Source organism: Molossus molossus, unplaced genomic scaffold (assembly GCF_014108415.1).
Source record: "Molossus molossus isolate mMolMol1 unplaced genomic scaffold, mMolMol1.p scaffold_m16_p_2, whole genome shotgun sequence".
Lineage (NCBI taxonomy): Eukaryota > Metazoa > Chordata > Mammalia > Chiroptera > Molossidae > Molossus > Molossus molossus.
This window is the reverse complement of record NW_023425355.1, coordinates 6,067,358-6,355,715: the sequence shown is the minus strand read 5'-3', so window position 1 is coordinate 6,355,715 and position 288,358 is coordinate 6,067,358. Positions and strand designations below refer to the sequence as shown.

The following is a 288,358-nucleotide window of genomic DNA, read 5'->3' as shown; positions in this document are numbered from 1 at the left end:
TCTTAGCAACTTCTTGTAGAAAAGGGAATTTATCTGTGCTCCTCCCAGAAGCTTCTCATTTCCAATCCAGACAAGCTTCCCATTCACTCAGTTTAATTTCAGGGCCGGCTCCATTTTATCCATCTTAAGTTGATATCACTTCTAGTTAAATCTTCCCATTTCTGAAAGTACTTGCATGTAAAGGCTTCGTATTAATTGTATATCTGCAGGAGAGTTAATGGGGCTGGGCCTGGGAGTTTCTGGCAAACGGTGATTTTGATTCGAGTAATTTTAGAGCCCTCCAGCACTGAGATTTTGAGTCAATTAGCTTCATCTCTCTGAATTTCAATATCTTCATTGATAAAATGGAGATAACTCTCCCTGTCTTGCCGACCTCACAGAACTGTGGGGTGCTAAGTAGATGGACATCTGGGTGGTAACCTGCCATAACCAGTTTGTCCCTCTGTTTTAATTGAGTACTAGATGTTGAAAGGTAGGTGAAGTATATGGAATACTCCATGGATTTAAAGGGGTTAGACAACAAGTGTTAGAATCATACTAACTCCAAAATCAGCACCCCTCTGGGGTGGAGGGACAACTCTAGGGGACAATGACATCATGTGCTCTGGGCCTGAAGAGGGGGGTAGATGGAAGAGGAAATTGTGGTCTGAGACCTTGGCTTGGGGTATGGTGTCTTGCTCTTTTCATAGGCGTTCCAAGCCAACCAGGAAATCAATTTTCAAGATCATTTCATTTAAACATCATTTGGCTGCCTAACTTCCACCCCAGTCCACAAAGTATGCCTCAGCCTCATGTCTAAGCCTCTGTCACCCCTCAGTGCTGTCCATTTTCCATCCCATTATCATCCTTCCTCCCCTCATCCAGTTTTCTTAGCATCCCCTTTCCTCCCCAGCCTGCCAGCAGCCAGCTTATTCGGGGCCCAATCCTTTGGACAGATTCCTGGAACTCTAAACCCAGATGTGAGAGGAATGAAGAAAGAGGACTCCTGCCTGATTTGTCGTTGGGCCTCTGCCTGATTTATAGTCATCTGCCCCCAATTTCATTCCGGAACAGGGCTAGGGCCAGGCCTTATTTTCCTGGCAGCCCAACTTCTCCCCACCTTCTTTTTCAACCCAGGCATCCAGCCATAGGCCATCTGGGGGTCAAGGATGATGGCTTATTGGAGGGGCCAAGCAGGTGGCCTTGGCCTAGATGCAGCCCTAGGGAGCTTCTTGTTTCTTAAACTTCCAAGAATCTCCATTCCCAGATGAAGCATGCTGTCAGTTCTTGGCAGATAACACAAAACCTGCCTCCCCTTCCCTTTTCTGCCTGAAATTAAACCTTCCTTTCCTCTGACCTACAATGTAGAAGATTCCTACTAGAAGCTTGACCAAGAAGGCTTTGGGAGATCAACTCGGGTACAGTTCTGTGTTCAAAAGGAGAAAGGCCCAGCTTTTTAACCTCCAGACCAACTTGTTGAAACCCCTATTGAAAGAAGCTGGGAATGTCCTCTCTAGCTCCGTACCCTGGATCTTCAGATCTGCATATTCTAAATAGACAGGACTGTGTCCGGCCCAGGGAACAGCTTTCAGAGCTGATTCACAGAAGGAAGGTCTGAATCCCCTCTTCAAAATCCCTTCAGGAAACCGGTCTCTCTGGCTCTCAAGTTGTCTGTTGCCTCCACTCCCCAAACTTTCCTGGTCCAGTTTCCTGCCTGCAAAAGGTGTGGCTACATGGATATCCTGTGGCTTATTACTGTCAGGTGGCCTCCCTGTCCCCTCATCCTTCAGGGGAGAAAGGGAGAACAGGGTGTGGCTGGGAATTCCACTTTCGAGGAACAAGGCCAGTTAGGTGAAGATAAGCCTCTTAGCCACTGTGTGGCACCATTTACCCACTTTTCTATGCTCAGGGGTGGTGTCTGTGTGCAAAGCAAACTGAAAACTCGGGAAACTTTTCAGGGATTCACTTCTGATCTGGTTACTAATGTGATGAGAGTGCCTGGACACATATCACGTGCACTGTGAGTTTCAATTCCTCATTTTATAGCCTGAGAAATAAGTAGGTGAGTGTAGCGCAGCAGCCATCCGAGGGGTGCAGTTCACTGCTTTTGGGCCACACAGAGGACGAGTATAGAAAAAACACAAGGCCCAAGGTTTGTGTGTGGAACTGGGGAAGAGGAGGATGCGGGTCATGGAAGCGGGAGGACTTTGTAACACATGGACCAAGATTTCTCTTGAGCCTCCCATTGGACCAGGGAAAAGATGAGCAAACCATTCATTTGTTGGGTCAACAGTGACTGACCACAGACTCGGTGCCAGGCACTGTGTGACGGAGGTAAGGCTGTGGTGGTGGGTGAATACACCCCAGACGTGGAGAAGTTGACAAGTAAACAAACAACTAGCACACAAGGGAGAATAGAGTTTATGTTAAATAGAACTATAAACTGCTGGGGAGATGGAGAGGGAGGAGCGATCAATTCTAACAGAATGATAAGGAAGATCTCACAGAGGAGGAGTCATTTTAGCTGGGCTTTCAAAGATGAGCAGATTTTGTGTGTGTGTGTGTGTGTGTGTGTGTGTGTGTGTGTGTGTTTTGGAAAAAAGAGAGGGCAGGAGGGGGAGGAAGGCAGGCATCTTAATGGCTTAAGGAAAGATAAGGGGATGGGTTAATTTATGCTGTTTTTGGGAAGTAAGGAATACTTTCTGGTGACAGGATGAATGGTATGGGAGAGGGGTTTGCAAAAAATGGTTTGGGGTCACAGTCTGGGTTTATGGAGACCTTTTCACACGTCCATCTCTGTACAGGGTATAGGAAACAAACTCCCAAAATGTGGACAGGGTTCTAGTTGTCCAGACCCTCTCTCCTACACACGTAGAAGGCTACCAAAGAACAGTTAAGGTGAATGGGACAGGCAGGCCTGACTAGATCAGAAGGAGGGCTTAGGAAGGTGGTCTTCATACAGAGGATTCACTCTCTTACTTTCCCCTTCAGCCCAGGTGGTGGAGGCTTTAAAGATCTGACTTACAAGTAACAGGAAGAAGCCCTGCGTCAAGAATGAAGCAACAGTCCTGGCCGGTGTGACTCAATGGTTCGGTCCCGTGCACCAAAAGTCTGCAAGTTTGATTCCTGGTCAGGCAACTGATCCATGTTTCTTTCTTTCTGTCTCCCCTTTCCTCTCTCTCTGACATAAATGAAAAACATGTCCTCAAGTGAGGATTAAAAAATTAAAATTATAGCCCTGGCCGGTTTGGCTCAGCGGTTAGAGCGTCGGCCTGCGGTCCGAAGAGACCCGGGTTCGGTTCCCGCTAAGGGCACGTACTTCGGTTGCAGTTTGTCCCCGGCCCTGGTTGGTCGTGCAGGTGGCAGCCACTCGATGTGTCCCTTTCACGTCGATGTTTCTCTCTCTCTCCCTCTCTCTCTCCCTCCCACTCTATCTGTACAAAAATTGGAAAAATGTCCTCGGGTGAGGATAAAAAAACAAAAACAAAAACAAAAAAAAAAAAAAATTAAAATTATAAATAAAAATAAAAGATCGAACTCTTAAAAAAAAAAAAGGGTCAACCACCCCAGAAAACCTGGCTAACTGTTCCTGCTATGGCTATATTGGCAGGGCTAGTTATCAGTTTGTTTCCAGTTAGACCTCACTAGTCAGGAGCAAATAACAAAAGGGTTGAGACATCATAGGGCCTGGCATTAGTCCAATTGGGATAACAAAGCAGGTCATATTTAGGTTAGATTTATGGAAGGAAGAAGTCTGTTTTATAAGAACTGAGAGATCTGGTAACTATGGGAGGTTATAACATATGTTCGTTCAATCACTGATGAATGCCCACTCTGTGCCAGACACTTAGCTGGAGACAGGAATGCAGGGTAGGAAGTTGTAAAGATAAGTCACATATGGCCCAGCCCTTGGGAAATTCATAGCTGAGATGGGTGTGGTAAGTAGAATAGTGCCCCCTGAACAGATTTCCTTGTCCTAATCCCAAGAATCTATAAATACGTTATATTATATGACAAAGGGAAATTAAGGTTGCAGATAAAATTAATGTTACTCCTCAAATAATGTTAAAATCAGCCCTGGCCAGTTTAGCTCAGTGGTTGGAGCATCAGCCTGAGGACCAAAGAATCTCGGGTTCGATTCTGGTCAAGGGCACATACCTTGGTTGTGGTTTGTCCCTGGTCCTGTTTGGGGTCCTGTGGGTGGCAAGCAGTCAATATATCCCTCTCACATCAATACTTATCTCTCTCTCTCTCCCCTTCCCTTCCTCCCTCCCACTGTATCTGAAGATAAATGGAAAAATACCCTCGGGCCCTGGCCAGTTTGGCTCAGCCATTAGAGCATCAGCCCGGGTTTGGTTCCCGCTAAGGGCACGTACCTCAGTTGCAGTTTGTCCCTTTCACGTCGATGTGTCTCTCTCTCTCTTCTTCTCTCTTCCTCCAACTCTACCTGAGCAAAAATGGGAAAATGTCCTCAGGCGAGGATAAACAACAACAAAAACAAAGAAAAATACCTTTGGGGTAGGATTAAAAAAAAGAATAAAATCAAATCAGAAGATTTCCCTGGATTATCTGGGTGGGATCAATGTCATCACAAGGGTCTCAAAAAGTGGAAGAGGGAAGAGAAAAGGAGATCAGAGTGATGAGGTGTGAGAAGTACTCAGGAAGGGGCTAAGAGCAAGACTATAAGCGGCCTCTAGAAGCTGGAAAACTCAACAAAACAGGTTCTCTCTTAGAACCCCCAGGAAGAAATGGAATCCTGCCCATACTTTGATTTTAGTCCAGTGATACCCGTGTTAGACTTCTGACCTTCAGAACTGAAATATAATAATACATTCATGTTATTTTGAGCCACTGAGTGTGTGGAAATTTGTTACAGCAACCATTAAAAAATAATACAATGGGGAATTGGACACATAATGTTTTAGGAAGAAAAGTGCTCTAGAATAAAAACCCCAAAGCAGTTTGTGAGAATGTAGAGGACAGGACCTTGTCTTGGGCAGAATGGTTCAGAGAGGGTTGCGCCAAAGAGGTGACAGTGGAGATGGACATGAATAGCCAATAGATAGCTGGAAGGGACAGGACAGTCGTGAAAGAGATGAAACAGACTGGTTGGTTGAAGGAATCAAGAAGGGCTGGTGTGGGTGAGGGGCAGGACGTGAGAGGGAAAGGGGTGGGGGGAGGGAGAGAGAAAACTGCTGCCTCTACCCTTCTCACTCGGAAAGTGCTGAGGTGCCCAAGTTATTGCCTGGCCTCCTAGGCTGATGCACGAATGGGCTTAGTGGAGTGAAGGCCCACCACAGTTGTGTTTGTGACCACCACCCCCTCCTCCCCCATTCTCACCATGAAATCCACTGAGGGGGATCTTCCCCTCCCCCAGCCCCAGAGCAAGGCAGTGATTAAGAGAAGAGAGAAGCCAGGAGCTTGTTTGCATGTGTTGAAACTCTCAATCCAACTCGACCCAGGCTCTGAGGGATGGGCTGAAAAGGAAGAGCTGTGGAGCGTGTTAAATTGTGGTAGGAATCTTTATTCCTCCTCGAAATTTCTGGTCTGGTGATGGGAGCGAGGCATGGGGGCTGGGCCAAGAAGTGGGGGGTGGAGGCTATCTTGGAATTTAGGTTCTTCTGGGTGTTTGATTAGCAAACTCTCATCAGTAGCAAAATAGAAGACTGGCTCAGTTCCCAGGAAGGGGTCCTGGAGGTGGAGGTTGAGAAAGAGGGGGAGGAGGGGATGTGGCTTATCTCAAGGGGCTGGGGACTCGGCCAATCCTGGCACAGGCCACAGGCAAGCAGACTTTTCTCTGGGACTGCTTGCTCCCCTTCCCCCCTTCCCCTCCCCTTCTCTGATTCCTACTCCCATCCTTGGCACCAGGGCCTCTGGAGAAAAAGGAAGAAAAATGAGTGGGAAAAAAAAAGAAAAAAAGAAAGAAAAAGAAAAGGAAAAATGAGTGGGCAGAAACAGCTGGATACAGCCAACAACACATCTGGCCTCCCAGGCTGTCTTCCTCACTTCCCCCTCCCCCCACCCCCTTCCTCCTTTTCAGGCTTCCGATAGGAGGACTGTAGTGGAGCTGGGGGGAAGGTGGGGAATTAGAGTGGGGCTGGGGGGGTGGGGGGTGGGGGGAGAAAGTTGTTCGAAATATTAACTGGTCCTGTGAGGTGGCCTCTTGGCTGGAGCCTGACCACCTAACTTCCTGTTTTTCTTCCAGCTGCCTCCTCCCCTCCCTCTGCTCTGGGCTGGAACCAAGCTGGGGGAGGAAGGAGGAGCAGCAAAGTTGGCCAGGGTCTCTTGTCTGATTCCCTGCAGGCTGGGGGCCAGGAAGGCCTTCCTAAACAAGCAGGCGGGAACACATATAGCCCTGAGTCGGTTTGTTGCCTCTCAGCACTTGCTCCTCTGGCCACAGCAGGAACGGGAGGCTCCTGGAAAACCCCAGCTTCTCGCCAGCTCTTCCATGAGCACACCCTGGTCCTGGGACCTGAGATCTCTCCATGCAGGAGCAGTCAAGAACTCCGGAGGCGGCGGCAATGCCGGCCACACCACCCGTCCCACCGCCTCCGGCCCCGCCGCCCAGCCAGCCGCTGGTCCCTTCACTGCCAGTATTTGTGGATCATGCAAAACAACCAAGTGAGTGAGGAAGGACTGGCTGAGAGGTTGGAGGAGGGGGAAGAGGGGGTGTGAGGTGTGATGTTCCCAGACTGGAAATGGCTGCCTGTGCCCTCATCCTTTTTTGCCCTCAGGGACAAACATGGGAGGCCCCAGCAGGCTGCCTGTTAGGGGGTATGGGACACTGAAATGTTGATCTGGGTAGGTGTTTTGACCCCCCGTCGTTTGCCTTTCTGTGCTCCTACCACCCTCTCTCTCTCCTCTGCCCCCCACTCTTTTCTTACCCCTTTCTGTTCCCAGGCAAGGAGCTCATTAAGCCCAAAGCAATTTTAGGGCGCCCAGTAGAGAGACCAACAGATGCTGCTGCTGCTGCTGCTGCTGGTACTGCTGGTGCTTTTGGTGCTGTTGGTGCTGTTGGTGCAGTTGGTGCAGTTGATGCTGCTGACGAGTGCCCGGGACCAGGTGCCAGGGGAGTCGGAGTCAAAAATCATCGTTGTCAGGTCTGCCGACCCCCCAGCCAGTTTCTCAAGTCAGGCACTTCCTACTCCTTGTGGAGGCCGAGGGATCTCTAAGGCCCTCCAGCTTCCTCTGTCACTCCCACCTTCACTCCGCATTGCCTGCACTTAGCCTCCCTTGGCAGCTTTTCTTTCGACCCGGTCCCCACCCCGCCCCCACCCCACGTTTTCAAATTGTCGGACAGAGGATTAAGAGCTGCCCCTGTCCCCATCTGCCCATGTAGTCTGCGGTTGCCTGTCTGTGACTCCTCTGCTGTATACCGTGGCACAGTCGTTCTCTCAGAGTCACCAGGCATCTCCTAAGCGCCCCCGAAAGACTTCTGTTTCCAGGTTAGGCTGGTTTTTCTCCTGGAATTGCTGGGCCCAGGAGAGACTCTGGCTAGTCACTGTGACTACATCTGAGAGCTGGCTGTCCTCCTGATTCTCGAAGACCCAGGAGGAAGAGACACCTCCAGCTCCCAGCCTGGGGTAGCCTCCCTTGGGTGTCGGGGCTGCCACATCACTTCTGTGGCCCTCAGCCCTCTCCCTGCCCTGGCCAGGCCTGGGAGGGGAGAGGAGAGCAGGAGGACCTCGTCCTAACCCCTGTCATCCCTCCTCTTGCCAGCGGATCCGAGCCAGCCGAGAAGCAGGCTCACAGTTTGCCATGGAGGGCTTGGATGATAAACTGATCCTGAACGTGGGGGGCATGCGCCACGAGACCTACATCAGCACTGTGCGGGCCTTTCCAGGCACCCGTCTCTACAAGCTGACTGAGCCACCCCCGCCTGGCACCCCAGCTGCTCAGGGTCCACCGGTTCGAGAGTTTTTCTTTGACCGAAATCCTGAACTCTTTGGCTACGTGCTGGGCTACTACCGTACTCGGCAGCTGCACTGCCCGGCCAACGTTTGTCGGGATGTCCTAGAGGAGGAGTTGGCTTATTGGGGCCTGGCGGAAGCGCCGCTGGCACCTTGCTGCTGGCTCAAGCTGAGTGGCAAGGAGACCCGAGCCCAGGACTTTCTGTCTTGGGAGGCCTGTGAGAATGCCCACATGGATGAGCGCCTTTTGCTGAACCCCATCGAAGGCCAGGGACTGCGGAATGCTTGGAAGCCGTGGCTCTGGGTGCTTCTTGACCAACCCCAGTCTTCCCTAGGGGCCAAGGTAACTTTTTAAGTGTTGTGGTGCCATGCTAGACACTCTTACTCCCACAGGGCCTTGCCAAGTTGCCACAATGGCCACATACTTGGTGTGGTACTTGGGCCTTGAATCTACAAATGCCCAGGACAATTTGAGGGGATCCCCAAAAAAGGGAGGCAAAGAAGGGTGGGGTCCAGTTAAAGAAGTGGGGATGGCTGGTAAATGGGGGTACTTCTGACATGCCTCTTTTCCCCCAGTGCCTTTCCCTGATCTCCACCCTCTTTGCCGTGTGTGCTCTGGTCATCTTCTTCCAGGAGACGGAGGTCCAGCTGGATTACTTCTCTGCCAACTTCACTCCTATGGGACATGGGGTAGGGGTGGGGGGAAACCATCAACAGCAGCAGAACAATGGTCTTGTTTACCGCCGTGCCCCCCACCTACTCTACCTGGAACTGCTCTGTGCCCTTTGGTTTGGAACTGAACTCTTTGCCCGGGCTATTTCCTGCCCTGATAAGGTGCGCTTCCTGTGTAGCCCTCTCAATCTGGCCGACATTTTCTGTCTATTCCCTGTGCTGGTGGAATTGGTGGTGGGTGACAAGGCTGAACAGCAACCCCGTCTCAGCCTAACACTTGGGGCCATCCGTTCTCTCTATGTCCTCAAGCTGGTTCGTCTCCTGGGCTTCCTTGAAAAGTCCCTGGCCATGAGAGTCCTGGTTCATACGCTTCATTCTTCTTGGAAGGAGGTGTGTGCCTTTCTCCTGATTTGGGTGGCTGAGATCTTATTCTTTGGCTTGCTCTTCCTCTATGGGGAGCTTTTAGGCATGTCCACCCCCGGTCAGGGTGAGCCCCACTTTGGTGACATCTTTACGTGTCTCTGGTGGACTGTTATAACTCTCACCACCGTTGGCTATGGAGACGTCTACCCCCTGTCTGCTCTGGGCCAGCTCACTGCTGCTGTCACAGCCACCGTAGGCATGTGCACTGGGGTCTTGCTGGTGCCCGTGCTTCTGGTCCGTTTCCAACGTTATTATGCTGTAGCCCTGGCCCGCCAGAAACTGAGGCCCAGTGGGATCCTGTAATGGGCCCATTAGTCAAGAGGGGTGGACCCCCACCTTCTCTTACTTCCCCTTGCCAGTTTTCGGTTACTGATGAGAATTTCTGGCCTTTGATTTTGCAAACCTTGAAGAATAATCCCAGGTCATGGCAATCTCTGCGAGTCAGTATTAGCTAGCCATGGCCTGAAGGGTAGACCCTTCCCCATTTTCAGGTGGGCATCCTGAAGGAAGGGGCTTAAGGGCAAGGCCAGCTAGGCCTCAGCTTCCCCCTGCCCCACCCTGGGCCTTTCTCGTAATCCTGAAGTGACCAGGAATGATAAAGGATGGGTCTTCCTGTATTGGTGCTATATTCCCCCCTCAACCAGTTCTCCCCTCCTATCACTTCATCCCTGCCCCCCGCGCCCCCAACTAGACCATCGTTTAAAGGGGGGACTTTTGAGTGATGGTAGCAATAAGATATTTACATCAGTCACCTATGGATACCAAAGGTGATTGGCTGTGGGTATTCATAGCAACTGTCTGTGGATATCTGACAGAAACTGATTATGAGTATTGATGACAATCAGTACCAGCAGTGCCCAGGCACAGCCAGATTGTAGCATTGATCACCATACTGGCCCCGGGACAAATGCTCCTTAGAGCCAAAAGGAGGCTTTTGGAGATTCTCAGACTCCAAACAGGTGTGGGTCAGCCAGGTCTGAATCCAGGAAAGCACTCCAACTCCATGACCTCCTCTTTATCCCATTATATCTTTCCCGACACCATCCCTTTTTTCCCATCTCTGTGATTTTTTTCATAATATTTTAGATATAGTATTAACCATCATTAACCACAATATATTATTCAATATTAACCACACTATCTCAGCTACAATAACAATATGTAGTCACTAATAGACATGAAATATTATTGCATAAACGGGATCGAGGAAATTGGATTTGTTGGCAAGAACAGGCAAGTGATTTCCTCTTCCAGATTTTCTTAAACATATTTTTTGATGTACTCATTTACAATTCTTTTAAATTTTTTTCAAACACTTTTCAGTACCCACAACGGGTCTACCTCCAACCCTTGCTGCTATTGAATATTCCCACCTTTCCACCTCCTCTTCTCCCCCCATCCTCCTTCTTCTACCACCTGCATGCTCTTCACTCCTGGCTTTTCCTGTGGTGACAACAACCATGTACCTCTCCTGGAACTGGCTTCCTGGAGGGAGAGAAGGGACCTCCTTAGGTCTGACTTCAAGTGAAGCCACTGGGGTGTCTGAGGAAGTGCTCCAGGCAACTGGGCTGAGCAGGGAGGTTTAATTGAACTCTCACTGTTGCTGAAGCTGTGAGCATAATTCTGTTTACAAAACTTTTAAATAAAATATCCTTTGAACTCTCCATTCCAGAGTCTATCTGTGATTTTGGGGGTAGAGGCTTATGGACATCAGAAGGGATAAGAGTGGGGTAATAAACGAACGACAAGATGTGTGGCAAATTATTTGATAGGCTAAAAACAATTTGCTATCTTTATTGCATCTGTTGCTCAGAATAAACTATCATCACACACCTTGAAGAGAAAAGAACTTTTTGTGTTTGGTGGGAACAAGGTGGGGTGGGGAAGGAGACAGGCCCAGAAGTTCAGGAAGTGAAATGGAAGGCTGGCTGTCCTGTTTAGGGCATGGTGGTGGAAACCTTGGGCACTTATCAGAGGTGAGAGAGAGGTTTCCTTTTAAGAAACACTGAAAGAAAATCAAGATTATGGCAAAACATCAAAGAAAATAACTACCTTCTCACTGCCTAGAAATGGAAGATGTTGGAACAATTTGCTGCTTTCAGAGACCATTCTAGTAGACTGCCTTTAAGTTAAAAACAGGAAAAATGAGTTGTAGTGAAGGGAGAGGATTTTCCCAAGGGTGTGCGGAAGTAGTAGCAGAGCTGGGGCTTCTGTCACTTCAGAGAACTACTGTATCAATCTTTTTTAACTCACCAAAAGTAAAGACAGCTAACCCTGGCCAGTGTGGCTTGGTTGGTTGGAGTGTCATCCCGTACACCAAAAGGTGGTGCGCTCAGTTCCCAGTAAGGGCCCATACTCCAGGTTGCAGGATCAACCCCCTGGTGGGGGTATGTGCAGGAGGCAACCGAATGATGTTTCTCTCTCACATCAATCTTTCTCTTTCTCCCTTCCTCTCTCTGAAATAAATTTTAAAAAGTAAAGATGACTGTACCCTGTTTTGGGAAGCAGTGGGATGAGTGAATGGGGGTGGGGCTGGTTGTTATGGAGAGGGTTGGGAGTTTAAATGAGTAGGGTGGAACCTTAGAGTTGAAAGGACCTTAGGGAATAGCTGGGCCCTATTCGGGCAGAGTGAGAATGTCACAGAACATTATAAAATGAACCAGATAAAATGACTATCAGGGTGGGAGAAGCCTGGGAGCTCATCAAGTCCAAATCCCTCTTGTTTCAGGTTGGGAAACTGAGGCCCAGAGAGAGGCTGAGACTTCACCCTGGTTATACAGTGAGTCAGGAGCAGAACTAGAACTGCAATGATTTCTGCCACACAATAGGGAACACTTTGTTCCTTTGTTTCCCAGTTTGCATTTGGGTTGGATGGTCAGACATTTTAACCAAGAAGGAGAGAAGGGGAAAGGTGGTATACAGTTTCATGACCTGACTAGTACTTCTGTAATGAATCATTATAGAATGACAGTGATGAAAAGCTTAGTATATGCCTATTTCTGTAGTAGAACCCTATATTTGCATCTCTCCTAAGCCCCTAGCACTTAATGCCCTTCAAGAATGAGTCCACAGATTGCCCCAAATTTAGTGATACTCCAAAACTGATCCAACAAGCCCCCTAGTCTTTAGGACCCTTCTTGAATACTGAGCATTCCCCAGTATGTATTCCCCTCATGGTTTAGGTTTTCACTTCCATACTAATGTCATACTGGCTCTTTCGCTCAGGCACGCATTGTTTCTCCTCTGATAAGGGTAGGGAATAGATGGAGATGCTGAAAAACACTTTAATTTGAGCAGCTCCCTCCATATGTTATGAAGAGTTCTTTGGCCCTGGCCGGTTTGGCTCAGCGGTTAGAGCGTCAGCCTGCGGTCCACAGAGACCCGGGTTCGGTTCCCGCTAAGGGCATGTACCTCGGTTGCAGTTTGTCCCCGGCCCTGGTTGGGTCGTGTGGGTGGCGGCCACTCGATGTGTCCCTTTCACATCGATGTTTCTCTCTCTTCCTCTCTCTCCTTCCCGCTCTATCTGAGTGAAAAATGGAAAAATGTCCTCGGGTGAGAATTAAAAAAAAAAAAAAAAAAGAGTTCTTTGCCTCACATGTGAAAACTTCTCAGCCATGAAACAAACTTGTTCTCATACCCACCTTCAGAGCACATTCACACTCCATCCGCAAGCATTCATGCACATCCCCCCAAATGTGTGGGAAAAGTATTTGATAAAGTAGAAAACATTCTTTTAGTTACTTTACCTTTGTCAGAGACCCCACTGACCATGAGGTCTGTGTAGGCCTGGAAAGTATCTTGTTACTGATGACTGGGAAGGAAAGTGCAATATCTCAACACACACTTCTGTCTGGATCCCTCTCATTAAGACAGGGCCCAGAAGTCTATGATCCAACCCTAGTCGATGTGTGTGGCCCTATCTGGTGAAGCATCCAGTTGTCCCTCTGTGTTCCACTCTTGCCTCAGCTCTGCAGCAGTTGCCTCAGTAACTGCTGTCCAGCTGGGCCTGCACTTTCAGATCAGACCTATAGAGGGCAACCACTACTAGTTTATGAGAAATTATTCTGGGCGTGGCCTGCCTCTCCTTTCATTTCCTTTTTCAGTGCCTGTAAAATTCTAGAACCGCGGGCTGTTAGAATCAGAGGGTGTGTTTAGATAACTTATATTTGGATTCCCTCATGATACAGATAGGGAAATTGAGGACCAGAAAAAGGATGAGACCAATCTAGACTCCGACAACGATTTGCTCTGTGGCAGTTAGAGCTAGAACTCAGATTTCCTGAGTCTCAGTCCAAAACTCTTGAAACACAATGCTAAGCATCTAATACAAATACCTCATTTTAGAGTAGAAACTGAAGCCCAGGAAAAATCTTGCCTAAGGTCATCATACAGTTGTTGTGACAGAGCTGGGACTCAAACCCAGGTATTCTAAATCTAGGACTCTTGAAAGATAATGTTAGGCTTCTGAACTATTCTGTATATTGCAGATGTAAAGTGCTCAGGGAGGGGATATAATTTGCCTGAAGTCACAGAGTACATTAGTTGCAATCAGAAACAGAGCCCAAGGCTAGACGTAGAACTGTGACTGAATAAAATGTGGTGGTTCTAACTTCTTATCTCTCAGAAATCCCAATGGCTTGGGGACTTGGTATCTCAGAATTAAATAGTAGAGGAGGGGGTGCAGTCCTTGCTTAAGTTTGTTGTTTAGTTCTAAGGAGGCTGGAATTTGGGGCACAGAGTGTACATGTCTGGGGGGGGGGGCTCTGTGCACTCCTGTTCTGGCCCCCCTTCACAGAAATAAAAAGAACTCTCAACGAAAGGCTCACCTCATTTCTCCTCTTTCAAATCCTCTGGCTTTGAGAGTGAGAGGATGACTCACTTGGCGCCCACAGTCGCTGAGAACATAATTGCTAGCTGAGACATCACCATAGCACCCAGCCATCACATTTGCAGAGTGCTATCTTGTTTTTGTCAAAGCTCTTTCCTATCCTTTTTTTTTTTTTTTTCATTGCAACTGCTCAAAGCTCTAGGAAGCCAGATGAAGCAGATATCATTAATCCTTTCACAAAGAAGAAACAAATTTATGGGGGTTGGTGATGAGGGGACTCTTGACTGACCAAGTTTAGAACACACTAAGGCTAAATCCCATTATCCTTTGATTTCTCAGCTTGTGGAGTGTTCCATATAAATACCCAGAGCACCAGAGGAAGCACCAGTGTCCCTCAAGTGCCGTGATGGCAGCTCCTTCCCTCATTTATTCATATTTGAGCTGGAGCCAGACACTCCATTGGGCTTTCATTGGAGATGAGGGAGACCTGGATCCTGTCCTTGAGTGTTCCAAATCTGGATATCTATGGAGTCTCCACCTCACCCATCAATTGTCCTCAGTCTTCTCTTCTCCCAGCAAAATGCTTTGAAAAGTGCCTTTCAACTGATGGTGTTGAATCAATTTTATAACATTTTCAGAGCACTTTACTATGAGTCAAGAGAGCAGCCATTTGGCCGTGGAGTGGTGGGCCATTCCTTTCCTAACTGTGAGCCTCAGTTTTCACATCTATAATATGATGGGGCAGAGGAGCTGAAAGAGTGAGTATATGGTTGTTAAGATCGTCTAGGAGGTGGAGAACCTTTGTGATCTGTGAGCAATGCCCTCTTTGGGTGAAAGGCTGCAGGGTAGGAGCCAGTTGGCCCTGTTATAAGACCCTTCATCCTTCTGCCTTCTTCCTTGGCTCTGTGAGCCCTTTCTGAGAGGAGGTGTGGGGCAGTTGATCTTCCTTACACCCTCGGAGGGACATCATTTCTACTTACCAACAACACTCAGGAAGCATCAGACCTATTTTGGGTTGGAAGTTATTCAGTCAGATTCTTACCCTAGGGTTGGGGATAGCACAGAGAGAGTGAGATAGAATCAGAGACAGAGAGATGTAGAAGAGAGCTTGAAAGGAAAAGGAAGAGAGACAGACTAAGAAGGAAGAGAGAGAAGATAGAGATGGAGAATGGGAGAGGAAGAGGAAGAAAAGAAAGGAGAGGGGGAGGAAGGGAGAGGGAGAGGGAGAAAGAAAGATGGGAAGAGACAGAAAGACAGAGGCAGAGTGAGGGAGAGACAGAAGAAGAGGGAAACAGACAAAGACAGATTAGAGAGAGAGAGAGAGAGAGAGAGAGCAGAGAGGAGAGAGAAAGAATGATAATGATAGTGGACATACTCATTACCACATGTACTCAAGGGAAGAGCTGCATAAAACCCTGTATCTTATAATAATAAAAATTCATAACTGGAAGGACCATTGAAAAAATCAAGGCCAGAAAGGGGTTGAGACTTGCTCATAGTCACACAGAAAGCTAGTGGCAGTACCAGGACTCAAATCCATGACTAAACTGAGATAGCTCAAAAGAGGCTGGCCTGAGATTTCAGAGGCCTGGGCTTTGTAAGTCTGTCTTTGCAGGACTATAGGCAATGCAGTCACACAAGAAGAGTGCCAGTCAATTGTCTGCCCCAGAGGAGGCACTGGCATCTGGGACTTCTGGTTTTTCGCCCCATCAGGTCTCCTCTGTGCACCAAGACACCCATACCTGTGAAGGCTGAATGAGGTAAATTCATTTATCTAATACAATGATTTTAATAGATTAGAGGTAAACTTCATGGAGGAGGTAACGTGAAGGTTGGGCCCTGAAGGATGGGAACATACAAAATTTGTTTTTAATGTTAAAGATGTAGTTATCCTTCCCAAAACTCCAACAACCCAGTTAAATCTGAAGTGGGTAGGATTTTGATAGGTGCAGGAAAGAGTGGTTCTAGCTCAAGGGAATAACACAGAGGGCAGGAAAGCATGGGGTGGACATGGGTAAAGAGAGGGCAGAGGGCATAAACAGAGGCAAGGAAACCCATGAACAATTTACCCCACGAATGTCAGGTGTCTTGGTTGGTTTGTGCTGACAGTGGAAAGGAAAGGAAAAATTTTGAACAGGGACAAAGCAAGAACAATGCTGAGCTCTAAAATGTTTCCCTCTGGCAGGCAGCCTCATGGAAGATGGATTAGTGGAAAGATATTGACATCAGGAAACCCTGATCAATGATCTTTGCTATAGTTCAGACAACAAATAGGTAACAAGTCTGATTTGGTAAAGTGGGAGTGGGTATGGATATGGTAGGGTGCAGGGTTCTTTCTAAAGGTTCTATAGAACACTACTCTATAATATTTGAATTAGGACAATTGGAGTAAGGAAGGAGAAAGATGAGCAGGGGGTCAGAAAGTAGAGCCCCCCATCACCCTGAACCCCCGAACAGATAGCTGTTTTTTTTCTAGCTTCTGGTTGGAGTGTGTGTGTCTTTTTTTTTTTTTTCTGTGTGTCACTGGCTCCGGGTGTGTGTATGTGTGTTACTTTGTGTTTCTCAATGTGTGTGCAGCCTCCTGCATCTGCATATGAATGTGCATTTCCAGGCGTCTAAATGCATCTGTATTATCTGTGTGTGTTTCATCTTATCCGTGCTGTGGTTAAATTGATTGGCTAACGGAATGACTTCACATTGACTTGTGCATCTTTGGGTGCAAGGAATAGGCATTATTTTCCGTAAATGTGTCTGAATTCTACTTGCTAATGTAGGCTGTGATGAACTTCCTTGGTTAAAAGAGCTATTTCAAATTGCCTGTGCTCCATGGCACAGCTATGGCTTGAAATCCAATTACTGCTGGCTGCAGAAATTACCATAATGCATTTGGCTTGATTTTCCAGACAGTAATTTAGGACCTCACCACCTCTCCATGCAAATCTACCCAGCTAAAATGAAACCAGAATTTGGAAACTTTTTTTTGCAAACAAAACTCTGGCCCAATGAGAGCTCTCTGCTGCCTTGTAAAGGGAGTGGGAGGAAGCTGCAGCCCTGAAGGACCCCAAACCCCTGATTATGGTTTAATTCTGCCTAGAGACAGAGGCATGAACTCCACATTGTAGGTCTCCTACAGAATTCAGACCATCTCTTTCATTTTCTTTCCATTCCATCCTATGAAATGGGGAATGTTCTCATCAAGCTTTCTTCTCATTGCCAGGAGCCACTAGCTCTACCAAACACAGTAGGCTCTCAATATTTGCTGCCTTTAATTGAATTATGGCTGTCTAAGCCAAGGTCCAAAGAAAAGGAATAATTTATCCAAGCTCTCAAAGAGAATTATGGCTCGAACCTTGGTTTCTAAAATTATTGTCAAGAGCTCTTTCAACTATATGATTCTGCTTCAATATAGCTCGGGTTCAGACCTCTAGCACTAGATGGCTTATGCTTCACTGACCAGTTGTGTGACTGGGACCAGTCTCTTTCTCTTCTCTAAGCCTTACTGCTCTCATCTACACCATGGAAAGATTAGGCCACAAGGTCTTGAAAGAGCCCTTACAATTCTATTTCTAGGAATTTGTGACCAACACTGAGAACAAACCTCTAAGTTCTTGGGTGGGGAGGAATCAGTTAGGGCTTATCTCAGAGGCTGTGTCATATACTCCTCCTCTTTTGACTCAAAATCTCTGCTAAAAGAAGTAAAATAACTTTTCCGGTTTGGGAAATCTTCCTCTGGCCCATAAGCCACTGGGCCTTTAGGAAGTGGGACAGCATGTCCGGCATGCAGCCTCCAATGCCTTATAGGGCTAGAAAGGACTAACTGACTGGCGGGGCAGGTGGGAGATGGTTGGCTGGGAGAAATTCTCCAGTTCCGGAGGATCTAACCCTGAGGGTGACTGCCACTCAGCGTTGGGCATGTTGGCAGGCTGGGCTAAACCAGTGTGTTCTGGAAAGGCCAGGAATGATGTCATGGGACGCTTTGGGCTGCAACAACAGGAAACCACTGAGTGTTTACATTGGCTAGCAGAGCCCAGGCGGCCTGTTTTTTTCTTCACTTCCTCAGTCTATCTGTTTCCTCTGATTCAAATACTATGAAGAAGGACTCACTGCCCAGGCCAGGGAAAACGGAAGGGAGGCCCCCAGGAGAAACAGTCTCTTTCCCAACCCATAGGGCTAGATGATTGAGAGGGAAGGCCAGCTTTACTCTAGCTGGGGCCTTGCCAAGGTCAGACCTTAGGGTAGGGAAAGCAAGGTAGTTAGGACATGCTTTGAGCACTATAGCTCCATGGAAAGCGACTTCAGAATTCTGGTTAAGACTGGAGTTCTAGCCCTGGCCGGTTTGGCTCAGCGGTTAGAGCGTCGGCCTGCGGTCCGGAGAGACCCAGGTTCGGTTCCCGCTAAGGGCACATACCTTGGTTGCGGTTTGTCCCCGGCCCTGGTTGGGTCGTGTGGGTGGCAGGCACTCGATGTGTCGCTTTCACGTCGATGTCTCTCTCTCTCTCTCTCTCCCTCCCACTCTATCTGAACAAAATATCGAGAAAAAAAAATGTCCTCGGGTGAGGATAAAAAAAAAAAAAGACTGGAGTTCTAAACCTGAAAACCATCTTAGTCTTCTCCTTAGATCAAATCAGTTACCAAGTCTTATGAATGCAATGTAATGGCCCTGGCCGGTTTGGCTCAGCGGTTAGAGCGTCAGCCTGTGGTCCAGAGAGGCCCGGGTTCGGTTCCCGCTAAGGGCATGTATCTCAGTTGCAGTTTGTCCCCAGCCCTGGTTGGGTTGTGTGGGTGGCAACCACTTGATGTGTCCCTTTCACGTCAATGTTTCTCTCTCTCTTCCTCTCTCTCCTTCCCACTCTATCTGAACAGAAAATGGAAAAAAAAAAAGAATTCAATGTAATGAATCCATTGAATAAACAATGGATTTGTGTGCAAAGTGTTGTGTGTCTGTGTAGGTAGATAATACAGGCAGTGGTGGGATACAAAGATGAAAAAGACAGTTCTTACCCTCAAGAAATTGACAATAGAGTGATAGAGTGACAGTGGGATGTCCATCTGTTCTGTTCTTTTTATCTCCAAGGTTGTTGCCTCAGTTCAGGGTCTCTTTTACTTGCCACCTGTATGCAACAGTCTCTTAATGGGTCTCCATGTTTTCAGTCTTTCCTCCTCCTATGCCTTCTTCATGATTATGCTACAGTGACTGATCTACTTTTCCAGCCCCACTCTCTCCCATCAAGACTCCTAGGCAGTATGACAGGGTGGCTCAGAATGTGGTCTTGGTGCCAAGCAGAACTTGGTTTGAATGCCTACCTTACCACTCACTATTGGCTGTCTGAAAGTGGGCAGTGGCTTTGACTTTCCAAATCCTTACTTCTCTAACCTCAGTTTTTTTCAAAGCCTCACTTTAGGATACTTTTTTCCACTTTTATCTTCAGACAGAGAGGGGGAAGGGGAGGGGGAGAGGGAGAGGGAGAGGGAGAGGGAGAGGGAGAGGGAAACATCGACGTGAGAGAGATACATTGACTGATTGCTTCCCATACAACCCCGACCAGGGCTGAGGACCAAACTGCAACTGAGGTACGTGCCCTTGACCAGAATCAAACTTTCAATTCTTTGGTCTGCCAGCTGATGCTCTACAGCTGACCCAAACTGGCCAGGGAAACTCAGGTTTTTTTTGTTTTGTTTTGTTTTTTCCCATTGGAAAAATGAGGATAATGACTACCTCAAAGGACTGTTGTGAGAATTAAATGATATAATGTATGTATAGTGCCCAATGCAGACTTAGCAGTTGCCATCTGAAATAGGAGCTTTTCCCTTAAAGAGTACTACAACCGTTACGGCAGTGACACAATCTAGAGCAGTGCAGTCACCCACTGAGGCCAGTGAAGGGAAACAATGTGCCCAAGGTTACACAAAAAAAATGAATTCCAGAGTTATGGGCAGAACCACTATTATAACTAGAAGGAAGATTCTCCAGAATCCCAGCCCAGTGATGGTTTCAGTGCACCATACTGAAATTACATAACACTAACTGTTGGACCAAACCCTGAGCCCTTAAGATTCAATTGGTAGTGTTATTTTTCTCTGAATGTGTGTGTGGGCAGGGGTTCACATTCACATCCACATCCAAGTATTAACTAATTTCACCTTTACAACAACTCTTTAAGGTAAGTACTATTATTAGGCCCATTTAATGAAAAAAAAATAGGCTGTTATTTGCTTAAGGTCACTCAGCTGGAAATGACAGATCCAGGATATGAATCTAAGTGGTCTGACTCCAAGCTGACACACACTTGAAATGGAGTTTTCTGTGACTAAGGAACTAGACTTTTTTTTTTTTTTATCCTCACCCGAGGACATTTTTCCATTTTTTGCACAGGTAGAGTGGGAGGGAGAGAGAGGAAGAGAGAGAGAGAGAGAGAGAGAGAGAGAGAGAGAGAGAGAGAGAGAGAGAGAAACATCGACGTGAAAGAGGCACATCGAGTGGCTGCCACCCGCACGACCAACCAGGGCCAGGGACAAACTGCAACCGAGGTACGCGCCCTTAGCGGGAACCGAACCCGGGTCTCTCTGGACCGCAGGCCGATGATCTAACCGCTGAGCCAAACCGGCCAGGGCTAATATGATTTTTATTTTAATAAATCTAAAGTTTAATAGCCACTTGAAGCTAGTGGCTACCATGTTGGACAGAGAAACTATAGGCTATATTGCTTTTCCTGGCTCCAGGAAGATAGGAATCATATCTAATAAACTTTTGTGTCACGACAGTACCCCACACAGTGCATGACACATCTGTTATGTTCAAAGTCAGCTAAGTTAGAAAGCCCTTGAGATTTATGCAAGATGGGAGGCTATACTATGGCAGTCATAGTCAGTAGGGACAAAAGGGGACATATGTGAGAGATCATTATCATCATCATCATCATCACCATTTTTATAGATAACTAACAGGTAATATGTTCTAGGCAACTGTTCTAAGTGCTCTACCTGGATTAATTCGTTTGATCCTCACAACAACCTTACGAAGTAGGCATAGGTACTATTATCATCATTCCCATTTTGCAGGTGAGGACACTGAGGCACAGAAATTGAAGTTACTAGTAAATTTCAGAGCCAGGATATAAGCTAGGGAAAGCTGATTTTAGAATCCAATCACTTAACCATTACTCTGTACTATGCAGAAGGTAGCATCTGTGGGACTCAGTGTTGGGTTAGATGTGGCGACTAAGAGTAGTCAAAGATGAGTATGTGTTCCTTTGTCAGGGAACTCTGGCTGTACAGTAGGATATTCATGTGACTAGGGAACACTGGAACAAAGGAACAGATATACAGGAAGCAATATGAAGACTTTGGTTTGATTCATGGTAGGGTTGTGGTGCATATGGGACTTCCAGAGGAAGATGTCCAGTAGATGGTTGGCCATGTGGGTTTGAAGCCCAGAGAACAGTGCAGGGCTAGAGATAGAACTGTTGGAAGTCATCAGAGTAATAATGATAATTGAAGTCACAGAAATAGATTGTGATTTCCCTGACATGTGTATTGTTAACAGAGGTCAGAAAACACTACACATCAACATGAAGGAGAGATTCTCTGATGGTGCAATTTAATGTAGAATACAGAAGCTCTTTTTGAAGATTGTTGCAGATCACCAAGAAGTAAAAGCAAGGACTGAAACTTTTCCCCTGTGGGAGAACCTTTCTTGATTTCCCCCAGGGGGATCATTTTTTGTTGTTGTTGTTAATCCTCACCTGAGGATATTTTTCCATTGATTTTTAGATAGAGCAGAAAGGAGGGAGGGAGGGAGGGAGAGAGAGAGAGAGAGAGAGAGAGAGAGAGAGAGAGAGAGAGAGAGAGAAACATCAATGTGAGAGAGACACATCTATTGGTTGCCTCTCCCATGTCCCCAACTGGGGCTGGGGATCAAACCTGCAACCCAGGTATGTACCCTTCACTGGGAATCGAATCCATGACCCTTTGGTCTGAAGGTTGATGCTCCAACCGCTAAGTCAAACTGGTCAGGGTTAGGGTGACAATTTTTCTTCCCAAACCTGCTCTTCCCCAGTGGTCTCTAGCTCTGACTATGGCTCCACTATCAACACAATTGGACAAACCTCAAACCTGGGGTCATCTCTGACCTTTCCATTTTCTTTGACTCTTATATACAATCTATTATCAAGGTTTGTTGATTCTTTCCCCAAAATATATCCTGAACGTGACCTCTTTTCTCCATCTCTACCACCACTGCCCTGGCCCAAGCTTGGATACTTTTTTGCCTTTACGACTGAAGTAGCCTCCTGTCTGGTCTTGCTTCCATACTTTCTTTCTTACAGTCAATTCTTAACTCAGCATCCAGAATGATCATGTTAAAACAAAAGTTCATGTTGCTTCTCTGCTCATAATTAGCCTGTGGGTCCCCCAGCACACTCAGGACTTATCATTCTATTGAAGATGCCCCAGCCTCTTTTTCTGTGCTGCAGACTAAAGCTTGACATCTTCATTTGGATGTCTCACTGGTAAACCAAAGACAACTAAAACAGAACTTTTGTTTCCCTCCACCTCAAAGCTTGTTCCTCCATAATCTTTCCTATCAAAGAAAGATGACATCACTATATATCCAGGTGACAAGTCAGAAACCTAAGGGTTATCTCTGTCTCCTCTTTGTCATCCGGTAACCATCCAGTCTATCAACAAGTCTTACTACACTCAGAATCTCTCTCTAATACATCCACATCACTCCTCATTTATTCCCCATCAATCAGGTCTGAATCCTCATCATCTCTCACCTGTACAACTGCCCTAGCTTCCTAATAGGTCTCCCTGCTTCCACCCTTGATCCTACAACTCATTGTCCACAAGGAAGCCAGAGGAATCTTTATAAAATAGATCGTGCCATTACCCTGCTCAAAATCCTCTAGCAGCTTCCCATCACATGAGGACTATAAGCCAAATTCTTTAAAATAGCCCACAAGGCCCTACATGATCTGGCTTCTACCAATCTCTCCAGTTCTAATTCCTACCATTCATTTCCTTTCTCACTACAATCCAGCCATGCTGATTTTTTTTTCCTTTGAACAGTCTAAAGTTCATTGCTACATTTTCTCCTTGCTTGTCACCTGATTCACTCCTTCAGGCTCAGATGGTCACTGGCTCTAGGAGTCATCCTCTCATCTCCCAGATTAAGAAATTCCTTTTGTATGTCACTCTTATAGCAGCCTCCCCTCTGTTCACAGCATTCACCCCAGGTTCAGTGATTGGAATGATTATCGATTTACAGTAATGACTATATTTTAAGCTCCATAGGACAGATATTCTCTGTTTTATAACTCTACCCTACAAGCCTAACATAATGCCTGAAATATAGTATTTACTCATTTGCTTATTCATTCAAAACAGACATAAAACCCTTGCTCTCATAGAGCTTACATTTCAGTTGGACAGAAGTGTGAGGCAGCTATTATATTTGATATTTATTGGATCTGTGTTCTTGAGTTTGAGTAAAAATCTATCACTGAGTTTATTCATTTATTCAATAAACATCTATTGAGTATTTTCAATGAAGCAGGCACTTTTGCATCCTCTCATTTAATCCTCGAAATAGCCCTTTGAAAGAGATACTACCATTAACTCCATTTTGAGGGAAGAGTAACAGAGGGCAGAGAGATTTAGCAACTTGTCTTAGGTCACACAACTAGTAAGGAGTCAAGTGCAGGCAGTTTGACCACAAAATCTGCCAGCTTACTCATCACACTACAACACAATGTTTTTGACACATCCGTTCTGGGCCTAAAATGATATACAGAAACATCTGTAGGCCCCAGACCCTGACAGAGACCTTGAGAAAATGCAGACACACAGAATGCTCTCAGCCTAGACCAGGCCTGATATGGCTCCCTGTTGTAATTTCCATCTCTCATAGTGATAGTGTAGATATCATAATTGGTTTCTATTCGACAGGTAGGGGAAAGAGAGACAGAGGATCAGAGAAGGAGTCACCAAAAGACACAATGACAATGAAGAAAGACCCTGGTACCCAAGGGATCATAGAATAGGGCACTGGGCATTAACTCCAGGAAGAAGGGTGACAGTGATAGCTATAGAACAAGTACATGATTGTCACTTTAAAGCCTAGACTCCTGGGAAAGATCCTCCCTCCATGTCTTTATATGAACCCTCTTCTCCTATTTCTCCCTATCCTGAGCAGAATATCTGGAAATAGGAGGCAGAGGAGATGATACTGTGGTTCATCTACTCCCATCATAAAGGTACATATAAGGAAAAGACTATAACACTGAAATTGGGGCAGGCGCAAAGACAGGTGGAAGCAGGGTTAGCTCTACCAAACTGGCCTTCCCTGAGGTTCAGGGCAGAACTCTTTGTGCAGCCACCTTCTGCTAAGTGACTATAAATGCCACAGGATGGAGGAGACAGACAAGAGAAGGGGGAACAAATTGGCAATTCCTGGTTATTGCCTGGACGAGGCCTGTCAGTGACAATGAGACTGTGTGTGGTGCTTGTACGTGGGTGAAATAAAGATAGCGTGGCATGGAAACAGGGCAGGTCTGGGAGGGGAGGAGATACGAAGTGGGATGTGGCAGAATAAATGAAGAATCTCTGCTTAGTTTTGCTGCCAGAACACAGTGTGACTATGAATTTCTGAGAACATGTTCATACAGGGGTGGGTGGGTAGGTAGGAAGCCTAGCTTATCATATGCATGGTCTGTGCAGGCCTACATGTAGGTGTGTTAAGTGTCAGGAGAGGAAGAGTTGTGTCATTGTCTTTGTAATCTCTGTGGATGTGCATGTCAGTTTCCATGTGGTATTCAAGGATTATAGACAGTGTGTCTGAGGGAATGTTACATATAAGATGTGCAAGAGAAATGAGATGAATTGTATAGTGTGTAGAGTTACCTTTTTTGTTAAATTTATTAGAGTGACATTGGTTAATAAGATTATATAGGTTTCAATTACAGATTTCTATGATACATGGTCTGTATATTGCATTGTACGCCTACCACCCAAAGTCAAATCTTCTTTTATCAACATATATTTGGCTCCCTTTACCCCTTATTATTCCCTGACTCCCTGCCCTCTGGTAACCACCATACTGTTGTCTGTCTATGAGTTTTTGTTTGTTTGTTTGTTCATTTGTTGCTTTCAGTTTTACATCCCACATATGAGTGAAATCAGATGGTTCTTTACTTTTTCTGACTTATTTTGCTTAGTATGATGTTCTAAAGATCCATTCATGTTTTTGCAAATGGCAGTATTTTATCTTTTCTTATGGCTGGGTAATATTCCACTGTATATATGTACCACATCTTCTTCTTTTTTTATTAAATATGTTTTAATTGTGTTTTTTTTTTTTTTTTTTTTTTGAGAGAGAAATAGAAACATCAATGAGCCCAGCTGGTGTGGCTCAGTGGTTGAGCATTGACCCATGCACCAAGAAGTCACCAGTTCAATCCCCAATCAGGGCACATGCCCAGGTTGTGGGCCAAATCCCCAGTGGGTGGCATGCAGGAGGCGGCCAGTCAATGTTCTCTCTCATCGATGTTTCTATCGCTCTCTCTCTCAACAAGACAATAAAAAATATATATATTAAAAAAAAATAGAAACATCGATGAGAGAGAAACATTGATCTGCTGCCTCCTGCATGCCCCCTACTGGGGATCAAGCCTGCAACCCGGGCATGTACCCTGACCAGGAATTGAAGTGGGACCTCTCAGTCCATGGGACAGCGCTCAATCCACTGAGCCACACTGAGCCACATCTTCTTTACCTAGTTATCTATCAAGGGACACATTGATTGTTTCCATGACTTGGACACTGAATAATGCTGCAATGAACAAAGGGTGCATATGTCTTTGCAAATAAATGTTTTTAAAATTTTCAGGTAATGCCCTGGCTGGTTTGGCTCAGCGGTTAGAGCGTCGGCCTGTGGTCCAGAGAGACCCGGGTTCGGTTCCCGCTAAAGGCACGTACCTCGGTTGCAGTTTGTCCCCGACCCTGATTGGGTCGTGCGGGTGGCAACCACTCGATGTGTCCCTTTCATGTCGATGTTTCTCTCTCTCTCTCTCTTCCTCTCTCTCCCTCCCACTCTATCTGAACAAAAAATGGAAAAATGTCCTCGGGTGAGGATAAAAAAATTTCTTTTTTCAGGTAACTTTGGAGATTTACTAAAAACTCAGCATAATTCTTTTGAGGTCCATCTAAATTGCTGTATTAATGGGCATACTGCAGGAGCATAGGAGAGGCCACAAATTACCTTTGGAGCTGTCTTTGAGTTCGCTTAGACACAATGAGCAAAGCTCACCCTCCTGAGTTAAAAAAAATTTATGGGCAAGAAGTTATCATTGAAATTAAATGGTAGCAGACATGTCCAAGGAATAGTGCGGGGATTTGAACCCTTTATGAATCTTGTGAAGATGAATGTGTGGAGATGGCAACTAGTAGGCAACAGAACAACATTGGAATGGTGGCAACATGGAATGGAAATAGCATCATCATGTTAGAAGCCTTGGAACGAGTATAAAGAATGGCTGTGTTCACCAGAGAAATCAGCTGCTTCCACATGTCCCCTCTGCACAGCACCTGTTTTACCACAATATAAAAATTGTGACCATTTTCACATTGAATTTTTGTTAAATAAACTTCTGTATTGGTAAAAAATATAAATAAATAAATAATAAATAAATTGTTGCCCTGGCCGGTTTGGCTCAGTGGTTAGAGCGTCGGCCTGTGGTCCAGAGAGACCTGGGTTTGGTTCCCGCTAAGGGCATGTACCTCGGTTACAGTTTGTCCCCGGCCCTGGTTGGGTCAGGCAGGTGGCAACCACTCGATGTGTCCCTTTCATGTCAATGATTCTCTCCCTCTCCCTCCCACTCTATCTGAACAAAATATGGAAATATGTCCTCAGGTGAGGATAAAAAAAATAAAAATAGAATAAATAAATAAATAAAAAATAAATAAATAAATAAATAAATAAATAATTCTTGTATTAATAGTTTATTCCTGCCCTGGCTGGTTTGGCTCAGCGGTTAGAGTGTCGGCCTGCAGACCAGAAAGTCCCGGGTTCGGTTCCTGCTAAGGGCACATGCCTCGGTTGTGGTTCTCCCTGGCCCCGGTTGGGGTTCTTCAGGTGGAAACCACTCGATGTGTCTCTCTCACATCGATGTTTCTCTCTCTTTCTTCCTCCCTCTCTCCCTCCTGCTCTATCTGAGGATAAATGCAAAAAGTGTCCTCAGTGAGGATAAAAAAAAAAAAAAAGTTTATTCCTGCCTGGCTGGCATGGCTCAGTGGATTGAGCATTGGCCCATGGACTGAGAGGTCCCGGTGAGATTCCTGGTCAGGGCACATGTCTGGGTTGTGGGCTTGATCCCCAGTAGAGGGCGTGCAGGAGGCAACCAATCAATTTTTCTCTCTCACATTGATGTTTCTCATTCTCTCTCTTCCTCTAGCTCTAAAACAATCAATAAAAACATAGAAGAAGTGTACTCCCTTTTTATTCCTGAATACTATTCCATCTTATGATGCACCACATTTTGTTTAATCATTCACCCATCAAAGGACATTTGAGTAGTTTCCAGTTTTGACTATAAAGAATGAAACTGTTATTAATATTCACATACAGGTTTTTGTGTGAGCGGAAATTTTCATTTGTCTGGGATAAATACACGAGAGTTCAATTGCTAGGTTATATAGTAGTTGCATTTTTATTTTATTTATTTTTTTATTTTTCAGATAAAGTGAGAGGGAGAGAAAGAGAGAGAAAGAGAAACATCGATGTGAGAGGGACACATTGACTAGCTGCCTCCCACACAGGACCCTGACCAGGGCCGGGGAAGAACCGCAACTGAAGTACATGCCCTTGATCGAAATAGAACCTGTGACTCTTTGGTCTGCGGGCTGACGCTCTACTGCTGAGCTAAACCGGCCAGGGAGGTAGTTGCATTTTTAGCTTAACAAGAAGCTGCCCAACATTCTGAGAGCTATGTCATCTCACATTGACACCAGCAAAGTATGTATGAGTGAATCGGCTTCTTCTTATCATTATCAGCATTTCGTGTTGTTACTGTATTTTATTGTAGATATTCTGGGGTTAATAGTGATATCTCATTGTATGACCTGAGCTGTTTTATAATGTCTACCTTAATGAGGCTGATGTGAGAGTTCATGTGTGTAAAGTGTCTGACAGCTAGATAAATGTTATCCATGATTATTATTACAAAAATGGAGATAATATGCTCTTCAGTCACATAATATTCATTATATTATGGAGGAAAAAGACGTGGAAACAAATAATGTTAATCTAGATTGATAAATGGAGGAGATATGAACCAGAAATTACAAGATCTCAGTCTGGGGATGGAGAATGATCAGGGAAGATTTCACAGGGAAGGTGACCTTCCCTAAGCTAAGCCTTCAAGAGTAAGTTGTCTTAGCCAAGCAAAGAGAAGGGTGCCATGGATACCTTTCAGGCAGAGAGTACATGTAGGGTAGGGTAGCCAGAGTTTAATATGACTAGGTAAGGGAGATAGGGATGGAAAAAACCCAGACATGAGGCTGGGAAGAAGGTGGTGAAGGATGAAGCCAGGATTTACATACTACAAAAAGTAGTTCAGAATCAACCTCATAGGCACTGGGGTGCCATGGAATCCCCAAGAAAGACATTTTGCCAGGTTGGAGACTTTTATGGTACTTCTCAGCTTCTAGGGCTTCCTGCCCAGAGTCATGCTGGCAAGAAGGTGGCTACTTCCTTGATCCCTTGTGGGCTGGCCACACTCCCCTTTCAAGGGTTTCTGTTATAAAAAGCTTTTACATATTGGACATATTTACAATTAGTCTCTAACCCATCACCAAACAAAGCCCAAACATGGCCATAAAACACTTAATCACATCTCAGTTTATATTAAACCAAAAAACTCAGATTTCCATTCTTTAACTCCTTGCTTCAGTTTACCCTGTTTTTCCTGTCTCCTCTCTGGCTTTCTTTCTCTGTCTTTCTGGTACTACCCTAGTGGAATTCAGAGAGCCTTGGTTCTCATCTCTACCAGGAGGAGTGTTATTCATAATGGTCTGACATTTCCTAAAGCTATTTGTAATAATAGGAACTCTTCTCACACTTGTAGTTTCTAATATCTTATTCTGCTAATCTTGTGAGAACTCCAGCACAAGGAGTATTAGTTACATTTTATTAAGAAGGAGGCTGAATTTCAGAAAGGTGAAGTCACTATCCAAGGTCACGCATTTCAGGGTCAGTGTTGGGCCTTAAACCTATGTGATCCTATGCCTTACTTTTTCTGCACCTTCTTGGCTAAACATCTTTACCCCCCCCCCCACTGGTCTTTACAACCCCCAAATGAGAGTTTTTTTTGCTAAAAAGTTTCTACTTCTTATCCAGGAACCCCAGTAAAGATGACTGAGGTGGGGCAGTCAGACAGGCATCCAAACAGGCCCAGAAAGGGAGCATGCCCTTCCCCTTCCCTATACTAACACCTAGGACCATGGTGGCAGGTGAGGTGAAGACCTTTAAAGGCCTTTAAATGATTACTAGATTGTGATTTCTCTGCCTATATGTACTTCAAGATAAAAAAAAATAATAATCCATTGAAATCAGTAGAAAGAAGTTCATTAATATTCTGATATCTCTTATAATGACCGATTTGAAGTCTTTTACAATATCAACTAGAAAACAACTCTCATTTAAGGGGCCATTTCGTGCACTTGTTTTGAGGGTGACTATTATCAGCCCATGTGCAGTGCAAGGTGGGTGAGAGTGTCCGATGACAGCACTGTGCATCTCACTGCCACGTCTACCTCGATCTCTCTGTCTGTCATGGCCTCTAGGGGGCCCTGTCAGCTTCCGCCCCTGAGGTATTGCGTTCTATATAGACTACCTCTAGGACTGAGCTCAAAAGGCCTCAAGCCACAGACTGTTGTCTTGGTGCAGGGGGTTAGGATAGGACAAAGAAGTTAGGCTCCTCCTCTTTTCTCTGGCTCCCACTCTTCCTTGTCCCTGATTCTACGTATCTTTTTCACTCTTTCACTTTGCTTTTTTCATGCCCTCTCTATTCATTTTGATCTGAGTCTTTCTCCTTTGCCCCAGTCTCTCAGATTGTTTCTCTTTTAATCTCATCCTTTCTGTTTCTCTCTTTGTCATTCTGTCTTTCCTTATATCCCAGTGCCTGTACCTTCTTAGCCTCTGTGAGGGTGTATCTTGGTCTCAACTTCTCCCTGTCTTTGTCTTATTTTCCTTCCCATCTCAGAGCCCACAAGGACTTTTACAAAGGATAAGCTGGAGTGGGAGCAGGGAAGAGAGTGTCAATGAAGGAAAAAAGGAGGGACATCTGTACTACTTTCAACAATAAAGATAAATTTTAAAAATGAAAAAAAAAAAGAGAGAGAAAGGATAAGCTAGAATATCCTGGGCTCTTTCTTCAGAGGAGTTAGGGATGAAGACTTAGGGCTAAATTTAAACTTTTCAGGCTTGGGTGGGGCCCTCCAAGGAGACGGCTAAGAAAGGAGGGAAAACTGGCTTATTCACTAAGAGGATGGAGCCTGGGGTGGGAACTTGGCAAAGACTGTGAGTTCCAATGTTCAGTCAGTGTCCTGGCCCTGAGCTCTCTGACTGAGGCCTTGAGGCTATTTTTGGAAGCTTTCAAAATATCCCAGAAGGCTTCGACGCGCTCCATTCAGCCTGGGACACCAGAGGATACACTGAAGGTAGAGAACTGAGGCCTGCCTGAGGTTCCACCAGCCCTGAGAAAACAGTAGTAACACTGCCAAATATTGGGACATTATGGAGGTAGAAGATAGTAGTAGTAGAAGATGATGAGCCAGCCAGAGAGTGTGAAGGAGGTGAATAAAGTACCTCAAATTCCAAGATCCCAAACTGTCCTAGCTGGAAGGGATCTTAGAGATCAGCTGGTTTTGCTCCCTCAATATTATATGTGTGGAAGACTGGAGGGGGCGCTATTGATATCTCTTTAGAAATGAAAGCAAAGCAGGAAAATGACTCTCTTAGATTCATTCTCTTCACCTCTGCCCTAGTTTGCAATCTCTGGCATGGATTGTTGCAAGAGCTTGCTTATGCTGCTTCCAGATTCTCCCTGGGCAAACTAGACTCCAAACTGGCCAGAGAAACCTAGCATATTTTGGGGTGGTGTTGGGAGTGGAGAACCAGCTGTGACGGTGTCATTCCTGCTTAGAGCCTTCATGAGCTTTCCAGTACCTATTAGATAAAATTCAAAACCCGTTAGCCTGACACACAAGCCTAAGCCTGTTTGTGATTCAGTCCTCACTTACCTTTCCAAATTCTTCTCTTGCAGTGAGTGATAGTGAGTGATTCCCTTTGGAAATTTCAAAACTCTGCCATCTCTTCCCACATTCTCTCTCTCTCTCCCTCCCTACCTCTCTCCTTCCCTCTTTGCCCCTCAAAAATGTTAATGCATGTCTATAGGTAAAAACTAAAAAAGTAGCCCTGACCGGTTTGGCGTAGTGGTTAGAGCCTTGGCCCTCGGACCAAAGAGTCCCAGGTTCGATTCCTGCCAAGGGCACGTACCTCAGTTGTGGTTCGTCCTCGGCCCCGCTCGGGGTCAAGCGGGTGGCAACCAATTGATGTGTTTCTCTCACATCGATGTTTCTCTCTCTCTCTCTCTCTCTCTCTCTCTCTCTCTCTCTCTCTCTCTCTCTCTCTCCCCCTCCCTCTCTTCCTCCCTCCTGCTCTATCTGAAGATAAATGGAAAAATATCCCAGGTGAGGATTCAAAAAAAAAAAAGCATAGTGACCTACTCCCATCCAAAGGTAATCACCTCCTACCTCTCTGACATAATCTATTATTCTCAATCTCTCACTTTGATCCAGCCATAAGGGTCTCCTTGTTGTTCCTAGGACCTATGAGCTCTCATCTCAGGACCATCCCCTTGCTAATCCCCATCTTTTCCCAGATATCTTGTTTGTTCCCTCAGTTTCTTCATGTTGCTGCTTAATTGTTGTCTTCTCAGTGAGACCTTCCCTGACCTCCCTTATCTAAATTTTCAGCTGCCCCCACATCTCCTATTTACTTCCCCGCTTTACCATTTAGCACTTATTGCCATGTAATTTCTACATTATTAGACTGATTTACTTGCTTCTGTCTCTCTCACTAGAATGTAAGTTCCATCAGGACAGTTTTTTTTTTTTCACCACAGCTGTACCCCTCAGCACCTAATAAAGCACCTGTCACATCATAGGTTTTCAACAAAATATTCATTGAATGAAAATTTAATAGGTGATAACCCTAAATCTCTTATGTATTTGAGATTCTGTCTATACTCTATTCTGACCAACTGATTGTTTGTTCTTACTTTGGTACCAAATGGCTTTCATTGATGCAGTTTGTTTGTTTTATTTTTATAGTTGAGTTATACTCTCACACTTCTGGCTTCTGTGAATGCTATTCCCTCTGCCTGGCATGACTTTCTCCTCCCTGGTCTATGTGGAGAACTCCTGTTCACTCTTCAGGTCTCAGCTCAAGCTCCATCTTTCTGTGAAATCTTTTCTGCAAGTTTGGATTAGCTATCCCTCCTCCAGTCTCCCACAGTCTCTATGCCATTATATTTTATCACCCTGTGCCTTGATCATCTATTTACATGTCTGTCTGCCCTATTAAACTGTAAATACCCGACAAACCAGGACTTATCGATGGTATCCCTAGTGCCTAGCGTAGTGCCTGACATTCAGTAGGAACAGCTGTAATTGGACAGACCTGAATTTGAATTCAACTCTACCACTTCTCAGCTGTGTGATCTTGGGCAGGTTATTTCACCCTTCTGCATCTTAGTTTCATATCCTGTAACACAGGCTACGAAGTGGAGTTGTGGTGAAGATGTAATGAAATGACTTTGTATGCAAAAACTGCTGCAACGAATATGTGGTACTTTAGCTATCTCACTTGTTCCTCATGAGGGAAATAGGGCAAGTATTATGAGCTCCGCTTTTCATATACCCAAAGAAGGAAAAATGAATTTTCCAAGGTGACAGGATAAATACGTGGCAGAGCCAGGTTCCTAATCTTACCCTCCCAGATTAGAAGATCGCTCTTTGACTGGTAAGTAGGAAGTTTAGGAACTCCAGGGCTCCTGACTCCTAAACCAGCATATGGGTGTGGTGTACTACTCTCAGAGAAGACTGGTACTTTTTTGGCAGCATGTTCTGCCCCACTGAGGGAAATGGAGAATACTCCCACTTTGCCTTCAGCTCCTTCTTAGCCCTGGGGTTTTCGGCTACTTCAGCTTCTCAATGAGGGAAAAAGAGGCAGTCCCCTACTGTCTGAGGTGGGAGGAAGGAGCAATATAAGAGCTTTCTTCCATAAGGGACAGCTGAAAGCTGGATGAGCTCTGGGGGATTCTGACAAGGAAGGAAAGCTCAGGAACCACTGTACATAGTGCCTACTGTTTGCCAGCCACTTTATGTGTACATTCATTGAGGTAATAAACATTTATTGAGTACCTACTGTTTGTTAGATGCTGTGCTAGATGCTGGCAGTACAGCAGTAAACAAGACTAGAGGGGCAGGACACAGATGGAAAACAGGTGATAACCATGAAGAACACATGGTAGTCTCCTCATTTAATGGATGAGAAAACTGGGTCACACAGAGGAATATAAACTGATCACAACACACAGCTAATTCCAGGATCCAAAATACAGGTCTACTGTATTTTTTTTTTTTTTATCCTCACCTGAGGACATTATTCATCAGATAGCGAGGGAGGGAGAGAGAGGAAGAGAGAGAGAGAGAAACATCGACGTGAAGGGACACATCGAGTGGCTGCCACCCGCACGACCAACCAGGGCCGGGGACAAACTGCAACCGAGGTACGTGCCCTTAGCGGGAACCGAACCCGGGTCTCTCCGGACCGCAGGCCGACGCTCTAACCGCTGAGCCAAACCGGCCAGGGCTCTACTGTATTTTTTACTTATTATTTTTTTCTTTGGTACATGCCCCTGGTGGGAACCGAACCCAGGACTCTCTGGTCTGCAGGCCGACACTCCAACCACTGAGCCAAACCGGCCAGAGCTATAGGGCTAATTTTAAACTTGCTATTCTTTTCACTATACCATCTATCTCCCTGAACCTGCTGCCTCCAAATCATTTCCTTCACCTACCCTATCCTTGAGGTAACACTTACCTGCAAGAATTACCCATCAATGTGTCATGACAGCATTCCTGGGAGCCTGAGAACATATAAGCAGCTGTAGCATATCTCAGTTTATGAGCTTTAATCCAGTAGTCACCTAGCAGGAAGAAGAGGAGCATGGGTACAAGATCGTGAGTTCTGATGAAGGGCAGAGGATGGAGGAGGAAAGGTATAGTAGCTGGAATGAGAGCCTAAATGTATAGAAGTAAATATGGATTCATACTTTTATAACTTTGGCAGGGCAAGACAGAAATACCAAAATGAATGTTGGTAAATTTTTTTTTTTCCTCACTCGAGGACATTTTTCTGTTCAGATAGAGCGGGAGGGAGAGAGAGGAAGAGAGAGAGAGAGAAACATCGACGTGAAAGGGATACATCGAGTGGCTGCCACCCGCACGACCAACCAGGGCCGGGGACAAACTGCAACCGAAGTACGTGCCCTTAGCGGGAACCGAACCCGGGTCTCTCTGGACCGCAGGTCGACGCTCCAACCGCTGAGCCAAACCGGCCAGGGCGAATGTTGGTAAATTTGACAATAAAAATTTAAAATAGCCCTGGCTGGTTTGGCTCAATGGTTAGAGCGTGGGCCCGCACACCAGAGAGTCCCAGGTTCAGTTACCGCTAAGGGCACATACCTTGGTTGCAGTTTGTCCCCAGCACCGGTTGGGGTTGTGTGGGTGGCGACCACTTGATGTGTCTCTCTCATATCGATGTTTCTCTCTCTCTCTTCCTCCCTCTCTCCCTCTCGCTCTATCTGAAAATAGACGCAAAAATGTCCTCGAGTAAGGATTGAAAAATAAATAAATAAAAATAGCTAAGGTCTGGAAATAACCCAAGTACCCATCAGTAGATGAATGAATAAAAAAGCTGTAGTAAATTTACACAATGGAACAATATGCAGCTGTAAGAAAGAAAGATCTATTATCCCTTGAGACGACATGGAGTGACCTGGAGAGTAATATGCTAAGCAAAATAAGCCAGTCAGAGAAAGACAGGTATGACATGATCTCACTGATTCATGGAATATAATGAACAATATAAGCTGTTGATCGAAACAGACCCAGAGTCATGGAAGTAGGGAGCAGACTGACAAACCTCAGAGGGGTAGGGGGTGGGGGAAGTGGGAAGAGATAAACCAAATAACTTATATGCATATATGCACAATCAATGGACACAGGCATTAGTTTGGGGAAAGCAGGAGGGGGTGGGAGTGGGAAGGAGTGGGTCAATGGGGAAAAAGGGGGGGAAATCTGTAATACTTTCAACAATAAAAATTACTTACTTACTTAATTAATTAAAAATATTAAAGAGGCTGTCTTTACTCCACTATATGCTCCTGCTACTTTTGTCAAATATTAACTGAGCATATTGCTTTGGGTCAATGTCTGGGTTCTCTGTTATGTTCCATTGATCTATATGCCTGTTCTTGTGCCAGTACCAGGCTGTTTTGATTACAATGGCTTTGTAATATAACCTGATATCGGTATTGTGATCCCTCCTACTTTGTTCTTCTTTTTCAAGATTGTTGTGACTATTTGGGGTCATTTTTAGTTCCATATAAACTTTTGGAATATTTGGTCTAGTTCCATGAAATATGTCGTTGGTATTTCAATGGGGGATTGCATTGAATCTATAGATTGCTTTGGGTAGAATGAACTTTTTTTTTTTTTTATCCTCACCCGAGGACATTTTTCCATTTTTTATTCAGATAGAGTGGAGAGGGAGAGAGAGAGAGAAAGAAACATTGATGCAAAAGGGACACATCGAGTAGTTGCCACCCACATGACCCAACCAGGGCTGGGAACAAACTGCAACCGAGGTACGTGCCCTTAGCAGGAACTGAACCCGGGTCTCTCGGGACCGCAGGCTGACGCTCCAACCGCTGAGCGAAACCAGCCAGGGCTAGAATGAACATTTTAATTATGTTGAGCCTTCCAATCCATGAACAAGGTATATGCTTCCACTTTTTTATATCTTCCTCTATTTCTTTTTTCAATGTCCTATGGATTTCTGAGAACAGGTCCTTTACTACTTTGGTTAAGATTGTTCCTAGGTATCTTAGTTTTTTTTTTGCTGCAATGGTAAATGGGATTTTTTTTTTTTAGTTTCTTTTTCTGTGAGTTCATTGTTGGTGTATAAGAATGCTGTTTATTTATTTATTTATTTATTTATTTATTTATTTATTTATTTTTTATCCCCACCCGAGGATATTTTTCCATTTTTTGTACAGATAGAGTGGGAGAGAGAGAGAGGAAGGGAGAGAGACAGAGAAACATCGATGTGAAGGGACACATCGAGTGGCTGCCACCCGCACGACCAACCAGGGCCGGGGACAAACTGCAACCGAAGTACATGCCCTTAGCGGGAACTGAACCCGGGTCTCTCCGGACCGCAGGCCGACACTCTAACCGCTGAGCCAAACTGGCCAGGGCAAGAATGCTGTTAATAAATGGTGTTGGGAATATTGGACAACTACATGCAAAAAAAATGAAGCTACAAAGTGATACCTCGGTTCTCGAACATAATTCGTTCCAGGAGGACGGTCGAGAACCAAATTGTTCGAGAACCGAAGCAATGAAACCCAATAGGAAATAATGGAAACTGGATTAATTCGTTCCAAGCCCCAGAAAATGCCTATTTACTGGCCTAATTTGTATATAATATGTAGAAAAACATAAGTCTCAACAAGAAATAAAAGTGTACAGCATGTCTAAGGGTTAAATTCAGTGTAAAGCGTGACTCTCTCCACAAAGCGTGACTCTCTCTCTGCACTCACACTGATGGCGCAAGCAAGGCGCGCTGGGCCAAATGAACGCCATTCGGCTCAACTCGGCTCATCTCGGAAGTTCAAGTTCCCAATATTTGTTCGGATTCCAAGACAAAAGTTTCTCGAATCTCCTGGTCGAATACCGATTTGGTCGAAATCCGAGGCGTTCGAGAACCGAGGTATCACTGTAGATCATCAACTTACAGCATATACAAGAATACACTCTAAATGGATAAAAGACTTAACTGTGACTCATGAATCCATAAAAATCCTAGAAGAACATGTAGGCAACAAAATTTCAGACATCACATGCAGCACAATTTTCACTGACACAATGCCTAAGGCAAGAGAAACAAAGGAAAAAAATCAATAAATGGGACTACATCAAACTAAAAAGCTTCTGCACAGCAAAAGAAACAAGCATCAATGTGGAAAGGGAACCCGCTATATGATAGAGAATAACTGCCTACAGTACATCAGATAAGGGGTTAATTTCCAAAATATATAGAGTACTCATGCAACTCAACAAAAGGAAGACAAAGAATCTAATTAAAAAATGGACAGAGGACCTAAACAGACACCTCTCCAAACAGGACATACAAATGACCAAGAAACATATGAAAAAATGCTCAACATCACTAATCATCAGAGAGACGCAAATTAAAAGGACTATGAAGTATCACCTCACACCTGCCAGAATGGCTGCCATCAACAAATCATCAAACAACAAGTGTTGGCGAGGGTGTGGAGAAAAGGGGACTCTAGTACACTGCTGGTGGGCATGCAGACTGGTGCAACCACTATGCAAAACACTATGGTGTTACCTCAAAAAATTAAAAATTGAACTGCCATTTGACCCAGTGATCCCACTCCTAGGAATATATCCTCAGAAGCCTGAAACACCAATCAGAAAAATATATATGTACCCCTATGTTCACAGCAGCACTATTTACAATGGCTAAGATCTGGAAACAGCCCAATTTACCATCAGTAGATGAGTGGATAAAAAAGCTGTGGTACATGTACACAATGGAATACTATGCAGCTGTAAGAAAGAAAGCTCTCTTATCCTTTGAAATGAACTGGAGGGACCTGTAGAGTATTATGGTAAGCAAAATAAGCCAATCAAAGAAAGACAAATATCACATAATCTCACTTATTTGTGGAATATAATGAACAAAACAAACTGATGAACAGAATGAACCTGGAGACATGGATGTGGGTTACAGACTGACAAACCTCAGAAGAGGGGGACAGTGGAGGGAGGGAAGAGATAGACCATAGAACTTACATGCATCTATGAGTAACCAATACACATAGATAACAATGCTGTGGGGTGGGGGTGGGGAGGAAGGTGTCAATGGGGGAAAAAGGAGAAACATCTGTAACCAAAAAAAAAAAAAAAGAAAACAATCAAAATCTTAAATCCTAAAAAATTTTTTTTTGTGTTATAAAAATTGATGTTAAAAGACAACAAAGGACAAACTGGAGACATGTTTGCAGGATATTTGACATATGAGTGGCTGATGTATTTAAAATATCAAGAAGTTTTATATGTCAATAATAAAAAGAAAAACTGAACAAAGAATATGAATCAATCTCACTAGTAATTAAGTAAATAAAAATAAAGATGAGGGGGATATGTTTGTGGTCTAGCATGTAGACAAAGATTAAAATGACTGATATCGCCCTGGCCAGTTTGGCTCAGCGGTTAGAGCGTCGGCCTGCGGTCCTGAGAGACCCGGGTTCGGTTCCCGCTAAGGGCACGTACCTCAGTTGCAGTTTGTCCCCGGCCCTGGTTGGTCGTGCAGGTGGCAGCCACTTGATGTGTCCCTTCACGTCGCTGTTTCTCTCTGTCTCTCCCTTCCTCTCTCTCCCTCCCACTCTATCTGTACAAAAAATGGAAAAATATCCTCGGGTGAGGATAAAAAAAAAAAATGACTGATATCTAGTATCGATGGGATAAAAGTATGTCATGCATTGCTCATATAAATAGAAGTTAGAACAATATCTCTAAAAATTATTTGGCAATATGTATCAAAATTTAAAATTTGCTTACCCCTTGACCCACTGAGGAATAAATATGGAGCAGTGTGTAGAGATATATGCATAAAGTTATTCGTTATAGTTCTGTTTGTTAAGTAAAAAATTGAAAACAACCCAAGTGTCCTTCAGTAGCAGAATTGTTAATTGAGCTATGGTACATCCATGCAATGAAACATGATGCAGCTACTGAAAGTGGTGAAATAGACTTATATGAGCTGACATACAAAGATGCCCATGAGAAATACTGTTGAGTGAAAAAATCAGATTAAAAATCAGCATGTAGAGAGTGTAAATTATGATGTGTGTGTGTGTGTGTGTGTGTGTGTGTGTGTGTGTGTGTGTTATTCTGGACTATATTAGTATAAATATTATTCTAGAAGGAATTCATCTGTACACTGGGCAGAGTTCTCCAGGGTCCAACTTCAGCATGGCGTGTTAACAGACACACAGACAAATGACAAATTGGAGTCTCCTCAGAAGGAAAGAAGTAGTATAGGAGGGAATGGGTCCAACTCAGTGAAACAGTTCAAAGAGTTGAAACTAGAAAGGACAAAAATTACAGGGAAACCAATCTGGACTTAAATAAAAGAAGCTCTTCAAATGCCCTAGCTCTCTTGTGAGTAAGTAAGCTGTTTAGCTAGATATGGAGAGTGAGCTTCTCACCACTAGAGGTGTGTAAGGAGAGGGTCAGGGTGTCAGTTAAATTGCCTCCAATTCAGTTCTCTTCCAGTTTTTGAGAGTCTCAGACTTGACAAATGTGGATCTGCACTGTCTGCCTGGGGCTGCTGGGAAAGGCAAGAGCAGGCACCTGGGAGAATAAAGCCTAGTGGGACCTGCAGTGAGTTCAAGGAAAGACCACAGTCAGCCTAGCCTGCTGTCCCATCCCCTTCCCTCAGAGAGATGTCCTCTTCCCTTGCGTGGTCTCCCTGCCCCACTAGCCCCTACATTCTCCCATAGCATCTGACCTGTGGGAACTGTAGGATTTCCAGCAAGGGAATTGAAACTCCCATAACTCTTCCTTCCTTTTGGGTCAGAGAGTTTAAATTTACTCAGTTATTAGGCTGAATAGGTAGGCGGTTACCCAGGTGGTGTTTTTACAAGGGCACTAGACCAACACATCTCCCTGTTTTAAGAGACCTCCCCAATGTCTGATTTTTCACCGTTAGCACTTTTGTCCTTTGAATCTTGAATGCTTTCCAACATTCCTTTGCAAAAATGCCAATAATTCCGGGAAGGGGATCACCTTAAGCTGCCAGGAAAAGGGGAGGGGTGGGGAAGGGATTCCACATTTTGCAGAAGGCTCCTTCTGAGTGTCTAGAGGAAGAAGAAGGGAGGAGGCTTTCGGGGAGGAATTTTTCTATCCAGGGGCCCAACCTACTCTGTGGTTAAAGCTCAGAACAGCTAGACTCAGTAGTTCCTAGGCCTGGCTGCATATTAGAATCATCCGGAGAACTTTTAATAATACTGATGCCCAGACTTCACTCAAGCCAGAAGATTCTAATTCAGTTGGTCTAGGGTGGGGTCCAGACATAGTTATTTTTGTAAATCTTTCCAAGTGATTCTAATGTGCAGCTAAGCCAAGACAGACCCAATCAGATGTAATGCTGTTTGGGAAACATGAGCCTCCTGGTCCCCAGTAGGGCATGATCATGGGGAAAGGACGGTGCTACTACACTGCTCCCCTGTTATAGCCCCTTGACTCATGGGTACTTAGGGGCATGAGGGCTAGGTTTTTTTTTTTTTTTTTTTTTTTTGGTAGAGAATCAAACTGAAAGTCCCACATCCCAGGCAAACCAGAATGGTTGTTCGCCCTACACAGGGTAACTGCAAGTATTTAAACCTTATGTCATTTGAGCACTGATTAGGACAACCACATCCCCCACGCCCTCAGTTTTCTGTTCTATAAAGCAGGGATAGCCTTTAAATACTTGTTTTGCTTCTCTAATTGGCTGCTGTAAAATGGAATAATGTTAGTGAAAGGGCTCAGTGATTTGTAAAGCACTGCACACATTACTGGATGCAAGGTTATAAATAATAAGCAGTATCTGCCAAGCTGAAAAGGTCACAGGATTTTTGCCAATTAAATCTGTAATGTTTATTGTGGTGGTGGGCTTGCTCTCATTTATCCTTTCCTTCTCTCCTGTGGGTTCCTTTACCTCTTTTTTCTACATTTTAAAAATCCTAGGATATCAGAAATGGAAGAAACTACAGTCTTATCCCACCATCAAACAGATAAAGAGATGGAGGCCTAGAAAGAAAAATAATCAGCCCAGATTATAGGGGTCATTAGTGGCAGATCTGTGACTAAAACTCAGTACACCTTGATGTTCAGTCCCTTTATTCCAGAGTTACATACATTGCCCAACTATCTCCCTAACTCCCATAAGCCCATTATGTCCTTTGGGAAGGAATTGTACTTAAAAAAATATATTTTTTAAAGAATATGCATCAGCTTTCCAGGTGTGTTCTTTTTTTATGTTTTTATTGATTTTTTTTAGCGAGAGAGAGAGAAACATTGATTGATTGGCTGCCTCCTGCACACCCCACACCAGGGACCCAGCCTGCAACCCGGGCATGTGCCCCAACTGGGAATTGAGCTGGGATGTCTCAGTCCATGGGATGACACTCAATCCAATGAGCACCCTGGCCAGGAGAAATTATTTTCAATTACAGAACCTGTGACAATATTATATTAGTTTCAGGTGTACAACATAGTGACTAAACATTTATATAACTTATGAGGTGATCACCCCAATAAGCTTACTTATTACAATACCTGATTACATTCCCTATGCTGCACTTTACATCCCTATCATTGTTTTTACTTATTTTAAATCCTTACCTGAGAATTTTTTTCCCATTTATCTTTAGGCACAGTGGGAGGGGGAGAGAGAGAGAGGAATATTGATGTGAGAGAGACACATTGACTGGCTGCATTCCCCCCACCTCGCCCACACACAACCTGGACAAGGGCTGGGGACTGAACCACAACTGAGGTAAGAGGTACTTCTGCAGGCTGACGCTCTAACCTCTAACCCTCTAACCCTCTAACCGCTGAGCCAAACTGGCCAGGGCCCCATTACTGTTTTTATAACTGGCAAAATGTCTTCCCCTTCTTTACCTAATGGGGGGCATTGTATTTAAATTCTCCCATAAGCACAAAGTACAAAGAAAAAAAGGAAGCTCAAGGGACTGTGGGAGCTCAGGGCATGGGAACCAAATTCAGCTGGGAAAGTGGTAATGGTGAGGGAAGATGTCTCAGGTGAGGTAAGTTGATACTACAAGAAAAGTAGTAGTTATTTAGGTAAACAAAGGAGGAAACCAGCAGGGGAAGGGAAGGGAATTTTAGGGGTGAGAACAGCATGTCTGATGGCTCAGAGGAATCAGAAAACATGGCTTTTGAGTTCAGTTTAATGTTTGTTATGATTGGAGAGTAGGGTGATGAACAGCTGGGCAGATGAGGGTGGTCTTGTATGTTCTGCTAAAGAGCTTGGACTTTAGCCTGTAGGTGTCAGAATACCACTGAAAGATTTTAAGCTTGTATCAGATATTTAACTCTCTTTAACCATTTATAACTACAGGGCAAATAGAGAGGGATTAACAAGAAATGAAAAAATTAGAGTTATCCTCAATCTCAGGACAAAACCAACATTCACTTTCCTGGCCAAAGCTGCTGAGTAACAGAGCTGACGCCTAGCCCTGACTCATCACTGGGAAGCCCAGCTCCTGTGTGGAAGTTCAGCCCCACCCTCCCCTGTCTGAGCTGAGTCTAGGCTGAGACAGGTAGACTCTGGGCCCAGGCTGGCAGGCCTTCAGGCTATCCCTCCCAGAGTATACCTCCCAGGGTTTTCTGGGGCCAGGGGACCAGGGGCCCCTCTAACCCTAGAGGGTACTGCTTCCTGGCATTGCATCATCCAAATTCTCATCTCTGGCTTTGTTCCCATCTGCATGGGAGAAGTTTTTCTCACTTGTCTTCTGGGTTTCATGTAATTACCCCACCTACTCTCAGGTCTCCATAGCACAGGGTTCTCTTTCTCTTCCATGGAGATTCCCTGTTGCATGTTTGTTAGCTGGCAGTCTAATGAGGAAGGCAGACAAAAGTAATTATAGGACAGTGTGAGAGTTGGATGTCAAAAGCATAGTGGGAGAAGAGAGAAGGAAGGGAGTTTCTGTGGCAGTGGGGAAGCTTCCCAAAAAAGTGACATTTGGCTTGGGTTGTGAGGAAAGAACAAGAGTAGGTCAGGTAGAGAAGGATTACAAAACTAATGAGACAATAGACTTGCAAGAACAAAACTTTGGACCTACCTGGTGATGATTTGGTGTAGTTCTAACATAGAGGAAATACATGGTGGGGTGAGGGAGGGCAGAGAATGTGGGCCCAAATGTTGAGATGGGACTGTTCAACTGCCTCCTGGGTCTATCCACTTGGATGGTTCATGGGTACTTCAGCCTCACCATGTCTAAAAACATCATCTTCTTGATCTATAAATTGGTCCTCTTTTGGGCTCCTAATCACTAAGTCGTAGCAAGTCTACCTCTTTAATCTCCTTCTAATTTATCCTCTTATGCATTCATTGATTGATTTTTGTGTGTGCCCTGACCAGAGATTGAACCTGCCACCTTGGAGTATTGGGAAGATATTTTAACCAACTGAGCTACCCAGCCAGAGCTTTTATTATTATTATTGTCATTATTATTATTATCATTATTATTATTAATACTACCATTCTAGTCCAGAACTGTAGAATGAATGTGCATTTTCCTTTTCTACAGCGAAAACTGTGTGATTGATCATTTTTCCCTTTTCACATGGACTCTAGGATGATCAGAGCCAAATTCACAGCTCAACTGTATAAGGCCTAGTAGTTTCCCTTCCTCTCTCAATAAGGTTCCTCAGTTTTGATTTCCTGAGGCTGCTGTCTGTCATCCTGATTTTAAAATTGTATTTACTTATTTTTATAATTTTACTGCATTTCTGTGGTGACTGACCTCAGATCATTTGTGAAATGAGTTGAGAGATGGCTGGCCCACAGGAGATAAAATGATTCAGATCCTCAGTATTTTTGCTTGAACTATTTAAAAACATTTTTTTTCTTTATTGGTTTTAGACAGAGAGAGGAAAGGAGAGGAAGAGAGAGATAGAAACACCAATGAGAGAGAACATTGATTGGCTGCCTCCTGCATGCCCCCCACTGGGGATTTGGCCCAAAACCTGGGCATGTGCCCTGACTGGGAATCGAACTGGCAACCTCTTGGTGCATGGGTCAACACTCAACCACTGAGCCACACTAGCCAGGATGCTTGAACTATTATAATGACTTCCAAACTGAATTCTATACCCCACACTTTATCTTATTCCTTCCAATCTGTATCCTTCTGGCCTGCAACATTATCTTTTCTAAAGCAAAACTTGATCAAGTCACTCCTCTGCTTTAAAACCATCAGCAGTTCCTCCTCATTGCCCTGAGGATAACATTTAAGATCCCTAGAGTGAGGTGGAGAGCGCTTTGTGAACTTACCACCTCTCACTTATTCATACTTATTGAGTACCAACTATACTATGTGACAAATACTGGGCTAAGTACTGGCATTCAATAGTGATAAAAAAAGGACACTGTTCTTGCCCTTATGGAACTTATGGTCTACTTGGGGAAACAGATATTAATTAATTCAAGATTCAAATAAATGTATACCTACAAATTGTGGTTATTTCTCTAGACTCTAGAGTCTAGAGGAAGGTTGGCTGTTCACTGAGGACATACGTCAAGAGGCCTAAGTTTTAGAAAATTCTATAAGAATTGATATTTGATCTAAAGCATGGATTGGATTGGTGTTAACTAGGTAAGTTGTAGACGTGGGAAAGCATGGGCCTCCTGAAGAATAAATAATATGCAACAATCTTTGTAAGAGATGGGTTGGACAAACATGATATTCTTTAGAAACAGAAAATAGACCAGTGTGGCTGGGAAGACAAGTAACAGGGACAGTTGGTTTGAGAGGCTGGAGAGGTAGACAGGAGCCAGATCATACAGGGCTTTTATTTACTTTATTTTTTAAATTTTTATTTATTTATATTTTAATCTTTATTGTTGAAAGTATTACATGTGTTCCCCATTTTCTCCCATTGACCCCCCTCCTTAGTGCTCCCACCCTCATACAGGGCTTTTAAAGGTCCTGACAAAAATTCTATTCTGCATGGTAAGAGCAAAGGGAAGCCATTGAAGACTTTTAAGCTGGGTAATGACATGATTAGATTTCTATATTGAAGAGATTCCTTTGGCTGCTTTGGGCTAATAGCTTGGAGGAGAGCCAGAAAGGATGTGGGAAGATCAGTTAGAAACTTGGCGCAGTTGTCCATTCTACTGAGCTGGGACCAGGGTAGTGACAGTAGGGATGGAGAAAAGTGGACAGATTTGAGAGCTATTTAGGAAATTCATTATTAGGACTTGGCAGTGGACTGAAATGGAGGGGGTGAAGAAGAAGGAGATGAGAACAGGTTTGAGAGAGAAGATCAAAATGGTTTTTAAAATCTTGAGTTGGAGGCATCTGTGAGGTGGAGCCTCTTTGCCACATGACCTTGTGCTCTAGCCTCATCACAGATCTCTAAATTTCTGTGGTCTCTCTTGCTTCCTTTACTTTGTAGATCCTGCTCCCTCTGTCTGACGCACCATTACTCCTCCCACTCATCTTTACTTTCCAGGAGGAAGGCGTAGCAAGAGAAAAATCTCTAAGGTGTGAATATGAAGGATGCGTGTGTGCGTGAATATAGGGTAATTGAATAAGTATAGTAGTTAAAAGTGTGGGTCCTGCATCAGAGCATTTGGGCCCATATCCAGTCATCTTCAGATGCCAATGACTTTGATCAAGTTACTTAATCTCTCTCAACTTCAAGTTCCTCATCTACAATGTGGAGATAATAGTACATATGATTTGAAATTTTTGTGAGTACTGTGAGATATTAACTTGTTAACCGAGTGGGATATATAAATACGTCAAACGTTGCATACAGTGAAAAGGGAATTCCCTGGTTAACAGGTTAATGCACGTCAAGTACTTAGAAAGGTGCCTGACCATAATAAGCACTCAGTAAATATTGATTGTTGACTGTAGTTAATGTTGTTGAGTGTGAGTGTGTGTGTGTGTGTGTGTGTATGGTGAGGTAGGAATGGACATGGGCAAGGCAGACACCAGCCTGACTAGAGAAATCCAGATACACTTAAAGGGAGAGTTGGACCCGGCCAGTGTGGCTCGGTGGTTGAGGGTCAACCCAGGCACCAGGAGGTTGCCAGTTCAATTCCCGTTTGGTGCACATGCCCAGGTTGTGGGCCCAGTCCCCAGTGCAAGGGCATACAGGAGACGATTGGTCGATATCCTCACTCATTGATGTTTGTATCTCTCTCCCTCTCCCTTCCTCTCTCTAGAATCAATAAAGAAAAAAATAATTAATAGGACAGTTGGGGCTGGCTGTGGACTGAGAGAGAGCACCAAAGTTCACACTGGCCATAGTAACCAAGTGAGCACTCAAACCTGGGCTGGGATGCCAAATACTGTGATCTTTCTACTCAACTTACTGGTTGCTAAAAGACAGGGTGTATTACTTCAGCAGGGAAAAGGTGGAATACTCAGGAAGTGGTCTAAGGAAAGAGATAAGCTAGGTCTATTATCACTGTCACTATGTTGTACATCTGAAACTAATATAACGCATGTCTATCATAATTGAAAAAAGAGATAGGTCTACTACATGGGAGATTGTTTATAAGCAGTGGAGGTAGGTGGTAGTTTTTAAAAAATAAGACTATGCCTGGCTAGTGTGGTCCGTGGATTGAGCATCATCCCATGCACCAAGAGGTTGCTAGTTAGATTCCGGATCAAGGCACATGCCAGGGGTTGCGAGCTCAATCCCCAGTAGGGGGCATGCAGGAGGCCACTAATCAATACTTCTCTCTCTCTTTGATGTTTCTATCTCTTGCTCCTCTCCCATCCCCTCTCTTTAAAATAAAAAATAAAAAAATAAGGCCATTGCCCTGGCCAGTTTGGCTCAGCGGTTAGAGCGTCGGCCTGTGGTCCGGAGAGACTCGGGTTCAGTTCCCGCTAAGGGCGCGTACCTCGGTTGCAGTTTGTCCCCGGCCCTGGTTGGTTGTGCGGGTGGCAGCCACTCGATGTGTCCCTTCACGTCGATGTTTCTCTCTCTCTCTCCCTTCCTCTCTCTCCCTCCCACTCTATCTGTACAAAAAATGGAAAAATATCCTCGGGTGAGGATAAAAAATAAAAATAAAAAATAAATAAATAAATAAATAAATAAATAAATAAATAAGGCTATTACTTAAAAAAATAAATAAGGGTTTGGTGTCTGGACAGCTGGATTTCTCTGAGAAATAAAAAAATGAAATGCGACTGTTCCCAAGCTTCCAGCTTCTCTTTACTATCAAACACTGGCTGGGAAAGTACTGGCTTCCCTTAGGCTCAGCTACTTGGATAGAAGGCCACACCATAATGAGGGGCATTATGGAGGGATAATATGTAAGGCATGCCCAAGTTTCATTTATTTATCTAAACCAACCAATATTAATCGAGATCCTATTTTGTGCCAGGCACTATACAGTGCATGCTAGACTTGTAGTGGTGAGCCAAACATAGTCCCTGCCCTTATCAAATCATTGTCTGATGGGGAGTGTAACAGTTTTTGATGGCGCTATAACAAATTACTACAAACTTAGTGGCTTAAAGGAACACTAATTTATTCTCTTACAGTTCTGGGACCAGAAGTCTAAAATGGGTCAGCATGGCTGCATTCCTTCAGGAAGATCTAGTGGAGAATCTATTTCCTGGCCTTTTCCAGTTTTTTGACACTATCTGCATTCCTTGGTTTGTGGTCCCTTGCTTTATATTGAAATTATGTGAATTCTGATCACATAACTCTGACCTCCTCTCATGTCTCCCTATTCCACTTATGAAAACACTTGTGATGACATTGAGCCCACCTGGATAACCTTCCATTTTAATGTCAGCTGATTAACGATGTTCTCTTTCATTGATGTTTCTATCTCTCTTCCTTCCTCTCTCTATAAAAAAAATCAATAAAGAAAAAAATTAAAAATTAATGTCAGCTGATTCGCAACCTTAAAATATGTTTTCATTGATTTTTTAAGAGAAAGTAAGGGAGAGAGAGATAGAAACATTGATATGAGAGGGAAACATCGATCTGCTGCCTCCTGCATGCCCCTCACCGGGGATCGAGCCCACAACCCGGGCATGTGCCCTGACTGGGAATCAAACCAGGACCTCTCAGTCCAGGGAATGATAATCAATCCACTGAGCCACACTGGCTGGGCTGATTAGCAACCTTAATTCCATCTGCAAACTTGGTTCCTTTTTGTCATGTAATAAAACAAATTCACAGGTTCTGGGGATTATGATGTAGACATTTTGGGGGGACACTATTCTGTTATTCTGCTTACCACAGGGGGCAGACATTAAACAAGTACATAGATAAAATATACTATTCTATACGTTATTGCAAACTATAGTAAGTGCTGTGGAGGAAACAAATCTCTGAGATTGTCAGTAAGTGATTTTTTAACAGGGGAGGGCACAGGGAATTCTATTTTAGAAAGAATGGGCAACCAGCTGGTGTGGCTCACTGGTTGAGCACTGACCCATGCACCAAGAGGTCACTGGTTCAATTCCTGGTCATAGCACATGTCCAGGTTGTGGGCCAGATCCCCCATGGGGAGCATGCAGGAAGCGGCCAATTGATGTTCTCTCTCATCAATGTTTCTATCTCTCTCTCTGTCTAAAAATCAATAAAGAAATGAAAAAATTAAGATTACAAAAAAAGAAAGAATGAGCAAGTAAAGGAGTTATATATTTAAGATGAAACATAAAGGAAGGGAAGGAGCCAGCTATGCAAATAATCAAAGGAAGACTGTTTCAGGAAGAGTGTACCAAGTGAAGGAATAGCATCTGCAAAGACCCTAAAGTAATAAAAAGTATGGCACTGAACAGGAAGTAGAAGTAGCTCTAGTCCAGCCTTTCCTAGGGATCAAGAGAGCGCAAGTAGGAGCAGAACACCTTGAAGAGGTAAATGAGACAATAAATGAGTAAATGAAATGAGGTGAATGGGTTTCATCATCTCCACCTCCATTCCCCATATAGTCTATGAATTCAGATCCTTAGGGATGAGAAGTAGCCCCCCACCCAAACAGCAGGCAACTGTATTATTTCTGGAGTACACTGAGCTGATTTAGCTCCCTAGAAGATGGAAACAACCAGAATGTGGAGCACCAGAAGGCTAGTGTACTTGTAACTCAGGGACACAGTCAGCCAGTGGGTGGACACAGACAGAAGCCTTGCCCAGGAAGCCAGGATGATCTCATCTCTATGGCAAGCATCATCAATCAGGAGGAGTAGAAGCTGGGAAAGCTTCTGGGAGATGAGGAGAAAATGCAAGCCATGACCCTTAATTTCAGGAGCTTTTGTTAGAGATGAGGAACTCATGTAACAGGAGAAACACAACCTCCCTAGTTTCCAGATCAGCCACTGGACAAGAGAAGGCAGCATTTTTCTTGGGTTTCAGATCCTGCCCTGAGCAATCGTAGGTACACTGTCCTGGTTTGTTCTTGGCAGGGAGACCCATGAGCCAGGCTCTGTACATTTATTTCCCTCCCTAAGAACCACTCAGATTCTATTTTCAGATGTCCTCAAAGCAACAGGACTATAGGACCATTCCTTTTGTTTGTTTTACTAACTTGCTTGATCCTTGTTGTGCTTGAATTTGGAGACCCAGCAGAAAACACTGGCCTGGGAGTTGGGAGAGCAAGACTTTTTTCTTGACTAGTTCATTTGCTTCTCTTGGCCTTAGTTTCCTTACATAGAAAATGGTGACATGTAGATGTAGCCTGGATGATATTAAAAATATGTTATTCTAGGATTCTGATTTTTTTTTCATTCTTTAACAAGATAGGGTTAGGCATTGATGAAGAACCAGTCTAGCTCTAAAATTGGCTGTTTCTTTTCCTTTTTTTTTTTTTTGTTCAGGTAGAGTGGGAGGGAGAGAGAGAGAGAAACATCGATGTAAAAGGAACACATCGAGTGGCTGCCACCTGCACGACCGACCAGGGCCGGGGACAAACTGCAACCGAGGTACGCGCCCTTAGCGGGAACCGAACCCGGGTCTCTCAGGACCGCAGGTCGACGCTCTAACCGCTGAGCCAAACTGGCCAGGGCTCTTTTGCTTTTTTTTAAATCCTCACCTAAGAATATATTCTTACTGATTTTAGGGGGGGGGGAGAGAGAGAGAGAGAGAGAAGAGAAACATCAATCAGTTGCCTCCTGTAGGCACCCCCACCGGGGATAGAACCTGCAACCTAGGTATGTGCCATGACTAGGAATTAAACCCACAACCTTTTGGTATATGGGATGATACTCCAACCAACTGAACCACCTGGTCAGGGCTAAGATTGGGTGTTTCTATGAGTTAAACACAGGGCTCACTTTGTTCTCTTAAACATTCTGACACTCAGAATAATTGGCCGGATGTCTTTGGACCCAGTCATTTGGCAGTACATTTGATGCTTTGTTTATATAAAGAAAGTAGAGGCACCCTTCTCAGTCCCTAATCCTAAAGACTTGGAAAATGGAGTCTGAAGAGTTTGGGGCCCTGGCCAGTTTGGCTCAGCAGTTGGAGCACTGGCCTGTGGACTGTAGAGTCCCAGGTTCAGTTCCCTCTAAGGGCACGTACCAAAAAAAACAAAACAAAAGAAGAGTTTGGTAGTAATATGCATGTGAGGAAAGTGGAGAACAGGTCCTCTCCCCCAAGGCATTATACCACCCATCAGCACATCCTTTGAAGCCTCTAGGAAGGTCCAGGAACATATGATGTGGCTGGTACTGAGGGGTGTGTAAAACCCGGTGGAAGGCCCTGCGTTTTCCCCATTGAGACATCTGCACATGGGTTCTTGCCTGTAAGTTCACACATGGCTGGGTTGAACATAAGCAAAGTATCTTTGGGGAGTGAGAAGGAGGGGAAGGGCTCTCAAAATATAGTTGAGAATATTTGAGACCCGCATATCTTAGATAAAGTAATGTTCTAATATTTTCTGGTCTGAGATTAAGGTTTACAAAATATGAAAGAGTATTTCAGGTTGATGAATCTACATATCAGTGACTTAGTAATAAACATTAGGCCCATGCACACACATATATGCAAACAGACACATAAGCAGGCAAGCACGGGAGCATACAGAAAACACACATATAGTCAAGGAGAGGCATATCTGGGCCCAGGAAGACCCTGGGGGGAGAAGAAATAAGGGGACAGAAATAGGAGGCTCTGTTCTGTTTGTTGGTTTTGTCTCCTAATAGGAGAAATTGAGGGGAACTTGAGCTCTTAGAGAATCTGGAGAAAATATAAGTTGATAGACCTTTAGCTGGACATGAGAATGGCAGATCCCCTGGCCTAGCTGAGCAATCTGTCCTGAGCTCCAAAAATGTGCCTGGAAGTGTGCTGGGCTCCTTGTGAGTGGAAGAAAAGTGCGCTCCCTCTCTGGGAACCACCACAGCCCAGCCTGGAATGCATGAAAAGAAAAAAAAAAAAAGCAGCAGTTGACAAGACAAAGCAGGATGTGGGAAGGATGCCAGATGAGCACTGAGGGCCCCGGGCACTACTGGAGCTGGGGGGTGGTGGAGAAAGCCCAAGGACCGCAGGAGAGATCAAGGGAGGGCTTCATGCAGAGACAAGAGTGAGCACACTGTGCTGTGTGCCTGTGTGAGACAGGCCTGGCTGGGGGTGGGGGTGGGGGTGCTGAGCTGTGGGAGAAGAACAGGCTGCAAAGGGTAAGAGTGTGTTGGGCGGAAGCGGCCACCAGGTGACTGAGCACAGGTCAAGGCTGCGTTTCTGAAGATCACCTTGGTGCCCGGATGGAGGATGGCCGGGTGGAGGATGGCCTGGATGTGGCGGCCTGGAGGCAGGGAGACCAGGGAGAGTCGGTGAGGCTGACCTAGGGCACTGGCGGTGCAGATGGGAGGGAGAGAGCTGTGAAGGACAAACAGACAGAGAGCAGGCCTTGATGACCGATGGAGGAGTCAGCCAGAGAGTTCAAGATGACGATATGGCGCACGCAAAGGACGGTGCTAACAGCGAGACCACCAACAGGTACCGAGCCACTGGGAAGGTGAGCTCCCGGGGAGGGAGAGGGTGAGCACCCCTTGTACAACCTCACATAGAACCAGACACCTAGCAGGTACCTGGTCACCTGGTCACCCCATGGGTGGGGTGGACCCATGGACTTCCTTTTCCTTCTAGGTGTGTCAAGTTTGAACCATGGGTGCTTCATGGAGGGGCCATGCACTCTGAGGGGGCTGTTCTCTCTGAGCCCCACAGGCAGACTGGTCTCATATGACCGGTCTCCGGTCACCAGGGGCAGGGCTGGCAGCTAGGGACTCTACTGGGAGACTGGGGGCTTCTCTACAGGGCTACTTTCCTGTTCCGAGAGGACACTGGCTCACACTGAATTGATATTGGCTGGCTGGGGGAAGCTCTTGGAAAGCTTCCAGCCTTACTAGAGGAGAGGCCGGAGAGCAATGCTTCCCTCTCACGGTGGCCCATTAGTATGATTAGTAATAAATATTCGCAGGCACTGGACATTGGCAAGATGCCGTATCACTGCTGTTTATTATTATCCACCCACCATCTCGAGCTGTGTCGTCTGACCACTGAGGTGCAGCGATGGTATCAATCTCAGAATGCGTCTCCTTCCTCGGGGCGTGCTGGGCCACAGGGCAGGTTGGTGGGAAGAAGGTGGGCTTGGATCACAAGACCTGTGGCCAAACCCCTGCCCCACCATCAACAAACCATGGGGCTTTTGGATAAGTCACTTCACTCCTCAGAGCCTCAATTTCCTCATTTCTACCTCTAAAGGTTCTTGTTAAATTTTGAAATGTCCTCCTCATGGCTTAGCACATGATTAGTGCTGATGTTATCTTCTGCCCTTTCACTTAAACTGTAGCTTTTGTTTTTCAAGAAGTGGGTAGAAAATTGAAAATCGTTAAAAGCAAGATTTCCCTTCTGCTGCTGGTTATACCAAGAAGACCTCTTTGCCTGAGGGAGACAGTGATATATTCTTCTGCCTGTTCTCTTGTTTGTGTAAAGGGCACAGCTAGCCTAGTGCTTCGGCTACTGACCTGGGGGAAGGAAGAGAGAGAAGGCCTCAGTATGTGTGGCCTCAAGCTAATGTTTGTTTTAATCTCTCTGCGACATTTCCCTTCTGATAATGGAGAAGAGTAACATCAGAAGCTTAGTGAATTCATGCCCCAAGCATCAGCAAAGAGCAATTGTAGTGAATGAAGCAGAGATGTCTAATTTAGATGTAAAGTAGGACTTTCCAACAGTGATGAAAATGAAAAAAAGTCGTCAGAAAATTCTGAGTGATGACAACTGTCAACTGTCACCATCTAGGAGGTCCCCCTGAGGAGTGAAGGGTCCAGCCCCACACCAGGCCCCCCAGCCCACGGTTCCAGTGCTAGGAAGAGAAGTCCCCATAACATCTGGCTGTAAAAACCAGTAGGGATTGCGGCTGAGGGAGAGGGAGGCTGCTATAGTCCTATGGGCCCGAGCATAGACTTAGTTAGACTCACTCCCTCTGAGCTCCAGCACTGGGGCAGCAGCTCAAAAGGCACCAGGGACACGTGGGGAGGAACTGAAGTGTCTGGCATCAGGATGAGAGCTGGAAGGGCAGCTTTCTCCCAGACAGAAGAGCTGGCAGAGGCCATTGTTCCTTTTCTGAGCACTTCTACCCCAGAGCCAGCAGGTGGGAGCCTTATCTGAGTCCCCATCAACCTGGCTGTCACTGTTAGCCCTACCCTGGTGATTCCCTAAGACCCCATCCCACCAACTTTCTGGCCCACCCAAGCTCTTTACAGTGGCTTTTCCATATGCAAGGCCTGTGTTGGCTCATGCTTCAGATTTTCCTAAAAACTCTCAAACAAGTAGCATCTGGTCTTGGTGTGCCCCATACCCCTCACTAATTGGTCCCAGGCCTGGCACTAGCAGCAGCCAGCCTTGGTTCACAGCTTGGCCTCTCCTGGACACCTCCAAGCCCAGCACAAATAGCAGCTATCTGCTGATCACTTTGTAGCTAATGCCCAGTGACCCTGGACAGAACACAGGTGGTAGCTGACCTTGGCCTGCACCTCCTGGGAGGCTACAGAGCTAGTACAGCTTCAGACCAGAAGGACAGCTTCAGACCATGTTGAAGTGCCACCCAAGCACCTCCAAAAGTGACACATTCAAGAGGTGGACTGAGTGGGACTAGAGCCCTGGTGAAGTAAGTCCTGCTCTGTGGGACTGTCCCCTGCACAGGTGATCCTCCACAGTGGTTGGTGGTCATAGCCAGTCCTTGCAGCCAAACAGTCTGCGAGTAAATCTCACTCATTAATGTGCCAACAGCAATCAAGGCTCAACTATAACAGGAGGGTGTACACGGCCCACACAGGGGGTGGTGCACCTGGAGTGCCCAGCTTGGGTGAATGGGGAGACTGTGCCACTGGACCCTACAGGACACATGTTACATTAGTCCACTCTACCAAGACCGGGAGACATAGAAGCTCTACCTAATACATAGAAACAAGCCAGGCTGTTGTGGCTCAGTGGTTGAGCATTGACCCATGCACCAAGAGGTCGCTGGTTCGATTCCTGGTCAGGGTACATGTCCAGGTTGTGGGCCTGATCCCCAGTGTGCATGCAAGAAGTGGCCAGTTGATGTTCTCTCTCATTGATGTTTCTAGCTCTCTCTCCCTCTCCCTTCTTCTCTCTCTAAAGTCAATAAAAGGAAAAAAAACAATACATAGAAACAAACACAGGGAGACTGCAAAAATGATGAGACAAAGAAACATGTCCCAAATGAAAGAACAGAACAAAACTCCAGAAAAAGAACTAAACAAATGGAGACAAGCAATCTACTAGATGCGGAATTCAAAACACTGCATAGAAGGATACTCAACAAACTTAGTGAGAACTAAGCATAATAAAGGACCAGTCAGAAATGAAGGATACACTAACTGAAATGAAGAATAATTAACAGGGAATCAACAGTAGATGAAGCCAAGAATTGAATCAGTGACTTGGAATATAAGGAAGCAAAAAAACACCCAATCAGAACAACAAAAAGAAAAAAGAATTTAAAAAAATGAGGATAGTATAAGGAGCCTCTGGGACAACCTCAAGTATACAAACATTTGCATCATAGGGGTGCTGGGAGGATACAAGAGAAAGGCAAGAAACTGAAAACCTATTTTTAAAAATAATGATGGAGCCTGGCTAATGTGGCTCACTGGCTGAATGTTGACCCGTGCACCAAGAGGTCGCCGGTTCAATTCCCAGTCAGGGCACATGCCCAAGTTGTGGGCCAAATCCCCAGTGAGGGTCATGCAGGAGGCGGCAATTGATGTTCTCTCTCATCAATGTTTCTATATCCCTCCCCCTCTCCCTTTCTCTCTCTCTAAAATCCATAAAGAAATAAAATAAAATAAAATAAAATAAATTAAAGATAATGATGGAAAAATTTTCTAACCTGATGAAGAAAATAGACATAAAAGTCCAGGTAGTGTAGAGAGTCTCAAACAAGATGAACCCAAAGAGGTCTATATCAAGACACATCATAATTGAAATGCGAAAGGTTAAAGACAAACAGGGAATCTTCTTATAAAAATAATATGTTTTTGCCCGGCCAGTGTGGCTCAGTGGTTGAGTGTCAACCCATGCATCAAGAGGTTGCTGGTTCGATTCCTGGTCAGGACACATGCCCAGGTTGTGGGCCTGATCCCCCAGTGGGGCGCATTCAGGAGGTGGCAAATCAATGTACTCTCTCGTCGATGTTTCTGTCTCTTTCTCCCTCTCTCTTCCTCTCTCTCTCTAAAAATCAAAAAAAGAAAAAGAAAAGATTAGTTAAAAAATAATGTTTTCATTGATTTTAAAGAGGAAAGAAGAGGGAGAGAGAGAGAGAGGGAAACATTGACAAGAGAGAGAAACATCAATCGGCTGCCTTCTGCACACCTTTACTGGGGATTAAGCCTGCAACCTGGGCATGTGCCCTCACCAGGAATTGAGCTGGTGAGTTCTTGGTGCATGGGTTGATGCTTAACTAACCGAGCCACACCAGCTGGGCCAAAGAGAGAATCTTAAAAGCAGCAAGAGAAAAACAGTTAGTTACCTACAAGGGAGCTCCCCCATAAGACTGTCAGCTGATTTTTCAGCAGAAATTTTGTAGACCAGAAGAGATTGGCAAGAAATATTCAAAGTGATGAAAAGAAGGGCCTACAACCAAGATTATTCTACCCAGCAAGGCTATTATTTAGAATTGAAGGACAGATAAAGAGCTTCCCAGACAAGAAAAAACTAAAGGAGTTTACCACAACCAAACCAGTATTACCTGAAATGTTAAAGGGTCTTCTTTAAAACGAAGAAGAAGAAAAAAATCTAACATATGAACAATAAATGGCACTAAATACATATCTATCAACAATAAAATCTAAAAAACAAAAGAAATTAACAAATAGAACATAAACATAGATACAGAAAACATTTTGTTAGTTGCCAGATGGGAGGGGGCTTGTGAACTTGGGTTAAAAAGGTGAAGGGATTAAGAAGTACAAATTGGTCAGTGTGGCTCAGTGGATTGAGTGTCATCCCTTGGACTGAGAGGTCCTGGTTTGATTCCTGGTCAGGGCACAGGCCCAAGTTTTTGGCTCGATTCCTGGTAGGGGGCGTGCAGGAGGCAGCCAATGGATATTTCTCTCTCATCTATGTTTCTATCTCTCTCCCTTCCTCTCTCTAAAAAAATCAATAAAAACATTTAAAAAAGAAGGAGAAGAAATACAAATCGGGCCCAGCCAGAGTTCCTCAATTTGTTGGGCATCCTTCCTGTGCACTGAAAGATTGCTGGTTCACTTTCTGGTCAGGGCACATACCTGGGTTGTGGGTTCAGTCCCCAGTTGGGGCATGTATGGACAGCAACTGATTGATGTCTCCCTCTCCCTCTCCCTCTCCCTCTCCCTCTCCCTCTCCCTCTCCCTCTCCCTCTCCCTCTCTCTAAGCATATCCTCTGATAAGGATTAAAAAAACAACAACAGCAAGTACAAATCGGCAGTAATAAAATAGTCATGGGGATGTAAAATACAGCATGGGAAATATAGTCAGTAATATTCTAGTAACTGTGTGGTGTCAGATGGGTATGCGAATTAGCTGGATGATCACTTTGTAAGTTATATAATGTCTAATCACTGGGGTGTACACCTGAAACTAATATAATATTGTGTGTCAATTATAATTGAAAATTAAAAAGTGATTTAAAAAATTGTTACCGTCCAATGGTTTGGGGGCAGGTGCTTCCTTATCCAAACTATCCCTGGGTTTCAAGACTTTTCCCTGCCCAGTATCTCTCATGTATTTCCTCTCCTGAACTATTGTGTCCTCTGAAGGAGAAATGCCATTTAGAATGCAAAAGCTTTATTGTAGTGAGCTTAAGTCTTGGGTGGAGGTGATTACAAGTCCAATCTCATTTCTCTCTTGAGCCTGGCATAGTCTTTCACATAAATCAGCCTTATGCAGTTCCTGCTTGCTATTCCTTTGGCTTTGACACTCAGTCTTGCTGCAGCTCCAGAACAGTCCCAGCCTCCTAGTAATTCTAAGCCTTTCCACCTGGACCTCATGCCTGGCCCTAAAGCTCAGGTCAAATCTTCTCCTTTTGCATCTCCTACCCCCTGATTCATATGCCCCCAGCTTCTTTGGAATGCAGCTCCAAAATGTCTCTGTACAACTCTGCTCATACCGGCCCTCATTTAGCTTTACTGCTTGAAAAATTTGCCTGTTGCTCCCTGAACTTTCTGATTTCAGCTTTTCTAAAAACCCAGGTGTCTTAATAACTCTTACTTCCCTCACCAAGGGTAGCCGACATACATAGGGATGTTTAGCCCTTATTTCCACGTCTTATCTCTGCAAACACAGGTATAAATCTCATCATATCTAAATATAATTGTGGGGATTACTCTTGTCCTAGGAAGATGGACCTGTCTTTCATTTCACATGGGCTCATGGTAAGGAGTGAGAGAAGAGATCAGAAGCTCCGGCCATATAGGCATGACATATTTCATAAAGAGGTTAGGAAACAAAGGTGTGTTTCCCTGGCATCTTGAAGAACAAGAGAGAAAACACCTCAGCTGCCTCTGTTCTGAGATGCGTCCCTCCAAGCCAGAGAGTTTTAAGTCTAACCAAGCAAAATCTAGCTATGTGACCATAATCACCATAACCAGCTTCTGTCTGGTGAAGTGAGAGGGGAGACACTACTTCCCTGATTCTAACCTTCAAAATTTCTTGCTTGTATTATTGCAATCGCTTAACTGAACTCTGTCTTCTCAAATACCCTTTGAATCCATTCTCCACACTGGTAGCCCGATCTTGAGTAAGTCCTTTCTTCCTTCTGACCCTCAGTTCCCTTGAACTTAATGGATTCCTGGGCTATGATTTCTTTCCAATCCCACCCTTCTACTCCCCAGAGAGCCAACCCCATCCATTCTCTCTCAGCCCCTTTCCATAAACTTCCTTAGCTTTCCCATCCTCTGTCCTCCCATCCCCCACTTGGACTCCAGTGCCCCCTTTCCCTTTTAGTAGTGTGTTCAGCTGCTTGACACTACCTAACCAGCTGTCGTGTGTGTGTGTGTGTGTGTGTGTGTGTGTGTGTGTTGGGGGGGTGTTGGCATAGGACATGGGCAATGACACACAGGGGGTTTCCACTTTCCAGAATGGATAATGAAAGTTGGAGTCTCCAATCAACTTCCCCTCCCCCTTTAGGCACTTAGCCTAGTTCCAGGCCCTTGTGGGCTCTGGGAGAATATAAATGAGGGAATCAGTGAGTTCTTTGAACTTCTGGGAGAAAAGGGCCATGACAATGCCAAGGAATGTGATTGGCTGCCGTTGCTACCCCTGCTGTTGAGACTTTCTTGGGAGTGCTGCTTTTCCTCAGGTCAACTGCTCAGCTCAAGGAAGTGCTTTGGGCAGGGAACTTTGTTTATTCTAGCACACATCATTGAATCTTGGCAGCCATGAGAGAAACTGAGGCACATTGACTATGGACACTGTTGAACTGGGAATCAGAGAAGCTGGGAATAGAACTACTGATTCCTCAGTGCCAATGCAAGGCTAGTCTTTATGCAACCCTGTTAAACTCATATTCTTTCCTAAGGAGTCTACTCCCTTTCTCATCAAGTTATAATGTCAGAGTGGGAAAGGACCTTGGAAATCCAGGAGTCCAGCCCTTTCTTGTCGTAGAGGGAGAAACTGAAGCCCAGAGAAGGGGAGTTACCCAAGGCCATACAGTGGTTAAAGAGTGAGTTAATGGCAAAGCTACTAGAAGCCAGGTATCCTGACCACCCCTCTCCAATATCCTTTCCATTGCCCCAAGTTGGCTCATCATCCCTGAGGTATGTGGTACTCTACTTCACAAAGGATACTCAGAATCTTTGCCAGTGGATAGGAAAACAAAGGACTATGGCCAGTCACTTTCAAACTAAAACTCAGACAACCAGTTAACTGCTACAGTCTAGAACACGGGGTGCCTCTAACCTTGGGGAATTATAGCCTTATCAGAAAGTGAATCACGTAAATTGATGAATGTGTTGGAGGAGGGGCTAAAGGATCAGGACATTGATTTGAAGAAGGTGGAGACTTGGATTTGAAGGAAGGGAAGTAGTAGAGGACAGGTATTGGGAGAAGTCCAATTCTTCATTTTCATCAGAAGGAGCAAGGAGGAGGAAATATGATGGGAAAAGGGATATAGAGTCCTACCGAAAAGAATGGATGAAGCATTGGAGGAGCTGACGCAGTTTAGCCAAGAGAAAAATGTTTCAGAGGGACATGGGATCTTCAAATCTCTGAGAAACTGTTAGGGACAGAAGGCAATTTGCGTGGCCCCAGGGAGCAGATGTGAGATCCACAGGCAGAATTGACAGGGAAAAGGAGTTCAGATACACACAGGAAGAACTTTCTAAGTCAGAACTGTGTAGAGAGGAAACAGACAGTGTCGATAGGTAGTGAGATCCCCATCAGTGGAAAGTTGCAGTCAGGGGCTGCTGAAGTCTCTGCCAGGGTGGGGCCCAGTGTCCGGCCCTCCTTTGGGGTGAAGCTGGATGGCCCGGGTACGGAGGGCTGAGGGCAGTGAAAGGGGTGGGAGAGGAGCTGGGTAGGGCTGGGTGGGTGGGGTGCCCCCCTTGGGGCGCCCAAGCCCAGTCTGGCCCCCACGTGGTTGGTGTGGCCGGCTAGGGCAGGGCTGGGCTGGGCGGGGCGAGGCAGGCGTCCGGCAAGGAGGCGGGCGCGAGGGCGGGGAGCGGCGCGGAAGCCCGGCCACATAAAGGAGCGGGCGGCACGACGGGGGCGGCTCTTTCCTGGGTGGGGTTTGTGAAGTCGTGGCCCGTTAGCAGGAAGCCGAGCAGTCGCCCGGACGCTAGCGAAGGACCCAATCCGAGCCCCCAGCCCCCGGAGTCCGAGCCGTGTGTACGGCGTGTTCAACGCTGCCCGACAGCTCCCAGCCAAACTTTGCCAACTCCGCCGCCTTTGCCGTCACCATGCCCAAGACGGTGAGTGCAGGGGTGGGCGCTGCTGCTCCCGGAGGCTCTGGCGGACCCTTGTAGCCCCTTGATGATGGCTGGGGGGGTTGCCCAGCCATCTGCCCGCTCGGGATGCCGCGCCCTCCGCTCAGGCCTGGGGTGGGGAGGGGCGGGAGTGGAGACCTGGTATGGCGTGCCCTCGGGTGTATGGGGGGGGTGAGGTGGTCCCGGGTTGGAAGTGTGTACTGGGCGGGTCTGGCCTGTTTCTCAGACTCCAGCTCCCCATGTCTGGGGTGCGACAGTAAGGAAGGCTTCCTGGGGGCCCAAGTTCTCCTTTTGTCCCTGACAGGCCACGGGCACGGGGAAGAAGACTCTGGTCCAGAGAACACGTCCCCCAGCCCAGGAATTGGCGCCTTCTGGGCAAGGCTGCAACTGTCCAGGAGGGGCCTTGGGAACCGAGAAGCTAGGAGGAGGGAGATGTTAAGGGCGGATCCCGCACCCCCACTAATCTTTCCCACAGACGCCCCAGGCTGCCTCAGCTGTTTCCCACTAGGAGAGGAGGATCGAGTTGTGGAGGGACTCATTCAGGCTGCTTGCTTTTCCACAGGAGCACTAACACTTCACTAGGCACCAGTCTGAGGGGGGACATCTGCCCTATTCCTAAGGGAGAAGACTGGTTTCTTCCTCCTCTCCACTTGCCAAATCCCTGCCCTTCCCATTACTTAATGGCTGTCTATCTCTTCCTTTCCCCTCCCGACTGTTCTGTGAAGTGTAGATTCTCTCCTGTGGGGCCACACCTTTCTCAAGTGGTGGTAGCTTCTAGGATCTGGTCTCCACCCCACTGGCTGTTATGAGAAGAGCTGAAGCCTCTTGGGAGTGGGGCCTAGGGGGGCCGGATGCCCAGGAGGGAGGGGCGGAGGAGGACTGTGCCTGAATAATGAGCCCTGCTTGCTTTTGTGCAAGTCATGGCAAATGGCTGCTGGGGCCCTTCCCTAGCCCAGGAAGGCCTGGTGACCACCCTAGTTTGAGTCCCTTAGGCCAAACAGCTTGTTGGGCTGGCCTAGGCTATGCAGTTCTCCTGGAACCCTCTCTCTAGGACTGCCTGATCCTTGTAGAGCTGAGATAGTGACTAGTAGGCTTGAGAATGGCTAAGGGTCTCTGGATGAGAGGGGCAGGGGTAGGGGCAGCTCTTTGGGTGTGTGCTGAGCTTTGGTTGCCACGTTGCTGTATTCCAGTCTTACTGCCAAGTCATTCTTGCCCTTACCGAACCCTGTCCTTCAAAGACACTACGTTTTCAACAAGTATGTGGTTCTGTTGGTGGTGGTGGGAATGGCACCAGGTGTTAGACAGGTGGGGTCAGACAAGACCTGGGTTCAGCAACCTCAGTACTTGAGTTCTGGCTAGGAAAGAATTCAGAGCCAAGACTCAAACTATAAGAGAACATTTATTTATAAAATTACAGAGGTAGAAGAAATAATTCATAGAAGAAATGGGCTTAGGAAACAAGTTATAGAGGCAAAGGAAGGGCTCTTAGAGCATAGAAGTGAGGAGGGTAAAGGTGATGAACCTGTGGGGATGGGGACTGGGAGGGGGCAGGGAAAGGCAAGGGAAAAGGCAAAGGCAAAGTCATAGGCCTGGGCGTGCTCCTGGGAGGGAAAGTAGGAGGGAAGGCACACTGGGTCCTCTGTCCTAAGGGTTTTAAGGTTGGAGATTTTAGGGCAGGTCCCAGGGATGATCTCAATAGAATATTCTGCAGTTTTCCAGGTGTCCTTTCAGGGTCTAGGTCTCCACTGGTTGATTGGTCAGCACCATGGCAGGGGGGCATTTAATGAAGCTAGTCCTGAGGTCAGCCATGGCTGCTTTTGTTGCTTTTCTGGGCCTGGAGCTGAAATACAACTGAGGCCTCAATGTTATCTTTAGGGAGGAAAGGGCAGGGATTCCAAACAGCATGACCAGACATATGGTAGGTGAGGAAAGGTCACCTTAGGGATGAGGTCCCACTCTACAATTATCTGATGCTAGGTCTCCAGGGCTTTTCACCCTGGTGACCTTCTGTACCTAGCCCATCATCCTTGCTCTGCTCATGGCTGCCTAGCTGCCTACCACAGTTCTGCCATCTCTCTCTCTTACAAGGTTGCTTGTGGTTTTATGACATGGAGCTTTTTCACACTTGCCCTCCCCACCACACACAAAGTAACAGAAAATGGTTTTGAAAAGAGAAGGGAAAATACCCACCGTCTCTGCCAATACAGAGGATTATAAAGAACCTTCCAGGTTTATCTCTCTGTGGTTGACTTCTTGACTCCTTTTTAAACATTTTTTTCCTTTATCAATTTTATAGAGAGAGGAAGGGAGAGGGAGAGAGAGAGATGGAAACATCGATGAGAGAGAACATCTATTGGCCACGTTCTACATGCTCCCCACGGGGGATTTGGCCCACAACCTGGGCATGTGCCCTGACCGGGAATCCAGCCGGCGACCTCTTGGTGTATGGGTCAGTGCTCAACCACTGAGTCACACCAGTGGGCGGCTTGAGTCCTTTTAAGGTGTGGCTTTGCCTAAATAGGTGGGTGGATCTCTGGGAATAGATTGTCCTGTTACCTCTCTTTTCCAGGGGCATTTCTCATCCTCAAGTCTGAGATATCTTACATTTAAACACAACTTAATGGGTCGGAAATTGTCTCAAAGTGGCCTTAACCATTCCATCCTTAGTGAAGAATGGCAAAGAGGATGGTGTGGGTATCCTTTTCCTGGGTGTGGAGGGAGATGAGTGTGAGCTGTTTGAGGTCAAGCCTAGGGTACCGAATGCACCTGAATACTGAAGGTATTTTATGTAGATTGACTGAAACTTGAATCAGGTTAGAAGGAGAGGGCTGAATTTTGATGGACTGAACAATTTGGATAATTTTCCATGCTGTTTGGCTCAAGGAATGACCAACTTCTAGGAGAAACAAACGATACTATACCTGTTAAAACCATAGGCTCTTAAATTGAAAGGGATCTCAGAGACTATTGATCTGATAATTCTCTTACCCCTCCCCCTAGCCCTCCTTAACGAGGTTATTTAGGCCTACAGGAAAAAAAAAACAAAACTACTTTGGGGTCCAGGCTTTGTGATGTTCATCACATTGACCCTCTAGTCTAACTCAATGATTGGGTTCTTGAAATTGAGTCACCTCTTTTGCCCAAAGAAAATTGCCTCCTTTTTTCAGGTCTTTCTGTTCCTCAGAAAAAAAGAAGTGGGTAATTTGGGCAAAGTAACCAACGTTGGCATTTGTGTGGTCTCCTGGTGAGAATTGGGGGTGTGACAAGGCGCCTCCTGTTTTCTCATTCCTCATCTCAATGTTGAGGTGTCCAGGGGCACATTCTAGTTCTCTGCATACCACCTAGTAGCTTTAATGTTAAACTGACAAGAACAGATAACTACACTTGATCTTAGCCACGAGTCTGAGAAATGATACTAGTAGCTTTAACGAAGGGAGAAAATTCCCGTATTCTCGGCTCCTTCTTCACTAGTGTGCTTTAGGCTATTTCTGGAGTATGACAGATAGGGAAGGGTGGTGGAAAAATCAAATCCATTCATTCATATGAACCATGTCTACAGTCTGTCCAGGGTTAGTTTCACTTTTGCAGACAACTGTCTCCTACAGTCAGCCCAGACTTCCTAAATCTGTTAAAACATGCCCCACTGCACTCCATCCCCTTGGATTCTGCTTCTAGTTGACAGTTTCCTGGGTCTGTTTTAGCAGCCAGAGTGGAGAACTTAGTAACTGCTATCTACACTTTCTGATGACAAGAAAGTTGTAAGAAAACAAAAACGAAAACAAAACAACCCCTTTTCACCCTTTCTACTCTTTTTAACTGTTTTTAGGTCACAAAGTCTTCGGGACACTTGGATTCTCTAAAAAGAGATTGTTTTGAATTTTCCAGGTGTTCTTGAGTTTTTGGTTTGTTAGAGTTGAAAGGGTTCTTCACAACTGCCAAGTCTAACACTTTTCATTGTATAGATGGGGAAACTGAGACCTTCAGATAGGGAGGGACTGACCTGAAATGATGCAGCATGTCAATAGCAAAGCGAAAAGCAACTAATCTATACCGTGTTTTAGGCTTGGAGAGGGGAATGTTGCTCTGTGAATGGGTGACAGGTGGTAATTATCATTAACCTGCTGCCTCTCCATTATTCTCTAGCTACCTGAAACAATAGCTTGTTTTAAGGGTGTTTTTATTTTTCTCTCTCTTCTTTTTAGTCAGAGGGTCAGTCTTGGTAAGACCTCTTCAGTTTGCTAAGTTTTTAGTCCTAGCTCAGTAGGTCAGGGGAAAGGTGATCAAGTGGTCATTAATGGCACCATCCATGTCAGCAGACATAGAGCCTAGCTCCTTGAAGTATTTGAAGGCTTCTGGGTCTGCATTCAGCTAAACTTTAACAGGGGCTATGTGGACTGTTTATTCTCCTGCCATTCCTAGCATTGCTTGAGCCACTCGAGTGGCACTAAAGTAGTACTTGGTGAACAGGAGGAAAATTCTCAGTCTTTTAACCCTTGAACTATTTTTGCTTGTAGACTTCAGGGTCAGGCAATGGATCAGGAATGGAGGTTATATGAGAGAGAAGGGTGACTCTTTGGATCCTGCATCTCTCCTCTTCTTTGGTTCTCCAGTTTGTGTAAGTGTAGATGATAGAGACAGAGTGGGAGCCATTTTGAAGATTTCCTTTACACTTCTTGAATAACCCTTTGGGCATAGAAGTGATGGTGGGGCTGTGGGGCAGGAGGGCCTTCGTGGCACCCTCGAAGGCACCAAATAATCTATACTCTCTCATGTTAGGCTTGGAGAGGGGAAGGTTGCTCTGTGAGTGGGTAACAGAGGTGGTACTGACCATTAGTTTGCTAACTCTCCATTATTCTCTAGCTGCCTGTTTCAATAGCTTGTTTTAAGGGTGTTCTTTTTTTTTTTTTTTTTCAAATCTTCACCTGAGGACGAGAGAGAGAGAGAGAGAGAGAGAGAGAGAGAGAGAGAGAGAGAAGGAAACATTGATGTGAGAGAGAAACATTGATTAGTTGCCTTCTATACATGTACCCCAATCGGGGATTGAATCTGCAACCCTTTGGTGCATAGGAGGATGCTCAACTAACTGAACTACTCCATTCTGGACTTAAGGGTGTTCTTACTTTTCTCTCTTCCTCTTCTCAGAAGACTGCTTTACTGAATGGTGGAGCTGGAAGGGACATTTAGAGATCATCTGGTCTGTCTCCCTGACTCCACATCCAATTCTCTCTGGATGAGATGAGATGACAGCTATATATATTCTGAACTCTGTTCTAATAGTGTTGCTTGGCAACAGTGTGTTTAGGTTCTTTTGTATTTTCCTGGGAGTCCCCCTCACTGGAATTTCTAGCCTCAAGAACTCCAGAGAGGAGATCTGGTATACCAACACTACTGGAGTTGGGCTTTTCATGACTAGAGTTACTGAAAATTGGCATCATTGCTGGTTTGGAACAGTCTGTTTCCGATCTTTCAAAGATAGAACTGAGTTTATCATGTACATCTTTCTCAACTCACAATCTTTTCTCCCTGCTACTCCACCCTACTGTTCTGCCCCCATAGATAAAATAGAATACAAGGCTGGTCTCTTTTTGGGAAATCTATTGGTCAAGTGAAGGAGGTGCTCTTGTCATGATTGACTGCCTTTGCCGTTTATCCCTCCTCTCACTTCATGCTTGATAGAGCTGAAAAACTTTAAGTCCAGGTTCTGACTCGTGGTACTTGGAGGATTAGCTCAGGACTCCATTGATTTGGAAGGTGGGTGTTGGGAAATGACCAGTAGCACTCACCTGAGAATTTTTCTTTTTTTATCCATGTAAGAAGAACTTCTTCCCTGTCTTCAGTAAACTGATCCAAATAAGTGGGCTTTTATGCAAGTCCCTGCTTTAGGCTTTCAGTCTCTCCTGATTATCATGAGGGAACTGTACTAGTAATGGGTATACTCTAGGGACCCTTCCAGTACTATGTTCTTGAGACATTCTTTTCTCAAAATTTGAGTGCCTTCTATGAACCAGGCAGTGTATGCTGGCAAGACAAGATTGAACAGCACTTGCTAAAATATATGTTCTTGTCCTCTTACACGTCTGGAATGCTGTTTCTTCCTGGGTACAGAGTTCAGGGATGGAGAGTTTCTAGCTTGGGGTTTGATTTATTTCATTAATAGCTCTGACGAGATCACTGAGGAATAAGAAAGAAACCAATGAGACAATACTGTGAAGGCTGTGGGTTGACTGAAGAGCTTTAGACAAACACTAAAAACTTCATAGGTTTCCCTCCCTTTCTTCTCACTGCCTGGAGGAAGCAAGACCCTTGTAGTTCTGCTGACAGGTCAGGAAACTCCCAGACTGTATTTTAAATTTCCTTTTAACCTCGTGAATTTGGTAGATATATTGTTAGACATTAGTAAGCTGGTGGGCATAAACTGACCTCCTAAGGTATTAACATCTAGTGAGCTGTGGGCTAGCTATTCTGGGGTACAGCATTTCAAATGCATCTGTACTTAGGATGACCCAGGACTTCCTCAGCCTTAAGCTTTCTTTTATTTTTATTAAATTTATTGGGGTGACATTGGTTAGTAACATATAGGTTCCAAGTGTACATTTCTATGATACATAATATATATATTGCATTGTGTGCCCACCACCCAAAGTCAAATCTTCCACCACCATATATTTGGCTCCCTTTATGCTTTACTACCCCCCACACCTTCCCTCTGGTAACCACTATACTGTTTTATGCGTATATGGGTCTCAGTTTTATATGCCACAAAGGAGTGAAATTATATGGCTCTTAGCCTTAAGCTTCCTTTTAACAATTGTTCTGGATGCTCTAGGTTTCTCACCGGAGTGTTTTGAACCACAGAGCAACTGAGCTGGTGTTAAACATTTTAGTTCAACCTTTATGTTTTAGATGGGGACTCCAAAGCCCAGAAAAGAGAAGTGATTTGAGTGAACTGGTAATAGGGCTGGGACTAAAATCCAACTTGCCTGGCCCATGGTGTAGGGGAGGAACCTTAATGTCTGACTTCTACATGGCACTCCCTGCAGGGTGCTCACTGTTTCTTCCTCTGTGCTGAGGGTGACTTGATCATAGTGTTATATGGTCATGGGGAGAGCAAGTCCTTCTCAGTGTACAGAACTGACCTCAGAGGTGACTTTATATATAGGTGGTTTAGGCTCTGACTGTGCCTTTGGGACTTTATGCAGCACTTCCCAGAGGGTAAAGTTCTACTTTGACTGTGAAGGGTGGTGGAAGGTGGATGTGTGCACTGAAGGGAGGTAAGGAGACGAGAGCAGCCACTTTCCTGCTAGAGACTGGGCTTCCCTGTCCTGAGAGTCTTTTTTTTTTTTTTTATCCTCACCCGAGGATATTTTTCCATTTTTTGTACAGATAGAGTGGGAGGGAGAGAGAGGAAGGGAGAGAGAGAGAAACATCGACGTGAAGGGACACATCGAGTGGCTGCCACCCGCACGACCAACCAGGGCCGGGGACAAACTGCAACCGAAGTACGTGCCCTCAGCGGGAACCGAACCCGGGTCTCTCCGGACCGCAGGCCGACGCTCTAACCGCTGAGCCAAACCAGCCAGGGCACTAAGAGTCTTTATAGAGTATAGTTATTTACTTTTCATATTCATATCTAGAGGGGCCACCCAGCTTGTTTGGGATCACATAAAGTTGGTAATGGTTTGGGTAGAAGAACATGGCTTTCCTGATTCCCATGTCAGTGGTCTCTCACTGGATTTTTCTATTTTGGAGGAATGACTCTTTCACCCAGGGGACACAGACTTCCAGAGAATTGGCTCCACGGTGATTATATTAGCAAGATGGCTGCAGTGGAGTTCCCCTAAATAGCTTCTGTTGCAGCAGGTTTCAGTCAGTGGGTGACTCAGTTCTTCTGGGGCCTCAGAATGACTCTTTTCTCTTCCTTCCTGCCCCTCACCCAAATTCCCCACTTTCTCTCTGCCATTTAAACATTTGAGCTCTGACTTCTTTGTATTCTCTTTCACTCAGTACTCCAGCTTGAGCTGTTCCTTGAGTTTGGAGGATTTTATGGTACTTTCCATTTTGGTGACAATATTTGCTACTGTAGCAACCATTTGAATATAGACTGCAGTCTCCTGGCCTCAACCCTCACTAGTCACCTTTCGGTGTTGTAGGCTAAGCCTGGGGCAGGTAGCTAGCCCAGAAAGTTATTTTTTTTTCAGGCCTTTATGGAAAGGGAGCATAAGATAGTGGTGAAAAATCACTAATTCTGGAACCAGACTGCTCAAATGTCAGCTCTATGACCAACTAAGGGTGTGTAGCCTTGGGCAGGTTACTAAACTTCTGTGCCTCATTTTCTTCAACTGTAAAGTGAAGATAATTCTCCCTATCTCATAGGCTCATTGCAAGGATTCATGTAAAGTGCTTAGAACTGTGCATAGCATCTAATAAGTGCTATGCAAATGTTGGCTATTATAATTATTTAAGAAACTGCTATATGCCCAACCCTTTTCTAGGCAGGATGGGTAAGAAAGAAGGCAGGCGGCTGCATTCTCACCATTTATTGAGTGGTTACTAGGTACTGTTTACTATAAGGAATATGAATAAATGAATGGAGCATACAGTTGCTGCCTCTGCAGATCCCCTGTTTAGTTGGAGATTTAGGGCTCACTCGATTAAATACAGTTTGAAAAATATGTACACTTTAAAGGTCATTTTCTAGAGATTTTGAGAAGAAGGGAGTTTACTGGGACGTGAACAAATTTTGTTATCTTTGTGGCTCCAGTGGGTATGCGAGAGGCTTCTTCCTTCATGTTTCCATATGAGCGAAACCAAGGAAGAGAGCTTAGTGATTACTCTCTAGGTCTGCAGCTTAAAAACAGCTTTTCAGGTCTCCTAATGCCTTCACTATGAGATAGGTATTTGGGATAGGATGGAAATGAGGGGAGGATTTCTTAGTGTATGATTGTGATAGGTTAAGAAGTGTGGCATTTTCTGACCAGGGCCTATCTACAGCATCTGGACCTTAAACTTGGAGAAAGGGCCCTTTGGGTTACTTTGAAGGCATAGTTCTATGCTAGATTTGATGCTCTTTTTAGTGGGCTTTTGGTGGCATAAGGTAAGTGTTGACCTGACTTCTAGGATACTGGTATGGTGACCTACCACTGTACTTGCTTTGTAGTAACGTTTTTCCAGGTAGCTCCTGTGATTGGTGACTTTGAAGGTTGATGTTTCTTTTCATCCCTGATGATCCTTCCACTTTGTGGGAATTTGATAGATACTTTGTGTGGCTAGGGTACTACTCAGGGCCTAATGAAAGAAAAGTTGAGATGTGGGCATTTGGTGATACAAAACAAAGTATATTCCTGAGGAATCCTTTCCTGGATATATATTTGGGAGGTCCCAGGGGCCAGGGCCTGGAATGGGGAGCAAGGCTTGCCTATCAGGCTTAGTCAGCGTTTTCTTCCCTCTCTTTAGTCCTGACCTCCCTGAAATACCTGGGAAGGATTAAGGCTTGTTTTTTTCCCAGTGAAGTGTGTTTAGATAAGGTTCCTGACCGTACTATTATGGTCTAATCTGCACCCCCCCTGTCCCTATCCTTTTTCAGAAATCTCAGCCTGAAGTTTAGGTGAAATACAACCAGAGGCTGTTTTAATCTTTAACTGGGGTTGACTAATCTGTGGTATGGAGTTGGAGGGTGGGGGTCAAGGTAACAGCCAATTTGGGTGTCAGTAGTTAATATCTTCAAGGGTTTTAAGTGAGGTAAATTCCTCTCCAAACCTCCTTGCAGATACTCCTGGGAGACTGACAAACCCAAAGCAGTTTTCTTGCTGAGAACAAAAGGCACTTAACCTCTTTGCCTTTGAATTTTTTTTTCTTTGGTCTAATATGAAAATATCATCAGTATTAGAAACGTGTAGCCTTAATAGAGCAAAGCCCCCTTCTCCAGGTGCCTTACTCCTCTTGGCACCCGGGCCATGGTGGATCTAACATCTGCTTGGTGAGAAAATGTGCCATTTTGCTCCAGGGTTACACTGTACCTCTCTGCTGGTACTTGGAGAGCTGTTCCAGCAGGGCCTGAGGTGGGCCTGGGAAAAATTCTAGCCTGGTTACCTTTCTCTCTGCCATAGTCTGGGCATTTTCCTAAGGTTGGGAGTTTGCCTCCTGGCCTTAGGCCAGTTGCCAGAGGAAACCAATGACTAAAGGCTTCCTCCCTGCGACGTCAGCTTCTGGAACCTTTCCTGATGATTCCCTACCAGTCAAGTATGCCTTATTTGGCTATTTTCTCCCCCCTCAAATGCCCTTCGCCACCTCAACTAGTCCTCTGTTCTCCTTTGGAACAGGGAACGCCTTCCTCAAGTTTATATAGTGTTACCTGCAAACTTCTCTCCTTGTTTAGGGGCTGTTTAGAGCAGGAGGCGAGACTCTTTGATAGGGGTTGGGGGCAAGTGGGAGAGGAAAGAGGAAGATGAGAGAGGTCTGGAATGAGTGGTTTCTTTACCCTGCTTTCTTATTTCTCCTTGCCCTCTTGATCCTGCCTGGCCTCTCCACTCCAGCTTCTTGCCTAGATCTCTGATAGCCTAGGAGTAGTCTTGCTTGGCCTGAAAAGGCTCCGAGTGTGAGAGTGGGACAGGGCAGGGCAGGGCAGGGGCTCTTAGCAGCTGAAATTATCCCTTTGGAGTAGGTAAAGCCTTTCAGTTGGTAAGCTTTTTGTGTGTGCCTTTTGTATGCCTAGGCTTCTCACTTGGCTTCTCTGAGTAGGCTGGATCCAAAGCCCCTCTGCCTCCCATCCCCAGTTCTGAGCTGTCTAGCCCCGGGTTGGAAGAGCTGAGCATTTGATACTTATAGTTTGGGACACTTGTCTGGATTTTTAAAATATACTGTTTAGTAGAAATGTTACAATTCAAAGAGTAGTGGACCACCAAATCAGGGTATCTGGTGTTTAGCCTCTGCCTGTGTGACCTTAGGCAAGTCACTGTTATGGGCCTGTTCTCGTTATCTTTAAAAGGAGAACATTGGCTTTTTCTGACTTCTTGATTATTTGTGCCCAGTGTTTAAGAGGTTAATAAGGGGTTCTTGGAAAGAGTGTAACAGAACAGAGAGCAGTGAACAGTTGGAGAAGTTGCCCTCTCCTGTTTAGAATGGCATTGGGAATGTCGATCCCCCCCTCACCTCCCCCCACCAGCTATCAATGTGTAAAGTATCCCTCTCTATTTCAGTGAGCTCTGCTTAGAGGTATTGGATCCACCTACTACAGGACTCGCTGTGGGCATCCTGGCTTGGAGAGACAACTGTTCATTGAGTGTTTTGGGTGGGGCCTTAGAGTCCAGCCTCCAAACCACAGTATTTTGGGTCATTGGTGACTCCAGGAATAATAGAAGACCCTTGGATTGGTCACTGTTCAAGCAGGGAAGGGGGAGACAAAGAAATAAACCAAAACTGAATGCAAATGATATTTGACTTCCTCTACCTCCTTCCCCCACAACATCTCTCTCTTTAGGGCTATGAAGTTGCTTTTGGCTGAGTCTTATATTGCTAAGCTTCCCCTTCCTCTGTCTGAGTCACTGACGTCTATGTTGCCCTTGGATGGGGAGAACTAGGTGATGTGGGCTTGGGTGGAGCGAAGGGGAGGGATTTCTAGTGTTGGAGATTGCCACATGCCTAGTTCAGCCTTAAAATAATCCTGTATTTTGTGAATATGACTTATTTTGATTTTAGACTTATAGATCAAAGGAGAGGAATTTCTGAATATCCTGTGAGGGCCCTGATGGGCTGATGGGGCATAAGCACGTTCTTGGACATCGTGTACCCTTGGCTGGATCTGTTTTAACTCTTCTTCCTCCTTAGTGACATTTCACACAGTGCTGGCTTGTAAATCAAGGATTCCAGGCTGCATCTCAGCCACCTAAGAGTTGGCCATGAACATAATCTTTATCTCCCCTGAACCCCCTGGAGGGAAAGCAAGATAGAAGTCTTCTTGGCACCTGCCTTCCTTCCTTAGTGAAAAGTTTCTAGGGCAGTTTTCAGAGAAGGATTAGTTGGGTAGAGTTGAGTAATGCTTTTCCATGGAAGATTCTTCCCCAGCATTGAGCTGGAATGGCTCCTGGGCCATGCAGGACCTTGCTGCTGAGAGCAGCTACCTTGCTGACAGCCTTTCGTTCCTAGGGGCCCCGCATGGGTTAAGGATTCCAGTTGTAGGTGGTAGATTAGAATGGCTTTTAGCAAGGGAGAATAGGCAAGCAGGTGCAAGGGGAATGATGGAGAAGGAAAGGGGAGTCAAATGGGAAAAGACTTCTTTATTTTTATATTTCACCTTTTTGTAAAACCCAACATGGCATATGACAAAGTTCAGCAAATAGAAGAACTCTTTTATAAACCACTATTTTAACAGCAATTATTATTTACGTGTGTTTCTTGTCACATCTCATATATGTATCTTAATATTCCATGGTGCACATAAAAAAAATCCTACTTCTTTATTCCTATCAATAGACCAATAAAAGCTTAGGTAAATGCTATTGAGTTTTTTTTTTTTTTTTTTTATCCTCACCCGAGGACATTTTTCCATTTTTTGTTCCGATAGAGTGGGAGGGAGAGAGGAAGAGAGAGAGAGAGAGAAACATCGACATGAAAGGGACACATCGAGTGCCTGCCACCCACACGACCAACCAGGGCCTGGGACAAACTGCACCCGAGGCATGTGCCCTTACCGGGAACTGAACCCGGGTCTCTCTGGACCGCAGGCCGACGCTCTAACCGCTGAGCCAAACTGGCCAGGGCAATGCTATTGAGTTTTTTAAAAATGAACATTTTAATGGCTTCACAAAATTCCATTCAATGGCTGTCATAATGTACTTTACTATTCCCCTTTAGAAAGACATTACCCCCAGCATTTGCCAGTATTTATAACCCTTCAGTGAATGTGAAGAAGAGAAAATCTAAACTCCATTGTATGGTATATAGGAAGAACCCTTTGATACCTGGCTCTGGCCTAGCTCCTTCTCCAGACTCAGCTCCCACTTTTCCCCACATGTATGCTATGCTGTAGCTTTATGGGATCAAGTTTCCCCAAGTAAGCCATACCTCTTATATCTTTTAGCTCTAGCATATGCTTTTGCTTTCAGCTTGAATCTTCTTTACCTCCCCCCACTCCATATCACTGTGCTGGAATCTTTCTTTAATATTCCCAGATAGTATTGGTTACACCATCTTCTGTGTGCCTGCTGTATTTTTGTAAGAATTTATGTTATCATACCAAGTGGTATTGGAGCCATCTGGTCTCCCAGGATTTCTCCTTCAGTAAACTTGGGTATTTGAAAGTTTCTAAACCTCCCCACCTCAACAAGGGTTGTTGTTTAGGTGGAAGTGGTTTGGGATGGGCAGGCCTTTGACGAGCACATAATCAGTGACAGATATGGAGAGAGAGAAGCAGCAGTAATATATACAAGGATTCAACAGTTTCCCCTCTGTGAAATGGAAAGTAATGGCATCCTACTTCTTAGGATTATGGTGAAGATTTAGGCACTAATGCATCTGAATGTGCTCTGTCAGATGTGGAGCACAAGGGAGGATGGATAGACCCAGATCACCCAGAAATTTTGTTCCAGTTGGCCTCTTAAAGTTCTGTTTTATGTTTGTTTCCCATCAAGCTTCTGAGCCCAGAGTGCCAAATGCTACGGTTTCCTGGAGCAAGCATTCCTGTAGGTGCCCCACAGCCTGGTGCTTTTAGTGGGAGGTATGCAAGGAAGTCCCCTCTCCCCACTCACCTGAGCAGCATGGCTCCAACTGGCCCCAGCACAGCCCTACTCAAGAATGGCCACAAGTGCCTGGAGAGGGAGGTGCCACCTTTTCCTCAGCTCTTTCGCATCAAGTGAGTGGTACTAGACTAGAGGGTTTCCTAACATCCCTTCTGGTGGAGGTGGAAGTATTTATATAAACCGCCTTCTGGCCCCAAGCCTGCCAAGCACTGTTAGAAGGGCATGTTTATGTGTCTGCCACTGACCCGTCCCACCTGTGCTGGGCAAACAGCTCATGGGGAACATCCAAGCCAGATTTAAGGTCTTGGGATGGAGATTCTCCTCCATCAAGGGTGCTTTTCCCCCCACATAGTACCCATGGTTTCTTGCTGCAGTCCTGGCCATTTAAATACCTGCAGTCCACACAAGGATTTTATGTTTTATAAAGGAAACAAATTACCTGAATCTATGGAAGACCTGTTGGTCAGCTATAAGACACAACTAGGGGAAGGGACTTGCTCAAGGTCACTTAGTGAGTCAGGGGCAGAAGCAGGTCTTGGCTTCAAGACTCTCAGGTGTGTATTCTTTTTAAAAAAAATCTTTATTGTTGTGTTACAGATGTCCCCCCCCCCCCACGGATCCCCTCCTCCCTTGCTCCCCCCTGCCATTCCCACACTCAAGTGTGTGTGTTTTTTTTTTTTTTTATTTTATCAGCCTGGCCCACTAAGAATGTAAGCTTCATGAGAACAGGGATGGCTTTTTACTACCCACTGTATCCTAAGTACCTAGTATAGTACCTAACATAGAAGAGTTGTTCAATAAATATCTGTTGAATAGATAGATTAATAGCTACTGTTGTTAAGTTGGAATTGTCTTTAACAGACTCCTTTGGGTAGGTCTTCTAGAAAGCCAAACAGTTCTAGCTGCCCACTGGACATTACATAATGTGGACCCGGCTGGGTCCTGGCAGAATGGAGCTGAGTGGTGCCAAGGAATGGGGAGGAGTTGTTTCTCTTGTGCACCTTGGAGAGCCTGTTTACCTGTAAGTGGCCAGCTTGTTCACAGCCAGTTTCCAGTCCCTTTCCCCATGTCTTTACACAATACAGTAGTGTTCACACCAAGGGGCAATATTTGAATGAAACGTTTCAGTGGATTCTAACAGGCAGCCATGCAAGCATTTCTATCTGCTTTTGTGAAGCAACCTAGAGTTTGGCCCTAGAGTACATATTTGAAGCGTTACCCAGTTAAAAAAAAATTTTTTTTGTATGTGTGCTGCTCATTGTGGCATGGTCAGCAGGTAGGGCAGCATTGTGCAACCTAATCTTGACAGTTTTGTGCTCCTGGGGTTTAGGGATTGAGTTGGCTACTGTGCCCAGGGATGGGCAGGGTCAGGTACAGAGCAGGGAAGGAAAGCAGGTAAGGCCTGTGCTCAAGCTCTGTTCTCCTACAGTTGCTGCTGTTGCCACCATCATCCAGACCGCCTTAGGGCCCAGAGCTGCACGTCTTTGCAGATTTGGGCATGTTTTAGTCAAAGTAGGTTAATTTGGGGAGCAATAGGAGGTACTCTTCCTTCCACCCGTTTCCGAGAGAGGGGTGTGGCCAGCATTTGAGAGGTATAGGTTTTAGGCCTATTACATGAGTTCTGTATCCTAAAATAGCAAGAGCCTCTGAAGGTCATTTTGTCTTTATTTATTTATTTTAAATTCTATTTAAAATGTTTTTGTTTTTTTTAAATTACAGTTGACATTCATTCAGTATTATTTTAGTTTCAGGAGTACAACACAGTGGTTAGGCATTTATATAACCTAAGAAGTGAACCTCCTGATCAGTCTAGGACCCGCCTGGCATCATACATGGTTATCACAATATTATTGACTATATTCTCTGTGCTGTACTTCACATCCCCATGATGCTCATCTTGTCTTCAATGAAATTTTTTTTTTCCCCCTGTTGTTACAGTGCCGAGCTAGACACCATACAAGGAATGTTAATGGACAGTCTGTGCTGTTTGGTAGCACAGACTTAAATACAGACTTTATTTTACAATTTTTGATTTGTAAGTTTTTTTCACCGTGGAACGCATGCATATTTGCTGTAAGAAATGAAACAGCACTGGACAATATTACAAAATCCCCTATCTTCTGCCTGTGGCTCTATTCTCTAGAGAGAACTATCAGTATTAACCAGTTATGTGAACTTTTTATTTTTTTATTTTTTAAAATGTAATTTAATTTTTTTCATCACCATTTATCCCCTCTATGGTGGATTTTTTTTAATCCTCATCTGAGGATATTTTTTCTACTTATCTTCAGAGAGAGTGGGAGGGAGAGAGAAAGAGTAACATCGATATGATAGAGGCACATCGACTGGTTGTCTCCCACACGACCCTGACCAGGGCTGGGGACCGAACCGCAACCGAGGTACGTGCCCTTGACTGGAATCGAACCTGAGACTCTTTGGTCCATGGGCCGATGCTCTAACCACTGAGCAAAACTGGCCAAGGCTGTGGTGAACTTTTTAAATGCATTTATACACATATAACTTTAAACACATGTATAAGACAAATCCATACTGTTCTGCAACTGTTTTTTCTATATGGTGGCCATCTTTTCATGTCAAATCTGATTTTAATGTCTTTATGGAACAATTAATATGCAAATTATCAAATGATGGGACATTTGATGAAAAGGGCCCATATTCTCTGTCGAGTGGAAAATAAAGAGGACATTGTAGGGGCTTGCCTGCTTGAAAGAGAAGTTTTTCTGGAGAAGGTGGGAGTCATGGCTGTTCTGCTGGGATAAAGGATGGGAGGATGAAAGCTGCTCTCCTTTCTAAGCTCGGTAGTCCCCACATCTAGACATTGCTTTGATCTCACTGTGCCTAAATGATCTTAGTGGGGTGACTGGCAGTAGGATATGCCACTTTTCTGTGCTTACGTAGCTTCCTCCCCCTTCTGTGGTTTTTGCCAGTTTGGGGTAGTTTGATTCCAAACAGTACCCGACTGAGATCTCTGTTCTTCAGAAGATCTTTGGCTGTCGTAGCTGTCCAAGGTTAGAGAAAGAATCTGTGTATGTTGGTGATGGGAACATGCCTTTCCAGTCTTTCCCAAAGAAGAGCATTGAAGATGAATTAGATTCCATCCCCTACTATACTTACCAGGGATCTAGTCCAGGTGGCAGAAAAATAGAATATTGCAAAACACTCAGCTTTAGCTGAGCCACCCAGTTGAACAGTTGAAGAAGATAGAAACTTGTCACATACAAATAACCATACAATATATTATGAAGAAAAATTCTCGCCCAGTGGCTGCTCTTGGTCTTAGATGCTTGCCAGCTTGAGGATATTGATTGTATTGAAAGAGCCAGGCCAGGCAAAGAGAAGCAGAATTACCAGAAATGCAGGCTCTCTTCTACTCACTCATGGCATGCCCCACCCTCCTCTTGTCCTTTTAGTTCTCAGACTTTCACAGTGGGTGGAGCAGGGCTTCTGCTTGCCCAGCCTTGAATCCTGGAGCCTTGGCCACCAGAGGTTGACCTTTACTGTGCCAAGCCTATGGACCACTGCAGACAGACCACTGCAGACATTATTGCCTTACCCTTTAGACAAACAGGAAGCTTTAGACAAATAGATTTTGAGTGATTGGAGCTTTCTGAATCTTTGTGGGGCAGGGAAAGCAAGACTCTGAGATCAGACTCCAAAAAGAGAAAGGGAAAGACATTCTTTGTTTGTTTTTTTATAGAGAGACAGAGACAGAGACTGACACACACACACACACACACACACACACACACACACACAGAGGAAACATCCATCAGTTGCCTCTTGCACACACCCCAACCAGGGATTTAACCTGCAATCTGGGCATGTGCCCTGACTGGGAATTGAACCTGCAATCTTTTGGTACACAGGATGATACTCCAACCAACTGAGCCACACCAGCCAGGGCGATGTTCCTTTTTTTTTTCCAATAGTTTTTATTTTCAATTACAGTTGACATACAGAATTAGAATTATATTAGTTTCAGGTGTACACTCTAGTGATTAGACATGTAACTTACTAAGTGATCATTCCGCTAAATCTCTTACCCATCCGACACCATACGTAGTTATCAGAATATTGTTGACTATATTCCCTATGCGTACTTTACATTCCCATGATTGTTCTGTAACAACCAATTTGTATTTTTAATCCCTTCACCTTTTTCATCCAATCACCCAACCCCCTTTCTCACCTGGCAACCATCAGTCTGTTCCCTATATCTATAAGTCTGTTTCTGTTCTGTTTGTTCATTTACTTCGTGTTTTAGATTTAATTGTTAATCATATGTATGTATTGCCATTTTATTATTCATAGTTTTGATCCTCTTTTTCCTTCTTCTTAAAAAAGACCCATTAACATTTCATGTAATACTGTTTTGGTGGTGATGAACTCTAGCTTTTTCTTGTGTGGGAATCTCTTTATCTGTCCTTTGGTTCTAAATGATAGCTTAGTTGCGTAGAGCAACATTGGTTCTAGATCCTTGCTTTTCATCAGACTACTTCAGAAGGCTTGGATCCAAAGTATCTCCAGGTTTATTTTAGACCAGGCTTGTAAGAAGTTCAGTGTTTTAATGCTGATTGGCTCTGTGACCTTGGGGAAGTCCTTTGACATTTCTGAGCATCCCAGGGATGATGCCCTGGCTGGTTTTGCTCAGTGGTTAGAGCGTCAGCCTGCGGTCCAGAGAGATCCAGGTTTGGTTCCCGCTAAGGGCATGTACATCGGTTGCAGTTTGTCCCTGGCCCTGGTTGGGCCATGTGGGTGGCAACTACTCTATGTGTCCCTTTCATGTCGATGTTTCTCTCTCTCTCTTTCTCTCTCTCCCTCCCACTCTATCTGAACAAAAAATGGAAAAATGTCCTCAGGTAAAGATTGAAAAAAAAGGGGGGATGATAATGCTGGCCTCAGAATTGGTGGGAAAATTGAATGAGAACATTGGAAAGCCCTCAAATATTAGTTCTGTAGAAAATCAAACATACGGGACTCAGGTACTCAGAGAAGCTTAAGTCATGTTTTAATAGCCTCTGTTGAACAAGCTAGTAGAGTATGTCAATGGATGAAAGACTTCCACCTCAACATTAAAGATAGTTGTGATTCTTAAAGTAGTAAGACTTAGTTATCAGGAAAATTTCATTTCTGTGGAATAGCTCATTTGTAGATAATTTGGGATCAATTATGCATTGTCCTATAAGCAGCTCTGAACTATCTATAACAAACTTTTCTTCTCCCAGCTACCTGTTCTAAGCCACATGAGTCCAAGGAATGCAAACCTCCTTGCTTTTTCTGATATTCCAAACAATACATAATTAATTAGATAAATATTTCCAAAAATTTTCCAATATCAAGTGGGTATATTGCTACAGCTGAGTTATCCATAGGAGATGTGGATAATTTACCTTAATCAAAAAGAAAATGGTGAACTTTGGCCTCTGGAGCAAGAAAAGTGATGGCTTCTTTATACCGTCACTGATCATGCCTCTAAGTATAAACTCAGGTTGGGGGAACAAATTTATGAGACTGGGATTGGGAGGGAGGCAATCCTTCCAAGAGCGGAGGCAGAAAAGACCATGTATGAGATTGCCCTATATGGACTATGCCAAGGAGGGTTTGGGCAGTTTTCTCTTCCCCTACTCCACTGGGATTCAGCTTTTGTCAGGAAGAGCCAAGACTGAAGAAATATTGAAAGAGCTATTAAAGATCTCTTTGGGCAAGTTCTTCTGGAACCTCTAGATGTTGAACATCCCAGAAAAGGAAATGCTAAGGCTAGGAAGCTAGGAGGGAGAGATGGCTTTCTGCTTTCCGAGTAGTTCTCTGTTGAAAAAAGCCCCGTCAGATATGAATTGAAGGAATCCCTTTATAGGTTGGCTGCAATTGCCCTGCAATGATTTTCCAGTGTCTGGAAAAAAATATAAAAATTCCCAACACAGATAATTCTCTACATTTATGATATTCATTATAGTTGTCAAAGCTCTTTATCCCTACTATTATGTCATTTGATATTAATTAACTCCAGTTGGCAGGTTAGGAATTACTATCCCCATTTTTATTTTTATCCTCACCCGAGGATATTTTTCCATTTTTGTTCAGCTAGAGTAGGAGAGAAACATCGACGTGAAAGGGACACATTGAGTGGCTGCCACCCTCATGACCCAACCAGGGCTGGGGACAAACTGCAACCGAGGTACACGCCCTAAGCGGGAACCGAATCCGGGTCTCTCTGGACCGCAGGCCGACGCTCTAACCGCTGAGCAAAACTGGCCAGGGCCCCATTTTTTTTTTTTATCCTCACCCGAGGATATTTTTCCATTTTTTGTACAGATAGAGTGGGAGGGAGAGAGAGAGAGAAACATCGACGTGAAGGGACACATCGAGTGGCTGCCACCCGCACGACCAACCAGGGCCGGGGACAAACTGCACCCGAAGTACGTGCCCTTAGCGGGAACCCGGGTCTCTCCGGACCGCAGGCCAACGCTCTAACCGCTGAGCCAAACCGGCCAGGGCCCCATTTTTAATATAAGGAAACTGAGGCTCAAAGAAGTTAAGTGACTCTGCAAAAATTACTCAGCCAATGAATAAGAGAGACAGGACTTGAGCGGGAAACAGAAGACTGGTTTTGGATTCCACATTGGGTGGGGTTTAGAAAGGAGACGTGTTATTTCATAAAAGCCCGGACTTAAGGTCTAGTCATGGTTAGATCAGGGTTCTGAGGCTAGAAAGGATGTTTCAGCTTTAAACACCTGGCCCTTCTCCTGTTCCAATAGTTGCCCAATCTCCTTTTAGTTTCTTTTTCAACAATTTCTTTTATTTTTCTTCTTCAAAAATATCATGAGTCAAGAATAAAGTTTAGAGAGAATTTTTAGTAGTTGAGTCTATGTGAGGATGTCATATTGTTTGTGTTCTACCTGTTTGGGGCCTGGCCTGACTCTTGTTTTGAAGCTGGCTTCTCGTGTCACCCTTCTTGCTCGAGTCAAACCACTGCCTTCAAAGCTAGATGAGCTTTCCACCTGGTTGAGCCAATAACTTACTTGGCTTTGCCTTGTTCCTGGATACATAAATGTTCCTCGTTAGGAAGTGAGAATTGTTTGGGGATTACATAGACCTAGATAATAATGTAGGGTCTTGTTTGTATCTTGGTGAGAGCATGAGCATCGGTCCAACTTGTTGTCGAGTGGAGGAGGTATTGGGGAATCATGGAAAGAGCACTCTTCTGATGTTGAAGAGCTGGAGTTTAGTCTGGTCTCTGCTGCTAGCTTCCCAGGGCAATTTTGGCCAATCCCGTGCTACTTTTGGGACCATGGTCTGTTCTATAAGGAATTGGCTAATCTCTGAGCACCATTTCTGCTCTGAAAGCCTGCGATTTATTCAGAAATGTTACATTCCCTCAACGATGGAGGCTGGTCTGCCCCACCTTGGGTAGGAGGTGGTGGAATACATCTCACAAATGTTCTCATTCTGTGGGGAACTGGGCCAAATGGCAACTCCACTGGCTCTAAGAGGTTGGGAGTTGTCAGCTATGTCTGGCTTTTGGAGGGGAGACAGAGCCTTGGAATGTTCAGGAGCATAACTGGGTGGAGGAATAGGCATGTGAGGGTGGCAGGAGTCAGTCCAGGCCTGACTTGGGTTAGGAGGGAAGAGGTGCTCTGGAAAGGTAGTTCTTAGGGAACTTACCAGAAATAAGCAATAGGATGACATCATGAGATAAATGGTTTAGTATAGTTCCTGGCCGGATAGTCCCAGGTCATAAGTAGTTGGTAAGCCCTCAGGAATGTGACACAGTCACATGGGAATTTGTCACTAGAGCAGCCAAAGAGTATGGAAATAGGAAGGGACGTTTTTCCTTGTCACCGTCCTCTGTGTGTAGGATATGAGGTCCTTAAAGTTGGGCCATAGAGACCAGATGTGTCAAAAGAATAAACACAGTTCATAATGTCAGATAATCCTGGTCCTTCAGAAGAAGAAAAAGTCGTAATGCTTGCTTAATGTCAAAGTATGTGAAGTTGGCCCTGGCTGATGTGGCTCAGTGGATAGAGCATTGGCCCATGCACCAAAGGGTCTCAGGTTTGATTCCTGGTGAAGGGCACATACCTGGGTTGCAGGTTCGATTTCTGGCCCTGGTCAGGGGGCATGTGGGAGGCAACTAATCAATGTGTCTCTCTCACATAGATGTTTCTTTCTCTCTCCCTCCCCTTCCCTCTCTCTAAAAATCGATGGAAAAAATATCCTTGGATGAGGATTAATAAACAAACAAACAAGCATGAGAAGTTAAATTTACTATTGCTGATATATATATATATATATATATTTTTTTTTTCTTGTGGATTTGAAGCATTATTGGGAAAAGGAGGAAATGGAACTTATGACTCAAGTGACCCCAGGTGCCAGAATGAAGGTCGAGTTTAACTGTTAGAGCTACCCTTATAGTAGGGGGCTGAGTTTTGCATTGGGCCAGCTAGGCTCCTTGCCTTCTCATCTACTGGAGAAGTCCATGCCTATATAGTTGGTGTTGGCAAGCTTATGGAAGCACAGGTACACTCTGATGAACTGTTCTGGCTTTGGGCATCAGTATTTTTATTGATTTTTTTTTTTAAAGAGAAAGAGAAAGTGAGAGTAAGAGAGAAAAAACTTTGATGTGAGAGAGCTACATTGATCAGCTGCCCCTCCTGCACACTGCCTATAGGGGATCGAGCCTGTAACCTGGGAATGTTTCCTGACCGAGAATCGAACCAGGACCTCCCAGTCCATGGGCCAACGCTCAATCCACTCAGCCACACTGGCTGGGCTGGGTATTGGTGTTTTTTAATCATCCTCACCCGAGGACATTTTTTTTTTCATTTTTTGTTTTAGGTAGAGTGGGAGGGAGAGAGAGGAAGAGAGAGAGAGAGAGAAACATCGATGTGAAAGGGACACATCGAGTGGTCGCCACCCACACAACCAACCAGGGCCGGGGACAAACTGCAACCGAGGTACGTGCCCTTAGCGGGAACCGAACCCGGGTCTCTCCGGACCACAGGCCGATGCTCTAACCGCTGAGCCAAACCGGCCAGGGCTGTTTTTTAAGAGCTCCCTTGGGTTATTTTAATGTTGGGTCAAGGCTGATAACTATGTTACTAATCAAAGCCTTTCCACATTGCATCTGAGAAAACTGAGTCTGAGAAAGAGGAGGTCTATCTATACCCACAGCAACACAGAATGGTTGCAGCTGAACTGAGTCCCTATCTAGGGCTCTTTCTACTTCACTTTCATAGCTGGGGGTAAAGGTAGCTCTGACAACTCAGTTGGGCAGCCTTATTTTTTATTTTTTTTATCCTCACCCGAGGACATTTTTCCATTTTTTGCACAGATAGAGTGGGAGGGAGAGAGAGAGAGAGAGAGAGAAACATCGACGTGAAAGAGGCACATCGAGTGGCTGCCACCCGCACGACCAACCAGGGCCGGGGACAAACTGCAACTGAGGTACATGCCCTTAGTGGGAACCGAACCCTGGTCTCTCCGGACTGCAGGCCGATGCTCTAACAGCTGAGCCAAACCGGCCAGGGCCAGTTGGGCAGCCTTTAAACTTGGCTATTGTGCTTAGATGAGATATGTAACCCTCCCCTGCCCCTGGCCACCAAGTGCTAGAGGAAGGGGTAGGGTTCAAAGTAACTAAGCGCCCTGGCCAGTTTGGCTCAGCGGTTAGAGTGTCGGCCCATGGACCAGAGAGACCTGGGTTCAGTTCCCGCTAAGGGCGCGTACCTCAGTTGCAGTTTTTCCCCGGCCCCGGTTGGGGTCGTGAGGGTGGCAGCCAGTTGATGTGTCTCTCTCACATCCATGTCTCTTTCTCTCTCTTTACCCCTCTCTCCCTCCCGCTCTATCTGAAGATAAATGCAAAAATGTCCTTGGGTGAGGATAAAAAAAAAATCAAAGTAACTAACTAGACCCAAGGGAGGTAAACATCTCTCTTTAGAGCACAAATTCACTGTCTGGGCATGTGCAGACCACTGGTGATGCTGGGGGTGGTGGTGGTAGGACAGGATGGGTATTAAGTAATGCCGTGGGCAACAAGGCATTCAGTTAGTGGGAACATTACAGGGGTTGGTGAGTAAGAGCCCAAGGACCTGGTGATGGCATTCCTCAGCTCTATATAAAGTGCTGGTCTGGGACCCTGCCCTGTATCCAAGGCAAGGTGCTCGGGACATGAAGACTGCTTGTTCTCTGCTTCCTGCTTCAGCTGCATGGCCTTTACATCTGACTGTCCCAGCCCCTGCCACTCCTATACCTTTCACAGTGCAGCAAGCTCTCCCAGAAGCCCTGGCACCATATCACAGTGTGGTCTTTGATTATTTTTCCACTGTTTTATATGTGGCATCCCAATTAGAGAATAGGCTCCTTCTATGGTAGGAAAGAGGACTTTGTTCCAAGCCCTCCCAGAGGCACAAGAATGTGCTGAAATGTGGAGAACCAAGCAGCAGCAGGAGGACATCTTGGTTTCTTTCTCTTACCAGCCTCCAAATGAAATTTTCATTTGGGGAGAAAGGTGACTAGGACTTTAGGGTAGATATAGCATGCATTGCATTCTGTAGGATCCAATAATTACATCTTTTCGCTACTAGATGGGTAACCCCTTGAAGTAAGGGCTTGTCATAATCTCTGTATTCTCAGTGCCCAATTCTCTGCTCCACAGTTTGCAGGTGCTCAGTAGTTGCCGAATTGGTTTGAAGGCATTCCTTCCTTGAGTCAGACTAGATTTCCTAGAAGCCATCTATCTCCAGGGGGAAGAATCTCAAAGCTAATGGGGAGGGAAGGGCTGCATTGGAGCGTCGGCCATCTGTGGCACACCTTGTATCCAGAAGCCCATACTTCTCAGGTAGTAGTTGACTTTTAGGGTACACATGCTTTCACATGTACATGGTTTTCTTTTCTTTTTTCTACAAGAGGGCAATTATGAGGAGCAGGGACCTGGTGTGGGAGGTTAGAAGATGGGCACTCCTGAAGGTTTTTATTTCTTACCACTTCCTTGTGAGAGAAGTGCTGATTGGACCCTAGAGGATCCTAGACCTAGTCCAGAGGAGAGAAAGGTTTGTGTGCAGTGTTGGCTATTAATGGAAGTCTTTTTATCCTCATCCGAGGACATTTTTTGATATTTTTTTCAGATAGAGTGGGAGGGAGAGAGAGAGAAACATCGACGTGAAAGGGACACATCGAGTAGTTGCCACCCGTACAACCCAACCAGGGCCGGGGACAAACTGCAACTGAGGTACATGCCCTTAGCGGGAACCGAACTCGGGTATCTCGGGACCACAGGTCGACACTCTAACCGCTGAGCCAAACCGGCCAGGGCTGTTAATGGAAGTCTTTAAGCTCGGAGCTTTGTTATTGGCATTGGCTTTATTCTTCTCTCTCTCTCTACCACTGAGTTTGGCATCTCCGACTTGATTTCCTTTTATTCTCCAAACATTTTCTAAGAGGATAGGGAGGGAAACAAGCCCTACCTGTCTGTCCTTTTATTTCCTGAACCCTTAATAGGCCAGCTGGGATGTTTTTCTTTTTCTTTTTTCTTCTTAATGTGTGCCTCTTGCTCTTCAAGGCCAGAGGTTGGAGCCAGAGGCCTAGGGGCCAGGTACTCTATGGCTCAGCCACTGGCCTGGGGCCTGCTATTGAGAGGGATCAGCTTGGCACAGGGCCTTCTGGTATGTGAAGGAGCCTTTGGGGAAGATGGTTAGTGGTCTAAGCTTATTACTACCTAGTTTTCCCACCAATGCCTTTACTTAGGTAGGAAGAAAGCTACTATGTATAATTGTCTGGGCTAGTTATCTGGTGGACTTTCAGGTAAGACCCTTGCTTCTTTGGAAAGTAGAATGTCTGGCTGGGTTTGAGGCCTTGCAGATAGTGAGTGGAGTTACTAGCCTGCCAATATTTAGTTTAGTCTAGCAATTGGCAAACTTGTTTGCTAGACCTGTTTTTGTATGCATTGTAAGAATAAGTTTCACGTTTTTTCAAACAGACTTAGCTCACTTTATTTATTTATTTATTTATTTATTTATTTATTTATTTATTTATTTATTTATTTATTTTTGTGTAAGATTATGTGGTGGCCACAGCTGGAGCCTGGGTCCTCTGCATGGAAACTGTGGTGTGAATCTTCATAAGATGGTCAGTGAATTCCTGATGGGGAGACTTGGTGAACATGGTCTTTTTCCACAGGTCAGGATGAGAGCTGTAGGTCTTGGAGATAGCATCAACGGTCACCTTGGGGAAGTTGCTCAGGGTGGCAGTGCAGCCCCTGGCCAAGGTGTAATAGTTGTCAATACCAGCCATTATTAGCAGATTCTTGGGCACAGGGACTGAGATAATGCCAGTGCCCCTGAGGGCTGGGATGAGGCACACTGGCATAGAACCATAGCAGCCAGCCACCTTGCAAAGGATGGTCTGGGGCTTGCCAGTCTTGTTCCCACAATAGCCTTGCTGCACACGGACGATGGAGAGTTTGGCCAGGATGATGACTCCGTGAATGGCAGTAGCTACCTTCTTGGAGCACTTAACACCCTGATGAACATGTCCATTGTAATCCCTGGATGGCGACAAATGGCTTGAACTGGGACCTCTGGCTAGCGTAGGTTTACACCAGCATAATTTTCAATGCCCCCAGGAAAAAAGTCAGTGAGCTCAGATTCTTTGATAGGCAGAGAGGGAGAAGAGACAGATTTTCTCCAGAGACTTGATATTCATGTCCTTGAGCAGGTGGCCCAGCTTGGTGTTGGGGATCCACTCTTTGTCCTCTGCCTTGCCACCGTGAGCTCCACACCCTTGGCCTGGCCCCAGCCTCGGCCCCAGATGCTGCTCCTGAATCTGCTATCGAAGCCATAGCAGCCTCCAATTCCAGTGCCCATCAGGCCTCCAGGCCCTCTGGCAGCATTGGTGTCATCCACTATTTGGTGTTTTCTCAGAAAAGTTACATTTTAAAAAGCATTTTTTTTTAAAGGAAAAAAAGAGGAATATGCAACAGAGATCGTATGTGGCACACAGAAACAGTTCAACCCTTGGTAGTCTTGACACTCCCAACTTACTATATACCAATTTCTTATAAACTCATGACTCCTTTATAGTCACCTCTTTCCTGAGCCAGGCACATTGGTAGGCCTTTTAATTCTAATTTACGATTGGGCTGCTTGCAGCCAGCCTCTTCCATGTTGTTGCCAACTAACCAGGCCATTCAGTCTCCTTATCATGGACATTTGGAATCATAGTCACTGGGGGTTAGAATTAGAATTGTATCCTTGTTGAAGTGGAAAGAACTTGATAGATGATGCTTTCCTCTAGCTCACTCGTCCTATGTGAGATTTAGCTTTTCATCCCAGATGGTCCCAAATCTGATAAGTATGCAGCTGCTGTTGATAGTAATTAGGGAGATTTGAAAACAAAAACACAACAGTCCAAAGCTGTACTCACCAGGGGATTCTGGAGCTGAGGCTAGCTCTTCCTGTTCCTTCCCCCACACTTCATCCCTGGCTTTGCTGAGCCTCCTCAAATCAAACCTGGCTTTTTTGAGAAGGTGCCTCCTTTGTGTTCTTATGAGACCATGCCTGAACAGAAGGAATCCTGGGTACTTTTGGAGCAAGATACTGAGACTGTTTGGAGTTGGTGGGGGTAGGGGGGTGATATTACAGTGTAGCTCTAGTGATAAGCTTACCCAGACAGGGAAGCATTCCTGGCTCAGTCTGTAGCCCTTCCACCCAGTGTTTAGAAAGGGGGGCACACTGTGTTAGCTGTTGTGTGTTTGTGTGGGTACATGCCTTTTCAGGCACCCATACCCGGATGCCAAGTCTTTGGGAATACTGGAACGGAGAGAGTGTGATGCCAAGGCTGAGTCACCCTCCTAGAAAGGTCAGGGATCTAAGAGGAGTTGTACCAGATCTGCTCTGGAATGCATTCTCTTTTCCTTTTTACAGTGCCTACCCTTTCCCAAATATCCCTAGGATTGCAGATGGCCACCTGACTTCAGGCTACTAGGTCTGGGAGGCTCAACCATTGAGCTTTCTGACCAGGGGTAACCAGGGCACAAGAGGGTAAAGAGAACTCAGTAGGGCTGTTCCTCTTCTTTCCTAATGTCCGCAAAGCCCTGAACTTTCACCCCAACAGTGTAGAATATGCACAAATGTTCCTGACCCTCAAGGACTGAAGCATATTTGTGGATAGTCAGTGACTGAAATTAGCTTAAATAGTTTTTTTAAAATTGATTTTAGGGAGAGGGAGAGAGAGATAGAAACATCAATCAGAGAGAACATCCATTGGCCGCCCCCTGCACACACTCCACTGGGGATTCGGCCCACAACCTGGGCATGTGTCCTGACTAGGAATCGATCCGGCAACCTCTTGGCACATGGGTCGATGCTCAACCACTGAGCCACACCTGCGAGGCCAATAGTTTCAAGGTGACAATTAATGGTGAGCATTCCAAATAGAGTTGCCTTAGGTTTTTCATGACTTCTTTTGGTGGGAGTCTGGCCAGCATTGATCAAAATGACTTGAGAGAAAGGACAGTAGTAGCCATAAGATAATTGATAATTTAAGTAAGCCAGTTATGTAGAATCATTTTCAATCATTATTTATAGCTTCCTGACTTTGGGTAAGGTATTTAGCCTTTCTGAGCCTTAGTTTTCCATCTTTAAATGTTGATAATCATGATACCCGCTTCTTTGGGATTTATGAGAGAGAAAAGAGCTCATGATTGTGAAAGTACACCTAGAAGGGTGCCTGGCATATCGAAGGTGCCATTTCTCCTAATTTCTTTCATCATATTTTTTTTCCCTCTGTAAGTATTGAGATCAAAGAATTTTAGGACCCTAGTTAGGCTTAGCCTCTAATTTGTAAGTGTGCTCCCTATACTGCATTGTCTCTGTATGAATTTTTAGTAGATAAGGAAACTGGTATTCAAAATAGTGATGCCAATGACTGGCCTAGTTTGCGGTGAATGCCACTGTGCCTTCCGCTGCAGTGAATCGGGGAGAAGCAGTCTGAGAATCTGTGTGGGTGTATCCGCTGCTTTGTGAAGAGGAACCATAGCTCTGGGGAGCCTTGAAAGCCCCAGGATGAGGGAATGGGGAAAAGGAGAAGGGGTACATGAGACCCAGGTTAGACAGGATGGTTATAGTGTGCAAAGAAGAGAGAATGTGCGGAGGAGAAAATGATTAGAGGAACTTTTACTCAAGAGGGTAAAACAATTTGTGAAATCAGTGGGCCCACGCCCCTTTGCAGAAGCCTGACAGCACTGGCTGGACCCACCCCAAGCCCTTGCTGTGCTGGTAGTTTTCACTTCCTCCTTGTGTGTGTGGTGGGGTGTGGGTTCAGGGGGCTCTTTTAGTCTGGTCCCCCTTCTTGGTCTATCTGTAGGTAGACAGATTTTCCAAGGTTGTGGTAGACTCCCTTGAAATCTACAGAGTGGTTCCCACAAGGTTTGTGGGAGCTAGGGTATGGAGTGCTCATTAGGTTACTCTGGTGCCTCGCTGGGGCTGTGTAAAACAGCTGGCTTCCTGCCTATACCTTGTACACTAGGCCACCTTGTCTGGCTTTGTCTTCAGGGTTTTCTGTCTGTCACACACCTCTTCCCCATATCTTATGTGGCAATCTTATGAGCTAGTGCCTAATACTGTGGTGGCAGAAAGGTCTCAAACTTAATTATCTTCTGATAGACTCTGGACAAAGGGTTAGAGAGCTGGGAAAGGATGTCTAGATTCTCAACTTTGTGCCTCTGGGAGTGTTTTTGCATATTGTATATTTCCCTATGGCATTTGGAGGGCATATATTTGTGTTTCTTGCCTCTGCGTGTTTGTACATGCTCTTCCTCTCCCCTGAACACCATGAGCTTCCCTTTCCCTTTAACACCTTTTTGTGTGTGTGTGCGTGGCAATGTTATTTATCCTTCAGGACAGGTCAGTTCTTCCTCTAGAAACCTTCTGCCTTCCCACCTTTTCCATTATTGTCTGGGACCCCCTTTATGTTTCCACAGTTGCCTCTGATTACCTTTGTCATGGTCCTTGCTAGATATGATGTGGGATGGTTACTTCCCCATTCATCTGCTTGTTGCGCTCTCCAAATGAAAAATATTCTCACACACTCAATCGCTTTTGCACGTGGACATGTGTAAGCATTAGAGTCATCTCAAGGCCTGCTCTATATTGGGTGTCTGATAACTTGGTGGTATATGAGCCAGAGTGTGTGTATATTTATATGTGACTGTGTCAGGGATGCAGGTCCTTTGTAAAGCAGCTGAAGTAGGTAAGAGGTGGCTCTATTTGCCTTTTTAGGTCTTACTAGAATTGTAGGCAAGATTGTAGGGCTTGTTTTGGATTATGGAGCAATGTCAATTGACTGAGCCTTTAGGGAGGCTGCTGAGTAATTTCTGTAGAGATTTGATGTGCCTCTTTCCTGCTGCTATCTGATATGTGTATGTGTGTGTGGGGGGGAGGTGAATGGTTTCATGCATACTCACCTCAGTTTAAGGGGGTACAAAGATTGTGTTCATGGTGGTAAGGGTGCTAAAAACTCTGGTATTGTTGGCTGGATAGGTTAAACAATTTTTGGCAGCCTTAATAAACTGGTAGCTGAACTTGTGGCTGGAAGGGCAGAATGTGGCTTCATCAACTCAAAAAATACAAATCCATTTTTTTTAGATAAGTTATAGCAATGTAAGTAGGGACCAAAATTAATAAGCTGGGTGTCATGTCCCTGTTCTCTTATTTCCCCACTTCAGGACTTTTCCAAAGCAATCATAGATTCACAGAGTTCAAGGGCATTATTTGGCCTTTTTATACCTCTGTATCCAGGAATAGGACCATGACAAAAATGAAGACTGAGTTAGTGGCTATAAACAGAGATACTTAGGGCAGGTATAAGGCCACTCTTCAATCTTCACATCCACCAGAGGCTGGTGCTAAGAGTCAGTGTTTTGTTAAGGCCTATGTAATAAACCTTGCTCCGTGATGGGGGCAGAAGTTAGATTGGGCTGTAAGATTAGGTGTCGGGGAGCAGTAGGCTGGGTGGGACTGGGGTCGGCCAGGGTCCTCTATACAAGCCTAGCCGAGTATCATGCTGCATTGAAGGTCTGCACTCAGTGAGGCAGCACTGTGGAATGGCATCTGCCTTCTAACTTCCCACCCTGAATGACTGAGGAGGCCTCCCCTATGTATTCAGATGTATGTTCAGCTGCTTATAGTTTGGGAAGGGAAGACAGAGGGGAGCCAGGGAGTCAGCTGGTCAGAGAGGAGTGAAAGGAAATTGAATAATGACTGGCTCAGGCTGTGGTACCACCTCATTATCCCTTCTTCTGAGTTTGTTGGGGGAGCCGTTCATATGGGATTGAAGTAATTTTCTTTTTCCGAGTAGCCAAAGGCACTCTAGGCCCATTAAAACTGTAAATCATGCTAGTTTAACAGAAATGCTGATACTAGCATCTAAACACCATGTGTAGTGAGAGTTGTGATGTTTGGGAAACTTAAAAAAATAAGTTTATTGTATTTTTGCATCTTCTGCTTCATTAATCAAGGAAGAGCATTGGCATGTTGTCTTCCAGTTTCAAAATGTAGGAGAAGTTGCCAATTTGTGTTTTTCCAGAAAATTCATTTTGGATCATAACCCTGTCTCTATGCATGGATCCTCTTATTGTGGAAGGTGCTCCCAGTGTTGACTGGTCATCCTTCCTGTCTTGGTCTGTGAAACTGGGAGATTTACTGCAGATTATTCAGCCTAATCAGGCTGCGAACTCCAGCCCCCTCCCCAGTCAACCAAAGCCTCCTTCAGGGAGGGGAAGTGTGGTAAACGACAATATCTTTCCCCAGGCAGTCACGTGTTCTCTGAGAACAGGATGTGGGGAGGGCTGGGCCCCAGTCACAGGGTATGGGGGCGGGGGCGGGAAAGTGGGCTGGTGGTGTGACCATGTGAATTGGTGCCTGCCTCCTTGGCTTTAAGAGGCATGAAGAGTCCCTGTATTTTCTAGTGTTCACTGATGTGTACACCCACCCACCCATGGCATGTCTGTGTTCTCACCCTAAGAAAGAACTGTAAATACCTGTAAACAAGGTCCAGCTCTTCAGCCTGGAGGAACTCAGTACAAGGAGTTAGTGGGCCCAGGTTACCCACTGTACCAGCCTATACCTTGTGACTACTGAAGCCATAGGTCACTTTGGCTAGGTTTTATCCAGGGAGCTGGGCCCCAGTAGAGAATGGGGCTACTTTGCTGCTCTTTCTCAAGGCCCCAGTCATTCCTCTCCCCGGTGATGGCTTCCTAGCACACTGAGGTGATTTGCATGTTCAGTTTCCTTTCAAGCCCCATCCTCTTCTTCTCCCTGCCCCCACTACTTCTGCCGGGGACCTTTGGAGATGTTCTGCCTGGGGTGGGGAAAAGAGGATGTAGCTGGCTTCCTGTGCAAGGGAGGGTGTGGCGCCCGCCTTCCTGCCCGTCTGCCCACCCGCCCAGACGCCATTTGCCCAGTACTTGAGGAACTGCCTGAAGACTTGAGTTCAGTCACCAGAGGCTGGGGCTCTCAGGTTTAGGGATGGGGCTCTACTTTTGTTGGCCTCTCTTCACAGTTCTCTACCATGGGGATTACCAGGCTCCCTTCTCCTGGAATCACAATGCTGAAAGGGCCTTTTGAAGCCGATTGGCCAATCACTTCAGATTACAGATGGGGAAACAGAGACCCAGAGGATCCTCTGGGATCCTTTAAGTCCTATAGGGAATCAGTGGCAGAATTAAGATGAGTAGAATTCTGGAAACTTAGACCTGGAACTTTCCCCTCCCCGCAAGCTGCTAGTCTAGTGATTTCCAAACTGTATTTGGCGAAGCTACCTGGGGAGCTGCAGCCCCCCTTCAACCAGAACACTTCTAGTTTGATGCACTCCATGTTTTGAAGTGTCATGCAAATGTCTGTTGGGAGAGTAAAGAGGCAGGGAGCTGCTGGACAAGTAACAAAATTTAAAACCACTGAGCAGGACAACAGTTGGGGACACTGACCTAAGTGACCGGGACCGGACCCAGAACAAATTAATAGCCTGCTGTTTCTTGGCTGGTTGCTCTCAGCTAATGGTGTGGCTCCCTCCACCATAAGAAAGACTATCCCTACCCACTCTGTGCTGCCTGGATCTCCCATCCCAAGGAGAGACCCTCTTATAGCACCCTGAAACAGAGCTAGAAGCTAGAGGCCACTAGATTTCTTGAATAAAATAAAAATAAATAATAGGTAAGCCTTTGGAAGGACCCTCTTGAAATCTCATTTGAAAAAAAATTTTATATGTTTTTATTGGTTTTTCAAATTAATTAATTTTTTTTGGAGAGAGAGGAAGGGAGAGACAGAAACTGATGTGAGAGAGAACATCGATCTGCTGCTTCCTGCACGCCCCCTGCTGGGGATTGAGTGTGCAACCTGGGCATGTGCCCTGACCGGTAATCGAACTGGGACCTCTCAGTCTATGGGACAACACTCAATTCACTGAGCCACACCGGCCGGGCAGTAATCTGAATAAGGGAAACTTGGAAGGGCAAAGAACAGTGTACTGGTAGTTGGGGAGACCTGGGTTCTAGTCTTGTCTCCTTTACACTCCAGCACTTTGCGGTTTACCTCATTGAGACTCTAGTTATCCTTTCTATAGAATGGCGCTTGTCTCTGCCTTGCCTTTCATGCAAAACTGAATTTAGTGAGAAAATGCATGTGGACAAATACCTATTAAACTGTAAAGAACAGTGCACATGAGGCTAGGATTATTATTGTATAAGGTTAAGCCAGAGGCTCTGCAAGCATCTGAGTTGGATAATAAGGTTGCAAGAGAAAGGAGCGAAAATTTATTAAACATCTAATACATGCTAGGTATCAAGGTAGGCCCTTTCTATAAGTAAAACTTAAGGTTTTCCTCACAATAATCCTGTGAGGTAGGCATTGTTACTCCCACTTTACTTGTAGGGAAACTGAGGCTTCAGGAGCTCTAGGTCATGGAATGCCACAGGGCTTTCCTCCAGAGCCCGCAGTCTCTGTCACATATTTGTGAAGAGACCTTAAGAATGTGCTGTGGTTTCCACTGGGGCTTTCTAAACCATTCCTTGCCATACTTCAGCCTCTCTCCTCTGGTGGGGATGTGACCTTCATGTCTTGTTGCCTTCATGCCTCAGTTCAGGTTTCTACCCCCATCTTTCTTTAGTGATACACCAGGCACACGGACTGCCCTTGCTTTGCCTTCAGTTGATGGAGGAGCCCTTTGGGTCAGCCACTTTTTCCTTGACAAGAGGGGTTCCCTACTCCCCTAGAGAGCTGATACAGAGTTGGCTCTTGGCCAAGATCATGCAACCAGAAGATGGCAGTTGCTTCCCTTTATTGAGATTCAGTTTTCTCATTTGTAAAATGGGCCTGAGGATGCTTACCCTACATGTGTCTCATGTGCTGGTAAATACTTAACAACAAATTCTCTGGTGAAGCCATGGTTTGTACTGTTGACTGATCTCTGTGGTATAAATACTCTCATCATGGCTGATTTCAAGCTCCATCTTTGAAGGAGGAGTTGTGAAGAGATGCACGTGATCAGCCCTAGTGTGAACTGGTTTCAGTGCACTATTATTAACCACACCTATTTTATTTTATTTTATTTATTTATTTTTTTTTATCCTCACCCGAGGACATTTTTTTCCATTTTTTGTTCAGATAGAGTGGGAGGGAGAGAGAGAGAGAGAAACATCGATGTGAAGGGACACATCGAGTGGCTGCCACCCACACGACCCAACCAGGGCCGGGGACAAACTGCAACCGAGGTACGTGCCCTTAGCGGAACCGAACCCGGGTGTCTCTGGACCGCAGGCCGACGCTCTAACCGCTGAGCCAAACCGGCCAGGGCTAACCACACCTATTTTAGACTCCCACCATCATCCCCACCCCCACTTGCTCACATCTGTATGCAAATGCAGGACCCTCTCACCATGTCTCTTTTCTTCTCCAAGTTCCCAGAGCATCCAGGAAAGGGAGAATGTCATTGAAACTCTGTTCCTTGCCTGAAAGTTCTCCCAGGAGACAGTGAATGTGGAGTGTTTAATGGGTAGGAAACTCAAGGAGGCTTTGAGTGGGGCCCTAATTAGAACCTTTTGATCAATGTGTTTTGGCTGCTGAGGTATCTATACTGACTGTTTCCTCTGACTGTCAGATCCTTAACTAGGTGGGAGGATAGTGGAAGGCTCTGGACAATGGCCTGAGGGTTTGGCCGTTCCTGAAAGCAGTTAGCTTTCTGATTGGAATCGCAAAGTCTTGTCCTCCCTTTCCTGCTTGCAGAGCCCACTCTGCTGGGCCCTAAGCTCAAGGTTCCTGTAATGAGGCTCTGTATGCCAGAAAGCATTTTATTTTATTTTTTGATATTTTGTTCAGATAGAGTGGGAGGGAGAGAGAAAGAGAGAAACATCAACTTGAAAGGGACACATCAAGTGGTTGCCACCCACACGACCCAACCAGGGCCGGGGACAAACTGCAACCGAGATACGTGCCCTTAGCGGGAACCGAACCCGGGTCTCTCTGGACCGCAGGCTGACACTCCAACTGCTGAGCCAAACCGGCCAGGGCCCAGAAAGCATTTTAGAGGACCAGACCTCTGGTCCTACCCCTTTTCTCATCTCAGCAGCATCTGTGCTAGGTGATGTTTCTTTGAACTTCCCACAGGATAAGAATCACCTGGGGCAAAACTTCTAGTCCCCAAGTTTCTCCTCTGGAAAGCCTGTTTCAGCAAGTTTGGATTGGGGTTCAGGAATCTGGGTTTTTTAACTAGTGCCCCAAATGAGTCTTAGGTTTGGGAAACACCGCATTGGCACTGCACAGCATTCTGCCATGTTGGCATCATTATGCCCATTTCACAGGTGGGAAGGTCGCGAGCTCATGGCTTGTTATTGGTGAAGCTGGGCCTTACACTCATGTTTTCAGAATACAAAGTTATGTTTCTCCTACAACAGAGCCAATGCTTTAGTGTACAGTAATATCTGCGGTGGTGGGAGTGATGATACTAGGCAGGGAGGGACAAGGATAATCCTTGCCCTACTTTACAAATAGGGGGATTAGATTGTAGAGGGGGTTGGGGGAAGTAGCAGAACTGATTGCATTCCTGATGTTTTGTGGAGGTTGACTGTGTTCAACTTTGGAGAGCTATTTTTCTAGGCCCAGCAGCTCAACTGTCTCTGCAGTTGCTCTCTATTTTCTGTGTTTCCCTTCCAACAAGCGTCCCTTTTAGCTATATGAATACTGGCCCATGACAGGCTGGTTGGTTCAGGGGCCTATATTCTGTGCCTGAGTTTCCCAAATCTGGCTGGATCTTAGAATTATCTGAAGCTCTTAACTTCTAACACCTGGGCCTTGCTTTTTATATGATAAATCAGAATCTTTGTGGGTGAGCCCAACTGATCTGTACTTTAAAAATTTCCCCAGGTGAATCTGATGAACCCGTTTGCAGACCCAGTTTGTGATTTTTCTGAATACCAGCTGAAGGAATTTGGAGGTCTTGGTGGGTTGTGTTGAGAGGGTAGGAGCTTGCGTATATTGATAAGACATGGTTGGAGAAAATGGCAAGGCAGAGCCCATAATAAGGAAAGAAGACCAGGCAGCTTTGAAAAAGGACAAGGTAGCATAGGTGCTCTGTTCTGCCTCCCTTCAGGGCTCTGCTTCTTGGGAGAAATCCCCATTCCTCTCAAGAGAGAATGCATTTAAAATACTGTAAGGGTATATGTCTGTCTACTTAATGTTCTTGGTCTAAACAACTAGAATTGCAATTACATCTTAGAGTTTTCCCTAAAAGAAAATGAGTCCTTTATGCTAGAAGGGATCTCTGGAGGTCTTCTTGGACAGCCTTTGGCCCTCTCTGCAGTGGAACAGGTTTTTGTTATAAATAATTCCCGAGAAGCAGGATATTTTAATAATATGGTGGGAAAAAGAGGGGTTAGCAGTCATCACATTCTTCTTATGATGTGCCAAATACCTTCATGTCTATTATTTTAACTTAAATTTCCCAATAACCGTATTATAAGGTTGATAGTATTTAGACCCATTTTATACACTAGGAAACTGAATTTCAGGAAGAAACTCAAACTCAAAGAGGCTCTAAAGATTCTTTCTACTATACCATTATTTGCTCCTCAAAGAGCAGAGATCATTATTTCTGGGATGAGAGCTCCAATTTTGTGGGTTCCTCAGATACTAGGTTTGGCTGTTGGCTGACCAGCAAGGTTGGCAGGAAGCTGTCCTTAGCCTAGCTCTGGGGTTGAAAACAGAGCTTCTTGACTTGGTCTGGAAGCCCCCCTCCCCCCGCATACTTGACTGATCATGGCTTCGGCAATTTTAACACCCAGGAGCACAGGACAGGGCAGAAATCCCATGAACAGTGGACAGAACCCAACCCGAGGCTTGGATCAACTCCAGTGCGCTTCAGAGCTGTGATGCTGGAGGTTGCTGTGCTATGTTACTGAGCAGAGAGAACAGAGCCCTCTTCTGGTGCTCTAGACAGAACTGGCCTCTTCAGGCAGCTATAAATGGTCTGTTTCCAGTCTACAAATACTTCCTGTGAAACTTGCAAGCAGGAAGTTGGGTCAAGCAGGAAACTGATGTGAGAGACTGAAGCCCAGCTGGGTGTGGCCCCTGACAGGTTTCAACAATTGGGAAACTTACTTTTAAAAAAAAAAATTAAAAATATGTTTTTATTGATTTTTTTTTTTAGGGCGATAGGAAGGGAGAGAGATATAGAAACATCAATGTGAGAGAGACACATCAATTGTCTGCCTCCCACAGGCCCCCTACTGGGAGTCCAGCCCACAACCTGGGCATGTGCCCTGACCGGGAATCGAACCCAACTTCTCAGTCCATGGGATGACACTCAATCCACTGAGCCACACTGGTGGGGCATGGGAAATTTACTTTAATGATGGGCCCTCTTCCCTTTTATTTCAGCAGCTTCAATTTTTTTTATTTTAATCCTCACCAGAGGACATTTTTTGCATTTATCTTCAGATAGAGCGGTAGGGAGAGAGGGGGGAAGAGAGAGAAACATCGACTGGTTGCCACCCACACGACCCCAACTGGGGCCGGGGACAAACTGCAACCGAAGTACGTGCCCTTAGTGGGAACCAAACCCGGGACTCTTTGGTCCACGGGCCGACGCTCTAACTGTGGAGCCATACTGGCCCGGGCAACAGCAGCTTCAAATTTTAATGAGAATTGAAGAATCTGTTATTCTTGGCTACCTGGATATAAATCTGTTCCTCAAATTCCTAGGTGGTGGTGGGGCAGCCCCTGTGCCTAGAAAGGAGCGATGAGCTTGCATGCAGAGTCCGGGAGTGAATGTTGTTTGCACCTGGGGTGTGGTTTGGCTGAGCTGATTTTGAAAGTAAGTCCTACAGTTAAGATACAAATGATGAGGAGCCAGTTTCCTTCCTGACCTTCACGTGTTGAGAAGAAGAGTGGGAACCTACCTTGGTCTGAGAGTGAGAAAAAGGTCATGCAGTTAAGGTTGGGTTAAGGGGGAAGCTACAGATAACCTCATTCTTTCTGACCTTACAGCTTTGTCCTCTGCCCTGAGCTTTTCTCTCACAATGACAAGGTAGTTATGATCTCATTGCTAAGAGGGGTTAGTTATTTTGGGGTTACATCCTTAAATATATGGTAACTGGAGGAGTAACACTCAGTCTCCAATGTAACACTCAGTCTCCAATATGCCTTTGTCTTCCCGTTGAAATGGTTCTTAGAGAGCTTTCAGGGGGCAGGACTGGGCTAAAGCAAGTGAAAGGGACCCTTGTCTCCCATGCCCTTTGTAGCAGTGGAGTGGTTGAATATATTGCTGGCCCATTAAGGTATGGCTATAAGTTGGGTTGGATGTGGTTCTCCTTTTTAGACACTACTGGGAAAAGGCACAGGCCTAGAAAGAGTTAATTCCAGGCAGGTCTTTCTAGTTGTCAGGGCCTGGAAATGGGTAGGAAGAGGTCAGAACAGATAACTATCGTACCAGGTACCACTTCCAAGTCAAAAGGAAGAGGCTGAGTTGCTGGGAAGTGAATGAGTCAGTGGAGGAGGAGGGGGGGAGGGGGAGAATGTCTCCTAGGCTAGAGATTCAAAGCAACCCTTGTTTTTCCCCTTATGGAAAACAGCTGGTTGAGGCAGTGCCGTCATCCCGAGGCAAGACAGACCAGGCCTTGCCCTGCCCCAGTTCTGGGGGCAGGAAATGGTGGGTGCTGGAGCCTAAATAATTGGGATATGCAGTTTGGATGACACTGTGGTGACTACTCTCTGTCCAGTGAAGAGACTGAAGTTTTGGGATTGCCCGGGTAGGGCTCCTCCTGTCTCTGGCTCCCCTCCCCCACTTATATTCGCTTTCTTCATACCAGCGCTCCACTGAAAGCCCAGAGCTGGTGGGCCTTCAGGGAGAACGGGGAGGTGGCAGATGAGGGGGTGAGGTCATTGAGCTCACATCCAACTGGGCTGACTCATAAGCGCTGCTCTGGAGAGGCGGCCTTCCCAAGCAGTGCTTCCCAGATGTGCCCAGGCTTCCTATGTCAAAGCGTTTGGGCTTTGGCCAAAATAGCTGCCAAGGCGGCGTCTGCAGACTGCAGTGAAATCCACATGACCAGAGAGGTGGGTGGAGTCATGGAAGGAGCTCCAGGAATGTCCAGAAGACCCGTCTGCACTGCTTGCTATTTGAGTAAATGTGGCTTCAGTGATGTTAAGTGAGACAGTGGGTGATGGGACATGGCACCTAGATGATATTCAGTAAGTGTTCATTTCCATCCTTAGGTCACCTGCCTCTATGTACTTCAGTTTCCTCACCCAGGAAATGGCAGCAATAACGCCAGTTCTCTCTGGCTCACAGGTCCCATGCTTCAGGCAGGTTACTTGTGATTGATTACTCAGCTTTCCCTCTGCTTTCTCCCCTGTCTTGCCCAAACTCTTCTCCAGGAAAGAGCCATCCTGATGTTTAGTGACATGGGGCGAGTGAGGGGAAACATTGCCCTGATCTTCTCACTGTGGCCTGGCTACTACTCACCTAGGTGTTCTTAACTCTAGGGAAAGAGAGGGTCCGTTATTTGATGTTGTGCAGGCCCATGGGCCGAAGTTCTCCAGCTGCTGCAGCCAAGGGAGAGGTAGCATCTGGTCGGATTATTTTTGTTTCTCAGGCCAGACAACTGGGGATACAGGAGAGATCCCAGTTTTTTGAGAACTTTGGATGGCAAATTACTGAGATGGACTTGTTAGTCCAGTGAAGGGCTTGGTGTGGGAAGTGTCTTTGTTCAATTGTTCAATAAATAACAGTGGATTTATTGTTCTTGGGCCGGGGGTGGCAGGGCAAAGTGTGTTTGAGAGGGTGACACCCCCCATAACCACACCCAGACTTTTTTTTTTTTTTTTTTGGTTCCTTAAACCCTTAATGTTCTCCAGAGACAATCTTTAACCTCAGTCTGTGGCTCGGTCTTTAGGGACAGGCTTAGGCACAGATTAAGTTCTTTGCTGGGGACTATTTTGAAATGCTACCCTACCGAGCCCAGCTCCTCCAGTTTTAACAAGCTGAGGGGCTGCTGAAAACTTCTGCTGACTTCAGAGGCTTTATTTGGAGGTTTTTGCCTCCCAGACTAGACCACCCTGTTCTCCTTGAGATTGCAGAGGTCAGGCCCCAAAGGGTCGTAGATACCCACTCGGGTGAGCATCCAATAGGCCCAGTGTGGCCTGCAGCTCATCTTACACACTTGGGTCCCAAATTAGTCTAAGGGAGAACAAGGGATCTTCTTTGATCAAGACTTCTGCCCTATCTATCACCTTCAGGCTCCAGTTATGTTATTACCCTCACTCCCTCTATCTCAGACACACAGAAAACCAGGGAGAAGAGACCCATGACCCTGTCCTCATGACTCACATTTTCTTTTGACTTAAGTGGTGGCAAGAATAGAAGTTCCTTTGTGTTTGCTTTTCTTTCTTTCTTTTTTTTTAAATGTAAGATTATTTGTCTCCACAGTGAAATTCAGGAAATCCCAGGCTGCTCTCCCTGGAGAAGCAGCCACAGTGGAATGGCAGAAACCCTGAGCAGGGATGCTGGGGAAGTAGGTTCCAGTTTAGTTTCAGCTGGACATATTCAGATTTAGTTCTCGGCTGAGAACTTCAGAGGAGCCCTTGTTCTCAGGGAGGACATGTGAACAACACTAGCCCCACTGACATACTTATTCCTAACCTAGGCTGAGTCTTTTATTATATTAGTTTCAGGTGTACAGCATAGTGGTTAGACATTAATGTAACTTACAGGTGAACCCCCCTCCGATAAGTCTAGTGCTCACCTGGCACCATACATACAATTATTATAATACAGTCATTATAGTATTATTGACTTGATTCTCTCTGTTGTACTTTACATCCCCATGCCTAGTTTGTCACTGCCAATTTGTACTTCTTAATCCCTTTTCTTTAACACATATTCGAGTTCAATCTTTGGACCTGTAGGCTAAACTCCGAAGATGCTAAAGTGACATAATCTGTGATTGACATGATATGGAAGAGACACTAGCTTATTTCCTTTGACAAATCTTTCCAATAGTGTGAATTAAAGGGAACTCCTCGGCTGTGGAATGTGGCCCTGGAGTCCTACCCCTTTCCTCAGTTTCTTCCCTGGGTGTTTTCTTCCAAAAAGCCCTATTCATATTCGGCCCCGCCCTGCTCAGGACCTCCAGGCTGGTTGGCCACTGCTAACAGGATTAAGGCCAAGCTTGCTGGCGTAGCCTTTAAGGCCCTCTACCTAGTTACCCTCCCAGCTTCTTGTTTCTGGCCTACTCTTCACTCTGCCAGCCTCATTCACCCTGGAGTGGGGCTGCATGCTTGCTTCTAAGCCGGCCACTTGCATCTCTGTCTCCTCTGGGCCATCACAATCCTTTACCTGGGATATTTGGCTGCTCTTACCACAGTCTCCTTTTTCAGAATCCAGCTTATCTTTAAAGACTAGTGCAGATACCACTGAACTGTGGGTTTTTTAAAAATTTTATTTGATTTCCACACAATTGTTTTTGCCACTACAGCACTTCTCAGGGTCTCTTTCTCTCTCTCTCCTCTCTCTCTCTCCCTCTCTCTCACAGTTTTCTTTTATTCAGTAAATGCCTTAGAATCAGAAACTGGCCCTACGTCTGTACTCTAACCCATAGTTCCTTAAACATAGTGTTCCATTAATACTGCGTGAACTGAAATTTATAGAAAGCTCCTTAACCTGGGCCCTTGGTTCTTCATGGGATCCATGGATATAATTTGAAGTGTGAAGGATATACTTGGATGGAAGAAAATTGCGTATTGGTTTTCACTAACCTCTCACTGAAATTTAGCCCTTCTTTCAATTATGAATGTAGGCCAATAAGAAGTAGTAATGTGAGTATCTGTGACTTTGTCACCAATCGAAATCAAAGGTACATTTTTTTTGGTATGTGCCCCTAGCAGGAACCAAACCCAGGACTCTCTGGTCCACAGACCAATGCTCCAACCACTGAGCCAAACCGGCCAGGGCCCAAAGGAACTTTTATATCACGATTTAGTTATTGTAGATTTCTCAAAATGTTGTTTATGTTGTTTATGCTCAACACAAAGCTGAAATTACAGTGGTAACTAATAAGACCCAGTGCTAGGTAATTACTTAAAATTATAATAAAGCGTATACTGAATTTTGATAACTATTTCAATATAATTGGCTTCTTTTTACCTACTTTATTTTATGTATTCACAAATATTCTGAGCAGGGTCCCACAGACTTCACCAGACTGCCCAGGAGGGTCCATGGCACAAAAAAAGGGTCAAAATGTAAAATGTTCTTACTTCTGAATCTGTATTCTGTTCTATATCTGTCTCTCATATCCTCTAGCTTAGCACAGTTCACTTAGCCAGCATCTTGTGTGTACACAATCTTGGGTATTGGAGCAGCAACTCTAAGACAGACAGAAACCTTGCGGTAAGAATAAAGTCCAATGTACTAAGAGACTCACTGTCCCATTCCGCTTTTTCCTATTCCCTCAGTCATTGGTGTTTTGACGTCTCTCCTGACCCAGCTCAGTAGTGATTTGAGGCTAGATGTTGAGGCCAAATTCCAGCCCATTGGGCCTTATTCTCCCTACCTTATGAGGCTCTATAATAGGGAGTCACTGGGTTGGCAGGAAGCCTAGGGTAACACCGAGTCTAGGTGGCTAACCTTGCCCATTGCCTCCCACTGGGGTACTTGCCTTACTTGTTCCTGCCTTCAGGGCCTTTCCTGTCCCATTGTCAATCCTGAAATAGATTTCCTCCCTGGCTCCCTGGTGAGATTTATTTACAAAGTTATTCCCTAGGCTTGGTACTCATCGGAATTGTTTAGCTAGCAAAATGGCTGTCTGGCCTCCTCTTCCCCGCTAACTGACCCCTGTGCTCAGGAAAGGCCCAGAGGTGTCAAAGACCGATAAGGCTTAATGTTTTACCATTCCATGTGGATTTGCATATTGGACAATTATATTTTTAGCCCCCCCCCCCCAGTAGTATAAGTAGTATGTCAGCTTCCTAGAAAGTGTAGAAGACACTCATAAGATCACTACCCCAAAACCAAGCTTAACTAACTCTTGGGCATGATTTCAATCATCTCTCTATACATAGTTTTTACAAAATTGAGCTCATGCAATCTTGTGCCTTACTGTTCCTCACTTCGTATTACTGAGGCATTTCCCCTTGGCATGAAATACCCTTCACAAACATTTTGTATGATCATATAACAAGCTATCTTGTGGCTGTACCGTCTAGATGACTTAAGTAAAATGTTCAATAATTTAAAATATCTTTGATTTCTTTTAATGGGAGACATTTTACTCTTTGATGTAAGAGGTGTTTAGCATATTGGCTTAAATTTGAGTTTTGGACTTAGATCTAAATCCAAACCATGTCTTCCTCACTACTGATGTGACTACACAGATATCGACTTCTTCACCCTCAATGCGGAGATGATAGTCTGTACTTCACAGGGTGATTGTTGATATTAAGTTGGGTGTACAGGTGAAGCTCATACTGGCTAGTAAGTCTCCGTACAGGAAAGCTGCTGCTTATTGTTGCTGTTATTACTATTACCACCTAAAAACCACCAACTTTTCAGCCAAAAGAACAAATCTGTACTGATGAAATTTCAGCTATCAATGACTTGGGCTAGGGGGTCTCTTCATAAAGGTAGAGGGTACTTTTGCTAGTGCCTATGAAATCCTATGTGTGGCTATCTGATTTTTGTCTTTTTAAAAAAATCTGGGTCACTATCTTGTTCCTTTTGCCTCTGTTGACTTGACTTTGGTAGCGCCTCTGTAATACCTACACCTACGTCTGCTGAGGCGTTTTTCCTCTCTTGTGCCCAAGGAGGCCAATAAGACATAAATACAAGAAGCGTTAACAATGCAAGTTAGTATACAGAACCATAGATATCAGTACCAAAATGGTCCTTGGATATCACCTGGTGTAACTGACTGACTTCCACCCCTAGAACAGAGGAGGAGAACTAAAGTCAAAGAAGGGACTAAGACGTATACAAGGTTGTAAATTGAGTCAGGTATAGTGCTAGGCTTGGAACACAGTGCTCTTTATCCTGTCCTTAAGTCGGCCTTGCAAAGACCAGTGCTTCAGATAACCGAGGCTGTAAATCAGAGGTGGAAAGAGAACACTGTGGACTTGGGTGGCTGGAGTAGGTGAGAAAGGCTTCCTGGAAGAAGTACAGTCAGCACTTGCTTCCTCTTGATAGTAAACTGATTTGCATTCATTTGTTTGCCCCTTGGTAAGCAGTGTTCTGTTGCTGGGTTTTAAAAAAAAAAAAACTTCAGTAGTAAGCTGGTTCGAAGCAGGGGCTAGGTTGTTATTTGTTTGCTCCAATAGTCTCCCTCCATTGCCACCCAAATCTAAGTTGCTCAGATTCTTAGCACCTAGTTCCTTCTTTTATGGTTGAGCAGAGATTCTAGTCCCAGGTTCTGCTGAGCCCAGAGCCAGACAACTAACTTGCCTCCTTTGATCTCATCCTAGATCAATGTACGTGTGACCACCATGGATGCAGAACTGGAGTTTGCCATCCAGCCCAACACCACCGGCAAGCAGCTGTTTGACCAGGTAAGTAAGGGATGGACTCGTTGCCCCTTAGCCTCTTTCACTTTTCCCAGTTGCTCCCACCACAATACCTGCTTACTGGGAATTTCTTTTCCTACTCGCTCCTCTCAGATAGGTCAAGACAAAGGCTGACCCTGGCCTTAATTACAAAGGAGGCAAAGTTTAATTTTGTCAACCTGCACCTTGGATGGCTCTGATTAATTCGATCCTTGTTCATGGACATGGCAGAAAAGAGAAGCGAGTGGGTTATTATTCTGTGCTAGATGCTCTAAAAAGGAGGGGAGGGGGCTTGGGGGCACTGGGTGAAAAAGGTGAAGGGATGAAGAAGTAGAAAGTGGTAATTACAAAATAGTTACTGGGATCTAAACTACAGAATAGGGAATATAGTCAATAATATTGTAATAACTATGTGTGGTGCCAGGTGGGTACTTGAAATATCAGGGGAGCATTTTGTAAAATATGATTGTCTAACCACTGTGTTGTACACCTTAAACTAATACAAAATAATATTGAATGTAAACTATAATTGAAAAATAAAATCAAGAAAAGAAGTATGTTAGCACATACAGCCTTCCTCTCAACTCTGAAGGATGTAAGTGATCTCTTCTCCATTTTAATGATGAGGCTCAGAAATTAAGTAACTTAATTGCATGCAGCTGGTATCTGGCTGGGATTTAAGCCCCACATTATTGTCTGCACCACATGGCTTCTGTCACATTTTTGTTGTTGTTTTCTAGAACACAGAAACTGACTTATTGTCCCTGAGGTGGTGTGCTCTTTGTACATTTCCCTCAAAGAAATATTGGGACTTAAGACACTACTGACAATGGTAAATGCAACAGGAGAGTGTTTCATCTCCTGTACTCATGCCATGGAGATGATATTGACGTGGTTATTCCTGTCTCCAACCCAATGGGTATTCCTTCACTGCAAATCATCATTATCAGAAGGGATGTGCTATATAATAGTCAGGTGGAGGCCACAGAATCTTTCACCATTCAAAGACTCTCCAGGGGCCAAAGGAATATCCCATCTGTGACCAGACTTTCAGGAGTAAAACTGTGGTTCCTATTTCCAGTGGCTGGGATTCCTCCAGATGGGCCATTATTCCTTTTCCCTACCAGCCTCTGGTGAGGTGGGGCTCTGACACTGTCCAGGATGTGAGGACTACATATTACCTTGATGGATTTTCTAGGCCCTCTTGCTTCCCTTTCTCCTTTGCCCTCAGAGTCCCTCTACCATCTGAGAACTTCCCTGGAGTTGGGAAAGGGTACGAAGAAAGACAAAATAGGTTATATTTAAATGAGATAATTCCTATGAATACTTCTGACTGGTGGGGGGGGGGGACAAGGTGAGGATGGTGATGGTAAGGGGCTGTTTTCTATCCAGATTGCTCTGTAAAAGGAAGGAAGGGATGGCTAGAAATTTGAGGAAAGCTTGGTTGAGCATGCCCCTCTGAGTCCCTGATGTCACATAGTAGACTGAGAAAATTATAGTTTACGGCTAATACAGATGAGAGATAACGTGTGTCCAGGGTTTACTGATGCCAGCTACTGTGACAGGCACATTTTGTGTACCATATCATTTGACTATCACAAAGCCCTTGAGTGTAGAAATTAGTACTGGCCTCATTTTACAGATGAGGAAACAGAATCTTCATTTTCCTATCTAGGCCTTGTGAAAATTATTGAACCTCTCCTGGTTGCTTTTTTCATCCAAAAAAAGTTGGTCTAATACCAAATTCACAGGCTTTTATTTGAAGTTATGAAAGAGTATATTATTTTTATCTCACTTGTTATGCAAAAGACTTGTTATGGTGTTTTATAATGATACATAAAATTCAAAAGAATAAATTAGAAATAGATGAGAAAGACAATAAGAAGATACAAATAGGGAAGCAAGTGTTTAAAAAATTATTTATTGATTTTAGAGAGAGAGGGAGGGAGAGAGGGGGGTGTTTATTGTTCCCCTTATTTATGCATTCATTGGTTGATTCTTTTAAGAATTTTTGTGAGTTTGAGTCGAACTCAATAATTGCCGAGAAGCAAAATCTCAATGGGTTGAGATAATGCTCCGGAGAATGGCAGTTTTGCACCTTAATTTATACGTTACAATAAAAAGAGGAGACCTAACTGGGTTACATGAAATCCATAGGTGATAGATGAGGGAGGCAGGAGAAAGCACATTGGGGAACCTCTGGGATTGGATGAAAAGTAAAATGATAGATACATACATCTTTTATATAGGGGGATACAGGATAGGTAACAGTCAACAATTAACTCACTAACAATGAGGGGATTTGCCGAGTGGTGCCTGTGCTTTGAGGGGTCCACAAAAAGGGAATTTACTTTGCCATTTCAAAGATATGTTATCGTAGACGCAAAAAGACAATAGACAGGCTCAGTGAAGGTAAAGATTGACCTTTGTCAGGGAAGATACCAGTCTAGGACGTGACTATTTGCCATAAACTGCTTTTAGTTAAAAAGTTTTAATTTCAGAACATTCTTTGTGGTTATTTTAGGTCTGAGTTTGCAAGGCTGCCATGCAGGACTCCCCTGAGCTTGTTGGGTTTAGTGTGTGGCCCCCTTTTGTCCACATGTCCCCCTTTTGGTTATAAATAAATCATTGGTTGATTCTTGTATGTGCTCTGACCAGGGATCGAACTCTCATACTTAGTGTATCCGGATGATGCTCTAACCAGCCAAGCTACCTAACCAGGCCAGGAAGCAAGTATTATGTGAAGCATCCAACATTTAGTAGAGATGTAATAAGTGATAGATCCCATATGCCATGCTACCTCTTGTCTTGTTTATCACATAGAGTTGGGATCTAGGCTTGAAGATCCTCAGAGTATTTAACTTTGAACTTAGCTGGAACTTGCTTCTTCTCTGGAGTTTGTTTTATTTTGAATAGCAAGAGGTAATCATTAATATTTAATTTGTGAAAGTACAAACTAGTCAGAAGAACATTTAAACACACATCTACTACAATTAAAGTGATATACTGACATTCACACAGCTCACAAGTAATTACAGTGCTAGTCTGGAATGATTGAATGCCTTTTGATTACATTAAGGTTTTGCATTCTCCCTTTGTATGCAGGTTTTCTATTGGAGACCTTTTAAAGGAACAACCTGGTGAAATTGAAAGGGCACTGGATAGAAAGTGAGACATCTTGAGCCCTAGGGCTGGCTGTATTGCTAATTCTCCTGATACCTTACACAAACCTTTTTCTTCTTTGGGCCTTAGTTTACCCGTCTGTACAATGTCTAACTGATCTCTCAAGTCTGGTTATCTTTCAAAAATTCATCTCCAGCATTTGTTTCTGCATTCCATATCTCTTTCCCATTTCTAACCCACTGTTTGGAGTTCATATGACCCCTTTCTATAAAAAGGAGGGCAATGCCTCACTTGAGTATGATTAGCAGTTGGCATATGTGTAGGGGAGGGGAAATTCCCTGGCATGTGGGGCATCTCCTCCTGGACAGGCTTCTTAATGTCTCAGGGACAAAAGGGAGAAGGTGTCCATATACTATGAAGGCTGTTGGCCCTTTGCTTCACAAAGCAGTATCATTCCGGGCAGCAGCTATAGAGGGGAGAGTGTCAGCCAGAGTGGATTTTATAGTGCAGCTGGGAACCAGAGGCTTCTTCGGGCTCTACCCAGACTCCTCCCCAGAGCCCTGTTTTACACCCCACTCCTCTCCAGCCGAATGACGCCATCGCTTGCCCTCAACACTGGGGGCTTTGTTCATTTGCATCGGAGAGGGATAGCTGTGGAGGGTGAGGAAGGCATAATTTTAGAGCCTAGGGCACAAAAATCCTTGAACAAAGAAGTTTATTAATTCAAAAAGCCACCGGGCCTAGCAATTCTTTGTTAGTGTTGGTTTGGTTTTTGTACTGTGGGTGTGGTTCTGGGGAAAGCCCAGATAGTAAGGAGCCCTGGCTAGATTGGTATGCTAGTTCTGAAAGCTACTGCTTTCCAAATAAAGCCCTTGAGAGACTTGAATCTTTCATGCCGGTTGAAGAAAGGAAAGGCAGAAAACCGGGAAGTTCATGACTTCCCATCTGGAAGATCAGTGTTGTTTTTTTTTTTTTTTTATCTTCACCCGAGGACATTTTTCCAATTTTTGTACAGATAGAGTGGTAGGGGGAGAGAGAGAGAGAGAGAGAGAGAGAGAGAGAGAGAGAGAGAGAGAGAGAGAGAGAGAGAGAAACATCGATGTGAAGGGACACATCGAGTGGCTGCCACCCGCACGACCAACCAGGGCCGGGGACAAACTGCAACCGAAGTACGTGCCCTTAGCGGGAACCGAACCCGGGTCTCTCCAGACCACAGGCCGACGCTCTAACCGCTGAGCCAAACCGGCCAGGGCAAGATCAGTGTTGTTTTGAGAAATATCATTTATTGAGCACTTACTATGGAGTAACCCCGACTAAGTGCTTTAATTCTCACATTGATCTTTCCTATGAGAAGGAAAAAAAAGAAAACACACTCTAGGTCATGTAGTCAGTTAAGCTGTGATACGGAGTTCTAAAAATAAAGCTTTGATTGCAATACTATGCTTTTCTCCTGTACTACTCTGCTTAGGGTAAATGAGGCTGTTTGGCTTGGAGAACACTTAAGAGATGTGTTCTCTGTGTTGGGGTTTCTGAGGGGCTGTCATAGAAAGGAGGGGGCATCAGAAGGGGCAGAGTTGAGACCCCCATAAGTGAAAACTACAGGGAAGCCCTGGCTGGTGTGGCAATGTTTCTTTCTCACATTGATACTTCTCTCTCTGTATCTGTGTCTGTGTTTATCTGTATCTCTCTTATCTGTATCTCTCTCTCTCTTTCTCTCTGTATCTGTATCTCTCTCTCTCTTTCTTCTCCCTCTGCCTCCTCCCTCTCCCCCCTCTCTCCTTCTCTTCCTCTCTCTAAAATCAATTAAAAAATCTATAGGGAAAAAAATATTTGAACTCAGAGAAGGAATTGAGCATCTGGCACTTTTGGGGCCAAGGCAATTCTAGACAGGAATCCACAGAAGTTATGTATTCACAGGCTGTTGGGGGTGTATAATCTCTTCCCACTAAATTGATGCGGCATAAGGAAAGAAGTTCATCTGTCTGGACTCTGAGACCCATCATTCAAGGAGGCCCTCCCTACGGAACTGGAAGAAGGAGCTGGACTCCTTGGGAGGAATTGACTAAAGCTCTGGGGTCAACCTGGAACCAGCCAGTTATCTGGCTGATGACCAGAGAGGAAGCCAACTGAGGAGGAAGCACCCTTGTTGGTACCAGCAATAAATAAGGAGGCAATGATGGGAAGCCATAGCTTGAGGAGGCCCAATAACTGATGGGAAACAAAATTGAGGCCCATAGTTCCTCCACTTTACCTTTGTTTCTTCTTATGAGTGTGCTGACAGGTAGGGAGGGGAGAGAACATGTTTAATTTTTTTCTTTAACATTTCCTTTTTTTTTTTAAATTTACCTTTATTGTTGAAAGTATTACAGATGTCTCTCCTTTTCACCCCATTGACGCTCTCCTCCCCACTCCCTGCTCCTTCACGGCACTGTTGTCTGTGTCCATTGGTTGTGCATATATGCATATAAGTTCTTTGGTTTCGCTCTTCCCACCCGCCCGCCTTCCCTCTGAGGTTTGTCAGTCTGTGCCCTGCTTCCATGTCTCTGGGTCTATTTGTCCATCAATTTAATTTGTTCATTATAGTCCATAAATAAGCGAGATCATGTGATATTTATCTTTCTCTGACTGGCTAATTTCACTTAGCATAATACTCTCCAGGTCCCTCCATGTAATCTCAAAGGGTGAGAGATCTTTCTTACAGCTGCATAGTATTCCATTGTGTACATGTACCATCGCTCTTTTATCCACTCATCTACTGATGGACACTTGGGCTGTTTCCAGATCGTAGCTGTTGTAAATAACTCTGCAATGAACATAGGGGTGCATATATTCCTTCTGATTGGTGTTTCAGGATTCTTACGATATATTCCTAGAAGTGGGATCACTAGGTCAAATGGCAATTCCATTGTTAATTTTTTGAGGAAACACCATAGTGTTTTCCATAGTGGCTGCACCGGTCTGCATTCCCACCAGCAGTGTACTACCAAACCAGCATTGTAAGGAAATGTTTTACAACAGTATTCTGTCACCTCCACTTCTAAAGTCTGGGCTTCTTCAGATGGCTCTTGATTATCTGCGTGACACTAGGGGGCAGTGCCACCAGCATGAATTCCACTTTGAGAAACTTCTACTTGGCTCCTTCCCAGCCAGGGGCTCTAGCTCAACCTCTAGTTTAACTTTACCTGTCCCCTTCCGTCAAGGTTTTCAGCTCTTGAAAAGAGGTGAAATCTCAGAGCATCCATTCATTCATTTATTCATTGACTAACTCAATATTGACTGAAGGTCTGCTGTGTCTCAGGAAGGATCTCTAGATCTACCAAAAACCATCTGTGCCCTTAAGGAAAGTACATGGATCTCTCCTCCCATGTAGAATGAAAGAAACACCTTTGAGGCTCAGGTTGTATATAGAGGTGGTGTATAGAGCATGGGATTTGATGTTGGCCTTGGGTTCAAATTCTCTCCCTCTATTTCAGTGATTTTCAACCTTTTTCATCTTATGGCGCATATTAACTAATTACTAAAATTCTGTGGCACACCAAAAATACAATTTTTGCCAATCTGAAAAAAAAATGGGTATAGTTTTGATTCTTTCACACTGGAAGGCTATTGTTGTGTTGGCTGTTGTCATTTTTTAAAAAAATTGGACAATCTAAGGGAAAAGAGGTCAGTGTTCCTGACTAAATAGTCAGGTATTGCATGTTTTAAAAATTCTTGCAGCATACTGGTTGAAAATTGCTGTTCTATTTAGCTGTGTGAACTTGGATGGCTCATTTTACCTCTTAGAACTTTACTTTGCTCAGTAAAATGGTTATCTCTGAGAGTTTTGTGGTTTTATTTAATCCCCAAATAAGCAAAGTACCTGGTGCATATCATTGTGATGTTGGTTATTTTTATTAAGGGCTAAATAAGTAGGTGGAAATTGTCCTGGAAGTTCAGATAAGGGAGCCATGAAATTAGGTAGGTTTTCTGGCTCAGTGAAGTCCTTAAGATTTGAGGTATCTGCATTGAAGACAGCAGCCCTTTTTTCTTTTTCTTGCATTTTATTTTATAAAATAACCGATATCTATTATTACAACTGAGACTTAGGGGAAAAGATCTGTTTAAGGTCAGATAGCTAGGAAATAGTATAGTGCCTTGAATCAAACATATACCATTTCCAGTTTCCCAGTGCCTTTTGTCAGCTATGTCCTCTCTTTTCTTTTCTTTTCTTTCTTTTTTTGTGTTAATCCTCACTTGACATTTTTCCCGTTGATTTTTACAGAGAGATGAAAGGGAGAGAGAGGGAGAGAAAGAGAGAGAAACAGAAACACTGACGTGAGAGAGACACATTGATTGGTTGCCTGCTGCATGGCCCGGACTGGGGGCTGGGGTCAAGGATGAACCTGCAACCCAGGTATGAGCCCTTGACCGGGAATTAAACCCAAGACCCTTTGGTGAATGGCCGATGTTCTAACCACGGAGCCATGGCAGCCGAGGCTGTGACCTCCCTTTTCTTTGCCTGTTGCCATTGTGAGTGGAGGAAAGTTTAGTCCCTAAACTTAGAACTCTAGCTGGGTGTGTCCTGTGCTATAGAGCAGGTGACCATGTGAGCACAGGCAGCAGCGTGGAGCAGAAGTAGTAATGGCAGTAGCCCCTCCTGGAACTTTACAGCTGTGCATTGATTTGCTGCCAAGCCTGTAATGGGATCTCAATGGGCCCCAGGTGTTTGGGCATTGACGCAGCTCTGTACATAATTCCTCCTGCACCTTTCTTCCTGAGGCGTCAGCCTTGCTTTCTGATCTTGTTCTGGGGTTCTGAAGTGGCTGATTGCGTCATTAGTTTGTTTACTCAGAAAGATGCATTGGGTATATAGGGAGGAGGTGCTCTGAGGTTCAGAACTGACCTGATCTCCCCTTTCCTCCACGGACCTCAGATATAGGTAGCCTTCACATGCAAAAGAGAGGCAAAGGGGGTGCTTTCTTACATCCAAATTCTTCTGGTAATTAGGGAGGATTTTCTCAGAGGCAAATCTCTTTCCCTCACAGGATCCCAGTTTTCTAGTTTATGCTGTTTGGACCCTATAGTGCTCCAGAATCTCTTTTGGGGTTTTTCATTGTGGGGCTGAATAGAATTCACAGCCTGTGTCTTACAAACTGAAGCCGTAGTCCCTTTAGGTGTATGTGTCAGGTTCTAGGAGGTCCACGTTGCTATGGGATGAATGGGATTTAGTATCTGGGAGCATCAATTTTACTTGTAGATGCTATCTATTGCATTATTAAAACAGTGATTTAAAGAGTAGAATGTAAAATTTCTACTCTTTAAGACTAAACCTGAGGCTTCAAAGAAATCCTGGCTTGCAGCCGTCTACTTGTATTATCCCTCCCCCCTTGATCCCTCTTTGTGGCATCTTTGAGAAATACTTGCTCGGGCCAGATGAGCTGGCAGTCTGGGGTCAAAGGGAGCCAAGAAAGAATTTTTTCCTCGAGGGTAGAACCATTTCTCCAAGTAGAAGCATAGGATCCTAGTCACTGGGGCCACAGAGACTGTTTCTGGAACCAGGATCTAGATATGCTCTCCCACTAGAAAATGAGGTTGCTCTTTCTTCTGGGGTGGACATCTCACCTGGAGTCAAAGCTGGAAGAAAGCAAAGCTTGGCCCCATTTCCAACTCTTGAGATTTCCTTGTAGCCTGAGTTCCAGGGGTCAGCTGTTTTATCCTCTGTTAATTTTTTCAGTCTCAATTCTGATTTCAGACCATATTTCCCGCCTGCCCCCGCCCCTCATGTCCTCACTTTGGGACTTCAGCAGGCAGAGAGACATTGCTCATCTCTCCGAGCGCTGGAGCCTAAGGAAGTGGAAAATTATATGCATCTGATTTCTCTGTGTTCATAAGGGAAGATAGGGCTTAGAGAGATTAAAATTCTGTACTGATTCTGAAATCTATTTTGATAGCACTTTAGCTATTACTTTGTCCAACTTTTCCTCAGAGATACTGCAGATCCTGGAACTATTTTGACACCCATAAGCTGCCCCTCATCACACTTTTACCCATCTCACTAGTAAACCAGACAACCTGGAGCAAAACGTTGTTGAAAAACTCACTGTTGGGACCTCTGGAGCTGGCTGTATAGTCTGTGCCTGCCACACTTCCTTTTAGTTCTGGGGTCTCTGAGCATCTACAATGGGGCAGTCGACACAGGCAAAGGCTAGTTGCTGCTCTACCAGTTCTGTTCCCAGTCTGCTCCCTGACCTGGTATCCTGGCCCTATTTGTTGATCTTCAGCATCTTTGGTGGGTTTCTGTCTCTCCTGGGGCTGAATTGTTTCTTGGAACTTACTTCTTCTCACTGATTGTATCTGGACACACAATTCTTCTGCAACCCCATGGAAAACCATTAGAACTGTTCATTGGTTCCTATCTTATACCTGGGGTGAGATAAGAGGTGTTTCAGACAGTCTTTCCTGTCCACATAGTATTCGTCTGTCCTCTGCAAAAAAATAGCAATGTCACATTTCAACATGAACATTTTGTATTCTTTATCTAAAACCTGCTGGCAGTTCTTACTGCTCATTGACTAGACTCAGGAACTCACCTTGCCATTGAATCCTGGACATCTTTTGATCCTTCCTCATAGCCCCACTCCCAATTTATCTTTTCTAAACATGTTCCTAGTTACCCAAGTCAGCAAGAGGTAGATGGGAAATGGGATTGTATTTCTCAGTCATTTATAAAAACCTAATTAAGCCCTGGCTTGTTTGGCTCAGCAGTTAGAGTGTCAGTCTGTGGACCAAAGGGTTGAGGGCTTGATTTGTGGTCAAGGGCACATACCTGGGTTGCAAGTTTGATCCTCGGCCCTGGTCCCGGTTGTTCAGGAGGCAACCAATTGATATGTCTCTCACATCGATGTTTCTCTCTCTCTCTCTCTCTTCCTCCCTCCCTTCCACTCTATCTAAAAATCAATGGAAAAATATCCTCGGGTAAGGATTAACCAAAAAGACCTAATTAATAGAATGATATGCTCAAGAGAAGAAATAGGCCATTTAAGCCACTTGTAGTAGATGGGGACCCAGGATAGATGGGGAAGCTGAGGCCAGAGAGGGAAATGTGTTGCCTTGAGATCACACAGCAAAGTGGAGATAGAAGTGAGACTTTCAGGTTTCCTGATACCTGATTTAAGATATGAAAGGTGCCCGACTGATGTGGCTCAGTGGTTGAGCATCAACCCATGCACCAAGAGGTCACTGGTTCAATTTCTGGTCAAGGCACATGCCCAGGTTGTGGGCCCAATCCCCAGCGAGGGGTGTGTAGGAGGCGGCCAGTCAATGTTCTCGCTCATTGATGTTTCTATCTCTCTCTCCCTGTTCCTTCCTCTCTCTCTAAAATCAATAAAGAAAAAAAAGATACGAAGGGTAAGGTCATCAACCTTCACTGCCCCAGTGAGGAGTGAAGGGCTATGACTTGGGAATATGATTTCTTTCCAAAGTGGTTGACTGAATCTAGTGGGGAAGCCAGAAACCATATCTAGATGCAGGGGTGGTCAGATTTCATTATTTGGCTGGGATATCTGGAGTAAAACCAGAGACAAAGCAGTTAAGTCACTTCAGAATCCTAGGGCTCTGAAATCCCTATGAGCCTTCGGCATCAGGAGAAAGCGTACTAGAGAAGAAAGGGTACAGGTTTTGGAGTCATACATATCAGGATTCTAGTCTAGGCTCTACGGTTTTAGAGAGATTGCCTCTCTAAACCTTAGCTTCTTCATTTATAAAGTGGAGGTAATAGCTATCTCAGGGTTTTTCAGTGTTCAGTACCTGGCACATAATAGGTTCTTAATATACATGAGCTGCTTTTTCCTTGGGGCCTCTGAAATTCTAGATTGTAAGGTCTGAGAGTGACTGTGGGACCTGGCTTTGGATGCATAGTAGAAGCTTTGTGGATATAGTGGACGTGTGTGTGTGTGTGTGTGTGTGTGTGAGAGAGAGAGAGAGAGAGAGAGAGAGAGTGTTTTGAGGGACAATTGTGATTTAGTCACAGTGAGGGACATCAGCAATACTGTGTCGTTGTTCCCGTTTCTATCTCCAGGTAAATTTCTTCATCTCACCTCTCCCTCTTTACCCCTTTCCACTCTCCCCCTGCCCCCCCCCACCAAAAAAAAAAAAAAGATAAAGAAGACTGCCTGATGCCAGCATGACCTCATTGGGATATGGCTCAGCTTCATTGCCTTCATCCCCAGTGGCAGGCACGCTGGGGTGCAGCCGCCAGCCAGAACGATTAACATGCTAATGTCAGGGACTGGAAAACAGATCCCATCTGTCTTCTCCTGGCTGACCTCCCTTTCCTTCCCACTGCTCAGCCAAGAGGCCCAGAACATCAGGGGGCCCCTCAGCTACTACACTGAGGCACTCACCCTGTTTCCACCCTCATTCCCACTCTTAAACTGTGTGAGTGGTATCGGAAATCATGACTGGGCTCTAATCAGGGCTGGAAAGAAGCATCTCAAGCCCCCAGACACAGCACAGCTTTGGGGTGTATAGATACCACAGTTCCTGCTCTGTCTCCTCATTCTTTCTTGGGGCACTGTAAATTGGACTCAGTTTGAAGGGTGTGGGCATTATTCCTAGTTGCTAAAGATAGAAGATCAACCCCGGGGAACATGATGTAGGAATTAAGCCAACAATCTACCTTCAGTTTTTAATCCACCTTGGGAATGGGAAGCTACATGGCATAATAGGGGGAGGGAAGTGGCAGAAAGCAGTAGATTTGAGTAGCTTTGGAGTCAAACAGACCTGACTCCACTAATAGCCAACTGAACCTTTACTTTTCTGAACTTTACTTTTACTGTCTGTAAAATGGGTCTAAATGTAATTATAGCATAGGGCTCTTGTGAAAATTAAATGACATAATAAATATAAAGTTATTGGTGTGTGGTACTACTCATAAGTAATAAATCCATTTCCTACCTCCAAAGTATTTTTGTGCAAAGAGATGCTGACATCACTTCTTGACTGCTGCTCAAGTATATTTTCTTGCCAGACCCTGGGCACCTTATGTCCTTCAAGGTTAGGGACCAAGTGGGCTCCACTTTGGTGTCTTCTGTGTCTGATACAGGCTGGGGATTCAATCAGTGGTGGTTTTGTGTTTTCTCTTCCAGGTGGTGAAAACTATTGGCCTGAGGGAGGTTTGGTTCTTTGGCCTGCAATACCAGGATACTAAGGGTTTCTCCACTTGGCTGAAACTCAATAAGAAGGTAACTGCTTACCGTACTCTTGGGTTTGAAATTCTTTCCTTTTCCAGGTCTTGCTCAGGGGTGTAACATGTGCGAGCTGGCAAATCCAGGGCACCTAGGATGTGTTTTTCACTGGGCGGGCTGTTGACGACTCGGATCAGAGTAAGGGCAGAGGGCTCGGTCAAGGTAAAGCTCTTGTGCTATTTCCACTTTGACTTCACAGCAAGAATGGCCAGGGTCCAAAGAGGAAGGTATATTTCTCTTCCTACTGGGAGCTCTGTCTTAAACTTGGACTTGTTTCAGACCATAACCATTAGTTGTTCTTCAGGAGGAGATTGGTATCCTTCCTCCCCACCCCCCACCCCACCCCAAAGTCAAGGGCTTTAGAAGATTTGTTAAAAAGAGAGTCATATACTCTTGAACTGGAATCTCAAAGGTCTTATAACCTTATCTTGTCTATTCCCCAACCTGTCCCCAATCCTATGCAGATGTTCTTTCTTCATTTTCGATCTCATTTGATCTCCAAATGGGATGATCTGAGTATAGGTCCACTCAAGCTCTTCACCTCCAAGTGGCATCTCTGCAGGAACATGGCAGTCCTTCATCTCAATATCCTCAAACTGTCTTCCTTTGTCCTTAAAGGTCTCCATTCTGTCCTTGCTTCCCTGATTGTGTTCAGGGGATAGACGCCTCAACTTCTGCTGCCAGTGTCTTGTTTTCCCCAAAAGTGGAGACTTTCTTTTAAAGATACATTTTTATTGATTTTTTAGCTAGAGAGGAAGAGAGAAAGAGAGAGAAATATTGATGCGAGAGAGAGACATTGATTGGCTGCCTCCTGCACGCCCCCCAGTGGGATCGAGCCCGCAACCTGGGCATGTACCCTGACCGGGGATTGAACCAGGACCTCTCAGTCCATGGGATGACGCTCAATCCACTGAGCCACACCGGCTGGGCAAGAATAGAGACTTTTGCTGGACAACTGTAGAACACTTAGAAACCAATTTCAGGCTTTAAAAGGCAACCTCATTTGTTCTCTTCCCTAGCCAATTCCCAGTCCTTAGTCATGCATCCTGGTTTTTACTTTGCTTGATGGAGTTGGGCGAGCCTTAAAAGAGGAGCTTCTTAAGCCTCCCCTTAGAATTTGAAGGCAGTTGGATATATCGTCAGATGATGGTGCCTTGGGGACTTATGACCACCTTTATTTCAGGAACAAATCCCCAGAAAGCAGTTGTGGACATGGTATTGGGTCTCCAATGAAAAGAATGTGTCTCTTTTCTGAATTACCAGGAGAGTTGCCCCCTGGCTCTTTGGGATTACCCAAATTTATGACCTTTCAGTGTCTTCTCCCCACCTTACAGCTACTCTCTGACCCCAAAGTCTGTTCTTTGAGAACCCATAACTCTTGCTCCTCCCAGGTGACTGCCCAGGATGTTCGGAAGGAAAGCCCTCTGCTCTTCAAGTTCCGGGCCAAGTTCTACCCTGAGGATGTATCTGAGGAATTGATTCAGGATATCACACAGCGCCTGTTCTTCCTGCAAGTGAAGGAAGGCATTCTCAATGATGATATTTACTGCCCACCTGAGACTGCCGTGCTGCTGGCCTCCTATGCTGTCCAGTCCAAGTATGGCGACTTTAATAAGGAAGTCCACAAGTCTGGCTACTTGGCAGGGGACAAGTTGCTTCCACAAAGGTAAGGTTGTGCCTGGCTGTGTGCTCTGGCCAGAGGGCTTGCATCCCAAGGCTGACCAATTCCTATTACACAGGGGCTGCCAGATCTGTTCTCCCCATTAGGGTCTGTCTGAAGACGGCACTCAAAATAAAAAGCCTGGGCTCTCAAAATGAAAAGCACTCCCCCACCCCCTGCTGTTTGCCTGATTATAGAACTTCATTACCCAGGAAATAGGTTCTTATATTGAGAACCAGAGACGGATTGATTTTTCTATTCTCCCTGGTTCCATTTTTCTCAATCCTTTTCACCGATTTAGACCTTTTATATCAGAGGGGAGAGAGAGATATACAAGCCGGGATATGGTAGCTCAAACAGTCTTTTAATATTGATAACCAATATCCAGAGCTTTCTGCTTTTGTCAACTTCAAAGTTGAACCCTCTAAAACACTCATTATTCTTGTTTTAGGATCACAACAACACACAAAATAAGTCAGGCATTATTCCTATTTCCTGGCTAAGGAAACAGAGGTGCAGAGGTACTTGCTCTGACTTGCTTGCTATCTCACGGCTCATTTGAGGTTTGAACCCTGGATTTTTGCAACTGCATTCAGTGACCATGTTCACAGGCACTTTTTTTTTTGGATTGGAAGGAAAGTTCTGCTTCATCCTGGGAGCCTCCGTCCCATTTGAACTGTGGCATATGCACAATTCACCTGAAGGTATTAGGGACAGTGGCTGTATCCTGGGACTCCACCTGAGTCGCTGCCATGATGTCTGAGATGCTATATTTGAAACAAGCCTTGTTTATGATCTAATAGATCTGAGAGGTTGAGCCTTTTAGTTTTTTTTTTTCTCTCTCAAAGCTACTTGGGCTCAGTTCTCTGTTCTATAGCCACAGGCTATAATCTCATCCCTTAGCAGTAGTCTCATAAACACACACTGTTGGTTCCACAAGGATCTAGAAGAGAGTGTGAACACCTCTGTTAGGCCCATCCCTACTCGTAGCTCCACAGATTAGCACAGACTCTTAATACATTACTGCTCTGCTTGGGGACCACAGCACATTATTGGATTTTCTGGTTAAAGATATAAAGCAGTGTTCCCACTGTTTTTCTTGGTCACTTATTTTTTTGTATCTTTTCTACCTCTCAGGTAGTTCCCTATGTCTAATTAATCCCTCCTGCTGTAATTGCAGTCTGCTTCCAGTGTGACGTCACTGGGCTGACTCTATAATCTCTTTGCGTCAATCCCAAGGGGGCTTTCCTTCACCCCTGCAATTGTGGCTTTGCGCTCTAAAGTTACTCACTACCCACTGTCTTTCCAGGGTCCTGGAGCAACACAAGCTCAACAAGGACCAGTGGGAGGAACGGATCCAGGTATGGCATGAGGAGCATCGGGGCATGCTCAGGTAAGCCTGACCCAGCAACTGTGGGCTTGCACTGCCCTTGCAGGGAAAATGAGACTGGCTCTGGGGAGATAAGAGGCAGAAGACTGGGAACACTGGAGGATGTTGGAGAGAGAGAGAAACAGAAATGCACTGTACAGGGAAATTTAGAGATAGAAGGCTAATCAGAACCAGTGTAAAGCTATAATTTTTGTGAATGATAGCAACTGATAACCCAAACATTTTTTACCATAACCAAATGAGGGGCCCTTGGGATCCCTAGGGATCATGGGGGCCACCAGGGGCTCCTCCCCAAGAGAAAAACATGGAATGCGCTCTCTCATGGCAAACCATTTGGGAGCTCCCTAGTTGAGGAACACATCTTGTTATTTTGCCATCACCATCCCATCTGGGCTGTGTTAAGAACGTGCCTATAAAAGAGGTTTCTATGGCAGCTAACATGCTAGAAGACAGCGAGGGTCAGCCCACCCTTATTTCCCTTGGGAACTTCAGAGCTCAGGCTTCATGTGCTCTGTGCACCATAATTGGTTTACCTTCCATCCCCTTTCACACCCCTCATGGCAAGATACTTGTCAGAAGCGTAGAGCAGATAGGCTCTCTCCCTAGGTCTGATTCATAGGCTTCCCTCTGTACCCTCCCCCTTTGTTGTTTAGGGAGGATGCTGTCCTGGAGTACCTGAAGATTGCCCAGGACCTGGAGATGTATGGTGTGAACTACTTCAGCATCAAAAACAAGAAAGGCTCAGAACTCTGGCTGGGAGTGGATGCCCTAGGTCTCAACATCTATGAGCAGAATGACAGGTACACTTCAGAGGTCTTTTAGATTATTTGGGCCACTCTGGCACTTAGAGGTCACCATTGGGTAAGACTGTACCTTCTGGGTCCCACCTCGGTAGTTCTTTTTCTACCTAGTTTAGACCAACCCAGAGAATTACATAACCTCCCACAGGCACCTAAATCCTGCACTGACTAGACCTGCATTATTCACTATGGTAGACCACTGGCTAAATGTGGCTACTGAGCACTTGAAATGTGGCTACTCTGAACTGAGGTGTGCTGTAAGTATAAACCACACCAGACATTGCAGATTTAGTATGCAAAGCAGAATGTAAAATGTCTTGTTAATATTTTTTGAAATATTGACTTCATGTGTAAATAATAGTATTTTAGATATACTGTCTTTTTTTTTTTTTTTTTAATCCTCACCCGAGGACATTTTTCCATTTTTTGTTCAGGTAGAGTGGGAGGGAGAGAGAGGAACAGAGAGAGAGAGAGAAACATCGATGTGAAAGGAACACATCGAATGGCTGCCACCCGCACAACCGACCAGGGCCGGGGACAAACTGCAACCGAGGTACGTGCCCTTAGCGGGAACCGAACCCAGGTCTCTCAGGACCGCAGGCCGACGCTCTAACCGCTGAACCAAACCGGCCAGGGCTAGATATACTGTCTTAAATGAAGTGTTATAACAGTTCATTTCACCTACTTGTTCTTACTTATTTTTATGTGGCTACTAGAAAATTTAAAATTACATGCGTGGCTTTTATTATATTTGTATTTGACAACATTGGCCAAAACCTGCTTTGTCAGGATTTGTAATTAATCCAACTCCTCTATGATGATTAAGTGCCTTTTGGTCTGTAAACTCTCTTACTAGAACCTTATCTCATTTGCTTATTTTTTTTCCCTTGATCTGCTCTTGGTGAGAGAGAATACAGATGAATAGATTATTGTTCTACGTAACTTTTGAATCTTGGAGCTCATTATTTACTTCCTCCCCAACTTTTACAACCTTGGGTTGAAGAGTTCCAGTTAAATAGGAGCTGGGATTCTATGAGAGACTTTTATAAGGTGCATGCCACACAAAATATCACAAAACAAATCTAAGAGATTGAGACAAAGAGTGATGTGTTGGTTGTAGTATCAGGAGGTCCTTTGTGCGGCCTCAATGCTGGCAAACTGACGGTGTCATGTGATTACACTGGTAATGGATCTACCTCCTAAAAGGAGAAGTTGGTAGGGGTGGAGGGCAAGGCACCAACCCTCCGTGTTCTTCATGTCCTGATGTCTTGCTTTCTATTTCTACAGACTGACTCCCAAGATAGGCTTCCCTTGGAGTGAAATCAGGAACATCTCTTTCAATGACAAGAAATTTGTCATCAAGCCCATTGACAAAAAAGCCCCGGTAAGCAATTCCTCCCACTGACCAAGACAAGTCCTTGCCAAGGCCTGGATAATGCTAGAAGCAGTCATGTAATTATAGTTTACTCTCCCTTTTCTGGGGTGTGTGTGTGTGTGTGTGTGTGTGTGTGTGTGTACAGGAGGCACAAAAGGAGATTGGTGATGGAAAGGGATGTTGATGCCAAGAAATGGCTAGGAGGCATCCTGTGCCTTGTGCCACCCTGCTACCTACCTATGTCTCAGAAGCATGGTGAAGGAGAGTTACCAGCAGTCTAAGTGCTGCCTCTTAGCCACTGTCTTCTACTGCCCCTGGGCTCTGGGGCAGAAACATCAGTACATCTGTCTTCTTTTAAAGCCTCTAGGTTCCAGAAAGTGGAAATTGTTCATATGAAAAATAATACAATAATCGATAATAATTCAAGAATAAACTCTTTGTTTTGCATACTCACAACTATAAACCTACTTTTGTCCCACCCTGTACTTGATTTATCGTTAATTGTGGAGAAAGGACAGAGCCAGGAGAAGTCCAGATCCAAAGATAATCCTCCAAACTTTCTTTTTATATAACTTTGCTGCTATCCTCTCAGGACTTCTCTCCAGAGCAACCCAAGAATAAGAAAGTGCTTTACATCCAATCATTTCTCTAACATGCTTGTCACACACTTCTCACCTACTTCAGTTGCCTGTGGTTGACAAGACTGGAAAGCTGGTGATTGGGAGGAGGGTAAAAACTGAGATGAGGGTCTCCCCTTCTGGTATACCTTGTGTTCAATAAAGGCCAATGGTCATGCTAAGCAAGAACCTTCTCATGAGGCCTCAGCTATTCTTCTCTAGTCTTGAGGTCTCTGAACTTATACTGCTTTGCACTTTATATACAGTGTGTTGTCTCCTTAAATCCTTAACAACATTGTCAGATAGACAGTAGCATACCCATTTTATAACGGATGAAATTGAGATCAGAGAAATGGAGAGATTTGTTCAAGATCACACAGCTAGAAATGGTAGAGCTGTGATTTATGCCTGGGTCATTGACCTCTAGAGCTTATGCTCCTTCTGCACACCAGGCTATGTGAGATGGTAGCAGTTTAGGTTCAGTGGTTAGTTTAGCAGCTTTGTCCAGTGGTATTTGTGGTAATAAACTCAAACTCACTGGATTTTCTTCTGTGTGTGTGTGTGTGTGTGTGCGCGCGTGCTTACTGCTTTCATCAGAAAAAGGTAAGTAACAAAGCCAGCTGAGATCAAGGGCTTATTTATTTATTTTATTTTTTGTTAATCCACCCGAGGATATTTTCTATCGATTTTTAGATAGAGTGGAAGGGAAATAGGGAGGGAAAGAGAGAGAGAGATAGAAACACCAATGTGACAGACACATTGATTCGTTGCCTCCCAAACGACCCCAACCAGGGCTGGGGATTGAACCTGAAACCCATGTAGGTACATGCCCTTGACTGGGAATTGAACCCACAATGCTTTGGTCTGCAGACTGACACAAACAATAACAGCCAGAACAATGGATGCTCAGGAGGTTTATTATTCATGCATATATTTACAATCTGTGTTATTCCACAAAAGATTTAAGCAACTAGGTCTAGGATATGCATTTAGAAGATTATAGAAACAGGCCAGCCACTCATACTGCACTCATCAGGGTATTATGTGGGGATTAATGGGCCTCAAAGAGAGGCCCCTGAGACCCAGAAGAATTCCTAATTAGTAGACAAAATCAGTTCCTAACTTTCAGCTGGATTGAGGGCATTTTTTAGGATGCAATAGTTAAAAGATACTGTGGTTTAGTCCAAAGAGTACTGATTTCAGAGTCAGGCCTGTGTTGTAGTCCTGGATCTCCACTAACCTGCCATTTGACCCTGGGCAAGTAATCTCACCACTCATAATTGGCCTCCCCATATGTAATGCAAAATTCAGTTAAATGGTCTTTTCAGTGCTTTTGGACTTAGAGAAGTTCACCTTCATCAATCCCTCCAAACTTTTTCTAATTGCTGTTTTCACACTAGGACTTTGTCTTCTATGCTCCCCGGCTGCGGATTAACAAGCGGATCTTGGCCTTGTGCATGGGGAACCACGAGCTATATATGCGCCGTCGCAAGCCAGACACCATCGAGGTGCAGCAGATGAAGGCACAGGCCCGGGAGGAGAAGCACCAGAAGCAGATGGAGCGGTAGGTGATGTGGAGCTGGAGTGGGACCAAGACCAGGGCAAGGAAACCTCTCCAAGTTGCCCAGTCTGCCAAAAGCAGGACATGAAGCCATCCTGGGACTTGGGGGTGGCGGTGGGGATGAGAGCGACAGAGAGAGAGACAGAAGAGTGAGCTGTACTGTACAGCAACGACACCTCCTCCGGGAAGCAGGCATCAGAAGCTTAGGATTTCACAGGCTTATAGGAGGGAGGGTCATTTCATAGCTCCCCATTATCTATGATCCTCATGTTATTGCTCTTCTAGGCAGACTCTGGGCTGTTCCAGGCTATCTGGCCAGTATAGTGGCAATAGCAGAAGGCTCCATGCACATTTAAACTTAGACTATGTAGGGTTTTTTTTTAAGTGGAATTGGGCAGAGCCATCAGAATTTTCCCTACAAATCCCCTATGCACCAGAGGCCCTTGCCACTCGAAGTGCAGCAGGGCTCAGCACCATCAGCGTCAACTTAAGAACTTGTTAGAAAGGCAGGATCTGAAACTTTATCCCAGACCTGTTGATTCAGAATCTGTATCTTAAGATCCTAGGTAATCATTTGTCCAGTGAAAATAGGAAAATGGCCAATAGGCACATGAAAACATCTTTAGTCATTAGGGAATCATAAATCAAAGCCACAGTGAAGTACCACTTCTAATATGGATATAATAAATAAAAACTGAAAATAACAGCTATTGGCAAGGATGTAGAGAACCTGGAACTCATATGCATTGCTGGTGGGAATGTAAAATGGTTCAGTTGCTGTGAATAAGAGTTTGGTGGTTTCTCAATAAGTTAAACATAGAATTACCGTATAATCCCACCATTCCACTTCTGGTATATACCCAAAAGAACTGAGAACAGGTATTCAAACAACTACAGGTACACATGTGTTCATAATAGTCTTATTTATACTAGCCAGAAGGTGGAAACAGCCCAAATGTCTATCAATGGGTGAATGGATAAATTATGTATCCATACAATGGAATATTATTCAGCCATATAAAGGCATGAAGTACTGATACAAATGATAATGTAGATGAACTTCTAAAACATTATGCTAAGTGAAAGAAACCAGACACAAAATGTCACATATTGTATGATTCAATTTATGTGAAATATCCAGAATAGTTAAATTTATATAGAGAGAATGCAGATTGGTGCTTGTCAGGGGTTGTGGGAGGGATTGAACGAGGGAGAAAATACTTAATGGCTGTGGGTTTTTACTTTGGAGTGATGAAAACATTTTGGAATTAGATAGAGCGGTAGCATTGTGAATGTACTAAATGCCACTAAATTGTTTGATTTAAAATGGTTAATTTTATATTATGTTAATTTTACCTTAATAAGTTATTTAAAAATTAAGATCCCAGGTGATTCCTATGCATTTCCTAAAGAGGTTGGAAATTCAGGAAACTTCTAATCCAGTAGGCTGGAAAAGGACACCATGTATGAGAAGTTAAACACCAAGGTTTACATTTATTCATTAAAAAATTGCTGGGATTGGAGGCAGTTTACAGAGCTGGATTTGGCAGAAACCTGTTCCCAAGGACTTCACAGTTTAATAGGAGAAAGAGGAAAAACAGTATATATCTAACTGTTCAAGGCACAAATGCTGTGTCATTCATTCACTTGATAAATATTTATTTAGCAGTGAAAAAACAAAAAAAGACAAAAATCCCTGCTCTCATGAAGCTGTCATTCTAGTGGGAAGAAACAGAACAAATAAGAAAATTATACAATATGTAGAGTGGCAATATTGACCTTAAATAGATAGCCAGATGTTTCTCCAACAAAATGGGTTTATGTGGGAACAACAAAGAATTGCAATTTGGGACATGCAGTCTAATGGTGAAGCATGTGCAAGTCCAGAGAAACAAAGAGAAGGAATGCCCTTTTATGGAGAGGCTGTTGTAAACAAAGAGTCCATTGGAGGACACTGAAAGTTTGAAGGAGAATGATTTTTCATTGGCTGAGTTATGGCAGTCTCCCATTGGTTGATCTGTTACTGAGCCAGGAGGAATCTTTTATTCTTCCTTCTGATGTAGTCAAGTACTATCACTTCCTGTAGGAGATGCACGGTATGCCTCTTCCTGTTGGGGTCAGTAGTGTGTACTGAGTGACAAGTGTGTGGGAGTTCTCTCCTCTAGCCTCCTGACTCCATTGTCAGTGAGGTTTCTGTCTGTTAACTTTCACAGTAAGAAATGCTATGGAGAAAAATGAGAGGGAGGCGGGATGGGAAAAAGAACAATCCAAGTATGTTGAGGCCTCAGAGAGAGAAAAGACATCTAGCCGAGGGAGAAATAAGGTCTTCTGGAACAGGTGCTGGGGCAAGAAAAATAAAATTCTTATTGTAGATTTGCAACAAGTTCTGGGGAAAAGGAATCTAGAGTGGGCTTCAGAGAGCTGGCAGAGTTAGACCCGAGGACTGATGCTCTAGCCACGGAGATCACCAGACTTGAAGCACAGTATCCCAGCAGGGCAAAATTTGTCTCCTTATAACTCCATGAAGTTGCCAAGGCAGAACTTAATAGACCATTTTACATATAGGGGTACTGAGAGAAAGTGCAAAGAAGTGGCATGGCTAAGGTTATCCACTGGTTACCAACTAGTTAGTGGCAGAGCTGGAAGTCCAGGTTGGCCTCCTGAGTCTTGGACAAACTCAGGATTGGACCTTGAGTGCACTGGCCCATGTGGAGCTATGACGAAAGGACAAGGATGTGAGAGAAGGAAGAATGATCCCAACTTACAAGCTCTGGGTGTGTTAAATGGGTGGGGACTAAGGGTCCAGGGCCAGGAGCCCTGAGGATCCCAATGCTCTCAATGTGGCCTTGCTGTCCTGTTCAATCCCTTCTTGTTTCCTAGTGCTCTGCTGGAAAATGAGAAGAAGAAGCGTGAGATGGCAGAAAAGGAGAAAGAGAAGATTGAACGAGAGAAGGAGGAGCTGATGGAGAAGCTGAAGCAGATTGAGGAACAGACTAAGAAGGCTCAGCAAGGTGAGGCTGGTGTCATCTTGGAGAGTGGGGTTTTTTTACAGCCTCACTCTGTGAGCTGGAGAACCTGCTGCCCGAGCTGCAGACTCAGGCCACATAATCTAGATGTGGCTTCAGAATAGACAAAGGACGGGACAAGAAAAATAGTGCCCGGAGCTCTCTACCAGCTGTGCCCTGGCATGAAACATTTCTTTTTTCTTTTTTATAAGGTTTTTAATAGATATCTTTATCAGTTTATGAAATTTTATTCACAATTTGCCAAGGTTTTTTTTTTTTTTTGGTACGTGCCCCTAGCGGGAACCGAACCCAGGACTCTCTGGTCCGCAGGCCGACGCTCCAACCGCTGAGCCAAACTGGCCAGGGCTGGTATGAAACATTTCTAGGGAAAAAAACTAGATGCCCGTCTATCTCTGTACTCTTCACCTCCTTTCCCCCACCTTCTCTTCGCAGAACTGGAAGAACAGACCCGTAGGGCTCTGGAACTTGAACAGGAGCGGAAACGTGCCCAGAGTGAGGCTGAAAAACTGGCCAAAGAGCGTCAAGAAGCTGAAGAGGCCAAGCTGGCTCTGCTGCAGGCCTCCCGGGACCAGAAGAAGACCCAGGAACAGCTGGTAAAACTACAAAACGGGCTGGGATCAAAGGACCTGAATTTTCTTCTCTCTCTGACTACCTATTCAGTTATCTCTGCCTGCAGGACTGGCCCTTTTCAGCAGGGCCTCCAGCAAATAGTTCATTCAGAAGCAAGCTGAGAAGTCACTGGTGTGCACCAGAAAACTTTGCAAGCAGTCTTTCCTTACCCTTACTTTTATTCTATTTTCTTAGCGCTTGGTGATTTTCTTAGCGCTGAGCTGATGACCTGACAAAGGAAAGGGAGGGAGGAAGAAAGAAGTGAAGGGATTCACACTTGATTGACTACCTACTGTGTGTTACAAGCTATGATAGCAACCTTCCCCTTTTTCTTATTTTCTCATTTCCTCTTTCAAAGAACCCTGTGGCATTAACCCATATTGGACTATATGTCCAGATAAGGAAATTAGGGTTCAGAAAGGTTTAAGAGACTTGCCAAAGGTCACACAGATGTGACTGAATATGAGAACCCATTTCTGCCTCTCTGAAGGGTTTGCTTCCTAAAATCGTATGTAAAACTATGTGCCTGTACATTTTTTAGGGGAGGAAGGTGAACATGCATACTTTCATCATCATTTCCAAGGGTTCTGTGACTCAGAAGTTATGAATCTGTGGCTCAAATTCCTTTATATATGGTGTTCATTGTGCTATTTGCAGTGGGAGTGCAGGGAAGTAAGACCTAATTCTCAGGGGGAAGCTTCCTCTGGGAGATCTTTCCAAGGTGTGGTGGTATACATAAGTTCTTTTCCCTTGTTCATATCACCTTGTGACACTTGAGTATCTTTCCTATAGCTGACCTGGGAAGAGTCTTAGTGGAGCCCTGGGCATTCTAGGATAACAAGGAAGGGCCTGCCAATTCAGGCAGTGACAACAGTGATCTCTAAAGCCCTAACTGCACTGTGCAGTGGGCAATACAGAGAGGGGGAGGGCTGAGGGATGGGAAGGAAAGGGAGGGCTGGAGAGGTGAGGGAGAGACAGAGATGATATGCTATTTGTTTTTAGGTGGTCTAGGTGGGGAGTTCTGACTTATAAGGAAATGGTTTGAAGTTAATAGGGTACGTAGTAGCTTGAGAATTGGAGTGGTCTTCTGGGCTTCCTGGAGAAGGTGTGGTAAAAAGAGCCTCCAGGACAGCAAGCAAGTGCAGGTGTAGCAGGAGGTTCCCCATTGATTCCCCAGGAGAACTGGGGTTGAAGACACCTGGGCCCTGAGGACCAGAAAGCCGAGCTATCACAAGCTTCCGATTTATCCATAGGCCATGGAAATGGCGGAGTTGACAGCCCGGATCTCTCAGCTGGAGATGGCCCGACAGAAGAAAGAAAGTGAGGCTGTAGAATGGCAGCAGAAGGTAAGACACCTTTCCCAAAGCAAAGCATTGTGGGAAGGGGGTGCCACATGCAGAGGTTTCAGTTCCATAGATTCCTTAGGTTTGGGTTCCTTTCCCTTTCGATTCTTCCTTGACAGCAGGTGTCATGGAAGAAGGAGCTCCAGGCTTTCTCAAATACCTTCTTCCCAGAATTCTTCAATACTCCAGGGAAATTGGTATAAAAGCTCCTGTTATATAGCTGAGGAAACTAAAAATCAGGCAGACAGCCCTGGCTGGTTTGGCTCAGTGGTTAGAGCATCGACCCGAGGACCGAAGGGTCTCGGGTTTGATTCCTGGTCAAAGGCATGTACCTGGATTGCTGATTTGATCCCCTGCCCCGGTTGGGGTCATGCAGGGCACAACCAATTGATGTGTCTCTCACATCGATGTTTCTCTGTCTCTCTCCTTCTACTCTGTCTAAAACTCAATATCCTCAGGTGAGGATTAACAACAACAACAAAAAAGATCAGCAGACAAAGTGAGTTGGCCTACCTGGTGCCTGCCTTCTGCTGGGCCAGTCTAGGCATGTGTAGGATGCTGCAAGTTAGCCTGTTCTGATTGCTTGTCCTTTTCTCCCTCTGTTACTGGGCAGGCTCAGATGGTACAAGAAGACTTGGAGAAGACCCGTGCCGAGCTGAAGACTGCCATGAGTACTCCTCATGTGGCAGAGCCTGCTGAAAATGACCAGGATGAGCAGGATGAGAATGGAGCAGAGGCCAGTGCTGAACTGCGGGCTGACGCCATGGCCAAGGACCGCAGTGAGGAGGAACGTACCACTGAAGCGGAGAAGAATGAGCGTGTGCAGAAGCACCTGAAGGTATCTGGGCAGGGCCAAAGGGTCAGGGAGACCGTGTGCACTGATTTAGTAGCCCATGGTTTTCCCTAGGTCATCATGGGTGGAACCTGAGCCTTTCTCAAGTGAGAACTTTAATGAGAGGCTCCTGATTATTTATTAATCAGACCCTAAGCCACTTTTTTTTTTCTTAATCCTCCACCCATACTCCACTTACCTGTTATTTTCAAGAAGTACTTAGCTGACACAATTTCTCCCTGAATCTTTGGTACATCATTCTACTCTCGGGGAATACTTGTCATCAATTGCAATTGGTCCCCTAAGTTTGTGTGTGTGTGTGTGTGTGTGTGTGTTTCATTCTTGCCCCACTGCAATCCTAACAGGGCTGGAAAAGGCTCTCAAAAATATGCGTGTTTGTGTCTGTGTGTGTAAAAACGGGGACAAAAGGAAGACAGGAGGGTGGGAGGGAGGGGGAGAGGGGGCAAAAACTGGTTAAAATAAAGGGAGGTAAAATGAGGGGAAGCCATTAACCTCTCATTCCCATGCATCCTCACAGGCCCTCACTTCAGAGCTGGCCAATGCCCTCGATGAGACCAAGAAGACAGCCAATGACATGATCCATGCTGAAAACATGCGACTGGGCCGAGATAAATACAAGACCCTGCGCCAGATCCGGCAGGGCAATACCAAGCAGCGCATAGATGAGTTTGAGTCCATGTAAAGGGCATCCAGCCTCTAGGGACCCCTCCTCCCTTCTTCCTTGCCCCCAGACTCCTATGCCCTCGCCTAACTCACACTCTGCTGGAGCCACTAACTAGAGCAGCCCTGGAGTCATGCTAAGTGTTCATTGTAGCCATGGAACCAAACCTAGCCCCTCGGCCCTCACTCACATTCCTGGGCAGAGAAATGGTTCACTTTGGTGCCGATGGGACCTTCTTTTCCCTCTCTGTCCCGTTCAATCGCTGTCTCGCTAGAACAGACTACTTCTACAGCTCAGAGGCACTTCCCACTTGCTTTGGGAAACATCTCTACATTTACTGTTGTCCTGTAGGTGTCAAGTGTGGAGTAGGTTGAAAACTAGCCCCCACCACTGCCTTCCTCTTCAGGGTCTTGTGATTTGAAGAATTGGAGATCACAGGATTTTGGAAAGGAGGCAGGCAGGGCCCTGGCTATATGCTCTAGGATGTCGACTGCCCATCCTTCTAGAGTTATTTAGGCTTTATAATGATTGGAGGCTAAAAATATGTTCAGTCATTCTCTCTACCTCCCATATTGGGCCTGTTCCAAACTCAGTCCCAATAAGCCTTGTCCTTAACTTCAGGGACTCAATTGTTCCCCAGGTTGAGATGGGGAAGACAGTGCCTTCAAGAGGCTTTACCAACATCTCAGAAGGTCATTCATCCTTGAATTCAGGCAAGCCTGGGTAACAGATCCTTCCCTTCACATCTTATGGGAGCCTAGGCCTGTTTCAAGTTAGCTCTCTGGGCAGAAATATCTCTTATTATTTTGGGTTCCTTCATCCTTCTTGGGATTTTTCTCTTCCTCATTCCAATCCCCAAATCTCTTCCTGCTAGAACAGTAGGGATGGTTACCCCAAAACTCCACCAGCCCCATCCAGGACTCTTGCCAGAGGGAGAAAATGTTCACACCTGGCTTCTGTATTTTCCCTGCCATGGGTCCTAGGCCACTTCTCTTATTAGAGCTACTTGGGCCACAGTTCTTGCTTCAGGGCCATCCAGGCCTTGGTATGGTGAGCCCTGGACCTTGGGGCCAGTTGGCTCAATTGGTGAATGGACAGAAGAAGCTGGGTGTGATAAGAGAAGTCCATGGCCTGGACCCCAGTTTACTTGACTCCATCATGTGCCTAATAGCCCCTTCCCGTCACCTACCTCCAAGCTGGTGACTGGGACCTGCCTATGTTTGACAAACCTCTAACCCAGATTTTGCCACCAGCCGTGCTGTCCCTTGGAGCTATAAACCAGAGAACCATTGGGGGCTCTGGCCTGGTCCCTTCTACAACCCTACCCCTTGCTCTCAACTCAGGAGCAGCCCCTCTTCCTCCTCTTTGCTGCATGTGTGTTCTTTTTTTTTTTTTTCTACCAGTATTATATATTCTAGTGGCATCTAACTCAATATTGATTTCTGCATGTCTTGCTAATGCACCTTTAGAAGATATTAGTCTTGGAGCAGACTCATTTTGGCCAAATTCTCTTACCACTCCCATACCTGGGAAGCATATAGTATATCATAAAATAATATTTTGCCAGAAATATTAATGTAAGAAGCTTTCATTTTTAGTGATATCACTTGTCACTATAGGTCATACAAACCATTCATAAAGTTCTTGGCATTTGGTTTTATTGTTTCCTTTTTTTTTGCCTTCTCCCAAGAGTTCAGTCCACAAGGGGCTATGCTGTCCCTGCATGCAGTGCCCCTAGCCCAGAGCCCATGGCTTCGATCCCCGCCCCTCTCCCACCCTCGCCTGACCTTGGGGAGTTTTATGTGCATTGCTGTGAATTATGTTGACACTTTTTTGGTGATATGCCGTATATTGGCTAAATTTAAACCTGGAATTGTGAGGCACTCTAGCTGCCTTAAGAGCAGTAACCCACCCCCCAGGGAGGCTGGGGAGAAAAGTTAGATTTTGTATTCAGGTTTTTGTGTGTGTATTTTGGGGTTTTTAAATTTTGGTTTTTTTTGGAGGGGTTTATGCTCAACCCATGTTCTATTTCAGTGCCAATAAAATTTAGGAAGACTTCACCATGACTTGATGTTTCTTTCTGGCATGAGTGGGTGGTTGTAAGGTACTTTATAGTTGTTTTCACTCTGTAGACCCCACTCCCTGGTCTCGTTTCATTCTTACTTCAGGTCCTATGGGCAGTGGATGTGACTATCCTCACTTTATAGAGGAGGGGATGGACACGAACAAGTGGAATTAGTGCCCAAGGGCAAGACTGTCTGACTTAATAGCCTGTGTCCTTTTCATGGCACTAGGCCAACTTTTCTAATGTAGGTGAGCCCAGCACGTGGTCCATGTGATGTTCCTTGGGCTTTGGGACTGGTTGTGAGGGGGTCAAGCTCTGTCCTGCTATCTTGTCACCAAGGCCTCTAAGCTTGTCCACCTCCTACTACCCTCATTTATTGAAGTGCCAGTGAAGGTCAGATAAATTACTTTGAGCCATGTTGCAGAGGGCAGTGGAGAGTGGGGTCTAAAGTGAGGATGGATCATTATGTATGTACAACAGCTACTGAGCAATATTTATGATTTATAAAACCTGTATATTTTTGTAGCCTAGATGTGGTTATCCCAATTTTACAGATGAGGAAATTGAGACTCATATAAGCCTTCTGGGCCATTTTGAATCTGGTACACTCTCTCACCAGCTCCCTTTTAGGTGGTCCAATACTTGCAAGGAAAAGTAAGTTGCGTATTCTTTGAGCCTTAATTCTTACAATAACCTATTGAGGTAGTGGCTCCCAAATTTGACTTCACATTAGAATCTTAAAGATTTTTGAAGCCCAGATCATGTCCTCAGATCAAGTTATAATCTCTAGTAGTGCCACACAGGCATCTGTATAGTATTTTGTGCAGAAAAACTTGGGAACCACTGCTCTGAACACATTTTACAGGTGGAGAAACTTAGATGAATTAATTTGTCCAAGGTCACAGAGATTAGAAGTAGTAGAGTCAGGAGGTGAACACAGGCAATCTAGTTCATGAGCCTGTGCTCTTAAACACTATGTTATATTTTCTCCCAAATTAAACCTAATTCCCACCAGAAGATACGCATGTACTAGGGATAGGATATATGACAACTGTAATGTAGCAAATAGAATTCTAGGGCCCTAGAACATCTTCTAAGGTGAACCCATCTAGTATATATTCTCTTAAGTTTTTGTTTATATGAGGATATCTTTATTTCACCTCTTTAAAAAATTTTTTTATAGAGCAGTTGTCACTTTATAAAAAATTATCAGGAAGGTACAGAGATTTCTAATGTACTCCTGCCCCACACATGCATAGCCTCTCTCATTATCAATACCACTCACCAGAATGGTACATTATTTACCAAGAATAAACCTACATTGACACATCATCATCCAAAGTACTTTGTTTACCCTGGAATACACTCTTGGTGTTTTACATTCTATACCAACATGTATCCATCCTGATCGTACAGAGCATTTTCCCCTGCCCTACAAATCTTCTATGCTCTGCCTATTCATTATTACCTCGCCTCACTCTTGGATCATTTTATTGTCGCCATAGTTTTGCCTTTTCCAGAATGCCATGTAGTTGAAATTATACAGTATATAGCCTTTTCAGATTGACCTCTTTTACTTAGTAATATGCATTTAAGTTTCCTTTATGTCTTTTCATTGGTTGGTAGGTTGTTTCTTTTTAGTGCAAAACAACATTTCGTTGTCTGGATATACCAGTTTATTTATCCATTCACTTACTAGAGGCCATCTTGGTTGCTTTCAAAACTTGGCAATTATGCATAAAGCTGCTTTAAACATCTGTGTGCAGGTTTCTGTGTGGAGATACGTTTCAACTCTTTTGGTAAATACCAAGGAGTATTATTGCTAGATCATATGGTAAGATTATGTTTAATTTTATGAGAGTACCAAACTGTCTTCCAAAGTGGCTGGACTACTTTGCATTCCTACCTGCAATGGATGAGAGTCCCTGTTGCTTAACATCCTTGCAAGAATTAATTTTTGAAAAGGCAGTTTTACAAGATATAAGATTCTTGGTTGACAGTTAAAAACATTTTTTTTTTTTGCAGCACCTTGAACATGTTATCGTACTACCTTCTAGCCTGTACTGTTTCTGATGAGAGGTCAGCTGTTAATTGTATTAAGCTTCCTTTGTATGTGACAAGTAGATTTTACATTGCTGCTTTCAAGATTTTCTCTGTCTTTCAGCATTTTTACAATGGTGTGTGTGTGTGTGCGTGCGTGAGTGTGTGCATTTGTCTTACCTAGAGTTTGTTGAGATTGTTGGATGCACAGATTAATCCTTTATCATCAGATTTCGCAACTTTTTTGGTCATTTTTAAAAATACTTTTCCTGCTCTTTTTTCTCTCTGTTCTTTTTGGCACTGTTATTAACTGTAAGTTGATGGCTTAATGGTGTCCCACATTTTTCTGAGACTGATTATTTTTCTTTATTATTTATTTCTCATTGTTTTTTAGATTAAATAATATACATTAGTCTATTTTTAAGTTTCTTATCTTTTATTGCCAGTTTATATTCAGTGTTATGCAACTTTAGTGAACTTTTTATTTGTTATTCTTTTAAAATTTTTTTTCTTTATTGATTTTTTTTTAGAGAGAGAGAAGAAAGGAGAGGGAGAGAGAAATAGAAACATCAATGAGAGAGAACTTTGATTGGCTGCCTCCCACATGCCCCCACTGGGGATTTGGCCCACAACCTGGGCATGTGCCCTGACTGAGAATCAAACTGGCGACCTCTTGGTGCATGGGTCGATGCTCAACCAGTGAGCCATACTGGCTGGGCTATTTCAGTTATTCTTTAAAATTAAATTAATTGGGATGACACTGGTTAAGAACATTATATACAACTCAAGTGTACAATTCTATAATACATCATCTGTATATTGCACTGTTTAATCACCACCCAAAGTCTAGTCTTCCTGTCACCATATATTTGATGCCCTTTACCCTAATCTTCCTCCCCCCTCCCCCTTTGCCCTCTGGTAACCACCCTTCTGTTATCTGTATCTATGTGTTTGTTTGTTCATTTGTTGATTTCTGTCTTATATCCCACATATGAGTAAAATCATATAGTTCTTGTCCTTTTCCATCTGACTTATGCTTAGTATGATACTCTCAAGATCCATTTGTGATGTTGTAAAAGGCTGCATTTCATCCTTTCTTATGACTGAGGAGTATTCCATTGTATGTATGTACTGCATCTTCCTTACCCAATAATTAATCAAAGGACACTTAGGTTGTTGTCATGTTTTGGCCACTTAATAATTCTGCAGTGAACACAGGGGTGCATATATCTTTGTGAATAAATGTTTTCAAAAATTTTTGGTAAATACCCAAAAGAATGATTGCTGGGTAATATGGTAGCATTATTCTTACATTTGAAGAAGCTCCATACTGTTTTCCATAGTGGCTATACCAATTTACATTCTCACCAACAGTATATGAGGGTTCCTTTTTCTCCACATTCTCTGTAACACATATTATTTCTTGTCTTTTTCATAACAGTCATTCTAGCAGGTGTTAGGTGATATCTCATTGTGTTTTTTTATTTTTATTTTTGTTAATTTTCACCCAAGAATATATTTCCATTGATTTTTAGATAGAGTAGAAGGAGGGAGGGAGAGAGAGAAACATCAATTGGTTGCCTCCTGCACTATCCCGACCAGGGCCGGGGATTCAAACCTGCAACCCAGGTATGTGCCCTTGACTGGGAATCAAACCAGACCATTCAGTCCATGGGCTGGTGCTCTAACCACTGAGAAAACAAGCCGGGACTCATTGTGGTTTTGATTTGCATTTTTCTTATACCTAGTTAAGTTGAGCATCTTTTCATAATTTGTGGACCATTTGTATGTTTTCTTGGGAAATGTTGTTGTCTCTATCATCAATGTTTCTCTCTTTTTCCTCTCTCTTTCAAATCAATAAAAAACATAAAAAAGAAAAAATAACTTAAAAAATATATATATAACATATTATGTTCCAGGCATTGTGTTAAGCACTTTACATGCACTAACTCATTGGTTTCTTACAACAATCTTATGTGATAGGTACTATAATTAATTTTGTTTTATAGATGAGAAAACATAATGAGAAAGGTTAATTTTCCCAAGGTCATACTATATTATGATAGTATTCAAACTCATGTTCTTTGACATCAGAACCCACACTCTTAACTGTTGTGCTTGGCTGCCCCTAAAATAATTGTCATATTTGGGAAATATATATATGTAATTTACTTGGGGGAATGGAGCAAGGAAAAAGGTCAGGTGCTAAAGGATGTTCAAATTGGCAGGATAAACACCAAATGCCTTCACGAGACATGTTTTGCTTATAGATTTGGAGAGGATAAAATAAGCAATTTAAAATATCATTGGTTTTATCTTAAAACAAACATGGCTATATCAAAGAAAACAAAAACTTACATGAATGTTTACTACACTACATAAAATTTCAAAGAAAATTTGGCTTGTAGCCCTGGCCGGTTTGGCTCAGTGGTTGGAGCGTCGGCCTGCAGACCAGGGAGTCCCGGGTTCGGTTCCCACTAGGGGCACGTACCAAAAGAAAGAGAGAGAGAGAGAGAGAGAGAGAGAGGAAGGAAGGAAGGAAGGAAGGAAGGAAGGAAGGAACGAAGGAAGGAAAAGAAGGAAGGAAGGAAAAGAAGGAAGGAAGGAAATTTGGCCTGTAGTTAGCTGTTTTGGGTTGCATCCCCAGGAACCCCCAGAAGGACGGAACACTTCCTCAGCCTCTTGGGGTATTAGAGAAACAGTGGTTTAGAGAGCTATGGCAAGAGGGACAGTGGGTGTCAATAATTAAGGGCATGAGTGATGTAATGGTGTAGTGGAAAAGTGGCAATTAAGGTGACACTTCAGGGAACAACAATGGCAATTCTGACAGCCGTGATGATGCCAGCAGTGATTGTGTTGGTGACAGGTGAGATGAGAGTGGTGAAAAACAGTGCTAATCACAGTAGCTATGATGATTAATCATGGTTCAGCTTCTTGCCAAACTCTAGTTCACCTTCAAAATCAAACTGAATTGGGAGTGATTAATTGCTCCTTCTCCATCCAAATTGCAGGACCCCATTTAGGAAGCCTTAGGCATTTTGCAAACTCCTGTCATTTTCCGCAAATGCATGTTCAGGACCCACAAAGTTTCCTCTAGCTAGACTTCCTTCCCCCTTTACATCTACTCCTTCAACCTCATTTGTTTACAAAGTTCCTTTATTTTTCAAAATTAAGCTTTAGAATCTTCTCCTACAGCACCTCCCAACCAAATGAACTCAAGTACTTCTGCCTCTGTGCTCCCATCGCACCCTCTGAACATTTGTCAAACATTGGATTTAAGTTTTAATTCATACCCTAGACAATCAGTTCTTTTTTTTTTATCCTCACCCGAGGACATTTTTCCATTTTTTGTTCAGATAGAGTAGGAGGGACAGAGAGGAAGAGAGAGACAGACAGACATTGATGTGAAAGGGACACATCGAGTGGCTGGCATCCATACAACCCAACCACAGCTGGGGACAGACTGCAACCGAGGTACGTGGGAACTGAACCCGGGTTTCTCTGGACTGCAGGCTCCAACCCTGAGCCAAACTGGCCAGGGCGACCATCAGTTCTCATTGCATTTTGCCTTCCATCAGCCTTGGGATGTGGAAGAGAATGAGGGTTGGTCAATAGGAGATTATTCTTCCCACTATATGATTGTAAGTTGGCCCAAAAGGCACTGAACAAACAGGTGGTTAAAATGAAGACTCAGAATCCTATGGGATGGCTTAGAGTTTCTTGAGAGGTAGGTTGATAGATTGAGACGATCTTTAAGAGGGCATTTTAGCTCAAGAGCTTGTAGCAGTCATGCCTACTCTGGAATGATCATTCATTTATTCAACACATACTTATTGAGCCTTCAGTAAATCTAAGGCTGTGCTGACTGGCTCCTGCAAATACAAAAGGAGAATATTTTATTATATATAATGAGGGGGCCCAGGGCCCAGCTAGGGACCCTGGACTCAGGTTACTTGGCTCGTGAGCAACATCAGAGAAGATTGGGTCTGCATCTCTTGGCTCTCTTCAGCTTTATCAGCTGGCTTTCAAATCTATCCCTGAAGAGGCAGTGCTTCTCTCAAAGAGAATGGGGAAAATTAGACAGGCTTAGAAGTAAACTTGTTTAAAACCTCCACCCCTAGTTGTTCTGTCCCTAGAAAGAATTCTGGGTCTCTTCCACCTGTACCCTTTCCACACCACTCTCAAATGGCTATTGGCCCCTGAGGAGTCACCTTGCCAGAGGTAGGATGGCTTCCACCAAAACAGCAACTAAGCAACCTGTGTGGACAACTCTGTGGCCTGGACAATGAGGGTAAATTTGGAGTCATTTGTCCATGGGCACAGGATCAGATGCCAGGATGGTTCTGGGCTACCAAAGTTGCAGGCCCTCAAACCATTTGCACAATAAGAGAAGGCTCCTCCAGAAATGTAAGAGGCACAGTCCTTACCCTGTGGTGAGGAAAAAGGAACTGCCCACTGTCTGTCTGGGCTTTGCCCTGGCTGTCCCTACATCTTACCCTACTCCCTTAATCCCCATATGTTCCACACTGAAATCACCTGAAAAGAAATAAAAACAGAAACAAAAAGTAAAAATATGCAGAACAGGGCAGGTGGCTGAATTTCAGCTGGTGATCAAACTCAGGAGGGAAAGTTAGACATCTTTTACTGATGTTCATACTTCCCTCCTTCTGTTCCATCTTCTTTCTTGTTATTTTCAGTGGCACCAGAAACAATACTTGAGCTAACTCTCATATTTGATTTACAGTTATGTGCTCATTAATGACAGGGAGATGTTCTGAGAAATGTATCATTGATTTCAACATAGTGTGAACATAGTGCACTTGGCTGTACTATGTAGGTTTGTGTAAGTACAGCCTACTACATATTTAGGCTATGTGATACAGCCTATTGCTCCTAAGCTACAAATCTGTACATCATGTTACTGCATTGGCTACTGTAGGCAACTGTAACACAATGGTAAATATTTTTGTATTTAAAGATATCTAAACACAAAAGTACAGTCAAAATACAGTATAAGTGATAAGTATAAGGCACTTACGGTGAATGGAGCTTGCAGGACTGGACGTTTATCTGGGTGACTCCGTGAATGAGTGGTTATTGAATGTGTAGGGCTAGGACATTCCTGTACGCTATTGTGAACTTTATAAACATTGTACATTTAGGCTACACTCAATTTGTAAAAATAACACATGATTAAACCAAGCCCAAGAGAAAATGATGCAACCAGGAGATGTGGTAAACAAGAGATGTATGAAGATACTGCCTGTATAACACTGCATACTGTTTTATAATAAACATTTATTTTATAAGTAAAAAGAGTATACTCTAAAATAACAATAGAAATTATAGTATAGCAAACAAAAAAAACAGTAACATAGTCATTTATTATCGTAATCAAGTAATACGTACTGTACATTATCGTATGGGCTATGCTTTTATATGAATGGTAACACAGTAGGTTTACATCAGCATCACCACAAAAATGTCAGTAATGCATTGTGCTATGACAATAGCTACAATGTCACAAAGTGAGAGGGAGTTTTTTGCTCCATTATAATCTTATGGGACCACATTCAATGTGCAGTCTGTCATTGACTGAAATGTCGTTAGGGGGCACATGATTGTATGTCTTTGTCCCCAGCCCATCCCTCATTTGTGTTGATTGATTTTTATTTCTTTGACTTGAGAATGAATATTTGGCCTATGCTTTTTTGGTTAACAAAGACCATGCTGCCTCATTTGATCCTCATGAGACCTTGTAAGGCTATCAAGGTGGGAATGAACTGCTCCGTTTTGCAAATGAATAAGGGCAAAAAGAAACAATTTGCCTAAGGGCATAACCATGCCCTCTTCTCCCATAATAAAGTTATTCACACTGAAGTGTTTAGGAGCAGCCTCCAGGAGAATAATTTTTTAGGTCACAGAACCTTACTTAGCACCCCTGAAACTGAAAAGAAGCAGTGACCACTTCATCCCCATGGAGGGTTGGCCTTGCTGGTTGCTATCTGCCATTTATCAGTAAGCAGATAAACTTGTATGGCTAGAAGAAGATGAAGAAAGCAGAGCTTGGGGTGGGGGCCTGGTGGTCCTGAAGGAGTCCCTAACCACCACAAGGAAGCAAGCAGAAAGAAATAACATCACTCCATGTGCGCTTGGGGAGGTCCAAGCGCAAATGGGCTGATGCCAATTCTTCCTGCTCTGGATTTGGTGGAGACAGGATTGTTTGGACTCAAAGTGATTTTACCAGCCAGTCTACCTACCTACCACCCACCCCGGTCATTTTGACAAGAGCTGCCCTGAGTCCAGAGAGGAAGCTGGACAGGGGACATGAAGGCAAATACACGGCATAGTCCTTGTCCTGCACAGAACTAGTGCTATATACTGAGCCCTTACTCCGTCAGGTATTGTGTTGGATATTTTGCCTCCCCAGCTCCCAAACTGTGAAAAAAGGAAGGCTAGGACCATTAGCCAAAGTTTACAGATGGGGAACAAAGACTTGGAGAGTTGAAGAGCTCCGTCAAACTTCACACAGTAAGTTGTAAGAGCCAAAACAAGATCTAAGCTCCCTAAACAGCCAGTTGGCTCCAGGCATTTTCAAGGATCTAGTCTTTAATCTTAGACTTTGTTTCTACTCCAAAAGCCACCATGTCAAGTAAATAGCTGTAGTGTCCCTACAATAATATCCTCTCTAGTGCTGCTGCTGCTGCTGCTACTACTGCTACTGTGTGTGTGTGTGTGTGTGTGTGTGTGTGTCTGTTTGTCTGTCTGTCTGTCTGTCTGCAAGGCTGGTAAGACTGATATGCACACATACGTCTTCTGTAGTATTTAGGGAAGTTAGAATAAATGAATGTTGTTCTATATAATTTTAGTCCTTGGAAGTTTGTTTTCATTCATGTCAATGTTAACTAGCAATATAAACTATACTAGTTTTAGCTGAAACAGGAACACACAAACTTGTACAACTGACCTGTAAAACTTACCACACTCATATCCATGAACACACATTGCCAACTTTTTTGCATAATTTATGTGGAAGTCACACTATAGCAATAAAAGTAAGTATTTGCTTCTTTATTGCTGTCCCCAGGATAAAGGATTGCCAAGACAACATGCACAATGGACCAGAACTCAGGGACTAGAGGTGATTCTGAAAAATCAGTATCTATAAATAGATCCCCTATGCACATACAACTCCACTTCCCCTAAAAAAATAAACAACCCCCAGAAATTTCATAGCTTTATTGCTTATATCTTTGTCAAGCCCTAAGCCTTATGAGGAAGGCTATGTGGGCAGCTCAGTACCATAACCCTAGAGAAAAAGGAACTGTTTTCCAGGAAGAAAATTCAGTCCAGTGGCCAAGGAAAGTGATAAAATAGAAACTGGTTGAAAACCCCAGCTCCCATAATAAAAGCTGCAGATAACCAAGGATGGTCTGGGGCTCTTAGTGGTAAGTGATGCATAAAATAGCATGAGTGTTTACCTTGGCCTTTTATCATTTCACTCCTATCTGAGGTAGCTGTCTTAGGGCTGGTTTCAGGAGGAGGGCTTTGCAGGGAGGGGTGATACAGAATTTATTGCCTGTGAAAGGGAGGGTCATACACCAGCTGAAAGGGATTTATAAATCTTAGTCATAATGAAGACATGGTCCATGTTTTTTTTTTCCCTTGGGCCCCCTCCCACTCTGCTCCACTTCACTCCCCCAACTCCAATCTCTCTTAGCCTATTATTGATACCAGATACCAGATACCCTGGACAGTATCTGGTAGGTTTATTACTTTGGTTAAGGATAACCTTGTCCTGAGGTCCTCTTTTCATGGGTAATGCACCTGGAATGAATTGGTCCTACACTGTAGAGACCTGAGAGTTGTGTGGAGAGGTGGGTGGGAGGGGTGGTGCTGAGAAGAAAGGAAATGGCAATACTGGTTATACACCCTACTCTGACACTAACAGTGTAACTGAGAAAATATCTTCTTTCTGAGTCTCAATTTCCCACGTGTAAAATGAGAATGACAGTCTAGTTACTTTCCAGCCTTGACATCCATGAAGGTATTATGTTTTGACTCACCCTAACTAAATGTAGGGTGGGTAGGGGAAAGTTGAGGACTAAATATTAATTATTTTCCTTAGTTAGGAAGGCTGGGTAGGCTCTACTTTACCCCAGTGGTGTTTTCCTTGTGAGGGAAAGACTGGGAGAGGAATGGTTTACTCCCATCACCATGAAATTTTGGGTAGAGCAAGCACCTTTCAATTCAGCTAAGGGCATGGGAAGGAGAAAGATACCAGAGACACAGGGGGTCTACTCTGTTTGGCCTTGGTTGGAGCTGAGAAGCCATAGGGGGCATGTTCATGGGGTAATGTGTGAGCGCTTTGTTATTAGTGGCATAAAAGTGTGCCTAGGGAGTAGTCAAGCTAAGAATGTCCATAATTTATACAAGGTACCTACCATAAACTAAACAGCAGTGCTAGTTTTAAAATGTTACCCACATAATTCCTAGACTTTTAGGTCCCCAATAAAATACACCAACAAACCGTAGTTCTGGGTCTCTCTCCCTGGGTTTGTGTCAGCAACAGCAATGTAGTCCCCGACATGGCCTCCTACTCCTTGCCTGCTACCCCTAACTGCAGAGATTCTGGCTAAGGCAGCGAAAGAACAAGGGGAGACGGAATTTACCCAGTGTCCTGTGGAAACAATTATGGCCGAGTTGATCAGTTAAGGAACGTAGGATTCCTGTGGGATGGGAGCAACTGAGAGGTCATTGCACTCTGTAGAGCAGTGTAATCCTTCAGAGACTTTTGCTTGGAATACTGATTGAAGATCCTTGGGATTCTCTTGGTGCCCTACCTCATAGCACTTGGCTATGAGCTCAGGATTGAAGATAACAGGGTGCCCAAGAACCCCCAGAGTCTGCCTCTCAGACACGTGATATTTCTTCTGAGCGGTGATCAGCAGGCATAAGCAATCCAACAGTCACTTGTCTCACTCACTGACTTAATACAGGGTGTAGGCATCAGTGACTGTCAGACCACCAAGCCCCATAAGAAAGCAGAATTTTCTTCCACCTGCACCAAACCTTGGATTCCCAGGAGCCCCTGGTGGCCCAGCTAGGACTGCTAGTGTGATTAGACAATGAGACTACCTGGGGAGCTCTTAGGACTCTACTAGGAGGAATAGGCTGCCCTGAGTGCCAGCAGTTGTCTTGCTTCTTCTAATTTACACCCTGGGGTGGATGAGTAAATGTGCTGCTAAGAAACTGGTTTCTAGAATCACAGAATGACAGAATCTTTCAGATGAACAAACTGAGACCCAGATGGGAAAAGTGAATTATTCCAGCACACCCGAGTACAACACAGAACTAGATAATATGCCATTTTTTAAACATTATCTTATTACACGATGTCACTTTTCTTAGTAGGTTTGTATTTTAGAGAGTGTGCTGAAAACAGTGATTGTAATGATGATAATGATACATTAACAAAATCGTGAAAACAGAAATAAAAAGAGCCTTAAATGAGAAGGGATTAAAAAATTCTCTCAGGCTAAACGGCAGAAGTCTGGGGGGAAAAAGAAGGCCCCTATGCTCAAATATCACTCAAAACATAGTGGTCTGTAAATCCTTTAAGACTAAGGCCAGGGTGTGTGTCTGAAGTAAGGAAAGAGAGGAAGTGGGGGCAGGGAAGGTTTTAAGTAATTCTGTGAGGCTGGAGATGGTGGCGTAGCCCAATCCCCTTCTTGAGGATTCCCTTATCTCTCACACCCTTAAACACAAACATCTCAACCCAGGCTGCTGGGGCACAAAAAAAGGTAAAAAATGGAGGCCAGGTTGGGGTTTCAGACCTCTCCTGGGGTGAAATTTCTTCTCTGAAAGCTCCTTCTCCAACAGCCACATTGTTCTCCTGGGATGTCTCCATCCCTATGTCCCTGGGGACCCTTTTCTCTTGATCTCCTAGGGAGCCTCCTTTTGTTCTGGGTATGGATCTCTCTTATGAAATGGCTTTCTTCCCCAAGTACCTGGTATCCCAAATTTTTATGAGGTGTCTCCTCTTTTTCTGAGTCTCTTAATCTCCTTAAGCCCTCTGCCTTTTATGTGGTTTACCCCTCCTCCCCTTTTTTAAACAATACTTTTAAGCAATCTCCAGTGCTGAAGTATTTTATGAAGTCCTATAACCTTAGAGTCGCGGTCCTCAAGTTTCTGGGGTTCATCCTCGCAACTGGTGTATCATTCTCAAATTACCTGGGTTTCAACTGAAGATGAAAAAGGGGTGTTGTAATAAATCTAATGAAAGGAATCTGATTATAAACCCCTAACTGGGCAGGTAATGGTAGGTAATCACACTCCAGGCAAATAACTTCTTCACTAAAAGGTTTATCTTTGCCTTAACAAGCCATGTCCATTGTTTCTGGGCACCTTAGGTTAATGCCCCTTTAAAATGCCTTTTCAGATGCTCAAGAGAGCACATAATCTTGTTAACTATCCTGTTATACCATTCTCATCTTGCTTTCTACCTCCTTCCTGTGATCTTTCTTATATTCCTGCTTTAATTCCAAATGCATAAAAGAGCCCTGGCTGGTTTGGCTTAGCGGTTAGAGCGTTGACCTGCAGACCAGAGAATCCTGGGTTCAGTTCCCGCTAAGGGCACGTACCTCAGTTGCAGTTTGTCCCTGGCCCCAGTTGGGGTCGTGTGGGTGGCAACCAGTCGATGCGTCTCCCTTGTGTCCATGTTTCTCTCTCTTCCCCCCTCTCTCTTTCCTGCTCTCTCTTTCCCACTCTATCTTAAGATAAATGTAAAAATGTCCTCAGGTGAGAATTAAAAACAAAAACAAAAAACTCCAAATGCATTAAAGAAACTGCAAACTGTCATTCTCAGGAGGATTTAAGATCTTGCTTCCTGGTAATGTTATCATTTTGGCTCAAATAAACTTTTGTAAAAATTTTCCACAGGTTTGAACTTTTATTAAGTGGACACTGTTATTGGAAATTCTCTCTCCTAGGGTCTCCTCCTTGCAGGCTTGGGACTACCCTACTTTTAGGCAGTTTTGTTTTTGCCTAGAGCTCCCCCCTTACAACATTGTGACTTCACCCATTTTCTGCAGTCCTTTCTGCAGCTAACTTGCTCAAAATTACTACAGTTACCTCTTTTTTGTGTCCAATTTTTTCTAGGGTTCTATATCCCTCCTTGTGTCTCCTCACTCTGTAAGGCCGTCCATTTTGTGAGTCCAGATTCTTTCTGCAGCTCTCCTTCCCATGTCCCCAAGTTCTTTCCTTCCCTTCTTCCTTCCCTCCTTCCTTCCCTCCTTTCTTTCTTCCCTTCTTTCTTTCTTTTCCTCCCTCCCTTCTTTCTCTTCTTTCTTTCTTTCTCTTCTTTCTTTCTTTCTCTTCTTTCTTTCTTTCTTTCTTTCTTTCTTTCTTTCTTTCTTTTCTTTTTCTATATGTATACACATACACATGCTCATATGTATATATACATATATAATATCTCAATTTTGATATCATTCAGATTCCATGAAATTAACCCATTTAAAGTGTACACTTCAATATTTTTAGCATAGTCAAAGAATTGTGTAACTACCTCCATAATAATCACTCCTAGAGTGTCTATCACCCTCAAAATAAACCCCATATTGGTTAGCCGTCATCTTCCACTTTTATAGATTCCAAACTTTGTCCTAGGACTTGTTCTCTATATCCCTGGGAGCTTCACCTTATCTCTCTCTCGGGGACTCTTTTTTTTTTTTTTAATCCTCACCCGAGGACATTTTTTTTCCATTTTTTGTTCAGATAGAGTGGGAGGGAGAGAGAGAGAGAGAGAGAGAAACATCGACGTGAAAGGGATACATCGAGTGGCTGCCTCCCACACGACCCAACCAGGGGCCGGGGACAATCTGCAACCGAGGTACGTGCCCTTCGCGGGAACCGAACCCGGGTCTCTCTGGACCTCAGGCCGACGCTCTAACCGCTGAACCAAACCGGCCAGGGCTCTCTTGGGGACTCTTAACCTTACATCTTTGAAGCTGTATCTGCTGTGGGAGTCTTCTTTTTCTCAGGGCATTACCACATCTTGGGGCTATACCACTTTTCTGGTGTCCCCTCCCTGCATCTCTGTAATTCCACCCTTTTACTTTGGTCCTTTCTTCTGGCACCCGTAACTCAAATTCCTGGGTCTACTTCCCTTTCTGTTGTCTCTCCAGTATAAAGGCCACTCTTTTGGAAGATCCTATCTCATTCCTAGAATCCACTTTCCCCTTTATATTTACAGCCCCCCCCCCTTTTTTTTGGTACGTGCTCCTAGTGGGAACTGAACCCAGGACTCTGGTCTGCAGGTCTACGCTCCAACCGCTGAGCCAAACCGGCCAGCAGTCCCAACACTTTTGGGGCCCTAATTTTATCTGGACCGCCACTCCTTCATGTCTCCTTGTGGCTTCATCATTTTTTCTGGAGTCTTAACTCTCCTGGGGACCACCTACACTTATGTTTCTTGACTTTCCTCTCTCTCATGTTCTCTTCCCCAAATCCGTGGCACTATGCCTTTTCTACTGTTCTTTTAACAGGTTTTCTCTCTCTTAAGAACCCTTATCTCTCTCCACCTGATGCCACCTCTTTCCTGCAGTTCTTTTTCTTCCCGACTCTCCCAGGCATCACTGAGGCCCCACCTATTTTCTGCAGACCGGTCTCTCTCCTGTGATCTCCCCCTGGCCTCCAACACTTTTCTGCAATTTTATCCTTCTGGATTTCTGGAGTTTCTTGGTCCCCTATGTATCTGTGGCACCACATCTCCCCACCCCACACCCTGGCATCTTCTCTGATTCCTCAAGGCTTCATCATTTTTTCAGGGTCTATTTTTTTCCTGGGATCCCCCTGTTCAAATCCCTGAGACCCTACCTCTTTCTCAGATTCTACCTCCCTGCTGGCATGTCCTCCTACTTTCCCAACAATTGTCCTTGAAATGCTTTAGTCACCTGTCCTCTCACGGGCAGGTTCCTTTTTTCTTCTGGACATTCCCTGCGCATTTCCACTTGTCTCTCCAGTCCCTGTCCCTGAGGCAACTAATTCAGCATGATTTGTGCCTATGGGGTCAAAGTCTGACCCCATATGAAATGTGCTGGATTTCTGTCATGCAAAAGTTGAAGGGTCAAGAGAAAAGAGGAGTAAAAGGGAGTGGAAACTGTGTGTCAAGAGCTGGGTTATGCTCTCTCACATACATTACCTCCTGGGATCCTCACAGCAGCGCTCTAAGCGGACTTTGTTAGCTCCATTTAACAGACGGATAAACTGCAGCTCAGTGGAGAAAAGCTTCTGGAGTTAGAACAAAACAGCGCCGTCTCCACACTCTCTGAGCGCTGGGTTGGGGTGAGGAATCAGCAACTGCAATGTGGGGAAGAGGCTCGCTTCTGCTCATGCTGCACTTCTTGGACTGCTGTGAACCCAACCCTGCAAAAGCTCCCTTGCACTCTAGCTCCTAAGGATCTGACTGAGAGTAATCCTGGCAGCTCAGGGAAGAAGGAAGTGGAGCTGATGTCCATATTTCCAAGTTTGGGGTGGGAGAGCAGGGCTTTGGCGAGGAGTCAAAGCCGCCAGAGGTGGAGTCAGCGGGCGTTGGGGAGCCCCCTCCCTCAGCCATGAGCCCCTAACAGCACCACCCCTCCGCATGCATCCTGTGGTGGACAGCCTGGCCACCCTTAGAACACAGCTGGCCACTTGTTCCTTCCCTGCTGCCCCAACTACTTACCTTCCTTGCTCTGATCCTCATTGCGGGTGCCCAGGCGCGGAGGACAAAGGGCCGACCAAGACTGGCTGGATCTAGCACGTGGGTGGCCAGTGGTGGGGCTTGTCCTTCACTGCCCTCCCCTGAGGGATGGAGGAGGCGTGGGCCCTGGGATTGCAGTCCTAGCTTGTGAAAAGCCCATCACTGGTAGGGCAGCGGAGGGGGCGGGCAGCGGTGAAGGGGCTGCCACAGTAGTGAAGCTGTTCTTGGCAATACTCCGCCCCCCTCCCTACTGCCCCCCGACGTAGGGGCGCACAGAGGGCTGGGGAATGAGGATGGAGGGAAGGGGAGAGTGGAAGAGAGGGAGAGAGAAAGGGAGAGAGAGAGAGAGAGAGAGAGAGAGAGAGAGAGAGAGAGAGAAGGAGAGAGACAGAGACAGAGAGAAGAGAGAAAGAGCGCGCGCGAGCGAGCTCTCACAGGGATAGAGCACGGCCCCTCTGGTTCGAAGGGCTTGGAGCAGCCCAGTGAGCAGAGGCTGTGTGGTCTTCCAGCTGACTGTGCTGGAGGGTTTCGAACCTCCTGGTAGCCTGCTCGCCAGCCACCTAACTAGGCTCCTCCTTGCTTGCTAAATAAGGGCGTTAGTCACCAGGATGGGTGGGACCTGACTGGAATGGATTGGATGGGGTTGGTTTAGAGAGAGCCTCTCGCCCTAAGACTGCCCTGGGAGGAGCTATAGGAGAACTGGGAAGGGGAGGGGAAGAGTTGGCTGTAGATCCAACTGCTCAGTAACCTGGGTGTGGTGGGGGTGGGGGCTGCAGCAAAAGCTCTACAGAACTGGGCTTCAAAGTAAGGATTAGGGAGGCAGCCAGGAAAGAGAGACGCGGGGTTGGAGCCACTGTAGAGACTGAGAAAGGCTTGGGTCAGGGCGCTCCAGAGAAGACAGACAGGGGCTAGGGATCCTGAGAAGAGGAGAGGCCAAGGCGAGAAAAGACTTCTAGATAAGCGATCGTGAAAAGAGTGGTGGCTGAGGGAGGGGATGACGGAAAGATAAGGGCATAGGTTGGCAAGTTTGGGGAGATTTTTGGCCAATTTGCAGTGACAGGAATTATGATCCAAGGAGATGGGGAAGGGCAGGAAACAATGATTTGGATTTAGAGTTTAGTGCCATTCTCATTCACTGACAAATATCACCGGATCTTTCCAAGCTTCAAGATTTGGCACTGATTGCTATGGGGAGTCCACAAGTGGCCAAAGCACAGACATCCCCTGTTCTGAAGCAGTTAATGGAAATATCACAGCACACACACACTTACTGAAGACTATGAGCCAGCGAAGTCTGAGCAGTTCAGCTGACGGAGAGTACTTTGGGATGAGAGAGCAAAAGCAAAGAATTCAGAGTGCTCCAGTTCTATACCCTGCCAAATGCTGATAAGGCCTGGAGAAAAATGTGTTAAGGGCCAGATGTTCCCTCAGGAAAAGCACAGACAGATACGGAGAAGTACTCCATAGGGATAAAGAGGTTCTGGAGATGCTGATAGAAAGGCAAGCAGGGCTAGCTAATGGTTCAGCTTGGCAGAAAGATGACTGGAGCCAATCCTGACTGTGCCCCTGGGAAAAAGAGCAAGGCACAATATTTAAATAGGGTCAGAAAGAACTGGCTGTGGAATGACAGTCCTGCTCTGGCAGACCCACCTGGACACATTTTTTGGCTTTCTCCTGTTGCCAGGAAACAAGTCCACATTTGGACAGCCCCCTGAGCCAGAATTCTGTCTGAGGTAGTTGTGTAGTCTTCTCCCCGTTCCCACTTCCTCCAAGAGGGGTTTTGATTCCTGCCTCCTCTGGTTGAACCCTATCCTCTGCCTTACTGACTATGACTCTGTATATAGACCACTTAGGCTGCTCAAAAGGCCTGGTCTTACCACCTCATATTATCACACATACCCTTGCCTCTGTATACAATGCTTTTTCTCCCCCTTCTCCACCAGGTCAACTATTTAACCTTTAGGATCTTACTCAAGTGTTACCTACTCTGTGAAGCTTTCCTTTCAAATTATTTCCTCAATAACTACAACAAAATACTACATTTATTCCCTTTTTATGTTTCTACAACCTTTCATTGCTTATTACTTACCACTTGTCAGAGTGTATTTTTTCATTAATTTTTTACTTGTATTCCTTAACTAGATGATGGGGTTATTGAGGGCAAAGTTGTTGTTTTCTCTGTGTCTTTATGACAAGTCCAGTGTACAGGCTATGAAAAGGGCTTATTAAGGAGGTGGGCGTTTGGTACAGGATATATCAGAGGAGTAAGAGAGAGGAGGCAGGAGGAACAGTTATTACAATAATCCATATCACTGTTAATAAGAGCTTTAATTTGGGTAGTACAGATAAAAAGACACACACTGATGTCATCTCTGCTGCAGCAGGAAAATTGACAGGACTTTGTGATTGACTTGATGTAGGGCATGGCAACGGGAGAGAGAATTCCAGGATGATTTCAAAACTTAAAGTCTTTGGGATAGGAGAATAGAGAGACTACCTATAGAAACAAGAACACATCATGTTGAATTTGAGATGTAGGTAGATCTTTTTATTTGGAAAAATATAATGGAGCTGGACACAATAGTGAACCTACTCACTTTGATTATTAAGACCCAGAATCCTGCATGAGATCCTGTCAACCTTTTACTTTCCTCAGAAACATCCAATGCAGAGGTGAAAGCTGATGGCATTTGGGGGACTGTGGAGCAGGATTAATTGCCAGCACGTGGAGGGAGTGACATGCATTTAAAGTACCAATGAATACCCATATTTGAGAGAAGTTTTATCTCTGGAAAGGAGTAGATAAGACTATGGTGACTGAAGTGTGTCTACACTAGGCTGGGATTCTTTCAGGAATTAGCTTCACTGATGTTGGATAGCAATCTAGACAGCACCTTTCTTTAGAAAATACACATATTTCTTTTTTTCTCAATAAAAACTCATGTATTTCTCTCCCACTTCTCTTTTCCTTTCCATTGTCACCATCAGTTTCTGAGTATGTGCTCTTATTCCATGTAACCAATTTCAATTGCTTTTTATCTGATGTCCTCTCCCCAACCTTCCCTCCAATTCGTTCTGCATATATCACCAAACATCTTCTCAATTCAGTTAAGAAATGTAAATTGCTTAGCACACAGGTTGACAAAGAATAAGTGCTCCATAAATTGCAGCTATTATTCTTCTTCCACATGTCCAGAAAGAGAATGGTATAGTAAAAACCACTGAAATCCAGAACAGCTCTGCCACTAGCACTTTGTGACTTTGGCTTCAGTCTTTTCCTTTTTTTTCTTTTTTTTTTAATCCTCTCCCGAGGACATTTTTTCATTTTTTGTTCAGGTAGAGTGGGAGGGAGAGAGAGGAAGAGAAAGAGAGAGAAACATCGATGTGAAAGGGACACATCGAGTGGCTGGCACCCACATGACCAACCAGGGCCGGGGACAAACTGCAACCGAGGTAGGTGCCCTTAGTGGAAACAGAACCCGGGTCTCTCTGGACCACAGGCTGACTCTCTAACCACTGAGCAACCGGCCAGGGCGGTCTTTTCCTTTTTAAAATGGGATAATGAGTCATGATCTGGCTACCCTACAGAGTTATTGTGAGATGCAATTAAAAAAATTCTTACCCAAGAACATATTTAGAGAGAGGAAGGGTGAGAGAGAGAGCGAGAGAGAGAGAGCAAGAGACAGAGGTTATCGATGTGAGAGAAGTATCTGATCGTTTGCCTCCTGTACATACCCCTCAACCAGGGATCAAACCCACAACCTATGTGTGTTCCCTAACCAAGAATCAAAGCCACAACTATTTGGTGTATGGGACGACTCTCCAATCTACTGAGCTACCCAGCCAGGGCGAGATACAAATTTCATGAAATCTTGGGCCAGGACCAAGCACAGGCTCAATAAGCTGCATATGTGGTTGATTGTGGTAAGTGACAAGGGAAGTGAGAGTAGAAGTGAAGGGCATGTGCACAATATTGGGGTTTATTCTAGTTGGGGCAATCCCAGGGAAGGCTGTGGTCAGGGCCAGTATATGTAGAAGTAGAATATGGGGAGCAGTTTCCCTTCATACAGTGGTGTTGCATTGGACGTATGGGCATTTAGTTGTATGTTGTTTGGCAAAGGAAGAAGGTGCTTTATTTCCTCTGTCACGCTGTCCCCAGTTTAAACTGGTTTTCACTGACAGCAGAAGGGAAGAGAGGCCACAGCCAAAATATACAGTGAAACAAACAAGCAAAAATCCTGCAATTTGAGCTTTAAAGTGCCCACCAAGTTCTTGGTGACTTAAAGGATTTTTAAGGGGGATTTTGACCAATCTCATTTTTTCTTTTACATACTGACTCCAGAATCCAAATTCTGTCAATTCCACCTAGCATGCAACTGCACTGTTTTTCTCTACTTCGTCATGTGATTCTGATGAGAATCATTGACCCTGTACTCTCTGGTCCCACCAATTCCCTCCTGTCACTGCTGGAAATATGATGAATCCCTTTAGACGTGTTGAAGAGTTTATAAAAATACCTGGCTAGATGGTCTCTAGGCAACTTTCCAGCTTGCACATTCTAAATTCAGTGATGTTCTTACTGCGCTCGAGAACCTCTCACCTATAAAGTCTTGTGGCTTGAGGCCTTAGATAGTGGTGACACATTGGTGAATGAAGAAGACTAAAAGGAAGAGATGGGGTTGGCCGGATTGGGGCCTATGAGCAGTATGGTGAATTGGAAGGTGAATCTAAAGCCCAGCCTCTGTTCCAGAACTTGAGAAAATTACTTCTCTTTCCTGAGCCTCAGTTCTTCCACTTTAAGCTATGGGGGGTTGTAATTGTTATTTTAATTTATCAGGAATGCTAATAACAGGAATCTGGTAAAATAATGGATGACAAGACCTTTGCAATGCTGAAAATATTTGGCTGCTTTTACCTGAAGTCAGCACTAACCTTATGGCAAGAACTTGTCTTTGCAGCTTTGTGGAGCCTAGAGTATCCTGTAGATACTGTATAAAAGGATAAAGACCACTTAAAAAGTCTGTTCCCCAGATTTTCCCCCAAATCTCAGAGTCACTATGACAGGAGTTCATCCTCAGAACTGTTTTGCACCCCTTGTTCTGGCTCCCATTCCTCCTCCTTCCCCCTAAACCTTAAATGGGACCTAAGGTATGGTCAGTAGCAAACAAGAGTATTTCTATAGCCTATCAATTTTTCCCTTTTATTGTCATTTCATGGAGAGCACCTGTTCTTTCTTCATGGGATGGACCTTCCCCTCCTCCCTCCACATCCTTCTAGCCAGAGCTGGGAGGCCTGATTCTATGTAGACAGAGGATGATATATAAGAACAGAGCTTTCTTTCTAGACAGAGGTGAAGTAGAGAACACCCAAGGCTAAGGATCCCAAGGAACAGGGCCAGGAAGTAAACCTGTTCAAGTTTCATAGAGTTGTGGAATGTCTTATTTAAAAAAATCCTTACAGAGCAGAGAATCCAAAGCCCACATGTTACAGATGTGAAAGGCACAGATCAGAGAGCAGCAAAAATTTGCCTGTTACACAGCCCATCAGTGGAAATGCTAAGCCCTAAAAGGCCTAAGAGGTTTATCATGGGCATCTGGTTTAGGAGTTATTGCTGGCTAGCTTGAGTCCCTTGCTGCTGGTCAGAGCTTAGGAAATTCAGTTGGGTAGAGGCCATAGCTTCTGTTGTTCTCCCATCTGACAAAAAAGGAACACAGAAAAGGGTCCTTGCCAGACTCCCCTGGGGGTATCCCACTTCTTCTCACAACCCCTTTAACTTCTACTACACTGTTTTCTGCCTCCAAAGCTGCTGAGTACTCTTCTCAACTGTACCCCTATATGACTTCCTTCAAACCTCCTAACCCCTATTTATGCCATTTAACTACCCAGTATCAATCTTACCTCACTTTATATTTCTTCATAACATGTTACTTTATTTGAAGTATAGTAAATTAATGATTTATTGTCTGTTTTTCCCCATGCATGCACTACAGAGATATAGTGATGAACAAGATAAATAAGGTCCTGATAACATGGACCTTATATTTTCATGGGAGTAGCATACAAAGAATAAGTAAACAAATAATTAAATGAAATAACTAAAGGCTATAACTTTTATGGAAAATCTGAACAAGTTTTTGTCATAGAGAATAACAAGGTGGAAATCTAATGAGGGAATCAGGTATGTCTTCTCTGATGAGGTGACAATTAAGGCAATTATGAGAAGAGCAGGAGGGACTAGATTGGATGGAAGGAAGAAGGAGGTATAAAAATTTTCATACAAGCAATTCATGTTGGATCAAATTTCCTAAAGAAGGTTTTATATATTCTTTAAATTGTATTTTTAATTTTTTTCAATTACAGTTTATATTCAATATTATTTTCTATTAGTTTCAGGTGTACAGTATAGTGGTTAGACAATCATGTACTCTACAAAGTGTTCCCCCTGATATTTCCAGTACTCAACTGGATAGCACTAGAAGGTATTATGCTAAGTGAAAAAAGCCAGTCAGAGAAAGACAAATACTGTATGATTTCACTTATATTTGGAATCTAAAGAACAATATAAATGAACAAACAAAACAGAAACAGACTCATAGATACAGACTGATAGCTTCCAGAGGGGACGGGGGTGGGAGGATTGGGTGAAAAAGGTGAAGGGATTAAGATATACAGATTGGTAGTTACAGAATAGTCATAGGGATAAAAAGTACAGCATAGAAAAAATAGTCAAGAAGGCCTTAATAATGTGGGTAAATTTTGCAAATATTTCTGCCTAGGAGAAAAGGAATGGTTTAGATAATTCTAGTCACCTTTCCAATTTGAGGTGTCTAATTATTACTTGTGTGAATAATTAATTCGATATTTTCTGAGTACTTACTATGCATTAGGCTGTGTGCAGAGTGCTGGGGATAAGACAGTGAGTAAGAAGGTCAAAGGCCCGGCTGGTGTGGCTCAGTGGTTGAGCATCAACCCATGCACCAGGAGGTCACCAATTCGACTCCTGGTCAGGACACATGCCCAGGTTGTGGGCCTGATCCCCAGTGGGGACATGCAGGAGGCGGCCAATCAATGTTCTCTCTCATAGATAGTTCTATCTCTCTCCCTCTCCCTCTGGAATCAGTACAGAAAAATAAAAGAAGGTCAAAGAAATTCAAAGTGTTCTGCCCTCAAACAGCTCAAAGTTTAATGAGAGATGTAATCACAAGCAAATGTATAATATGTGATAATTGCTGTGAATAAAGAACACACAAGGTGTTACAAGAAAACACAGTACATCTAGATTTTAATGATGTTAATGTTTTCAAAAGTGCATCTAAAAATTGATGAAATACAGTACACTTCCCTCATAGATTTGTTGTCATGGTGATTAAATGAGTTAACATATGCAAAGCTTAGAGAACACATACAGAAATGTAGTAAGCACTCAATGAACATTAGCTATTATTACCCTCATTCTTTAGGGTTGTTTCAAGGAGCTAATGCAATAATGTTACTTAGTGTACCTGGTATAAGCTTTAGTACGGGGTGGAAAGACTATGCATGTGGAAGGTATAAGGTGTGTGTAGGTGTAAACTTATGGCTCGACTCTTTGTCAGTGGAGGCTTTATGGCTTATGTCAGATGACTTAGCCAGAACCAGAGGAAAAAAATTGTTGAGGGCACTGTTGCCATGAATTTATTTCATTGTGGAAAAAAATGCAATTTAGCTTTTGCCACCTTACTGGGCTCTTCCCACTCCTTCCTTTCCTCTTTGTTGTGAATTCATGAAGTTGAGATACCACTGGCCAGAGGCCCAGACCCAGGATTTTATATCATGGAGTATAGGCAGACTAGGGGCTCTAGGGAACTTCTTGTCAGTTTTGAGGCTTTTTTTCCTTCTCCAAGGAGCAATAGACAAGGGCCAGAGAAGATAAGAATATTCTAATGACACAGAAGATGTTGTGACTGAAGGAGGGGACTAGAGCCAACTCAGGCTGTACTGATGTCTCACTGATCTCACAATGAGGTTTCCTTTAAATAAAACTATAATTAATTCAGCAACTTTCTAAGCTACTTTGCTGGCTTTGGTACTTTTTCAGTACTTAAATGTGGGAGGCTCTTCCAATCTAAAACATCTTTTGGAAACTATAGCTCACAACTTTTCTGGGTTGCCCATTCAGTGTTCCCGAGGTTTACCCGTTCTGCTATTGCTAGTCCTCCCAAATAGAGGAATCTAAGTACACCTACAAGAGACAGTAGAAACAAGACTGGGCATGGTATCAGGTTCCAGTTCCAGTTCTGACACTTGCTGGGGTTTGACCTTTGGTAAATCATTTCAGTTCATGGAACTTTGGTTTTATCATCTGTCTTACCTGGGGGCAAGAATATCTAGGCCTTTGGAGGCCCTTAAGGGGATTAAATAGGATAATAAAGATTCTAGCAGGGGCAGTTACTCTTAAGTCTTTGGCAAAATAATGGTCCTGTTCTATGTGAATAAGTCACCCCCTTCAACCAAGGAAGAATGACACACAGGGGATGGCAAGGAATAAGGAGGAGTCAACCTTGGGGAGGAGATATATGGGATGACAGATACTGTATCTAAAAACCCCTCATAGCAGAATGAAGTAATGTATGAGAAGGTGTATAATAAGCTCAGTGGCTGATGTAGTAGGTGCTTAAGAAGTGTTAGTTTCCTTCCTTTCACTCTTCCTTTTTCAAGAGAAAACTAACCATTTTAGAATTTCTTTATTCCTGATATCTTCCCTTGGGAGGTTCAGATAAGTCCACTAAGCTGCTTTATTAGTGCATAGCAGATTATTAGCTCAGTTGACTGGCACACCTCATTATTGAGGCCAACAGGCCCAATTCAGTTCCCCCCATGGGTCATTTACCTATGTTGTTCTTATTCACCATGGACTACAAAGAACAGAATGTCAGTTTATTTGAAGGGGTAAAAATGTATATCAGAGGTGGAAATATACACACTGTCTATGTGAAGGAGGGGCTGGTTTGATGTTCTCCTTTCTCATTGCTTTTTGAACACCAAAACTAACCTCAGGATGAAGGGGTAGTGATGATAGAGGATTGACTCAGAAAACATCAAAGTTCAAAGGGACCTCAGAGATCACTCAGTTCAATTTCTCCTCTTCTCATTTGTCAGATGGAGAGACTCAGGCCCAATGAGTCTGGACCAAGAGTTCCACAAATTGTCAATATTGTATCAGAGACTACTGGTTAACAACTCTCCTCACAGGCCCATGGTGCCTCTTTGAAATTTAGTTTAATTCCCCAAATGGCACCAGTTATGTTCTAAGAGTCTCTTAAGAGCAGGAGCCAGTCCTTGGCAGCCAATGAGGGGACTGGTTGCTGTGGGTATCACTTCTGTATGCTTGGACCTCTTTGGGGCCCTGATAGTTCCACTGGAATAAACATGTAAAAGAATGTGACAGAAATTTATAAAGTTTTTTTCTTATTAAAAACTACTTTAAATAAAATGAAAGATAGTAGAAATTTTCTGGGAAATTTCCCTGGGTTGGACTTTCCATGCCTACTTGGGGAGTTACTCCCCATTGTCCCTTTCCTTCTCTATTTCTCTTTAAATGGGGAGGTGGCAACAGACATGAGAAATCAACTACACACTGTGATAACAGAACCAAGTATTTCAGTATGAAAAAATCTAGTATCTAGGATCTTATTTATGAGATGTCCTGGGCCCTGATCAGAGAGAGGTAGAAAATGACAGGTGCAACTCAGGGCAGAATGAGGCAGCCAGGGTCAAACACTAATGGGATACAGAATCTTTCTAGAATATGAAGGAAATGACTATAACTCTGGCACTTATTGATTTAATCAAGCCTGGGAAAGTTGTACCAACATGAGTGGATCTGGCTAAGAATTAGAGTTTATTCTTAGAAAAAAGGAAAGACTGTGTTGGGCATGAAGGCACAAATGCACAGTTGGCTAAAATGGTGAGCAACTAGACACGTTAAAGACTAAAATAATCTGTAGAAACGTCAACGAGGCAAAGAATCTTGGATGCAGATTCAGCCTCCACTTTGCTTCCAGAAGAAACTCCTAAAGTACAAAGCCAGTCATATCCTTATTCTTTAAAAGCCCCAAACTTGGTATTCAATAACCTTTAGGCCCTGGCCAGTTTGGCTCAGTGGTTGGAGCCTTGGCCTGTGGACCATAGAGTCCTGGGTTCAGTTCCCGCTAGGGGCATGTACCAAAAAAAAAAAAAGTTTTTCTTATTTATGATTCTATATTTAGTAGTGGTAGTGAAGTCAGGACTTGAACCCAGATCTACTAACTCCAGATCAGTGTCCCTTTTACTATATTACACTTCTCGTCCAATTTAATTCTGCTTTTATGGTCATTATCCATTATATCAATGAATAGCAATAGTATACAATTGTTAATGTTCATGGAGGACTATGTTCAAAGGTCTTGATACATGCATTGCCCCTTTTAATCTTCACAACATCCCAAAGAAATAGGTTCTATGTTCCAGATGAGGAAAATGAGGCTCAGAGATATCATACAGTTCACCAATTTTTTCACAGATAGTTATGGAGTCAGGATTGAAATCCAGATGTCTGGCTGACTTCACAGCCTGGGTTTATAATTACTACTGTATACTATTTCTTGAAGGATTCTTTTGACCCATCATGTGTAGAGCATGTGATTTGACTTACATCTCAAGGAACGTACTACATAAACAGCAGTGCATTATGCCTAGTTGCAAACAACTTTGAAATAGATGCATAGAGAGAATTGCAGTTACTGTTTGGGGAACCAAATTCTCTCTGTTGGAATCTACCTGCTTCCTAGGAAGATGTAATCCATTCTCTGGTCTCACTAATTGGTGTTCTACTCCTAACCCAGACTGTATGCCTCAGAAAATATTAGTGGAATTAATGGCAAGCTGCTGCAGAAACTAGAGATTTTAAGAGTGGCTGATGTTATACATAGCCCTAAAGGAACTCAAACAAACAAGATGAACTTATACATAAATGAACTAGAAAAAGACATATTTTGGATATTCTCGAGCAAGGTCAACAAAAGAAAAAACAAACATGGGACTCCATCAGACTAAAAAGGTTTTGCACAATGAAGAAGATAATCAACAAAATTAAAAGACCACCTACTGAATAAGAGAAGGTATATGATCTTATCAATAGACACAGAAAAAGCATTTGCTAAGATACAACATTTATCTGCCACTCTGCCCCCAGCACCCTCTCCTGGGTTCCTTGAACCCGAGTTGATTTTGCAAAAATTCTTGAAGAGGAAGGTATGCATCAGCCATGACCATGAGCTTAACTAATCAGGAGATGCCAGACGGGGCAACGAGACATTCAAGGCTAGGATCTAGTAAATGTTAAGAAATATAAAATAAACAACTTGTACAGCTACTAACTGCTGATATCTGCTTCTGTACACGTAGCTTGCTTGCTCTGCTAAACTCTTGAGTAACCCCTGTCCTATATAAGCAATACTCCCCCTGAGCTCAGGGCTGCAGTTCTCCTCTGTGTAGGTTGGCTGCAGTCCCTGCGCAGGTAATAAAGCTCCTAATATTCAAAATTACTTGATGTCTGAGTGAGGATGACTCTCCTGGGTTACAACAGTTGTAGTGTGCGTAGATGTTTACAAATGTTATGTTCTCATGTTGGATTGATTCCTTTATCATTATGTAATATCTTCCATCATCTCTTGTTACCGTCTTTGTTTTAGACTCTATTTTGTCTAAGTATTGCTTCCCCAGCTTTCTTTTTTTTCTTTTTTCTTTTTCCCATTGACATGAAAGATCCTTTTTCATTGCTTCATTTTCAGTCTCCGTGTCTTTAGTCTCACGTGAGTCCCTTGTAGGCCTGTGTCTTGTTTGTATTTATACCTTCAGCCACTCTATTTTTTTAATGCAAACATTTAGTCTATTTACATTAAAAATAACTATGGATAAGTATGTACTTATTGCCATTTTATCAATTATTTTCTGGTTGTTTTGTAGTTATTGTTTATTTTTTCTTCTTGTTTTTTTCTTGTACATTGATAACTTATTTAGTTATTTGTTTGGGTTTATTTTTTTTTTATTTTTTTGTATATCTATTATAGGTTTTTGGTTTGTGGTTATCATGAGATTCACATATAATAAGCTATGTTTATAATAGTCTATTTTAAGTTGATGGTTGCTTAAGTTCAAATACATTCTAAAAGCTCTGCACATTTTTACTTACCCCTTCTAGGCTTATAATAATTATTTTTACTGATTTTTTTTAGAGAGAGAGGAAGGGAGAGAGATATAGAAACATTGATGTGAGAGAGAACCATTGGTCAGCTGCTTCCTGTACACACCCTACTGGGGATCGAGCCCACTACCGGGGCATGTGCCCTGACCAGGAATTGAACTGGAACCTCTCTGTCCATGGGACAACGCTCAATCCACTGAGCCACACTGGCCTGGGAACTTATTATTATTTTTTGACTTATTATTTTTCCATGTTTTGGCATTTGGAGTTCCACCCCCAAAAGCTCCGTCCCTCAGCTACACACCTTATTAAGACTAACCCTGGAAGTCACTCCATTGGCAGTCCCTACTCTGAGCTCCAAACCCCCCAAAAAAGACCCCTGGGCCCCAGGCCCTATGAATTCCAGCCCTCTGTGTCCTGCCTGTTGTGTCTCCACCGCCTGAAGTCCCGCCCTATGAAGTACATTCATGGAAGCCCCAGCCCTCAGCTCTCTACCTTATGTGTTCAGCTCTCAGCTTTCTCGCTTCCTGAAGCCCTCCCTACAAGTTCAGCCATAGAAACCCCACAGTCAGCTCCCCGTCCTGTGTTCTACTCCCCAAAGCCCAGCCCCCTAGGCTTCCCACCCTATTAGTTCAGCCCTCTGCATACCTGCTCCCCAAAGTCCCGCCCTATGAGGTCCAGCCTTTCAAACCGCAGGCTCATAGCTCTCTACTCAGAGTTCCAGCCTGGGAGCCCCACCCCCTCATTTCCCTATCCTGAAGCCCCACCTGTGGCCCCTCACTCTGGGTCATCCGGAGTCAGTTGTGGCTTCCAGGTCCCCACTTGACCTCAAGGTGAACGGAACACAGGTGCTAGGCCTGGCAGCAAAGGTTTTCTCAACAGCAGCCTCTCCTCATTTTTATCCTTATCTTCTGCCTCTCTGGCCCTCCACCCCTGGGCCCCAGCCTCAGCCCCCTCACCTATGCAGGCCCTTAGGACTCCAGGGGCTGAAGGCCAGAGTGGGTGCTGGGGGCAGAGTGGAAGATAAATGTTGTATCTTAGCAAATGCTTTTTCTGTGTCTATTGATAAGATCATATAACTTTAATCCTTTCTCTTGTTAATGTGAGGTATTACATTGATTTATTTGCATATGTTGAACCATCCTTGTGCCCCTGGAATGGATCACTCTTGATCGTGATTTATAATTTTTTAATGTATTGTAGTATTTGATTTGGTAGTATTTTGTTTAGGATTTTTGCATCTGTATTCCTCAGAGATATGGTCTGTAGTTTTCTTTTTTTGCGTTATCTGCCAGATTTTGGTATCAGGGTTATTTTGGACGCAAAATGTATTAGGAAGTAGTGCCTCTTCTTCAATTTTTTTGAAAAGTTTGAGAAAGATAGGTTTTAAATCTTCTTTGAACGTTTGGTACAAGTCACTGGTGAAGTATCTGGTCCTTGACTTTTATTTTTTAGGAGGTTTTTGATGGTTGTTTCAATTTTCTTGCTGCTTTCTTGATTGGTCTATTTAGATTTTCCAGTTCTTCATTATTTAGTACAGGAAGGTTATATATTTCTATAAACTTATCCATATCTTCTAGGTTATTGAATTTGGTGGCATATAGTCTTTCATATATTCTAGTATGATCCTTTGTATATCTATTATGTCTGTGGTGACTTCTCTTTCATTTCTGATTTTGTTTATATGGGTCTTTTCTATTTTTCCTTAGTGAGTCTATCCAAGGGTTTGTCAGTTTTATTATTTTTCAAAAAACCAGCTCATTGTTGTTTTAGATATTTTGTAAAGTCATTTTGTTCTGTATTTCATTTAATTCTGTTCTGATTTTTATTATTTCCTTTCTTCTGCTGACTTTGGGTTGCTTTTGTTCTTTTACTAGTACTTTAAGATGTAACGTCAGGTTGTTTACTTGGAATTTCTCTTGTGTCTTGAGATAGGACTGTAATGATATAAACTTCCCTCTTTTAAAAAAATTATCTTTATTGTTGAAAGTATTACAGATGTCCCTCCTTTTCCCCCCATTGTAAACTTCCCTCTTGTTACTGCTTTAACTGCATCCCAGAAGTTTTGCCCCATTGTATTGTCATTCTCATTTGTCTATATATATATATTTTTTTCTCATTAAACTTTGCTTTAATGGGTCTCAAAATTCTGTGACAGATTTTTGGTCAAGTTGTTTCCATTAAAAGGTACTGATTTTAAAAACTAATAACTTAGAAACACACACACACACACAAACAAATGGTCCACAAAACATTCTCCTTTCCTTCTGAAGGTTTTACGGTGCATTGTAATCATTAACCAGTCTTTTACTGTTAAACTTAAATGGGCAATGGAGACAAACAGTCCTGAGACGTTCTTCCACCTCTGATTAAGACTGGGGTGGCAGGTACTGGGATAATACTCATTTAGCCTTCTGAGCTTTCTGGGCAGACTTGGTGGCTTTGCCAGCTTTAGCTGCTTTCTTGTCCACTGCTTTGATGACACCCACAGCAGCTGTCTGTCTCATGTCATGAACAGCAAAATGACCCAGAGGATAGAGCTCTCAACACACATGGGCTTGCCAGGAACCATACCGATGATGGCAGCATCACCAGATTTCAAAATCTTTGGGCCATCTTCCAGCTTTTTCCCAGAACGATGGTCAATCTTCTCCTTCAGCTGAGCAAATTTACAAGCAATGTAAGCTGTGTGACAGTCCAGCACAGGTGCACACCCAGCACTGATTTGGCCTGGATGGTTCAGGATAGCCACCTGACCTGTGAAGCCAGCTGCTTCCATTAATGGGTCATTTTTGCTGTCACCGGCCACACTGCCCTGATAAACATCTTTGACAGACACGTTCTTGACATTAAAGCCCACATTGTTTCTAGGAAGAGCTTCACTCAAAGCTTCATGGTGCATTTCAACAGACTTTTTCTTTTTCTTTTTTTCAATCCTCACCTGAGGACACTTTTGCATCTATCTTCAGATACAGCGAGAAGGAGGGAGGGAGGAAGAGAGAGAGAGAGAGAAACATCAATGCGAGAGAGACACACTGACTGGTTGCTACCCACATGACCCCAACCAGGGCTGGGGACAAACTGCAACCAAGGTACATGCCCTTAGCGGGAACCGAACCTGGGTCTCTCTGGACTGTGGGCCGTTGCTCCAACCATTGAGCCAAACTGGCCAGGGCACATGTCAACAGGCTTCGCTTCAATTGCAACATTGACTGGAGCAAAGTGACCACCATGCTGGTTTTGAGAACACCAGTCTGCACTCCGCCCACAGGGACAGTACCAATGCCACCAATTTTGTAGACATCCTGGAGGGGCAGACTCAGGGACTTGTCAGTTGGACGAGTTGGTGGTAGGATGCAATCCAGAGCTTCAAGCAGTGTGATTTCACTGGCATTGGCATCTTTATGGGTGACTTTCCATCCCTTGAACCAAGGCATATTAGCACTTGGCTCCAGCATATTGTCACCATTCCAACCAGAAATTGGCACAAATGCTACTGTGTCAGGGTTGTAGCCAATTTTCTTAATATAGGTGCTGACTCCTTTAACGATTTCCTTGTATCTCTTCTGGCTGTAGGGCGGTTCAGTGGAATCCATTTTGTTAACACCAACAATCAGGTGTTTAACACGCAGTGTGTAAGCCTGAAGGGCATGCTCACGGGTCTTCCCATTCTTGGAGATACCTGCTTCAAATTCACCAACACCAGCAGCGACTATCGGGACAGCACAGTCAGCCGGAGATGTGCCAGTAATCATGTTTTTGATGAAGTCTGTGTCCTGGGGCATCAATGATGGTCACATAATACTTGCTGGCCTCGAATTTCCACTGGGAGATGTCAATGGTGCTACCGTGCTCACGTTCAGCTTTCAGTTTATCCAAGACCCAGGCGTACTTGAAGGAGCCCTTCCCCACCTCAGCAGCCTCCTTTGCAAATTTTTTGATGGTTCTTTTGTCGATCCCACCACATTTGTAGATCAGATGGCCAGAAGTGGTAGACTTGCCAGAATCTACATGTCCAATGATGATGATATTGAAAATGAGTGTTTTCTTTTCCGATTTCGGGTTTGATTTAGTGGTGGTTTTCAAGACACCTGTGTTCTGGCGGCAAACCTGTTGTGAAAAAGCTGTCTATATATATCTTTTGATCGCATCTTTTATTTCTTTTTTGACCCAGTCATTTATTTATTTATTTATTTATTTATTTATTTATTTATTTATTTATTTTATTTATTTTGACCCAGTCATTTTTAGTAGTATGTTTAATCTCCACATGTTTGTGAGTTTCTTCACTTCCCTTTTGCAGTTGATTTCTAATTTAAAGGTAACATAGTGAGAGAATATGTTTGGTATAATTTCAATCTTCTTGAATTTGTTGACACTGGCTTTATGATCCAACATATGGTCTATCCTTGAGAATGTTCCATATGCACTGGAGAAGAATGTATAATCTGATGTTCTGGGATGAGGGGCTCTGTACATGTCAGTTATATCCATTTGGTTTAATGTGTCATTTAAGGTCAATATTTCTTTATTGATTTTCTGTTTGGATGATCTACCTAGAGCTGTCAATGGAGTATTAAGGTCCCCAATTATGATTGTGTTTTTATCTGTTTCTCCCTTTAGTTCTGTGAGCAATTGCTTTATATATTTCTGTGCTCTTGATGTAGTGTCCCCTTTATCATTATAAAATGTCCATCTTTGCCCTGGCCAGTTTGGCTGAACAGTTAGAACATTGGCCTGTGGACCAAAGGATCATGGGTTTGATTCCCAGTCAAGGGCATGTACTTGGGTTACTGGTTTGAGCTCCAGCCCCAGTTAAGGTCGTGCAGGAGGAGGCCAATAAATGTGTATCTCTCACATCGATGTTTTTCTCTTTCTCTTGCTCCTTCCCTTCTACTCTATCTAAAAAAAATCATTGGAAAGATATCCTCAGGTGAGGATTAACAACAACAACAAAAAGTCCATCTTTGTCTCTTGTTGCCTTTGTTATATTGAAATCTGTTTTGTCAGATGTAAGTATGGATACACCTACTTTTTTTGTGGATGTTATTTGCTTGGAGAATCATTTCCCACCCATTCACTTTGAATCTACTTTTGTCTTTGCAGCTTAGATATGTCTCTTGAAGGTAGCATATAGTTGGGTTTTATTTTTTGATTCAATCTGCTACTCTGTGCCTCTTTATTGGTGAATTCAGTCCATTTACACATAGGGTAATTATTGATGTATGAGGACATTTTATCTTTTATTTTCTGGCAGCTCTGTGTCTCCATTTGTTCTTTTCCTTTATGTTTCTGTGTGTTGTTTTTGTTTGGTGGTATTCCATACTTCTTTCCATAAGCTATGTGTCATAATTAGTTTTTTATTTTTTTTGTGTATGTGTGTGGTTACCATTAGGTTTATGAAAAATAATGTTGCATATATACAGTAGGTTTTTTTCCTTCTTTTGAGTGCATCTGATCTTTATCTTCCTTTGCCAGTTCAGACCTTTACCCTCTCCCCTTTTCTTTTTGTTTTTTTGTCACAAATTATCCTTGTTTATGCTGTAAGTTTGTTGGTGATCTTACTCATAATATTGTGACCTTGTGCTCATTGTTTCAGGTAGAATAACTCTCTTGAGTATTTCTTACAATTGAGGTTTTATGGTGATAAATGTCTGGGAAAGTCTTTATTTTTCCTTCATAATTAAAGGATAACATTGCTGGATATATTATTCTTGGCTGGTAATTTCTCTCTTTCATCATTTGAATATTTGGTTCCATTCTCTTCTGGCTTATAGATTTTCTACTGCGAAGTCCAATAGTAGTCTGATGGGTTTTCCTTTGTAGGTCACTTCCTTCTTTTTCCTGGCTGCTTTGAAATTTTTTTCTTTGTCATTATTTTTTGACAGTTTTAATACAATGTGGCTTGGAGAGGGCCTCTTTGGATTGAGATAACTATGTGTTCTGTTTGCTTTTTGGATTCGAGGATCTAGTTATTTTCATAGGTTTGGGAAATTCTCATCAACTCTTTGAATAGGCTCTCTGTTCTTTTCTCCCTCTCTTCTTCTGCTATGCCTATTATTCTTATATTGCTTTTTCTGATGGAGTCAGATAGTTCTCATAGAGCTCTTTCTTTTTCTTTTTTTATACTCAGGTCTCTCTCCTTTTCCCTCTGCATCATTTCTAGATTTCTATCTTTGATACCACTAATTCTTTCTTCCATCTGGTCGGCTTTGTTTCCTATGTTTAGTAGTTCACTCCTAATCTCCTTCATGGCATGTTTCATTTCCAGGATTTCTGATGGGTTCTTTTTAAAGTTTCAATCTCTTTGGTAAGGTACTTGTTTTGTTCATTAATTTGTTTACTGGGTGTATTGCATTGCTTTTCTGTATTTTCTCACATCTCGTTGAGTGTTTTCAAAACTGTATTCTTGAATTCTCTGTCATTTATATCACATATTTCCATGTGTTTCAGTTTGCTTTCTGGGGATTTTTGGTTTTCTTTCTAAGCTTGTTCCTTATTCATGGTATTTGCTGGTCTCCTCTGTCTAAGCATGTATGTTTGTATTATTGGCCTTTCTCTGGCTTTCTAGAAAGAGATCTTTCTACTATTTTCCAGTAGATGGCGCTGAATCACAAGATTTTTACCTCTGTGACCTCCCAGAGGTGATTTCCACGGCTTCCATTAGAGAGTACAGTCCGTTATAGAGTACAGTTGCACTGCTTGGGGGTGGGGTATGTTTTGCCCTCACTGTAATGGTGACCCTGGACCTCTGTGCGGTTTCCCTTCCTATGTGCCCCATCTGAGGATCAATCACAGAGGGAATCAGCAATTCTACTTCAGTAGCTCCGTCTACAGATAATGTGCTCCTTGACCTGACACCAAAGGCAATGGGAGTCCAAGTAGCGGCAGGGCCCTGTGGTTCCATGTCTTTGTTTGGAGCACAGGCCGCCTAACAGTTAATAGTCTTGGCAAAACCCCTGAGCTATGTCTTTGCCCCAGTCTTTCACCTGGCTAAGCCACTGTTCGCACTGCTCACCCTGCTGGAGTGCCCACCAAGACTCTGTTCTTCCCAGCCAAGGAAAGTGCCCGCTACCACCAGCTTACTCCCATCTCTAGGCCCAGCTGGCTGCCACTTTCCAGCTGCAGGGCTGCACCTGTGGTTGGCTGTCTAAACAGGAGGAAGGGAGGATGGGAAGAGAGAGAGAGAGAGAGAGAGAGAGAGAGAGAGAGAGAGAGAGAGAGATTGGTGTGAGAGAGACATATTTATTGGTTGCCTTCTGCACATGCCCCAACCAGGGCCTGGGATAGAACCTACAACCCAGGTATGTATTCTTGACTGGGAATTAGACCCGTGACCCTTTGGTGCATTGGCCAATGCTCTAACCACTGAGAAACACTGGCCTGGCCCACTCTATATTTTTCATTTCAGTTATTGTATTCATCAGTTCTCATTTTTCTTTATTGAATTGTTCATTGGGTTCACCCATTTTTCTCTGGAGTTTATTGAGAAACTTTATAACCATTTTTAGAACTCTCTGTGTAATAGATTGCTTGTTTCTATTTCATTTAGTTCTTTTTATGGTATTTGGTTATATTCTTTCATTGGAAACATATTTCTGTCTCCTCATTTTGGCCATCTGTCTGTGTTTGTTTCTATGAAATAGGCCAAAGAGTAATCTCTCATTGTTTTGAAGGCACTTTCCCTTTGTAAACTTCGTGTGCAAGATCTCTTTGGCAGACCAGCTGAAGCTGATGTTAGAGTGGGCATGGGCCACAGAGAGACTGGGAAGCAAGCCACACTGGGGCCACCTTGGCAGGCTAGTTTGAACTAAAGCTTGAGTGGGTGCAGACCATGGGGTGTCCCAGGGACAAGTTTTGCTGGGGCCTCCTTCATGGGCAGTCTGGAGTTGTAGTTGGAGCTGGCTTAGACTCTGGGGTGTCCTGAGTCAAATCATACTGAACCCACCTTTTCAAGCTGGCTAGAACTTTGATTAGAGCTGGTTCAGGCCATGGAGAGTCCCTAAGGGTAAGATGTTTTGATACCCAGAGCCGTAGCTGGAGTGGGCAGGGGCCAACTATGTAGGCTGGCTGAAGGTATAGCTCTAGCAGGCAGACAGCAGGACAACTCAAGGACAAGCCACACTAGGGCTGATTTGACAGTCCAGTTGGAGCTGTAATTGGAGTGCACTGAGGCCATGGGGATTCCCAGGATCAAGTCACAACAGGTCCTGGAGCTTTAGATGAAGCAGGTGTGAGCAGCAGTGAGTTCAAGAGCCAAGCCATACCGGGACCACCTGGGCAGGTCAATTGGACCTGTAGTCAGAGTAGGTTCAGGATGTGTGGAATCCCAGAGGAAAGTTGTTCTGGGGTCTGGAGCTGTGCCTGGAGCGGATGTGAGTCAAAGGGAGTCATGGAGGCAAGCCTCACTGAGACCACCTTGGCAGGCTCATTGGACTTGAAGTTGGAATGGGCTCAGGCTATGGGGAATCCCAAGGGCAAACAATGCTAGAGCTTGGAACCATAGCTGGAGATGGCTTGGTCTGAAAGTCTCAGAGAAAAGTTTCATTGTGATGGGAGCTGTAGCTAGAGTGGGTATGAGCCATGCAGTGTTCCAGGGGCAAACCAAACTGGGGCTGCCTTAGCAGGCTGGCTAGAAGCTGGAGCTGGAGCAAACCATGACAAGACTGGCGCAAGCTGTGCCAGGGCCTGGAGCTGTATTTGGAATGGGTGTGGGCTGAGGGACATCCAAGGGACAAGTCTTTCTAGGGCTTGGAGCTGGGTCTAGAGAAGGTGTGGGCTGGGGAGAGTCCCAGGGTAAGCCATGGATCTGGTGTGGGTCTGTGTCTTGGGGTGCACCAGGACAGCCTCTTTCTGGCTGGCTAGAATGCCTGGATTATGCTCCTTCCCATGTGATCAAGGTGAAGGAGGAGCACAATAAATGGGCACTCTGGTGCTTTTGACTCTGGAGAGGATTCCCACATTTGACAGATGCTCTAGGGTTAGTAAATGGATTTCCTTTCTATATATTGCAGGTGCCCTTTAAACCAGTTTGTTTGTTTTTGCTGTGCCCCAGGGCAGCCTAGTCTGCATACAGGCTTTTCAGTGACCCTTCCTACTGCAGGTTTTTAGGTCTGCACTGGGGGTGAGGTTCCCATAATACAGTGTTTGTCTCCCTTGCCTGTTTCTATGTAGTCTCTCTCTCTCTCTCTCTCTCTCTCTCTCTCTCTCTCTCTCTCTCTCGTTTGTTGTGCAGACATTGTTCAGTCAGCCCTCTGTTCTTCAGGGGACATTGCTTTGTCTGTTGGTTGTAAACTCTATGTTCTCATGGGAAGAAGTGAGTTCAGAGTCTTCCAACACTGCTATCTTGGACCAGAAGCCCTACTTCAAAGTATTTCACTAATAAATCCAACATGTGGTTCCTCTCATATGCAGCTTCTGTAACATGATCTTTTTTCTAGTGCATGGCTCATACTTGCCTATTTTTTATATGCCTTGTGAACGAAAGAGGGACTATGTAGTAAATCTCACAAAAATCAGTGATTAAAAGTAACCTAGAACGATAATTTGATCATAAATTTATAAGTTGACAGGTTATGGTGGGTAGCCAAGTCCCAGGTCTATGACTTCCTTAGCAAAAGATTTATCTTTGCCTTAAGTGAGCCCTGCTCACTGTTCTTGTGTATCTAAGTTAATACACTTTTGAAATGTAAGATCAATTCTTTTTTCCAGATCTCTCAGAGGTATAACCACCCTCAAGGGAACACATGATCTTGTTGTCTGTGTACCATCCCTCTTAACTGTAAATGTTAAATGGTAGCTGTCCTGTACCCACCAATGTAAAAGAAGTATGTATCTCTCCATTTTACTTTTTATCCAATCATAGAGATTTATCCTCCTTGTTTTCTGCCACCTCCTTAATCTACCATCATCTACCATGAACTGATTTCATGTAATTGTTTTTACTATTCCTTTATTGAGGGAGAGAGAGAGAGAGAGAGAGAGAGAGAGAGAGAGAGAGAGAGAGAGAAGGAAAAACATCAGTGTGAGAGAGACATATTGATGGATTGCCTCCTGCATGACCCCAACCAGGGCTAGAGATTGACCCTGCAACCCAGGAACATATCCTTGATTGAAATTGAACTCGAGACCCTTCGGTTCATGGGCTGGCACTCTAACCTCTGAGCCAAACTGGCCAAGGCCAGGGTTTGTTACTTTTGTTTACCTGTTTACTTGATTAGTGACTGGCTGCATTATTTTAGTAGTCTATTCCTTTCCTCCCATGTAATGTTAAGTCTCTAATGTTGTTTCTTATGGAGGCATGGCTTTGGGTATGCCCACAGTCACCCTGAGATGACAGTGGCCTTGACAATTGAATTTTGGCTTCTTTGAAGGAAAGGTTTCTGAGATCAGTGTTTGATATTTGTTCTGGTAAAACTCCGATCTAAGACTCTGGAGCTTGGCTTGAGGAAAATGGCAAGCTTCTTTCTGAGTGACACCTCTGCTCTAGGAGCTGAGTTTTCCATGGTAGTTGGAGACGACAGCCAAAGGTATCCTTAGCTTACTGTCTTTCTAGGCATGGAACCCTTATCTCATGAACTGGGGAAAGGGAAACTGGGGTCCCAGTGTGCTCAGTATGCTGCACACAAGGTAGAGCATTCATTTCATAAGAGGGTGTGGGTGTCAGAAGGGAGCTTCCACTGCTTCGCTGCCCTCACCTGGGACTTTGCCTCAGCAGTAGAAAGCTGGGGACAGGATGAGAAACACTGACATCCTACTTCTTCCAGGAAGAATGCTCTCTGACTAGGAGCTGTGAGGACAGAGTACTCTGTGTTCTTAGCTTTAAGAATCTGGATTGTAGGCTTCACCTGGTTGGGCTGAAAGGGAGAAGGAAAAGAGCAGTCTTAGTTCAAGTCCCACAGACTGTTGTCTTTCTTACATAATTTTCATAGATTTAAAAAATATATATATATATTAATTTAATTATTTTATTTATTTTTGTTACAGCCCCTAGAACCATTTCCAGAAGTTTTAAATGGTTGTTTTCATATAATTTTCATCAGCTTCAATGGAGAGCAAATCTATAGAGCTCCTCATGGCATCATGCCAGAAACCAATCTCCTCAACCTGCTACATATATTTTAAACTCAATTATATATCTTGTTGTTTTTCCATGTAAATATAGATCTATATCAACATTTTTTAATGGCTGCATAACACTAATTTTATGGATATCCTATTTTTTTAATCCAATTCCACACTGATGTGCATTTAGGCTTTGTTTGAACTTCTTTCTATCAAAATTCACATTTAAATAGACATTCTGGTACATATACATACATTCATACATTTGTCTATTTATTTCCTTAAGATATACTCCCGGAACAGAAATTAAAGTGTCCAAATTGCATTTTCTGTTCAGATTAGCATGTTAATTTATATTTTTGTTTTTAGTTAGATTGACCTGGCTCTTTTACTTGAGTCTAAACAAACTCAAATCCTCAGGCTGGTCACAAGCAACTTATCAAGTATCCTTTCTTCTACATATGGATCCCTCTAAAATGGACTCCTGGCTCCATCTTCCCAAACTCATCTTATTCTCTTTTTTTTCTTCAAAATTTAGACCACCTGTCCAACACCAGCTTGCTTGTGAGGGAGTTCAAATCATGTACAGATGAGTAAAATAGATTTGAAAAACTGGTTAAGAATGTGGGTCCCGGAGCTGGGCAGTATAGGTAAAAATTACACTTCAAATACTTATGAGCTATGTACAGTTGGGCAAGATACTTAATGTTTTTGTGTTCCAATTTCTTCATCCGAAAAATAGAGATGCTATCTACCTTATAAGCATGTTTGGGTAATAATACGGGTCAAGACACATACACAGAGGGAACACTGTCTAGCACATAATGAATGTTTACCACTTGACACATTACTATATTTTCTATTAATGAATGACCAAAATGGATCATATTTCAAAAATATTTCTGTTTTAGGGAGACTTATGTACCAAACCTAAGGAAGTTTTGAGAGAACTATATTTCACCTGAAGAATTATCTCAATTATGTTTTCTTTCTTGTTTTCATCTTGCTCAGGTGTCATGGGAGTCTCCAAATGAAGTGAATTACACAATCAGTGGCTTTAGAATCACTTTTGCTGGTTATTCATGAGACAAGTCATGTGAAAATTTGAGCAAGTTTATGTAGAGCATTAGCACTTTTCTGTGAGTTCTAGTAAATAAAATTTTAATTATCATTTTACTGTAATTTAAGCTCAATCTTATCTAAAATGATTCTTTTCACATTTTAATTTTATTATAGCAACAGCAGTATAAAATAGAAAATACCATATTATTTAAAAATTATATTCTTATCTTTTTTTCAATTTTTATTAATTTATTTTTGTTATGGATGTTTCTCCTTTTTCCCCCCTAGACACCCTCCTTCCCATCCCACCCCTCCACCCCCCAGCATTGTTGTCTGTGTCCACTAGTTATGCATACATGCTTATAAGTTCTTTGGTTTATCTCATCCATCCCCCAACCCCCCTCCTCTGAGGTCTGTCAGTCTTATTTTCTTATCTTTATGCATATACAATATTATAGTCAAATTATCTATTTATATATCTGTTTGTCATGTTAGACCTAGAGCTTCTCCAGGTCAAGAGTCATATCTTATTTATTTATTTTATTTTATTTATTTATTTATTATTATTTTTTATATTTATTGTTGAATGTATTACAGATGTTCCTCATTTTTCTCCCATTGATCCCCTCCTCTCCACTCCCACCTCCCTCCCGCCTTTTCCCACACTGTTGTCTGTGTCCATTGGTTATACCTATATGTTCTTTGGTTTATTTCTTTCCATCCTCCAACCCCCTTCTCTTTGAGGTTTGTCAGTCTAGCAACCAATTTGTTCTTCTTAATCCCTTCACCTTTTTCACCCATTCCCCCAACCCCCCTCCCATCTGGCAACCAACAAAATGTTCTCTGTATCTATGAGAATGTTTCTGTTCTGCCTGTTCATTTTGTTTATAGATTCCATTGCCAATAGATATGTATTCATTGCCATTTCCTTTGTTCATATATTTTATCTTTTTCTTCAAAAAGACCCTTCAACATTTCATATAATAATAGTTTGTTGGTGATGAACTCCTTTAACTTTTTCTTGTCTGGGAAACTCTTTATATGGCCATCGATTCTAAATGACAGCTTTGCAGGATAGAGTAATCTTGGTTGTGGGTTCTTGCTTCTCATCACTCTAAATATTTCTTGCCACTCCCTTCTGGCCTGCAAAGTTTCTTTTGAGAAATCAGCTGACAGTCTAATCGGAACTCCCTTGTAAGTGGCTAACTGCTTTTCTCTTGCTGCTTTTAAGATTCTCTCTTTGTCTTGAACCTTTTGCACTTGGATGATGATGTGTCTTGGTGTGGGCCTCTTGGGGTTCATCTTGTTTGGGACTCTCTGTGCTTCCTGGGCTTGTATGTCTGTTTCCTTCACCAAGTTAGGGAAGTTTTCTGCCATTATTGTTTCAAATAGGTTTTCAATTTCTTGTTCTCTCTCTTCTCCTTCTGGCACCCCCAAGATGTGAAAGTTGGCACACGTGAAGTTGTCCCAGAGGCTCTTTACACTATCCTCATTTTTTTGGATTCTTTTTTCTTTTTGCTGTTCTGATTGGGTGTTTTTTGCTTCCTTGTATTCCAAATCAATAGTTTGCTTCTTGGCTTTACCTACTCTACTATTGAATCTGTGTAAATTATTCTTTATTTCAGTTGGTGCCTCCTTCATTTCTGACTGGTCTTTTTTAATGCTCTTGAGGCCCTCACTAAGTCCATTGAGCATCCTTATAAGTAGTATTTTGAACTCAACATCTATGAGGTTGCTTATCTCCATTTTGCTTAGTTCTTTTCCTGGAGTTTTGTTCTATTCTTTCATTTGGGACCTGTTTCTTTGTCTCCTCATTTTGGCTGCCTGTCTGTGTTTGTTTCTGTGTATTACTTAACGAGAGGTATGGGGCTATCTGAGACCAGATACTGCTTGTTTGAAAGAATTTAGGAAAACCTGAAGCAGGATCCAAGACAGGCCAATCTTATGGTTAAGCAACTGGCAACAGCTTGGGTGGGCCAGAAAGTTGGGTGGGGCAGGGCCTCAGGGAATCACCAGGGTGGGGCTACTAGTGTGACCCCGGTTGCTGGAGTCCCAGATATGGCGGCTGTCTGCCGCCTCAGGGCAGGGCTCACCAAAGGAACAAAGGCCTCTGACAGCATGTTTGTCCTGTAGAAAGCCCCCTCTCCAGCCCTTTCTCCAATGCCAAATAGCCCAGTTCTTCCCTGTATGTCTCCGGCGCCCCTCGGGCTGCCTCCCCTCCAAACTTAGAGGAAGTGAGTCCTGTAAGTCCGTGCGCGGGCCCTTTAAGAGGAGCTGCCTGGGGCTCCAGCCACCTCAGCCTCCCTGAGCCTCAGTTCCCGCTGGTTTTTCCAGCCAGAAGTTATGGGGACTTCTCTTCCTGGCACTGGAACCCTGTGCAGGGCGCCTGATGTGGGATGGGGACCCCTCAGTCCTCAGGGAGGACCTTCCCAGCCGAGGTGTCCTCCTGATTTTTATCCACCACACGTGGGTGTGGGACCAACCCGTCAGCCTCTGCCCCTCCTACCAGTCTCAATGTGACTGCTGCTTTAATTCCGTAGTTGTAGGACTTCCATTCAGCTTGATTTCAGGCTGTTTTGAATGATGGTTGTTCTGTAGTTTAGTTGTAACTTTGATGTGGTTGTGGGAGGACGCAATACCGCGTTTACCTACCCGCCATCTTGACTGGAAGTCAAGAGTCATATCTTTTTCATCACTGTATTCTCAGTTGTAGCACTTTGCCTGGTACACAGTAGATGTACCCTAAAATAATTTTTGTGTTGAACTGAAGTAAGGTTAATGTTTTTATTTATTTTTTATCCTTACCCGAGGACATTTTTCCCATTTTTTGTTCAGATAGAGTGGGAAGGAGAGCGAGGAAGAGAGAGAGAGAGAGAAACATTAATGTGAAAGGGACACATCGAGTGGCTGCCACCCACACAGCCCAACCAGGGCCGGGGACAAACTACCGAGGCACATGCCCTTAGCGGGAACTGAACCCGGATCTCTCTGGACCGCAGGCCGACGCTCCAACAGCTGAGCCAAACCGGCCAGGGCAGGTTAATGTTTTAATCACTTCTTTATCCACTGTTGCTGTCTCATTCAAAGGCCATCCAGAAAAATCCTAACCTTCCTCCTTTCCTAGAGTTTTCAGTCTTTTTCCTTGCTCCTTTACTTTCTGGTTAAAACTGTATTTTTCACAACTGTTGGATCCCCCCCCCCCCCCCCCCAGTTTTCCTTATATTTATTTATTTATTTTTCTTTTTTTATTGTTGAAAGTATTACAGATGTCCTCCCTTTTCCCCCCATTGACTCCCTCTTCCCCACTCCCACCTCCTCCTGCTTTCTCCAAACTATTGTCTGTGTCCATTGGTTGTGCATATATACATATAAGTTCTTTGGTTTATCTCTTTTCACTTCCCCCTTACCCCCATCCCTCTGAGGTTTGTCAGTCTGTTCCCTACTTCCATGTCTCTGGATCTATTTTTATCAACAGCTTATTTTGTTCATGATGTTCCATAAATAAGTGAGATCATGTGGCAGTTGTCTTTCTCTGACTGGCTTATTTCACTTAAGATAATACTCTCCAGGTCCCTCCATGTCGTCTCAAAGGGCAAGAGATCTTTCTGTCTTACAGCTGCATAGTAATCCATTGTGTACATGTACCACAGATGATCCACTCATCTACTGATCGACACTTGGGTTGTTTCCAGATCTTAGCTATTGTAAATAGCGCTGTTATGAACATAGGGGTACATATATTCTTTCTGATTGGTGTTTCAGGCTTCTTAGGATATATTCCTAGAAGTAGAGTCACCCTCAACTTTATTATTAGAAGTTTTCTTTTTTAAATTTAATTTTTTCCCATCACCATTTATTCCCCTATACCCTCTTCCATCTCCACCCACCCCCTCCCCTCAACAATTACCACACTGTTGTCTGTGTCCATGAGTTCTTTCTCTTTTTTCCTTTGTTGCTCAGTCCCTCCCTGCCCCCTTCTTCCCCTCACCCCCTGAGAGCTGTCAGCTTGCTCTCTATTTATGAGTCTGTTTCTATTTTGCTAAGCATACAGAAGTTGAAATAATTTTATGTATTTTTTTATTTTTTTTAAATCCTCACCTCAGGATATTTTTTCATTTATCTTTAGATAGAGTGGGAGGGAAGGAGGGAGGGAGGGAGGGAGAGAGAGAGAGAGAGAGAGAGAGAGACATCAATGGGAGAGAGGCTCGTCTATTGGTTGCCTCTCACTCAACCTGGACCAGGGCTGGGGACTGAACCACAACTGAGGTATATACCCTTGGCCAGAATAAAACATGCAACTCTTTGGTCTGCGGGCCGACACACTAACCGCTGAGTCAAACTGGCCAGGGCAGAAGTTGAAGTAATTTTATAGTTAACACCTCTATGCTCTCCACTTGGATTATACCTTGAACATTTTACTATCCTTGCTATATAGTAAACATCAAGCCATCTATCCATTCCTCTATCTATTTGTCACTTGATATATCATTTTTCTTAGCTCTCTACTAGTCCATCAATTGGCTTGAAGCCCACACTCACAATATCTTGCAGTTGAAAAGACTTTAGAAATTACTCAGTCCAACTTCTTGCTCAGCTCATTTTGGAGATGAGGAACGGGAGACCCAGAAGAGGAAAGTTATTTGCTTTAAATCAGAGAGATTGAAAAAAAAAGAATGGAGTTTCAAAACAAGGTCTCTTAATTCTCAACCTTTTTTTTGTCATCACATAACAATGTTGCTGCTGCTGCTCTCCAGTGGTATGCCCCAAATCTCTTTACTCACCTATATTCTGGTCAACTGTATTAACCATGGCCTAAATAAGGGAATGTGTGACTCAATGAATGGATGCAAGGCATATAAGCTAGGAAACGTGAGTCAGGTTTTGGATGACAGAGTTGAGCTAAAAAAATCTCAACAGGATAGGTTAATAGGGTGAATTAAACAAAGATACTTTAAAATATAAATAATTATTAAGTATAAAAATCAGTACATGCTCATTATAGAACATTTTGTAAATACTGAGAAATAATAAATATAAAATTACCCCTAAGCTCACTTTATTAATCATCTTAGGCTGCCATCACAAAATACAAGAGACTGAGTGGTTTACACAGCAGACATTTATTTCTCCTAGTTCTGAAGGCTGAGAAGTCCAAGATCAAGATTCTGGCAGATTCAGTACCTGGTGAGAACCTTCTTCATGGCTTGCAGTTGGCTACCTTCTTGCTATGTTTTCACATGATGGAGAGAGAGCTCTGGTCTTTCTTTCTTTGTATAAGGACACTAATCCCTTTATGTGGGCCCTACCATTTTTATCTCATCTAAACCTAATCACTTCAGAAAATTCTAATTTCAAATACCATCACATAGTGAGTTAGGACTTCGACATATACATTTTTAGTGGATAACATCCGGCCAATAACATCCGGCATTCAGAGGCAATTGTATTAATTTTGGGGGCATATATAGTTTACTAGAAATTTCTGTGCAACTATTACATTTATGTTTGCATATTTGTATATATTTGTTTATAAAGTTAAGATCAATTTGTACATATTATCTTGTAACCTACTTTTAGTATTTAACACTATAAACTAGTTTATGTATTTAAGGGTTTCATATATGATTTTAATGACTGTATTTCAATGTAATTAAATGATTTTCTTCTTAGAACACTTGACAAATTTCACACTATTAACTCATCACTGAGTTAAGAATGGAATAGGAGCATTAATATAATTTTAATTAAGTTGTAAATGGTTACATATGTTGTGGACTTACCTTGTCCACTTATTTTTATTTAACCAGTCCTCTTTTGTTGAATATAGATTGTTCTTGTTTGTTCAATGTTATAAAAATGCTTCCTGTATATATTTCTTACATGATTCTGATTATTTCTCTAGGATACATTCTTATAAGTAGAATTGTTGGCTAACAAGGACACACTTATAAAAGTCTTCTTTTTTGTGTTATTTATTGCCAAATTGCTCTTTGGAAAGTTTGCACTAAATTTAACTTCCACAGAATACCTGTTTTCTTGTACCCAGCAAAATATTGTGTTTTAACATTTAAAAATGCTTTGCCAATTTAATATTTCCCAAATGACATAATTTACTTTCATTTGAATTTCTTGGATTACTATCAGTTCTTGAATTGTATAATAAGTGTAGATAAATGTCAAGTGTAGATAAATGTCAAGATCTGCACTCAGGCAACATAACTCAACATAACATAAGGACAACTATCTATACAGTTGGCCCTCGTTTATTGCGGTTAATCAGTTCCAGACTCTACCCTGATAAATGAATTTCTGTGAAGCAGGATTCTTTATTTATACCCAGTCGTCCCTCGCCACTTCGCGCTTTGACTTTTGCGGCTTCACTCTATCGCGGTTTTTAAAAAAAGTGAGGGACGACTGACTGTATGTAGAAACTTTCTAGAGGTTTTATTTGACAGTAAATTTAATATAAATCAGTAGTGTGATGTGATTGACATAAAGCTACTTTAAACGTTGTGTACATTAATAAAAGTCTAGTGTCTTGATAAAGAGAGGTGATTATGCAACTTTATTTCTTTTTAGCCTACATCTGAGACATTGCCTTACACCAGCTGCAGGCTCGAGACCATTAAGAGTGACCCACACAGACTAATGCATGTTTAGAAGAAAGGGAGCAGTCTGGAGAAAGAAGTGGAAATATGCCCTGTGAAGAGTGGCTGAATGAACTTAGAAGAAGAGAGGACTTGGGGAAACATGGCTTCTGTCTTTAGAGTTGAAGCAGTCATGGGACAAAGAAAGTAGGCCCATTCTGGTTGGTCCCAGAGGACAGATACAAGGGTAAATGCCACAAAGAGAATAATTTTAGCTCAACACAAGGAATCTCTCCCTAAAAGAAATCTTGGAAAGGTATGGACTAGATGCCTTTTCACCTCAGTCTTGAGTTTCTTGGTGTATGTGAATGCTACTGTTCTAATCATCTTAACCAGAGATAATCAGCTTTGTGTTTTGGGGAGAAACCTTGTAGAACAGTGCTTTTCTTTCTTTATTGATTTTAGAGAAAGAGGAAGGGAGAGAGAGATAGAAACATCGACGAGAGAGAACATCGATTGGCTGCCTCCTGCATGCCCCCCACTGGGGATTTGGCCCACGACCTGGGCATGTGCCCTGACCGGAAATCAAACTGGTGACCTCTTGGTGCATGGGTCCACGCTCAATCACTGAACCACACCGGCCAGACTTTTCTTTATTATTTTTTTATTTGTCTTTAAAGTATGTTTTTATTGGTTTTTTAGAGAGAGAGGAAGGGAAAAGGAGAGAGAGATATAGAAACATCAATGAAAGAGAAACATCCATCAGCTGCCTCCTGCACGCCCCCTACTGGGGATCGAGCCCACAACCTGGGCCTGTGCCCTGACCAGGAATCAAACTGGTGACCCCTCAGTCCATGGGATGACCCTCAACCACTGAGCCACACAGGCCGAGCTGGAAATCTTTTAAAAATGTAGACTCAGATTCAGTAGGTTTGGGTTATGCTTGAGATTTTGCATTTCTATCAAACTCCAAGTGAGGCCAATGTCATTGATTTAGGACCACACTTTGAATAGCAAGCTATTATTATGTGTTCTGAAATCAGGTAGCCCCCAAACAGGTGAAAATTGGCTTTTGAAGGTTTTGGGGGGAATTTTTTAGCTATAACACTAGTTTGTGACCCTACAAAGTGTCACAGTATATGAACAGATAAACAGTAGAATTGTGGTATTAAAATATCATGAGTGGGATGATTTGGAAAATAAATGTTTAAAAATGTTCCTGGTTGGGAAGATCTGACCAAATATTACACTTGTTTTATTGTTTTTATATGTTTCCCCATTATTTAAGCCCAGCTATCTCTTTAGCATGGATTCTAAAGCTTACACTAACTTATTCTCTCCACTTCAGCCCCTAACTCCTACTTCCAGGCCCTTATGCCTTGTGGCTTATGGAGCCAGTTGCCTCAGTTTGAAGATAAACACTGCCAGCTTCTTAGCTGCATGACCTAGGACAAGTCATTTTACCTCTCTGTGCCTCATTTTTTTCCTATGTCAAATGGAGATTATTTGAAGAATATTATCATGAGTTGCTGCATGATAAGTGCTCAGAGTGGTGCCTAGCACATAGGAAATATTCCGTAAAGCTCAGGGTTAGCTCTTCTCACTCAACAGAACTCAGGATGGAGAATTTAGGATAACTAAATTCAACGGGGATCAGGAATGTGTCCTGATGCCAAGCTGTGTGCTCAGGGGTATGCCTAGATGTAACTCCTGAGGTAAGACAAGACATTCAATCAAAGCCATATTCACTGTGTGCTTGGCAGTGGGAGAAATGCAGGGATGAAAAAGCTTAGGTCTCTGCTTTCCTGCAGCTTTCAGTCAGGCCAGCAGAGGGAGAAGTCAAGAAAGGAGCACTTCACTGTTATAAATACATGGGATTAAGAGGTAGTAGGAGATAAATTGCAAAGATAAAATGGGATCAGATTCTAGAAGGGAGATTATATGTAATGTTAAACTTGAAATGACCAGTCCTTTGAGTATTAATGTGCCAGTCTCAATAGTGGGATGAATCATTCTACCTACGCCCCTTCAACCCAGGGGAATGCTTTTGCATTCTGTAGAAGCACCTTTGAATTCCCAGAAGCATGGATTTAACTTGCATAAAGTGACATCTGTTTGTGGTCTATCTGCCTCTGCCAGAATTTCAGTAAATTCAGGGCTCAAGTTGTGACCTCAAATTCAATCAAGTTCTTGAAGACAAGTCAGTATCCTCAAAAGAAACATATTTCTCTTTCTGGGATGGTGATGCAGTTGTCTTCTTTGTCATTGGGCATATGATGGTGGGACAGAATCACAAATAGTCAGATGATTTGCTTCAGATTACATAAGTACACAATTTAGCCAGGATGACACACACAGACACTTACAGTTGGAGGTCTCCTTAAAGATCTTTGGTACAATCTTCACCCATTTAAGCCTTGAATTTCTCCTACTGCAATACGTACAAATGGTTTTCTAGTTCCAGTCACAACCCAGTGACAGGAAGCTTGCTCCTTTCTAAGATAGCCCATCTCATCTCTGAACAACTCTACTATTTATTTATTTATTTATTTATTTATTTATTTATTTATTTATTTATTCTGTTAAACTGAAATATATCTTTCTGTGGCTCCCACCCACAGGCCCCAGCTTTATCAACTAGGGCCTGCGTGGCACCACTCAGAGTCCATATGCTCCCTTCTCCTGTAATAGTCCTTTAAAGATCTAAAAGCAGAGAACATGTCTCCCTAAACTGTTCTCCAGACTAAATAGGTTTGGTTCCTTCAAAGGTTTCTCATGGTCCTTATTAGAAGCCCTTTCTGCAGACTCCTCACTAACTTTTGGACATACTCCAGTTTGTCCATGTCACTATGAAATCTCACACTGAGTCCAACACCAAAAATCTGTGTGGCTATAATATTTAGCTCAGTTGGAAGAACCTTGAAAGTCAGGAACCCTACATCTTCATCCCAGCTCTGTCATTGCTTCACTGGGTGATTTCATGTAGGCCTCTTCTCTTCTATGTGCCTCAGTTTCCCCAGTAATGTTGAAAAAGACAGCCTCTATGACTTGTCAATACTCTCTCAGCTAGAAAATTCCATGGCTCTGTCTAAGACACAATAGTAAATTCAAATGAGAATGAAACCTGGCTTTATGGTAGGGATGCAGGGGCCAAATAACTTCTCTTTTGTGCTACAGGAAAGCCTCTTAACCCCAAGTTGTCCACATATGAAAAACCTTGGCCTGTAACTATTTCCCACACTTTTATTCAGAGACCTGGAATCCCAGTCTGGTGGTTTAAAGGCCATATAGTGGCTGAAAAACCAGAGCCCAAACTTGCAGAAACAAAGTAATCCTGAGGCAGTCAGGATGAGATCCTTTTTAGCCTTTCCATAGGAGAAAAAGTTCACAGGCATGAATGGTAACTCAGACTATGAGGACATAAACCCAGACTCAGAGCCTTAAAAACATGTCCATTACACATTAAAATGCCTAGAAATTCAGCCACCGGAGTCCACCTCTTTGGAATATCAGTTATTTTCCCACCCTTTTCTATCTCAATCCTTGCTATGGTAGAATGGCTGCATTGGGATGGAGCCCTAGGAAGCCCCATATGGAAGAATACCTTTACTTGACATGGTATAAAAATACTCTCCTAAGACTTCTGGTCCAAACAAAACGGAATAAACCAGACAAGATGATATTCTCTTTGCCCCTCCCTGATAAGGACTACAACTGCTTCAGTTTTACTAGTTGGAATCTATCTGTCCAGATCCTTTGCTTTCTTCTGATTCAGTTTTAGAAGATGGTATGTTTCTAGTAATTAACCATTTTATTCAGATTTTCCAATTCGTTGGCATATAGTTGTTCATAATATTTTCCTTTTCCTTTTTAAAAAAATATGTTTTTATTGATTTTTTGGAGAGAGAGATAGAAACATCGATGTGAGAGAGAAACATTGATTGGCTGCCTCCTGCATGCCCCCTACTTGGGATGGAGCCTGCAACCCGGGCATGTGCCCTGACCTGAATCAAACTGGAACCTCCCAGTCCATGGCAAAATGCTCAATCCACTGACCCACACTGGCCGGGCTCATAATATTTTCTTAACAATCCTTTGAAATTCTTTGGTTAAAGTTTTTACTTCTTTTTCATTTCTAATTTTATTTATTTGGGTCCTCTCTCTTTTTTCTTGAAAAGTCTGGTTAAAGGTTTTTCCATCTTGTGTATCTTTTGAAAGAACCAGCTTTGGGTTTATTGATCTTTTGTATTTTTAAAGACTATTTTGTTTAATTCTGTTCTGATCTTTATTATTTCCTTCCTTTTACTCACCTTGGGCTTTGTTTGTTCTTTTTCTAGAACCTTTAAGTGTAAAGTTAGATTGTTTATTAGGGACATTTCTTGTTTCTTGAGGTAGGCCTATAATGCTATGAATTTTCCTCTTAGAACTGTTTTCTCTTTGTTCCATAAATTTGGGTTGTTTGTTCTCATTTTAATTTGTTTCAAAGTGTCTTTTGATTTCTTCCTTGATCTCATTGTTAACACATTCATTGTTTAGGAATATGTTATTTAGCCTACATGTTCGTATGTGTTTTTCAGGTTTTTTTTTGTTTTTTTGTTTTTTTTTAAATTGATTTCTTGTCCATACCATTATGGTCAGAGAAGATGCTTGATATATTTTCAGTCTTCCTAAATTTATCGAGACTTGTTTTGTGTCCTAACATGTGGTCTATCCTAGAAAATGTTCCATGTGCACTAGAAAAAAAATGTATATTCTATTCCTTTGCATATCAATTAAATCCATCTGATCTGGTATGTCATTTAAGCTTGCCATTTTTGTCCGTTTCTGTCTGGAAGATTAATTCATTGACATTAATGGGATGTTAAAATCCCCTACTCTGACTGCATTACTGTAAATCTCTCCCTTCATGAGCACCAAGATTTGCTTTACATATTTAAGTACTACTACTTTGGGTACACAAGTGTTTACAAGGGTTATGTTGTTTTGTTGGATTATTCCCTTTATTATTATGTAGTATCCTTTGCCTCTTGCTATAACTTTTGTTTTAAAGTCTATTTTGTCAGACACAAGTATTGCTACTCTAGCTTTTTTTTCTTTCCATTTTCATAGAATATCTTTTTCCATTTTAAAAATTGTAGTCTGTGGGTATCTTCTGTTCTGATGTGGGTCTCTTATATACAACATATATATAGTTCTTGTTTTCTTATCCATTCAGCTACTCTATGTCTTTTAATTGAAGCACTTAAGTCATTTACATTTAAAGTGATCATTGATCCATATTTATTTATTGCCATTTTATTATTTTAACTGTTTTTCTCTCTTCCTTCTCCTCCTTCTTCCCTTTCTTCTCCTCCTCCTCCTTTTTCTTTTACTTCTTATTCTCTTAAAGATGGCCCTTTAACATTTCTTGTAATACTGATTTCGTAATAATAAACTCCATTTGTTTTTACTTGTCTGGGGAGCTTTTTATTTCTCCTCCAATTTTAAATGATAGCCTTGTTAAGTAAAGTTGTCTTCGTTGTAGATCCTTGCTTTTTACCACTTTCAATATTTCACTCCAATCCTTTCTGGCCTGAAATATTTCTGTTGAGAAATCAGCTGACAGTCTTGTGGGGGTTCTCTTGTAGGTAAACTAATTGTATTTCTTTTGCTGCTTTTAAGATTCTCTGTTTGTCTTGAATTTTCCCATTTAATTATGATGCGTTTTTGTGTGGGCCTCTTTGGGTTCACTTTTTTGGGACTTTCTGTGCTTCCTGGACTTGTATGTCTTTTTTTCCTTCACCAGGTTAAGGAAGTTTTGGTCACTATTTCTTTAAATAGGTTCTTGATTCCTTCTCCTTCTGGTACCCCTATGTTTTGGATATTGTTACTCTTCATATTGTCCCAAAGGTCCCTTGAATTAGCCTCATTCTTTTAAATTCTTTCTTTTTGCTGCTCTACTTGGGCTTTTTTTCTACCTTGCCTTCCAAATTGCTGATTTGATTCTCTACTTTATCCAACATATTGTTTATTCTTTCCAGTGTATTCTTCATTTCAGATATTGTATTACAGTTGGCCCTCATTTATCACAGTTAATCAGTTCCAGACTCTACCATGATAAACGAATTTCCACAAAGTAGGATTCTTTATTTATGCTATACTATATTTGAAAAAACCGCGATAGAGTGAAACCGCAAAAGTCAAAGCGCGAAGTGGCGAGAAACGACTGTAGTCATTTCTGATTGGTTCTTTTTTATGGTTTTTGTCTTTTTTTCACACTGTTGAGCATCCTTATAACCATTTCTTTAGATTCTATATCTGATAAATTGCTTGTCTCTATTTCATTTATTTCTTTTTCTGGAAATTTTTCCTGTTCTTTCATTTGGGGCATGTTTCTTTTTCTCCAAATTTTGGTTGCTTTTGTGCTTGTTTCTGTGTAGTAGATACATCTGCTCTGACTTGCATTCTTGTGTGATGGCCTTGTGTATTAGGTGTCCTGTGGGGTCCAGTGGTGTAGTCATTTTGATCCCCTGAGCTGGGTACTCTGTTGAATCTTGATTACCATTGGCCCATTCATATGTGAGATTGATCCTCAGGCTGGCTGATTGTAAGGCTCAACCCTAACCATGGCATATGAGCTGTTGTATAGGTGCTGACCACATGAAACAGAATTTGCCTCAGCAGGGTGTGGTGTTTGCTGAGATCTCCCTTTGGGTATGCTGCTTTTGGAAGCTAATGGAACATTGCTCTGATGTTGTCTGAAGCTGCCCATTGGATATGTTGTTTCTAAGCCTCTTGGGAGAGACTCTTGTGCATGCCAATGTCAGTGGCTGTCACAGGAGCAACACTTGGAGGCTAAATAGCACGTTATTAAACAACAAATGGGCTACTAACGAGATCAAGTAAGAAATTAAATCTTCCTGGAAACCAATGAAAATGAACACACAACAACACGAAATCTATGGGACACAGCAAAAGCAGTCCTGAGACGGAAGTTCATAGCACTAAAGGCCTACCTCAAGAAACAAGGAAAATTCCTAATTGACTTTCTAACCCTACAACTTAAAGAACTAGAAAGTAAACAAAAAGAGAAACCCAAAGCTAGTAGGAGGAAGGAAATAATAAAGGTCAGAGCAGAAATAAATAACATAGAGACTAAAAAAACAATTCAAAAGATCAAAAGAAGCTGCTTCTTTGAAAAGATAAACAAGATCGATGGACCTTTAGCCAGACTTATCAAGAAACAAAAAGAGAGAAACCAAATAAACAAAATCAGAAACGAAAGAGGAGAAGTAACAACTGACACCACAGAAATAAAAAGGATCATCGAAACATACTATGAACAATTATATGCCAAAAATTGGGCAATCTAGGAGAAATGGACAAATTTCTAGAAATACACAGCCTCCCAAAACTGAAGCAGAAAGAGATAGAAGACTTGAACAGACCAATAACAGCAAAAGAAATTGAACATGTAATTAAGAAACTCCCAGCAAACAAAAGCCTAGTCCCAGATGCCTTCACGGGAGAGTTTTACCGAACATTCAAAGAAGATCTATGACCCATTCTCCTCAAACTATTCCAAAAAATCCAAGAAGACAGAACACTTCCAAACTCATTTTATGAGGCCAGTGTAATCCTAATTCCAAAACCAGATAAAGACACTACAAAGAAAGAAAACTACAGGCCAGTATTCCTGATGAACATAGATACCAAAATCCTTAAAGAAATATTAGCAAATTGAATCCAGCATTACATGAAAAAAATTATTAATCATGACTAAGTGGGATTCATCCCAGAGATACAAGGCTGGTACAATATTCGCAAATCAATAAATGTGATATACATAAACAAAAGGAAAGGCATAAACCATATGATCATATCAATATATGCTGAAAAAGCATTTGACAAAATCCAACACCCGTTTCTGATAAAAACGTTCAGCAATGTGGAAATAGAGGGATCACATCTCAACATAATAAAGGCCATATATGAAAAACCTACAGCCAACATCATACTCAATGGGCAAAAACTAAAAGCATTTCCCTTAAGAATGGGAACAAGACAGGGATGTGCACTTTCACCACTCTTATTTAAAATAGTACTGGAAGTCTTAGCCACAGCGATTAGACATGAAGAAAGAATAAAGGGATCCAAATTGGAAGGGAGGAAGTGAAACTGTCATTATTTGCAAATGTCATGATATTGTACATAGAAAACCCTGAAGACTCCATAAAAAATCTACTAGAATTTACAAATGAATTTGGCAAAGTAGCAGGATACAAAATTAATGTCAAGAAATCAATGGCATTCTTATACACCAATGATGAACTCACAGAAACAGAAAATAAAAAATCAATCCCATTTACCATCGCAGCAAAAAAATTAAGATACCTAGGAATAGACTCAACCAAAGAAGTAAAGACCCTCTTCACAGAAAACTACAGGTCATTGAAAAAAGAAGTAGAGGAAGATATAAAGAAGTGGAAGCATATAACTTGTTCATGGATTAGAAGAATTAACATCATTAAAATGTTCATACTACCCAAAGCAATCTATAGATTCAGTGCAATCCTCATGAAAATACCAATGACATATTTCACAGAACTAGAACAAACACTCCAAAAGTTTATATGGAACCACAAAGAGACCTTGAATAGCCACAACTTTGAAAAAGAAGAACAAAGTAGGAGGGATCACATTACCAGATGTCAGGTTATACTACTAAGCCGCTGTAATCCAAACAGCCTGGTACTGGCATAAGAACAGGCAGATAGATCAATGGAACAAGACAGAGAACCCCAGAAATTGACTCTAGACAATATGCTCAAATAATATTTGACAAAGCTGACAAGAGCATACAGTGGAGTCAAGACAGTCTCTTCAATAAACGATGTTGGGAAAATTGGACAGCTACTTGCAAAAAAAAAATGAAGCTAGATCACCAACTTATACCATACATGAGAATAAACTCAAAATGGATAAAAGACTTAGCCCTGGCCGGTTTGGCTCAGCGGTTAGAGCGTCGGCCTGCGGTCCCGAGAGACAGGGTTTGGTTCCCGCTAAGGGCACGTACCTCGGTTGCAGTTTGTCCCCGGCCCTGGTTGGTCGTGCGGGTGGCAGCCGCTCGATGTGTCCCTTTCACATCGATGTTTCTCTCTCTCTTCCTCTCTCCCCCTCCCACTCTACCTGAACAAAAAATAGAAAAATGTCCTCAGGTGAGGATAAAAAAAAAAAAAAATGGATAAAAGACTTAAATGTAACCCGTGAATCCATGAAAATTCTAGAAGAAAATGCAGGCAACAAAATTTCAGACATCATATGCAGCAGAATTTTCACTGATACAATGCCTAAGGCCACAGAAAAAAAGGAAAAAATTAACACATGGGACTACATCAAACTCAAAAGCTTCTGCACAACAAAAGAAATAACCATCAAAATGGAAAGGGAAACCACTATATGGGAGACCATAATTGCCAATGATGCATCAGATAAGGGGTTAATTTCCAAAATATATAAAGTGCTCATACAACTCAACAAAAGGAAGACAAAGAACCCAATTAAAAAATGGGCAGAAGATCTAAATAGACACCTCTCCAAACAGGACATACAAAGGGCCAAGAGACATATAAAGAAATGCTGAACGTCACTAATCATCAGAGAGATGCAAATTAAAGCAACTATGAGGTATCACCTCACACCTGTCAGTATGGCCACCATCAACAAATCATCAAACAACAAGTGTTGGCGAGGGTGTGGAGGAAAGGGGACTCTAGTACACTGCTGGTGGGAATGCAGACTGGTGCAGCCACTATGGAAAACACTACGGAGTTACCTCAAAAAGTTAAAAATTGAGCCCTGGCCGGTTTGTCTCAGTGGTTAGAGCGTAGGCCTGTGGATCAGAGAGTCCCAGGTTCAGTTCCCACTAAGGGCTCGTACCTCAGTTGCAGTTTGTTCCAGGCCCCAGTTGCGGTCGTGTGGGTGGCAACCACTTGATGTATCTCTCACAATGATGTTTCTATCTCTCTTTTCCTCCCTCTCTCCCTCCCACTCTATCTTAAGATAAATGCAAAAAAAAAAAAAGTTAAAAGTTGATCCCACTTCTAGGAATATACCCTAAGAAGCCTGAAACATCAATCAGAAAGATTATATGTACCCCTATGTTCATAGCAGCACTATTTACAATAGCTAAGATCTGGAAACAACCCAAGTGTCCATCAGTAGATGAGTGGATAAAAAAGCTGTAGTACATGTACACAATGGAATACTATGCAGCTATAAGAAAGAAAGATCTCTTGACCTTTTAGATGGCATGGAGAGACCTGGAGAGTATTATGCTAAGTGAAACAAGCCAAGCAGAGAAAGACAAATATCACATGATCTCACTTATTTGTGGAATTTCATGAACTAAACAAACTGATGAACAAAATTGACCCAGAGACATAGAGGTGGGGTACAGACTGACAAACCTCAGAGGAGGGGGTGTTGGGGGGGGAGAGATAAACCACAGAACTTATATGGATGTATGCATGACCAATGGACATAGACAACAAAGCTGGGGATGGGGCAGGGGGAATGGGGAGGAGGGTGTCAATTGGGGAAAAAGGAGAAACATCTGTAACAAAAACAAATTAATATAAAAATAAGTAAACAACTAATTGAAATTAATTGAATCTGGAACTGAAAATTATGACCCTTTGTGATATTTTCTAAACAATAGTAACAATTTTGCACAACCAATACCACATTGAGAAGGAGGTCTTACTTCGTGGCTGTGTTTGGGTCCCTAAACTTCTGCATTCACAAGGAAGTCTTGCTGAAAAGACAAATAATAACAAGCAATAGTTTTACTCTTTGAAAATAAATAACTGAAAGGCTGAAATAAAGTGGCAAGCTGGGGAACTGGAGGCATTGTAGGTGCAGTGGATGATGGAAGGGAGTGTCATGTACTAGAAATGCATATATATACACACACACACACACACACACACACACACACACACACATATATCTTTCCCCTTCTACCTAAGCAGAAAAATGTGTATGCATGTGCATACTCTGTCCAAAAGAGCAAATGTGCACACAGATGTGGGTGACAGAAAGCAAGGCCTTTACCACTGCATAAGAGAGAGACATGGATGGACTTAAACATCCCCATCTTTCTATTGATGTATACTAGTGTGTTATCTGTTTCTGTTTATTGCTATCTCTGACTCAGAAAACAAGGGAGACCTAAAAGAGCCTCTAAATGATTTATTCCAAATCTGTCTTTGTACATATAGGTAAAAGTAGAGCCCAGAAAGGGGAAAGAGCTTGTCTAAGGGCATCAGAAAATGGTGATAGTGCCAGAAGAAGAAGAATGTAAACCCAACTGCAATATATAGCTAGACAAGTATTCCCCAAATTGTACAACCACCACTGATCTGTGGTATGCAAGATAATTTTAGGTGGTACATGGATACTTGCTTTTAATTTTATCAGTTATATATGTGTGTGTGTGTGTGTGTGTGTGTGTGTGTGTGTGTGTATTAGGAAAAAAAATTACTAGCAGATGAAAACAGTAACTTCATGGACTGTTATTGCTTAGGATCTGGTAGAAATTGTGAAGGTATTATACAAATTGCTGAAGTTTGTGAAATGCTGCTGTGGTATGAAGGGTCTTGGAACTAGCAAGACCTTAGTTTGAATCTTGACTTGGATGATACCTTGGGGCCTTGGTCAAATCACCTTGCCTCTCTAAACTTCTGATTTCTCATTATAAAATAAGGATAGTGCTAGCTACCTCCCTACTGAGGATTGAGAATAATCATATATAAGTATCTACTAAAGCTAGAATCATGTGTGCTGTTTATTTATTTATTCATTTAATTTTAATCCTCACCTGAAGACATGCTGACAGAGAGAGAGAGAGGGGCGGGGGGAACATCGATGTGAGAGAGAAACATCAATTGGTTACTTTCTGTACATGCCCCAATGGGGATTGATCTCATCCCACAATCCAGGTATGTGCCCTGACCGGGAATCGAACCTGTAACCTTTCAGTGCACAGGACAATGCTCAACCAACTGAGCCACTCTGGTTGGGCTATGTGTGCTGTATAAACCAAGAATTTCTTCTCCTGGAAATACACTCAATAGAAGCAAATGCTTATAGCTTTATTGATAATATGTTTCTAATAGCCAGTAATAAACTAAGGCCCTTGGTCCAGCAGCCTACAAGTAACCTAAGGCCGCCAATAACCATGTGAGCTTCGAAGTAAATATTTTTCTAGTCAAGCTCCAATTGAGACTGCCAGTCGTGGTCAACATTTTGATTCCAATTTTATGAAACCTTGATGCAAAGGACCCAAAAAAAGTCATGCATAGACTCCTGACCCACATAAATTATGAAATAATAAATGTTTTATTTTAATCTGCTAATACCATTACAGAGCCATAGATGGCTAATACAATGGAACAATATAAAATGATTTTAAAAACATGTTTAGTGAAAGGAACCAGACACAAAAGTATGCATGTTGTACGATCATATTTATATAAAGTTCAGTTATTATATATTCATTTGTTATATGAACAGTAGACAAAACTAATCTATGGTAATTTAACTCAGAATGAGGGTTGCCTCGAAGACGTTACTGATTGAAAGATGCATCAAGCACACTCAGGTTGGAATCATAACCCAATTTTTAGTATTTTCTCTGAAATACAATAGTAAGAGCTTGGATACATCTTGTTCACCTCTCTGACTCTCAGTTTCATGCTTGTAATGATGGGATTTCCAAGGTCTCTTATAAGTTGAACTTTGTGTGATTTTAGAACTACCATATCTACCATATAAGGAGGACCCTGCTTATAAATCTTGCTCACATTTTATTCACTTTTAGAGACCATAGGGAGCTTTTATCACTTTGGCTGGAATAACTCAGTCTCTGCTGCTTATGTCAAAGTGTGATGAGAATTTGGGTCAGACTTTATTAAAAACCAAAAATGTATTTTTATTTCCAGGACACTGTATAGCACCTGAAGCCCCAAATCCTGTTCTCCCAAACACTTCCATTTCTACTCCTACCCAATGTCTGAACATCCAGGCCTGGTAGGTTCTGGTGCCCAGCTGCTCTCCCTCTGCCCAGCTCAGCCTCGAAGCCCTCTGTTCCCATAACTTATGAAAACAGTCTTTCAACTTCCACAAAGAAAACCACTGTCTGGAAATTATTATATATGTTTTCTTTTCTTTTCTTTTTCTCTTTGGCGGTAGTAGGGAAGAAGGAGAAGAGCCAAGGAGAGAGAGAGTGAGGAAAATTTTCTCTGGGTAGTTACAAATTATTTAAATGTCTTAGAGCAGCTCATTGGTTATTATGCTTGTTGCTAAGGCAAATGTTCCAGGCTATGAGAAGACTTTTGCAAAAGTATACATGCTCGAGATTAAGACTAAATGACAAATGATGTCAATTGGGGTCCTGTTTATTCTCTAAGTGAAGGGTAATCACTTGTTAGCTGATGTAAGACATGATGCCTTGATTTGAGGGAATTTGTTCAATTACACTCAACAAATATCTAATGAGTTCTGGCCCCAGATCTGGCTCCAGATCTGGGATCTTGAGCCAGTCGCTTCTCCTCTATGGGTCTCCGTCTCCCCATGCATACAATATCTGGATCTTCCTTAGAGTTCCTTCTGAAACCAACATGCTGGAGATATGTCAGATCTTTACTGCTGGGGGATCTCAGCTACAATGAGGACTGTTGAATGTTTTGAAATATGAGATATAAAGGAGTTAAAAGAGCACTGAACTTTGAGTTCCTAGTCTTAACGTTTACACTAATAAGCTGGATGACTCTGACCAAATCACTTCATTTCTTACAGTTTCCTTTTCCTCATTTTTAGAACAAGGGTTAGATACCCACTAAGGTCTCTTTCCACATGGAAACGCTACAAATGCATAAACTTCTAATAATAAATACCCAATTGCAATTGCTACAAGACATATTTGAATAAGTCATAATTGTTTCTTCCAAACAATTTCACATATAGTAAAGGAAATGAGTGTTTACTGTAATTGCCCTTCTCACCTCATCTGGAATCCTTGGCCTAACTCACAAATCCTCAGCCCTCTCTTCAATTAAAAAATTCCTTTAATACTTACCTGGCAGGGGAGATACCATGATCACGAAGGTGGTTTCCCCAGGGCGAGGCTTATCCACTGCAATCCGGATGTGCTGACCCCTGTGATTTCCCCAAATGTGGGAAACTCGACTGCACAATTTGTGGTAGGGGGGAAAAATTCCTTCAAATGAACCATGTTATTTTGGATTGAGTGATTCACCAAATATATGTTGACATGCTAAGTATTTGAAGAACGTTAATCCAAAGAAACACACTCTGTCTTCATATCTGAACTTTTTTATCTGGCATTCCAGGCTGACTCTAACCTAGTTTTTTCAGTCCTTTTGTGTACCCCTATACTTCTCTTATTGCACAACATGTACACAACTAATATGGTATGATATGTGTGCCATTCTCCATGTATATACTTAGTTCTTGGAGGGGCATGACAAAGCCTTGGCCATTTCTGAGCTCTTTACATGGTACCCGACACATAATAAATGCTTAATTAATGCATAGTAAGCAAAAAAATGAATGAAACAAATCTAATGTAAATGAGAAGTTTATATAAATCCCAGAGACGTCTCTAGCTTCTGGTAACTTGGAGTTAGTGGAATTAGGGAGGCTTGTATGGGAAAAAGTGTTATGTAACTGTCATTAAAGGTTATTGAGTTTCATCTTGTGGAAGATTCCAATGGAGGGAGCCAAGTCAAGCCAACAGAACTATGCAGGGAAGGGGTACGTATGTTCAGAGACTGGGGAACAGTCCAGCTTGGCCATTCCATGGAGGTTGATGCAAAATGAGGCGGCAGACAGGCAAAGTTTCTTTGGGAGCAGATTATAGTAAACCTTGAGTACCAGGCTAAGGCTTTTTAACTTTCTTCTGTAGGCAATAAAGAGTTACTGGTGGTTTTTGAGCAGGTAAGTACCATAAACTAAGGTGTGCTTTATGGAAGAATATGGGAGTGGGGTTGAGGAGGGACTGAGTGTTTGGGAAGTGATGTGAGACAGCCTCAGGGACAAGAAGACAAACCCATCTAATAACTGTTGTGTTATGAGATGGCACAACAATGGCATTCTAGCATGTTTGTGAGAACTCAAACACATTATGATTTAGTGATAGACACCAACACTCTTATGAAGGGTGGCCTTATTTCTAACAAACAAATAATGAATAATTTTTTCCAGCTGTGAACACTAGGCAGTTGTGAACCATACATGTAGTGTCAATTACCTGGGATATGATGTACCAAACTTAACAGGGAACTGTAAGTTATGACTGAGCCTCCAGCAGTACTGGCTCCTATGTGACTTGGCCCATCCAGCTGTGGGCTGTTCCTTATGATACTGAGGAAATTTTCCCTGCTGTAATACTGTCCTCTAGTGGTCATTGCTCTTCCTACAACCAGGGGTGCACTTAACCACAACCTTAAACTGATCCCCTTCCTCACAAATGGCAGTTTTTTTATGTCTCTGTTTTTTTCTTTCACCTCTACCTCCTTTCTTCCCCTTCTTCATTTCATGGTGGAGTCAGTGAATCAGACAGACTTAGAGATAATTCGTTCCATATTACAGATAAGGAAGCTGAGGCTTAAAAAGGTGAAGTGATTTGTTTTATATCACTCAGTTACAAAGTGGCTGTACTGGAATTCAAACCTTATTACTCAACTTAGAATTCTAGGTTCTTTCCAGGTGGCTTTCTTTTCTCCTTTCTCTCTTTATACCCTCTCTCTTTCCCCTTCTTTCTTTCCACAAATGCCAAGTGATATTCTGTGCCAAAGACACTGTTAAAACCTGGTGATGAATAGATTTTGTTTTCGAGGGTGCTCCCAGTCTCTCTCACAGTACAGACAAACATGATAATTATAACCCAATGCTATTAGAGCATTGATAGAGTCATATTGAAATTGCTGGGTCAGCAAGGATATAGGATAATTTACCTGCCAGAGAAGGGGGAAAGGGGGAGTGAGTTTCAGGTCTAGGTACCAGCAAGTACTAAGACATAGATTTGAGGAAAGGACATGGCATTTTTGGAGAAAGGGTAAGGGATGGAGGAGGGAGTAAGACCTGAATCCAGATTGTGACAGCATTTGTGTGCCAGGCAGAGTACTTTGGACTTTAACCTCTCTCTGTATTGACACAATGCCTAAAGTTTATAAGCAAATACATTATCTAGGCTATCACTGCCCCTCTTTCACCCCCCACAATAACTAAGCTGTTTAGTTCACTTGTCAGGCAGACCAAAAATAACAAAACAAATTATTTTTAAACTTGCTCAGATGCACAATATGAACTCAGGCTGAATAAGATCCAAACTCTGGTCCCCTGGCTTCTAGGTCTCCTGGTGCAGATTAAAATCTAGGGGAGGGAGCTGATGTGGAGAAAGTAACTTAAAAATGAGACAGATTCCAGACATCTGGACCAGCCTCAGGTAAATCAATATGCAGACTATGTACTGTTTGCTTTGGCTTTTACTTCACCTCCAGGCCTAGAGATTGGGCGGGAAGAAAATGTTTGTTCACCAAAGCATATGTATCCACTGACCTCCAGAATATTTTCAGAGTTGGTTGCAGTTCCACTGAAAACATGCAGGCCACAACATATTAGCCTCCAACCACATAAGATTTTTCATATTTATTCAAATAGTACTCATTCGAACCCCATGTTTTATCTGGGTGAATGCATTAATAATTAGTAGCCTCCCAGCTCCACTTCCTCACGTGTATGGGGCTTCCCACGAACAAAAAGTCCTCTCACACCGTTGAAAGTTTCAAAAACCCTAGGAGGAAAGTTAAGAGGTGAACTCAGTTCCTTGTTTTGCAGAAGAGGAAACAAAGATTCAGAAATGGACCTCCCCCCACCTCAGCTAAGGGAAGAATGCAGAGCAAAACTCAAAGTTCAGTAATGTTGCCATCCATCCAGTTCCTGTGAGGAAATGTAATTAAAGGAACACTAAAGCCTCAAGCTTTTTGAAGACTCATTAACCACACTTTCATTAAAAATACCTCACAGTTAATTTTCATTTTTGGTCCATTCTCTCCAGATTTAGGGTCCTAAAACCTGGAGGAGTCACACTGAACCATTGCTTAGACAAGTGTGACACATTTACATTCTGATTCAAAATATCAACAGAAGTAATTTGTACTCAGCAAAATGGGTTCTTCAGGGGAAGAGAGGCCTCTCAGAAGTACAAGGCCAATTGAATAGCATTTATGCCTAGGGCTCCAGGAACTGGAAATGTACCAAAGAATTGATTTATTTTCTCCCACCAGATAAAACAGCCCTTGCCATCCTGAGTTGTTCAATGACATTAAGGCATTCTTTTACCTGTAGCTGCTTCTCATTGATAACTGCCTTTGTTTGTATCTCCTAACCTCAGAGATGAGGCTCAAAGATCTGCCACTGTTCTTCTCTAAACGATCTTTCTTTGTGTGTCTTGTGTTTCTTTTTATTTTTAAACATTTCTTTTTCTTTATTTATTTTTAGAGAGGAAGGAAGAGGGAGAGAGAGATAGAGACATCGATTGGCCGCTTCCTGCATGCCCCCCACTGGGGATTGGGCCCACAACCTGGGCTTGTGCCCTGACCAGGAATTGAACTGGCGACCTCCTGGTGCATGGGTCGATGCTCAACCACTGAGCCACACCAGCTGGGCTGTGTGTCTTGTGTTTCTATCACTCTGTGTGTATATGACTGTTTCTAAGAGATCTTACCTCTTCTGTAAGGTCATGGGAGTGTCCGAATGGCATTGCTAGCAATATGAAAAGTCAGAGGTTCTAAACTGAATGACCTACAAAGTCTAGGGAGTCTAAACCATAAGGCTGAAATTCCCACATGACCTTATATGGTACCAAGCCATATATATAATTTCTTTTAAATCCTCATAAAACACCATTAGCATTAGTACCCTTTTTAAAATTCTTACCCAAGGATAGGTTTTTATTGATTTTAGAAAGAGAGGAAGGGAGAGAGAGAGAAACATCAGTCCTGTATGCACCCTGACCAGGGATAGACAGCAAAAGCTAGGTATGTATCCTGAGTGGGAATTGAACCGACACTTTTTGTTGTACAGGACAATGCTCCAAGCAAATGAGCCACTTAACCAGGGCTACCCATTTTTTTTAACAGGTAAGGAAACTGAGGCCTAGAGAGGTTAAATTATTTGTTCAAAGTCAAACTGTAGTAGACAGTTAAACAGGCATGAACAGAGCAAGGACTATAGGCCAGGTACAGGAGGTCACTCAGGAAGAAAGCTCGAGGTGCCTAGCCATGGGCAATTATAGGGTGGAACCTCACCCCCAGGGTGAGTTTTCCTTCCCTGACATATCACTGGCCATGTGGTTTAGACTCCCTAGATTTTGTAGGTCATTCAGTTTAGAACCTCTGACTTTTCATATTGCTAGCAATGCCGTTCAGACACTCCCATGACCTTTTCTCCCCTGCCATGTCGCCAGTCATGTGGTAGACTCTCTTAGAGGAGGAACAAGGGGGCTGGAGAAGAGCCACATGGGACTCCCATACAAGCTCTTGCACAATCACTCCCTTAAACATTAAACCCTTAAGACAATGAGGTTCTGACCCACATTAAATAATCTTAGGAACAAAGCCTCTGGTCTGTTGACCACAGAGACAGAGTTTTGGGCAAACTAGAGATAACATCTAGGCCTCTATTGTGGTTCAGCTCCAGGCTCAGAGAAGCAGCGGAACCAGGCAGGGCAGCGCCATGGCCAAAATTAAGACCAGCTATGGTGACTAATGACCCCCTGCCCTGATGCCAACCAGCCAGTAGAAACCACAACTCTGAAAGGGTACACCTGGGAAACTAATGAATATTCTATTCAGATCCTCCGCTAAGATCCCCACCTTTAGAGAGGGGATAAAAACTCTCAGGATGGAAGACATGATGCTCCTCTCTCTCTCTCTGCACACCTGAGCCTTTCCCCTCTCCTTCCCTTAGGTACATATATCTTTGCTTTCTTTCTCCTAAGGTATTTATTTATTTATTTATTTATTTATTTATTTAGTCTCTGTAACTTGTTTCCTGAACCCATGCAGTCCAGCTAGCTCACTTCTTCCATGGCTCACTTGTTCTAACTCTGTAACTTTATAAATACATTTTTGCTTGTATTTGAGACTTGACTCTGAATTCTTTGCTAGCCAGAACTCAGCTACCGAGGTTGGTGAACTGAGGTCTAATGCCCGGTAACATTCTGGTGATGTTTTGCCACTAACAAAACTGAAGAGCACAAGATTTGAACCCAAGTAGTCTGATTTTAGAGCCTGTACACTAAAGCACCATACCTTTTGTCTTGCTTTAATTTCAGCATCAGGGTCTCTAACCCCTTGCTTTTGCACCTTGTTCCACTCAATTATCCTAATGCACAAGGTTTATTCCAACCTTTATGTCTTGGTTTATGCTGCTCTCCCCATCATCCTCTTTCTATTTCTCTGTACCTATACAGGTGTTTAAAGGTTTAATTCAAAGTTTATATTTTCCACAAAACTTTCCTTAAATACTCCAGGATATCTAACAATTTGAATGCCATTAGCATGGATTATTTGAATGTCTTTTCATTGGTCTCTTTTTAAAAATTTGTTTTTATTGATTTTAGAGAAAGAAAGTAGAGGGAGAGATAGAGAGATAGATAGAAACTTTAAGGTGTGAGAGAAACTTTGATCTGTTACTTCTTGTATTCACCCTAACTGTGGACCAAACCCACAACCTGATCATGTGCCCTGACTGGGAATCAAGCCAGCAACCTTTCAGTGTACAGGATGATGCTCAGCCAACTGAACCACACAGGTCAGGGCTCATTGGTCTCTTAATATTCAGGGATAGATATCTTTTTAATTCCATTTAAAGTTTTTCAAGTCAGACACATTTTTTGGGTAACACATAGCTTTGGCACACCTATGTATATACTACTTCTAAACCCATTTTCCAAATATAAATAAATGCTAGTTGACAACAGGTTAAGTTACTTGAATCTGGAATTAATAATCCCAGTCCACAGGATAGATTTTAGCTTTTGCAATAAATAATTGGACCAGTGTTCAATTCAATTAAATAATCAATTGCTTTATTGGTTAACTACCCCATGCTTACCAGAATGTTATCAGCAGATTGAGCTAAGGTATCGAATGCCTACTACATGCCAAGCACTGGGTAATATTATATACCCTTTTCATATAACTCTCATAGCAGCTCTGAGAATGACTTCCAATTTACAGAATGAGCTAATCCTTATGATTTGCATGCAAAAGCATTGTTGCATGTCAGGACACTTTTCATGGGAGAGGGTCTCAAGAGGATCAGTCTTTAATGAGAGCTCTCCCAAGCAGAGCACAATTTACTTCTCTGTGTAGAAGTAAAATAAGTTTGAGCCCATCTCTTCCTAAAGGGCTGCAAACTAAGCTTATCCTTATTAAAAATTAGAATAAGGTAGAATGAGGGCCTTAGGGAATTCCCTTTAATGTGAAACTAGCAAAAGCCTTAAGTTTTTAAAAAATGTTTTATAGCCAGCTAACTAGCTGGCTATAAGAACAAATATTTATACTTATCTACTTACCTACTTATTTAAGGATATATACATGGATGACTAAGGATCCTTTAATATGTTTATATCCTTTGACTCAATATTTCCACCTCTAAGAATCTATCCTAAGGAAATAGTCAGATATTCTGACAAAGATGTATGTACTGTACAAGGATATTCATTGCTGCAGAGGTTACATTTTTGCAAATTTAGCAACTGTAGGCTGAAAATAAAAATTAAATTGAGTTATAAAAATAAACTTATGCTTCTGTATATATATGCTTATGAATTTAGTGAGATATATACCAGATGTAGATAAATATATAGAGATAGATGAATATAAAAACAAATAGATATAGATATCAATAATGGACCACATTAAATGTTACAGGGAGTGGCTAAGTAAATATGGTATAACTGTAAGAGATGTTGTGCAGCTATTAATAATCATAATTGCAAAGAATATTTAGCAACATGGGGAAATGTCAATTCTATGGTATTAAATGAATAAAGGAGGGCTAAACACAGTATGAAGAGTATGATCTCAATTAAGAAAAACAAACAGATAGCGCACACACACACTTTGAAAAAGGACTGGAAAAAAATGCACCAAAAATGTTAACTGTGTTTGCCTCTTGGTTGCAGGATTATGGATAGTTTCCCTTTACATATATTTTGTTCTAGTTATTGTTCAAGTTTCTAGTCTGAGCATGCTTTACATCTCTAATAGCAATGAAAACATGTATTTTAGAAAAAAGAAGGTTTATGAAGGGTTATGTGTGTACATTTGCTGGGGAGTGGGGGTAGAACACACATGAGAGATAACGAAAATAAAAAGAATTCAGTCCATGTTAGAGTAGCCCATTGAAAACTGGAAGTAGCTACTTAGAAGAATTGGGTCTCCTTCTTTTGCTTTTCAGAAAGAATTTAGAGACTAAAATGGGTGTATTGGAAGCAAATTTTCTGGCTGTATGTTCTATAAAGGTGGGGGTTTGAGGAGATGGAGCCAGTGTCTGGCAAGGTGATAACAGTGAAAAGTACAAAGACAAGTGCAGCGAGAAAGCCTCAAGCACAAGTTCAATTTTAGGGCATGAATTTGGTTTCAGTTCTTTCACTTCCACCCCCACTCCTATGTCCTGAACAGGGACTAACACAGAATAAAGTGCTCAGTGTTTCAGTGTTTGTTGATGAGAGCTTGGAATGGCAAAAAGACAGAGATCTTTCTACTTAGTGATTTTCATCTAGGTTTTCTCTCTGCTTCACTGATTTTTTAATTTTTAAAAAATATGTTTCTTTTGATTTTTAGAGAAAGAGGAAGGGAGAGTGAGAAAGAGAGAGAAACATCGATGTGAGAGAGAAACATTTATTGGTTGATTGGTTGCCTTCTATACACACCCTGACTGGGGACTGAACCTGCAACCTGGGCTTGTGCCTTGACTGGGCATGGACCCATCAACCCTTGGGTGCATGGGATGAGGCTCAACCAACCGAGCCACAATAGCCAGGGCTCCCTGGATTTCTTCAAATAGAGGCTATTTATATAGTCAAATTCAGTGAGTTTATACTTTAATTTTGCTTGTTTGTGATTATACAAATGTTACATATTTATCACAGAAAACTGCAAAATCACAGATAAACAAATACAAAAAAATATTACCTACAATTTTACCACCACCACCTTAAGATAACCTTGTAAACATTTTGGTGTACATCCTTCCAGACATTTTTCTGTGTGTATATTTATTCTTGTACTGTGATTATATTGTTTTGTAATTTATTTCTTTTCATTTAACAATTTAATATAAACATCTTTCCAAGTTATAAAATGTTTTTATTTTGGGATATTTGAAAAATATTTTAGGTACTAAAATAATATTTTAATATATTCCCGTTGTAAAAATTGAAATATATAAAATATACAGATACAATTGATATCCACCAGCCCCACCTGTAGCCTAGTCCCAGTCCTTTTCCCTACTCCTCAGAAAAAATCACTGTTGCATTTGGTGTGTATTCTTACAGGTAGAAGTGCTTCTCTAAGGATTTTCACACACACACATTTTTATAGAATATATTTTGGATGTTATGCATAATGTTTATTTTTTATACAAATGGTCATACTGTACACATTCATCTGCAATTTTATCTTCTCAAAAAACTGGGTTAGATATCTAGACATATTTTGTTCTATTTAAATGATGCGTGGTGTTGTGTTGTACTGATGCACCATTTTTTAAAATTCAACTATGTCACTATTGATGTTGATTTAAGTTTTCAAATTCCAATCTTTTAAAAAAATTTTTTATTGATTGATTTTTTAGAGAGAGAGGAAGGGAGAGAAGAGAGAGATAGAAACACGATTGGCCGCCTCCTGCATGCCCCCCACTGAGGATCAGGCCCACAACCTGGGCATGTGCCCTGACCAGAAATTGAACTGGCAACCTCTTGGTGCATGGGTCAACGCTCAACCACTGAGCCACACCAGCTGGGCTCAAATTCTCACAAACAGCACTAAAAAAGATTCTTGGGAGGTCTCTTTGTGTACTTGTATAGGAATGCTCCTTTACGATAGGTATCAACAGAGAAATTGGTAGGTCTTACATGGGATGCATAACACTCAGCTTCAATAATTATCAACACATGACCAGCCTTGTTTCATCTATACTCCACCCCTCAATACACATTGGATTATTTTAAAGCAAATCATATCATTTGGATGCATATTTTAAAAATTTAGTATATGCTAAAAAATTGCCTCCAAAATGGCTAAACCAATTTTTATTTCCACCGGCGGTGTTTGAGATTACTGATTTTCAATTCCTTTGCCAAAGTTGGAATTATTTAACTTTAAAATCTTGTTAATCAGAAATAATATTTTTATTGTTTTAATTCTCACATCTCTGATTAGCAGTGAAATTGGACATCTTTTTATAGTTTTAACAACCATTGGTTTTCCTCTTCTGTAAAATGCCTGTTTAAATCCTTTGCCAATGTTTCCATTTTGGTTTGTCTTTTTTGAATCACATTAGATGTTTATAAATGAAATGCCACTAAATAAATATGCACAACATTAACTTGTATTAGTGCTTTGAATGTCAAGAGGCAAGTGGATTTCTATTAGCATCCATCGACTCTTTTATTCACTTATTTGTTGAATACCTGCAATCTTTCAGACTCCAGAGTACACAGTGTTGAACAACAAAAAAAGATAATCTCTGCCCCCATAAAAATTATTATCATCTAAGTGTGCAAGACAGACAATTAAATGACCACACATATAAATATACAGTTACAAATAATTTTGTGTATAAAATAAAAATACCTTAATCAAAAGGCTCGAGGTAGTCAGGCTGGTGAACCATTGGCTAAGCTGAAATAGAAATTGATTGAGTAGCAGTTGCTACTATTCAAAGGGCCAGAACTGCCCTGGTTGGTTTTGCTCAGTGGTTAGAGCATTGGCCCACAGACCGAAGGGTCACAGGCTCAATTCTGGTCAAGGGCATGTACCTGGGTTGCAGGTTTGATCCTGGCCCTGGTCAGGGTTGTGTGTGAGGCAACCAACTGATGTCTCTCTCACATTGATGTTTCTCTCTCTCTTCTCCTTTATCTAAAAAAATCGATGGAAAAATATCCATGGGTAAGGATTAACAAAACAAACAAACAAACAAACAAACAAACAAACAAACAAACAAAACAAAGGGCCAGTACCAATAGGAGAGGATCTCTCATCTCCCGAACACTCTCACCTGCTAAGGCTGACTCTAATTAGCTTTAGGCTCACAATCTGCTTGAAAGGTATTCCTTTATGAAATAAAGTGGGATATAAAAGCCCTGGTCAAATGGATGACATAACATTTCAATATTAATCTTTAGCTAACAGTGAGGCAGAGACTATCCTCTGTAGCTCCTGGACAAGCTCACTGCCAGAATCCTTCTAGAAAAGCCAGTAAAAATGTGTGATGGATAGACCAAGTGTGTTCTGAAGAAACTAGGAAAACTAACTTGGGGAATTCTAGTAAGATTCTGCACTCCATATAGTACTATCAACACCAGTGACACCAACAATATTAGCAATGTCAAAACTCAAAGCAGCCCTGGCTGGTTTGGCTCAGCGGATAGAGCGTCGGCCTGCGGTCCGGAGAGACCCGGGTTCGGTTCCCGCTAAGGGCACGTACTTCGGTTGCAGTTTGTCCCCGGCCCTGGTTGGTCGTGCGGGTGGCAGCCACTCGGTGTGTCCCTTCACGTCGATGTTTCTCTCTCTCTCTCCCTTCCTCTCTCTCCCTCCCACTCTATAAAAAACAAACAAACAAAAAAAACAACTCAAAGCAATAGCAAGAATATCAAGATCTATAATTACAGAGCAGCAACATCAATAAAAGCAAGAACATCAATAACAACAGGCAATATAAGGACAGGGATGACAAGGGCACCTCAGACTTTTTTGTACCTACTCTTTTAAAGAACGCAGTAACAGCATGCTCAAAGATGCTCCACCTCCAGCCTCAAGACATGAAATGTAGAGTAAAGTGTGGCCCAGAGTGTGATCCATCAAACTTCAATGATCCACTGGAGAAACACCATCCACCATGAGGAAAATCATAATACCAGCAAGAACTGCTCCAAACAATTATATGAGGATGAGTCCAAATAATTTTGGAAAGTGATCCATTTCAACTGTTCTGTAACTCCTGTTATGCACATTTCCATCCCTTCCATGCTTGATTGTGAGATATAAAAATGTCTTCCAAAGATAGAAGACAATTTGGGTTGTGGTGGGTGGCAGTGATCTAAAAGGTTGCTATTTATGATGCTTTGTAACAAAATAGAATGACCCTCACTTGAATTTATTCATGCTTTTAAGACCCTAAAGCTTGAGAGGCAGAATATAAAACCCCAAATTCTCCAGGACTCGTGGCTCTCTGGATAATGAGAGCTTCCCAATATGGCTTGAGGCTAGGCTGTGGGCAGGGCTGGGCTGTGGTGAGCTTGGAGGTTAGGTCTGCTTCAGGGGGAGGTTTGAACCCACAGCCATCTTTAGGGAAATGTGGGGTTTGAAGCTGTCCCAATTTATCAATGTTCCTCTCAGAGTGTGGTGCCCATAAAGGAAAACATTTTGTGGTCTGACCAGTGCTAAGTAGAGCAAGACTGGCACCTCCCTGGTTCTAGACACTGCATATTTGTCAATGCAGTCAAAGCTGGCATTAGTTTTTGGCACCCACATCTCAAAATGAACACACTGAGCTCACTGTCCACCCAAATCCTTAAGCTATACTACACATATTGCTTCTAAACCACATGTCCTCCATCCTGAACGTGTGTGTGTGTGTGTGTGTGTGTGTGTGTGTGTGTGTGCATTAAGCAAGTCTGAGGAGAATAGAGGACAGAATTCAGAACTGAGTAAGAACTGATCCAAACAAGGCCTCAACAATTAATCAAGTGCTACTACCAAGAGAGATTTCTGGCAAAGAGTAGGCTGCGGAGAGAGGTCACCATGGGTTCAGAGTCTCAATTTAGCTTGGTGAGATTAGAAACCTCATCCAGAGTTGATCAAGCATGGGGAAACTAATTTCCATTCTCCATAAACAAAATGGAATAACCCCAACCTGCTACTTATTCAAGTTGTTCTGATGTAGGGTGAGTCCAATCAGGACAGCAAACAGAAGTGCAAAAGGGGGCTTTGAAGAAAAGAGGATTAAGGCAAAAGGACTTGGACACCATTCTGGGACACACCCCTGGAACCAGGGTAGCTGGATAAATTGGTCTCTCCAGATTTGGGGAGATTAGTGACTCTGTGGCACATTTTGATCTATAGACTCGGTGGTGCCTGTTGTGGGACATTGTCAGTGCTACATTGACATATTCTTTTGTTTTCGTCTCCTCTTATTTTAGCCTCCATGGAGACCATCACTCCCCACCACCCAAACCTTCTCTCTGTTATGACAACATAACAGTAACTTCAGCCAAGTTACAACATAATTGAGTAGGTTACTGTTTTCTGTATACCAAATTCCATTCCTGCTATGTCTTCCTAAGGATTGGACTTGGAACATGACCTGTTCTCTTGATGGAGACTTGGGACACATTCGATTCCTGTCACATCAGTAATGTGTGTCCAAATTCTTTTTTCAGGCTCAACTTTTTCTGCAAAGGGCTGAGCTCATATGTTTCTTGTTGATTCTGTTTGGGTCAGTTTCCAAAAAGAATCAAGTTTGTTCTAACTTGGCCTCTTCATGAGCAAGTAGAGGAGCCGGGATTGGATAAAGGGTGTGCCTCTTGTGGGATTTGGCACACCTTCATAATAACTATCCCAGGTTCAACTCCTTTAGAATTTATAATAATCAGCTTTTATACATCATTCCATTTAGTCATTATAAGAGACCAGTGAGATACACATTGTCACCTGTTTATTGATGTGAAAGCCAACGTTTAGAGAGACTAAGAATTTTTTTTAAGAGTTACACAACTAGTTACTAGCAGAGATGAACACAGAAGTCTCTTGACTAAAAATCCAGGAATTTTCTGCCATTCCATTGGCTTTACCTAAAAGTTTCTGGGACCTACCACCTATTGTACTCCTTCCAAGGTTATCCTGTCTTTGCCCATTTCTGGGGACCTTAAAAAAGGAACAAAATATGCTAGTGAAAAAATCACTTGGCACCTTGTCTAGACCTAAAGTAGAAGACACAGAAAGCTGGCCTCATTGCTTAGGCTCTGCTGCTCATGAGGTGACATGGTCATAGTGGCTAAAGAGGAAGAGAGAGATCTTTCCAGACTACTAAGAAGGCCTCCCTTTGCCAGGGACTCATGGTATCTTGAGAGAAGGATCAGTGAACAGTGGACTAAAATAATGGTCTCTGCCTATATTAGAACTTCAAGATTAAGGTGTCCACAGGTTTGGTCTGAGGTCTCTCTCTGGGCTTGTTAATGGCCACCTTCCCACTGGCCTCACATGGCCTTTCCTCAGCATGCATACATCCCTGGTGTGCTTTTGTGTACCAATTTCCTCTTCCTACAAGGACACTAGGCTCACCCTGATGGTCACATTTAAACATAATCACTTATTTAAAGGCCCTATCTCTAAATACAATCATATTCTAAGGCATTGGGGTCTTCAACATACCAATTTTTTTGGGAGAGGCACAATTCAGCTCATAATAGTGCCCCCTCTTCCTCAGGGTTTAGGCTGAAATGAATCCACTCTTTAGATCTAAAAACTAGAGAACAGCAGCATAAAGAGACATATAAAGAAGATAATTTTGAGATGAAGGATATGGGGTGGTATGGGTCAAGATATTATTTGCCATCTAGTATCTGCACTTCTTCTCCCCAAGTTTCAGTTCCTTTACGTCAAACAGGCCTAGAATTTCAGGATTGCTTGGCAACCTTGCTAGCACAATCTTGGTTTTTCTGCTGAACTGTCTCTTTCTCTTCATCAATATTTAATCTTTTGAGAAAAGTTTGGGCTCTTGACTTTCTAGAAACACATATGGAAAATAAGGCTGGTCTGTATTTATATATCTTTATGCAGAAATGTACAATTATATTTTTAGGTAGTGGTATGGTTGACATAGATTTTACATTTCCCAACATAGCATCAGTTCCAAAGATTTGGTCCTGTTGCTCCCATAACTACATGCACATTTGTCAGATTGGTTGTTTGAATCTAGGTTTACTTTGAAAATATACTTTGTATACAAAATGTATCTAAAGATATACTTTGGTGAGGTGCTAAATGGAGTTTAGTATTTCCTTCAATAATTTCTCAATGTTCTGGGAACAAATTCTAAAGTCAGCCTGACATTCAAGGTTCTCAATGATGCAGACTTCAGTTTCACCTCCTCTATTCCTCAACCATACAGATTTTTAGTCACCCAAACTTACCTTTATGCTTTATATATCCATATATTTGCACATACTGTTTTAGGATACTCTTCTAGAATGTTTATGATGCCCTCCTTCCCACATGTACCTGTAAAGTGACCACTATCATCTTATTTATCCTTCAACTCTAAGTTAAGATCTTCTGTGTTGACCTTTCCTGCGCTCCCCAGAAAGCTGATCTATTTTGCCACTGTAGCTTATACATATTATATTGTGTATTATGCTTGGACATAGCATAGTGTTGAGTACATTGGGCTAATTGGCAAAGCTGTTTATTTAGCTATATTCCTCACTACACAATGACCCAGATTAGAGTACGTACTCATGTGTTTTTCAAATAAATGAAACAATGGGAAAAGGACATTGCCAAGGATGACTGTTTACCAGTTATTGGATCCGACCTTATCTAAGTTTACTTTCCAGTGCTGGGCTTTAAGAAAACCAACCCAATTTGTCAAATTAACCTAAACTCTCAAAGTTATAAGCAGTTGAGGGGAGAGCAGGATAGCCTTACAGACATGTTCTCAGAAAGACCAGGTGTCATGCTAAGGGGTCCAGGAAACCTGTTTTCTGCCACTACCATCACCACCCTGGGGTCCCTGAGACTGGGAGACCAAAACATTGCCACAGTGGTGGTGAAATGCTAGCCTGGAAATTGCCACACATAGGCTTTAGGATGATTTAGGAGATAGTATGGTGGGTGGGGAGCAGAATGGTGCAGAGAGACTGATGCAAAAGCTAACTGTCATTCTTGAGCAACTGAGGAGGTAAGGGCTAGAAGTCCAGACTGTTGCTGCTGGGACTTCTCTTTCACAATGACTCTGCAGTCTAGAGGCTGGGGAGGCAGTTACAGAGGCCATCTCAGGGCAAGCCTGTCCTAGGGGTCGTGGCAGATAAGCCATTCACTCATGAGTTCCCTCCCTATCCTACTTTTCTCCTTCACATCTATTATTACATCAGACCTCACAACAGTCCTGTAAGGTAGGTAGGGCAAATATTATGACCTGTTTTATACTTGAAAATGTCAGGGCCAAGAGAGGTGGGCCATAAAGCAACCTTTCCCATACTCAACTCTTCAACTTCCCTCACTCAATCATCTTTTCATGCCCAGCGCCTGAGCTCTGCACTTGCTGAAGCCTCATGTCCATCCAACCCTAACAATTATTTAACCTTTCCATGGCTTTGACTTCTCCATTTCAACCTAATCATAACATTGACCCAAGTAATATCAACTTCTCTTATCCTGATTTATTTTGTATCAGGGGCACTAGTCATTTAACCACTATGTTATTTATTTTATTATATTTTATAAATTCCTTTTCTTTATTGATTTTAGAGAGAGAGGAAAGGAGAGAGAGAGAGAGAAACATAGATTAGACAGGACATCAATTGGCTGCCTCCCACATGTCCCCCACTGGGGATCGGGTCTACAACTTTGGCATGTGCCCTGATCAGGAATCGAATTGGCCACCTCTGGGTGCATGGGTCGACACTCAACCACTGAGCCGCGGCTATGTTATTTAATATCTCCTGCCATGTGCCAGGTATTATGCTAAGCACTAGCCAATACATCAATGAGTAAGACACAGTTTCATTATTTCACAGAGTTACCAATCACAAAATGCAGTGTCCAAAACCAGGAAGGTAGCCAGAAATAAACATGTACATTGATCAAAAAATAAATTATCCCAAATGATAAGAAGTACTATGAAGGAAATCAGTAGGGTGCTGAATGTGTGAAGGAAAAGGGGTAAGGAGAACTACTTTAGTTAGGATTCCAACCATAGAGAGGTCATTCATGAAGAAGATATTTTAAGCTAAGAAGTGAAGAATGAGAAGGAGTCAACCAAGGGAAGTCTAAAGACCCAGAGATAAGAAAGAGCCAGAGGTGTACATAGTCTAGCTGACTAGAAATGCTAGCCAACTAGAGGCAATGAAGTATGCAAAAATGGCACTGGATGTAACCTTAGGAATCCCCTTGCTTTTAGACCCATTCTTGTTAAGAGTTCTTTAATGGAGCAGAAAAGAACTGGCATTTACTGAGTATATACTATGTGCCAGGAGCGAGCTTGTCCCTTTCCCATGTTTTTTAATTTTTAAAAAAAATTTCTTCAGTCTTAGTATTTTTTTTTAATCCTCATCCGAGGACATTTTTCCATTTTTTGTTCAGATAGAGTGGGAGGGAGAGAGAGGAACAGAGAGAGAGAGAGAGAGAAACATCGACGTAAAAGGGACACATGGAGTGGCTGCCACCCGCACAACCCAACCAGGGCTGGGGACAAATTGCAACCGAGGTACATGCCCTTAGCTGGAACCTAACCTGGGTGTCTCTGGACCACAGGCCGATGCTCTAACAGCTGAGCCAAACCGGCCAGGGCAGTCTTAGCATTTTTATCTACATAACAAGGAGGTGAGAATATCTGGTCCCTGAGGGCCCTTATAGCTTGGAGAGATAAACTAGTTCAATCTATGACCCCATCTTTCAGTTAGAAAGCTGAAGCTCTGGAAGATGAAGTGATTTTGCCTCAAGCTGTCCAATAGATAAGTACATCCCTCTTCAACTTGAGGCATAATTTACTTGGGTAGGGCTGAAACAGTTCCATCTGAGCTAAAAATTAAATGGACACACCAGACTCTTGGCACTGCCTAGAAAGAAGGTGTGGATGAGGTACTCCATCTTGGATGCAAAGGGAGGAAGTCGTCTTGTGAACCTTTGACAGTATGGTTGTGCCTTTGGATGCTAGCAAAGTTTTTCTTAGCAGCACGTATTTCCAGGAAGAGCAGAAACTGCAGCACAATGTTTTGGGTGGATAAGACTTATCCTGGTCAGGGCAGAGGCCTTGGAATTGGGTTATACATAAGGCTCCAAGTGCTTTCCTTTAAGGGAACCTAGGGTTTCACATGCATTTCCATTTACTTCCAATAACCTTCTTTTCTCCTCCTCCTCCTTTCCCTCCCCTTCTCCCTCTTTCTGCCCCACCTCCACCCCCTCCTCCCCCTCCTTCTTTCTTCTGCAACTCAAAGTACTCATAGTGGATACATCCAGTTATAACCCCAGGCTCAGGTTTATCCCAACATTTGTTCTAATATCTATCCCAGCTTGAAGTAGAGAACAGGAGAAGGTGAAGGAGAGGAGGAGATAAGACAGGAATGAGTAGAAGAAGAAGGGAAGGTGAAGAGAGAAGAGTAAGAATAAAAGAAAATATAACATCCTCTCTTTGACTAGTAGGTTCAACAATCCTGCCTCATCACGGAAGCAACTTCTCCGGGGCTTAGGTCTTTTCCCATGAAGTAATTTTTAACCTTGATAAGAACCCAGTACTGTAGTCACCAAGTTCCTTACATCAATAATGTCAACAGAAATAAAGTGTGTCTGCAAATCCACTGAATCTTCCAGAGTCCCTCAAGCCCACTCCTTATTTCCACCAGGGGAGAGGGCAGAGCTCTTTGTACATAGTAATGAGGGCAATGTGAGATCTTCCTGCTCCTTTCTCTCCACCTCAAGCAAAAGGTTCTTCTGAGTTTTCACCCAGTAAAACTAGCATGCAACAGATTAGCCACCTGAAAAAGCCCTTAAGGGGACAAGAACTCACCCTAATCAAAATAGGAAAGAACAGGGCTTCACAGATATCAGAAATCTAATTAAGGTGTAATCTCAAGCGGTCTGACAGAATGTTAAAGAAGTTACAGAAGCCTCATCAACAGGATTAATTTATCTGCAAAAATGATGCAGAAGGGTGGGGGTGGGGGGTTCTGCATGAACACTGGGAAAAAAAAGAGCACCAAGAGCTGAATGTGGTCATTGTATCCATAGTGGTGTCTAGGGGACACAGAAAATAAATAGGTGACTCTGAACCTCCTTTCATTCCATCTTAGTTGAGGAAGTTTGGGGAAGGGAAGAATTAATTAAGCTCATTTAATCTCTTTTGTTCTGTCTGTGTTCTCATCAAGCAACTTTCTGATTAATTTGGCTCCCAGAATAGATTTTTCCAAGTAAGACAGAAATTGTTGTTCAGCCAACACGAGAATCCCCAGCTGTTTGGGGGTTATAATTCTGTGGAATTAAACAAAAACTAATGAAATAAAACAAAACCCTCTGTATTACATCTGCTTTCTGTGAGTTCATGGAATATGATCAGGTAGACTTCAGGTGTCTTCTGAAAAATGGAATGTGTCCCAGGGTGAGCAATCTTTGCTTAACAAGTAAGCACATACACTTAAAAGGCATTTCTGTCTCACTTTGTAAAGTTAAAGAGCCAATCTCATTATTTTGCAGATGGGGACACTGAAGCCCAGAGAGGGGAAGAAACTTGCCCAAGTGGGTCAGTGGCAAAGCCAGGATCTAGGCTTATGTCATAGTCTTGTCCGACCTTGGCTTTTGTCCTACAACATTCTATGTCTGCATTCTGCCATCTGCCTGTTAGCTCCTAATTCAGGATAAGGAGTTCTGTAAATTCTCAGAAACATAGTCATTAAGTCAATTGAGCCTAGTTACGTTTCCAGTAACTGCCCAAGGGACTAAGGTTTATTCACAGCTTTGCCTTTTGAATTAAGATGACAGATTTCCTCCTTCCAGCACCCCCACCTTTTTCTCCTTCTCTCTGATTTTCATTGCCTCGTCTTCCTTACCTAAAGTGACAGGAATATAACCCTGATTGAAACTGTGTTTGTTTCTTTTCATATTTTTCCCCTGCATGTCCATGGGAAGAAAGCAGAGGTTTCAAAGACAACCCACTTGCTGTGCCATTCTATATTCACCTCTAGCCAGATCCTGATTCTAGCTCTTTCTATGAGCCTATTATACGCTAGGTATGAAGCCTAAGGAAATAGAGACCACTGCCATGTAAAGAGATTTGGAATAGAGTAAGACTGGAGTTAAGGACTGAACATGTATGGAATTAATCTTTCAATAGGTATTTTAGTCTGATTTAACAAGAATTTACAGAAAGGCTGCTTCATGCTAGAACTTTTTTAGTCCTGGGAATCCAAAAACAAATAAATCAAGGCCTCTGCCTGATATAACTCACCTTCTAGCCTCATAAACAGATATAAACTAAATACAATGTGATCAGGCCATAATCGAGGTACACACAAAGTACAGGACAATTTGTCCAGGAGAGGTTTCTCAGAGGAGGTGATAACTGAGCTGGACCTGAAGAACAAATACACGATCTCCTGACACAACAGATGTGATGGGACTAAGAAACTTTTCTGGTCCACAGAGAGGCATGTGGAAAGGTCAAAAGTGTACTAGAGTATAGAGCATGTTGTAGTTGAAACATAGTATGGGCGGAGAAGGATGAAAATATAGGTTGTGGACAGGTTGTAAAAGGTACTGACCACCTTGCTGAGGAACTTTGACTTTTAGCTTTGTGCAATGGAGAGTCAATGATCTTTTTTAAGCAGTGGAGTGACACCATCAGAGCTGTGTTATTAAAAGATCATTCTGACACTAAATACCAAAGTTTAAGGAGAAAGATAATACTGACTGAAAATTAAATGTCATATTCATTAAATTTTTTTTCATCTTAATCATTAGAAACAAGATTGTTCTCTCAATGCAGACATTCTGGGAGCTGACACTGTTACTCTTCATTCATTTAGCTAACATTTTCTAAACAGTAACTTACTCTGTGTCAAAAACTGGGGATATAGAAATTAATTTAGACAGAAACCCTTGTCCTTGAGGCAATTCCAGGCTGTAACAAGGGAAAGACAGGGGCATAAAATAACATGGTATAAGGTAGTAAGTGTTTTAATAAGTATTAATAATGATCATATTAATTAATATTAATATTAATCATACTGATAAACATATAATGGTGGTCAAAGGTAACTGATCTTTCTATCTTGAATTCCCTCCATGGAAATATAAATTTCCTCCAGGATGATGAGCAGTTCTGTTTGAGGTTTAGGATCATGGACATGAGGACTTAGACATTTAGTTGTATATGTTCAATCTTTTATTGAATCTACTGATCTGGAAATGGGAGACAGAGAGTCTGAGCAAGCATGCAGACATATGCACATACACAGAAAGATAAAAACAGAGCCCTGGAAAACAATAACACATAATAAGAAACAGAAAAAGAAAGAGGAGCTTATGGAGAACACCAAGGAGACTGATCAGAAAGATGGGTGAATCACAGGACTATAGGTAAACAAATTCAACAATTTTCAATGAACACTACTCTGGATCAGGTGGTGTTTTAGACACTAGGGAAACAAATGACAAAGACGGTCCCTTCCATGAGCTATGATTATCTGGCAGGAAGTTGATCTTTACATCTCACGTGAACCATGCTTGCGTGGCTTCTAATGATAGAATTCAGTCTGAAGAGAGAGGATATCCTCTAAACCAGTTGATGACAGGGCTTTAAAAAAGAAAGAGTGGCTGACAGAGACATCTCTGGCAGATGTTGAGGGAAATGAGAGCTAATAGAGAGGCTTTTGGCTTTATTGATTAGGATTTCATGGTAATTTGGTGACACCAGATAGCAGGACCAGAGAAGAAATTGAGATACAGAACAAATAAAAAGCTAAGTTATACTGGATTATGAGGTTAAACAATGAGGAAACCTTTAGAAAGTGCTTTTTTTGTCCAGCCAGTGTGGTTCAGTGGTTGAGCATTGACCCATGCACCAAGAAGTCTTCGGTTCAATTCCCGATCAAGGCACATGCCCGGGTTGTGGGCCAAATCCCCAGTGTGGGGTGTGCAGGAGGCGGTCAATCAATGTTCTCTCTCACTGATGTTTCTTTTTTACTTTTTTTTCTTTATTAATTTTAGAGAGAGAGAAAGGGAGAAGGAGAGAGAGATAGAAACATCAATGAGAGAGAACATCAATTGGCTGCCTCCTGCATGCCTCTCACTGGGGATTTGGCCCATAACCTGGGCATGTGCCCTGACTGGGAATTGAACTAGAGACCTCTTGGTGCATGGGTGGACGCTCAAGCACTGAGCCACACCGGCTGAACTCTCACTGATGTTTCTCTCTCTCTTTCCCTCTCCCTTCCTCTGTTTCCAAAATCAATAAAGAAAAAAATTTTAAAAAAGGAAAGAAACTACTTTTTTTTTTTCAGGAAGGTCATATTGAATGGGCACTGGAAAGATTCGGTTGTGACTTGATTATGCCTATAGGCCAAGAAATGAACAGACGAAGGAACACAAAGGATGACTTCTGAGAAGAGGCCATTGGATTGATAAACTTTTTGACAGCACAGCCAGTGGAGTAGTGGAAGCAGGTGAGGTGGCAATGGCCCTAAACTCAGTTCTGAAACCCCTTTGCTTGTCTTAAGGGTCAAAGTGGGAGGTTCAACATATGTACTAGAGGTTGGAGGCTGCAAATTGCAACTCAGGGAAAAATGTTTGGAGGAGAAGTAGGATAAGGGGAGGGGAAGTTGACTTAAACCACAACAGGCATGGTTCAGATTAGATGAGAGGATCAACTTCCTGCCAGAGGAACATAACTCATGGCAAGAGAAGTGAGAGAATCTCTATATTTGCAATTCACCCCAAATTACAAACAATTCTACCTCTGCTTTGGAATAAAAATTGGTATGATCCAGCCTGGAGGCAGTGAAATGTACTAAAATAACTCTTCCAGGTGGCATGTGGTACAGAAGAAAGGAAAGTTGGTTTGTACTCTAGCACAGCTGCTTACTGAGTGGCTTGAAGTAAGTCATTTGAGCCATCTGAACTTTATTGTCTTCATCTTTTGAAAGCAGAGAACAACTTCAACCTCCTAGAATGGTTGTGAAAATTACATGAGATGATGTGCCTAAAGTATCCAGCACAGTGCCCAGGACATAGTAGCCATTAATCAACTCTTGGCTGTCTTCCCCCACTTCTGTTTTTTCAGTCCTATGAACACAGTGTACAGGAGTCTCCAGTTGACCATGCCCCCCTTTCATTCCCCTGTTGAGTTTTAATACATAATAAGATGGTGGGGCCCTGGCCGGTTTGGCTCAGTGGTTAGAGTGTCGGCCTGCGGTCCAGAGAGACCCGGGTTCGGTTCCCGCTAAGGGCGCGTACCTCGGTTGCAGTTTGTCCCTGGTCCTGGTTGGGTCGTGCGGGTGGCAACCACTCGATGTGTCCCTTTCATGTTGATGTTTTTCTCTCTCTCTCCCTCCCACTCTATCTGAACTAAAATGGAAAAAATATCCTCGAGTGAGGATTAAAAAAAAAAAAATGAGATGGTGGGAAAACCTGTGGATTTTGGGAATACATGCCACAATGTCCAAGAGCGGACCTTCCCCTGGATGGAGTCAAACTGATCAGAGAGGCCTGCAATGCACCCCTCCTCCCACTTTCATTGCCAAGCATTGAGACAAGCCAGGGAGCTTCTTGGATGTCTGATAGCATCAGTGGGTCAGAGAAGTGGGCTTAATAGGTAGTTAGAGAAACTCTCAGGCTCTGCAACATACCTTTGCCTTCATGCCTTATTAGGGGAACAACTGATAAATGTCTGAACCTCAGTGCTGCCACTTACTAAATATATAACTTTGAAGGGAATTATTTAATTTCTTTGAGCTTCAGTGTCCTCATTTGTGAAATAAAACTAATTCTTATTCTACAGGGTTGTTGAGAGGAATAAGTGGTATAATAGACCTGAGAGTACATGGTACATAACAAACATTCAATGAAACTTTTTTTCTTTTCTTTTTCACTTTCCATTCTGCTAGAACCTAGAATAGAGGAGCAGAACCTCTTTTTGTGCCGATATGTATCTTTTTAACCTTGTATTTTCTGGCCTTGACAGGCGCTATCAAGTATACCACTTTCCTGAAATCTTATATACCTATTTATTAGCTTAATTTTGAGAAGGGGAAATGGATAGTGAGAAAAATTATTAATTTACCCAAGGCCCCATGGCTAGAAAGTGGCAAACTGGAATTCAAATCTGGGTTTTTGAACTTCAAGCTCAATGCTCTTGGCCCTATAACACAGGCCCCACTTGACAACCTCCAATATCTGTCATCAGTCAAGAACTGGTTCTAACACACTTGAACAGTAAGAGACTTTTGGCCATCTACACCATAGCATCTGTTTTAGGGTTAGAAAAGTTCAAGTTATACATTGGAAATTCTTAACTATCTATTGCCACATGAATTGTGATGATCGACTCTCTTTAGATGAGCCTATGGAAACTGACACATGCAAATATAGGACAGGAAAATTAAGGAGAAGTTTCCTGATGACTAACCCCAGAGAGAAGGATGTAGGAATTGATTGCCTCCTAAATCAATGCGAAATCAAATTCTAGCTTCCTAGGTCTAGAAGATGTTTAGCTGTGGTGTAAGCTCAAGGGTTTAACCTAAATTATATTTTGTCCTCACAGAATGCACCATCTTTGCCCTTGCTTTAGTCAGAGAAAATACGAGGAAGGTGAAAATACTCTGTTATGCCAAATCAGTGATTCCAGGGTTGTCCACCCCAGTCTGAATTAGAGAGTATATATTTTAAAGAAATGCAGTTTTGTTTCTTCCAAATGTATGCAATGAGCTATCATAAGTTGGTTCGTCCTTTCTTCCTTCCTCGTATATTCAAAACTGTAGCCTAGGGGATTAGGTGGAACGTTGTAGGAAACAGATAAGAAAGATTGGTTAGGGTCACTTCAGTTATTTTTGTCATAGTTGAAAGCTTCTGAAGGACTGTGGCTGGGAATAGGTATAGGAAGTGAAAAGTGGAACCAGTGTGCTTTTCTTAGTCTTTAAACAACTCTTTGGTACTCCTATCTTATTTACATTGTTTGCTAGAAGAAGCTAAGCAAAGGTCCTCTTCAGCTTAGCCTGTCTAATGACAATAAATTGGAAATTAATTGAGTTTTTTTTTTTTTTATAAAACTGCCCTTGTAGACTGAGATGATAACTGACTTGAGTTTAGTATTTCTTAGCCAGAGCCATAATATATATTTTTGTAGATCGCTTCAAAAGCCCTACCCTTCATAAATTTTTGCATGACATTTGACTCCTGCCTCTGCTGTTTACTAGATGTTTAACTTTAGGCAAGTTACATGACCTCCTTGAACCTCAGCTCTTCATCTGTCAAATGGGGCTAATTATAGTATCTCCCTCATAAGGTTGTCATGAGGATATTACATAAGCTAATACATGTAAAGGACTTGAGACAGTGTCTGGCACTTAGTAAATTCACAATATGTGTTTATTATTATAATTACAGTACAAAATGAATCTCTTGGTAGGTCCAAGGTCTTTGGCTTCTCTAATAACACATTTGGTGTGTATGAATATCGATAGATATTCAAAGATATTCTTAGACTTATATTTACCCTGTTGCATCAGTGGTCCCTCTATTCACACAAGTTCAACGTGTTCTTTCCTACCTCTGTATTTTTACACACATTCACACCCCTGCCTGGAATGTCCTTCTCTGACCTTATTATCCTTCAAGGGTCTTTAAAATGTTACCACTTTTGTGAAGTGTCTAGTTTACACAGTTAAAGTTAATTTTTCTTTCCATGGCCCAGACTACAAAATTATTTGGCTTCGATATGAAAGTGCATAGCATCATTATACTTTCTCTGGCTTCTCATATCTCATTGAATAAGTTTCAAACTCTCAATTTAGTATACTAGGCCTTCCTCAGTTAGGACCCCCTGTTTACCTCTCCTACCTTGCTTTTCCCTTGCTCACTCTATTATAGGCCACATTAACCTCTTTATCTTCCTGGCGCCTGTACACCTACCATTTTTTTGGTTGTTGTTGTTGTTTGTTTGTTTCTTTTTTGTTTTTCTGCCTGGAATGGCTTTTCACCAATTATCTACTTGGTTCACTCATTCCTCAGTCTCACTTCAAATGTTACTTCCTCTGAGAGGTTTTCTTGCCCATATTCAGGCCTGGTGGATTAGGTTCCCTTATGTGTTCTCCCAGGTCTCTGTGCTTTCTCGTTTTTTGTCATATTTACTTGAATTATTTAGTACCTATTTTCCATCACACTGTAAGTGTCAAGAAGGCAGGCATTTTATGTGTCTTGTTCATCTCGGTATCCTGAGTGTCTCCTACCATGCCTAATACTTAGAAAGTATTTAAAATGTATTTGTTGAGTGAATAAATATAGTTCAGCCTCACTGTGGAGATGGAAATATGGAGTCCCATATAGAGAAAGGGATTTACTGGAGGTCACACAGAGAATTAGTGGCAGAGAAAAGACTGAAGCCCAGGTCTCCTGACTTGTGATACAGTGCTCTTTTCTATGCATGCAGCTCCACTATATTACTTGTTTCTTGTACATACTGATGTACTAGTCTGGCTCCTGGACTAGGCTGTGAATTCTTTGAGGGTAGGGTTCACACCTTTTATTATTATTATTATTGATCCTCACCCAAGGACATCTTTTTTTTTTTTTTTATTGATTTTAGACAGAGAAAGATTTTAGACAGGGAGAGAAAGAGAGAGAAACATCAATGTGAGAGAGAAACATCAATCAGTTGCCTCCTGTATGTGTCCTGACCTACAAATGAACCCACAACCTAGGTATATACTGTGACCAGGAATTAAACCCACAAGCTTTTGGTGTATGGGATGATGCTCCACCCGAGCCTGCAGCCAGGGCAAGGGTAACATCTTATGCCTATGTTGTCCAATGTGGTAGCTACTAGCTACATGTGGCAACTGAACGTTGGAAACATGGCTAGTCCAAAATTCAATATACTGTAAGCATAAAATACACACCACATTTCAAAACATGTAAAATATCTCATTAAAAATGGTTACATTGCTAACAGGTTAAGATAACATTTTAGATGCATTGTGTTAAATAAAATATATCATCAAAATTACTTTCACTTATTTGTTTTTCAAAATTTTAATGTGGCTATTGGAAAATTTGTGGCTCACATTTCACATTTCTATTACATGTATATTACCGCTCTGTTGTAATTTTATTTTTTCCATTGGTACCAAGCCTAAAACTTTGTAGCCAGTAAGTGCTCAAAACACTCTTGTTGAATGAAGTTGAGCTGTACTTGGTAGGTTAATTGCTGCCAAGTACCTTGTCCATATCACTGGGTTTGTGGGGAACCTCATAGTGAACTCTCTATCCCCAGGCCCAGATGTACGTGGAGTTCTTCAGCTCTGGCCTGGGGGTGCCCTATACATTGCATTAGGCTTTGAGTTTCCTTTCAGAGGAAACTCCAGTGCAATCATGTGCACAGCAATAACCAGGGTTGAGGTGGAGTATGTGGACACCAGGCTCTTGCACAGGAAGTGGTCTCAGCTTTGCAATTGTCCCTGGGGCCTTTTCTTTACAGACTTCCGATAGGAGGTGGGGGTGGATGAGCAGGGAGATGAACTCAGAGTTGAAGGGGGGACCTTCTGAGTTCCTTCAGGGAGGTTAGGTAAGCTAAGGAATATGGGAACCTTGGGCTAAGGAGTTCTCCTTCATTTGCTTATTCACTGACACATCCGTTTATTCAACTCAGTCTGGGGCAACTATTTTTTCCTGGCCCTGTGAAAAAAGGAAGGGATCAGACACAGTTACTACTTTGGGAAGTTCTTGGTCTCTTTTGGGAGACAAACACAAAAGTCTGCAGAATGGACAGGTTTTTAAGACTAGAGGTGGGCAAAGCAGGGAGCAACTAATTTTGCTGAGAGAGGGGTGGTCAGAGAAGGTTTTCCAGAGATACCGAACATTGTTGTTTTCTTTCTCCATTTTTTAAGATCTAGCTAAAATCCACTTCCCTAAGAACTTTTCTAGACATCCCCACCTTTTCACCCTCTGCCCTGGAAGAGTCACACCTTTCTTACCCACATTTTTTATAGTACTTCATACCTGTGTCAAATAACTTCTCTCACACTGTAGAAATACATAGTTCCTTGGGTGTGTGCCTGTATCCCTCTCCCCTCCAGCCCAAGAATCCCTCAATATGATGTGATAGCTGAGGCTCGGACAGGCTGTGCATGAATTTTTTTAAAAAAATATATGTTTTCATTGAGTTTTAGAGAGAGGAAGGGAGATAGAGATAGAAATACCGATGAGAGAGACACATTGATTGGCTGCCGCCTGCACACCCTCTACTGGAGATCGAGCCTGCAACCCTGGCATATGCCCTGACTGGGAATTGAACTGGTGACCTCTTAGTCCATGGGTCAATGCTCAACCATTTAGCCATACTGGCTGGGCAGGCTGTGTATGATTTTTAAAGGGAATTTAGTAAGTTACAGAGCTGGGTCTAAAAGCCAGGGTGTATAACCTAGGTTCTAAGACACAGGAACTCTGACTCAAAATTCAGTGTTCTTTTTATTCCAGCAATGAGTTAATAAAGGAAAGAGTCTACAGTGTGGGATCTCAACACTGCCTGACTGAGCCCCCATTCAACTCTTATCTCCCTCATCCCCCTTTATAAGCATAGCCAACTCAGAGAACATCCAAAAAGGGAGGATTCTGTGTCTTTTGCATGGACAGTAGACCTAAAGGAAAACCCTTTGTGCTATTGGCCCTTTCTAGCATGTTTTGTGTTTGTAAGGTAAAGAAGAACTCTGAGGAACCCAATGCCCTTTGCACTAATTCAGGTCTTCTGCATAGGTGGCATGATTTCCAGGTCCTCCTGGCTCCTAATGCTCTCTTTTATGGACCTGCTGTGATGTCCAAAGTGATCACTTTTAATTACTACTCGAGGTGAAGACAATGTCCCCAGAAGGCTCCTGTTTAAAAACAAAACATCAACAACAAAAACAGTAGAGTACCTTAATTTATAGGTGAGAAAATAAGAAAAAGCTTGTAGATGAACTTAATCACTATGTTGTGAGTAGGAAGAAGGGGGGAGTCCTTCCTTAAGAAAGTGCCCACAGGGCAATCCTGCCCCCACCCCAAGCTTTAGTCAGAAACCAAAAAGAAAAAGGAACTGAATCTTTCTAGATGCAAGATCTGGGGAAACAGGTCACGAGGACTAAGCCACTACATTATTTTGGAAGAAGGAAGTTTTCTTTCAAGTAGTGTGAATGCAAGTGAATCTCTATCCCAGGCTGTTCTTAGAGCCTTTAGTCCCTCACAAGAAAGCACACTGTGAGGGGTGGCAGAGATAGAGGGGTTTATAAAGAAACCAGGGGATGTTTGAGTTGAAGAGGCCACCAAGACCATCTAGTTCAACTTCTGGTGGTTAAATTGAAAATCATGGCTAAGGGAGGGAACATAGTTAGCAGATCTGGAGCTAAGGTACAGAACTGCTGGTTCCTGGGATATGGTCTTTTCTCTTGAACCTGGATTTATAAGATTGTATGTAGTTTGGATAGAGTATTCACTGGGAATTGAGTACCTCCCTGGATCTTACTTTTGCTATATAGACTAAGGACTGGGACTTGGGCACGGCCATCATTGAAGGTGATCCCAAGTATACCCTGACAGCATTGCAGTAATCGTCTTTCCCATCTGCCATGTCCTCCGGATTCATGATGTAGAGCACTGCATAATGGGAATCAAGCATTTCCCTGACCTTGAATGGGGACTGCCTAAAGATTGCAAACCCAAGATGCTAGGAAGCCATTTACTTTCTTCTCATATATTTCATGTCTCATATAAAGTCTGAAGGTCACAATTAAGGGTTTGGCACCACCTCTTTCTTCTCAAGGTCAACTACTTTTCTCCCCTCTCCTTGTAGCCAATGTGAGAGAGTTGAAAAAGTCAAACATTTGGAGTCAGAAAGACCTGCGTGTGGATCGTCATTTCTTCATTATTTTCAAATTTTTTGTCCTTAAGGAAGGCCCTTTATACTTCCATGTGCCTCAGCTTCCTCACCTATAAATAAGGATAATAAAAATACCATACTATAGGATTGTTGATTAAATGAGATAATGCATGTAAAGCATATGCAAAGTTATTTAACATACATACATTTCCTCCTTTATTTCCTTTTGTAAGGCTCTTGGATGCTTGAATGTGACCTGTGGTCAGACCTGTGCCAGTAGAGCCAGTTTTATAAGTATGTGAGCTGTAAACTTTCATAGGGCCCATGCTTAGAAAGACCCCACACTTGGCTTAATGTTCTACTGTTGCCATCTTGTAATTCTTCTTCTTCTTCTTATTTTTTTACAAGGAGCCTCTCATTGTCATTTTGGACTGGAACTTGGAAATTATGTAGCTGTGACGGGGAAGTAAAAAGACTATTTCAGGTTTGGAAGGCATTCTTACAGAGTGAGAAAACACATAATTTGAAGTTGATAGAAATGAATTCAAATTCCAGCTATGCCACTAATTCTCTTTTTGCTATCAGACATTTTCTTTCATCTCTCAGAGGCTCAATTTCTCAATTTGGTATTGGGGATTTTCATTTGATAATACCTCAGCTCTGATATTTTAGGATTCCCTCAGTAGCTCTGGGGAACCTCCTTGGCCCATAGGCAGAGCTAAGGTTGTCAGGGGCTTTTTGTTCTGACTCTGCAGCTCAGCGAGCCAGTATCTGTTAGAGGTTGTCTGGGAGTGGGCGGATGCATGGCAGTGGGGATTGTTGCTGCACTAGTGGACCCTTTCACAACAGCACTGTTTTGTCATTTTGCACCCAGATTTCCGTTGGCTAACCTCAGCCTTATCTTCCTCATTTCTGTTTCCTCTTGAAGACACCAAGGGCCCTTCAAAACACACGATGTTCCAGCTCACGGCATAAAGCCCAGTTCCCTCTGGCCCTGCAGGTTGGCTCATCACCAGGGAACCTGTGACTCCTCTGAGACCAAGGCACCACTCCAGTAACAGGTATAGTATTCATTTGTCCTCTCTGCTTGGATTCCCAAGCTAGAATAGTGTCCATGGCTACCAAAAGTGGCTTGGACCTGCCCATCTCAATCTCCTTGAACCCTTCTCAGGGATCTTGGGTTAAGGGTGGGGTAGAAGAAGGTTCCTATTAGTCTTTTATCCTGGAGCTTAAAATAATGAGAAGGGAAAATGATATTTCCTCCCAAAATATGCTGTTTAGGAGATAGACACATGGAAGTGGAATGCTCTCTGAAGTCAGGAGTCAAGGTATTTGAGTAACAGTCCTGGTTTTGGCATTTATCCACTGTGTAGCTTTGAGCAAGTCCTTTCTTCATTCTATGACTCACTTTGAGTTCAGAGGGGAAGGATGGTTGTCAGCTCTCTGTTGAGAAAGGGCATGAAAATGATGCTGAGTAAATATCTCTGGGTGGGGCTGAACAGGGCGCTGAACCATGTCTGAAAAAAATTCAGATTGCCCCTAGTATGGGAAGGCCCAACTGAGTCAGTTGTAGGTAGGTCCTGCTGCTTGGTGTGTTAGCCCTTCCAGAATAGAGCAGTGGACAGATGATATTTTATGTAGCATGACAGATAGAGAAGAGCTTTCAGAATCCCTCAATATTGCTTCATGTAGATATCCACCTCCTTTCCCTATGGGTCTGGTCAGCCTTTCTCAACTAAACCTGCTTTTCTTATATACACCCTATTGGAGGGGCATGGACTAGAACATCAAGAGTGGAAATAACACTACTTTCAGCTCAGCCACCAACCACTTACATTAATACTGGGTCAATATGGTTTATAAAGCTCTTCAACTTCTGGTGTACTAAGAAGGAATCTTTAGCTCCCTTATATCTTTTTTTCCTTTTTGATGAAGTCAGAAAAGATGTTCAGGAAGCTGTGGATGCCTCCAGTTTATCCAAGTCTTCTCACTGAGGCTGTAGCCAATGAGGGTGGTGATAGATTAAATCACCAGTTGTCTCTCCCCTGACACCCTGAATTCAAATTTTATTAATCAGCTTATTTGGTTGCCCTCCATTCACAGCTCCAAGGACTGAGCTAAAGTACCAGTGGACTACTTTTGGGAGGCCCTGGCATGTTCATTGAACACTTTTATAACAACTCTGCCAGGTAAGACTTCTTGTCCCCATTGCCAGAGAAGAAAACCGAGGGTCAAAGAAAGACTTTCTCAATGCCATAATTGGCTAGTTGGCACCCAAAGCAGCATTAGGTTCCAAGATTGTCTGATCTTTCTACTCTGTCATATTGGTTGACAATGATTGTTGCTTTGGCTGAAAAAGACACACTTCTGGGTGGCTTGGGATGGACTAGATATGTAGAGAGGAAAATGAAGGAATGAGAAATACATTTTAAATCTTTAGGTTTGAAGTCACTACAATATCTTAAATTAGAGGGGCATGCCACCCTCTTACCAACATACATTAAATTAAAACAGTTAATATAAAAAAAAAACTTAAAAAAAAGACAAGTATTCTGCCTTGTTTTCGCTGAGACGGCCTTCTGGCCTCATGGGACAGTTTTCTATTGTGACATTTTTCATGTCAGTATTTAATATAGGTCAACTACTTTCTAACAGATAAACTGCCACTGCTAGGAAGGGGGTGAATTTGACACAGACATCCTGGAATATTTAACAACAGGATCTGGGTGTTGCCAAGGGAATTCTCCCGGAAGGTCCAGGCCTGACAATGCTTCTGGCAGCTTCCTTGTTTCCCTGATGGCTGTGGGTTGAAGGATTCCAGCGCCTCACTGCCAAGACTACTGCCTGTCTTTTGCCTTCCTTGTTGATATGTTTCTCTTTTCCCAGAGAGATAAGTACAGAAGGAGGTAAGAGGAGTGATGAGGAAAGCTGGAAGGCACAATGGGTTGATATATGGCACAACTCCAAACTGTGAACAACGTGTATGACCTTTAGCAACTTTCTTCTCCAAAATGAGCCTTCATTTAATCATTTATAACATGAGTAGGTGAAACTAGATGCTAGTTGTTTTATAGTTGCAGTTCTTGAGTCCTGATGATACAAGGAAACATGGTTAGGTAAGGTTGAGGCTATCAGAAATTTGTTTCATTTGTCCTGACCCTGTTAAATCAATTGTCACTGGCTCTTGCTTTTCTTCTGGCAGCACAACTGCCATTGTTTTTGAGTATTTCTTGTGTATCAAATAACGAACTGAGAATTTTATGTACATTATCTCATTTCATTCTCACTATAACTTATTAGGTACATACTATACTTATACCCACTTGGGGAATGTAGAAAACTGAGGTTCAGAGAGATGAAATGATTTATCTAAGATTTTCCAGCTTATTAATGGCAGAGCCAGGACTTAAAGTCATGTTTAGCCTCAATGCTTAAGTTTCACATCCATAACACTCTAGACTATTATCTGGGAGGGTTGGGAAGGGAAGCGGGGCACTGACACTGACTCTGGAGCCTAGCCCCTTCCTGAGGTTAGGGAGGCAGGATGATGACCAAATTATTCTCTCGATGCTACATGGAGGATCCCACTAAAGCTTGAGACCCCTAAAAATGCCCAAGACTGAGGCTTGAGGAATCCCCCGCTGAGCATGGGGGCCTCACCTGCAGTCTCAACTCAGAGTTCCCTACCTAACCTCAGGATTCCTCTTTTGATTAGGAGCCTTATGCCTATTTTGTTCACTTCCCTTATTCTGGTGCTTTGGCTACTCCCTACAGCCTGTGCAGTTTCCCTGAGGTTCAGGGTATGACTCTTTTCTCTCTTTCTCTCTAGGACCACATCTCCCAAGAAGATCTTGCCTCCCCATTGAAGCCCCTGGCCCGGCCTCCTGCAGTGCCACGCTCCGTGTATTTGACAAGCTGAGTTGGACACTCCATGTGGTAGAGTGTCAGTTTGTCAAATACCCCAAGTGCGGCACATGCCTAGCAGCTCCAGGCCAGGGCAGTTGGGATACAACAAACACTATCAACTGGAAAAAAGAACACATGGCAAATACCAACTAAGCTCTCACAAGTTATTTTAGGTAACTGTGAGATAATGTAAGCATTGTATCTGAGGTTATTAGTGGAAAAGTCAGATAGCCCTGGAAGCCACAGCCCTGGGTTATGTACATATATTGTAGGAGCCTGAGGGGGGCACAATAGTCTTGAAAAGGTATCCAGGGCCCAGGGATGAAATGCTACCTGATTCATTACTTTTTTCCCCCTTCATTTTCCCCTTCCAGAGTCTCCCAGCAAGGACACCAGAAGTCTCACACAACCATCATGGCAGGGTTTAGAAACCCATTTTTCTGACACTCAGCCTTGGCTGTAAACACACTTTGACCTTACCTATCTCTCTTCTTTTCCTCATGCTTTTTCTCCTTGTGAGAACACCATCTCCATTTCTTCTTGCCTATTCAATTTCTTCCCATATTTCCTGGCCCAGGCAAAGTTTAGTCTCTCCAGGGACTTTTGAAAGTCAACCTAGACTTTTCTTTCTTCATTCTCAAATCACTTCTTGCCTGGGTCCTTGTATGTACCTTTTTATCTCCTACTGCCCAATGACATTGCTTGAATTGTTAGTGAACTTTTCTGGAAGATATTTTTTTTAAATTTCCCACTAGGTTGTGTACTTCTAGAGAACAAGATTGTGTTTCCTTGATTGCTGTCTCTTTATTTCATCCCTACCCCACAGGGTTGTGATTACAGAAAACACTCAATAAATGTTTACTGACTGATTCACTTTCTACTAGTTCACTATTTGTTAGCCTTTGGGACACATACCACCCAGACCTTTTATGAAGAAAAAAATTAAATTATGGTCACTACAATGCTATAAGGCATGCAAAATATAGCCAACATAAATGGGTTTTCTTCCTGATAAATTGGATCAAAGGCTACAAGAGGGGATCCAAAAAAAAAAAAAAAAAAAAAAAAAAAGTAGGTTCAGAGGGCAAATGTGTTTTGGAATTACTTGGTAATACAAAGTTATACAGGTGCTTTATTGCAGGATATTATAGAGCCTTTAATATTCTAATGTTGCATTAGAAATCTCCAAGAGCTATTGAATGAAACATTTCCCATACCTATTTGATTGTGATATTTTTCCTGTGGGCCATCTCTTGGATCTACTATTCCATGGAACAAAATTTGAAAAACTGCCCTAGAGGAACTTCATACTTTCCCTCTCTTCTGGAGATCTTCTCTTTTTACTCCTCTACGTTTCCCCCGACCAGCCACCTACCTAATACAGGTCCTGTGTTATCACCCCATTTTTGTTTATTCTTATCCTGAAGTTTTGGGGTAGCTCTATACCTAGGACTCTTTTACTGGCTTGTCATGTATGAAAAAACAAAAGATCAGTTTGGGAACACAGCTGATCTCTAGAAGTCTCTCTGTTGCAATGAATATATTCTCCTAGCAGTTCACAGATCTGAATCCAGACTCTGTTTTACCATTTACTTGATGTGTTCGATTTAAGACAAGTCACTCTTTTTGGGGGAGCTCCATTTCCTTATTTGTATCATGGGAAAGTTAGAATCAACAATCTCTAAGCTCTCCAAGACAAGAGACTCAAATATTCCTGGGTGTCCATAGCTTCTATGGAGGGGGTAGTCCCTGATTTGGGGGTCCTTTTAACAAGGGACGCGCAACTAGGATTCTCTTCTCAACTTCAGTAATTTCTTTCTCTAAAGGTCGTAGGAATAAATAATGAATGTTTTCAAATGCTGTGGGGTCTGGACACAGAGCTGTTTCATGAAGGAAGCTGAGGTTTCCACTGGGTGGGGACCCTGTTTTAGAGAACTGCAAGCATGATGGGGAAGAAAAACTTGCTCCTTTCGCAAGCTATGTAAAGCTGGCATCGGGGATGAGGAAAATGCTGAGGTTTTTACCATGGACTTGGCAGGTTAGTAGTGATGAAGTGGAGGACTCCTCCTTGTTCACTTGTGTGTGATATTTTTACTTCTGCACTCATCCCAAAGGAGAGTAGCTCCTGGTGAAATCTGAGCTGACCTTGAGGTTGCATTGGAAACAAAAATGGCAACATGTCAGCTTCTTTGAAGAAGGGACAAATTGATTTAATATGAATTATATGAGGGAGGGAAAGCAGTGTTGGCCTGTCCCAGAACAGGTCCCCACAGAAGAGACTGATTTAAAGGTATATGCATGTGCACACATGTACACACACATGCACTCTCTCTCTCCTCTCTCTTTCTCTTATTCTCTACTCCTGTTTGAGGAGAAAGACTTCTTTTCTCTGAACCCCACTCCACATTGTAAGACATTGTAAGAAGGGACCAGGAGATAGGGATGACCTATGAAGAATACAAGTATTCCAAAATTTTTAATATTCCAAAGGTGAAACTCCTTGAGGGTGGTACATTCATACTTTGGAAAGAAGAAGAACCCTTTATCTCTGCATTCACAGTCTTCTGAGACAGGATAAGAGCTCATTGGTTTTAAATTGACTTCGGAAGAATCATCCAGGTGGAGCTAGAAGGGAATAATGGAAGGCACTTAAGTAGTATTTTACCAAAAATTTATTGTATTCTAGCTAGACCCACCTTTGAAGTGAGGTAAGGGTGGTATGGGGGTGGGTGGGTAAAAAACACAAAAGTGCTATTTATACTCCCAGGGTTCCAATCATCTCTAGTCTCACTTTAATAACTCTCAGTAGGTACTTGAGAGAACACCAATCAAGGTTGCTATTACAGTTAGATATTTATTGAGCACCAAAAGAGTATGAGAGTACTAGGCTCACGGTGTAAGAGCAGAACTGAATCCTGGACTCTTATATGACAACCTCAATTAAGAACAATCTGGCACTGGACACAATTGATCCCTTGAGCTGGCAGAGTTGAGCCTCCCTCTGGTCTTATGGTGACAAGAGGTCAAAGTTAATTGGTATCTTAATGCTATGGGAACTTCCCTCTGGTGCTTGGAGAGAAGTAGCAGAAGCCCCAGGCAGGGATACTAGAAGGACCTGGGGCCCAAACTCAGAAGCAGGCTTACTTGTGTGCACATGACAACTTCTTAGGCAAAGCCACTCACACTTAGGGATCCCAATGTTGGCAGGTAAGACATTTTGGGCTATCCAGGAAGAGAAAGGGGGCATGCAGAAAGCAGGAACTAAAAGGCAATTATGTCATCAAACTAGTAGGGCAGTTTTAACAGACACTCTTGCCCTTGATGGTCAGGAGCTCATAATCTAGGGGAACTGTGTGTAGCAGTCGAGTGTAGTCACCATTTATCTGGGTGATGATCTGGTACTGCTGGTCCAGGCAGGGTTCATCAGAGGAGTCATTGCCTAGAGTCCGGGTAGCTGGTTCTTTGCTGGAGCAGCCGCTTTTGAAGATGGCCACCCTCATGGTTTCACCAGAGTTTTTGGCCTCACTGGGATGCAACCTGTGGCCCAAGAGCCCACCACCCATTAAGAAGGGACTTGAGGTTGGGACACTGATTTCCCACCCTTCTGTCCCAATCCTTGTCAACTGACCCTCAGACTATCACCCTCTGGGAACAGAGGACTGGTGGACCTGAATTATCCTGTGTGTTTGGTGGGCCACAATAGAATATCAGGAGGTGCTTCAAAAAGGGAAGAAATTTGTGCCCTGACCCTGAAGAACTTGGAGCTTAGGATTATGATTGTGCCAAACCCCATTTCCTCCATGCCAGTAACCTACAGAATTGAGGGCAGGGAAAGAGTTAGAAGATAGAAGAAAAGAGGCGGTCTTACCTGGCCACTTCATAGATGTGATCTAGAAAAGAAGGAGAAATCAGGTCAGAAGTCTCCATGGGGAGTGGACAAGGGCCAAGCATGGACCTTGAATATCAGTCAAAACATAAAGGAAGAGGAGACATAGAAGGGAATTGCAATAATTTCAGCTTTCCAAAAAACTGAGCAGTATTAGGAAGGTGAGTTGAAACACGAGGATGTAGATTTCTCAGGGAAAGGAAGAGGAAGCACAGTTGGTAACTGTCCTCTTTGGCATTGAGCTGTAGCAGTTGCTTAGTGTGATGAAGAGAGGGACACTGGAACTGAATCCACTTCCTACCCAGGAATCTTGCTGAAGATCCCCAGAGAGTTCTTGTGGGAAACTTGGCAGCCAGGCCAAAGCCTAGACAGCAGGGGCTGAAATAATCTGATGTGTCAGGAACCATGGCCTAAGCCATTCCCAAATGAACTCATCCCGACCTTGCACACAAGAAGGATCATGAAATAGACCCCCTAGGAGAAACATCTATATTCCACATAGGTTTAAAGGCTCAATATCCTGGTACAAAGATGAATGTCTCTTGGTACTGTCTTCTAGGGGCTTATAATCTTTCAGGGATGCAACTAGGAATGCAGGCATAACATCATAACAAATTAAAAGTGGCGTGCTGCAGTAGGTATTCTGTCTTGTGATAGAGCCTTGTATTTCCATCTTACCTCCTCCATTGGCCTGATAGCTTCCATACTTCAGGAGTTATGTCTATTACATTTTTATATGTCTAGTGCCTGGCACATGTTAGGCAACGATAAGCAATGGAAACTAACTGCATGTTGAATCAAATCGATGCCCCCAAATTGTCTTCCTTATAGAGAGGTAAAAATCAAGAATTCTGGGAATGCAATCCAGGAAGGGATAAAGTATTAAGGTGTAAAGTGTACCGCCTATTTGCCTGTTTGATCTCAGTAACTGGAAATGAAACTTGGTCTAAAGAAGTAGTGGCAGTAGAGAAGATAAGTTAGAGCCATGTTATAGAGGGCCTTTAATGAAATGCTACATTTTGACCTCTATTCCCTGGGCCAGGAGGAGACTGGGAAGATTTCTGGGAGGTAAACAATCTGATATTGTTACAGTTTATAACCAGTCTCATTGAGACTATGATGAATGTTTTACTTTAGGTACTTCTGGGATTTTTGGCCACTTGAGGTATCTCTACTTCCAAGTTTGGTTTCATGATTAATAGCCATGCTAACTGGCCAGGACCAAAGCTGATACTTAAGATGAGAAAAAGGAGATACCCTTCTCTTCTTTGATTGGAGAGAACCATGTGCAAACCAGGTTGTTTGGGAGTTGGAGCTGCTACAGTGAAATAGACACACAATTGATAGGTAAAACAGCTAGTGTAGCAAGTATTAAGGTGTAGCTAGATTTTACTTAGAAATTAACATCTAGGGGGGCAATACCTTATCCATTAGGCAACTAGGGTGGGATACAGACTGACAAACTTCAGAGGAGGTGGGTTTGGGGGGGAAGAGATAAACCACAGAACTTACATGCATGTATGAATGACCAATGAACACAGACAACAAAGCTGGGGATTGGGGGGGGAGGAGAGGAGGGTGTTAATGGGGGGAAAATGAGAAACATCTGTAACAAAAACAAATTATTAAATAAAAAATAAATAAAAAAGGAATTAACATCTAAATTCTCTTTTTCTTCCTCTGTTGGCTTACAGTTGTAAAATTCCCCTGACAACTGCACCTTCATCATGTCACTCCTTTGCTTTAAAAAAAAAATTGGTGTCTTTTAGTGCCTTTGCAAGGCCTAGAGAAGAAAGTCCAAATTTTTTAATCTGTCATTCAAGACCTGTATCGGAAATTAACTTTCCCTTTTCCCTATATTTTCTCATTGCTCAGCTACATGAATTTTCTTTATTGATAACCCCACTAACAGTTATCTTTTAAACCTTTAGATCTTTATTCATATAATTTCTCCTTCCTGGAATACTACCCCTTTCCAAATTGTTTACATTCTCCAAGGCCTGGTCATAGTCCCACCTTCTTCTGAAAGTCCTTGCTAATTACTCTAGCCCTAACTGATTCTCTTCCTCTCTGGATTCCTCTAGGATTTATTGTATTGAACTCCAGGCTTTGAGTCCATAGCCTTTATTGCTATTCATTGTTTTGATAAACTCTATGCTTCTATATTAAATCCCCTAAATAAATGGTAAGCAAGTTGAGACCAAAGATTGTGACTTCGCCTTCTCTTGTGTCCTCATCACACAACCCATTACAGAGATGGCTGTACTAGTCTGGGTACCAAAGTTTTGTAAATTGATTTTCATAAGTTGTATTATTATTGTTGGCTTGCATGTCTGACTTTATTTACCCCTAGCCTCACTCCCAAACTAAGCTGGGAACTCTTTGAGGTACCTAACACACAGCCAGATATAGAGTTTATGCTCAACTATACTGCCAAAATCAATGAATGACCAAAAGTCACGCAGTCATACTCATCACTTACCTTGTTGTGATGTCTTCCTGCAGAGTATGACATAAGCCGTGATGAAGACCACCATACAGCAAAGGAAACTGATGATAATGACTGCAAAGATAGGCAGGCCCTTTCCTACAAGGCAAAATAAGACCAAGTAATATCTGGTTAAAAATTTGTCCAGAAACAGAGACCCAAATGATCAGCCCAGACTAGCCCACACCTCTTTCTTTTCCATTTTCCATCTTCTCCTAGATTCCTTAGCTGGTCAGAGAGACAAAATCCCAGGCCCATGACAAAGACTTCAGAAAGGCTAGAGACCCAATGTATTGGCAAGTTCTTCCAAACCCACTGGTTGATGGCTGATAGGCTTGAGTATTTAACTAGTCCTCGATGCTTTCCATGGGGCCAAGACAAGAGGTTTTCACCTTCTCTAAAAGAGGAGAAAGTAGTACCCTGACTTACCAGCTTCATAAAAATACTTATTGAGATTCTTGTTAATTACTTCTAACCACAAAATTATTTCCTTCACAGTCTCTGGCCAAGTACTCAAGTTTCTTTTTCCTAAAAAACATATTGTCACTGAGTCCCCTGGTTACCTATTCCAATGATGTCTACAAGCTGAAGGAAAAAACTAGACTGGGCTTCCAGTCCTGGATCTGTTATTTACTTGTTGTATTGTTGTGGGGGGCAGAATATTAGTCCTCCAAAGATGTTCACATCTAAATTCCCAGAATCCGTATGTTAGTTTATATTGTAAAGAGGAGTTAAGGATGCAGATTAATTTAAAGTTGCTAATTAGTTGCCATAAAGATGGAAATATTATCTTGAGTTATCTGGATGGGCCCAATGTAATCACAAGGGTTTGGTAAAACTGAAAGAAGGATAGAGAAGGGGAAGTAAAAGTCAGAGAGATTTAAAGATGCAACGTTATGGAAAACAATATGGTGTTTTCTCAAAAAATTAAAAATTGAACTGTCATTTGACCCAGTGATCCCACTTCTAGGAATATACCCTAAGAAGCCTGAAATACCAATCAGAAAAAAAATATATGTACCCCCATGTTCATAGCAGCACTGTTTACAATAGCTAAGATCTGGAAACAGCCCAAGTGTCCATCAGTAGACGAATGGATAAAAAAGCAGTGGTACATATACACAATGGAGTACTATGCAGCTGTAAAAAGGAAAGGTCTCTTATCCTTTGCGACTACATGGAGGGACCTGGAAAGTATTATCCTAAGTGAAAGAAGCCAAGCAGAAAAAGACAAATACCACATGATCTCACTTATTTATGGAATATAATGAACAGAAGAAGATGATGAACAAAACAGACCCAGAGACACAGAAAAGAGTATGGTTCAGACTGGTAAACCTCAGAGAAGAGGGGTGGGGGGTAGGATGAGATAAATCAAAGAACTTATATGCACAAATGCATAACCAATGGGCATAGACAACAATTCTTGGTGGGGGTGGGATAGGGAGGAGGGTGTCTGCAGGAAAAAGGAGAAACATCTGTAACAAAAATAAATTAATAAAAAATAAATAAATAAAGATGCAACATTGCTGTTTTTGAAAATGGTGTGAGGGGACCAAGAGCCAAGGAATATGGATAGCCTTTAGAAGCTGGAGAGAGCAAAGAAACTGATTCTACCCCAAAGTCTCCAGAAAGAACACGGCCCTGTTGACACCTTGATTTTAGCCAACTGTGTCAGACTGTTTTTATAAGACCCCAAAATATTCTGTCTTAGAAATCTGGTATTTGTTGTCCTCATGGCTCTGGTTGGAGGTGAGAGACCCCAAGCTATAAACTGATACATATAAAAGGAAGATTCCCCCTTAGAGGGAGTTAAGTAGTGAAAAACTTGATAGAGGATGGAATGCCCAGACTCAACAGCTAAGAATTCTTATTCTTCTTAGAGTTATTGTCTCATTTCCCCAAACCAACTTTCCAAGAGGTATCTTCTAATCTCCCTTTTCCCATTGGATGTTTCCCTGGGAAAGGCATGGAGTTATGAAAGCCTTCAAGCTAAAGGTGGTAATGCAAAGGTGGCATACCAAACAGGTTTGGGCTATGTCCAGAGACATCCAAGAAGCTCTGCAACCAGGGGTGGAGAAGTATAGGAGCATTAACAAGTCCACCATTAAATACAGGCAACCAGAGGATGAGATCAGGAGTAATAGTCATCAAACTATTTAGCACCAATCAATCAAAACTGATGCCTACTATAGAACCGGAGTCTTAGAGGTCTCCTGTAATACTAGGCACCATCATTTTTGCTGAAGGACCATGGGGTGGTCTGAAGAGTTCTGAGAAATAGACCAGGGCAGCCCAGGTGATAATGGGGAGCTCAGCATTAAGGGAAGCATTAAATTATCAACTAGTATAAAAAAATTTTATTATTTTAACAATCAATTAAGTCATATTAGTGCATACCAGCTTATTATCAGCTCCAAGTGAAACACAAAGAAGCTTCTCATTGGGATTTGGACCTCTGAGACCATGACTTAAGGATGCTTGAAATGTTGGATGAATCAGAAGTCAGTTGCAAGGTACTTGGTAAATCCTGGTGAAGAATTCAGGTAGTGAGGCCCTGCCATTACCCCTACCTGTCTCAATTCCCATCTCTTTAGGAGACCTGGCTAAGGTGGTCATGGAGACATTTCTATTCTTGCTTATAATGTTTTTGAAGCATGGCAACAAAGAACCAGCTAAGAACACATCTACCACTTTCTTTAACCCCATGCTGATTTTTCTCATCCCTCTCTATATATTTCTCCCTCTCCATCCCACTACCCTCCTCATCTCCAGCATCTTTGATTATTGTCTGGACCACAGCAGTAGTTGCAGAGTGGAATGCCACAGAACAATGTATATTGTAAAAAGTATCAGTTACAAAGTTTAGAGCCAAAAAGAAAGGATAGAAGTTGTGACATTGCTCTTATCTGGCCCAGCACTGGTCTCCCCAAGGCAACGATTTTTTTTTATCCTCACCCAAGGACATTTTTTGTTCAGATAGAGTGGGAGGGAGACAGAGGAACAGAGAGAGAAAGAGAAACATTGACATGAAAGGGACACATTGAGTGGCTGCCTCCCACACAACCAACCGGAGCCGGGGTCAAACTCAATTGAGGGTCAAACTCAATTGAGGTACGTGTCCTTAGGGGGAACTGAACTTGGGTCTCTCTGGACCGCAGGCTGACGCTTTAACCACTGAGCCAAACCGGCCAGGGCTCCTCAAGGTAACGATTTAATTCAGTGTTTCAGTCCCAGGATGAGTTCACTGGGGTGTTGCTATGACAACAGGGTATTAGGATCAGAGGGCCTTATTCCAGCCAGGAGCTGGGATATAGAGAGCAACTGTAAGGTTTGGGATCCTTCTCTGGACATCTGTGCTGAGTTTTCCAGAATTCCTGGCCATATCAATGATGACTAGTACTATGAGGTGAAGTACTTTAGTTTATTACTGTTGGTAGTCGGAAGAAGGCCCAAAGAGGGGAGGCAACTTATCCAAAGTCCCACAGCAAGTGAGATTAGGAGCAGAACAGAAGTCTTCAAGTTTTCTCTTTTCCTGTGGGATTATTCTATCTCTTTCTTTTGCTTCAGAAGTTTTCATATATATATATATATATTTTCATGGTACCACTTCTTTGTAATCTTTAAATCCTTGCTATCTTTTATTTCCATTACACTATTACCATGTTCTCTCTGAGAAACCCAGTGACCTCTTATATGCCCATCTAATGGCATTAGGCCTTCTTCTTTGGCTTCCATGACACCATTTCAGACCTCTATCAATGCAAAAGAACCTTAGTAAACTTACTTTCCAAAGGAGATTGCATAGTTGTTGGTGCCTCAGTGTTGGTTTTGTTTGGCTTTGAGGAGTCTGCAAAAAAAAAAGAGCTCAGTTAAGGTTCCTGGCACCCTTGAGTGGACAGCTGAAAGACCTAGAAAAACTGGGAAGTAAGTAAAGGCCAGTAAGGTATATACTTGGCCCTGTCTCAACACTTCTCTCATGATGGTAGAAAGCTGTTATCTGTTTATATTTAAAATCCTTCTAAGGTACCATTATTAACCCAGGCTTCATTGACATACAAGAAATGTATAGCTAGCCCTGGCCGGTTTGGCTCAGCGGTTGGAGCGTTGGCTTGCGGACCAGAGAGTCCCAGGTTTGGTTCCCGCTAGGGGCACATACAAAAAAAAAAAAAAAAAGTATAGCCAGAGTCCATAGGGTCTTTTCAATTTGAATGGGAAAAACATATTTTGTTTTTCCTAACTTTCAACTAATCTTTTGCTGTTCATTCTCTTGAGGGAGATTTAGGCCATATCATGAAGAAGGTGGCTGTGGGTGATGTCAGTAGAAATGGTGGAGTCATGACTTCTGGATATTCACCTATTCACAAAAGAAATAAAATAACAGGCAAGATTTTTATAATCAACTTCTTTTTTAAAATTTGAGAAATTAGCCAAAGGTTTGCATCAACCCACGGAGCATTTATGGAAGAAAAACACACACTTTTGTTAAGAACTTGCACCTTTCATGGTATTTTAACTTACGCTAGCCCTATTACCTCTCAACAGTCCAGCAGTAGCCTTGAAATTAAACCCAATTCCAGGTGCTGGAGTAAACAGAACAGATTTAATTTCCAAACAATTGTCATTATTTGACTTGTGTGGCACTTTCCTGAAAGACGTAATTCAAAAGGCTTGTCTTTATTGGTCATTCACTGCTAAAACTCTCCCCAGGGAGCAGAAGAATTTGTCACACAGCTGCTTAAGGCAGTGAAAAACAGTTCACAGAAACAAGAGCCTAACCAAAAAAAAAAAAAAACTAAAAGGAAAAATTGAGAAATGAGATGTCCATAGGGACTTTGCAAAGCTCTGACTCTTTTCTAGGAATCTGGAAGGCCACACACACGCATAGAACTGTGTACATACACAGGAAAGACATGTGAAGGCCATAAGTTTTTACTCTGGCTAGCCTTGAGGATCTGAAAAACAGGAAACGAAGGCTATGGGACAGTTATACACTTCCTAGGTGAGTGTTTAAGGCATTTTAACAGGTTATAGAGATATTCAGTGAAGATCTGGAGATTTCTTGGTTCTAAGTATTTAAGGAAATCTATATTCAATAATCAGCTGACCATTAGGGTAACCCAGTAAAGACTTTACTGACCACTCATGATGAAGAATATAGAATACTATAAAAAATAAGCCTGGCTGGTATGGCTCAGTGGTTGAGCATTTACCCATGCACAAAAAGGTCGCCGGTTTAATTTCCGGTCACGGCACATGCCCAGGTTGTGGGCCCAATCCCCAGTGGGGGGCAACCAGGAGGCAGCCAATCAATATTCTCTCTCATCAATGTTTCTCTCTTTCCCTCTCCATTCTTGTCTCTCTAAAATCAATAAAGAACAACAAATTTTTTTAAAAAGTTCAGAAAAGTCACGAAACAAATAAAACAACAACTAGTACAAAAGTAGTGTCAACAACAAGCCCTGGTAAGAGAGAGAAAAATATCAGATCTTCAGGGTTGCCACATTATATTATGTAGAAAGTCCAGTTTTCAAACAAAATAGAGATATGCAAAAAAAACTAGAAAGTATAGATCGTCAACAGGTAAATAAAATGAATAGAAACTGTCCCTGAGGAAATACAGATATTGGATGTGCTAGGAAAATGTATTTTAAAAATTATTTTAAATATGTTTAAAAAACTAAAGGGAACTATGTATAAAGAACTAAGAGAATCAGAACAATTCAAACCAAATAGAGAATATCAATAAAGAGACCGAAATTACCAAACAGGAACCATCTAGAAATACTGGAGTTGAAAAGCACAAAAATGGAAAGAAAAAAATTACTAGTAGGGAGAAAAAAGTACAAGAGCAAATTTTAACAGGCAGAAGAAAAAAAATCAATAAACTTGAAGATATGATCATTGAAATGAACCACTTCCAGTAATGAAAAAAACTGAATGAAGAAAAATGAACAAAATAAACTGACAAACAAAATAAATCCAGAGGCATTGATACATGTAACAGACTGACAGATCTCAGAGAGGAGGGGGTGGGGATGAGAAGAGATTAACCAAAGAATTTATGTACATACATGCATAGCCAATGGACACAGACAATAGGGTGGTGAAGGCCTGGGGTGGGGCAGGGGCTGGGTGGAGGAGGGTATAGAGGGAGGGGAAATGGAGGACATCTGTAATACTGTCAACAATAAAAAGTATATGTTAAAAAAAGAAAGAAAGAAAAATGAGCAACACCTCAGAGATCTACAGAACATCACCAAGTATGCCAAAGTACAGGTAATACGAATTTCAGAAATAGAAGATAAAAAATGGCAGGCATACATTTTTTTGTTCTTTTTTTAATCCTCATCCGAGGACATTTTTCCATTTTTTGTACAGACAGAGTGGGAGGGAGAGAGAGGAAGAGAGAGAGAGGGAAACATCGATGTGAAAGGGACACATCGAGTGGCTGCCACCCGCACGACCAACTAGGGCCGGGGACAAACCGCAACCGAGGTACATGCCCTTAGCGGGAACCGAACCCGGGCCTCTCTGGACCACAGGTGTATGCTCTAACCGCTGAGCCAAACCGGCCAGGGCATCTTGTTCTTTTTTTTTTTTTACTTATTTATTAATTTGTTTTTGTTACAGATGTTTCTCATTTTTCCCCCATTGACACCCTCCTCCCCTTCCCCCATGCCCTATCACCAGCTTTGTTGTCTATGTTCATTGGTCATGCATACATGCATGTAAGTTCTGTGGTTTATCTCTTCCCCCACAAACACCCTCTCCCCCCAAGGCTTGTCAGTCTGTACCCTACCTCTGTGTCTCTGGGTTAATTTTGTTCAGCAGTTTGTTTAGGTCATTATATTCCACAAATAAGTGAGATCATGTGATATTTGTCTTTCTCTGCTTGGCTTGTTCCGCTGAGCATAATACTCTCCAGGTCCTTCCATGCCATGTAGGATAAGAGATCTCTCTTGCTTACAGCTGCATAGTATTCCATTGTGTACATGTACCACAGCTTTTTAACCCGCTCATCTACTGATGGACACTTGGGTTGTTTCCAGATCTTAGCTATTGTAAATAGGGTTGCTATGAACATAGGGGTACATATATTCTTTCTGATTGGTGTTTCAGGTTTCTCAGGGTATATTCCTAATAGTGGGGTAACTGGGTCAAATGGAAGTTCAATTTATAACTTTTTGAGGTAACACCATAACGTTTTCCACAGTGGATGCACCAGTCTGCATTCCCACAAGCAGTACACTAGAGTCCCCTTTTCTTTACACCCTCACCAACACTTGTTTGATGATTTGTTGATGGAGGCCATTCTGACAAGTGTGAGGTGATACCTCATTGTTGTTTTCATTTGCATCTCTCTGATGATAAGTGATGTCGAGCATTTCTTCATATGTCTTTTAGCCATTTCTATGTCCTATTTGGAGAGGTGTCTATTTAGTTCCTCTGCCCTTTTTTAAATTGGGTTCTTTGTCTTCCTTTTTTTGAGTTTTATGAGCACTCTATATATATTGGAAATTAACCCCTTACCTGATATATCATTGGCAATGATGCTCTCCCATACAGTGTGTTGCCTTTCTGTTTTGATGATTATATCTTTCACTGTGCAGAAGCTTTTGAGTTTGATGTAGTCCCATGTGTTCATTTTCTCCTTTGTTTCTATTGGCTTAGGTGATGTATCAGTGAAAATTCTGCTGCGTATGATGTCTGAAATTTTGTTGCCTACAGTTTCTTCTAGGATTTTTATGGGTTCATGAGTCACACTTAAGTCTTTTATCCATTTTGAGTTTATTCTTGTGTAGGGTGTAAGTTGATGGTCTAGTTTCATTTTTTTTGCATGTAGCTGTCCAATTTTCCCAACACCATTTATTAAAGAGGCTGTCCTTACTCCACTGTATGCTCTTGCCACCTTTGTCAAATATTAATTGAGCATATTGCCTTGGGTCCATTTCTGGGTTCTCTGTTCTGTTCCACTGGTCTATATGCCTGTTCTTGTACCAGTACGAGGCTGTTTTGATTACAGTGGCTTTGTAGTATAACCTGAAATCTGGTAATGTGATCCCTCCAACTTTGTTCTTCTTTTTCAAGATTGCTGTGGCTATTCGAGATCTTTTTTTGTTCCATATGAACTTTTGAAGTATTTGTTCTAATTCTGTGAAGTATGTCATTGGTATTTTGATGGGGATTGCATTGAATCTATAGATTGCTTTGGGTAGTATGGACATTTTAATGATGTTAATTCTTCCAATCCATGAACAGGGTATGTGCTTCTACTTTTTTATATCTTCCTCTATTTCTTTTTTCAATGATCTGTAGTGTTCTGCGAATAGGTCCTTTATTTCTTTGGTTAATTTTATTCCTAGGTATCTTAATTTTTTCTCATGATAGTAAACGGAATTGTTTTCTTAGTTTCTCTTTCTGTGACTTAATCATTGGTGTATAAGAATGCCATCGATTTCTTGATGTTAATTTTGTATCCTGCTACTTTGCCAAATTCATTTATTAAGTCTAGTAGATTTTTGATGGAGTCTTTAGGGTTTTCTATGTACAATATTATGTCATCTGCAAATAATGACAGTTTCACTTCCTCCTTTCCAATTTGGATCCCCTTTATTTTTTCTTCATGTTTAATCGCTGTGGCTAAGATTTCCAGTACTATGTTAAATGAGAGTGGTGAAAGTGGGCATCCCTGTCTTGTTCCTGTTCTTAAGGGGAATGCTTTTAGTTTTTTTTTCCATTGAGTATGATGTTGGCTGTAGGTTTTTCATATATGGCCTTTATTATTTTGAGATATGATCCCTCTATTCCCACATTGCTGAGCGTTTTTATCAGAAATGGGTGTTGGATTTTGTCAAATGCTTTTTCAGCATCTACTGATATGATCATATCAAGAATCTTCTTAGATCGCAGTGGCATGAAACTAGAACTCAATTACAATAAAAACACCCAAAAACATTCAAACACTTGGAGGCTAAATAGCATGTTATTAAACAATGACCGGGTTACTAATGAGATCAAGGAAGAAATTAAAAACTTCCTGGAAACCAATGAAAATGAACACACAAAAACACAAAATCTATGGGACACAGTGAAAGCAGTCCTGAGAGGGAAGTTCATAGCACTTCAGGCCTACCTCAAGAAACAAGAAAAATTCCTAATTGACTTTCTAACCCTACAACTTAAAGAACTAGAAAGTAAACAAAAAGAAAAACCCAGAGCTAGTAGGAGGAAGGAAATAGTAAAGGTCAGAACAGAAATAAATGACATAGAGGCTAAAAAAACAACTCAAGAGATCAATGAAACAAAAAGCTAGTTCTTTGAAAAGATAAACAAGATCGATGGACCTTTAGCCAGACTCACCAAGAAACAGAAAGAGAACAACCAAATAAACAAAATCAGAAATGAAAGAGGAGAAGTAACAACTAACACCACAGAAGTACAAAGGATCATTGAAACATACTATGAACAGTTATATTCCAACAAACTGGACAATCTAGGAAAAATGGACACATTTCTAGAAACACACAGCCTCCCAAAACTGAAGCAGGAAGAGATAGAAAACTTGAACAGACCAATAACAACAAAGGGAATTGAAGATGTAATTAAGAAACTCCCAGCAAACAAAAGCCCAGGACCAGATGGCTTCACAGGAGAGTTTTAGGGAACATTCAAAGAAGATATAATACCCATTCTCCTCAAACTATTCAAAAAAATCCAAGAAGACGGAACCCTTCCAAACTCATTGTATGAGGCCAGCATAATTCTAATTCCAAAACCGGATAAAGGCACTACAAAGAAAGAAAACTACAGGCCAATATCCCTGATGAACACAGATGTCAAAATCCTTAACAAAATATTAGCAAATCGGATCCAGCAATACATCACAAAAATTATTCATCATGACCAAGTGGGTTTCATCCCAGGCATGCAAGGATGGTACAATATTCGCAAATCAATAAATGTGATACACCACAAAAACAAAAGGAAAGACATAAATTTTTTATTTATTGATTTTAGAGAGAGAGGAAGGAAGAGGGAGAGAGGGATAGAAACATTGATGAGAAGGAACATCAATTGGCCGCCTCCTGCATGCCCCCAACTGGGGATCAGGCCCATAATCTGGGCATGTGCCCTGACTGGGAATTGAACCAGCGACCTCTTGGTGCATGGGTCAATGCTCAACCAGTGAGCCACACCAGCTGGGTGGCAGGCATAATATTTTTTAAAATGTCAAAAAATCAAAATTTTATAAAAACATTTAAATTGCAAATAAAGAAGCTCAATGAACTCCAGGTAGAAAAAAATCCACGCCTAGACACAATAAAAAGTCAAAGCCAAAGAAAATATATTGAAAGCAGCAAAAGAGAAGCAAGTCATTATATAAAGGGATTCTCAATAAGATTAATTGCTCATTTCTAATTGGAAATAAAAGAGGCCATAAGGCAGTGGGATAACCATATTCAAAATACTGAAACAAACAAACATAAAACCTATCCATCAAGAATTCTATATTTGGCCCTGGCTGGTTTGGCTCAGCAGTTAGAGAGTCGGCCTCTGGACCAGAGAGTCCCGGGTTTGGTTCCTGCTAAGGGCATGTACCTCAGTTGCAGTTTGTCCCCGGCCCTGGTTGGGGTTGTGTTGGTGGTAACCAGTCAATGTGTCTCTCACATCAATGTTTCTCTCTCTTCCTCTCTCTCTCCCTCTTGCTCTATCTGAAGATAAATGTAAAAATGTCCTTGGGTGAGGATAAAAAAAAAAAGAATTCTGTATTTAGCAAAAACAACCCTGTAAAACCAAAGAAGAAATTAAGGCATACTAAGATAAACAATAACTGGGACCACTTTTTTCGTCACCAGATCTGCCTTATAAAAAATTTTAAAGGAAGTTTTTCAGGCTGAAATCAAGGGACACTAGATAGTTACTCGAATCAATATGAAGAAATAAAGCACCAGTAAAAATAACCGAATAAGTATAAAAAAATTATAAATGTATTTTTGTTTGTAACACCTTTTTTCTACCTGTTTTAAAAGACAACCATTTAAAGCAATAATTATAAATATATGTTGATGTGATGCATTGAAATGTAATTTGTTACAATAACAGCATAAAAAGAGGAAGAATATAGATATATAGAAACAAAAATTGTATATACTATTGAAATTCAATTGATATAATCCAAACTAGATTATAGTAAATTAAGAATTAATGGTTGTTCCCTAAGGCAACCATCAAGAAAATAACTAAGCCCAGCCTGTGTGGCTCAGCAGTTGAGCATCCACCCATGCACCGAGAGGTCGCAGTTTCGATTCCCAGTCAGGGCACATGCCCAGGTTGTGGGTCAAATCCCCAGTGCAGGGCATGCAGGAGGTGGCCAATTGATGTTCTCTCTCATTGGTGTTTCTATTTCTCTTTCTTCCTCTCCCTCTAAATATCAATAAAGAAACAAATAGAAAAATAAAAGAAAATAACTAAAAATACATAGTAGGAGAAACAACAACAACAAAAAAGAAATAACAAGGTACACTAGAAAGTATCTATTTAACACCAAAGAGAGCATTAATGAAAACAGGAGACAAATAATAAAGACAAGATATAAAAAATAACTAATTTCAAACATAAATCTTTCCTTATCAGCAATTACATTAAATGTAAACAAATTAAATTCTTAACTTTAAAAGCAGAGATTGACAAAATAAATAAAAGAACATAATCCAATTACATTCCAGATATATTTATGCTTTATAAACACAAGTTATTTGAAACTAAAGGATGGAAAAAAATGCCTTGCAAACCATAGCCAAAATAAAGTAGTATTAGTTATACCAATATCCAATTAAATAGACTTAAGGACAAAATTGTTACTGAAAACGAAGTAAAAGCATCAATCTATCAAGAAGATACTACAATTATAAACAAATATGGTCCTAAGAACAGAGCCAAACACATAAAGCACAAACTGACAATTTTAGGGAGAAACAATTTTACAATAATAGTTTGAGGCTTCAGTACTCCAATATCAGTTTTGGATAAAACAACTAGACAAAGATCAGCAAGGAAATTGAAGACCTGAACAACACTGTTGAACAAATGGAACTGGCTGACATATGTAGAACAGTCTACTCAACAACAGCAGAATACACATCTGTCCTTCTCTAGCACATATGGAATATTATCCAGACTAGACTGTACGTTAGGCATAAAATAAGCCTCAGTAAATTTGAAAGAGTTAAAATCATGCAAAATATGTTCTCCGACCATGATAAAATAAAATTAGAAATAAATAACAGATGCAAATTAAGAAAATTAACTATCATGTGGATATTAAGCAACACACTCCTAAGTAACCAATAGGTTAAATGAAAAATCATCGTGAAATTAGAAAAGGCTTTGAATATCAAGTCAGCAGCATGGTGGTGTAGAAGCACCTCCAGATCCCTCCCTTTGAATTTACAACAAGTTAGAGAGCTATAATTGAACAAAAGATTCTCTGCTCAACACACAAACATGTCTGAGGTTTCCCTGCACTGAGACATCTGAAGGTGGATGCATGTGAGCGAATGGCGGTGACAGCATGGCAAAAGGGTCAAAAACATAAGCTACCACAGTAAGGTGCTTACAGTGCTTGTGGCAGCCCCAGCAGATGTGATAACAGTGAGGGGTCCAGGTTAAAATCCCACCGAGGAAACCAAAGGGGCAGAGACAGTAATCAGGCCATAGTGGCTGTCATATGTTGAGGCTGGGCACAAAGTCAGGAGCAGAGAAGCAGTGCAAAAGATCCCAGCATTCCGAGGCTCATCAGTACCAGTCAAAGCATTCTGCAGATTCAGGAACCTGACCATCAACCCCCTGTGGCCCACCTGACAATAAAATATTCATAAAAGGACTGGAAAAAACATTTTAACCTAAGTGTTCTTTACTCATTACAATGAAATCCACTGGAGATAACAAAAACACTGATGCATAAACCTGCTCCCCTGCTTTCCTTCCCATCCCGACCATTGCAGGTCAACCCGGCAGAGGCAGCTGTGTAAACTCTGACAGAGCAGCTCACTGGCAGCTTCTGGCTACAGAAAGTTTGCGCCAGGAACACACAGGAGACACATAACCCATTACATCTAATCCACTAACTGGTGCCCTGAGACCCAGGCAAGTGGGTTGTAAAGGGGACGCCCACGTCCTTGGGCAATATGGAGTGTTTTTCAGGGATGAGAAGACGCCATCCCATAGAAATCCCAGAAGCCTTAGCAGTGCAAGTAAGAGAAAAAAAAAACACCTTGTGCTTTAGCACCACCTACTGGTAAACAAAAGAAAGACCTATACATATTAACCTGCTAAACATTAAAATGTTGAATAATTTTTAAAAAAGAAGTCTTATTCGCATAAATGCCCAGAAAGAGAAATAATCTATTAAGCATAATGAATAACTAAGGTAACAAGGGAATTCAGAAAAAGAAAAAGTATCCAGAAAATAAACATAAAGGCATGGAAGATTGTGATTTAAATGACAAAGAATTCAAGATTACAGTTCTGAAAAATTCACTGACATATAAGAAAATCCAGAAGAGCAACTCAACAAGTTCAGAAATAAAATCAAAGAGCAAAAGGAGTACTTCATCCAAGAGACTGAAACTATAAAACATATCCCAGAAGTCTGGAGCTGAAGAACTCAGTAATGAGATGAAGAATGAACTAGAAGGCTTAGGGGAAAAAGCAGACCAGATGGAGGAACGAGTTAGTGATATAGAAGATAGAAATCTGGAAATGACTCGAGTGGAAGGAGAGACATAATTGAGAGTAAAAAAAATAAAAGAACTCTACTAAAATTATCTGACTCCATTAGAAAGAGTAATATAAGAACAATGGTGATGCCAGAAGAAGAAAAGTGGGAGACGGAAACAGAGAGACTATTCAAACAAGTAATTGACAAAAACTTTCCAAACCTATGGAAAGAACTGGATCTTCAGATCCAAGAAGCTAACAGAATACTTATTATCTCAATCAAAAAAAGGCCTTCTCCAAGACACATTATATTATAATTGTCAAAAAGTAATGGCAAAGAAAGAATTCTCAAGGCAGTCAAGAAAAAGAAGAAGGTAACCTATTAAGGAAACACAATTACACATCATCACCAGGTTTTTCAGTAGAAACTATACGGGCTAGGAGAGAATGGAATCAAATATTCAAATTATTAAAAGAGAGAGAAATCACTGGCCAATAATAATATATCCAGCAAAGTTAACCTTTAGACAGAAGAAGAAATAAGTACTTTTCCAGACATACAAAAACAGGGAATTTACCAGCACAAGATCTACATTAAAAGAAATGCTGAAAAGTTCTCTTTTACCTGAAATAAAAAGACAAAAATGATACAAAGCTATCAGTAAGTTGACTAACAGACAGACAGAAGCAGTAGTTGCAACCTTTATTCAGAATAGGGTATTATACACTTATATATAACATGAAGATTGTAGAAGGTAAAAGCATTTTTTAAAAGAAGACAATAGCTACTGAAATTTGAAAACAAACACAACATAAATAGTGATAATTTGTGACAAAACTTAAAAGGGAAAAGGAGGAAAATAACTGAACTTGAACAGGTCTATGGAGATAAAATGTAATCAGAAAAGGACTACTGTATATATAAAACCTTCTTTTGTATAAACTTAATGGTAACCATACAAAAACCTAAAACTAAGACACATAACATAAAAAATAAATAAATAAATGGAGGAAAAAAAATCACAGAATGCCACCAAACTAAAATAACAGGCAGAAACACAGGGGGAAAAAACAATGGAGACACAAAAATACCAAAAAACAAAAGACAATATGGCTTCAGGAAATCCTTATACATCAATAATCACCTTAAATGTAAATAGACTGAACTCACCAATTAAGTCACATAATAGTGCGATGGATCAAAGAACCAAACCAAATTATATGATGCCCTTAGCAGACACATGTAAGCTGCAAAGACAGAAAAAGACTCAAAGTGAAAGTGTGGAAAATGATACTCCAAGCAAATGGCATCAGAGAAAAGCAGGTGTAGCTGTACTTATATCAGGCAAAATAGATTTTAAGATAAAAAGTTAACAAGAGACAAAGATGGACACTTCATAATGATAAAAGGAAGACATAACAGTTAATATATATGAACCCAACCTGTTAACACTAAAATATAGAAAACAATTACTAACAGAATTAAAGAGAGAAACGGACAAAAACACGGTTATAGTAGGGCACCAAAATGCCCAATTGACAGCAATGAATAGATCATCCAAACAGAAAATCAATAAGAAAATATGGGCCTTAAATGACACATTAAATCAAGTGGACAAAAATTAATATTTACAGAGTGTTTTATTCTAGAACACCAGAATATAGATTCTTCTCTAGTGCACATGGAACATTCACAAGGATAGACCATATGTTGGGGCACAAAACTAGCCTCAGCAAATTAAAAAAAATTAAAACCATTCCAAGAATATTTTCTAATCACAATGGTTTAAAATTGCAAAACAACTTCAAAAATAAAGTGAGAAAAATCACAAATATGATGGAGATTAAACAACATGCTACTACACAATGACTGAATCAAAGAAGAAATAAAAAAGAAATCAAAAGATACATAAAGGAAATGAGAATGACAATATGACATATCAAAAATTTGGGGATATAGTAAAAGAAGTAACAAGAGAGAAGTTTATAGCATTATAGGCCTACCAGAATGAATGAGAAAAATATCAAATAAAAGCTTAAAATTTTACTTTAAAGAACTGGGAAAAAATAAAACTCGAAGTCAGCAGAAGGAACAAAATAATAAAAGAAAATTAGAACAGAGTTAAAAAACAGAAGAAAAAGGCAACAGAAAAAATTAAAGCAAGAAAAAGCTGGTTCTTTAAAAAGATTAGTAAAATTGACAAACCTCCGGCTAGACTCACTAAGAAAAAAAAAAGACTCAAATAAAATCATAAATAAAAGAGAAGTTACAATGGACACTACAAAAATACAAAAGAATGTACAAGAAAACTGTGAAAGGCTCCATGTCACCAAATTTGAAAACTTAAAAGAAATGAATGAGTTTATTGAAATATTTAACCTTCCTTGAAGACTCAATCACAAAGAATTGGAAAATCTAAATAGACCAATTAACAGTAAGAAATTTTTAAAATTATCTTCATTGTTGAGAGTATTGCAGCTGTCCCCCCCTTTTCTCACATTACCCTCCTCCACTTGGCTCCCACCCCACCTCAGACCTTTACCACCATATTGACTATGTCCTTGAGCAATGCATGTATGTATATAAATTCTTGGTTAATCTCTTCCCTCTCCCCCGCCCTCCTCTCCTCTGAGATGTGTGTCTGTTCTATGTTCTATGCCTCTGGTTCTATTTTATTAATCAGTTTATTTTGTTTATTATATTCTACATATAAGTGAGATCATGTGATATTTGTCGTTATCTGACTGGCTTATTTTGCTTAGCAGAATAATCTCCAGGTCCTTCCATGCTGTCTCAAAGGGTAAGAGATCCTTCCTTTTTATAGACAAAAGTAGAAAAAAGAAAAAAGACTCAAATTACTGAAATCTTTAAAGAAAGGGAGTATACTTCTACTAACTTCATAGAAATAAAAAGAATTATAAGGGGATACTATGAACAAATGTAAGATAACAAATAAGCTAAGATGTAAAATACAAAGTCCTAGAAATTTACAAACTGCTGAAATGAGAAAAAACAGAGAACCTGAGTACGCAGATTTTAACAAGTGAAAAGACTGAATTGCTGATCAAATAACGTTCCACAACCTAAAGGCTAGGCTCAGGTGGCTTCACCGGTGAATTCTACCAAAGATTTAAAGAAAAAAAATTAATCTCATATTTTTTTGCCAATTCTTTAAAAAAAAAACAGGTGAGGTAACACTTCCCAATTTAATATTTGAGACCAGGATTACCCTGATACAAAATCAGATAAAGACACCTAAAGCAAAGAATACTTAGAACCAATATTCCTTATGAATATAGATGCAAAAATTTTTAACAGAATACTAGCATACCAAATTCAGTGGCATATTAAAAGGAGTAGGTATTATGACCAAGTAGTGTTTATCCCTGGAATGCAAGATTAATTCAAAATATAAAAATGAGTCAATGTAATACACTCTATCACTAGCATAAGGACAAAAAAATAACATGGTCATCTCAATGGACACAGAAAATGCACTTAACAAAATCCAACACCCTTTCATTATAATAACACTAAAAAAAAGTAGGAATATAAAGAACTTTCTCAACCTGATAAAGGGTATCTAAAGTAAACCCACAACTAACAGCATACTTAATGGTGAAAGTCTGAATGCTTTTCCTGTGTGATCAGAAACAAGACAATGGTTTATAGTCTTGCTATGCCTATTCACCAGAATAAAGAGGTTTCATTCATATTGAAATGTACAAGTAATTTTCCTCCACAATCAGACTTATCTAGAATTCCCCAAAATTATTCAGCTGCCTTCACTTCAGCACTCACGTACTCATTGCTCACTTTCACATTAGTAAGGAATAGTTTAAACAAACCACAGCTAGCAGTAAATTCAACGTCGTAGTTGGGTGCAGCCTTTTCTTTCAACACTGCAAACACACTTTTTGCTTTGGCTGTGATTATCATGATACTCAGAGGGATAGCTTCTGTGTCTGGTCTTCAATCCAGGTCGTTAGAAGTTTCCCTATGTCTGATATAAGGCCCTTCTCAAATTTTTCTTAGTCTCATCGCATTCAATGAAGCAGATCTTTTAGTATCTTCCATCACTTTGTTCTTCTTTTAGAAGATCATGCCTGACTGGTGATCAATAATCATCACTGATTTTCTGCTTTTATAGTCCTTAATTAATTTTAATTTTGTTTTCAGGTTAGTCACTCAATGTGGCTTCTTACTCTTTTATTAGCAGTGGATTTTGTGTGCTTAGGGGTCATGATGAACATTACAGTATGATTAGATTTCTAGTTAAGATAGCAGTATAGGTAAATGTGGTACTCACATACCCCTACAACCACATCAAACTTACAACTAAACTACAGAACAACCATTATTCAGAACCACCTGAAACCTAGCTGATGGAAGCTCTACAATTAGGGATTTAAAGCAAAAGCCACATTGAGATTGGTAGGAGGGGCAGGGACTCAGAATGGCCTAGTCCCAGACCCATGTCTGGCAGATAAATATCAGAAGGAATATCTCAGATGCAGAGGTCCGCCTGAGGAGTGAGGGGTCCCAGTCCCACACCAGGCCACCCACCCCAGGGTTCCAGTGCCAGAAAAAGAAGTCCCCACAACTTCAGGCTACAAAAACCAGCAGGGATTGTCACTGAATGAGACAAAGGGCTTCTGGAGTTCTAAGCAGTTCCTCTTAAAGGGCTCATGCAAGGACTTACTCAAACCCACTCCCTCTGATCTCCAGATCTGAGGAAGAAGTTTGAAAGACACCAGGGACATATGGGAAAGAACTGGATTGTCTGGCATCAGGGCAAGAGCTGGCGGAATGGCTTTCTGCCAGACAAAAGTGTTGGCAGACACTATTGTTCCGGTTCTGAGCACTCCCCCAATAAAAGCCAACAAGGAGGCACCATATCTGAGTCTCCATAAACCTGGCTCTCACTGCTCCCCCTGCCCTGGTAATTCTCTGATACCCTGTCCCACCCAATCTGTGGGCCCACCCAAGCTGTTTCCAGTGGATTTCCCATAAAATTGGCCTATCTTGGCTCATGCTTCAGACTTTTCTAAAATCTCTCAAACAAGCAGCATCTGGCCTTAGCATGCCCCATACCTCTCTCTAAGTCACCCCAGGCCTGGCAATGGCAGCAGCCAGCCTTGGTTTGCAGCTTGGCATTGCCTTAGCACTTCCAAGCCCAGCACAAGTAAAGCCTTCTGCAGATTGCATTGTAGTTCATGCCAGGTGGCTCTGGGCAGAACACAGCTGGTAGCTGACCTTGGCCTGCACCTCCCAGGAAGCCCCAGAACCAGCACACCTGGTGGACAGTTTCAGACCACATCAAAGCACCACCCAACCACCTCCACATGCAACACACTCACAGAGCAAACTAAGCAGGCACCAGAACCTTGCTGAAGTAAATCCTTCTCTGTGCAGTGGGCCCCTACACAGCTGATCCTCCACAGTGGTCTGTGGTCACAGCCAGTCCTTATAGCCAAATGGCCTAGGGGTAAATTCTTCCCATTAATGTGCCAACAGCAATCAAGGATCAAGTAAAACAGAAAAGTGTACACAGCCCACATGGGGAGGAGGGGCAGGGCACGTGCACCTAGAGTACCCAGCTCAGGTGAACAGGGAGGCTGTACCACTGGGCCCTATAGGACACCTACTACATTAGGCCACTCTACCAAGCCTAGGAGATAAAGAAGCTCTACCTAATACATAGAAACAAACAGAGGGAGGCAGCCAAAATGAGGAGACAAAGAAACATGTCCCAAATGAAAGAACAGAACAACATTCCAGAAAAGAACTAAACAAAATGAAGATAAGTAATCTACTAGGTGCAAAGTTCAAAACACTGGTTATAAAGATGCTTAATGAACTTAGTTAGAACTTCAACAGCATAAAAAAGAACCAGTCAAAACTGAAGGATACACTAACTAAAATGAAGTATAATTTATAGGGAATCAACAATAGAGTAGATGAAGCCAAGAATCAAATCAGCGATTTGGAATATAAGGAAGCAAAAGTCACCCAATCAGAAAAAAAAAAAAAAAAAAATCCAAAAAATGAAGATAGTGTAAGAAGCCTCTAGGGCAACTTCAAGGGTACCAACATTTGTACCATGGGGGTGACAGAAGGAAAAGAGAGAGCAAGAAATTGAAAACCTATTTGAACAAATAATGACGGAAAACTTTCTTAACCTGGTGAAGGAAAGAGACATATGAGTATAGGATGCACAGAGTACCAAACAAGATGAACCCCAAGAGGCCCACACCAAGATATATCATAATTAAAATGCAAAATGTTAAAGACAAAGAGAGAATTTTAAAAGCAGCAAAAGAAAAGCAATTAGTTACCTACAAGGGAGCTCCCACTATCGGATGATTTCTCAACAGAAACTTTGCAGGCCAGGAGGGAATGGCAATAAATAGTCAAAGTGATGAAAAACAAGAACCGCCCTGGTCGGTTTGGCTCAGCGGTTAGAGCATCAGCCTGCGGTCCAGAGAGACCCAGGTTCGGTTCCCGCTAAGGGCAGGTACCTTGGTTGCAGTTTGTCTCCGGCCCTGGTTGGGTCGTGTGGGAGGCAACTACTAGATGTGTCCCATTCATGTCAATGTTTCTCTTCCTCTCCCTCCCTTCCACTCTATCTAACCAAAATATGGAAAAGTGTCCTCGTGTGAGGATTAAAAAAAAAAGCAAGGACCTACAACCAAGATTACTCTATCCAGCTAAGTTATTATTTAGAATCAAAGAATATATAAAGAGCTTCTCAGACAAGAAAAAGCTAAAGGAGTTCAACACCAAACCAGTATTACATGAAATGTTAAAGGATACTTGTAAGAAGAAGAAAAATGATAAAAAAAAGAACAATAAAATGATAATAAATATATTTCTATCAACAACTAAATCTAAAAGACAAAACAAACAGAACAGAAACAGACTCATAGACACAGAGAATATTTTGATTGTTGCCAGATGGAATGGGAGGTTGGAAGGCTGGGTGAAAAGGTGAAGGGATTTAGAAGAACACATGGGTTGTATAGAATAGTCATAGGGATGCAAAGTACAAAGTATGGAAAATAACCAATAATATTTTAATAACTATGCATGGTGTCAGGTGGGTATGAGCTTTATCAAGATGATCACTTAGTAAGTTATGTAATGTCTAATCACTGGGGTGTACACCTGAAACTAATATAATATTGTGTGTCAACTGTAATTGAAAAAGAAAAAAATGATTTAAATAGAAACAATCAAAACAAACAAACAAAAACAACATGAGATTAAATCAAGCACAAGAAAAAATGATGCTGTTAAGAGATATATAAACACAAGCTGTATGAGGTTGATACCAGCATAACACTGTATCCTATTTATAGCAAACTTTATAAGTAGAGTACACTCTCGAATAATGATTAAAAGTATAGTTTAGTAAATACATAAACCAGTAATGTAGTCACTTATTATCACTATAAAATATTATGTACTGTACATAATTGTATGTGTTATTATTTTAATTTAATTTCAATTTTTCATCACCATTTATCTCCTCTATACCCTCCTCCAACTATACCCACCTCCCTTCCCACCACAATCACCACACTGTTGTCCATGTCCATGAGTTCTCTCTTGTTTTCTTCTTCTTTGTTCAATCCCTCCACCCCCCACCCCACCAGAGCTGTCTGCCTACTCTCTATCTATGAGTCTGTTTTTATTTTTCTTGGTAGTTAAGTTTGTACATTAAATTCCACATATGAATAAAATCATATGGTACTTATCTTTCTCTGATTCACTTATTTCACTTAGCATAATGTTCTCCAGGTCTATCCATGCTGTTACAAAGAGTAAATTTTTCTCCCTTTTTACAGCAGAGTAGTATTCCACTATGCAAATATACCACAGTTTTTTAATCCACTCATCTACTGTTGGACACTTAGGCTGCTTCCAAATCTTGGCTATTGTACATAACACTGCAATGAACATAGGGGTACATTTATTCTTTTGAGTTAGTGTTTTGGGTTTCTTTGGATAAATTCACAAAAGTGGAATTAAAAAATAAATACATAAAAGTAGCACATACAATTATGTGCAGTACATAATACTTTATACTGACAATAAGTGACTACATTACTGGTTTATGTATTTAGTATACTATATGACTACATGACCCAGCAATTCCACTCTTAGTCATATACCTAGGGAAATTGAAAAAAATATGTACACATGATAACTTTTTTACAGATAGCTTATAGCAACATTATTCATAATAGATAAAAAGTAGAAATGATCCAAATGCCCATCAACTGATGAATGAAAAATAACATATGTTACATCATGCAATGGAATATTATCTGGCAATAAAGAGTAATGAAGGTCAGCTATATGCTACAGAAAGGATAAACTTCAAAAAAATTATGCTAAATAAAAGAAACCATACACAAAAAGTCACATATTGTATGGTTAAATTTATGTGAAATACCCAGAATAGGAAAAATTCATAGAGACAGAAAGTAGATTAGTTATTTCAAGTGGTGTGGGAGACTTTATGCATGGCATCCATTTTGTTAAAATCTACTCTGCCATCTCCTGCTCCAAGGCAGGATATCTCTGCATACAATGTTTCTGCATTCCTTTAAGTAACCATTTACTCAGCCAGTTATGCTCTGTTTATCTTTTGTTCCACCTGTGATATTGACTTGAAATTGCTTCGGGGTGGTTTCTCAATAACTTATCGCTTGGCAACAAATGTTCTTGTTTTTCTGCTTCTTGCCCTATATATTGTGTGGATTTCCCCAGAATAAACTAGACTTGATCAGAACCCTGTCTTGCTTCATTTCTCGTGTCTCTTGTCCCTCCTCATCCTCACTCCCCCTCTAGAGTCCTCGTTGCTTGACCTGTGGGACGGGTCAAAGTGGTTGGGAGAATGGGGAATAACTGCTTAATGAGTACAGCATTCTTTTTTGGGTTGATTAAAATGTTCTGGAATAAGATAATGATGATGATTGCACAACCATCTAAAACACTAAATTGTATACTTTATTTATTTTTATTTTTTTATCCTCACTTGAGGACATTTTTTGCATTTATCTTCAGATAGAGCATGGGGGAGGGGGAGAGAGAAACATAGCTGTGAGAGACTGGTTGCCACCCACATGACCCCGTAAATTGTACACTTTAAAATGTTCAGTTTTTTGTTTGTTTGTTTGTTTTTTTATTCTCACCTGAGGACATTTTTCCATCTTTTGTTCAGGTAGAGTGGGAGGGAGAGAGAGGAACAGAGAGAGAGAGAGAAACATCGACATGAAAGGAACACATCGAGTGGCTGCCACCCGCACAACCAAACAGGGCCGGGGACAAACTGCAACCAAGGTATGCGCCCTTAGCGGGAACTGAACCAGGGTCTCTCTGGACCGCAGGCCAATGCTCTAACCGCTGAGCCAAACCGGCCAGGGCTAAAATGTTCAGTTTTATAGTATGTGAAGTATGTCTTCAAAAGAATATGCCAGGGAAATGTTGATAGGCTTTCATTAGGCTAAGAAGGAGGAAGAGCATTGTAGGAAGAGGGAACAGCATTTTATATATCAGATATGGAGAGGGATATTAGAAGATAAGGGTAAATATATAAGATGGTGACTGACTAAGGGAATTTAAGCTTTGTTCTTTGATAGACCAGTTAATGGGAAGTAACAAGTTTGAGGAATGAGTAAACATTGCCCAATTTAAGTTTTTGGGAAAATTTTTTTTGACAATAGTGCAGTAGGGTTTTTGAAGGCGAAGGAATAACATAATTTATCCATTTATTGACAAATATTCATTAAGTGCCTCCTATGTGCCAGATACTTTGCTGGACTATAAAGAACCATTAAATAATTTTATACCTAGTAACATAAAATAGATAATAAATGCTGATTAATTGATGTTTTGGTGAGAATAGATGGACATGGGAGGTTTCTTTAAAGGTCTACTGAAATTGTTAAGAGAAAAGGATAATGAAACTACAAGGGCACAGATAAAGAAAGGAGATTAATGAGATGTTATTCACTAGTTGAATTCACAGCACATGGTGATTTTATACAAAGGAGAGGGAAGAGTCAAATATATTGCTGAATCTTTTAACAGGTTTGAAGTACTGGTTTAGTGAGTAAAAATTAAGTTCAGTTTAAGACAAACAAGATTAGAAATAAAGCTAGACACTGGGATATAACACTCAGGAAATAAATTAGAATTACAATTATTGATTTGAGAGTCATCAGCCTAGAGGTGATATCTGTAGCCACAGAAGTGAATAAAATCCTGATAAAATGCTATAGAAACAGAAAGAAAGATAGGAGAATTCAGTCTTTGAGAAAACTCAAAATCAAAGGATGAATGAAGGAAGAACCAGCAAAGGGGTTTGAGAAGATTTAGTCAGATAGGTCTCAGGAGAACCAAGAGAGAGTACTGGTGTTGATAATAATATTTGAAAGAGCTTTGAGGAGGAAGGAATGTTCAATAGGGTCCACTGCTACAGAGATGTTGAGGAGAATGGTTGTGAATGGAAAGGTTTTGGGTTCTGGTGATTTGAAGGTCAGTAATAACTTCAATTTACAAAGTTATAGTGTGGTAAATTGGGACGAGCAGTCAGCAGAGACTACCTTCTCCATGAGGTTGGTAGTGGCCATGGAAGTAGGGTGACAGATAGAGAGAAAGATTTTTTAAATTAATACATATAGAAGGATTCAAGATAGTTGCAGAGTAAGTGGAAGTTACACTTAACTCCTCCCAGGACCATATCAAAATTATAACTAAATTATAAAACAATCAACCTGGATAACCATCTGTAGACTATCTGAACAAGTTTTATGACTAAGGTTATGCAGAATAAGTCACATCAAGGCTAATAAAAGGGGCAGAAATGCAAAAAAGGCTGGCCCCACATTCACATGAGGCTGTTGAGAATCAGGAGGGATATTTCAGCTGCAAGAGGTCTCCCTGGAAGAGTGATATTTCTCAACCCCATGGCAAGTTCCCCAGCCTGGAGAACCAGTGCTGGTAAACACCACTTGCCCCTACCTGGTGACTCCCTGAGAACCTGTGTCACACAGCTCACATATTGTCTGAGGTTCTTTCAGAGGTTAAGTTTAATGAGCAACCAGAAAGTGGTGGCAGATCTTGGGGTGCCTTGGGCCCTTTGTTGACCTGCCCTATGTCCAGTACTGTCGTCACCAGGCCCTCGTATGCCACTTGGCCTAACCCACATCCACCCAGGCCCAGCAAAGCAGCTAGCAACCATGGATCACATGTAGCTCCTAACAAGTAGCCCAGGTTCAATCAGAGGCAGTGTCTACCAATGACCTGTGCCAGAGTCTCTTCCAAGTAGCCCCATAACAAATGTACCCAATAGCTGGCTTCAAACCACATTAGAATACAATACAACCTAATTAGCTCCACAAACAGTACAACCAAAGGGAGGTCTCATCAGACAACAGACCCCGCAGAGGCAAATTACACTTTATCTCATAGCAGCTTGTGGTCAGTGTCAATCTTCACAGCCAGCCAGCTTGAGGGTTAACCCATACTCACAGATGAGCCAAAAGCAATCAAGACTCATCTACAATAAGAGGGCACACATAACGCACACAAGAAACACTCCTGGAGCACCCAGCTCAGGTGATCAGTAAGATTGTACCACTTAGCCCCACAGGTCACCTACTAAATAAGGCCACTCTACCAAGACTGTGAGACAACAGATCTATCTAATACATAGAAACAAACACAGAGAGGAAGCCAAAATAAGGAGACAAAGAAACATATCCCAAACAAATGAACAAGATAAAACTAAAACAAAACAAAACAAAAAACACCAAAGGCTAAATGAAATAGATGCAGTAAAAGCATTTGACAGAACCCAGAATCTATTTATGATTAAACTTCAGCAAAATGGGGATAGAGGGATCATATATCAACATAATAAAGGTCATTTATGACAAACCCACAGGTAACACAATACAAAATAGAGAAAAATTAAAAGCATTTCCCTTAAGATCAGGAACAAGACAGGGATGTCCTCTTTTACCACTCTTATTCAACATAGTATTGGAAGTCTTACATGCAGCTATCACACAAGAAGAATACATACAAACCATCTAAACTGAAAAAAAAGGAGTAAAATGGTCATTATTTGCAGATGACATAGTAATATATACAAAGAACACTAAAAATTTCACAAAAAAGTACTAGAACTGATAGATGAATTCAGTAAAGTAGCAAGATACAAAATAAATATACAGAAATCAGTTGCATTTTTGTAAACCAATAATAAATTAAAAGAAAGAGAAACTAAGAACAATCTCATTTACAATTGCATAAAAAAGACAGAAAGAAATCTAAGTGAGGGTGTAAAAAACTTGTACTCAGAAAGTTATAAGACATTGAAGAAAGAAATGGAAGAGACAAATAAATGGAAGCATATGCAACAGAGTTAAAATGTTCATACTACCCAAAACAATCTACAGATTCAACACAACTCCTATCAAAACACCAATGGTGTTTTTCACAGAAATAAAACAATCCAAAAGTTTGTATGGAACCACAATAGACCCTGAATGGCCATAGTAATCTTGAGAAAGGATAACAAAGTTAGAAGGATCACACTACCTAATATCAAACTATGCTACAAGGCTATACCAGCATGGTGCTGGTATAAAAATAGATACATGCATCAATGAAACAGAACAGAGAGCCCATAACTATACCTATGCCTATATGGTCAATTAATATATGACAAGAGAGACAAGAACATACAATGGGGTAAAGAGAATTTATTCAATAAGTGGTGCTGGGAAAATTGAACAGATAAATGCAAAAAATTAAACTAGTCTACCATCTGGCACCATATGCAAGAATAAACTCATAATGTATTATATACTTAAAATGGAAGACTTGAAACCATAACACTTCTAGAAAAAAATTATATGCAGTAAAATTATCTTAGCAATTTTTTTTCTTATATATCTCCTTGGTCAAAGAAAACAAATGGGAGTATATCAAACAAAATTTTTACAGCAAAATAAACCATCAGTAAAAGGAAGCGATAATCTACCAAATAGGAGAAGACATGAGCCAATGATACATCTGATGAGGGGTTAATACAAAAAATGTATACAACTCAAAGCCAAAAATAAAACAAACAATACAGTTAAAAAATGGGCAAAGGCTCGGCTGTTGTGGCTCAGTGGTTGAGTGTCGACCCATGCACCAAGAGGTTGCTGGTTCGATTCCCCAGTGTGGGACATGCAGGAGGTGGCCAATCTCTCATCGATGTTTCAATCTCTCTCTCCCTCTCCCTTCCTCTTTCTTTAAAATCAACGAAGAAAAATTTTTTAGAAAATGGGCAAAGGACTTGAATAGACACATACAAATGGTAAATAGATATATGAAAATATGCTCAACATCACTAATTATCAGGGAAATACAAATTAAAACCAAAGCCCTGGCAGGGTGGCTCGGTTGGTTAGAGCGTCTCCCAGTACGCCAAGGTTGTCGGGTCAATCCCCAGTCAGGGCACATACAAGAATTAACCAATGAATGTATAAATAAGTGGAACAAAAAATCAATGTTTCTCTCTCTCTCTGTGTGTCCCTACCTCTCTCTCTAAGAAAATAAAATTTAAAAATCCTTGATGAGATATCACCTCATATCTGTCAGAATGGCTATCATCAATAAATCAATAAACAAGAAGTGTTGCTGAGGATGTGGAGAAACAAGAACCCTCATACACTGTTGGTGGAAATGCAGATTGGTTCAGCCACTATGGAGAATATGGAAGTTCCTCAAAAAAATAATCATAGCCCTAGCCAGTTTACTCAGTGGTTAGAGCATCAGCCTGCGGACCAAAGAGTTGCGGGTTTGATTCTGGTCAAGGGCATGTTCCTTGGTTGCGGTTCAGTCCCCAGCCTTGGTAGAGGTTGTGTGGGCAGCAACCAGTTGATGTGTCTCTCTCACATTGATGTTTCTCTCTCTCTCTCTCCCCCTCCCACTTTATCTAAAGATAAATGGAAAAATATCTTAGATGAGAATTTAAAAATAAATAAATAAATAAATAAATAAATAAAATAAAAATAGAACTGTCTTATGACCTAGCAATTCTACCTCTGGCTATATAACCGAAGAAACTCAAAACACTAATTTGAAAGTACACATTCACCCCTATGTTTACTGAAGCATTATTTAAAATAACCAAGATATGGAAGTGACCGAAATGTCCATCAATAGGTAAATAGATAAGAAAGTGGTGGTACATGTATATAATGAAATATTTACTCAGCCATATAAAAGAATGAAATCTTACGATTTATGACAGCATGGATAGACCCAGAGGGTGTTATGCTAAGTGAAGACAAATACCATATCATTTCACTTATATGGTTTTTTTTTTTATCCTCACCAGAGGACATTTTTCCATTTTTTTTTTTTATCCTCACCCGAGGACTTTTTTTTTTTTTTTGATATTTTGTTCAGATAGAGTGGGAGGGAGAGAGAGAGAGAGAGAAACATCGATGTGAAAGGGACACATCGAGTGGTTGCCACCCACACAACCCAACCAGGGCCGGGGACAAACTGCAACCGAGGTACGCGCCCTTAGCGGGAACCGGACCCGGGTCTCTCTGGACCGCAGGCCGACGCTCTAACTGCTGAGCCAAACCGGCCAGGGCCATTTTTCCATTTTTTGTTCAGATAGAGTGGAGGGAGGGAGGGAGAGAGAGAGAGAGAGAGAGAGAGAGAGAGAAACATCGATGTGAAAGGGACACATTGAGTGGTTGCCACCGTCATGACCCAACCAGGGCTGAGGACAAACTGCAACCGAGGTACGTGCCCTTAGCGGGAACCGAACCCAGGTCTCTCCGGACCGCAGGCTGACGCTCTAACCACTGAGCAAAACTGGCCAGGGCTCACTTATATGTTTAATTTAAAGAACTAAATAGATAAACAAACACAATAGATAAAAACAAGTATTATAGATACAGAGGACAGACTGATGGTTGCCAGAAGGTAGGAGATTTGGTGGGCTTGATTAAAAAAAGGTGAAGGGATTAAGAAGTAGATACAAAATAGTCATGGGATTAAGAAGTAGATACAAAATAGTCATGGAAATGTAAAGTATAGCATAAGAAATATAATCAATAATATTATAATATTTATGTATGGTGCTAGGAGGGTACTTGAAATATTCAGGGGATCACTTTGTAAAGTATGTGATTGTTTAACCATTATGCTGTTCATCTGAAACTAATACAAATAATATTGAATGTAAAATAATCATATATATGTTATTTACATATATATCTTAGGCTTTCACACACACACACACACACACACACACACACACACACATTAGGGTTAGGTAGAGGATAATGGGTGGAACAGGGAGTTGTAGTAGCTGAGGTTAAGACCTCAGGTAGAAAGTTTGCTGTGGAGACAAGAAAGGCATGTCTTTTAAGCCCAGAGGTAATGGGTAGGGAAATGTCAAGGTAGAGAAGGTGGTTGATAGAATTCACATCTGAGGGGGTTCTTGATCTTCTTAGATAAGAAGATGAATAACTGCAATTAGGAGTAGGGCAAAGATGAACAAATTTATTGGCATACAACATCGGGACAAGAAGCTGATGTCACAGAGCAAAACTAACTTGTGGGCAATGCATATCTGTATTTTTGTGGGTAGAGCTTAGCAGTCCAAGATCATTAGCAAAGACATGGTCTGTAGAGCTATTCCAGAACTGAAAAACAATACAGTAGGTGAGGCAGAGATGAGAGGCTGAGAACTATGTAGGGCAGACATGAAACAGGAGACCAGACTCATGGGACAAGATTTAAGTGGAGAAGGAGGCAGGTAAAAATAAAATAAAATCCTAGAGAGAGAAGTTTGGTTCAGAGAACAGAAATGGTGGAAGGTTGAGAGTAATTTCTCTGACTCAGTTTCCTTATCTGTCAGTAGGGGCAATCGTGAGCATTGCTTTGTTGCCTGTAAGCACGAACTGTGGTAAGAAATAGATGAATTGCCCTGGCCGGTTTGGCTCAGCAGTTAGAACGTCGGCCTGCGGTCCAGAGATACCCGGGTTCGGTTCCCGCTAAGGGCACGTGCCACGGCTGCAGTTTGTCCCCAGCCCTGGTTGGGTCGTGCAGGAGGCAGCCACTTGCTGTGTCCCTTTCACATTGATGTTTCTCTCTTTCCCTCCCACTCTATCTGAACAAAAAATGGAAAAAAAATGTCCTCGGGTGAGGATAAAACAACAACAACAACAACAAAAAAAACAAAACAAAAGAAGTAGACGAATTGATTGGCTGTGAGTATGGGCTAGAAACTAACTTACAGAAAGGTGAAAATGTTCAATTTGTATCTCTATGAAGTACACATTCTTGGACTTTCTGGACATTCCCTGCTCTCTCTATCTACTTGACCACCAGATTGTAAACTCTCAAGACTACTGGGCCAGTATTCATATAATTATCTCAGAGAGAGAGACAGTCCTTCTTCCGACCAAAACCTACAGCATGCACATTGTCACTACAACTCAACTTGGGAAACAAATCTCTTCAGTCAAACACAGGAGTCTCAAACTAACATCAGTCTCCTAACATAATGTATGAGAGTCAATTTCCTGACTTTTTTTATGCAGAGCTATCCTCAGAGGATAGTCATTTTCAGGTGGTTCTGAGGATAATTCCCCAAAGCAGCTTGTTCCCATTGTTTTGAGTGATGGCAGGCTTGTGGGGATACGTGTTTTCCCTTTCAAGGAGATTTGTTAGAAGGCAGCAAGATTCATTTAGGCATATCACTGCTGGGCTGTTCATTTAAACCCCTGCCTACAGTCTTTATGTACACAGTTTGTAGTGCTCCCAAGATAATGCTATATGAAATAGCCAGACATTGATTAACCAGAGTCAGTCTTCATTGACACCTCAACTAGAAATTATAGTTGGCTTTAAGAAAAAGTGAGGGAAATTGAAAGAAACTATGTACCTAGTAAAGGTCACGTTTCCTTTTACCATGTTTATCTACTTAACCTACAATATGACAGGCATCATCTCCAGCTCTAGTTTCCATAGCCCAGAATTTTACTTTCTTTGTGATTTTAGAACCCAGTACCCCTCCAGCTTCAATACACACACACACACACACACACACACACACACACACACACACCAATCTCTCTTCTCTGGAATAAAGGCACTCTACTGTGGTATATCTGGAATCAGGTTGTCTATGGAGATGCTCACCAGGAGAGAGGGTTGCTCACCTTTGACCACAAACTTCACAATATCACTGCGCTGTTCATAGCCTACCCGGCCCTTAGCAGTACAGAAATAGGAGCCTGTGTCAGCCAGCACTGCAGGCTTGAAGAGTAAGGTACTCAAGGTTGCTACTTTGATGGGTTCTGGGTTGTCAGTCTGTTCCTTGTACCAAACATAACTGATGGGAGGAGAACCATGAGCCTGGCATTGAAGGCTAGTCCTCATTCCCTGCAGCACTGTGAAGCCATAGCCACCGCCAGTCGTCACTGTGGGCTTGGAAACAGGGACTACAAAGGGAAGACAAGAGAGGAGACTCTAGTAAGTTACAAGGATATGGGAATACAATGCTGAATCATCTTTTCTGGGTATAGGGGTATGTATATATCTGCAAAGGGAACTAAAGGGGGCTTCTGACTTTGGAGGGAAGAAGCAAATAGGAGATGTAAATAAAAATAGCTTCCTTTAGAAGATTAAGTTCTGTTTTGTATTATCTGGGTTTTGGATTACCTGGTGTTACAAAATCAACTGACTGTAAAAAGATAATATTGTTTTTTAAAACTCAAGTAGAGTTTTGAGATTATTTACGAGTATTGGATTACAGGGGTAGATATTTGTAAAATTGTCAAGCCAATAAAACTCGTCTTGGCTGAGGCCTGCATCTCTTTCCCCAGAGCTTCTCTGTCAGCACAAATTCTCTCCAATATCCTGATAAGATATACTCATTTTTATGAGTTTTAAGACTCATAGCCCAAGGATGACAACAAGGCTTTGGATGCTAGAATTTCTAGGACACCTGAAGGGGCAGAGATTTGAAGGCCAAGGACCCTTCACAACAATTTTTAAATCATGCCATGAAAGTGATGGCCCTGAAGATACTCCGCCTGTCAATTTCCTCTGATTAGCACAAATGTCTCCGGGTTTCTCAGGGTTTTCTAGGATTATAGTCCTCGATCGGTTCTTTGCCTATCAGTGCTTTTCTAACCCCACAGTGACTCACGTTTCTGGACACGGAGCTCGATGATCTCATCTCTCACCAGTTGGTTGCCATCAAGGGTCTGCCAAGTGACTTCACAAGTATAGTGGCTCCTGTCATCCATTTCCAGGGTCTTCAGTTGGAGGGACACATCCCCTAGAACCTCATGGTTAATGTGTATGCGGCCCCGGTACTTTGCTTGCTGAATATGATCTCCAGAGGAGTCACGTAGGAAGATGGTGACTGGGTCTGAGCCACGTTCTACCAGCCACCTCACGAAGACTTGGGTGTAGCCTTGCAGAGGACTATAGGTGCAAGGAATATTCACATCTCCTTTCCAAGGCCCTGTTACAGTCTCAGGTGCTTCAAGGATGGGATTGCCTGAAGATGGGTGACAGAGGAAGAATGCAGACATAGATGGCATACCCACCTGGGAGCTAGGGTGACTCTTTTCCACTAATCTTCCTCTGGCCCTTCAAAATCTCCCTCCCTTTTTCTTGAAAGCATTCTCACACTCTCCTCCTGGGGACCAAAACAGCATTCTGCTGTGAGGACATCTGGAGCAGCTAAAAATGCCTTTGTCTATGCATATGTATATCTTCCTTCTAACCTTGGGGGAACTGCAAGGCCAGGCTCACATTCCCTCTCTGGAAACTTGCTGGGGATTCTCACATAGCTCACTCTGGTCTGTCAAAAACATGGACAGCCAGTCCCAATTTCCCAATCCTGAAAGTCACTTCTAGAATTAGGTCAAACATGACTCTTCCACCTCAGAATAGGTTTATGGGACAGAGTTAGTAACCAGATTTCTAATAATCACATGTTTTATTATTATTATATTTTTACTTTTGTTCTTCCCCTGTCTTCCACCCATCATTTCATCTTTTTCTTCTTCATTCTCATTTTTCTTGTTCTTTTCTCCTCTTCTCCCTACTTCTTCACTAGCACCATAAAGAGAGAGTATATGGTAGGCACAGGGCATCACAAGAAAGGTAACATTTGCCTGGCCAGTATGGCTCAGTTGGTTGAGGATTGTCCGAGGCACCAAGAGGTTGCCAGTTCAATTCCTGGTCAGGGCACATGCTTGTGTTGCAGGCTCAATCCCCAGTAAGGGTTGTGTAGAAGGCAGCTGACCAATGTGTCTCTCTCATTGATGTTTCAATCTCTCTCTCTTTCTCTCTCTCTAAAAAAAAACTCAATGAAAACATACTAAAAAAAAAAAAAAAAGAAAGGTAGCATTATACTATTCCTCATGTACTCTGATCTCCAAATTGAACGTAACCTCAATAGCACTGACTTATGCCTTCCAGGATTCCTTGTGGTACTCAGATAATCTAAAGAAATGTTGAGTAGGAGCACCTAGAGAAATCAGGAGGGTAGTGAAAGACTGCATGCTGAATAAGAATAATAACACCAATATAAATCCAAGGTCTGATCTACCATATATCTTTCTGTGTGACCTTGGGCAAATTGCTAAACCTGTCTGAGTTCTAGGTCATTGTCAATAAAATGGAGGTGATAATCAACCTTACATGGAGGATTATTGTGAATATAAAATGAATTCATAAGTGTGAAAGAACCTAGCATAGTGGTTGTCATTCAGTAGGTGTTGGATAAATGCCATTCTTGTACCATGCCTCAAAAGAAACTTCTCATATTTGTCTTGATCCATCTTATCCTATAGAAGTCTTCACTATGTTTTCCCCAAGGTGGATAGATTAATTAGATTGGATCATTGTCAGCTTTAATAATGACCTGAAGGAGAAGTTAAGACATGAGCAGGTAAGAAAGTTACCTTTCCCAGCCTGATGGAACCTACCAAGTTATGGGCAGGTAATAGGCCATCCCTGGGTTGTAGGGCAGCCAAAGAGCACACTGTAGCTTGTACCTCCAAAAACAGCTAGTATGGCAGTCATTGTGAAATGTTGAACAAATTAAGCAATACTTTTGACTTTCCTGGAAGATTGGGTAGGGAAAATCTATTTCAGGAAAGCCTCAACTACTGAGGGGATGCACTGCCCATTATGGATCCATGAAAACCACCAAATGGTTAGGTACTTGGTACAACTGGTCTTGAGGGACCGGGCAAGATGGTATTTCAGAAATTTTTATTATTATTATTTTTTTTATCCTCACCCGAGGACATTTTTTTAAAAATTATCTTCAGATTGAGAAGGAGGGAAAGAGGGAGGAAGAGAGAGAGAGAGAAACATTGATGTGAGAGAGATACATCGAGTGGTTGACACCCACACAACCCCAACCGGGACTGGGGACAAAATGCAACCGAGATACGTGCCCTTAGTGGGAACCGAACCCAGGACTCTCTGGTCCACAGGATGATGCTCTAGCCGCTGAGCCAAACTGGCCAGGGCCAGAAATTTCTAGAATGGCATAGATCAGCGGTTCTCAACCTGTGGGTTGCTACCCCTTTGGGGGTCAAATGACCCTTTCACAGGGGTCACCTAAGACCATTGGAAAACACATATTTCCAATGGCGATTCATAACAGTAGCAAAATTACAGTTATGAAGTAGCAACAAAACTAATTTTATGGTTGGGGGTCACCACAACATGAGGAACTGTATTAAAGGGTTGTGGCATCAGAAAGGTTGAAAACCACTGGGCTTTTAGAAACCATTTAGTCACATTTCATCATGGTACATATGGGCAAGGTTGAGACCCAGAGAGAGAAAGATTCTTATCCAAACTTACACAGATAACAGGAGCAGAGCTGGGCTTGAAGGCCTAGAATAAAAGCCTTCAGAAGCTATACTGTCTTCTTACCTTCTTAACTTATTAAACGTATTAAAGGGTTTCTGGCTTCTGTTGTGGCTGAAGCCAGCAACCCCCTTACCTAGGCCTACTTGACGTGGTTTAAAGAGATGCTATCCTAGGGCTAGATAATATCCCTTGACTGTCTGGAAAAAAAAATTCTCTCATCTGCTGGCTACTTTCTAAAAAGCCTTTCCTAGAACTTTAGAGCCTTGCTCTTTTCTCTTAGGAAATAATTAAATTTTATTAAAATATTATCCCCTCAAGAGAAAGACCAGGGCTGGGAATTGACTTAAAAGGCTTTGTTGGAAAAGGGTTTAAGTTGAGAAAGAGGGAACAGTACTGGGGCTCATTCTAGTTCAGGAACTGGACTTATGAAAGCAAAAGTCTGGGGCCTATGTAATGGTCTTAAACAAAGTAAAGACCTAGTTTTTTGGGTGTGGAACCCTTTACAGAATTCAGTGTAGGTTTCTTTTTAAATATTTTTCCTCCCACCATTACACCGAGGGTGAGATCTTCCCATGACCTCACATTCCTGTGTCTGGCCACTCTCCCTCTTTTGGGCTGCCTTCTAGATAGAGGATTAACTTAGATAATAGATGTTTATAAAATGTTAGAATGTTTATAAAATGCAAATGTTAGGATTTATTTTTATTATGATTATTTCAACATGTGTCTTAGACTTAACAGCTGATTCAGGCCCCTACAGGCTTTTTAGAAGCAAAGCCACAGTCTTAAAGAGCTGTCCAGCTGGGAGGGTCCTTTGAGGCCAGCCAAGCTGATCTCCTCACTGTACAGATGAACTGAGGACACTAAGATCCAGGGAGAGGGAAGGTGTTATTAGCCATTCAGTATGTCCTGAATCTCAGGTCTATGGTGTAAGACCCTCCACTGAAATGAAAGCCCTGCTTCCAGGTTTGGAGGATCTGAGTCTAGGGATGACACTATAAACATATGAACTCTCACGTGCATGCCGACATATGATTTACAATTAACATTTATAAAATATTTCTGTGAGCCGCAACCCTGCCTCTATAAGTCCCACCTCAAATCAACATATTTGAAGAAAGGTAGGGAAGTGTATTCTAAAATGTGTTAGAAAATGAATACATTTTTGTTCTAAAAAGAATACTATTTTTAAGAGCATTAATTCTGCCACTAATGCTTTTCCCTTTTAGGTGACTTAATTCTAGCTTGAAGTTCTAGAATTTGATGGATCACAGAGCCCCAGGATAGGATAGCCTAAGCTGAGTCAGCAATGGTAAGCTGGATTCTTTCTGACCATGCAAAAGATACCAAGCTAACACCATCCAGTCTTTCCTTTTAAGAATATGGAACAAGCAGGGGTGCAGAACCCCTTTGACCTATTATGGGTTGCATTTAGCTATTATTCAGTCTTAGTATCTTAAAAGGGTATTTCGTTCTCAGGGATATAAATGAATATGGAGGAAGACCCAAGGAAATAATGTTACTATGGAATAGTCAGACCTCTTTTAGAATATGTGTCCAACATTAATCTCCTACAGTTACTGTGGACAAACTGGGCCATGTCCATAGGGAAGTGAGTTACCTCAGAAGGTGGTAAGAAACTAAGTCTGTGAAGACCAGTTGAAAGATCTGGGGCTGTTTAGATTGAAGAAGAAATGAATCAAGAGGACATGTCTGTTCTCAGAAATGTGAAGGGCTGTCACAGTATAGAGGGAGCAGATATGATCTGTGTGTCTCCAAGAAACAGAGCCGGGAACTTTGGATAGAAGCCACAAAGAAGTGAATTTAGTTCCACTTGAGGAAGAACTTTCTATAGTTGCAGATGCCCCTGGAGAAACTAGGTGGCCTGGAAAAGTAGTGAACTAGCAATCACTGGAAGTATGTGAGCAAATAACTGAAGGGTGGATCAAGGTTACTTTTAAGGTCCCATCTAGTTTTTCAAAAAAATTCCTTCTTTGGGAGATATATGTATTAACAGGGATAAAAGCCTGAAGTTATAATGGTAGAAATTCAGTTGAAAGACAGCAGATGGAAGAGGGATTTGGGTAGCATTGGGCACCTTCTGAATATCCCAGAGATAAAAACAAGTATTATAAAATTATGCGGGTATTTTCCAAGAGAGGATCCTTTTCAATTTCTATGCAAACTTACCTCCTGGCTTCTTCGCCAGCCTTTAACAACCTCACTTTCTTCTTCCCAAAGCTGAGTCTGCAGTACTTGCTGAGAAACTCACCTGCTCAGTAGACATTCATTCCCACTCCTCGCCCCTGAGGCTTTTGCCTGTGCCAGCAGTGGCATCCAGGCCAAGATTTGCAGTCTTACCATGGGTGACCACCATTAGGTGGCCCAGGAGCAGCAGGCCCAGTAAGAGCCTCATCATAGCCAGAACCACTTCTGTCCTTCTTTCAGCCTCCTGCTGTCAAAGAGGCTTGAACTCCTGGTGGTTGTCAGTGTCTGTGCCTGCTCACTTCCCTTCCTTCCCTATATCTCTCATTTGGACTTCCAGTCCCATCTCACATTTCTCTTACTTCTCTATTTTACCACAGGTCACATGAACACCCCCCTCCCTCCCTTGCCTGAAGTTGGAGGTTTGATGGTGAGCAAAGCAATTTCTCCCCCTGTTAGGGTATTGACCTTTCTCTGGAGCCAACAGGCCTCCCTGGTCTTCAATCTCCCAGGATGTGTTTATTTTGGGTTTCCTCCACAAGACTTAGAGTTTGGGAGGTAAACTTTTGGATGAGTCTTCTCCCTCCAGTATGGGGGTGTTTCATTTCTGGTGGGCCTGGGGAGAAGAGATCAACTTTGCTGCCCAATGTGATATTCAGCATCACACTGTTAACTCCTGCCTGCTCAGCTGGATAAAGCTGTCATGGGGAAATATACCCCCATATCTCATATAAAAGTATTCTTCAATTTTAGTTTACATTTAATATTGTTTTGTATTAATTTCAGGTGTACAGCATAGTGGTTAGACAATCATATACTTTACAAATTGTGTCCCCAATATTCTCAGTACCCACTTGGCACCATACATAGTTATTAAAATATAATTGACTATATTCCCTATGTGGCACTTTTTATTCCTATGACTATTTTGTAACTACCAATTTGTACTTCTTAATCACTTTTTTCACCCAGTCCCTCAACCTCCCTCTCCTCTGGTAACCATTTGTTCTCTGTGTCTATGAGTCTGTTTCTGTTTTGTTTGTTTGATTATTTTGTTCTTTAGATTCCACATATAAGTGAAATCATATGGTATTTGTTTTTCTGTCTGACTTACTTCACTTAGTATAATACCCTATATAAACCACTTGGTCGTATAGCTCCATGTCTTTGGTGGTAAGGGTTCCCATTAGTGCCTATAAGAAATCTTTATTTATTTTTTAAAGAAATGTTAAGTCTATTAGGTTGAAATCACTTTCAATGATTTTTAATTGATACAAATCCCTGACCTTCAAGAGAATGATATTAAGCCTCTCAGGAACCTTAATTGCTTATCTTCATAGGCCCCAAAGTGACTGTAAGTCCACCAAATATGGGGGTATGTCTAGGTTTGGCACTGCCCACAGTCTAGTAAGGTTTGAAAATATAAACATGTTGAAAAGGAGAAATATATTCAACAAATTCATACTGACTTCTAAGTAACATATAATCTCAACTATCTTTTTAATTAGAGGAATAAGAGAGGCCTTAGTTGGAGGAGGGGTGAGCTTTGCAACGAGGTAGAGTGAGACTCCACAGAGAGACATTATTTCCTCTATATAAGCTTGCCAAGGGATGGTTACATACACATGAGTGGAGACTCTGCAAGGGCTAAGAGGAGATTCAACATTTTAGGCCTTGTCATTATCACATGGAATTCTATCAAACCCCTCTGCTTCCCAGATTAAATCTCCCTTGTCTTGTTGTCCCTTGCTTTTTGGTTATTTCATTCAGGTCACCTCTCTGGAACTTCTAGTCATTCTTTCCCCTTGGGTCCTCACTCAGGGAACCCTAAAATTTGGAGTACCATCTTTTTGTATTTTCCAACCAATACCTTACTGCCACTACCACCATACATCTACACACACACACACACACACACACACACACACACACACACATTTTTTCCTTTCAATGATGAAGACCTGAAAGCCCATGCCCCCCTTGGCTGATGCCAATTTCCCCCTGGCCTGGTGGATTTGTACGTTTTAAACTGCCTCCTTTCCTCTTGCCTCTTGTTAGATCCTCCTCGATCTGAAGATAAATAAGTACAGAGAGGAGCATGTATAGCATTTCTCTGGTGAAGACATCCAGTCCTATAGTGGGCTCAGTAGCCCTGTTGAGCAAGAAGAGCACTGAAGTGGGAGACAGGAAGCCTGGAGACAGACCTGGTTCTGCATTTACTTCATTCCGAGACTTTGGTCAAGTTAAGTCTCTCTGAAGCTCAGCTTCCCTAATTTTAACATAAGCACTATTAGACTTGATGTTTGTATATTTTCAGATTTAAAAAAATCAAACTCTCCTATACATACAACAACAACTATAGCAATGATAGCTACTATTTCTTTTTCATTGTTTGTTCAAACATTTATTGAGCATTCTTTTATGTGCCAGGCATATGATAAGACACTGGACATAACAATGATTAAGACAAAGTCCCTCAAGAAGCTCACTGTCTAATGCTAAAATATTGAGTACACTGAAGCACAGAGTGGTAAATGATTTAGTGAGACAGAATTATCTAAGTACTTGAAAATGGGGGACTAGAGCTGGAGAGAGGGCAAGGTACAACTAATCCATCATAAATAAACTCCTTTGATTGAGGAGCAAGGCAACATAAAGTAATATATAAAATATGCTGGCAAAAAGGTTAAAATAGTTTGCAATTTTCACCATGATTGAATTCATGCCTTGCAATCAATTAAACTACTACTTGATGGCATTTCTACACTTGCTCCTAAAGGCTTGGGGCATGCCACCAATCTGCTCAGACACAGTAACTATAAGTAGCTTGAAATCCAACACTAGGATTCATACTGAAATTCTTCAATAAAATCCATTAACTTTAAGTGTATGGCATATTTATGATACTTCTACATGTAAAAGTTTGGAAAAAACCCTCCTCTAATCCTCATTCAGAGGAATCTAGTAAGTTATAGATACCACAGAAATTAGAGAATTTGTTACTTTCCATATATACATTGATTTGGCTATACAATGGTGAAAAGTTTCACTTAGAAATATTTTATAAGTAATCTAAATATTATGCATATACATACAAAGACATCACATTTATTTCTGTATTTATTAAATTGAGGTATAATTGACATACATTATATTAGTTTCAGGTGTACAACATTTCTATATATTGCAAAAAGGTAACCACAATAAGTCTAGTTAACATCTATCAGCATATGTGGTTAAAGAAATTTTTTCTTGCGGTGAGAACTTTTAAACTTTACTGTCTTAGCAATTATTATTTTTAATTAAAAAAATTTTAAATTTACCTTTATAGTTGAAAGTATTACAGATGTGCTCCCCACCCCCACTGACATTCTCCTCCCTGCCCCTGACCCCCCCCATCTTCACCACACTGTTGTCTGTGTCCATTGGTTATGCATATGTATATAAATTCTTTGGTTTATCTCTTCCTGTCCCCCATTCCCTCTAAGTTTTGTTAGTCTGTTCCTTACCTCCAAGGACATCACATTTAGAATCATATATACACCCATTCAATTTACAGTAGCTAATTACAGACATGGACCATATTAAGGCAATTTCATTTTTTTTTGTTACAGATGTTTCTCCTTTTTCCTCCATTGACACCCTCCTCCCCATGACCCCCACACCATCGCCAGCTTTGCTGTCTATGTTCATTGGTTATGATTACATGCATATAAGTTCTGTGGTTTATCTCTTCCCTCCACTGCCACCCCCTCTTCTAAGGGTTGTCAGTCTGTACCCTACTTCCACGTCTCTGGCTCTACAATGTTCCTTAGACTGTTATGTTCATTATATGCCACAAATAAGTGAGATCATGTGATATTTGTCTTTCTCTGCTTGGCTTGTTTCGCTTAGGATAATACTCTCCAGGTCCCTGCATGTCGTCACAAAGGATAAGAGATCTTTCTTTCTTACAGCTGCATAGTACTCCATTGTGTATATGTACCACTCCTTTTTTATCCATTCGTCTACTGATGAACATTTGGGCTGTTTCCAGATCTTAGCTATTGTAAATAGTGCTGCTACAAACATGGGGGTACAGGTATTTTTTCTGATTGGTGTTTCAGGCTTCTTAGGGTATATTCCTAGAAGTGGGATCACTGGGTCAAATGGAAGTTCAATTTTTAATTTTTTGAGGTAACACCATATTGTTTTCCATAGTGGTTGCACCAGTCTGCATCCCCACCAGCACTGCACTAGAGTCCCCTTTTCTCCACACCCTCACCAACACTTGTTGTTTGATGATTTGTTGATGGCGGCCACTCTGACAGGTTGAGGTGATACCACATTGTTGTTTTAATTTGCATCTCTCTAATGATTCGTGATATTGAGCATTTCTTCATATGTCTCTTGGCCATTTGTGTGTCCTGTTTGGAGAGGTGTCTAGTTCCACTGCCCATTTTTTAATTGGGTTCTTTGTCTTCCTTTTGTTGACTTGTATGAGCACTCCATATATTTTGGAAATTAACCCCTTACCTGATGTATCACTGGCAATGATGCTCTCCCATACAGTGGGTTGCCTTTCCATTTATTTTTTTTATCCTCACCGAAGGACATTTTTCCATTTTTTGTTCAGATAGAGTGGGAGGGAGAGAGAGGAACAGAGAGAGAGAGAGAAACATCGATGTGAAAGGGACACATTGAGTGGCTGCCACTGGCACGACCAACCAGGGCTGGTGACAAACTGCAACTGAGGTACGCGCCCCTAGCGGAAACCTAACCCGGGTCTCTCTGGACAGCAGGCCGACGCTCTAACCGCTGATCCAAACTGGCTAGGGCTGCCTTTCCATTTTGCTGGTTGTTTCTTTTGCTGTGCAGAAGCTCTTTAGTTTGATGTAGTCCGATATGTTCATTTTTTCCCTTTGTTTCTGTTGCTTTAGGTGATATAACAGAGAAAATTCTGTTGCATATGATGTCCAAAATTTTGTTGCCTATATTCTCTTCTAGAATTTTTATGGATTCATGAGTCACATTTAAGTCTTTTATTCATTTTGAGTTTATTTCTGTGTATGGTGTAAGTTGGTGGTCTAGTTTCATTTTTTTGCATGCAGCTGTCCAATTCTCACAATACCATTTATTTTATTTATGTATTTACATATTTATGTATTTATGTATTTATTTATTTTTCTTAGAGATGTTTCTCCTTCTTACCCCCACTGATTACCCCTCCCTCTCCCTCCCCGCCCTGTCCCCAGCTTTTTTGTCCATGTCCACTGTTCATGCATACATGCATATAAGTTCTGTGGTTTATATCCCCCCCCCACCATCCCCTCTTCTGGGGATTGTCAGTCTGTACCCCACTTCCACGTCTCTGGGACTACCCCATTCCTCAGACTGTAATGTTCATTATATTTCACAAAAAAGTGAGATCATGTGATACTTGTCTTCTCCGTTTGGCTTGTTTTGCTTAGGATAATACTTTTCAGGTCCCTCCATGTCATCTCAAAGGATAAGAGATCTTTCTTTCTTACAGCTGCATAGTACTCCATTGTATATGTACCACTGCTTTTTTTTATCCATTCGTCTACTGATAGACATTTGGGCTGTTTCCAGATCTTAGCTATTGTAAATAGTGCTGTTACAACATGGGGGTACATATATTCTTTCTGATTGGGTTTTCAGGCTTCTTAGGGTATATTCCTAGAAGTGGGATCACTGGGTCAAATGGAAGTTCAATTTTTAATTTTTTGAAGTAACACCATAGTGTTTTCCATAGTGGCTGCACCAGTCTGCATTCCCACCAGCAGTGCACTAGAGTCCCCTTTTCTCTGCACCCTCGCCAACACTTGTTGTTTGATGATTTGTTGATGGCGGCCATTCTGACAGGTGTGAGGTGATACCGCATTGTTGTTTTAATTTGCATCTCTCTAATGATTAGTGATGTTGAGCATTTCTTCATATGTTTCTTAACCATTTGTATGTCCTGTTTGGAGACATGTCTATTTAGTTCCTCTGCTCATTTTTTAATTGGGTTCTTTGTCTTCCTCTTGTTGCGTTGTATGAGCACTCCATATATATTGGAAATTAACCCTTTATTTGAAAAATCATTGGCAATTATGCTCTTCCCTACAATGGGTTGCCTTTCCATTTTGATGATTGTATCTTTTGCAGTGAAGAAGCTTTTTAGTTTGATGTAGTCCCATGTGTTCATTTTCTCATTTGTTTTTGTTGCCTTAGGTGATGTGTCAGTGAAAATTCTGCTGCATATGATGTCTGAAATTTGGTTGCCTAAATTTTCTTCCAGGATTTTTATGGATTTATGAATCACATTTAAGTTTTTTTCATTTTGAGTTTATTCTTGTGTATGGTGTAAGTTGATGGTCTAGTTTCATTTTTTTGTATGTAGCTGTCCAATTTTCCCAACACCATTTATTAAAGAGGCTGTTTGTACTCCACTGTATGCTCTTGCCACCTTTGTCAAATATTAATTGAGCATATTGCCTTGGGTCCATTTCTGGCTTCTCTGTTCTGTTCCACTGGTCTATATGCCTACTCTTTTGCCAGTATCAGGCTGTTTTGATTACAGTGGCTTTGTCGTATAACCTGAAATCTGGTAATGTTATCGCTCCAACTTTGTTCTTCTTTTTCAAGATTGCTGTGGCTATTCAAGGTCTTTTTTGTTTCTATATGAACTTTTGAAGTATTTGTTCTAGTTCTGTGAAGTATGTCATTGGTATTTTGATGAGGATTGCATTGAATCTATAGATTGCTTTGGGTAATATGGACATTTTAATGATGTTAATTTCTCCAATCCATGAACAAGGTATGTGCTTCCACTTTTTTATATATTCCTCTATTTCTTTTTTCAATTACCTGTAGTTTTCTGCAAATAGGTTCTTCATTTCTTTGGTTAAGTTTATTCCTAGGTATCTTAATTTTTTTTGCTGCAATGGTAAATGGGATTGTTTTTTAAATTTCTCTTTCTGTGAGTTTATCGTTGGTGTATAAGAATGCCATCGATTTCTTAATGTTAATTTTGTATTCTGCTATTTTGCCATATTCATTTACTAAGTGTAGTGGATTTTTGATGGAGTCTTTATGGTTTTCTATGTATAGTATCATGTCATTCGCGAATAATGACAGTTTCACTTCTTCCTTTCCAATTTGGATCCCTTTTATTTTTCCTTCATATCTGATTGCTGTGGCTAAGACTTCTAGTACTATGTTAAATAAGAGTGGTGAAAGTGGACATCCCTGTCTTGTTCCTGTTCTTAAGGGAAATGTTTTTAGTTTCTGCCCATTGAGTATGATGTTGGCTGTAGGTCTTTCACATATGGTCTTTATTATGTCTAGATATGATCCCTCTATTCTTACATTGCTGAGCGTTTTTATCAGAAATTGGTGCTGGATTTTGTCGATTGCTTTTTCAGCGTCTATTGATATGATATGATTTTTTCTTTCATTTTGTTTATGTGGTGTATCGCATTTATTGATTTGCAAATATTGTACCAGCCTTGCATCCCTGGGATGAATCCCACTTGGTCATGGTGAATAATTTTTTTGATGTATTGCTGGATTCGATTTGCTAGTATTTTGTTCAGGATTTTGGCATCTATGTTCATCAGAGATATTGACCTGTAATGTTCTTTCTTTGTAGTGTCTTTTTCTGGTTTTTGAATTAGAATAATGCTGGCCTCATAAAACGAGTTTGGAAGTCTTCCTTGTTCTTGAATTTTTTGAAATAGTTTTAGGAGACTGTGTATTAGTTCTTCTTTGAATATTCGGTAAAATTTCCCCATGAAGCCGTCTGGGTCTGGGCTTTTGTTTGCTGGGAGAATCTTGATTACATCTTCAATTTCTTTTGTTGTTATTGGTCTGTTCAAGTTTTCTATCTCTTTCCCCTTCAATTTTGGGAGACTGTCTTTCTAGAAATTTGTCCATTTTGCTTAGATTGCTGAATTTGTTGCTGTATAATTGTTCATAAGATTTGTTAAAGATCCTTTGTATTTCTGTATTGTCAGTTATTATTTCTCCTCTTTCATTTCTGATTTTGTGTATTTCGGTTCTCTCTCTTTGTTTCTTGGTGAGTCTAGCTAAGGGTCCACCAATCTTGTTTATCTTTTCCAAGAACCAGCTCTTTGTTTTCTTGATCCTTTGAATTGTTTTTTTGGTCTCCATGTCATTTATTTCTGCTCTGATCTTTACTATTTCCTGCCTTCTACTTTCTCTGGGGTTTTCTTTTTGTTTGCTTTCTAATTCTGTAAGTTGTGAGGTTAGACAGTCTATTTGAAAATTTTTTTTTGTTTCCTGAGTTAGGCCTGTAGTGCTATGAACTTTCCTCTCAGAACTGCTTTCGCTGCATCCCATAGATTTTGTGTTGTTGTGTGTTCATTTTCATTGGTTTCCATGAAGATTTTAATTTCTTCCTTGATCTCCATGGTAACTCAATCATTGTTCAATAACATGCTATTTAGCCTCCATGTGTTCAAGTGTCTTTGCATGTTCTTGTTGCAATTGATTTCTAGTTTCATGCCATTGGGATCTGAAAAGATGCTTGATATGATTTCAGTCTTCTTGAATTTGTAGTGACTTAGTTTGTGTCCTAACATGTGGTCTATCTTTGAGAATGTCCCATGTGCATTTGAGAAGAATGTGAATTCTGTAGTTTTGGGGTGTAATTCTCTGTAGATATCTATGAAATCCATTTGGTCTAGTGCTTCATTTAGCGTCTGTGTTCTAGAGGACCTATCCAGTGATGTCAGTAGGGTATTGAAGCCCCCTGCTATGATTGTATTGCTGTTGAGTTCTCCTTTGAATTTCTCCAGAAGTTTTTAATATGTCTTGGTGCTCCTATATTGGGTGCATATATGTTTACCAAGGTTATATTTTCCGGTTGGATAGATCCTTTCAATATTATGTAGTGACCTTCTTTGTTTTTATTTATGGCCTTCATTTTGAAATGTATTTTATCATATATGAGTATTGCTACCTCAGCTTTTTTTTTTTCCTTTCTGTTTGCTTGGAAGATTTTTTTTGTAAGCCATATATATATATATATATATATATAATGCTTTCTTATATAATCAGCTACTCTGTGTCTTTTTATTGGAACAGTCAATCGATTTACCTTTAAGGTGATTATTGATAAAGGCAATTTATTTTGTGATAACCATACATGACTCTTGAAGGAACTTTCCATTTCAGATTCTGATCATCTGTTTTAATGATTCTCTTTGGGATGAAGTTATTTTAGTAAGCAGGGTGTCTTTTTCACTGACAAAAAGCAGTAAATAATTATAAGAGTTATTTTTTAATGTAACCATAACTCTTCAGTAATTTTAGTAGTGATCTGCTGAAAAAAACTACTAGCCTTAGTGCTGCTACTGAGAGTGAGGGAACTTCACAGGTCATTTATTATTCTGTGAGTCAAACTTGATGCATAGGTCATCGATATAGATGTTCTAAAAACACAGACTACACGAATTCCTATCTGTTGCTCACTTTAAGTAATTCTTCACTTTGTTGTGGAGGATTTTCTTTTTTGTTAATATTCACCCAAGGATATTTTTCATTGATTTTTTTATAGAGAATGGAAGGGAGATTATATATATATATATATATATATATATATATATATATATAGAGAGAGAGAGAGAGAGAGAGAGAGAGAGAGAGAGAGAGAGAGGTAGAAGTGATCGATTGCCTCTCGAATGTGCCTGCCACCCGTCCCTTGGAAATCAAACTTGCAGCCCAGTTATGTGCCCTTGACCAGGAATCAAACTGGTGACCATTAGGTGTGTGAGTGGACAGTCTAACCACTGAGCAAAACTGGCCAAGGTAAGGATTTTTTTTTTTTTAATCAGGGTGTTCTGGTTGTTTGCTTTTAGATGAAGAGGTTCTTACACCTTCACACACCTTATTACTTGAGCTATACGGTTCCGCTTTACACACTGCTGACTCATGCTGCCTAGCTTACAGCTTTTGGGCCTCATACCCCATGAGTCTTCCGGCTTCTCTTGGTCAGGTCAGAAGCCACCCCCAACATTCAGGTTCCTGAAGCTTAACATGAATTGGGCTGAAGGCTTCCTTCAAGGTGTACCTAGCTGTGCCTGCTGCAGACCAACCCACCATTACACCATGGCTCAAGGACTTCCAACATGTACAACCTTGAGGAGAGAAGGGTGACCCATGATTCTCAGGACACCATTCCCATGATCTTCCTGCCTGTGCAGTGCTCTGTAGTGCTCTACTATTTCTTAATCCTTTAGTCTTCCAGGAACTGTACTAAGCACTTTGTGTGGGTTATTTAATTTTATACTTATAACCCCTCTGGTGGCTATTATTGTATTTATTCTTATGTCTTTCTGTCACTTTTTACTCCCTTACACTGATTTTTTTTTTTGTTTGTAAAATTTTCCACTACTTGACATAGTGTATATTCACTCTTTTACGTGTTTGCTGTTTGTCTCCCACTCTAGTATGTAAGCCCATGAAAACAGAAAATTTTGTATTTCACGTTCATTGCTATATCCTCCATGCCTAAAAGAGTGCCTGACATATTATAGACATTTGATAACTTTTTAAATGAATTAACTGAATAAATCATTGTTTTACAAGTGAGAATGAGGCCCAGAATAGTGAAATCATTTACCTGTGTAGAAGGTATCTAGACAAGATCTAAACCTATATCTCTGTGTCTTTCACAAATGAATCTGTTAAGCACCACACTATTTTGCTTCCTTCATATCTTTAATGACCACTTATAAAGCATTTTCAACACTTCTCTGGATGTTGCAAGGGGAGAGAAGAAATGTTAGACATGATCTCTGGCTTAGTGATATTTTAGTACATATAGAGTCAATATGTACACATATGGGTACACCAATGGGCACACACACACATGTACACACTGATACAAGGTGAAATATTGAGCTTTAAACCTTGTGGTTCAGACAACATCTAGTGAGTAGTGTGGAAAGACTTCCAAGAGCAAGTGATATGAAAACTACTCTTTATAGAACTCCGGCTTTGGGCTGAACACATTATCCTTAGTCTTTACCTTGCAAGGAAGACATTATGAATCCCTCTCTCCTTTATTTTGTTTGAGGAAAACTGAGGTCTAGGCACAGCAAAGGACCTGTTCACAGTCATACAAATGGTAAGTATCAGAAGGTGTGTTTCCAATTCAAGTTGGTTTGTTTCCAAAGCCTGAACTTTTCTCCTCCATTCCCTAGGGCTAGAAATGAGCTGTACCAAGAAAGATGAGGTGGCTGAAGAGGAGAGGAGAAAGAGATGCATAGTTGCTTTAATCCAGAGAGTTCAACTTTTGCTTATCTTCAAACCCAATGCTTCCTGAGATGATGATATAAATGTGGTGGTCATTGTGACTCTGTGCCCCTTTCACCCCCATAGCCCACCTTCCTAGAAAAAGGTTTAAAGGGCATATTGTAGCAAATCATTAGTGTGTAAACATTAGCTGAGACTTTCCTTTTTGCATGTGTACCTTGAGCTTGACTGAGCTGGAACAAAGCAATAGTGCAGAGAGAAAATCCACACAGGTCCTGTTTGAGAACGTGCATACACACAAACCCAGAAACACCACATACAAAGATAGATGCACAAATACATATGGGCACATTTAAACATACATATAGGTATATATGTGTGCATAAAGTGGCCACAGGCATAAACTATTAGCACATTGACACACAACACACAAAATATGCATGCAGAGATATACAGCACACAACACACAGACATACAAAACAGTCAGAGACACACAAATATACATAGACACACAAAAACATTGCAACACAGATATCTATACACCCAAGCAGAACACAAGCAGACAATATATGCATATATGCATATAAACACCCATATAAACATACAGATACACACATATAAACATTAACCCAAAGATACATAAAAAGATGGGTAGATGTGTTTAAAATCTAAATAATAACAACAAAATTCACACACTAAGGGACAGGGGAATGGGGGAAAGAGAGAAATTATTTATACAATGGGAGTACAGAGGTGGTAACAAATTCCATGGACTTTAGTGGTCTAAGAAGGCTTCTCTGAGAAGGTACAGTGTAGGCTGGAACCCGAGATTGAGATAGCATTATACAAGCAAAAAGAATGGGAAAGAAATTTCAGGAGAGAGAGATGAGAGATAGAGATGAGAGAGGGAGAGAGGGAAGGAGAGAGGGGGAGAGAGAGAGAGAGAGAGAGAGAGAGAGAGAGAGAGAAAGAGAGAGAGAGAGAGAGAGAGAGAGGAGAAGAAGGGAGAGAGAGAAAGGTCCAGAGGTATCACCAGTAAGAAAACTTCTGGTGAAATGGGAGAAAATCAGTTAGACTTGAGTTTAGTGTATATGTAGAAAGGTAAGAAGAGAAGAGCTTGGCAAGATTGTGGAGAGTCTTGAAGACCATGCCAAGATACCTAAACTCGACCATATGACATATAGGCTTCCATGGGAGCCATAGAAGGTTTTAGAGTGCAGCTGGGACATGCAGTTGCTGAAAAAAGTATTTTCAGGCCAAATTTGTTGGCAGAATAACAACGAAATAAGATGGGAAAATTGGAATCAGGGACGTGGGAGAACAATTACTTTATTGGCAGCATAACACAAGAAAAAAATAATTGAAATGGGCACTAGAAGACCTGGGTTCATCTCCTTTTCTGGGCCTCAGTGTTCCCCTCTGTATCCTGAAGATGTCATATTCACCCATAATTTCTAAAGATGTGTTCTGAAGATCCTAAAGGGTCCTTTAGGAGTGTCATTAAAAGGGAGAATAAGGAGGGAATGGTGAGATGGATGTGCAGGTGACTATTTCAACCACTAGGGTGCTGAACCCAAGTTGAATCCTGAGAGCTAATTGTGCACATTTCTTCCCAAAACCATGTTCAGTAACATCATGTTGGTAGTTTAAAATTGGCCATGGTGGGAATATTTACACCACAAAAATTAGCAAATGTCATAAGCTGGGATTTCTTTCTTTCTTTTTTCATTCAGAGATCTTCATTTTTTTTATTAATTAATTTTTGTTACAGGTGTTTCTCCTTTTCCCCCCACTGATTCCCCCCTCCTCCTCCCTCCCTGCCCTGTCCCCAGCTTTGTTGTCCATGTCCATTGTTCATGCACACATGCATATAAGTTCTGTGGTTTATCTCTCCCCCCACCCCCTCTTCTGGGGATTGTCAGTCTGTACCCCACTTCCACAACTCTGGGACTATCTCATTCCTCAGACTGTTATGATCATTATGTTCCACAAATAAGTGAGATCATATGATACTTGTCTTTCTCTGTTTGGCTTCTATTGCTTAGGATAATACTTTCCAGGTCCCTCCATGTCATCTCAAAGGATAAGAGATCTTTCTTTCTTACAGCTGCATAGTACTCCATTGTGTACATGTACCACTGCTTTTTTTATCCATTCATCTACTGATGGACACTTGGGCTGTTTCCAGATCTTAGTTATTGTAAATAATGCTGCTACAAACATGGGGGTACATATATTCTTTCTGATTGGTGTTTCAGGCTTCTTAGGGTATATTCCTAGAAGTGGGATCACTGGGTCAAATGACAGTTCAATTTTAAAATTTTTGAGGCAACACCATAGTGTTTTCCATAGTGGCTGCACCAGTCTGCATTCCCACCAGCAGTGCACTAGAGTCCCCTTTTCTCCACACCCTCGCCAACACTTGTTGTTTGATGATTTGTTGATGGCGGCCATTCTGACAGGTGTGAGGTGATACCTCATTGTTGTTTTAATTGCATCTCTCTGATGATTAGTGATGTTGAGCATTTCTTCATATGTCTCTTAGCCATTTGTATGTCCTGTTTGGAGAGGTGTCTATTTAGTTCCTCTGCCCTTTTTTTAATTGGGGTCTTTGTCTTCGTTTTGTTTAGTTGTATGAGTACTCTGTATATATTGGAAATTAACCCCTTATCTGATATATCATTGGCAATTATGCTCTCTTATACAGTGGGTTGCCTTTCCGTTTTGATGATTGTATCTTTCGCTGTGCAGAAGCTTTTGAGTTTGATGTAGTTCCATGTGTTCATTTTCTCCTTTGTTTCTATTGCCTTAGGTGATGTATCAGTGAAAATTCTGCTGCGTATGATGTCTGAAATTTTGTTGCCCACAGTCTCTTCTAGGATTTTTATGGATTCATGAGTCACATTTAAGTTATTTATCCATTTTGAGTTTATTTTTGTGTATGGTGTAAGTTGATGGTCTAGTTTCATTTTTTTCTGCATGTAGCTGTCCCATTTTCCCAACACCATTTATTAAAGAGGCTGTCCTTACTTCACTGTATGCTCTTGCCACCTTTGTCAAATATTAATTGAGCATATTGCCTTGGGTCCATTTCTGGGTTCTCTGTTCTGTTCCACTGGTCTATATGCCTGTTCTTGTGCCAGTACCAGGCTGTTTTGATTACAGTGGCTTTGTACAGAGATCTTTATTTTTTATGTTTTCAAATTTTATTTTTTGACTTTGCTGGAATGAATGTACTACCTGATTGATTAGTTTGTCAGTTTGTCCCGAATGTTCAAAATGCTTTATGAGAAGTGATCACTTTGCCAAACATATTAAAACACATCAAAATAAAATAAAAGGATTCACTCTACCAGTACAGCGCTGGCATCTGTGGAAGCTGTACAGGATGATAGTTTGATTGCTGCAGGAGAAACAATATTTATCCTTGCAAATATTCAACAAAGTTCTGTTTCATAGATAGGAACTGTTAATACTTCCACCAGCAGCAATGAAGATATCCCTACCAATATTAAATTACCTTTACCACTTGTCACAGTTTTTGGAAATGACACAATGGAGTAAATATTACACAAATACATATTTATTGTATTTATCTTTACACAGTGGTGAGAGAATGTTGTTTCTAAGTTCTTAGATATCTTTTTAAATTTTGTTTTTACTTAGTTTTATTTTTGACACTATTCTGTTTTTAAACATTAACCCACATACTACTAGTTTCAATTCTCCAAACTCACATGAAGCAGAACAACTCTGATTTTATCTGCTAGACCTATTGAAATCTAACCTGGGATTTTCCTGAAAAGGGTCTATGACTTGAATGATTTGAAAATCATAGACTTTGCTTATTCTTTTTTAAAAAACTTATTTTTATTGTTGAATGTATTACAGATGTTCCTCATTTTCCCCCATTTATCCCCTCCTCCCCATTCCCGCCCCCCTCCTGCCTTTCCCCACACAGTTGTCTGTGTCCATTGGTTATGCATATATACATATAAGTTCTTTGGTTTATTTCTTCCCACCTCCCAACACCCCTTCCCTTTGAGGTTTGTCAGTCTAACAACTTAATCCCTTCACCTTTTTCACCCATTCCTCCAACCCCCCTCCCTTCTGGCAACCAACAAAATTTCTCTGAATCTATGAGAATGTTTCTGTTCTGCTTGTTCATTTTGTTTGTAGATTCAATTGTTGATAGATATGTATTCATTGCCATTTTGTTTGTTCATATTTTTTATCTTTTTCTTCAAGAAGACCCTTCAACATTTCATATAATAATGGTTTGGTAGTGATGAACTTTAGCTTTTCCTTGTCTGGGAAACTCTAAAGAGTTTCTAAATGACAGCTTTGCAGGATAGAGTAATCTTGGTTGTAGGTTCTTGCTTTTCATCAGTCTGAATATTTTTGCCACTCCCTTCTGGCCTGCAAAGTTTCTTTTGAGAAATCAGGTGACAGTCTTATGAAAACTTCCTTGTAGGTAACTAACTGCCTTTCTCTTGCTGCTTTTAAGATTCTCTCTTTGTCTTGAACCTTTTGCATTTTGATGATGATGTGTCTTGGTGTGGGCCTCTTGGGGTTCATCTTGTTTGGGACTCTCTGTGCTTCCTGGACTTGTATGTCTGTTTCCTTCACCAAGTTAAGGAAGTTTTCTGCCATTATTGTTTTAAGTAGGTGTTTGATTTCTTGTTCTCTCTCTTCTCCTCTGGCATCCCCAAGATGCGAATGTTGGCATGCTTGAAGTTGTCCCAGAGGCTCCTTACACTATCCTCATTTTTTTGGATTCTTTTTTCTTTTTGCTGTTCTGATTGGGTGTTTTTTGCTTCCTTATATTCCAAATTGATGGTTTGCTTCTTGGCTTTACCTACTGTACTATTGAATCTGTGTAAATTATTCTTTATTTCAGTTAGTGCCTCCTTCATTCCTGACTGCTCCTTTTTTATGCTTTTGAGACCCTCACTAAGTTCACTGAGGTTCTCACTAAGTCCATTTAGCATCCTTATAAGCAGTGTTTTGAACTCAACATCTGTTAGGTTGCTTATCTCCATTTCGCTTAGTTCTTTTCCTGGAGTTTTGTTCTGTTCTTTCATGTGGGACCTGTTTCTTTGTCTCCTCATTTTGGCTGCCTCCCTGTGTTTGTTTTTATGTATTACTTAACGAGAGGTATGGGGTTCGCTGAGACCAGATGCTGCTTGTTTGAAAGAATTTAGGAAAACCTGAAGCAGGATCCCAGACAGGCCAATCCTATGGTTAAGCAACTGGCAACAGCTTGGTTGGGCCTGAGTGGGCCTGAAAGTTGGGCGGGGTGGAGCCTCAGGGAATCACCAAGTTGGGGCTACCAGTGTGACCCAGGTTGCTAGGGTCCCAGCTTTGGCGGCTCTCTGCCGCCCCAGGGAAGGGCTCACCAAAGGAACAAAGGCCTCTGACAGCACGTTTGTCCCAGAGAAAGCTGCCTCTCCAGCCCTCGCTCCAGTGCCAAACAGCTCAGTTCTTCCCCATATGACTTTGGTGCCTTTCAAGCTGCCTCCTCCACGCTGGACCTGGAGGGTGCAAGTTCGAGTAAGTCCATGAGCAGGCCCTTTAAGAGGAGCTGCCTGGGGCTCCAGCCACGTCAGCCTCCCTGAGCCTCAGTTCCCGCTGGTTTTTCCAGCCAGAAGTTATGGGGACTTCTCTTCCTGGCACTGGAACCCTGAGCAGGGCACCTGGTGTGGGACAGGGACCCCTCAGTCCTCAGGGAGGACCTTCCCAGCCGAGGTACTCTCCTGATTTTCATCTGCCACACGTGGGTGTGGCAGCAGCCTGTCCACCTCCACCCCTCCTACCAGTCTCGATGCAGCTTCTTCTTTAATTCCGTAGTGGTAGGACTTTCATTCAGCTTGATTTCAGGTGGTTTTGAATGATGGTTGTTCTGTAGTTTACATGTAACTTTGATGTGGTTGTGGGAGGACGCAATACTGAGTTTACCTACATTGCCATCTTGACCACTTGCTTATTCTTTTTTTTTTCATCCTCACCCAAGGATATTTTTCCATTTTTTGTACAGATAGAGTGGGAGGGAGAAAGAGGAAGGGAGAGAGAGAGAGAAACATCGATGTGAAGGGACACATCGAGTGGTTGCCACCCGCATGACCAACCAGGGCCGGGGACAAACTGCAACTGAAGTACGTGCCCTCAGCGGGAACTGAACCCGGGTCTCTCTGGACCGCAGGCCGATGCTCTAACAGCTGAGCCAAACTGGCCAGGGCTACTTGCTTATTCTTAAAGGCCTTGCTAAGTCTGACTTTGGAAGTTTCTGGTACAAGAGTGTAGGTATGAGTCTAAGCACATAGTAGGTACGGAACAAATGCATATTAATGTACCTTCAATATTTCTGACACTGTTCCAGGCACTGGGGATATACTAGTGAGCTAAACAGACATGTAAATTACTTTCTTTTTAAAAAATATGTTTTTATTGATTTTTTTTAGAGAGAGAGGAAGGGAGAGAGAGATAGAAACATTAATGTGAGAGAGAT

The 288,358-nt window shown here is 42.3% G+C and overlaps 3 protein-coding genes, 2 long non-coding RNA genes and 3 pseudogenes across 8 annotated transcripts in view; 6 read left to right on the top strand and 2 right to left on the bottom strand.

Annotated features, from left to right (window-relative positions):
* Nucleotides 1–3,102, top strand: part of LOC118636628 — a 16,153-nt gene extending 13,051 nt beyond the window's left edge. The window contains exon 3 of the long non-coding RNA XR_004960677.1: nt 2,971–3,102. This is a non-coding gene — a long non-coding RNA (uncharacterized LOC118636628). The remainder of the gene's footprint in view (nt 1–2,970) is intronic.
* A 3,125-nt stretch (nt 3,103–6,227) lies between these two features.
* On the top strand, nt 6,228–9,531 carry LOC118636003 (potassium voltage-gated channel subfamily C member 1-like). The gene is made up of 4 exons (XM_036271076.1): nt 6,228–6,600; nt 6,880–7,079; nt 7,699–8,232; nt 8,466–9,531. Exons 1-4 carry the CDS (start codon nt 6,465–6,467, stop codon nt 9,285–9,287), a joined length of 1,692 nt encoding a protein of 563 aa, XP_036126969.1. The 5' UTR covers nt 6,228–6,464; the 3' UTR covers nt 9,288–9,531.
* A 16,610-nt stretch (nt 9,532–26,141) lies between these two features.
* Nucleotides 26,142–26,338, top strand: LOC118635576 (annotated as a pseudogene).
* Nucleotides 26,339–60,204: 33,866 nt separating this feature from the next.
* MSN (moesin) lies at nt 60,205–132,905 on the top strand. The gene is made up of 13 exons (XM_036271440.1): nt 60,205–60,422; nt 105,190–105,273; nt 117,516–117,611; nt 119,006–119,280; nt 120,584–120,667; nt 121,318–121,464; nt 122,752–122,848; nt 124,857–125,020; nt 127,898–128,028; nt 128,476–128,636; nt 129,906–129,998; nt 130,609–130,833; nt 131,366–132,905. The coding sequence occupies exons 1-13, from the start codon at nt 60,411–60,413 to the stop codon at nt 131,528–131,530; spliced, it is 1,734 nt and encodes a 577-aa protein (XP_036127333.1). The 5' UTR covers nt 60,205–60,410; the 3' UTR covers nt 131,531–132,905.
* A 31,078-nt stretch (nt 132,906–163,983) lies between these two features.
* LOC118636060 lies at nt 163,984–223,230 on the bottom strand (annotated as a pseudogene).
* On the top strand, nt 194,406–194,558 carry LOC118636870 (annotated as a pseudogene).
* A 1,004-nt stretch (nt 223,231–224,234) lies between the features above and the next one.
* Nucleotides 224,235–230,039, top strand: LOC118635857. 2 transcript variants are annotated; one of them, XR_004960574.1, is made up of 4 exons: nt 224,235–224,492; nt 225,535–225,620; nt 227,261–227,510; nt 227,712–230,039. It is a non-coding gene; the product is annotated as an uncharacterized LOC118635857 (long non-coding RNA). The 2 variants fall into 2 exon arrangements; XR_004960573.1 differs by having other exon boundaries at nt 224,259–224,492; nt 227,261–230,039.
* VSIG4 (V-set and immunoglobulin domain containing 4) lies at nt 229,904–270,853 on the bottom strand. Of its 3 annotated transcripts, XM_036270829.1 has the most exons (8): nt 270,742–270,853; nt 265,685–266,041; nt 264,693–264,974; nt 237,499–237,561; nt 233,706–233,810; nt 231,206–231,227; nt 230,714–230,874; nt 229,906–229,962 (listed from the first exon to the last, which is right to left on the bottom strand). In XM_036270829.1, the coding sequence occupies exons 1-8, from the start codon at nt 270,797–270,799 to the stop codon at nt 229,949–229,951; spliced, it is 1,062 nt and encodes a 353-aa protein (XP_036126722.1). In that variant the 5' UTR covers nt 270,800–270,853; the 3' UTR covers nt 229,906–229,948. The 3 variants fall into 3 exon arrangements, with proteins under 3 accessions (XP_036126723.1, XP_036126722.1, XP_036126721.1); XM_036270830.1 differs by lacking the exon at nt 230,714–230,874 and having other exon boundaries at nt 229,904–229,962; XM_036270828.1 differs by lacking the exon at nt 229,906–229,962 and having other exon boundaries at nt 230,637–230,874.
* Between the last annotated feature and the right edge of the window lie 17,505 nt (nt 270,854–288,358).

Coding starts and splice junctions, on each gene's coding strand:
- LOC118636003 (XM_036271076.1), top strand. CDS start 6,465: ATGCAGGAGCAGTCAAGAACTCCGGAGGCGGCGGCAATGCCGGCCACA. Junction 7,080..7,698: donor TCAAAAATCATCGTTGTCAG/GTCTGCCGACCC, acceptor TCCTCTTGCCAG/CGGATCCGAGCCAGCCGAGA. Junction 8,233..8,465: donor AGTCTTCCCTAGGGGCCAAG/GTAACTTTTTAA, acceptor CTTTTCCCCCAG/TGCCTTTCCCTGATCTCCAC.
- MSN (XM_036271440.1), top strand. Junction 122,849..124,856: donor CCATTGACAAAAAAGCCCCG/GTAAGCAATTCC, acceptor TTTTCACACTAG/GACTTTGTCTTCTATGCTCC. Junction 129,999..130,608: donor CTGTAGAATGGCAGCAGAAG/GTAAGACACCTT, acceptor GTTACTGGGCAG/GCTCAGATGGTACAAGAAGA.
- VSIG4 (XM_036270828.1), bottom strand. CDS start 270,799: ATGATGAGGCTCTTACTGGGCCTGCTGCTCCTGGGCCACCTAATGGTG. Junction 264,975..265,684: donor CGAGCTCCGTGTCCAGAAAC/GTGAGTCACTGT, acceptor TTCCCTTTGTAG/TCCCTGTTTCCAAGCCCACA. Junction 237,562..264,692: donor TGTGAAGTTTGTGGTCAAAG/GTGAGCAACCCT, acceptor TTTTTTTTGCAG/ACTCCTCAAAGCCAAACAAA.